The 288,358-nt window shown below is 40.8% G+C and overlaps 2 protein-coding genes and 1 non-coding gene across 3 annotated transcripts; 1 reads left to right on the plus strand and 2 right to left on the minus strand.

The window, feature by feature from the left end:
- Nucleotides 1-15,722: 15,722 nt before the first annotated feature.
- Nucleotides 15,723-19,170, minus strand: CER1 (cerberus 1, DAN family BMP antagonist). The gene is made up of 3 exons (XM_047700881.1): nt 19,152-19,170; nt 18,020-18,559; nt 15,723-16,298 (listed from the first exon to the last, which is right to left on the minus strand). The coding sequence occupies exons 2-3, from the start codon at nt 18,512-18,514 to the stop codon at nt 15,984-15,986; spliced, it is 810 nt and encodes a 269-aa protein (XP_047556837.1). The 5' UTR covers nt 18,515-18,559; nt 19,152-19,170; the 3' UTR covers nt 15,723-15,983.
- Nucleotides 19,171-35,386: 16,216 nt separating this feature from the next.
- Nucleotides 35,387-210,754, minus strand: FREM1 (FRAS1 related extracellular matrix 1). Its single transcript, XM_047700950.1, has 38 exons — nt 210,664-210,754; nt 210,028-210,141; nt 182,014-182,510; nt 177,086-177,180; nt 174,297-174,598; nt 172,520-172,716; nt 159,310-159,633; nt 155,639-155,747; nt 152,047-152,178; nt 139,531-139,875; nt 138,768-138,910; nt 133,131-133,324; nt 132,335-132,425; nt 130,843-131,010; nt 127,329-127,537; nt 124,504-124,597; nt 120,535-120,787; nt 115,467-115,661; nt 114,190-114,375; nt 107,769-107,965; nt 103,526-103,748; nt 98,285-98,429; nt 93,527-93,668; nt 90,650-90,845; nt 86,148-86,412; nt 77,623-78,037; nt 70,752-70,953; nt 69,466-69,610; nt 59,886-60,015; nt 56,813-56,885; nt 51,175-51,324; nt 49,415-49,653; nt 48,553-48,600; nt 48,118-48,267; nt 47,805-47,933; nt 47,250-47,365; nt 38,420-38,505; nt 35,387-36,185 (listed from the first exon to the last, which is right to left on the minus strand). The coding sequence occupies exons 3-38, from the start codon at nt 182,242-182,244 to the stop codon at nt 35,986-35,988; spliced, it is 6,519 nt and encodes a 2,172-aa protein (XP_047556906.1). The 5' UTR covers nt 182,245-182,510; nt 210,028-210,141; nt 210,664-210,754; the 3' UTR covers nt 35,387-35,985.
- On the plus strand, nt 95,921-96,022 carry LOC125084138 (U6 spliceosomal RNA). Its single transcript, XR_007122497.1, has one exon. It is a non-coding gene; the product is annotated as a U6 spliceosomal RNA (small nuclear RNA).
- Nucleotides 210,755-288,358: the final 77,604 nt, after the last annotated feature.

Below are 288,358 nucleotides of genomic sequence, written 5' to 3' on the forward strand. Positions count from 1 at the left end.
CACCTTAGCACCTTAAAGACCTACACCAGTAGATATCAAAGTGTAGTCCTCACACCAGTAGCATCAACATCACCTGTAAACTAGTGAGAGATCCACATTCTCCAGCTCCATCGCAGATATACTGTATTAGAAACTTCAGGGATGAAGCCCAGCAATCACCGTTTTCATAAGCCTTCTGGGTGATTCTAATGCGCACTCAAGTTTTAGAACTACTGACCTGGAATATTGTCTTTTACCCCCCGCCAAAGGAACTCAGTGATTGGGATTGATTTGACTATATGCAAGTTTTATTGGCTTTCAGATTAAGCAATCAGCTCCTTCATTTATGCATAACTAGGCTAGAAGGCAGTGACAGTTGCTTTTGAAAGAATTGCCTTTGGTTTTCACAATGCATTTTATGTAGTAGGATCTTTGTAACTTGGGTTTGTTTGAAAAGAAAGAAATAAAGGGGCGCCTGCGTCCAGCTCTTGAGTTTTGGTTCAGGTCATGATCTCGAGGCTGTGGGATCGAGCCCCATGTCGGGCTCGGTGCTCCGTGCTGGGTCTGCTTCAGATTCTCTCTCCTTCTCCTTCTCCTTCTCTCTCTCTCAAATAAATAAAATCTTTAAAAGGAAGGGAGGGAGGGAGGAAGGGTGGGTGCAGGGGTGCCTGGGTGGCTCAATCTGTTATGTATCAGACTCCTGATTTCTGCTTGGGTCATGATCTCAGGGTTGTGGGATGGAGCCCCATGTCTGGCTCAGAACGGAGTCTGCTTGAGATTCTCTCTCTCCTTCTGCCCCTCTCCCCACTCACAGACATTCTCTTTCTCTCTCTCAAATAAACAAAAGAAGGAAGGAAACATAACTAGTCACTTTGGGTGAAGGAGAAATGTGGAATTTTACTTCCAAAATTCGAGTACCCAAATTGCATATTATTTGGCTCTTTTTTAGTATACTATTGTGAGAAGGAATAATTTGCAGTAAATGATTTCAACAAGTACCAAAATGAGAATTAGTTGAGTGGCACATGAGTGCTGTGACAATTGGAACTATATGTATTTTTTGTGCATTTTGTCATGAGTAAGCCTGTCTCTGATCAGCCAAGCCCATTTCACAGAGAATTCTCTAAATAAGACATGGAAATAGAGAAGTGGCAGGGAAACCATTCTCAAAATCATGATCTCGTTACCATGGGCACTTAAGAAGTCTAATCAGGGGCCTATCTATCAGGGCCCTATCAGGGTCAAGTCATAAGGATGATTGTCTTATGTTGCAACCCATATACTTGACTCCTATGTCATAATGAGAGGGTGAGGGAGATATGGCATCATATAATCTTTTTGAGAAGCTTTTCTATTTACTGTAAGGATGGAGAGAAGATAGATATGCTATATTCTCCCTCCAGAATTCTAGTCTACTTCATCCTTCCTGTGACATGATTATTAATCAAACTAGTATTTATCTGGGAATTGAAAAAGTAGACAAGAACAAGCAACATGGCTACCACTGCCAACTTAGCTTCTCAACAAAGGCACAGTCAGGGCATTTATGTGGATAAACTCAGCCAACTACTGTGCTTCTGTGCCCTGACGGGGGAGGACTGGATTTGACTACAATTTCCAAAAGTCAGTGCAAGTGCAATCCAGAGTTTAATCAACACTGGCTAATAGCCCTTGGCAGCTTTGGGTGGATGGTGTTCTCCACCTGCCCAGCTGGGTACCATGCCCTAAGCACCCACATTTGATGCACATTCATGATTTCTTGGTTGCTTATCGTCATCTCCCCCATCTGTTTGAGTGGCAGAGTGCCCATTCCAGAACAGTCTAATATTCTAATAGTTGTTCTTAGCCTCTTTTGGGTTACACATCTCTTTGAGCATCTAATGAAAGTTAGGGACCCTCTTTCCCAACGAAGCATGTGTGTAAACACGCAATTATATAAACACATACATATATATTTAAAAATAAAATTCCAGAAGCTGCCCTACCTTCCCATGCCTCCCAAGGACCACAGTGAAGTCACAAACATCAGGCTAAGAATCTGCTTTAAGATATGGAGAGTGGGTGAAATAAACTTCTTTTTTTCAAATATCAAAGATAACTCCAAAAACCACTCTGTGCTTAGGAGATAGAACAAAAGCAATGCTAAGTGAAGTTACATTTGGGAGTGCTAAAGAAGCAGCCAGTTGTGTCAACAGAGTGGTTCAGGAGTGGCTTCCTGGAGAAATGTTCTTGCAAATAAGAACAGGACTTTGTAACAAAGGATCCCTCCAGCATAAGGGACAGGCTATGCAAAGGCATGGAAACATGGAAGTACAATGGTCCATCTGGTGCGGCTCAAAAGTAAAATTCATGGAGAGAAGAGAATCAGAAGGTAGAACAGAGTCAAATCACGTTGAGCCTCAAATTCAACACTATTTCCAATAAGCAGCCAATGTAAGCTTTTGGAGTACAGTAACCTGGAAAGACTTTATTAGCGAGTGCCATAGTATCATCAAAATGCAGAGCAGTAGGACATTTGAAAAAGTTCTCCATAAGGGCACCTGGGTGGCTCAGTTGTTTGAGTGCCTGCCTCCAGCTTGGGTGGTGGTTCTGAGGTCCTGGGATGGAGGCCTGTGTAGGGCTCCCTGCTCAACCAGAGGTCTGCTTCTCCCTCACCTTCTGCCCCTCCCCCTGCTTGTGTGCGTGCTCTCTCTCTCTCTCTCTCTCTTCCTCTCTCTCAAATGGATGGGTAAAATCTTAAAAAAAAAAAAAGAAAGAAAGAAAGAAAGAAAAAATTTTCCATATCCTAAATCAAAACCTATTAGTGAAGCCAAATGGTTTCAACATTTTAGGGTTGCTCGATGTTTGCTCTAGAAGTTCTATTAAGCTAAATCAAAATGAGTTTGAAATCCTTACAGTTCGTTAAGTGCTTGTGAGAAAACATATCCTGGTGAAATGTTCAGGTGAATTTTGAATCCAGGACACTGAGTTAAAATTTATTTGGAACTGAAAGCATGAAAATCAACTGAGAGCAAAAAGAGGATAAAAGCCCTGTCACTGACCAGGCTGGGAAGAGAGACACAGATCAAGGCAGCTGCCAGCTTAATAGCAAACACTGTTTTTGCCAAAGGTCATGTGGCAGATGTAAATTATTATAGTGAACCCCACTCTTTGGGTGGTCACTGACCAGTGACACCTCAGACCACTTGCTGTTTTCATTGATTGCTGGGGATACCCAAATGCTTGGTCAACTTCATCTCACGACAGCACCCAACTCTTAATTCCCTCTTTTTCTAATCCCACCTCAAAACAACAAATGATCCAAAACTGATCCCTGTTTCCCTTAGACCATCTTTGAAATCTTTTAGTGAAATCCCAATGTACATTGGGATCGCCCCTCCTACTGGTCTAGTGGTACTTCTCTGAAGAGCCCTTTCTCCTTGAGGGGCAAGAAATCTGTTTTTTTTGTTTGTTTGTTTTTTGTTTTTTTGGTCAGGCTGCAGGCTTGTCTCTGGTAGTCTTTAGCTGATTAAGTATTAGCAACCCATTCGATAATGAAAGCCACCCGTTGTCAGGACTCAAAAGTCAGGGCTCTTCAGAAAAGAGGTCTCCTTTTCTCTGTCAATGGCACGATAAAGTAGCCGCCATTCTCAGCAATGAGACTCAGCCGCTTCACACATGGACTCTTCCAGCACAGGAGGAAGCAATGCTCTGGGTAGATCACTCCGCTCCCTCATCTTCTGGAGAAATGTGGATTGAGGTAGAAAGCAGAAGGAAAACGGGCTTTAGTTTTTATTTTTATTTTTTGGAAAATGTGCTTCTAAAAACAATTTTTGTGAGTCGTGTTTTGCTTAAGTAAATGGGGTTCACAGAGATCCAAGACAGAAGTAAAATGGGTCTGGAAAGATCATAAGTTCTTCCCTGGTTCAGTGTAAAGGACATACTAAAAATAGGGTCATTTTGATGATGCTGAGACCTCACTGCATGAAGCAAAGAGACTGAAATTTTCACTGAGAGATTTTATTATAAAAACAATAGCCAAAGAGATGGTGGGGATGGGGGGGCAGGAAGTTTGGGTTTATCTCCAAGACATAAAAATAGAGATGAGGAAGGGATGTCTGGGTGGCTCAGCTGGTTAAACATCTGACTCTTGGTTTCGGCTCAGGTCCCGATCTCGGGGTGGTGAGATCGAGCCTGGTGTGGGGCTCCATGTTCAGCAGAGAGTCTGCTCGGGATTCTCTCTCTCCCCCCTCCCCCACCCCTCCCTTCACTTGCATTCCCTCTCTCTCTCTCAAATAAATAAATCTTAGAAAAAAAAAATAGGAAGAGGAAGACAAGTTAGAATGCAGAACTTAGGGCTTCCTGGTTGGTTCAGTCAGAAGAACATGTGACTCTTGATCCTGGGGTCATGAGTTTGAGCCCCACGTTGAGTATAGAGATGACTTAAATAAATAAACTTAAAAAAAAAATTCAGAGCTTAAACAAAGTGAGGATCAGGGACACCAGTAGAACCAAGAATCCAAATAGGAGAGTTATCTTTGGTAGGAGAAGAAAGAGTAAGTTAATTCTCAAAGTCAGGAACAAAAGAGCCAGAGGATGAGCAGGTGGGATATTTTGAAGGGGAAAAAAGGGAAAATTCAATGGCTTCCATCTTCATGTAGACACCAAAGCAAGACATGCTGAGCTCTCAGAAAGGAAAAGGAAAGAGGGGCATGTTCAGCTCTAGGAACAGAGATGAAGACTCTAAAAGAGACAGCCCACATGGCTCCTGTGGAGATAATATTGACACCAGTGGAAAAAAATAATCTGAGTCCTTCTAGAAAAACCTCGGTGCCAGAGGTAATAAAAAATAGTGCTTCCTGCTATACATTGTGGCTCTAAAACACTCTAGAGAATTAAACTCTGTGGATTTCCAAATATGCTAATTCACAGATCTGCTTTGGGTTCACGGTATCTACATGTAATAGATGAAAGAAATGAGGCCCCTAACGTTTCATCCTTTGACACCCTATGGTGCCACAGCAGGAAGTCTCAGGCTTAACTGACAACAATATATAAAGATGGCTGAGAAAATTCCATAGGCCGTTCAGGCTCAGAGTGCCACAATGAACAGCACAGGGGCAGCGAACACATAATGGAGGAATTCCGTAGAAGCAAGGATGAAAAATTGACCAATGACTTAGAATGCGCTAACCACATCTTGGGTTAATTAAATACCTGAGTTGCTTTGGATAATCATACCTGCCAAACTCAAAGACACACACACACACAATTTCTATTGATAACCTTCTTATTTGCTCTCTTAGTCAAAGAGTAACTTTCACTGTAACTGCATCACCAAAAAAAAAAAAAAAAAAAAAAAAAGAGAGAGAGAGAGAGAGAAGAGAAAAGTCATCCCCAAGCTCATACCTGCTCTAGCAAGCAAACTCCTTGTTCATTCCACCTTCTCCTATCCCACTTTTTCTATCTGGGAAGAACCTGGAGATACGCTCCTACAGATCCACGCAGGCAATAATCAAACGGGGTCAACCTGGGGTTTAGAATCTCGCACCCAAGAATCATCCCAGGCCTGGATCTGTGAAAGCCAGCAATCTGAGAGACTCTTTCCTAAAGCAATCTGATCACAGTTGTGCTGTCATTCCTTAACTGCCATGGGAATCACCAGCTGTCATTGGAAGTCTTTTACAAGCACTTGTAAATATTAAAAAATCATGTTAAAATTATACCGTGTGCAGCAGCAGCTGATGCTGTTTTATGGAGACAAAATTAGAGAGCATGGAAACAGAGCACACTACAACTCCCATGATCCCTATTTCTTAAAGCTCCCCCAAGCAGGACCCTGAGCCACAATTTTAACTCTTTAATCACAGCAGGGAATCACTCCACTGATCATTTCCCCTGAGGTGAATCTTATCCTTTAAAGTAGGTGTATCCTCATGAAAAAATGTTCATCATCATTAGTCATCAGGGAAATTCAAATCAAAACCTCATTGAGATACCACCTTACACTAGTTAGAATGGCCAAAATTATCAGGACAGGAAACAACAAATGTTGGGGAGGATATGGAGAAAGGGGAACCCTCTTACACTGTTGGTGGGAAGGCAAGCTGGTGCAGCCTTTTTGGAAAACAGTGTGGAGATTCCTTAAAAAATTAAAAATAGAGCTACCCTATGGCCCTGCAATTGCACTACTGGTTATTTACCCCAAAGATACAGATGTAGTGAAAAGAAGGGCCATATGTTCCCCAATGTTCATAGTAGCAATGGCCATAGTTGTCAAACTGTGGAAAGAGCCGAGAGGCCCTTCAACGGACAAGTGGATAAGGAAGATGTGGTCCATATACACAATGGAATATGATGTTTCCATCAGAAAGGATGGATACCCAACTTTTGTATCAACATGGATGGGACTGGAGGAGATTATGCTGAGTGAAATAAGTCAAGCAGAGAGAGTCAATTATCATACGGTTTCACTTACTTGTGGAGCATAAGGAGTAACACAGAGAACGTTAGGAGAAGGAAAGGAAAAGTGAATTGGGGGAAATCGGAGGGGGAAAGGAAGCATGAGAGACTATGGACTCTGAGAAACAAACTGAGGGTTTTGGAGGGGAGGGGGTTGAGGGGATGGGTGAGCCTGGTGGTGGCTATTAAGGAGGGCATAGATTGCATGGAGCACTGGGTGTGATGCATAAACAATGAATCTTGGAACACTGAAAAAAATTTAAAAAATAAAAATAAAGTAGGTGTGTCCTGAATGCCTTCAGTGCCCTTTGGTGCACTCATCACTCAACTTTCTACTGTAAAATGAGGGCAAGAGAATTATTTTTGAAGTTTCCCAGGTGAGGAAAGAATATTTCAGCTTTCTTATAGTTAAAACTAGGGTATGGGAGTGCATCCTAGCAGCTCCGTGACCTGTCCCGCTTCTCTGAGACTTTGTGCCAAGCAGAATAAACGTTCTGGCAAGATGTGCCCCTTGTCTGCCCTGATTTACAAAATCTCAGAACTAACTCAAGACTTATTTGGGTTGTCCCGTAAGTCCTGCTTGCTCCCCAAAGACCTCTCCTACTGACCCACCATAACGTCTGGGACTTCCACATCTATAATTTTGATGGAGATACTGAGATCCAGAGGCATCTATTAAAATACAAGGGACTAGATGAGATTTTGAAAATACTTTTAATTTTCTTAACAGTGATGATGATATTATCCTTACTAAGTAAGAATATCCTCATTCTACAGGTGCCTGGGTGGCTCAGTCGTTAAGCATCTGCCTTCAGCTCAGGTCACGATCCTAAAGTCCTGGAATGGAGCCCTGCGTCAGGCTCCCTGCTCGGCAGGAAGCCTGTTTCTCCCTCTCCCACTTCCCCTGTTTGTGTTCCCTCTCTCACTGTGTCTCTCTCTGTCAAATAAATAAATAAAATCTTAAAAAAAAAAAAAGAATATCCTCATTCTAGGAGTAAAGGTGAAAGGTCATGAGATCTGCAATTTGCTTTCAAATGGTTCAAGGGTCTAAAACCATGGAGTGAATACCCCCCCACACACACATCTACACAAACCGAAAGATAACAAATGTGGCAAAATGTCAACAATTGTTGAGTTAAAGTGGAGGTTATGGAGGTATTCTTGGTGCTATTTGTTTTTTTTAGTTATTAGTATTTTTGAAAACTTTTATAATGAAAAGCTAGAAAAATGCAGATTCCAAAGAATATCTTGAATTCAGTGACTCGTACTCCCTAGATATGGAACCAAGAAAGCATTGCTTGTGAGCTTTCCAAGGAAGTTTTTGGCGCATTGGTATTTGGGAGTTACTGAATTATAGTACTAAATGCCGATGAAGGAATAAGTGCAATAGGTATGTGATAAAAAAGAGGAATTTGGGGGAGAAAAATAAATTCAATTAAACACCTCTATCTCCTCTTAGCCAAAAATCCACTTTTGTTAATTGGGCTAGAGTCATGTTACTCATGAATTACACAGAAATGAAATTCGAAGAACGCAGAAGACGGTTTCTATGGAGAACAGCAGGAGGGCCCAGAAAGGCTGGGAGAACAGCGGAACGTTCTGGGTCTTGAGTTCTGAGCAAGTGTTCAGAATTCCATGACCAGAATTCTTCAGTGACTTCTGCCTCTTCGTGATCTGGCCTGGGGACAAAAATCATCTGTGGAACTTTAAAAATATTTCAACAATTGTCTGCCACCCCCAACCCACCCCCACCACCCACTGGAACAGATTCTTTCTTTCTTTTTTAAATATTATTTATTTATTTATTTATTTATTTATTTGAGAGAGAGCATGAGAGGGGAGAAGGAAAAACAGATTCCCCTCAGAGCTGGGAGCCAGATGCGGGACTCGATCCTGGGACTGACCTAAGCCAAAGGCAGTTGCTTAACCAACTGAGCCACCCAGGCACCCTGGAACACAATTTCTGTATTTTTCAAGCAATTAGGTAATTCTAATATGCAACCAAATCTAAGACACTGAAACCCAAACTCGTAAGCCAGGTAAATTTCAGTCCCAAGGGCAGGAATCTGTCATAACCATCTTGATACCCCAGTGAATCAGCACAGTGTCCTGCACTTAATAGGTTCTAAACAGTTGTTAATTGGCTGAATACATTGACAGGCTAGATAGATAAACGGACTGGAATTAGGAGCTCTGGGCCATTGTGGATAATTTGAATATCTGGAAGAGAAGGCAAGAGAGAAAGGAAAGCTCAAGAGTGAGATCCCAGGCAGAAAGGAGGAAAAGTAGACATCAAAGAAAATTCCACCTGTTTTGTAATTTCCCTCAGAGCTGTGCCAGGGCTCGTAATCTCTTCTGTAAGCGAGCAGGAGAATGGGGGCAGAAAGTCTCTTTTCGTGATATCTGCACATTTGGGAACCACTTCATGTATAGGTCTGCACTGTGTTCCCTGGTCCTGAAAAGCCCCAAAATATCATTTGCATATTTGCAAAATGTGAAATCTGTCTATCCACTTAAGTCTTCACCTATTTCTTGCCTGAGATTTGGGCAGGATGCAGGTTTCCTTTTAGTAATAGAATTGTGACTAGGAAAAAGCGCTTACTGGAAATTCTGGTTCTTTAAATATTGGACATAAAGAGGTGTGTTTCCTTTACCTGGTAGACGAGAGGAGCCTGTGATAAGTTCTTTGTAAAATATTAACCCGGGTCCCCACCCACAGGTGGATCACTGGTGATTGTTTCTTTTGGAGGAAAGGAAGAGGAACAAAACAGAGTAAGAGGGAGGCAGGCACTCCACGAAAATCTGAGCTGCCTCCCAGAGATGTGGGTGGATTAATTGGGGCCGGCTTTGGAGAACTCGTATTACAGGAAAGTCCATTCCATTGCTCAGGAAATTATTACTCACACATTTCACCACTACAAAGCTCCTGGATGTGCGCACTGGATGAAACAGGGTGAAGAGGACCCACCAGTGTGTACTTCAGATTCATCCTTTGTTCCGAAAGAGGAAACTTGACTTTCTGGAGTTCTAGTCAGAGGGGGTTGGTGCACATGATTTCCACGGTTTCTTCCAGCTCTTCTGGCCCCCGTGCTTTCTTTCTACTCCAATTCATCATACCCACTGTTGAGATTTTTGGCTCGTGGATATCTTTGGGAAGCTCATTAGGATTCTGGACCCTCTCCCCTGAAGGATGCCCATACCTGCAACATATGTGCACATTTCGGGGGGTTCATGAGCCCCTCTGGTGTGACTGTTATAAACCCATGCCATCCGAGTCTGCTCACAGACCTTCAAAAACTCCCTATTGCCTACCAAATACGTCCTTAAAACCTGTTGGCTGTCATTCAAAACTCCCCACACTATCTATACTACCTAGTCTTCCAAGAGCAGCTCCTGAAACTCATTCATTAAGCTAATGTGTACAGAGCATTCATTTTATGTATGTATAGGCTTATGTTTCTATATATAGGCCAGGATACAAATATTAAAATGTAAGTACATAATATGATATCTAAAACAGTATCACTAATGTATTTGAAATGTATTAAAATAATATACTATATAAAACAGAACCTTATATTAGAACCAGAGGGGTAATAAAGATCTAAAATATATGGAACTTGTTATTCGGGAGTTTACAATTTAGAAGTAAAGATAAGTAAATAAATAATGATGACATAAGTTAAAAAGTGGCAAAGGGCTGTGGCAGACACTGTTGTTTGCCTACTCAACCTTCATTTCTTTTTTATTCCTTGCTATCAGAGCAAAGGTTTTGTTCCATTGTTTTATTATCTTCAATGTAACTGATTTTATTCAGCTCTTTAAAAGGGATGCAAAAATAAATAAATAAAAGGGATGCAAAGTGGGAGCGAATCCCTCTTTTCTACTATAGACATTGGTGTGGGAATGGTGACCTATGATGTCTGGAAGTGTGGCAGCCATCTTGTGACTGAGGGGAGCTTTAGCTTGTGGAAGATACATTGAGAGTGACAGAGCAGAAAGATGGAAGGAATTCAAGTTCTTGAAAGAATGGTAGAGCTTCTGACTTGACCAACCAGGAAATTAGCTGCCTTCCATGCTTCTTGTTAGTGAAATACTAAGACCCCTTATAATTTAATTTATTCTGAGTCATGTTTTCTGGTACTTGAGTTGAAGGCATCCTCATTGATTAAGCATTTTAAGACAGGCATGGATAATGGGCTGTGGGAATCAGAGAAGGGATAGAGTAGTGGATAAATCAGGAGTTTAACCCTATATGTGTATGTATGTGTTATGTTTATGTATATGTATATGTAGATGTAGATATATATGTATATGTATATGTATGGATATGTGTATGTGTAATGTGCATATAGAAATACACATATTGATTTACTTTTTTTTTTATTAATTTTTATCTTGAGGCAAGTAGCCTTGTAGGAATGATCTGGGACTTTGCAGTGATTCCACTTCTGAAGCCCTTGAGCAGTTCTGCTTTGGGAGGATAATTTAACTTATTTTTTTAAAGATTTTATTTATCATTTATTTGACAGACAGAGATCACAAGTAGGCAGAGAGGCAGGCAGAGAGGGAGGTGGGGAAGCAGGCTCCCTGCAGAGCAGAGAGCCTCATGTGGGCTCGATCCCAGGACCCTGAGATCATGACCTGAGCCGAAGGCAAAGGCTTAACCCACTGAGCCACCCAGGTGCCCCGAGAATTATTTAACTTATATGAGCATTTTCACCTATAAAATAATACAGTACTCCTTACCTTGTAAAGTTTCCTGAGGCTTAAATGAAATGATGTATATGAAGTGGTTGGCACAGTGCCTGGTGCATGATACACCTTCAACATATGATATCTGTTATTATTGTTTCTTTTGTGCAGACAGAAATTCTGCATTGGTACCTACTATTGCTAGACACTTTCCCAGGCATTGGTGACAGTGGTGAAAGAAAACCAGTACGATCGATGCTCTCATGGAGCTTCGGATTTGAGTATTAATGACACAAATAATAGTATAATGAGAAACCGAAACAAGTGTGAGAAGTGAAGGCATAGAGCACCATGAAATCAGGCAAGGAGCTAAACTGACCTTGTGTAGGGCTTAAGGGGGGCTTCACTGAGGAAGTGGAAGCAGGGCACAGTAGGAAGATCATCATTCTAGCTTTACGGAAACAAATATATTTATTTGTTTGTTCCCAGACTGTAAACTATTCAAGGTCAGGAATTATATTCAAATAATCGTGCATTCCTTTATTTACATTCTTGGTACCAAGAACAGTGACCAGTCTCATCACCACCGTAAATATTTGTGGACTGAATGAATGAAGCTTTCTGACACCCACTCCCCTTGTCAAAAAAAAGGTATGAAATTTCTATTTCTAGGAGATGAGGAATAGAAAGCATGTGAACACATAGTAAGGCCTCAATAACTGGTAGCTCCTATTATTATTACTACCATTATTGCTTTATAATTTGCACAAATTACCTCTGTTACAATGTTGTAAGTTCCAGGGCAGAGGGAAATGTGTCTTATTTATTTTTGCTTATCTCTGGGTTCTCAGCCCAGTGTCTTGCGTACAATAGATCCTTTATAAAAATTAAGAAGGTGCATGACATTCTTAATTAGGAATCAAATTGACAGTTTAAAGAGACTACGTATATTGAAAAAATAAATTATCAAAGCTAAGCTAACCACTCTCTGGAGAATACTTAATGCCAAGGTTCTAGAATCCAGATAAAAGTATATATATATATATATATATTTTTTTTTTTTTTTTAAAAACCTTTAAAAACTGTTACAAGTGGTGCCTGGGTGGCTCAGCTGGTTAAGTATCTGCCTTTGGCTCAACTCATGATCCTGGAGTCCCTGGATGTAGCCCAGCTAAGCAGGGAGCCTGATTCACCATCTCTCTGCCTGCCTCTCTGCCTACTTGTGATCTCTCTCTCTGTCAAATAAATATTAAAATATATATAAAAGGGTATTGAAAGTATAAATTGGAATCCTGGGAGCATTCTTGAGAGGTCAGGGGTTTGGGGGATGGGACACCCTATGGTGGTTGGAGGGGACTTTATTTATATGTGAAATTTATTATTTTTTTTTAACAAAAAAAGACCAGGCGCACGAGATGACAAAATGTCAAATATTCTGGTGGTAAGAACTGGAGTGTTTGCTATAATGTCCTTTGTACTTTTTTCTATGTATTTTGAATTTCTCGAAACAAAACTTTTTTCAAAGAAAGAACATCTGAATGGAAAAGAGTGAACTCAGATTTTTTAGAATATAAAGCTCTCTGATGTGCTGCTTTTTACATTTGATCATCACAATAACTTTTTTAAAGATTTACTTATTTAGTTTAGAGAGTGAGAGAGAGCATGAGCAGGGGAAGGGGCAGGGGAAGAGGGAGAAGGAGAGAATCTCAAGCAGACTCCCCACTGAGCGTGGAGCCCGACATGAGGCTCGGTCTTGCGACCCTGAGATCATGACCTGAGCCAAAATCCGGAGTCAGATGCCTAACTGACTGAGCCACTCAGGTGTTCCCACAATAATTTTGAAGTAATTAATTATCACCCTCATCCTATCTGGGCAGAAAATGAGACCAAGACTGATAAGGGAATTGCCATGACCCCCTCTCAAGTTAGGGTAATGCTTGGCTAAGAACCTGACCAAGGGATGATTTCTCTTTCAAGAGGCAACATTGATGTCCTTTAAATAAGATTGCTGAGCAAGAGATCAAAGAAATTAGCTCTGAGGCCTAGAGGCAAGAGATCTCAAAGAGATAGATCTAAACTGATGGGCAATGAATGAGCAAATATTTTAATACAAATAGAAAATATGCTCTAAATGACCTTAGGCTGGTTGCTTAAACTTTTTAAGGCCTATTTTCCTTACCTGTAAAATAAGGTATTTACTGGGCACCTGGGTGGCTCAGTTGGTTAAGTGACTGCCTTCAGCTCAGGTCATGATCCTCGAGTCCCAGGATTGAATCCCACATCAGGCTCCCTGCTCAGCAGGGAATCTGCTTCTCCCTCTGACCCTCTCCCCTGTCATGCTCTCTCTCTCTCACTCTCTCTCTTTCTCAGGTAAATAAATAAAATCTTTAAAAATAAAAATAAAAATAAGGTATTTACCCACCTCATAAGACTTTTATGAGGATTGTACTCATATATGGAATTTAAGAAACAAAACAGAGGATCATAGGGGAAGGGTGGGGAAAATAAGATTAGATCATATCAGAGAGGGAGACAAACGATAAGACATTCTTAACTCCAGGAAACAAACTGAGGGCTGCTGGAGGGGAGCATGGTGGGGGATGGGGTAACTGGGTGATGGCCATTGAGGAGGGCTGGGGATTTAATGAGCACTGGGTGTTGTATGTAACTGATGCATCACTGAACTCTACATCTGAAACAAATAATACACTATTTGTTAATTAACTGAATTTAAGTAAAATTGTAAAAAAGATTTTTATGAAGATTATATATGTATTGATGTATTATATAAGTTTTCTAATCTATAACTTATGTAAGAGACTCAGAATAATATCTGGCCCTTAATAGAAGTTCAGTATTTGTATGTTTCCTCTCAGGTGTCCACGCTCCTGTGTATTATGTGGAACCATTGAGAACTGCCTTTTTTTTTCCTCACCAGTAAAAATGGATGAACTTGGGCAGTCTCATGAGGTTTGCACTATGAAGGTCAATTCTGATACCACTCTCCACTGTCTCATCTTGAATTCACATGAATGAAGAGCAGAGCAGAGTTTGAATAAGATGGATGATTGTTTGGGGCTTGGGTTGAGAGTCTATTTGCAAGGATAAATAAAAGGGATTTGCAAGCATGTAAGAAGGACAGTCCAATTGGCAGGGATAGGTTTACATAATCAGGGTTAGGCAATTGCAAACAAGACAGTTGCTCAATAGCTCTTGGCACCAAAATATATTGACCAGCTGGGATATCATTAATGCTTAACAGTTTCATCCTTATGGCCATATCTTGGCCAATTAGGTTGTCTTTGACCACCGAAGGGTATAATATATTCTGATGTAAATGCCACGTATTTATCTGTATATCACATATTCTATTATTTCAATGTAGAATATACACTAAATATAAGTGCATCTGCTTCTTTGGAACGCCAGGTTAGATGGTGTGATTAAAGAGAAATAGAATTAAAGTAGACCTTGATTCCTTTAAAAAAAATCAATATTCTGGGAAACACCTTTTTGTGTATACTGTGAGAAATAAGGTTCAAATAATCAAAATAATTTTAAGATGAAATTTTTAAAGGATGATTACAGAAAAAGAAATAGTGTGAGGGAAAGCCAGGTCTATGCAATGTATGAATACAAATAAATACAGAAGAAGAAAGGGAACCACTAGGACAGTGATTTTTCTGTTAACAGAGGACTGCTGGAAGCGTCAGAAGAAACACTTGGGGTACTATCATTAGCCTCAGAAGACATATGAGAAATACCCCAGGTACGCCGCCTCCAGATAGCACCTTTAAGTTATGGGACAGAAAAAGCACCATTAAGACAAAATTTAAGACAATTGAATGCCATGACATTTCCCAGAATGCTTCATACACTAAAATTTAATACATTAAAATATTCAGAATATTTTCAGACCTTGCAAGTATGACATTTACAGAATAAAAATCTGTAATATGAAGTTTTTAGAATGCAGCAAAAACAAAAACAAAAACAAAACAAAAAAACATCATCCCAACATAGAACTCTAACTTACTACCTACTCCAAAAGGGATAAAGAATTTCACCAGTAAATTGTTTCCATTTCCAAGCAGTTTATGTAATTTGACGTCCACTGGAATTCTTAGGTTACTTTCATTGGCATCTCTGGATTGACCTTTCAGCCTGGTAGTGCAGGTCATATATTTTTATTCCCCCATCATGGAGACACTTGCGTGGCCTCCAGTGATTGCTCCCTGTCCCTATGTGAACCACTGAAAGTAACATTACCGCTCCTTCTTCAAAGCCAAGGACCTGACATTAACAACCTTATATGGGGCGTATCCAAAGAACTATGAGGCAACCAAGCAAGTTACTCCTTACATCCATGGAAGGTAAATAATCATCTGATGGAAGCAAATAAAACACAGCCTGAAATGCAAAGAATCTGCCCTACAAAACTAGAAATGTATTTTTGGTGGTGCTTTGACTAAAGAAGCCCATTTTTAGGGCCCACTTTCTTTCTTTTCCAACTTCAGATGGAGGACTTTTACCAGAATGTGGAGACCCTAGGTCATGGAATATTGTAGCGGAAAGGACTTAAGCAATCATCTGATTCAAGTCCCTTACGTAGAGATGAAGCCCTTAAGATGGAGAAAGCTTCCACAACTCCTTAACGTCCTCCTGCCAGGGGGGGCAGAGCCAAAAGTAGAACCCAAACATAGACCCACAACTAGATGAACACCATTGCCTCTAAATTGTTCTATCTCACTACTTTTGAACCTTACCTTTCCCTTAAAATAGTGTGCACTCGCTAACACTTCCAAGCTGAATAATCCAGCACCTTTGCTACTACAGTTTTGCTTTTCAAAGATAATAGTGGGATTTTTTTAAGTAGAAAATCCTGGGATGAAGGGATCCTGGGCATGAAATTCTGCCCGGGAGCCTGCCTGGAGGAGGTGTCCATGCTCAGGTTCAGTCTTCATCTTGCACTGGCACTCCTCCACCAGCATCACCACCTTGACCACAGGGGCAAGGCTGGTGCAGTTCAGCTGCAAGTGCATCGTGGTGAACTTGGCAGGCGAGCAGTGGGAGCAGAACGTGTGGGGGTGTTGTGAAGCTCCAGGTAAATGAATGGACCCACATTTTCCAAAGCAAAGGTTGTTCTGTACAACAATTTTCTCACAGTCTTCATGGGTGATTGTCTACAAGGCAAAAACATCTCCATTCAGTCATTTTGAGTCATTTCATTAACACACGTGATGCAGAAGCAAAAAAGACTCTAAGTCTGAAGATAATTCAGACTAAAATGTCAAAAACTTTCTAGTTTGACATATATTACAATATCCGAGCCATGGTTAATCTCCTAGGGCATAAAGCCACCTCAACTAAAATTTCTTTTATTGGACAGATTACTAAATGAGCCTTTAGGAAATCCCCAAGTTAATGAGAAAATGCTTTACATCTTACATCCAAACTTGAAGAAATTTTGTCTAATTAAATGTTGCCAGTTGAAAAATTCTAATGACTAACTTCCTACACGAATAATGTGCCTTATCTTTCTATGCCCCACAGTGCATTACGCATAATAGATTCTCCATCCGTGTTTGTTCAACAGCTCATAGAGCAGATCAGAACATCAAGATGAATTCTATACTATTTTGCAGGGCCTATAGTACGTTCAAATCTAAGAAGTTGCATGGGACAAAGTGATACGTCTGCAAATCACCATACATTACATCACCTTTGCCCCGCCCATCCCCCTTCACCTAGCTTTATGTGCCCTTCAAGACATATGAGTCAAACACCTTAATTTTAGTTTAATTAGCAATAGAATTAAAAATAAGAGTTTCAAAGGAAATTCAATTGCATGATTTCTTGGGAGCAATTTTCTAATTGCACACGGCCAACAAAGCAGTCATTATTATTTGATAATGGACTTATTGCTACATATCCTTGCCGTTTCAGGCAGAATACTTAACTGCCTTACACAGTCAATTACCTTATAATACTGCCTGTTTAATTGGGTAGCATTATTGGACTGTAAAATTTTACTCTCCCCTGCATTGCTTTGGGTTCAGTATCTTCGTGTTTAAGGACCTGATGCAGTGTCTCAATTTAATTTAACATTTGGAGTGCAGGGCTTGCCAGGACTGACTGGAGGAAGCGGCTAGTAGAAAATGTCCCTTTGTCTTAATAGTGCAGAATTGATCACAATAACCATAAGTCAGCCAACATGACAGGAAGTAGGAGGTGTTTCTGAGGGGAGAAAATGTGACCTCACACTGATATTATTTCTTGAAAGCTTATGAGAAAGTAAGTTAAATTAAATCATTTTTGCCATCGTAACCATAGAAACAATGTCACGACTTCCATCTGACAGCCTATGAAATAGTTGGGTGGGAAATGCAGGGGATTAAGACTGAGATACTTGTGTACGTGAGTGTTTGGCTAGGAGTCAGTGTTTCCCACCTTATCTACAAGTAGGGTCGACCTGCTTGTCCACATCCCAATAGAGCATAGAGGTATAGCTAGAGAGAAGTTCTGGTTGGCACTCCCAAGTTCCCACTTCTCCTAACTGAGGGGACTGTCTTACTTATCTTTCCAGATAGAACACCTCCAGCATATAAGTAAGTTAAACCCCCTAAGACAAATGTCTGTGCCATCAATAGGAATAATTACTCATCTGAACAGTAGCGTCACCATTCTCACAGCATCTCCGGAATACCAAGAGACAATGGAGAGTTAGAAGGAAATTTGGAAAGTGTAATGATAGTTTGCCACATGTTATGACAAATACCCAAGGATCCAATCAGGAAGTTAGGTAAGAATCAGGCTCCCAGCAGCCTCCTCCCCAACTCTCCACCTCCAGATGTCCTCCCCTTTCTTGCCAACTCTGATCCCCTCCCTCATCCAGAGCCGATACCTGGCCGAAGGGCACTGTCCTACAGGTCTCCTGATGTACTTCATGGCTTTTGATGGGCAGGATGATCCCCTGAGAGGCTGGGCTCATTCTGAACATGAAGTGGTGCCAGAATTTCTTGGCCTCTTCCCGAAGAGGAGATTTCTCCATCCGTGTCCCATCTCTGGGCTGGGTGACGGTGTGGGTCCCAGGTGGGACCCGCTCAGGGACCAAGTCCTGGGGTGGATGCAGGTCTCTCTCGGGCTTCTTCCAGAACCTGCCAAACTTGGATAGCATCTTCCCTCTCTGCCTCTGGCCTTCTCCTACCCCTATGAGGTGGGGCACTGCAACAAAAAGGTCTGGCTTCTCCTCGGCATCCTCGTGGTTGTCAAGGGGGAGCTCTCTGCGATCCCTTTCTGGGAGCACAGGGGAGACAGAACTAGGACTTGGGCGGCCATTTCGCTGTGCAGCCCTCCCTAGAGGCAGGAGCACCAGCAGCTGAAGTAAGAGAAGACACATGCTGTCAGGGGCCCAAGCTTCTTGCGCTTTCACAGATGGTGAGGCCTAAAGGAGAGAAAGGCTCGCTCTCTGCGGGAATGCAAACAAGGAGATCCTATATATAGATACCTGCCTTGTGGGACGGAAAGGCAGGTGGTCAGTAGCCAGGCACAGTAAACACATTTATTGTTTGCTTGAATTATGTAGTGCTAATGGTGTCATGCCTTCACTTGAGTTTTGTGTATTTAAGAAGGCACCAGTGAAAGCCTGAGACTCAGGGGGTAATTAGCTGGCACTTTATCTATCGTCTGAGATTTACAGAGCCTTCTCTGAGAAAACAACACATTCTTTTCCCGGATTTCCCATCACTGTTATTAGAAGAAGGACCAGAGTCAACAAACATTTGTGGTGCATCTGCTTTGTATTAGGATCGGAAAGACAAGACATGTTTTTATGACGGAAGTATATCAGATAAAAATTAAAGGCATGCATTTAGCAAATGCCCAAGTCTTCAGGCTTTACACACACACACACACACACACACACACACACACACACACGAGTCAGCCAAATAAGTATATCAAAATTATAAGGAAGGAAAAGGAAGAAACAGGAGAATGTTAACTTTGTTGAGCGGAGGACTCTCCCTCTCACTTACAGGTAGTTGGGGTGGTTGATTTTTGTTTGCCGACAGGATGCAGGGAAGACATTCTCCCTTTTCACGCAAGGAAACTCCCAGCTCCCAAATTAACCCCCTCATTTGAAGAATCAAACACTTGATGCTAAATTTCACAACTAGCCAGCCATCAGATAAACCCTTTCAATTGTTGACAAATTTCTCAACAGGATCCTCCCTAATGGATTGCTCAGCAGCCTTCAGGGCAGATGGGGGGAAAAATGTCTCCTTCAAGCCACCCTATTGATTTTGTTCTCTTTCTCTAAACAAAGAGCCAGACTTGCAAACGTGGATTCTAAGAACCAGGTTTGATAGCTCAGGGCCTAAAACTGGCTGGTCAGTTCTTTACCTGACAGAATCCACATCATCTTCCTTATTCCACGGTAATTGATGACCAGGTTAATTAAAGAGGGAGACAAGCACCCATCTTCAGGAACCAAAGGAAAATTTGTTAGCTGACAAGACTCTCATTCAAAAAGGTTATAAATCACCCAAGGGCATGGGAAAGAAACAGATCCACAAAAGCGAAATCCCAGAATTGAATTGAGTTGTCCCCCCACAGCATTTGAATAGTATTTCCACTGGAATTAATCCCATACTGGCTTATATTTCTTCCCTTTTAATTTAATTATCATCTTCTTTGCTTTTAGTAGCACATAATCCTGGAACATTGTCCCCATTTTCATACTGATTAAGCCTTCTTTCCAAGAATTGACCCACTGGAATCTTTTTTCCAGACATTTGTGTTCCTTTTAATAGTCATGCCTGATTGCTGTGACATAAAGCCCGAAGTGAGTTCCTTTATTTACAATAATGAGCTATTTTTAAATGGACCGTCATTTTCCAGAATTCTCTCAGAAGAGACATCTTTTGCCTCTACTAAATACCCACAGGACCCGGGCTAGTATGAATTAAGATACACTTGATCTATATTAAATGAGCATTAGTATTTGCCATTTTTTTTAACGTAGTTTCTTAAGTTGCCTTCTATTTGAATTTCTTGATTCCCCTCAACTATCCAATGACAAAGCCTTTCCAGAGCTGGCCACTCTGCCCTGATTATAAATATAATCTGGACACCAGCTATGTTTCCCCACTTCTGGGATCGAGCCTGGAGGCAGGTTCCCTGCTCAGGGGAGAGCCTCGTTCTCCCTCTGCCTCTGTCCCTCCCCCCTGCTCATGCTCTCTTGCTCAAATAAATAAAATCTTAAAAAATAAATAAAAATTACTCGTGCAGAATTTACTTTTGCTGTCCTATCATTCCCATTGGGAAGATGTATCAATATCCTGAAGGAAAAAGCTAGCAAAGCCTTCTGTGATGAGAACTTAAGTCTGTCTTCAATCCCTGTCTTTTATGGTTAAGGGCAGATGACGTTCACCTTTCACCCCACGTCTTTTCAGTAAATCTGAAACTATGTATATGACACATTGTAGCTTACTCTTAAGAGCGTAAACAGTTTGTATCTTTTAATAAAACAACGCTGCCTTTGTGGGTTGTCTGTGACCTAGGCATCTAGTTACTTCCCCTTTTGGATGAAGCCAAATGGAGGAAGGTGAGGAGGGGACCTCCAGACTCAGCAGGTGGCAGTGTGGAGAGAGCACCACAGGACTATTGGTGGACTTAGTACCAAATGCCAGGGTGAGAGGCAGGCCTGCCCGGGCTTACATAAGCTAAGTCCACTTCCTGGGCTAACCTCAAACCTGCATGAGACCAGGGGGACTAAACTCCTCATTCATTCTTTCCGCATTGACAACTCAAGTTCAGCATCACCCGAACACCGTTTTCAACTTGACCTGGTTTTCCCAGACACTACACTGTCTTGAGGACCAGGTGGGGCTCCCAGCGTCCCTGAGAGGACATGAATGCTGTGTTTTTCTGTTCCCCTCTTGCAGAAGCTCAGAAGGGGTTTATAAAATGTCTCGTGCTCTTTAAAGAGAAACAAAGAGGTTAAGTTCTTTCCTGGAAACCCCAGACAACCACAGAAAGCGAGAGGCCGTGTTAGGTCAGAGGTGAGCATCAGAGGTGAATTGAGACCAGAAAAAGGAATTTGGGTGAATGGATTTGTGAAAGAAATCTGCTTAGGGTGCATGCCACTGTTCCCTAGCTACCTCTCTTTACAAAATATGGAAACACAGTAGGATTGTGGAGGGTTGGATTGTTGTAGAGGAGGCCCAAAGTAGGCAGAATCTTTCTATTTTTTTCCCAAAGAACAAGGACTAGAGCATATTAGGGCAAGTGGTTTCCCCCTTAAACCTATTACCTTGATTTAGTTTAGTAAATTATTCAAAACATGACACTCGAGGCGCCTGGGTGGCTCAGTCATTGAGTGTCTGCCTTCCTGGCTTGGGTCATGATCCCACGGTCCTGGGATCCAGGCCCGCACTGGGCTCCCTGCTCGGTAGGAAGACTGTTTCTTCCTCTCCCAATCTCCCTGCTTGTGTACCCTCTCTAGCTGTGTCTCTCTCTGTCAAATAAATAAATAAAAATCTTAAAAAAAAAAAAAATAATGGAACTCTCCCCTCTGCACTCCCCTCCCTGCTGCTTTCTATGGAACTGAAACATTAGGAAGAACTCATTCCCCGAAGCTGTTCTCTCACTGATGCATTCATTCATACCGCACATATGAGAGCCGACTGTGCGTGGTCCTGGGGATAAAATGGTGAGGCTGTCCTTGCCCGGGCCCCCTGGAGTTTGCCGTCTATAGTTTGCCCTCTGTTTCTTCAGAATTAGTTACATGAGGAAAAAACCTTGGCAGGTACCATTCCTGTACTAATCAAAGACCTTCAAGTAGGTCCAAATTCCAAAGGCATGGCGGACAGTCGCACTGTGTTTATGTTAATTTTATTCAATAAACAGGTGTTGGGGGTCTCTGGGTGGCTCAGTCGGTGAGGCATCCGACTCTTGATTTCAGCTCAGTTCATGAGCTCAGTGTCATGAGATCGATCCCCGAGTCAGGGCGCGTTCTAAGCTGATCATGGAGCCTGCTTGAGATTCTCTCTCTTTCCCTCTTCCTCTGCCCCTCCCCACCCCGCCCCTGCTCTCTTTCTTCCTTGCTCTGACAGGTAAATAGATAAAGGTGTTGAGTGCAAAGATGTGTAACCAATGCAATAATTTTCTCTTATTTTTGATTACAAGGTGAATACTTGCAGTAACAAAACAAATAGTACAAAAATTGTACAATTAATGGAAAAATTTCCTGTAACCTCCCAGGCTTCCTGTCCTGCCATGGACACTGTTATCAACTTCTTTATATTCGATCTTTTAAACTTATCACCTGTTATGGGCTGCATCATATCCCCCTAAGATTTACGTGTTGCAGATTCAACCTCCTCATCCTTCAGAATATGACCGTATTTGAAAAGAAGGCTTTTAAAGAGGTAATGAAGTTAACATGAAGCCATTAGCGTAGGCTCTAACCCAACAAGACAGGTGTCCTCATGAGGAAAAGAGATGAAGACAAAGACACAGAGGGGAGACCACGCGGAGACATCAGGAGGGATGGCAGTCTGCATGCCAAGGAGAGAAATTCCAGAAGGGCACAGGCTTACCAGCACCCAGATATCAAACTTCCAGTCTCCAGAACTGTGAGAAAATAAACTTCTGTTTTTTAAGTCCCCCAGTCTGGAACCCTTTGTTACGCCCCCCACCCCCAGAAAACTAATACATACACTCAAAGAGAACCAAATAGGGAGCCAATAAAAAGGATATATATCAAATGGTGCAGCACGTCACAAAAATCCCTCTTTTTCACTTTTAGGCACTGATCCCCAGGTTACTTTTTAGGGTCAGATTATTCCGTTGGCTGTTTCAGTGATCTACGGCTCTCTGTCCCAAACACTCCCGCGCCTTGGAGAAACGTTCCATTTCTTTTGCAACTGGGAATGTATCTATCACTGTGAAATGTGACTAATCAGCTACTTACCCAGATGGTAGTGAGGGCTCCTGAAAATCTAAAAGAAGGCCAAGACAGCTGATGCAACGTCACAGTGTGCCCCACCATCCCGCCACCCACCCGTCCCCACTGCACACAGCCTCAACTTACAGTCACTGATGCTAAGCCTCTGTCATGCGCCTCTTCTCCATCCTTAAAATTCACCTTGATCACTTCTCCCTCTGCACGGGGTTTGCTCTCAGAGAGAGTAATGTAAAGGCAAGTAACTTTGGACTGAAAGCCAGAAAACCTTTATCTGATTCCCAACTCTGCCTTCCAGCTTGGAATAGGATCGCAAGCACTCCAGGTCCTTAAACCTTGTCAGGGACAATACCACCTGCGCTGCCTTCCTCATTGGGCTCATTGCCTTTCTTTTACCCCAAATCCTGCTGTCACCCTGCATGACGTCTGCGTCTGCACGGATGGTTCTGCCCAAAAACAGGCCATCAGCGTGACATGCTGCCCCATTCAAGACCCTATTGAAGTCTGATGACCTCCGTTTCCCTGGGCTCTCCCTCCCCCTCCATTTCGACTCCGTTCTTATCAGGAAAGGCTCCACCTCTACACGGTGGGTTTCACAATCTCTCTCTCTCTCTCTTTCTCTCTCTCTCTCAATCACTTCCTGTTGTTTCAGTTCTGTAGAGTCCTTCCCTGTGCTCCTTGTTATCCTTATAATAGTCCTACCACGGCTGTAGCTACATGGTGATTTGTCTGAACATTGGTTGAACATCTGTCTCCACTTTAGATTTTAAAGCCCATGAAAGTAGGACTGTGTCTCCTGGAAACACCATCTCAGGCCTTAGAACAGTTCCCGCCGCATGGTAGGCGCTCAAAATACTGGTTGTAAAAATGAGTGGATGACGATCTCTAAGCTCTCTGGTCTTCACTTCCTTCCCTATCCAGGTTGGATTCAGGGCCCATCACTTCAAACGTTTGCAATACTCCCAATTCTCTTGCCCCTTTGCCCTTCTCTTGCACCCATCTAGTGGAGTTCCAGGTCTGGAATCACCTAGCTGTCACCGTCCCTGGGCCACACCTGGGTTGTGGAATGCTGGCAGGGTCAATGTCAAAGTGGCAGATAAGGGTTCCTTCTACAGTAACTACCCTCCTTCTTAACAGAACCCTCTGTACTGCCCAGCAATTTTCCTATTACTCTAGCCAACTCTGTCTTTATTTTCTCTACAGATTATTTTAAAAACTTCTCTGTCTCCAGCCTTTGACCATTCAACTCCTCTATGGTCTCCAGCAAATGATCTCATCCCTTCTTCCACGGACGAAGATGGAAGCCAGCAGATGGGAGAGTTCTCTCCCATCCAACGATCCCAGCAACCTGATTCATTTCTCCTTTCCACTCTGCCCTTGCATTCCACCATTTCCAATCTACCGTAGCGAATATTCTCCCCCATCAACCTTCTTCTTCTCCATGGCTGCCTCCACTAGCATTTATACAACCTTTCCTTATTTTGAATCTTTTAAAAATGTCTCTTTCTTTCTCACAAGTTTTCAGGTTCTACACTTTGGTGTTATCTTCTGCATTCCTGGGCAAGTTTTGAAAAGAATTGTTCAAACAACCTCCGTGTTCTCACATCCCCTGATACATCGACCCACGCAGAGTTTGGCTTCAGCACTTCCTTAAATCCTCCTTCCCAGGATCACCCATCCCTCCTCGTAGCTGTTGCAATTCTCTGCAATATTTAACTCATTTCTCATAAATCTGGTCCTAAAGAAAATGGAGAAAAGGAGGTCAGAGTGGGCAAAACAGCTATGAAAATCCTGAAGATTTAAGCTATAAGAGCAGAACAACCATCTGGCCAGCTCCCTGGGTAGCGGAGGATTTACAAGGGGTGTCTCACTCAGAACACTAGAGTTTCTTTGGGATTCTAGAAGCCAGGTCCCTTCTTTACTTGGCCATTTGGTGACTCCTCAGACTTGGCTTAATTTGGGCGCATGTGTGTCTTCCTAACTAGGAGAGGAGGCTCCCAGGAGGCAAGGTCTGCGTTTGCTGGAGATGGCATTATCAGCAGCTGAGAACAGGGATTTTGTTAAATGCAGTTTTCTCTTTCTTTTCTGTGCCTGGTCCCATGCTCGACACTCAGGAGGTTAACGAGTGCTCATTTTAACATGCCAAATCCAATAAAAATGTGGACGGAAACTTCTGACATGCGGCCTTGTTGGGCTCTACTTTCCAAGAGCTATCTCTTTGTCCTGGAGAACTTACCCTTAATTCTCTGCATTCAGACTCTATTTTAAAACCAAATTTCCATGGACTCTGGGAAGACTCAGAATAAACCTTTCTTTATAACCCAGCCTGGCCACAGCCTCAGAGTAGGTCTTTGAACTTTGTCTTACCAGCCACAGTTCCTAGGCAGGTTGCTCTTTGAGGATAAATTATACACCTAGAAAAGGTAGCCCCTGCCAGAGGACTCTATCTGTGTTAGGTGACTTACGCAGCTTGTAAATTGTTTTCCTCCAGTTGGAAGAAGAGGGTGGTGTATCACCAACAGAAATGAGTGTAGGGGGCATCTGTCTGAAAACCATTTCCCTACTGGCTACCTTGCCAGTTTCTGCTTATACAATGCAGGCAGCTTGGGGGAACCATATTGTCCCTATAAGCTCATAACACATGGACAAATGATTAAAAACACATGGAAAACAGTTCCACAGCTAAGCTAAAATTCAGATGGGAATGGAAAATCAACTTGCAAAGCTTTCAACTGACTCAGGGCCAAATGTGGGACAGAATGCGAGGAGAAGTTGCCAAAAGAGAGGGAAGTTGGGGGAAAAAAAGCAGCTCATGGATAGGAAACCTAAAACAATGACACCTTGTATTGACAACCCTTTCCTAACTCTCCAAGAGTAGGCACCAAAATCAACTCTGGAAATATTAAGACCTTCCTTTCGTGAAAGATTTAAGACAGATTTATATTTTCTACCTTCCATAAATAAAGGTTGGCTTGACTATCTTGGCAACACCTATGTAGAAACATAATGTTAAGTATCTGTAACATAAATATTAAAATATTACACATTTTTCCTTTTCCCTTGGAGGTGTGGGAATTAAGTAACAAGGTGACATGAGACAAACTGTGAAAAATCATGACAATAAAATGCAAAAGCAAAGCAGAACTTTCCAGGAAGGCTTGCCTTCTGTTGCCTACCTGACTGGAGGCCCAAGGTGGCCATAAAGCTGGGGAGGCCTTTGTCATATTTGCAAAAGTTCCATTCTTAGTTCAAATCTGAAACTCTTTGGAAGCTTGTTATTTGAGGCTGGTCCCTAAAATGACCCAAGAATTCTGGTGGGTAGGAAACCCTCAGGCAAGGAGATTTCCTGGGAGCCAGATTCTGCTGGTATTTACCATCCTTTCACTTCCTGCCTGAATCCCTCCTGACGGCCATACAAGCCGAACCACCTTTCTCTCCATTTAGCACCATTTAATTCTTCACGTGTTCATCTGGGGGCAGGATGGACCCTCAAGACACAGAACAAGAATATTCCTGAAATACTGAATGCAAAGGGAGATTATGAAAACATGGCTCCCCGGAGGAGCCATTCTTAGAAAAAGAACTATCCTTCCAGTCCTTAGCAACAAACAATTCTTTCTGTCGCGTGGAAAACCATCTGCTAGCGTGGCTCTCTTTATCATGAGTTTTGTGTATCACAGATCACGTCTGAAAGCATATTGGGGTTTTAAAAAGGGCTTCCTTGGTCATCTGGATTTCTCCAAAAGCTGGAACCACTTCCACGTTCAACACAAATGTCCTAACATGTGGGAGTGTTCTCACTTGTCATACGGAACTATAAAACCCCTACTCTCCCCTGCCCCCCCCAGATCCTTCTTCCCTGTTTACTGGTGAACACAAGCACTGTTTAAAATCGGGTGGCTCAGTTGGTCAAGCACCTGACTTCGGCTCTGGTCTTGATCTCAGGGATGTGGGATCAAGCCCTGAATCCAGCACCACATTCAGTGCGGAGTTTGCTTATTCCTCTACTCTGCCTCAGTCTCCCTCCCTCTCCCCAGCCCTCCTTGTGCTCTCTCTCAAATAAATAAAATCTTTAAAAAACTTGTCACTCTCTTCCAGGTACTTTGCCCCCGCCCCCCCTCCCCCACGTACACACACAACAGCTTTTAATAAGGTAGCTTTTAGGAGTACCTATTATGTTCCAGGCATGTTCTTTGTAGTTTTCACATTTAATCTTCACAGCAGTTTTTCCAGAAAGTTATTGTCATCCCCATGTTATACATGAGAAACCTAAGCTTAAAGAATTCAAGATAACAGAGCAAGTACATGGTGGAATCATGCTATAAACCCAGCTCATGTTTGTCTCCGCCGTCAGTTTCCTTTTTGCAATGTAGTTTTAAAAAGGTGCATCCAGCCATCAAGAAAAAAACCTCGAAATCTTGCCATTTGCAATGACATGGATGGAACTAGAGGGTATTATGCTAAGTGAAATAAGTAAATCAGAGGAAGACAATTATCATAGGATCTCTCTGATATAATGAATTTGAGAGGTGGAGCGGGGGTCATGGGGAGAGGGAGGGAAAAAAATGAAACAAGATGGGACCAGGGAGGGAGACAAACCATAAGAGACTCTTAATCTCAGGAAACAAACTGAGGGCTGCTGGAGGCTGGGGTGGGAGGTGAGGGAGGGATAGGGTGGCTGGGTGATGGACATTGGGGAGGGTATGTGCTATGGTGAGTGCTGTGAATTGTGTAAGACTGACGAATCAGAGACCAGTACCCCTGAAATAAATACATTATATGTTAATTTAAGAAATAAATAAAATAATGCATCCATTATTTTATATTCTGCTATTTTAAAATAACATTATGTGATTGAATTATCACTTTAATGGAGACAATATAATTTTCCATTAAGTGTTCTTCTGTCATTGGATATTGAAATCATACAATTTTATGCCAATATTTTACTGCCCTGAAATAAGGATATTGTTAGACTTAGAGCTCTCTTTTCTTTTGGAAATCTTCCATGTTGTAGAAATTGTTGTTTCTTTCTTCAAACAGCTTTATTGAAATACAATTGACATACAATAAACTTGTGTTTAATGTATAATTTGATAGATTTAGTCATATAGGAGCGACTGGGTGGCTCAATCAGCTAAGCGTCTGCCTTTGTTCGGCTCAGGTCATGATCTCAGGGTCCTGGGATTGAGCACCTCGGCAGGGTCTCTGCACAGCAGGGAGTCTGCTTCTCCCTTGCCCCCTACTTGTGCTCTGTCAAATAAATTTTTAAAAAATAGACACATATATGTATACCTGTGAAACTATTACCACAATCAAGATGGTGAATATATCCACCACCCCTAAAACTTCCTTGCATCCTTTTTCAATCCTTTTCCTCTGCCTTTTACTGTTCTTCTCTCCCATTCCCAGGTAGCACCAGACTTGCTTTCTGTTACTATACATAAAGTTTGCACTTTCTAGAATTTTCTATAAATAGAGTACCTATACACTGTGTGTTCTTTCTTGTCAGGCTCTTTGACTCAGCGTAATTCTGTTGAGAATCATCCATGTTGTTGTAGCAATCTCCCACTTGTTTATATTTCTGAATAGACTTCATTGCAAGGATGTACTGTAATTTGCAGATCCACTCACATGATAATGGACATTTGGCTGTTTATACTTTTGACTGTCACAAATAAAGCTGCTATGAACATTCATATGTAAGTCTTTGAATGGAAATAAGCATTCTTTTCTCTTGTGTGAGTAACTAGGAGGGGAATGGCTGGATCACATGGTAGATGTATGTTTAACTTTATAAAGAACCACCAAATTGTTTCCCAGAGTGGCTGGACTATCTGATATTTCACCGGCAGTGTGTAAGAGTCCCAATTCCTTCATATCCTCACCAACACTTGGTATGGTCAGTTAGTTTTTATAATTTGAGTCATTCTAATAGGTGTGTAATACTATCTCATTGTGCCTTTAATTTATAATTCCTTATGACTAATATGTTGACATGTTTTCATTTACTTACATGTCACCTGTATATCTTCTTTAGTGATATATTCATTCAAATCTTCTGTCCACTCAAAAAATTTCTTATTATTAATTGTTGAGGGTTTCTTTGATATAGTAGGGATACCAGAGAAATGTATAGTAAATATTTTCTCCCAGACTATGGACTATCATTTTCTTAATAGTGGCTTGATCAAGAGGCATTATCCTTTTGTATATATTGTTGGCTTTGAATTGGTAAAGTGTTGTTTAGAATTTTTTTAATCTATATTCATGAGGGATGTTGGTCTGTAGTATCCTTATATTTTTGTATAGTTTGGTTTCAGAGTAATACTGGTCTCATGGAATAAGTCAGAAAATATTCTTTTGAGATTTTCTGGGTGAGTTTTGTAGACTTGGTACTATTTCTTCTTTAAATATTTATAAAATTCAATAGTGAAGCTATCTGGAACTTAGCAATCTGTGTCTTCTCATTTTTTTCCTGATTGGTCCTGTTAAAGATTTACCAATTTTAGTGAGACTCATTGATTTCTGCTCTGATATTTTCTATATCCTTATTTCTGCTGTCTTCTTTTTCTAGTCTCTTAAAGTGGAAGCTGAAGTTAAAACCTTTCTTCTTTTAAATATAGACATTTCGTGCTATAAATTTCCCCGGCATAATGCTTCAATGGCACCTCACAGACTTTCATATGTTGCTTTCATTTTCTAAAAAGATTTTATTTATTTATTTACTTAAATAAATAAATTGTATGAGCAAGGAGAGAGGCAGAGGGAGTGAGAGAGAGAATTTCCAGCAGACTCCGCCCTGCGCGCAGGACTCCATCCCACAATCCAGAGATCACAACCTGAGCCGAAATCGAGAGTTGGACGCTTAACTGACTGAACCACCCAGGTGCCCCTGTTGTATTCATTTTTTAGGCAATTCACTATACTTTCTAATTTGTCCACTGATTTCTTCTTTAAGCTATCAATTGAATAAGTTTACAATTTGGTTTCCAAAACTTAGGGGTTTTCCAAAGATACTTCTGCTATTGATTTCTGATTTAACTCCATTATGGCCAGAGAACAAATTTTGTATAACTTAAATCCATTTAAATTTATTGAGATTCATTGTATGTCTCAGAAAATGGCTTGCCCCAGCAAATGCTTCCTGTGCACATGAAAAGAATGTCTATCCTCTTGTTGGGTGGAGTGTTCTAGCAATGGCAGGTTAATTTGGTTAACATTGTCCATGCTTCTAAATCCTTACTGATTTTCTGCCCATTTCTTCTATCAGTTATTGAGACAGTATTAGCATTTCTGAAAATAATCATAGATTTATTTCTATCAGTTTTTGCTTCATGTACTTCTAAACATTGTTATTAGGTGCCCAAATTTTAGAATTATTATGTCCTCTTGATGTATTGACCTGTTTAAATTATAAAATAAGCTCCTTTAACCTTGGTTGTATTCTTTGCTCTAAAACCTACTCTGATATTAATATAACCGCTTCAGCTTGCTTTTGACCTGTTTTAGGATAGCATATATTTTTCCATTTTTCTTCTGTAAAGTAAGTCGGGATTGATTGCCCTTGGGAAGCAAAAATACAGATGAGGATAGAAGCAAAAGGTGAACTCATACTTCATTGCTTGGAAAAAGTATTGCGGGTTACCATAAGACCCTTAATGGAAGTGTTGGTTGATTTTTTGTTCCTTTCTGTCTTAAGATAAACTAGACTTTATTACCTAGCAGAATATAAGACCTATAAAAACTGTTCAAAATGAACAGTTATATGCGTAAGTTACGAGGAGGGTATATTCATTTCCTGCATGATCCTGTTCTAAAGACTTGTAGAATTAATTTTAGAAAATCATGGCATTCTGGACATTATACATATCCAGACACACTCTGCCATCCGTAACAGCCCTCTCATGATTAATGGGGAGAAAGGAGGAAGATCAATAAAGCCGTCCTGTAAGTTAAACAGTACGTCCAATTGACTTTCTCTTCCTCTTAACCAACTCTATAAATAAACAAACAAAAACCTGGGTGAGACATGAGGCAAAGACTGGAAAAAGTATCTTGGATGAGTCAGATAAACACGCAGCAAATATATCAACCCATTTACAGCTTTCTAAAATAAATTTTTATGTGGCAATCTTTAATAGCATTTTTACTGAGATATGCTTCCTATGACCTCATATTCACCATTTAAAAGCGCACATTTCAGTTCATTTTTAGTGTATTTATTATGTTGTACAACCATCTCCACTATCTAATTCCAGACCATTTCCACACCCCAAGAAGAACACGGTACCCACTGGCAATTAGTTTCCATTTCCCCTTACCCCACCCCCCGGGGCAACCATAAATCTACTTTCTGTCTTCATAGATTTGCCTGTTTTGGACATTTCATATGAATGGACCGTGTAATACAGCAGTACATGGCCTTCCCTGTCCATCTTTTTTTACTTACGATAATGTTGTCAAGCGTTCGTCAGTTTTATCATACTCTTCAGTCAAAGATATTTTACTGGAATATAAGCAGAGTGGTAAGAGTGCTCAGAGTGGTAAGAATGAGAATACGTAGAATAATCTGGAGAGTCAGCCTGTGATTTGGAGGTCTCTGGTTCTAGTGCTAATCTCTTCCCCCTTTACCTTCTGAAGACTTCAACGTCCTCTTCTTTACAATAAGGATATCAGGTGAGATGATATCATTGTTCTTTTTTTTTTTTTTTTTAATTCCTGATGCTCCAGAGATCTGAGAGATGCAGAGACACCTACTGCTTGTTTTGTTGCAAAAATCAGAAAACTGGATTGGAAAATTTAAGTTCCTTGCCTGATCTGGAGACAGGAAATTTGGGAGAGTTGCTACCCATAACACCTTGACCTGATCGTAAACACAGGAAGTAATGCCAGTTTCCTAATCAGGAGAGAAATATAACAAAAGAAAGCGTGAGCTCTTTGTATGGGGTGTGTTTCCCTTCCACTCTGAAAAGGGATAATGTACTTAGCCCTTGTGACTTCCACTGTGACTTCCGCCCTGATAAAAAAGTTTGATGCTTAAGAAAAAGACTATTAGAAATTTGCATGTATAAACTATGCTTTTCTACTTTTACTTTCCTATCCCGTTCACAGTAATATCTCCAGTATTTAGAATAGGTGAGGGGCTGGCATTCAATATTCCAATAATATTCGTGGAATAAATGGTAGATGGATGGGTGGCTGGGTAGATGGATGGAAGCTGTGGAACTAAAGGTTGATTTAAACAACAAGGATAAAAAAGACATGTTGCGTTTCCCTTTCTGTCCCTTCTTACAATAGCTAGAATAAATATAAACTGTGAAAAACTCAAGCAACAGTAGTTCAGAAGTAGAAATAGGTTTATTTTATTAATTTTGATACAATGCTAGAGACAGTACATTTCATAGGCTGCTTTGTTGCAAAAATTAATCAGCACCAGCTCCTGGTTTGAATTATACAAACCATAGTATTAATGAAAATTATGTGCATGTTCTTTTTGGCTGTAGTAAAAATGAACAAAAACAGAAACGTAAAAAAAAATGTCACCTGGGGGCGCCTGGGTGGCTCAGTGGGTTAAAGTCTCAGCCTTCGACTCAGGTCATGATCCCAGGGTCCTGGGATCTAGCACCGCATCAGGCTCTCTGCTCAGCAGGAAGCCTGCTTCTCTTCCTCTCTCTCTCTCTGCCTGCCTCTCTGCCTACTTGTGATCTCTCTCTCTCTGTCAAATAAATAAATAAAATTTTTAAAGAAAAAAATGTCACCTGGTTCGTTTTTACCACTCCTTGGAAAGAGATGAAATATTATCATATGTTTTTAAGTTTACATTCAGCAAAATATATGCTATATACATATGTATGTTTTAGTTAAAAGCAAAAATAGCAGGATTCTGAAAAGCTGCATGCTACTTAGCTGGGTTGATGCCCTTGGATGGAGGGGGCTTTTCCTGAACTGGTATTCAAACCTGGGGAGAAGAGCCGGGTGACATTTAAGTCCCTCTTTTTTTTTTTTTTTTTTTTTTAAAGATTTTATTTATTTATTTGACAGAGAGATCACAAGTAGGCAGAGAGGCAGGCAGAGAGAGAGGAAGGGAAGCAGGCTCCCTGCTGTGCAGACAGCCCGATTCGGGGCTCGATCCCAGGACCCTGGGATCATGACCTGAGCCGAAGGCAGCGGCTTAACCCACTGAGCCACCCAGGCGCCCCTAAGTCCCTCTTTTTGATGCTCTCCTTCTTAGCTCCCACCAGTCCCATCTCTCCCTGCTCAACCCTTCTTTCCTCTCTCCCCTCTACTCTCATATAATCATCCATTCCTTATTCTTCCATTAATCCATTTCCTTCCTTCCTGCTCCCACCAGAACTTGACAAGTGACAGTGACAAGCTAGGTGGCAAGAACCATGACCATCATTTACTTTTTTTTAAAAGATTTTATTTCTAAGTAATCTCTATACCCACCGTGGTTCTTGAACTCACAATCCTTGAGATCAAGAGTCGCACACTCCACTGACTGAGCCAACCAGGTGCCCCCGTCTCTCTTTTTTTTTTTTTAGATAACAATCATTTACTTTTTAATTTTCCCCTGAGTCAAAGTTCAATCATGAGGAAGAAATAAAGGTCATGATAAATATTGCCCAACACCCCAACTTGCCAGAATTTTTGTTTGTATCCTCATTCAATTACTTGCATTTTACAAACTGATCGATGCTTTCATGATCAGGAACATTCAAAAATATTATCCTAGTATTCCTAGTTGCTACAAAAATCCTAAAACATTCTCTCTTTATACTAGCATTTGCAATTACACTTAAACATTATTGTCATTGCAGATAAGTATGATAAAATCTACCGTGCTGATCAGTTTCTCCATAACAGCCCTGGTTCTGGATTCCCAGTTTTAAATAGTTACTATAGCTTTGTTGTTCTAGAAGGGAGCGGCCTCTTAACTCTTTATTTCTTGAGCTTTTACTTTCCCTCTTAGGATATCATTCTTCAGGTAAACAACTCTTTGCTACATTATCTGGCATCTCGCCTTTCCAAATGGCAGAGGCCAGTGGATCAGAGAGGACTGGAGCTGGTATGGAGGGTGGGTTTTGCATCTTTTGGTTAAATACCAGAGAGTGTCTGTGTTGCACAAGAGACCTGTATGTTGTAATCAGTTCAGAGCCTATGTGGGATACCTAAAGTGAGGAGCCTCACGAGGCCACCATGCTTTTAAATTTAAGCGAGAGGTAGAAATGCCAAAACGTGATCCCCACTTCTCTTTGTAAATATTTCTAATACCAAAAATCTTGATAAATGAGCAGAAATAAAACAAGCTTGACATGTTTTATATCCAGAAACTGGACTGAATTTCTTCCATTTATTTTCGTTTTACCAAATGTGTTAGTCTAATAAAACTTGCTCCAAAGCTTTAGTCTACTTGGTAACCCCATCTTGACTCTGAAATTACTCTTAACTACTCATAGAGCAAGTTAGTTACATTTGGTACAACCGCATTTTTTGGTGATTAAGAAAAGAGGAAAATTTTGAGCACATGTTTCAGAAATAAGTTTCTAATTTCCTGTAATTAAAACTTGATTTCAGAAGGGAGTTCCTGCAAGGCTGCAACACACTTCACTGTACAAAAAGGTTTCATTCAGCTGATATTATAAATTCATAAGGGACTTTATGTTACTGAATTGGGTTAGCATGCCATTTCTAGAAATAGTAGAGATGTAAGGGTTCAAAGTTATATCAAAATCCATTCTGAGAATATGGGTTTTCAAGTGCTGTTTTCAGTACTATCTTTCTTTGTTCATCAGCATTGTTCACTGGGACACTTCTGAGGAAGCAGTGTTTTTCTTCCATGTGTTAAACATCACTCGCATAAACTCTATTCCAAATGTCCTTGAGAAATGTTAGTCCTTACCATATACCCAAATGAAAAGAGAAGTTCACATTACTTCAAATTTCTCATGAATCTGTGAGGCCGGGGGAAAGGTCATGATTAGCTCTGGGAAGGTACGAGGCCAACATTTTTATTGGAAAAAGAGCTCTGTCTCATGAGTAGGGATGGGTAGACCCTGATGTGAATTAGTCTCTGAATTCTTACCTGAACTAGAGCTTTGCAAATGAGCTTCCATCTACAAGATTCTCCCATCTAAAGCCTTCCTTTTCCACCGCAGAGAATTCTTTCTCTTTTTTTTTTTTTTAAAGATTTTAATTATTTGAGAGACAGTGAGAGAGAGCATGAGAGGGGAGAGGGTCAGAAGGGAGAAGCAGACTCCCTGCAGAGCTCAGAGCCCAATGAGGGACTCGATTCTGGGACTCTGGGATCATGACCTGAGCCAAAGGCAGCTGCCCACCCAACTGAGCTACCCAGGCGCCCAAGAATTCTCCTTTTTTTATCCACGAGCCTCTCATCTTAGGTTTCAAATTCCAAAGGGACAAAGCGACCCTTTGCTGTTCAACTCTGATTTAATGAGCTGGTAAAGTTAGCTTTCCTCAGACTGGAGTGGTACGAGCCTCTGGCAGGACAGATTTCAGAATGGGACAAAAAACTGAGGTCTTGGGACAAAAAACAATCCAAGGACCATGAGCTTGGTGAGGACTTAGATATGGAGTGGGGACAGGGTGGAAATATTCTGGAATAAGTACATCTTGTACCACATGATACTTTAGGTACTTATTTTGAAAGGTACTGAGATCCAAGAATTGTATCTCTTCCTGAAAGAAATGCTCATTGATCAATCCTCCTGGAACAATTCTTCAACGTTCCTTTTTTTACTAGATCACTCACATGCTATGATAAAAAAAAAATGTACTAAGTCAGTCATGACACCTTGTTTTGTACTGAACAATATGCACAGATTCTGTAAATAAATAGGTGAGCAATCCCGAGTAGGCACCTGTACGATCAGCCACATTTACATTTTCCTGGAGCACACGTAATTGTGAGGTTTGCCCTTCCTACAGTCTTGCATCTGCCATTTGCCTTGTCTTTGCGCCAAAACACAGTTCTTGCCGGGCTTCACACGTTGAGGGGGTCCTTTCCTCCAGTTGGTGAAGGTGACAGCTTCCCCGCCGATCCATTCCCAGTGGCCAGCACGCACTTGGTCATTCAAACCTAATGTGAAACAAAAAATGGGCCAATATTACATTTATGCTTGAATATCCTATCATCTATTGTTTTAAGTTCAGTGATCATATACAAACACAGGCCTACGTTCTAAAACACAGAATAGGGCCTGGGAATCCTAAGACACAGGTAAGAACGTATAGCTCTGAGTGATGCCTGGGTGGCTTAGTCGTTTGGGTGCCTGCCTTCGGCTCAGGTCATGATCCCAGAGTCCTGCTCAGTGGGGAGCTTGCTTCTCCCTCTCCCTCTGCTGTTCCTCCCCACTCATTTTCTCTCTCTCAAATAAATAAAATCTTTAAAAAAATTAAAATTTAAAAATTAAAAAAAAAAAAACAACATATGGCTTTGGAATCAGACAGATCCACATCCAAATCCTGGATCCCCCACTTACTAGTTGAGCATCTTTGGGCAGGTTACTTAACCACTCTAAATTTTAGCTTCCTCATCTAAGAAATGGCAATAAACATAGTACATCAGGGGCTGTTTTAAGTATTAAATAAGATAATGCATGTCAAGTTCCTGACATACATATATGTTTGGTAAACAGTAATTATTACTCACATCACTCTACAGACAGAACTCCTATCCCGGGGAAACAGGTATACTCTTGTCTACTGTTGTTCTTTCTCACTATGTAAATGTCTCGGTTTTCATATTTGAAAGTAGCTTAACTAGGTGTTATTTTTAGTCTGGAACGTAGTTTTTTTCCGTCTGCTGTAATTCCAACAAAAAGCAGCTTTTCTCCACTTGCCTCTCTACTCTCACTAGCTACTCTACAAATTGTACTTGTGTTGCAAAGCTGTTGTAATTTTTCTTAAAGAAACATTCCTCCTCCTCACCTTCCTTCGTTGCAGAAACAAAGAGAATACAATGAGAAAAGAGTCCCCTGTAAGAGCATGATCTGACACCTCCCAACCAAATTTAACCATGAAAACAGTCTTAGTTGTGTAGCGAATAACCTTCTCCCGTGATTCTCCCTCAGTAATTTTGGGGTAGAATAAAATGAACTACTGTCTCCTTCTGGATTTTTTCCTTGTGTTAGTGATCAGGAGGAGAAGTTATGCCTAATCATTCTGTGGGAATAGAGCCTTGAAATCAGTCATTATGGAAGCAGAGAAAACCGCTCTCCAGCTTTATCTTAATACTCTCAGAAAATTTCAGAATTTAGAGATGTACTAAGTATGACAGAGATTTTGAGAAGCCAAAACTGGGTTTACTATTGTTCCCTGAAATCCAATACCTTCTAGGACAGATGGTGAAAAGTCTGACTTGGATGTGCCCCCAGAATTCTACTCCTAAAAATAGAATCTGAGAGATTTGTATTGTTGTTAAAATTGAAGAAGATACTAAAACTTCAGAAAACAAGGGATAAAATTAAGATCCACCAATAACTGTCAATAGGGATAAACATTTCTAGTTCTTTGGCATCCGTTTTTATATATGTATAAGTCATGGGCATAGATGTGTATATATATCATATGCATATATGCATAAAATATTCTAAATTATTTTATGCTTCATATGGCTCTGGGCTCTTTTTTACTTAGCATCCTGTCACAAATATATCATATCTTTAATATATAACATGCTCCAACATATATGTCCTAGATGAAACAATAAACATAAAGCACTTTGTCATGTCTTTAATATTCAATGCCTTACAAAACATTAAATATTAAATAGTCCTTCATATGGCTATACCATAATTTATTTAACTATCCTCTATTTATAGCTATTTCCAATTTTATACTTTTAGATATAGCATTTGTTGAATTCTTTTACCTATAAATCAAACCACATTGCTCATTTCTTTGAGACAGATGTCTACCAATCACAGTAGTATGCAATTAAGATGAGGTTTTTAAATTTTTTAAAAAGATGTTATTTATTTATTAGAGAGAGAGAGAGAGAGAGAACGATCAAGGGAGGAGCAGAGGGAGAAGCAGACTCCCCACTGAGCAGGGAGCCCGATGTGGGACTAGATCCCAGGACCCTGGGGTCATGACCTGAGCCAAAGGCAGACCCTTAACCAACTGAGCCACCCAGGCGCCCCGAGATGAGTTTTGAAAGACAGACCCTCCACCCCTCCAATAAAGAAAAAAATAGATTGTCCAAACATCTAACACATGATTGTTACTATAAGCCACAATTATTTGGCCCATGGGAGGGCGATGCCCTCTTGAGGTTCTCGCCTCCCTCCTTAGTACAGCACAAACACTTACCTATCCAAAAGGGCTTTCTTCCACTGATGTCCCAGAGCCATTGCATGTGCTGTCTGGAGACAACAGTCACAAGGCTGCCCATGTGACTACAAGGAAACAAACAAAAAGGGTAGCATCAGTGACAAGTAGTCCAACTTTCCTGTTGATATGAAATTCATAACAGAAATCAAACCGGTTTAAAATAGAAAAAAAAATATATATATATAGAAAGGACTTTCCAGGATTTGAATACTCTATTTTTTTTACTTTAATGACTATCTGTAAGATGGGATTGGTGACATCAAAGAAAGTAAGATTTTTTTTAATACTATCTGAGATTTTTTTTTATTTTTTATTTTATTACTATCTGAGATTTAAAACACAAATTCAATAGGTTATAAACATCTGTTTTAGAAAAATCAACAACTCACTTATAAAAATTAATGTCAAAATATTACTCCTTTCACGGGGAGTCTATCTCTAAATGGGCACAATTTTGACAAATATCCAATTAACTTGATCAGTAAGGTAACCCAAACTATTCAAATAAAATTACTTGGGGTCTACATTTTGTGCTTGGTGTATTTACTCAAATATCTCCGTAGTTGTGACCCTTTGCTCATACTCAATGAAATGAGCATGGTCTCACTGTCAAAACTTCATAAATAGTGTAGAAGTTAAAGCAGGTGTTCCTGTAAACATCTATAAACATTCCCCCTCCCCAAATAGAATTGCTTTTATGTTTAAGGGGTATAGCATATTGACATGACTTACCTATATTGTGAAATGATTACCACAATATGTTTAGTTAGCATCCATCATTTCATTTAAATACACACACACACACACACACACACACACACACATATATATATTTTTTTTTTAAAGAAAAACAGTTGTTTTCCTTGTGATCACAACTCTTGGGATTTACTCTCTCAAGAACTTCCAAGCATTCCTTAGAGCAGTGTTAACTATATTCATCATGCTGGACGTTACTTCCCAGGACTTAATTATCTCATAACCGAAAGTTTGTACCTTTGACCACTTTCATCCAATTACCCAACCCCATATCTTCTCCTTTTTTTTTTTTTTTCTACTATAGAAAGTTTCAAACAAGAGACAAAGTCACCATGATTTTGCCTGGTTAATATCCACTGATATTTTATTCATTTTGCCGATGTCTTTCCAAACTTCCGGTTCATTTCTCTGTTTTTCCAGATCACATATGGTGAGCATAATTTATCCATTTCTTAATGATTTTTTTCCCACCTAAACCAGTACTTTATTGTTCTGTCCTGCAGTGGTGACTTGTAGGACTTCTGAGACATGTAAGTCTCTTTACCCTTTCTCTGAATGTCCTCAGGCTGCTGGATTTGGGTTTTGTGACTTGGCTCTTACCTCATTGTTTACTGTCATCTCCTGTCTGACAGTGACAGCAGATCTTCTGCTGAAGAGCACAACTTCTTCCCTTCCTCTCACATCCAATATGGTAATTCTAATGGGCTGAGGGTTTAGATCTCAAAATGCCAAAGGTGTGTAATATGCAGATCAAGGGAAGGTTCGAGGGGCTGCCCCAGTCAATATGGAGCATGAACAGAGCATAGGAGATCTGAGTTCTCGTCCTGTTCTGCCCCTAATGCCTTTACAGCTGTAACTGCAACCTTCATCATTAGGAGGTAACAGGGCTTATTCAAGGATATTTAACATCTCCTGCTTTAAGATTCTTGAAACTACTGCACAAACAGACTTTGTAAAATCCATTTGTGCTGGTCAAGCACAAGTTTGAGTTCTTTTTTGTCTCTGCAAGAAGCAAAAATCCCCAAAGAGCAAGATGGGAAGATAGCTGTGTTTAGGACAGGTAATACATTACACCATAGTTATTTATAAAAGAAACATTTAGGTACTGGTATGTTGATTACTTTACAAAAATGTTCCTTTTCCTTCATGCCCATATACATACAAAATAGTGTGAACATTTTCTGTATAGATGTGTATAGAGAGAGATATAAAAATAAAATATAGAAACACGTAAATAAAATTCTTTGGACAGCTCTGAAATTTGAAGGCATTCAAAGTGTAGTAATAAAAACAGAAACTTTCATTTTTCTAGTTAAAGAAATAAACATCTACTTCTTTGAGATGTTCTGATTAAGTATAGATGTATTTCAGGGTAACTCTTTAAGGCCAGGCCAGCAGGGGTTCCAGACACTGCTTGGAGAAAACAAAATGGTTTTATAGATAATGATTTATAATAATAGAATTACCAAATGTACAATGACTGCCTAAGGAAATGAGCAGATGAGATTACAATATGTAAATTCAAGAAATACCTAATCTAGGAGTCTAGCTCCTCTGGGTTGGAAAAATAATAAAACACCAGTGGAGAGGAAAGGAGATTGGAGATAAAGATTGAGTTGAGTTAGCAATCTGATTAGGGACAAGGAGGAAAGCAAAATTTGTTGTTCTCGAAACATGGGTGTTGCAAATGACCCTCTGTAAAGGATCGTCAGGGAAGAGAACTCCAGGAAACACAGCCCGGAATTGAATAATATCCCTGATACCAAATCAAAAACATACTAATATTAATATTAATTCTAATTAGAAAATCTAAAGCCATCTCTTAAAATTAATTCATGAGAAGGTAAATACCCAAGTTGTGGAATGTTAAAACTATAAATTTTGTATCATAGAAGGAATGGATAATTCCCAGAATACCTATTTTTCTTCCTTTGATATATGTTTTTTAATTAAGATTTTTATTTTAATTCCAGTATTGTCAACATACAGGGCTATCATAGATTCAGGTGTCTGATATAGTGAAGAATCCTGTTTTTAAGACAAAAAGGTGGAGAAGAAAACACAACGAACCTGAGAGGTAATGGGTCTGGGGAGGCAGGGAGGCCCATCGGGTAAATATAAACATTTAATGGTAGAGGAGGTCTCGGAGTTCAGAGAAAAATTATACTGAAGAGGTAACCCTGTTGTCTAAAATTATTTCTTTAAGAAAGACCGAACAAAAGGGGTATGGAGATCTTTTCTTTTTCCTTTCAGTTTGCTTTTAACTTACTGCTAGATACTTTTTGAAATGTCTATAACTAGTATTAACTGTTCTTGGGGTAATCATTCTCATCCTTTCAAAATACAATGTGTATTCATCTTTACCTCTCTTACACATCCTGGAATGCCATAGGAAATGGTATTTGAGAGATGTTTTAAGTTCTGGACCAATCTGGTAAACAGATAAAGTGTAATTTGAAAGAGTTTTTATTTCTGACAGATACATAGTCTCTTTCTAAAATATGATGGAAAAACTCGAATTGTCCCTTAAAACTTTTTTTTTGTTCTGAAATTTTTCTCAGTTTAATATCTCAAAAGAACTCACAGTTCTGGAGCTTAAAATAATTCCCTGGGACTAGAGTTTACCAAAATAACTTCAAAGTAATATGAACAAATTACTTCTGAACCTGCTTATAATACCATGTTTGATCTACTAGATTATGATCTTTAATACCCTTGAATTAATATGGGAGATGGAAATTTTCCATCACTACTGTAATAGATTTTAAAATAGTTATTCTAACACAAAATATCCTTCTATTTGTACTATTTCTAAATACCATTTGTGTGTTCACATATGCAATCAACAAACACAGCGTGGAACTCACATTGTTTAGGTTTAGGTCCAGAGACATCAACTCAATGAGAGCTAAACGCTGCCATTGAAATTTAGGGACTTTCACATTTTTTTTGAAGTTTCATTTATTTACTTTTAGAGAGGGAGAGAGAGAGAGAGAGCAGGGGGAAGGGCAGAAGGAGAAGGAGAATCTCAAGGAGACTCCCCACTGAGCAGGAGACTGACGCAGGGCCTCATCTCATGACCCTGAAATCACAACTTGAGCTGAAACCAAGAGTCTAACGCTCAACCCACTGAGCCACCCAGATGCCCCATTGACTTCCACCTTTCTTTTTTTTATGATTTTATTTATTTATTTGACAGAGAGAGACAGAGTGAGAGAGGGAACACAAACAGGGGGAGTGGGAGAGGGGGAAGCAGCCTTCCTGCCGAGTAGGGAGCCTAATGTGGGAATTATAGATCAGACCCTGAGATCATGACCGGAGCCCAAGGCAGAGGCTTAAGGACTGAGCCACCCAGGCACTTAAGAAGGTGACTTTCACCTTCTTAATAGAGCTTTGTGAGAAAGAGATGTGGGAAGGAATTGTCAGGGTTGTATGACACCTCACTGATGTAAAAATGCAGGGCTTAAAGACTTGCTGTACGGGCACCTGGGTGGCTCAGTAGGTTAAGTGTCTGCCTTTGGTCCCTCAGGTCATGAACTTGGGGTCCTAGGATCGAGCCCCACATGGGGCTCCCTGCTCAGTGGGGAGCCGGCTTCTCCCTTTCCCCCTGCTCATGCTCTCTCTTGTTTTCACTCTCTCTGTCTCAAATAAATTTAAAAAATCTTTAATAAAGACTTGCCATATGGGACAGTTGTATCTGGATGGAGACAGTGTCAATTTCTCTGAAGCTCTTTGATGAATGAAGAATGATTTAGTTACTGGGCTGTGGGGCCAATACAGGGGATAATACTTTGAGATGCAGCCTGGCCTAGACATTTCCAGTACAGTAAGTGCCCAAAGAAATATTTGTTGAATGAATGAATTTATAAACTGAGAATCTGATTGAATCTTAGGTTTGCTCTGAAAGATTACTTTGATTCCAACCCAAAAGAAACTTAGGGTCCACAATTTAATAAAAATTGCAGTGTATCTTTGCTATGAAAGATATAAAATACTCATACATAGTTTTGAAACCTACTTTAGATTAGTTCAACACAAAATTAAGATAGATGTGCTTCTCGATTCACCTGAGACGAGATAGCCCCGGTCCTTAAGGAACTATTTTGGAAAGTATAATAGAAATGAAGTCCGCAAGCAAGTGATTTTGCTTCCCCAAATCTCTTGTTTTATTTGTAGAATGTAGATAATTATACATGCTTCCCTTACAGAAGTGATGGGAGGGTCAAATAAGCTAATACAGGTGAAGGAATTCCGTAAACTGTACTGTGTAATATAAAAGGAAGGCGTTATTGGCAAGAAGGCGTGTAGAACTAGGTCAGCCTATAGTAAAAGGGTCAGGGTATAAACATGCTTAAACCCAAGTCACAGACGCGATCTTAGGTCAAATGCAGGAGGAACTAGCTAGACTTTTAAATTAATTCGAGCCTCAGGTTTATTACTGGGATGAGGGAATTGCATAATATTAGTAGATTTATGAGAAAATTAATAGATGCATAACTAGTCTTTGTACTCTTTGTACTCACCATTAAAACCCAGCTGCAATTAGGTGGATCAATAAAATAAAATATATATTGGGGGTTAATGTAGGTTGGTCACCAGGAAGATGCCAGTATTACTACAAATTGCCATGATTTCAAAAGAAATGAATTTTGACACCAAAAAGCAAGAAGATCATAGTATCAGAGTAAAGGACAGTCCTTCTAAGAAAAGATACTCGGTGACCTGAGGCCAACAGTGATGAAGGGATGGAAAGATATCGCTCAGTACACATGGACTTCACTCTTCTCATAACAGGAAGAACCAGTCAGAGCTTCATTATAGGCTGGCAGAGTTAGCTGCATTGTCCTCTGAGGACCCCTGGAAGAGGAACAATAAGGCTGCCTTCAAGCTTGAGATTTGGGGTTCTGTTGCTCTGCTCATCTGTATTTCATCAACGAATCCCACAGCAATTTGATCGGGGTAACCTTGGATAGAGTATAACTGCTCTCTTGCACTCCTCCTCATTTTGGTCAGTATACACAACAACACCCTCCTCCTCCTTGGAACATGTTGCAATCTTCTCCGTGCTGAATCAGAGAGCTTTTCATTCCACACAGAGCCCTTTCCTCAAGAAGGAAAAAAGATCTATACCACTCTTCCTACCTGAGCTATCAATGCATTCAGACACATTTTAAATAAAAGTAGGACACCCAGTTATTTGGGTGGAAGAATGTCTTCATTGTCCCTAAATACACAGCAATATGGTAAGTTATGTATTTAAACAATAATTATTTATAAAATAAAAAAATACTTTACCTTACTTTATACCACCCACTCAACAAAAACCTGAAAGTCACTGATTAAACTCTATAGCACTCTTGGGGCGCCTGGGTGGCTCAGTGGGTTAAGCCGCTGCCTTCGGCTCAGGTCATGATCCCAGGTCCTGGGTTCGAGCCCCACATCGGGCTTTCTGCTCAGCAGGGAGCCTGCTTCCTCCTCTCTCTCTGCCTGCCTCTCTGCTTACTTGTGATTTCTCTCTGTCAAATAAATAAATAAAATCTTTAAAAAAAAAAACTCTATAGCACTCTTACTTAAAACATAAAATACATCAGTGAAAAAAGGGGGGTTGATTTGACCAGTTTTTAAAAAGACTTAAAATATATTTTTAAAGACTTCTTTTTTTTTAATTTCTTTGAGAGAGAGAGCAAATAGTCACAAGCCAGGTGGAGAGGCAAAGGAGGAGGGAGAAGGAGGCTCCCCAAGGAGCATGGGGCTCGATCCCATGAACCTGGGATCATGACCTGAGCTGAAGGCTGATGCTTAACTGACTGAGCCACCAAAACGGCATAGACTCTTAAAATATTTAATTAGCTCTTTAAAAATCTGGTTATGGGGTGTATGGGTGGCATGGTTGGTTGAGTGTCTGACTCTTGGTTGTGGCTCAGCTGGTGATCTTGGGAATTGTGGGCTCAAGCCCAGAGTGGGATTCAGCACAGAGTCTGCTTAAGATTCTCTCTCCCTCTCCCTCTGCTCCTCCCCAGCCCACCCTCTCTCCCTCTAAAATCAATCAATCTTAAAAAAAAAAAAATCTAGTTATAATTTAGATACAGTAAAATGCATCCATTTTAAGTATTCAATTCAATGAATTTTTACAGTTGTATATTTCTATGTAACAACCACCCAGAGCAAGACATGGAACCTCTCCATCACTCTAGAATCTTACCTCATTCTACTTTTAGTCACCCTACAATCCCTACCAGGGATAACTGTTTTTGTTTTTGTTTTTATTTCTACCACCAACTAGTAAATTAGTTATTCCTATTCATGAAAACAAAATCATACAATATGCATTTTTTTTTTGTTGGGTTGCTTCCTCTCTATAGGTTTTTGAGATTTATTCACATTGTTGGATGTTTTAATAGTTCATTCCATTTTATATTCATAAAATGATTTATCAGAAGAAGAATATTTGTCTATTTCCTTGTTGATAGAGAAAATATAAAGAACCTTCATAAATCAACAACAAAAAGACAAACGACCTAAACTATTATTTTTTTAAGATTTTATTTATTTATGTAACAGAGTGAGTGAGAGAGAGAGAGCATGAGATGAGCAAGGGGAAGCAGAGGGAGAAGTAGACTCCTTGCTGAGCAGGGAGCCCGATGCAGGGTGCCATCCCAGGACCCTGGAGTCATGACCTGAGCTGAAGGGAGATGCTTAATCCACTGAGCCACTCAGGTACCCCATACCCAAACTATTATTATTCTTTTTTTTAAAAAGTTGTTATTAAATTCTTGTGAATGTCTTTTTCTAGTGTATTTTTTTAACTCTGATTTATTTAAGTAATTTCTACACCCATCGTGGGGCTTGAACTCATGGCCCCAAGATCGAGAGTCACATGCTCCTCCAACTGAGCTACCCCTTTAGCACAAATATTTCTCTCCTTCAGGTAAATACCTAGGATTAGGGATGTTAAGCCACAGGATAAATGTACATAACCTTCTTTAAAAAACTCCCAGATAGTACAAAGCGGTTGTACCATTTTATACTGCAGTACACCAGCATGTATGAGAACTCCTTAGGTATTGTCAATCTTTGTGATTTTATCCTGGGTGGGAAGAGGTATTTCACTGTGGTTTTCATTTGCACTTCCCTGCTGTCTAATGCAGATGCATCTTTTCATGCACTTATCAACCAATTATATATCTTTCCTTATGAAGTCTCCAAGTCATTTGCTATTTTTTTCATCAGGTTGTCTTTTTGTTACTGGTTGATAGGAATTGTGGTATTTTCTGGGTTTGAGACCGAGATCAGATGGACGATTGGAGATGAGCTTTGCCAAAGCGATTCACCCTTTCGATTTCTTAACAGTGTTTTTAGATAAGCAGAACTGCTGGAATTTGATGAAGTGCAAGGTCTGACTGCCCTTCACCAGGGACTTCTCTCTAGTCTCCATTTCCAGCCATGGGGAATATTAGTCTAATTGCACTGTTCTGGATAATATCCAGGTGGGCAAAAAAGGGGGGGGGGGCGGGGATAGGTATGTTTGCATTTTTAAAGTCCTTCTGGGCTAGATAAATTTTGTTGTCATGATCTGACCACAAGTCATCCTTCACTAAGTGTTCCATTACCCACTGACACTTTGTCCGACTTGTCTGGTTTCATAATCATCACTGTCTCTGGCATTGTCATAAGTCTGATACTATAAGACCTTTCATTGCTATGTATTTTCCAAATCAGTGGACAAGAATCTGTACTTAGTTTTTTTAAAAAAAGATAGAACTTGCAAGGCTGCCGACCCAGAAAAATTCCCTTTTCTCCAGAAGACCAAAAGAGACTAGAACATAGAATTTCCGCAATCACGGTTTTCACGTAGAGAAATAAGTCACTACACATTATCAAGGTCAATCTCGAATCCATTCTGAACTATAGAGCTCTCCTGGGTTTCCTAAAACAAAACCAAGTAGTTATTGGACACTCAACGCTCCAAAGAATGCAGCAACCCTGCAATTGCATGAGAAAATAGAAAGAGTATGAAAGAAAACATTACTTAATGTGAAAGAGGGTTTCTTACTGTTCCTTGCAAGCTCGGGCAGCTGAGTTCCAGGTGCCTTTCCGCTCTGTGACCAGGGAGTGGCAGTACCCCGAGTGACGGTACCACCCAGCTGGGCAGGATTTACCTTCCGCCACCTGAAAAACATCGTCCATGTTCACATCATGGTCTTTACCCTCTAGAGTCTGCTCTCTGCACAAAGAGTCCCACAGTCCCCTAACTTGACTAGAGTAGTTCTGTCACCAGAAAGGACGTCAGCCCTTATCCCGATTCTCCACCTTGAGGGATGCCATGGCGTTTTGCAGAAAACATTATTGAAGTCAGCACTGTTTCGATTTACACTTTTGACATTCTGATGATTAAAGAAAATGAGTAAACACCTGCTTTAATTGTATCAATTAATGAACGTGTTTTGTGATTTGTGAAACACCCCTTGAGCCGTATTTTCCTCTTCACCTTCAAAGCAGAATGAGGGCAGGAGGATGTAGCCTGAGCTCTCAGATCCTTTCCTGTCTACAAGCTTATCACAGAGCATAATGCAAGCAGACTGCCTTCGCGGCTCGTCCCGTGTCCCACCTCGGTATGGGGGCTCCAAGCTTTCCAGGCAATTCCATCGCACTCGTACAGCTCTTGGAGGTGTTCTTGAAAGTGCAAAAGTCCCCTTAATTCCAGCGTGCAGTTCTTTGGAAATGAGGGCAGCGGGTCCTATGGGAAGGCGAGGTAATGTAGATTGGACTTCACGTGAGCTGATCACACACTCACCCCTTTCAGGTCTTCGTTTGTTAGACAGCATTTGTGTTCAGTGAGTGATCCCCAAGCTTGAAGCCTGGTTCATGGCCCAGCAAACAGCCTGTTGTAGGGTGAATAGGAAGTAAGAAGATTTTCCTACCTGTCTGGGGAAGTGTGAGTCGGTTGTGGATTCCACCTTATCTGCCAATTTGCTTGTCTTTTGTGTCTGGCTCATAATGGAGACTTTGGCCTTCCTTTTGTGGGATGGGGAACCGTCTTCCTCCAGCGGCAGGGAAACCATTCCGTGATACTGGAGGAAACCAGAAAACAACAATAAAGAGAAAGCAAACACCCAGAGAACAAATAAAAATGTCTGTTGGAAAAATAAGCAGTTAAAAAATTGGGTTAATGTGGAAAGATAAAAGGTTTTGTTTTGTTTTGTTTTTCCTCACCACCCAAGCCTTGAAAACAAATGTCAAATCAGGCTCTTAAGAGAAACACATAAATACAGGAGAAATTTTTAAAAAATAGTTTCACTAAATATTTTGCATTCATAAATACAAGAAATTTAGCAATTCCCTCAGACTATGCTGACATTATAGATGATGTCGGTTCCATTTCTATAGACAGAAGATGGAAGGACCTGAAATCAAGAAAGTACAAAATAGGACCAAAATTGGCTGAGATAATAACCAGCAACAGGGTGAAACCCTTTCGGTTAGACCTTGTTAGTGTCGAAAAAAATGTTAGAACATGTGTTGCTTAAGACTTTCCATGCCAAAATCCTTAGAATTTTTTAAATCATTAGACTTAATCACAACTTACCAGTGTTGATTCATACACTCATAGTTTGTTATGGAGAAAAGACATCCTTATTTTCTTGGCATATCTATAGTACACAGAGGTCCAAGAAAACCTACACACATACACACACACACACACTCACACACACATCCACTCATGAGAATGTGCCTAATTAGAATCCTGTGTCAATAAGGTCAAAGCCATGGTTTCCACGCCCAAGTAGATCACTTAATCTCATTCTGTTCTAGGCTCACTGGTTATCCCCTGTTTTGACCACAAAGGCACCAAAGCAGAAATCAGATGGATGAGTCAGTACATTCATCACTTCAATTAGTATAAGTTAAGGAAGTGGGTAGCATTATGATATCTGTATCCAAAAGGCACTGCATGGGGGCACCTGGTTGGCTGAGTCGGTGGAGCCTCAGACTCTTGATCTCAGGGTCCTGAGTCTGAGCCCCATGATGGGTATAGAGATTACTCAAAAATAAAATCTTTAAAAAAGGGGGGGGGTATTGCGTGCTTGTGCAAGGAACCGTGGTTCCCATTCACTATGCGAATCAGCTTCATCAGTGTCTTAGAACACTTATTAATATATTTTTTATTCTTTTACAATGTCCTTCATACCTCCGATCCCAGAAGTTCCCCGTCCTTACCGTTATGCCATTCCCCCGGGTCCTAAGCTTCATACGAGAAAGATCTGGGGACTGAAAACCCTGTCGGATGTCTCCCCTAGTGACTGCCAGCCGCTTGGAGGTTGGAAGAGGTCGTCTTTCCAGACGAAAGGAACCAGAAGTGGTGGGTGAGGAAGACCCTGGGGACAGCAGGTGCCAAATGCTCTTCTCCCGTGTGCTGTGCTTACTGGGGCTGAAGGAATATGAAGGCTGGCACTGTCCTGGGGGCATGAATGATGGCAGGTCAGTTCATTGTACACCAGTAGGCAAGTGATCACATCAACACAGCCCCTGCAGCAGCTAGGGCCTTAAAGTGAGATGGATGGTTTCTCCCCAGATGTTGCCTCTTTGCCATTTGCCAGAAACTCCTTTGCTCTTCCTTCGCTGCCATGCAGGAGAGCTGTGCCCTTCTGCACCTCTGCCGGGTGGTTATAAAGTCATGAAATTGATTTCACAAACGACAAATGGAAACCACTGTCATAATTTTATAATCAGACCATGTACTGGGGAAACTGCCTCACATCCCTTCATGTTATAGCATTCCTCAGGCTTATTCACTGATCAATTGTCAGTTCGTAAACACTGCAAAGGCTCAGCCTTTCCCAGGTCTCCTAGAGGTAGGCACTGGGATTGTCTGAAGAAGCGAAATCAAGTAACAGTTACAAAAAAATTAGCATTCGACTGTTACAGAACAAAGAGCCAGAAAGTCTTAATGGAACTACTTCTATTGGAAACACTTCCAATTCATACGACAAAAATCTAAACCCACGACCCTCACCCTCATGTGGCTCTTGTGTACTTCATGTGTAAAGTAAGTATTTCACGTATTTTATGTACTTACTGCGACCAGAAAGTTCTACTGAAAAAGAAATCAATTTGAGCCGGCCAATTTTATGGCCACCTTTGGCCATAAAGGTGATGGGGAAAGATGTTGTGGAAATAGGAGCTTCATAAAGGCAAGGGGATAGTGTTTATTTTCATTATAGGAAAAAGAAGAGGGGAGAGTGGATTTCAGGCAGGGAAACATACCGCGGGGCATGACAGGTGTAAAAGCAGAGGTCTGAGTCCATGCGTGGTAACTGGACGCTTGTCAAATGCTAACCAGACACCTAAGTAGAAAGTATTTAGCAGAGGAAAAAAAAAAAAAAATCAGAGCACCAAGGCCTGTGCTCGGTTTTTATTTTGTTTAGTTCACAGGTTGTTCTTTTACTAATACTGTCCAGGACCTACTTGGCTCTGCAACCCAAGGTTATTCATGAATATTCCCCAGCTGCTCCTGAATCCCCCGGCCAGATGTATCTTTCACATCAATTTCTCTCCAATTCCTTCCTCTCTTAGAATTTTCCTGGTTACACTACAGTGGGGATTCAGATTTGAGGCATTAAGAGCTCTCTTTAACAGAGGAAGATAATTACAGCCCTACAAATTCTGGGGGAAAATAATTGTCGATAGATTCTCACCAACATTGTCTCCCCCTCGGTGAGAACAACAAACGGGTAGGGGAAAAAAAAAAACAACCATGCCACTGACTTGTTGCTTTTCTCAAACGCTAGTTCTTAGCAGGAGGAAAACCACATGAAGCAGAAAGCAGAATAAAGGGCCTACAGCATGACCGAGGTTGCTTTCTTGACAAGAAATTAAGCATTTTGATTTGAAGGCGTTATCAGGCTCATTGGCTGTTGAAAGCAAGCAGCTAGAGCGCCAGGACAGCTCCTGATTTCGAGATGAGGATCAAAGAATACCTCCTTTTGAGTCCAAAATTTTCACTGCAGCTTTTGTCTTTGTGCCAAGAACCGCATTCACGGGGGAGTTGAGAATCACTTCAAAGGCCTCATCGTCTTCCTCTAATCCGTCATAGGTAATTGCTATATTCCACATCTTCGTTGACATTCCTACAAGAAGTAAACATTTTAATTACTCTTTAATTGCTATTTCAATCACCTAGGTGTCAGAGAAATATATTAATTAACATGTCTACAGCTAGGCGGCAGGAGCCCGAGCGAGCCATTGTACTGTTAGCAACTCGCTCGAGTCCCGCTGTTCTCCCAAATAATATTAAAAGACCACATTTGTTCCTGGACAATGATGATTCCGTTTCAATGCAAACACTGTAACAAAAAAGTAAGCTGCATTATGCAAGGGATGAACAAAAAATAAAAGAAGGAAAGAAAGAAAGAAAAGAAAAGAAAAAGGTTAGGAGATGAGATCCAAGACTTATGCCGCCCCCCTGCCCTGCCTACCCCCCAACCGGTCCCCTTCTCTCCTTAAGAATAAACAAGTACCACAATCTTAAAATCTTAATAGTTCCAAAAATCTTAAGAGGTTGGTACCGACAGTTAAAACTGATTATCAGAGGGTACTTCATGCTATTCATGGAACCCTTGAAGTGATTGATTTCCAAAGACAGCTGCCTCCATCAGCGGCTCCACTTCCTGAGATCCTTCTAGCCCACGAATGCTTTTTCTAATGATGTCATACTCAGTATTTGATACCTTTCTCAAGAGAATTTATGGGCTGGGGCTTTTAGAAATAGACTGGGCCCATTTTTCCCCCCTCTTTCTGTCTGCCTTTGCTCATGGAGTTATAGTAAAGCTTGGTTTTGATGTTACAAAGATAGCCCCAGCCTTTCCGTCACCACAAAGATGGGACACAAAGCAACCCTAGAAACACAAAATATTAAAACTGGAAGAAACTTGTGAGGTTGTCTGATCCTGATCCGTTTCTGTGACGCGGATTACAGGATATCTCCCTTAGTTTATTTAGAAGGGAACGTGATGGAAGAAAAAAAAAAGTACAGGTTAGTGGAGAAGAAGGTTCAAGTTCAAGGGGGAAAAAAGTTAACAAATGTATGGTTTAGCTTTCTAGGACTGTTTTTGGAAAATTTACTCCCTGGCATTTACTCACTGGCTCTTAGAGGGCTTTTATTCCCAGAAGCCCATCTGTAGAAGCAGTCATACTTTTTTTTTTTTTTTCCTAGCCTTCTCTTCTGAAAATCTGGATTCCTTTCTCTCTGCACATTGTTTGCTGCAGATTTATGCCTCTCAATCGTGCCATCTATATAACAGTCTCCTTTTTGAAGATGTGTCACATACAGATTTCATGATCTAATCAACATTTCCTCAATCCCCTGCAGAATCCATTGGAAGGATGAAACTGTTCCCTTATCCTACTCCTGGCTGCACTTAGAGGGGAAAAAAATAAAGTGTAGCTGAAGTAATTTTATTAAAACAACAACAACAACAGGCTGACAACTGGTTTGTTAAGCTTTCAGTATCTACTGAATCCATAAATCAATTACTTTCCTAGTCTTCGCAAAAACAGAAGTTGAAACACCTAACATAAACTGCTATATGATTCCTACCTCCTGGGTGGATGGATCAAAATATACCCATCAAAATATACATTTTGTATCTATTTCATACTTACCTTTGCTTTAGGTACTATGGAGAATGCCATGCCCTGACATAAAGGAATTTAAAACCTCTTTGAAGAGACAAGATGTAAATACCAGAAAAGGCCACTATGCAAGGCTATGCATGATTAACTGCCAAAAGGTGCAGACTAGATGGTGAATATGGGGGCCTCAGAGTTCAGAGGCTTTGGAGGGAGGGAGTGGGGAGACAGTACATGCAAAGGCAGGAAGGTAGAGGAGCAAAGGCCTTGAACAGGGAAGGCTGAGCCGGTGCACAGGCTGGAACAGAGCTCACACCAGGGAACAGGAGATGGAAAAAAGCAAAGGCAGTTTGTGGCCAGGCTGCAGAGAGCCCTGGACACCAGGTGGCTGGATTCAGACCTTAAACCATAGGCAACAAGGAAGACTCTTGAAAATGACGGTCTTAGAAAAATCAATCTCAGTGTTACACAAGAAGACTTAGGGACCTGGGAAGATGGGCAAAGAGGCTAGAAGTGGGGAGACCACATAGGCAGCTGTTGTAATAAACCAGGCAGGAAGGCATAAGAGACCAGACTGTGAAGAAGTTTAATGTTCAGAGAACTGTTTTGACTCTCAAAGCCCCCAAAGTTAAGCATTATTCAAATAAAACTCCAATACAAAAAAAAAAAAAAAAAAATCCAAGTCCCAACCAATTGCCCTCTTATTATTAAGGGTCATTTTTTAAAAAATTACAGTAAACCTTCTCCTTCCCAACCCCCCCCCAAAAAAAGTTTTTCTAAGACCTTATGGAGTAGAACCATGTGGTTAGAGCAAATCTCTTCCAAATTTCATTTAAGTACTTTCTGATTGGTTTGCTTGCATTCCACTTTTGTTTCCATGCTTACCAGGTGACCATAGAAAACCCACTTTTCTAGGTTAATGAGATTGACAGTAAGAACTTTCTGGGTTTTTCTTTCTCCTTCCTCTCCCATTTTCAAGGTGCAAAGTAGTTGTTAAATCACTGAGATTATAAACAATTTCAGAAGCCTTGAACTGGCCTCCTGTTCCCATAAAACAAAAGGTGCTGAAGAAAAGGTGTCACCTTACGCAGACACAGCCCACTTTAGAGTAGGTCAATTCCTGGATATTTTCCTGCAAAGCAGACTTCACTACTGAAAGCTGTTTCCTCAGTGCTTTTAAGTAAATGCCATGTCAGAGATCTGTTCCTTTGGAAAACATTTTGACTCTTAGGAATGATTTAGTCTCAATTAAGAAAGCAGCAACCTTTCAAGAACACATATTGAAAAGGAAAACAATCATTTTCTTAAGAATATTGCATTTCGAATCAATCAGTCACAATAGCTGAATGCAAAGTAGGCAGGTTCAGTTTGGGGTTCGGTACAATGGCAGCAGGGCATAGCTCACTAGACTGAGAAGTCATGTGTTTCTCTCCGGCACCCTCCCCAAAGTTCTCAAACCTTATAATATCCCGCCATCTTTAATTTCTCACTCACACTTTAATTTCGCCCATTGCGGAGGCTACGTTTTTAAAGAAATAGATTGCTCTGGACAAAAGCAGTGGGGGTGGGGACACCAGACCCAGAAGAGGTAAGGCTTAACAACATGGGAGTAAATAAACATTGACAGAACCTGGGAACATAGGGAACTTTAAAATACCCGAAATTAAGACTTCAGTTTATGAAACCATTCTGGCTAGTTCATTCCAAAACAATGAGCAAGGAGGTATTGTTTCTTTTAAACTTACAGGATTTTTTTTCTTAAGATGTCTTAAGATGACCAGTGAGAGCCTCCAGAAGTCATCAGTATCTACTCAAAACAGCATGTAAACTCTTGCAGACAGATTGGTCTTTATCTTATCCAGTGGGACCTCCTAGAAGTGAATTTCAGAGCCTCCTCTGACTGTGATACTTTCTAGTTGCTATCAATCCAAATGGAGCACCTGGTGGGCTGCTTGAAATCTAACTGAAAGCCCAAATCGCTCCAGACCTTGGAACAGACAGGCCTCCAATAATAAAGAGCACATATGGCAAAGACTCTTGGCTCTCTCCAAAGTGGAAAGGTTTGAACTGCCTTAACATGAAGTACAAAGGGGGCTCACACAATGCAAAAGCACCAAGATCTTTCATCTTCAGGTTGACCAGGACACTCTTGTGTTGCCTGCAGCCGTCTGTGGGTAAACATTGAATACATCATGGGAACAGCTCTCCTACAAAGCAGGTCACTTGAGGAAGAAACGTAACACGAGTCAGAAATAGAAATATCACAGGAAGGAGGCCAGTCATAATATTTGGGTGGTTTCGCGTCAAATTTGAGGTTCATTGTTACAGGTTGAGTTGGGTACTCAAAATCTTTACATCGAAATCCTAATTCTCCATACTTCAGAACGTAACCTTATCAATAAGGTCACTACAGAAGTAACTGGTTAAGATGAAGTCATAATAGAGTGGGCCTCTAATCCATTATGATTGGTGTCCTTATAAAGGGGCAAATTTGGACACAAACCCACACACAAGAAAGCCATGTGGGGATAAGGGCAAGACTGCTGTAGATACAGCAGAAGCCAAGGAATGCCAGAGATTCCAGCAAATCACCAAAGCATGGAAGCCGGGCATAGAACAGATTCTCTCTCACCTCTCCTGGGAAGGAATCAGTGCTGCTGACCCCTGGATCTTGAGCTGTGGCCTCCAGAACTGTGAGAAAATACAGTTCTCTTTTTAAGCTACCAGGTTTGTGATATTTTGTGAGGGCAGCCTTTGCAAACTAAACTTGTCACAAAGCATCATGCTACTTGTGGTGAAGGGCAGAAAGGCATTTCTTTTCTATGTTTGCTATGAAGGTTGTCAATTTTGGAATGGTGATAATACTTGGGCCACTTTGTTTTGAATCATCATGTGTCAGTGACCGATAACGGCAAGAGTTGTGACTTGGTGGAATGTTCTCAGAGTGCAGAACACCTCCCCTATGGGAGAGCACAAAGCCACAGGCCCCAGCTGCTTTGTAAGTCCTTTTCTATTTGTCCACAGACAAGGGATCCAGGTCCATCCCAGACCAGAGGGAAAGAGAGAACCATGTGTGCCATGAAGGAGAGCTACTTGCACCTTCAACAGAAGCCAGGGAAGGAAGGTGTGGCTCCAGGAACAGTTCATCAGGCACAGTCTCCCAAAAGTATGTTGGTCCTTTACCCTGATGTCCCCTCCTCCTCCTCCTCCTTCTACTCAGAATATTTCTCCTCTGTGAAGTCTTCCAGGACTTCACAATGGCTCATCTTTTGGGTCCCACCGTACTCTTAGTGAGTTGTTTTCATGTCTCTATTTCCCACATGATAGAACACCTTTGAGAGTAGGCACCATACTTTTATATTCCCTTTTGCACCCGGCAAAATATTTTCCACAGATTTAAAACAAAATATGTGCTATCTAATTAATCTTCCCTGGAATCCCCTCATTTCAACCTATTCCAAGAGAAATCATTTAGAAATGGCCTCATGCAAATATGACTTCCCGAAAATTTCCATCAAAGTATGAGGCAATTAAATTCGCTCAGCTTTATGTTAGGACTCCAAGTAATTTTTTATTTTATTTTGGGGGGGTTAGAAGGGGGTAGGGGGGAAAGGGAGAGAGAGAATCTTAAGCCGGCTCCAAGCCCAGTGTGGAGCCCAACGTGGGGGTCCATCTCACAACCTTGAGACCATGACCTGAGCCAAAAATGAAAGTCAGACATTTAATCAACTGAGTTACTCAGGCGTCCCCAAATAGTTTTTTAGATGACACCCTTTTCTGGATGTTTTGGATGTTTGCTTTGATATTTTATATTTATTTGTTATGAGCTTTCTTCTCATTTTAAATAAATATTCACTTGTGATGAAGTGAAACATGAGGGACAAAGACAAGTCCAAACTGATCTTTCATAGAGTAGCTGAAGTAAGTCCCCATGATTGCCACACATTCTTCCACAAACAGGAAACAAACTGTAGACATGAATCATACCTGGGTCAAACTGAATCAGTTTAGACGGAGTCAGAGTGAAGTCTTTTCCAATTGCGGCTGACACTTGGTTGACCTTAAGAGGAACAAAATGTCCTTTTTAAATAAAAATAATTATTTTTAAGACAGAAACATCTAGTCTAGTGTCATAAAAGATTAAACTCTTGGTTTTTTTGTTTGTTTGTTTTTTTAAGGAGGCTCTACACCCAACAACCCAAAATGGGGCTTGAACTCATGACCCCAAGATCAAGAGTTGCATGCTCTACTGCCTGAGCCAGCTAGACACCCCAATCATGCTCCTTAGTCTGTTTTTAACATAAAGCATTTTTTTTCAATTATAATAAACCATTTTATTATAGCTACATGGATCTTCCTTAAACTTAACTTTTTCTTAGATGAATATCAATGGAAGTCAAAGTAAAGCTTTTTTTCTCTCCTTCTTTTCGCTTCTGTATAAATGATTCAGTCATCGGAGAAAGCAGCATAAATTTTAAGCACCACTTTTCTCTTTCTTATGAAGATCTATTTATTTCATCCCCTTCCTTCTACCCCAAACTGACTTTGAATGGTGCCTCAGAGGAAAGGTGGGAGAAGGAGAAGCAACAGCAGGGGCTCCCTACAAGTAGCTTTGGGGTGTCTTATGAGTTTCAGGGCACGGAATGCCTTAGACAAGTTGACCTGTAACAACTCTGGTCAATTTTCCCGTAAGGATGAAACCACCGCTCTTCACAGAAATAGATGTGCGCCCCATGGGGATGGCCTACCTAAAGAATGGCCACACAAAATCAATCCACATACACAGTGGAGGATTTCGAATCTCCATTAAATAAGTCATTAACAACAACAACAAAAGTGGTGCTCATCTGCAGAGACTGTTTGCTGATCTCCTGTTCCCCACTCCCAGGGCTGAAAACCAGAGGCGATTTAGGGCTCTCAAGTCCACCTTATCTTCCCTGGAGGGAGCCTAAATCTGCGTTAAGAAAAGTGTCCTTGGTTAGTGTGAAAAAGAAGTCATCAGATGAGAACCCGGTGTAAGCACAAGAGACAGCTGTTACTTTGCCCTTTCTTAGACATTTAAGATGGCCAAGAACGTGGGTTACTGTGTTTCTTCACCTTCATGCCAAGAAATGAAGCGCACCATGGAAAACTTCAAAGTTCCTATTTTTATGGCTTTAAACATTTCCTCCATTGCTCATCAAAGGCCCTAAAACCTGAGAATAGGTCTGCCGTGGAAACGTGCTGGAGAGGGAACTTCCTGCTAAGCTTCCATTTACGCTTCGCCCACAATGCCAAGGCTCCTCCTGCACAACCTTGCATTGTGAAAAGGCAGCCCATTGTACACCTGTAGCCACCATATGCCGGAAGTTACATTCCCTGCAGGGCTCTTGCACGTGCAATTACTTAGCATTTTACCACCACTGAGTTGACAGAATCCGATGTGGGAAAAGGAATGGTCTGAGGTAGGCTGGTGGGAGCAATCAGCCCCGTGAAGGTGCACGGTTCAAACCAGGGCTAACAATGCAGGGAAAAGTGCTTTCTCTTCCCCTGCTTCTGGTCAAGCAGCCAATATGCTCTGGTCTACAGTGGCAGCTGTGCTCTGGGAAGAGCTGTTTCTGAAGGCTCAGGGCCGTGTTTGACGAAGGCCTGAACACTCAGCAGGCAGGATCGCAGTGCGCATGCAGCCGAAGTAGACAAAAGGTTCCATGTCACACTACGTATGTTCTTATGTTCTACGTATGTACATATGTTCTAGAGTCAAGCTCTAGACTCGAGCATATGATGCTTTCTATAGATGACCAAAGCATCATTTAAAAACTGTTCAGGCAGATATCTTTTGGCACAAACGATCTGCTGGGAAATTATAGGGCATACCAAGTTGTCTGATGTTTCAAAAACAATAAAGCACCCACAGATCTGAGAAAAAGAGTCCATACCCACTGGAAAGATCAATACCAAATGCGGATATGATACAACTGGGGTGCACAAGGTTCTGAGGTTGATTTGAATGTATCGTTGTAATGTATTTAAAGGATACATTGTAATGTATCAATGTAACGCAATGATATAATGTGATGTAACCAATTGTAATGATACAATGTATCATTGCAATGGAGACTGAAATTCGATGGCCATTTTTTCCAGAAGCTGATATCACTGCCTCTTTCATGAGATTGAGGAGTGGAGTCTCCAAGGCTCATTCACCATTGTTAGTTGGTGGAAAGCTTTTCAAGCTGTCATTCTCTTGAAGTGTTACTGTGATAGTGACTCCTAAAAAGATCCTTCAGTTCTAGAAGCCATTAAGTTGTGCTCCATGATCCAAGCCAATGGCAAGGAATAAAAATCCAACTAATCTAAAAGTGATTACTGAATATTCTTTATATTTCGGAGGCCTGGATTTTTTTTTTTTTTTACAATTTTATCTATCTATTTGACAGGGAGAGATCACAAGTAGGCAGTGAGACGGGGGAAGCAGACTCCCCGCTGAGCAGAGAGCCCTATGTGGGGCTCCATCCCAGTATCCTGAGATCATGACCTGAGCTGAAGGCAGAGGCTTAACCCACTGAGCCACCCAGGTGCCCCTCGGAGGTCTAGATTGATATGTGCACTCTTAATTTTAACTTGGGTGACTCTTAAGATAAGTTTGTCCTTGATTTTCCTCATCCACTAACACCACAAGAAGTGATCCTGGTGGCATACTAAGAGAAAGCCATCTGGGGCTGAAATTTGCTCTGGAGACCTCATAGAAAGTCTTGCATACAAACTTTCTTTTCCAAAGCAGACTTTGGCCTGAGTTCACTAGGTTGGATATATCTTTCTGTAAAGTCAAACTTCCAGACTTAATGACCAGATTTAAAAATGAAAAATGGGTTTGAAATACCTTATCTAGGAGCTAATGAAGCTAGATAGAGGGTGGACGGACAAGAAAATGTTAGGTGTAGAATCTCTAAAATAATGGGGTAATCCTGCAATTTGAAATTTCCGTGGTTATTCTGGTTTTCTTCTTAAGAAAATAATTGAAAGGCACCAACCAACAGCCCAAGGTTTAGCCTGACATTTCACATTTTAGAGTTGTTACCTTCACACTCACGAAGGCGGAGTCCATGGAATATCCCCTTCTGGTAATTTCCAAAGACAACATGCCCACATTCTCACAGACCTCGTATTCAGTCTGTGACCATTCGATGTGAGACCACTTCAGTTCCAAACTGGGCATGAAAGGAAAAGAAAAGGGAAAATCAGTTTTTAAAAAATGCACAGTAAATGCCTGTAGAGATCCTCTGCTTCGTAGGAGACTGAATCACTGGTTCATATCTTGTGACAGATGTGGTTCATCTACCTGCACCAGTGCTAAAAATTTTTCATGCTTATTTGGTCCATTTTAGCTCAAAAAGAACTTTTACCAACAATTTCATCCAATGCTTACAATGCCTTGAGTTAGGAAGGGTAAGTATTAGAGTTTTGTTTTATGAAAGCAGAAACTAAGGTTAAAAGGCTGTCAGGGGGATTCAAACATGAATCTTCTGAAGGGGAAGGAACCAGGAGTGGTGAAGTTCAAGGAGACATTTATTTATGGAAAGGACATTGATAGGGAATCTTCTTTCTTATTTTTGGCCTTCACTGGTATACCAAGAAGTGTTCCAGACACAGACCTTCTCTGAACTTGGGTTCAGTTAAATAACTAGTTATCTTTCAGGATGAGTCTTGGAATTACAATTGCATGGGTTTTATAACCATTATCTCTTCCTCCTTCTGTGCATATGAAACAGGCCAACTGACACGTGGTTTGGAGACAGCAATGCAACTGAATAAACCTGAAATATAGGGGGTGGTCTTTTTCCCACAGTAGATTTAGTGAGCCCAATATTGGATGGAAACTCTCTACTTTACTCCTCATAATATAGAGGGAAGTTTTCCACCCCACCCCCCCGAAAAAGGAAGTCCCCCCCCAAAACTGGAGAAAATCAGAGACACAAGTATATGGGACACAAGCACTCTTCACAATGATCATTTAACACACTTCTGTCACTTTTGTTTCTCTCATTTTCCTTTTATTCTACATTTGCAAAACACTCAGTGGTTGCCTTATTGTATCCCCCATCTTCCAATTGGATGTAGGCTTTTCTTCTGGATTTCTTAATGCATATTTTTTATAATTTTTTTTCTCCCACAACTAGAAATTCTGCATGCCACCATGTAGAGTATGGGTTTCATGGGGTTCTCCAGGCTTTCCTGGGGACCACTCAAATTAAATAGTAGTCTATCCCGTAATATCCACTTCATGTCTTTGCACCAGTCACATGTTGCAGTCACATACTCTAAGTTCACCAGCAAGATAAACTCAATAACACTGTCTGTTTCTCCAAGGACCACAGACCAGGGTGGCAAGGCAGTGTGGGAGCCCAGAATTATGGCAGAGGTTCATGAATCTATATAAACATACATGTTTAATTCAATTGATACACTTGAAATTTATTATTACTAACATTCTGGGCTTTGTAAAATTTTGACATGAAAACAGAATCCTCTCATCAGAAATATTGGGATCCTCATTGGTCTTTGATGTGACTGAGTTTAAATCTGGCATGGAACAGTCAAGAAATAAAGAAACAAGTGACTATGCTTCAAAAATCACAAGATAACATGCAATGAGGCTATTATAATGCCAATAAAAATAATGTGTGGCAAAGAATTCTTAAAGGACTCCGTTAAGTGAGAATGGGGGAAAAATTCAACAAGATGGACTGGGGCAAAGGACAGAAAGATGAAACAGAAAGGACAGAGGAGCAGTGGGAGTGAGTGAAATAGATAAAAATGGATGGATTTCAACTAAGTCTCCATAAGGTTGAAATGAGTTTCAATGTCCAATCTTCTGAGAATCCATTCTCAGCTGTTAATGGAAACCACGACAAGCAAAAATTCATCAATGTCACTCTGAAGATCCAGGTGTCCTCAAGGCCTAAAAGCTAAATGCAATTTGATTGCTGATCTAGATCCATAAAGGGACCATGCAGGGTGGGGTTCAACCTCAAAGGATAAAGGGCTTTGGTGTTCGGAGAAATGTGTGCATTTCCCTGATGCACGATTAGAATGCTGCAAAGTGGCTACAGGATAAGGTTGTCATCACACCATGTTCTAGTTTCTTTTCTTAAAAATCCACACTATAAATAATAAAGATCTACTGCAAAGCCACAAAATTAAGCCATCCTGTATACTTTCTGGAAAAATATTGCAATCCCAAAGCACAGGCACACCCCTAGGATGGGTGCAACACATGTTTTGAGTGTGTTTGGTTTCTGCAGTACTGAATTTGAGATCTTTCTATTGCTGATGCTTGTTGCTTACATTCTACGCAAACACCTAAAAGAAAGAAGAAATTCCACTTGCAAGAAGTCACACGACTGTGTGCTGGGCGTCATGTAGACAACCAGATGCAGGAGCCCACGAGAGAAATCTGGAAAGCTGTGGATATGTACAGGTCATGCAGACAAGGCTCGGGTTGAATCTTCACATTTTAATCATCCCTCCCTTGTCCTGTTGCCATTGGGCAAAGCTCAGTCTCGGGTCAGAAATGAAGTTTATGGACCTACTTTATGTGACACACATATGGTGGTCATTTCAAGTCATTTAGGAATGGTTTCTCAACCTGGACACCTTCGACATCGGGACCAGATGGTTCTTTGTTGCTGAGCTGTCCTGTGCATTGTAAGATGGTTAGCCTCATCCCTGGCCTCTGCCCACTAGATGCAGTCACATCAGCTCCTCCAATCAAAACTGCTTCCAGAAACTTCCAAATGTCCCTGAGGGGTAGGTCATCCTCAGTTGAGAAACACTTCCCTCAGTGACCATGGGGTACTTATCACAACAGGAAATTTGATTTAATGAGGAAACTGAATTTGAATTCCCAATACCCACTACTGTGAACGGAAGACATAGGATGGATCAGTGGAGATTAAATTGGATTAGAAGTCATGAGGTTTCTGGTCCCCCTGCCACACAAAAAAATATCTCAAAGTGCAGCACAAGGAAACTGTCTTGCTTTGTTTCCCGTCTCCGTTTAATGTCCCGTCTTTTATTTAACTTTAGCACATACTTTAAATTTACATATTGCCTTGTTCTATTTTATATGTTCATATAAGCAGTGATATGATTATAAATATTTTAACAATGTACTCTCCAGAGGGAAGAGATGTGTGTGTGTGTGTGTGTGTGTGTGTATAGGTGTATGTGTTTAATACGGATTTAAGGATGTATAGGATATAATTTACAAGTAATAATATAAGATATACTACACTTCTACTGTAGATTTCACAGTCAGCTGATTCTCAGGATAACATTTTTGTTGACATTTCTCTAACTTTTGCTACAAATATAAGGAAAGTCATCTAAATACCCAATTTAAAATTGCAATCCAAGTGCCCCTGAGTGGCTCAGTCAGTTATGCATCTGCCTTCAGCTCAGGTCATGATCCCAGGGTCCTGGCATTGAGCCCCGCATCGGGCTCTCTGCTCAGCAAGTCCACCTCTCCCCCTACTCCCTCTCTCTCTGAGAGCTCGTGCTCTCTTCTCTGTCCAATAAATAAATAAGAGCTTTAAAATAAAAAGTAAAAAATAAAATTGCAATCCATCTTAAAGCCCAGCATCTGTGATACCCTTATCCTGACCAACTTTTTCATTTCCCAAGGTAGTATATGTAGAACATACTATTCGGTTTATTTAGATATGGAGTATACTCCCAAGAAAACAGGGTTCTTTGGTTCACTGATACACTCCCGAGTCCCCTGAGAGTGGTTAGAAAACAGTTGGTGCTCAATTGATAATTGTTTAATGAATGAAGCGATCTTGTTTACCCACTGTTTCCCAAGCGAAGCTGACCACTGAAACCTTTTGTCTCCCTGGCCCTGTTAACATCATATTTCACAAAATTGAAAATTGCGGCAATAGATGACCCTCACATGTTCTTTCCAGCCCTTACTCTGGATTCTTTAGTTATGACTGCACTTTATTAGACTATCGAGAAAGGATGGCGTTGACAAGAGAGCAGTGGACCATAAAGCATGATGGCTTAGCGCACACTATTATATTTTCTAAGGTATGTGCATGATTCTCAACACTTGGCAATGTCTAGGGACAGCCCTGATTGTCACAGCGGGGAGGACGGTGATAGTGGCATTTCGTGGGCAGAGACCAGGGAGGCTGTAAACATTGTGCAAAGCACAGGTCACCCTGCCTGCCCCCAGCTCACCCCCAGCCCATGACAAAGAGTCACCTGACCCAAATTGTCAATAGTGTTGCTGTAAAAACAAACAATCAGACAAACAACAAAACAACAACAAAACACACACATACAGATAGATAGATACTTTCTGCAATTTCATTTTGTGGCTACTTGAGTCATTTCTATGAAAAAACAATTAACTGAAAAACTTGGGAATAAAACCCCAGTTTGGGATTTGGGACACTAATCTAGGTTAGAAAGAGTGTGTGAAAAAGGCCCTTAGCTGCTCTGTGCCTCAGTTTCTTCACTTCCCAAAGTATAAATAATGATGAGCCTGTACTTCAAAGGGCTTAAATGAGCCTTAATGAATACTCATTAAGTATTTTGAGTTTCTCAGTGAAAGGTTTTATAGAAGCTAAAATGCTGATTAAATTATTCTTCCACCTAGATCTTCATGTATAATCAAGTAGCATATGACTTAAGAAACATTGAAAGGCTAAAAAATATTTTTCTGAGTATTCTAAAACTTATCAATTCAAAAAGGATGTTATTAATCTCCATAATCTCATGCTATGAACACCTGTGTTTTCCGTTTTTGTCTTTCTCTGGTGGTAATGGGAAAACAGTGTTTAGCCAAGAGGCAGCACACTGAGTACCCGAAACACTGAGTACCCAAGTGCTGTGGAGTCAAACACATCTTGCAACCACTTATTAGTGTGTGATTCTGGTCAGTTACCCAGTCTCTTGAGGTCTCAGTTTTCATTAGATTTAAAATGAGAATTATACTCAGATGAAAATTAAAATTCATTAATATGTATAGAGCACCTGTACACAGTGGGTGCTTAATAAGTGTCATTTCCCTTCCCTTCCTCTGCACTTTCTTCAATCTATCCGGAGGCAAATGCTCCAACTTCTGGCTTGCAGGTAATGTGAAAACTTCAGCTAGCCCAGAGTTTCAACCTCTTCCCCTGCAAGGTGTTTCATAAAAGTCGCTCAAACATCGCAGGGTGCGCCTGTTAGGAATTCCTTCACTGTTTGATCTCTTTTTGTCCCTTCTCTTTCAAAGCCAGGAACGGATAAGGGTAGCCAGAGGGAGGAGACGAATCAGTCCTTGGAATGGGGCAGCAGCTGGAAAAGCGACCCAGGGAGATGATGAACTTCAGCATGGGTCAACTTTTCTTTTTGAAGTTTACTTTTTCCCCCAGTGGCCACATGAAAGAGGTCAATACAGGAGACATGAGAAGAAACTGCCTTGGTTAGAAGTTGTCTGCATCTGTGGTCTGCAGAGGCATTTTTGAAAAGCGTGAGTCCTGCGTAGCTGGGCTTGGGAGCTCTGCGGATGGTCTTGAGATGGGAGCAGGGCTAGAGGACTGGTACGGCGGGGACTGAGTCATGCCAAGGCCTGAGCCACCAAGATGAGTGCTCACTTGGAGGTGGCGAGGTCAGGATTCATGCTCGGCTCTGCCTTTCTTTCATTTCATGACTTCTGGCCAATTACTTAAATGCTTTAAGCCTGAATTCCTTATCACCCTCAGAGGATTGCATTTTGCAGATTAAATTAGACAACATATGTGAAAGTACCTAGCACAGTGCCTGAAGTTTAGGCACTTGGCCAAATCAAGTCTTTATGCAAATGTACATGCATCTCAGTGTTCTAGAATAATTTCTATTTACGATAAAATGTCTCCCAAATGTATTCCATGAAAAACTTGTTCCATGAGCTAGTCTGGGGTGGAGTGGTGGGGGTTCTAATGTCAAATAGAGTTGAGATATGCTGCATACCATATCCCTGTTGCAGATGCCTACTCCGTACAAGCATCTCCGTGACTCTGGGAAGTGATGCGGTTAAAAAGCATGTAAGCTAGCTAGCTAGCAACAACTTGATTATTTTTTTAAAGATTTATTTATTTATTTGAGAGAGAGAGACAGAGAGCTCACGTGCACACAGAGGGAAATTGAAAGGGAGAAGCAGACTCCCCGCTGAGCAGGGAGCCTGATGCAGGGCTGGATCTTAGGACCCTGGGATCATGACCTGAGCTGAAGGGAGATGCTTAAGGACTGAGCCACCCAGGCTCCTGCAACAACTTGATTAAATCTAGATTTCCTAACACCTTGTCTAATGGAGTATCCATTGACCCTTCAAAACTGATATTCTGTAGAAATGCTGCCATAGCAAAGATTTACTAGCAATCAAGATTCTGAATGTGGGTCCCTCTTGGTTTTTAAAAGAGCTTCCTTCTGCCTCAGATTGTACTCAATGGTCCCTTTAGCTTTATTACAGGGAAGTTTTCACCTCTCCAAATAAATGGACTATTAATCTATTAATCCTTTCAAACCCAATCAACCAAGAGCATAAAATTATATAAGATTTAGCTTATTGATTAATAATTTAGTTTATTGATTAATAATAATATTGACTCTTTACTTTGTGAATCATCCCAGAATTTATTTCTAATTAGAGATAGGCCCCCAGACATCTCCGGGATACTTCTTCAAACAGTCAGTCTTAAACTCACGTGAATGAACAACAGCCATCACCGCGGCAAGTCACATTTGTCAAGGACTTAAACTGTGCAAGATGCTCTCATGTGTTTTATCTCCTTTGTTTCTCTAAGCAAATCATGGTACCACCCTCATCTGACCTAAGAGTTAACTAAGGTTTACGCAATCACCTAGGTCAATGGCAGACCCAAAGCGCGAGCCCTGTTCCTTGACTCTAAGTCCAGTGGCTTTCCCTTTGTTATCTATACCATAATTCTGTACCAGTGTGTCGGACATGGAGCGCACATTAATATTAATAGCTGAAATGTACTTTAAAAAAAACCCTAAAACATAAGTCCTTGAAGAGTATGTATTCCTCCTTTTCTGCTGCCTGGGTGGCCAATGACGAGAAAAAGCAGGGAGGTAAGTCTGCTGCTCCTTTCCTGGTAGGCCAGTCTAGCTGATTTGTTAAGAGTGGCTAAGAAGTTCTTCAGTGTGATAAGGAGAACTGTGGACTCGAGACCTGAATCCCAGCTCCTTCACTAATCAGCTGCGTGAGCCGAGAAGAGTCACCTCCTATCTCCGTGTTTCAGTTTTCTCATGTATAAACTCTAGATTATGATGGTACCTGATTGCTGGTTGGGTTGATTAAAGATCGACCCAACAGGATGATTAAAGAAGATCAGTGAAGCAGAGTAGAGGGTGCCTGGGTGGCTCCCTTGCTTAATTGTTTTCCTTCAGCTCAGGTCATGATCCCAGGACCCTGCACCAGGTTCCCTGCTCAGGCTCCCTGCACCAGGCTCCCTGCTCAGCGGGGAGCCTGCTTCTCCCTCTCTCTCTGCCCCTCCCCCTGCTTGTTCACTCGCTCCCTCTCTTGCTCACTCAAAAAAACAAGATCTTAAATAAAAGAAAAAGGAATAGAAAACAATTGTCCTGTAAATACCTGTAACATATATTATACACGTAACTAGGTCCTTGTGGGCTGTTTTGGAAAGACAACTATTCACAACATTGTTTCTTACTTGAATAATGGGCTTCTTGTTCCAAAAAAATCTATTTATAAATGAGGTTAGGGATAGCTATACTGTTCACAAATCATGAAGATAAGTGCTGAGTAATTTCTATCTCCCCCTACCACCCTAAAGAAAACAAGGTATGTCAGAATCAAATCAAAATGACTTCTGGGTTAACCCCTGGTAGACATTTTTTTTCATCCTCTTGTTTTGCTGGTTCCAATCCTTTCCAGCTGATTTAGAAATCTCTTTAGCGACCTACGTGAAAATTGGTATCACAGAAGAAGAAGTCTATTTAAAATCGCCTCAGTTAAGGTTATAAATTCTTTTGGGATTCTCCTATAAATCTGAGAATTATTTAACAACACAAATTGTCTTCAAAAGCAATGTCCTTTGTAACCATGAGGAATGAAAAGGGTTTGCAGTTGAAGCAGTATCAATCCAGCATCACTGCTGGAGAAAAAAAATCCTGTCAGCCATGCTATGTTCCCCATGTGAAGGAGCAGCGGTCAGCATTAGGTCACAGACAAGTCTGGTCAATAGTCTCATTCTTTAGTTGAATTATTAAAAAACAAATATCAATTTATTAATGATTTTGGAGCGGGATTTCTTTTTTTCATTTTCTTGAGAACTGGAAGACACCCATCTGAAGGTGCAGTTAGGTAATATATTTTCAATAAAGATTTTAATGCCAAGGAATCATTTCTCTTGCATAAGATCAGTTTAATGGGTGGTGGTCCTCCATTTTAGTTTTATAACCTCATGATTATATTTTAATGTCAAAGCCCAGGTCTTCCTTATTCATGCCTATTTCCCGAGCATCTAGTACTGCAAATGTAGCATATAACAGCCACTCAATAAAAATCTGTGAAGGTTACGAATCTGGGCCAGGTGCTACTCTTTATCAGGGCAAGTGGAGGTGGGACTCTGGGAATGAATTTTGCAGAGGATACATTTTTCTAACAATGACTATAGAGACCTCTGCTGGCAATTGTTGGAACTACAATTCAGTCAGAAAAAGTAAAAATGGGGAGACCAGAGGTGAATTTGTTGTCTTCCTTCATTCACATTCTGTCATAAAAGGCCCATAAAGAGGCTGTGCTTTCTCACAATGTGTAGATTGATGAGGTTACGGCAAACACTGAATTTAGGATAAATGAGCAACTTTTCTATGAGGGCCCTGGAAAGTGTGTCAAATTTCGAAAGAAAAACACAGCATAAGGAGAATCGGACTCTGATGAAACTTTCTGTGATTATCTGATAACTGGTAAATTATTCAAGCCCTGCATTCAAGAGAATTTAGAACAGGGGCCCAGTCCAAAATATTAGGATGGTCTGTTCATCTTGCTCATTGTGAGGATTTAATACCCTTGTACATTTCATACAATTTCTGTTACCTGGTATTTCCCTTTACGCTGCCTTCATCTTACCTGTGATCAGTTTAACTTACAGAAGCAGTCACAAGTCATCATTTGGGAGGGTTTTTTGGTTTCTTTGGAGGGAAGAGATGTATTGCGGGCCTCTCCTGATTACCCCATTCTTCCTGCTGTAGGTATTTTCAAAGACGGGTTACTAACACAGTCCTAGAGTGACCTCTGCCTGCATGATTTGTCCATGAGCCTGCAAGCTCAGTCGTGGGTGTGAGTGAACTATCAAGACAGAAACTGCTCTATGTGCCAAAGTGCATGTATTTACATGAGTAATATGAATGATCCAGCACTCTATACCTTAACTTTTTAATATTCCCAAAGCATATAAGGCTACTGGCTTTCCCATTATCTCCCAGTAGAAAGAAAATTCTTTCTCCAAAATAAATTCGACGAGCTTCTAAAATGGCCTACCAATTTATCCTGGGATTTTGTTTTAAAATGAATATTTCACATTCATAATCAGATATATTCTGGACATTACTATGTATAGGACCACTGAAGAAGCAAAATAATTTACACTTGAGGAGCGGCAGAGTTCCCCGTGGGGTCCATGATTTGAAATTCCATGATATCTGAATGCACTTCCAAAGACGGGCTTATGATGTAAAGAATGGTCTTACTGTTTAAGTCCTTTTGGATAAATTTCTCATGGATAAATTCACCTGTAAGAAAGAAATGAATGAATTTCATGGGAAATCAAGCAAGCTATTAAATAAAAGCTGATAAATTATATGGCAATTTTATTTTAAGCAGAGCTTTAAAAACAGCCCAAGTAGCTATTTTTAAAGAAATTAACATTATTGCAAGTATCTTAAAAGTCATATGCAATAAGCCTAAATTAGGCTTTAAAATTTACTTTGGCTCAGAAATATTGTGCCTTAAAGAAAATATAAAAATAGAGGGAGAGTAGGAAGATCCAGTAATAAAATCTCTAATTCTGTGCCATCCTTTTTAGTGACATATTTTGATCATTGTCTTCATAAAGCAGAAATAATATGCAATCCAGAGAAACTATGATACCCCTCCCAATTTTTTTTTTTGTTTAATGAACTGACATCATTTAGAATTCCTTCTAGAAAAAAAAAATTAGTCACAAATATGAAATTGGTCCTGACACTGTGTGTTCCTCTGACTATATTACCATCTGGCTGTTACAAAGAATTGTAAATAATAAACAGCTGCATGATGCCTGGGTGACTCAAGCAGTTAAGTGTCTGCCTTCAGCTCAGGTCATGATCCTGGGGTCCTGGGATCAAGTCCCACATCGGGCTCCTTGCTCAGTGGGGAGCCTGCTTCTCCCTCTGCCTGCTGCTCCCCCATGCTTGTGCTCTCTCTCTCTCTGACAAATACATAAAATCTTTAAAAAAAAAAAAAAAAAAAGGCTACCAGGGGTGCCTGGGTGGCTCAGTGAGTTAAGCCTCTGCCTTCAGCTCAGGTCAGGATCTCAGGGTCCTGGGATAGAGCCCCACATTGGGCTCTCTGCTCAGCAGGGAGCCTGCTTCCTACCTCTCTCTCTGTCTGCCTCTCTGCCTACTTGCGATTTCTCTGTTAAATAAATAAAATCTTTTAAAAAAATAATAAATAGCTGCGCATCAGTACTTGATTCTCCCACTTGAGATGAATTTAGGATTGCTCAGCCTCAAACCCTATGTAGCACCAATACTGATTTATAAACTGCCTCTATCGGTAAGCCCTGGGGAGTGTTTGCCAAATGGGCCTACACTTAATTAAATTACTCTCTAGCCTTGCCAGCTATGGGGTATTTTAAGATGAGCAATTACAAGGATTAAGGAAGGCAAGTACCTGTTGTTGTGTTCTCCAGATGTCCATGCTGGGGGCCTCGTAAAATCTTAAAGATGATCAGATCGTCATCGGTGTCAGGGTCTGATGCCTTCAACACATGGGAAGTGAGGTAAATCCCATAACATCCATTTTTCAGGAGCCCCACTTGAGAAGGGGAATGCAAGTGTGTGATGTAGGGGGCTGTTTTGTCCAGCTGGTCAACCTGGATAATCAATAATGACGTACAGTCTTATACAGAGGTTTCTCATCTCCAAGCAACATAGGGTCTAAATGGTTAACAGTGATAATCTAGCCCAAATTTCAGATTCCTTATCTTCCTCATTTATTCATTTCTGTTACAGGTTGGCTCATTCACAGTATCCTCAGTAAATACCATAATGCCTGGAACAGAAGCTAACTTTCCATTGTAAACTTTGACCCAGCTTGTTAATTGTCCGTTGTCTGACTCTCCTATTAGGACACAAGCTCTCTGCTGGCACACATCACATCTTCACCCCTACCCCTACCCCTTCCTTTATTCCCTGCACCTGGTACAGCACCTGAACCGTAAGAGCAGCTCAGGGAGTATTTGTTGAATGAATACATTAAAATGGACCCAAGAACTGTATTGAAAACTTAACGTTAGCTCCCGAGGAGGAGTCTTCCATTTTCCCGGTATTTGGTGATAAGAAATAAGCTATGAACATTTACATAAGGATATGCATCACGAATTAATTGAATATTTTGGGGACACATCTTTGCTCAAATGGCATAAATGTTGAATAAAAAACAGAAATACTGGGGCACCTGGGTGGTTCAATCGGTTAAGCATCCAACTCTTGATCTCAGAGTTGTGAGATCGAGGTCTGAGTGGGCTCCATGCTGAGCATGGAGCCTGCTTAAGATTCTTCCTCTTCCCTCTCTGTCCCTCCCTTCCCACTCATGCACTCTCTCTCTCTCTCTTTAAAAAAACAAACCAAACAAAAATGCCCAGAAATGCTTTGGTAAGAAAAATAATGAAAGGTGATTATTTACAGGCATTTGTGTATTTACTTCACTGAGGATGAGAACCACATAACTAAGTAAGTAGACTCAATTTGTGAAGATATTGAGTGGATGGGCAATCACTCACGAGCGCGAGAGGCACAAAGGCTCAGACCCCGCAAAGGGGTCTTGTAGGGTGTGGTAGGAATCTTGGTCCATCTTGCAAATGACTGTCGAAAGTTAGGGAAGGGGGCGCCTGGGTGGCTCAGTGGATTAAGCCGCTGCCTTCGGCTCAGGTCATGATCTCAGGGTCCTGGGATCGAGTCCCGCATCGGGCTCTCTGCTCGGCAGGGTGCCTGCTTCCCTCTCTCTCTCTCTCTGCCTGCCTCTCCGTCTACTTGTGATCTCTCTCTGTCAAATAAATAAATAAAATCTTAAAAAAAAAAAAAAGAAAGTTAGGGAAGGAGCAGGTTTGAATGATAAGCACAGTTGGCCACTCATACTAGACAACTGGTACGGGACCATGGTGCCTATTCCTCTTACTCCCATCCATTCAGGTCTTAACTTCATTTATCCCCAAATGATACTGTTGCAAATCTTGGTTCACCCTAGCTGAGTAAAGAGTAAGTACCATGATAAGACTCATATAGTCTGGTAGAGGATGATATAATAAACTATTATTCAGCTATTTTAAAAACCGAGGTAGGAAGCATTGAAAATAAATAATTTCCACAACTGAATGTGAACTGGTAAAAAAACAAAAACAAAAACAAAACAAAACAGTAAGCTGTGGCAGAGGAGATGACTACAGTACCGTTTTTGCTCATCTGTATGTTCATACAGACATAGACAAAATTCTGGGAGCACTGACACAAACCTGTTCGGTTGCATGGGGTGGGGGAAATATGAGGTTTCATTATGTATTTCTATAGAGAATTTTCTAACAATCAAATATTTTTTTCCCTCTCAGGTTGGCAAAGTTCTTTTTTCACTTACAAGAATGTTAGTAACTGTTTGGAAGACCAGGCATTTTTATCTTTTGCTGGTAGGGGTGCAAATTAGTGAAAATTTTCTGGAGAGAAATTTGGCATTATATATATATAAAACAAAAGTATATATACTCTGATCAAAACTTTCACTTTTTTGAGTATGTCCTGCAGAAATAATTAGATGTGTACACAAAATGTGTGTGGAGATTTTATATATATATATGCATATATATATGCATATATATATAAAATATACACACGCACACATACACATCTATACATATATATGTTCACTAAATATAATTTATAATAGCAATTAACAAAACAAATCCATAAAACTACAAGTCCAACAGGGGATTTACAAACCATCTCTACCTGGCACTGAGTCTTATTCAACTTTTAAAAATTAGGTTTTCAAAAAAAATCTAATGACATTAGGAAATTTTCATAACACAATGAAGGGTAGAAACAGGCAATATGCTTGATAGTACATATCATACCCTCCTACTTTTTTAATTTCACAGAATAAAAGAATGAAAGGAAGCCACCAAAAGTAGTTATCTTTGTTTTGTTTTTTGCTTTTTCAAATTTTGTTTATTTGAGAGACAGGGAGAGAGAGCGCTAGCAGGGGGAGGGGCAGAGAGAGAGAAGCAGACTCTGCTGAGCAGGGAGCCTGACTCGGGGCTCCATCCGAGGTCCCTGGGGATCGTGACCTGAGCCAAAAGCACATGTTTAACCAACTGAGCCACCCAGGTGCCCCAGAAGTACTTATCTTTGAGTGGTATGACTACGAAGGATTTTTTTCTTGTCCCTTTCTGTAGCTTATGAATTGTTTACAATAAACAATTATTTTACAAAGAAAGCAACAACAATTTTCGAAAGTTACAGTCATTCTCCTCTCCTAAAAAGTGTGCATGACAATCTCAGAGCTGTGCAGTTGGCTGGGAGGCGGGGAGTCACGTAGTTATCATGGCCTTTTGTGGGAGAAGTCGCTTTACTCATGATGGCCAGGAGGTCAGTAGGAGGGATGGCGAATGGCAGGTGAGAAAAATAAAAATACTCGGAGCCAGGAAAGAAACCCTCAATGTTATAACCAGCTGAGTGCAGGAGTGGGTTTATGTTGCATTTTCCTTAAAAATAAAAGTGTTACAAAAGGAATAAATGCGGAACCCATGGATGGTTCAGTTGGTTGAGCAACTGCCTTCGGCTCAGGTCATGATGCCGGAGTCCCAGGATCGAGTTCGGCAACCAGCTCCCTGCTCCGCTGGGAACCTGCTTCTCCCTCCGCCCCTGCCCCTCTCTTGCTCTCTCTCTCATTCTCTTTCAAATAAATAAATAAAATCTTTTTCTAAAGATTTTATTTATTTTTTAAATCTTTTTTTAAAGATTTTATTTATGACAGAGAGAGAGAGTGAGAGAGGCAACACAGCCCGAGAGCTGGAGAGGGAGAAGCAGGCTTCCCGCTGAGCAGGGAGCCTGACGAGGGGCTCAATTCCAGGACGCTGGGATCATGACCTGAGCCGAAGGCAGACGCTTAATCGACTGAGCCATCCCGGCGCCCCAAATAAAATCTTTAAAAAAAAAAAAAAGAGAGAGAGAAAGGAATAAATGCCTGTTGTGATTTGTTTTAAAAATATTTAAAAAATATATATTATTATATATATTTGAATTTCTTTATATTTAAATTTTTATATAAATATATAAATATATTTTATATTTAAGTTTTCTTATATATTTAATAGATTATATATTAAAATATTTAACATATGTAAAATATATTTTTAAAATATTAAAAAAAATAAAAACTCTGGTTACATGGTCTCCTGTTGTGTCTTCGGTCACACTTGCCCCTAATCCCGTTAAACTTCTTCAAAAACAGCTCTTCTGGCTTAGTAAGTCGGAAGCATTTCAAAATATTGGAGTCCAAGCCATTTTATTTTTTTTTAAGAAAAGAAGGCTACTTCTTTTTGAGAACTTTTTGAGAACTTGTGCTGGATTCACCGACAATGATCTCAGACCAGGTAAACCATAGAGGGCAGCGACACTGGTCCTTCCTCCCTTACCCCCAGCCCCATCCCCATTTAGAGGAGTACAGGACTCACTGAAGCATGACGGCGGTGTCCTGGTCACACAGCCATGATTTCCTACAACAAGGATGTCAGGTTGTGCATGTTTCAGTGAAATGCAGCTGTGTTTTAGACTTGTGAAGTCCGGCAGCTTTGCCTTTGGTTCCACTCAGGATGGGACCAAAAGAGTAGTACACCCACACTTGAGAGATTTATTTGGGCCAACTTGTGACTCAGTGGTGGACATTATATTGTCTCACCAAAGAAGCCCTTGAAAGCAAGATATTGAGGGGCATCTGTCACTTAATTCCTAAATTGCCTGACCTCTCTACTCTGAAAGACCAGAAAATTCAGGGGAATTATGGGAGAAAGTTTGAGGCTGTCCCTGTCTACAATAATTGTATTTTATGGGGTGTCTGGGTGGCTCAGTGAGTTAAGCCTCTGCCTTCGGCTCAGGTCATGGTCTCAGAGTCCTGGGATTGAGCCCCACATCGGGCTCTCTGCTCAGTGGGGAGCAGTGGCTCTCTGCTCATCCCCTTCTCTGCCTGCCTCTCTGCCTACTTGTGATCTCTCTCTCTCTCTCTCTGTCAAATAAATAAATAAAATCTTAAAAAAATAATTTAATTTTATGACAAAAAAATACCTTGTGCTTTGGATTAAAAAGAACTTTCACAACATATATCCAACATTCTCCAATCAGTAAATTCTGCAACTACCAAGAGATCATTCTCTTAGAATAGCTATGCTCTGTAAGATGAGTGTTGGTGTTGGAACAGGCCTGATTTAAGTTCTGATACTTCTTCTAAATTCTACTCCCTTTTCCTTCTCTACTCTGCAGGGTAGGAAGGAACTTTCCTGCCTGTACTTAGAATGTGTAACTCCTATAAATTTGCAGCATAGTAGACCAAGAAAAGTATTATTGGTTGGACAGTACAGTTACATTTCTCTACCTAGAGTGGGCAGTCAGGAATCAGGAAAAAATATATTAATAGGTTGAAGGCTGGGATGAGACAAATAACAATTGAGACATATAATTTTAAAAATTTTTACATCATACAAAGTACTTCTTTCGTACTGATGACATCAGTACCTTGTCTCTTCTCCCAGTGCATCATAATTTTATGACATTTTTCTGGACCTTCCTAGAGCCAAAGACTCATCCTGCATCTACTCTATGCTACTATGACTCCCCACCTTTCTACTCAGATCCCACTTTAGATAGAGACTGTGATAGTTCATTTTATGTGTCAACTTTGCTGGCTAGAATGCTCATTGTTTAGTCAAACAGCAGGCTAGGTGTTGCTGTGAAGGTATTTTTTAGTTGTGCTTAACATTTCAGTCAGTTGACTCTGAGTAATGTAGATTTCCCTCCATAGTGTGGGTGGGCCTCATCCAATCAGTTGAAGACTGATTAAGAGCAAAGACTGAGGTCCCCTAGATAGGAAGCAATTTTGTCTCCCAACTGCCTTTAAGATTGAGACTTGCAACATCAATTCCTGCTGGCATTTCCATCCTGCTGGCCTGCCTTGCAGATTTTGGACATGTCAGATTCTACAATCTACAATGGTGAGCCAATTCCTGAAAATAAATCTCTTTTTTTTTCCTTTCTCTTTCCCTATATACATCCCATTTGTGCTGTCCCCCTGAAAACCGCTGACCAATACAGAGACTAAAGAGCAGGGAAAATTATGATTATTTCACATAATCAGAAGGTACTGGGGCATGTAAATTTATCTCTTCTACGGTTGGCAGAAGTGTGTAGAACAGGATAAACTACATCCAAAGAAAGTGGAGTCAAGGGTGATGTGTTTTGATTAAAAAAGGAAAAATACCTTATGCCCTCCCTGAATCATCCTAATAGTCAATATAACTCTGGCAGAGCAGTGCCAGAGGAAGGGCACAGAACTGGGGATCAGAAAGACCATGGGTCTTTATATGGTTTTGATCACATTATTGAGCTTGTGAACTCCTGAACACCTATTAAATGCAGATAATAAAACTCCCTTCTTCCTGAGAAGGAAATGAGCTTTATGTGAAGTGGGTCTGATCCACAGTTAATGCTCTAACACTCATAGCTACTACAGTTGTTTTCCCATCATTATTTCATGTGTAATATTGATGCTGCCTTGTACTTTTCACATATTCAATTGAAAACCATTAAAAAGCCACCAGATATGCGAACCAATAGGTATCGTCGTAATAGAACACTTAGATATTACAACAGTAGTTACAAGATATTGAATATCTACTATATTTCAGGCAATATACTAGTGCCTGCCATATCTAACTTGATTTTATTCTCACCACAATGCTGTAAGGCATGGTTTTCAAAGGACGAAAGGTTGAATCAGAAGAGTTAAAGGACTCCCTTAAGGTCATACGGCTAATAAATAACAAACCTAGTCAACAAATTCCAGCCTAGTCAAGTCTGACTCCAAAGCCCATGTTTTCTGTTTCTTTCGGTCTTGTCATGGACTCGTGCAACTGTCTTGTCCATATGAATAAGCTTTGCATTAATATGTCCATATTAATATGCCTGGCATGCTGTAGACCCACCCCACAGAACATATTTGAATAAGAGAAGGAAGGTTGGGATGCCTGGGTGGCTCAGTTGGTTAAGCGTCTGCCTTTGGCTCAGGTCATGATCTCAAAGTCCTGGGATTGAGTCCCGCATCGGGCTCTCTGCTCAGCGGGGAATCTGCTTCTCTCTCTGCCTGACACTCCTGCTTGTGCTCTCTCTCTGACAAATAAATAATAAAATCTTAAAAAAAAAAAAAAAGGAAGAAGGAAGGAATGGAGGAAAGTTGTTTTCTCTACATCTGTGGCAATGACTAATGGGCTCATCATACTTGCCTGGATGGTGAATGAAACAGGTTTTTGGTCCACTCTTCCCTCCACCACAAAGCCTTGGTTCGTCCTATCTGTGGCCACAAAGGTAAAGCAGTCAGCCCGGGAATCCCCTCCCAGGTGCCTGTAGGTCACATCCCTGTTGTCCACATCCCACTGAGTGAAGTTATGTTGAAGCAGCACTGTCCCCCGCAGGCAAAGTTGGCCATGTTGTGGGAGCTGGGCCAACACGAAGGTGAGGTTCTCTGCTGGAGTGTCAGGGTCGGTCAGCTGGAGGAGGTCAGGGGAGAGCAGGCCCGTGGCCCCTTGAGCCAGTCTCAGCCCCCTGTTCCTGGTCACCACAGGTAAGGCTCTATCCACAGTCTCCAGTATGATCTCAAACACCTCGTGTTTGGTCTGCAGGCCATTGCTGATGATGAATCTGGCAAAGAGAGGCAAGGGCAGCCTTCAGCATGGAATCTTGTGGAATCTACTGGAATGAAATGATAATAATACACACCTTTTACTAAAAGACATGTTGTGCTGGGACTCAAATGAAAGCCCAAGGGCAGATTCTTCAGAAGGACATCATTCTATCCTTTAAACCAGTCACGAGGTAACACACAAATTACCTACAACATTCTATACCCAAAAGTGTTTTCTCAACAATGCGGCATACTCATGTGATAGAACAGCCTCATTCTGCCAGTGTACTTCTCAGGCTCGTCAACATTTAGTAGAATTCCTTGCCTCAAACAGGAATTTCACATACTAGTAGATCCCTTGCATGAGTTGGAAGAGTACATTCATTTTATATGTTTATAATTTTGCAATTGTATTTTCTTTGTAGGCATTTAATGAGGTAAGCTTTTAAGACATAATTGGGGGCCAATCCAGTGACTAATTTTAGCAATTTCATTTTATTCCTGTATTTTTGTGGTAAATTTATTATTTTTTTTTCAAGATTTTATTTATTTGTCAGAGAAAAAGAGAGAGAGCCCAAGCAGGGGGAGTGGGAGAGGGAGAAGCAGGCTTCCCGCTGATTTAAATTTAAATTTAAAACATCATATGATGCTCTAATCCCTCAAATTTTTCTTGTGCTTCTATATTTGCCCCTTACAATATATATGGGAGTTACACCAGACAAGGATTACTTACCTAATTTAAAGAAAAACAAATTATATCAGAAAGGTACAGATGTAGTGGGAGATCATAAAGCAGGTAGGAGACAAAGCTGGGAATGGAACTAGGATTCCGGATCCCACACCTCCTGCTCTTAAAGGGTTTTTAATACAGGCCAGTTTAACAAACCACAAAGACAGACTTGTGGTACCTGAGCACCACCACAGAATGCTAGAGAGAAAGCTCAAATGATATCAACTCAAGGTATACAAAATCAGTCACACGCCCCTGGATTTGTGATACCATAACGTGCTTTTTGAATTCATTGATCACTAAATCACAGTCCACCCACCACTGCCAAGGTCAACATGAAAACCAATCAAAATGATCTTTAGAACATGTCCATGTGTATATTTGACTTGAAGGGCAACTGAGAGTATGGAAACTCCAAGAAGTTAGCCAATCACTGCTCTCAGTGGAGTTGATGAATTCATCATAGACCAAAGAGATGTACTTCGAAATAATCCTGGAGTTCTATCTGTTAGTTTTTCTCCATGTACTGTGATTGCTAGAAATACTCATGGAGGAGATACTCTTATATTCCACAGATGTAAAAAAAAAAAAATGTTTTAGTAGAATATAACCTGGAATTACTTAAGAATTTTCTTTCGATTTTTTTTTAACCTAGAGAAGATATGAGGTTTATATTTATTTTGCTAATCTGACAAATTTGACTGACAAGTTCTTTATTCTTTGTAAAGTGTGTCTTGTCCTTCAGGGTTAAAGGGTTGATTGCTTTGCTTTTGAACAGGAGACAACCTGAAACCAGGTTGTAGGAGCACAAACAGTCGACCAGCCTGCCTGAGGCAGAGGGCTCAGAGAAAGGAGCAGCTGGACAGACAGGAAAGGAACAGGAGTTTGGCTGAGCACAGATTTTACTTTGAAGGTTAAGCTAAAATGTTTGAGCTTTCTAATTATCTAGTTGATAAGACTGCCTACAAGGAAAATACAATGTGATGCAAGGAAAAACCAATCTATTCCTTTCTGCTAAGTGAACTCACTAAGTGGAATTTTACAAATAAAGCAAATTTTTGACATTTCACACAACTTGACTTGTAAAGAATTTAACCTGTTTTTCTTTTTTCTCTCCACAGCATTGTTTTTACAGTCTGGATAAAGATTCTAGCTTTAGAATTGTACACTGAGCAAAATCAGTTTCCTTAAAACAAAACAATCAGCTGTTCTTTTGTAAAACTAAATGTTTTCTAAGTCTGTTCTAAGCAAATAGGACAATTTCATTGCTGTATCATGAGTGTTTACAAAATTAGTTATTTTTGAAAGAGCAAAAGGAAACACACCCAGAAAAATATCTGTGTGTTCTTCATCTTTGTACTTATTAGTCCTTTGGCAGTTTCAAATGTCAAGTGATATGCATTTTTAAGATGAAAATCATGATCTAAAAAAAAAAGAAGAAAAAAGAAAATAATGATTTCTTAGGGAGAGCTTTTCATGGAATTATGCTTTTATTCCATTGTTTTCCTGTTACTTTTCCAGGTCTCCTTCGCTGGAGCCTATCATCTAACCCAAAGTAAGAAAAAAAAAAAAAAAAAAAAAAGGAGACGAGGCATTCCCTCAGTGTCTCCAATTTCTCTTTTCTCCACTTCACCCCTCCAGAAACATGCTTCATGCCTCCCATTTCAAATAAAGTGGCTCTCTACTCCCTATCAGATCCCTATCTCACAATGTGCTATTGTGGAAAGTTTTAAATCAGCTGTTTATAGTTTGGCACAAACTTAAGCCAAAGGACATGCATTTTTTTTTAAAGATTTCATTTATTTATTTGACAGAGAGAGATCACAAGTAGGCAGAGAGAGAGAGAGGGAAGCAGGCTCCCTGCTGAGCAGAGAACCCGATGCAGGACTTGATCCCAGGACCCTGAGATCACAAAGGTAGCGGCTTAACCCACTGAGCCACCCAGGTGCCCCAAGGACATGCATTTTTAGCATTAGTATTAATCAGAGAAATTAAGGAATGTGTACCCCATTAAAAGCATGTCAAATATGGGTGAAGAAAAAAGGGGAAAGGAGGGGTGAGACAGGGATCAGGAGTAAGGAGTGTCAAGGGGGCTTGAGTGAGTCACCAGCGCGCATTCTGACTTTCCCCAATGGAGACTGAGTTCTGAAAACACCTCGAAGCTCAGCCTCAGGATGGCCGTAATTATCTACCAATGCATGACCTGCGTGAGGACACTGAAGCTGTCTTCGGATTCAGGCTGTCCTTCTCAGACTCCTCCCTGCCTGATGATGGGGAACTGACCACATCGGAAATAGGCAGGCTGCCATCAGACAGATGGGACTGAGGGCAAGGGAAGCCAGGGACCATATAGGAGTAAGAAATATGTTTACTGAGGCCAGTGTTCCCGCTGGGACACCGAGGCAGCTGTCTGTGCTGACCGAAAGCTAATAAGCCAGTGGTGAAAAGGATGAAATATCTAAACGTGACCAGATCAAACACCTCCTTCTACTTTCATGAGTAACAATGCAAACTAGTCATATTATCAGAGGGAGACAGGGGGAACGGTCATGGTTGCCTTCCCAGTCAAAACAAGCCTAGCAGAACAAGGCCACCAAGGTCAGTGCTGTTCGCGTCCGCCAAGGTTGACCAGATGATCCTCCAAATGCTCTCCCCCACCACCCCTGAAGAAACCTTCCAGATCTATTTTCAAGTTTTGAAACAACAGTGCCATTGCAACGATGACATCCATTCCAAGGTAAAGAAGCTGGTGGTATCAAGGGGGCAGCTTCTTCTGTGGATCCATTTTTGTTTCATTTCCCTCATTAAGCCTCTCTGAAAAGAGACACCACCAGGATTGACCACTGTCCTCATGAAATTTGGGGAATGGCTCTCAGATTCGTCTGGGGTGCCTGCCTGGTCTGATTTCACCATTACGGTGGTGCATTCAGGCTTTCTGCGTTTCCTGGCAAGAGAGTTGGCTGAAGAATCTGCCATCTGTCATGGCATTTAAAAGATAAAAATGGAATCATAAATAGAGCCAGTTCCTCAGGAAAAAAAAAAAAAAAGTCCAGCCAGCATGTCAAAATGGAGGACATTAGCATGTTCTTTGAGTCCCCGGCTGCCAGCCGCTGAAGTCAGCTTGCTAATCACTTGGTGTCATCTGTCCTCGAATATGCTGCCAAATCCTTCTTCCAGGCCAGCAGCACCAAACAATGCAGGAGAAATTTATGATTCACAAAATATTTTTGCAGAAGGTAAAATCTGACCATTAAGCTCCCCCGTTTAATTAATGCTGCCATATCTTACATTAAAAAGAGAAGGGGGAAAAAATTCTCTGCCACAGAATTTATCTCTCCTACCCAGCCAAATTCCTTGCCAGATTTAACAGCAAGCGACATAAATTTAGGTGATTAGATTGGTTGCATCTATTTAATTTTTAAAAGCACCACGATTGCACACTTTCATTAAGACTGACTCTCAGCTTTGGGTTAGCTCCACCTGACAAACAACACAGCAGCCCATGACTGGGGGAGTGAAATGACAAGATTAAAACATGGGTCTGGGGCAGATGTTAGGCTCCTCCATTATAAATATGTCAGACTGCTGGCCAAACATCAGAATGACACATTGAGGAGGTTTCTTCCCACAGGTGCATTTTCTCCATGAATTTTTGGTACAATAGAAAAAAGTCTCTTAAAAATGAGATCTTCTCCACAGTTCGGCTGATACTCAGTGACATCAATGTAGATGATTTTCTATGCCTCTTGGAATCTTGGTTTCCTCATGCATAAAATGGGACCAAATCATCTCTCTCAAGTAGTGACGTAGGGCTTAAGGAAAATGATCGACAAAAAAGTCTAGTACACTGCCTGACGCATCACAGGTATTCAAGCAATACTAGCTTTCCTCTGCGTAAATGAAGGGATTGGACTAAATCAGTGTCTTCTGACCCCTGTTTCCTAGGTTCAAGCAACATCTTCATAATTTTTGCCACATTCTTCTACCACCTATACTCTTATCACAAAATATTTTGCTTTAGATCAACTCACCCTTGTAGTTAAACAAACGTATTTAAGAGAAAATCTTTTAACTAGAAAAGCTGAAAATATTTACTACTAAAAACTTAATCCCATAAATACTGCAAAAATAAATACAAGAAAACGATGTTTTTAATTCTAGCTAGGTATTGTGGTCCAACGGCTTGGAACCCAAGGCCAGTATTGTCTGCTAAAAAGGAAAGCAGTTAATACTGAAGAGCTGTTGAAACCAAACGAGCCCCAGCCTGAGATTTCTTTCTTGAAATAATAAGGAGGATTGACAGGACTACAAGGGAGTCGTTTCTTACTCTGGATTCCCTGTCATTTATTGCATTCTCCCTGTACCAACCGAGGTCATTTTGCATCTTTGTGTAACTATTAGCCCAAATTACTCACTCTGAGAAATAGAGCCACAGGCTTCTTGCTAAAAGAAAATCCTACCTAGGAGCCCAGTGTACAAAACAAACTAAAGACAATAAAAACAAAACAAAACATAAAAACAACAATTAAACACTAAAAAAAACCCCGAAAGCTTTATCAGTAAACTGGGGTGAGGGTCCCAGAGCCTCACCAATTCAATTCCTCCATGTTCTGTCTCCGGGAAGCCCCAAGAGGGCTTTTGTAAATCCTCAAAGCTCCATAGAATGTGCTTGGGACAATGGACTGGACCAGACCAGTGATTGCTAGTCCTGACTGCCTCAGAATCTTCTGGAGAGCTTTGAAAAATACAGATTTCTGGCCCAAGACTGGATTTAGCAGAGTCATCTCTCTGGAGTGAGAGTCAAGAATGTATTTTTATCAATCTTCCCAGTAAATCTCTTCAAGATCTAAATATTTTAAAAATTCTTGGGGCACCTGGGTGGCTCAGTCAGTTAAGCATCCGACTGTTGGTTTCGGCTCACATCATGATCTCAGGGTCGTGGGGTCAAGCCCGGCATCGGGCTCTGCACTGGGCGTGGAGCCTTGTTAAGATTCTCTCTCTCCCTGTCCCTCTGCCCCTCCCCCTCTTAAAAAAAATAAATAAAATTAAAAATTCCTAGGATAAATGATTTCTAAAATGTCATCTTGTATGACTCTCTATGAATGTGGATTAGGAAATTTTTAGAGTATCTTCAATCCTCACATACAGAAATTTTGCATTTCATTCTCTACTTCTCAACACCACCTGATTAATATCTAAGCTTGATTTCCAAACATCATTGGCGGGGTCACTGTTTTCTCCAAATGGTTATGAACGTCTTCCACAGACTCTCCCATGGGCACTGACCAGGGAAAGTGGGAATGGACAGGAGTAAGCAGTTCCAGAAATGGGTGTAAAATTAAAAGCCCTAAATCTGATATACATTGATTAAGCCAAGAAGCACCCAACCTCCATAAGTAACAGGGGAAGAAAGAACAATCATCACTCTTCTTTGTAATTTCTTTCCTCCAAGATTAATCTTGGTACTGTAAACATTGGCAGAAAAAGGGGGCCAAGGAAAGAACATAATAAACAATGATAAGAACAATAGTATCAATAATAATAGTAGTAATAAGAGCAGCTAATACTTATTTCATTCTTCTTATGTGCCACATATTTTTCTAAGTACTTTACATGTATAAACCCATTTATACCTCCCATTACCCCCGCAAAACAAGTACTATGAGCATCATTTCCTTTCACAAAGAGGACACAAGAGCACAGGAGGAAGTGTGATTTGACCACAGAGTGGTAAGTAATGAAGGTGGTAACTGACCCCAAGACTGTGTCTACACAGTCTACGCACAGTGGTAGAGAGTGTAATGTCTACAACTCTACCACTTCTAGAGTGAAAGAACCAGCATGAAAAGGAATCCCCACATCTGACATTTTAGTTAATGCTTAGCAACACTCAAACATTAAATTGTTATTTGGATATTGATCAACCAAATGATTATCTACTTATTAAGGACATGTTGTCAAGAGAAAAAAAAAAGAAAATACAAGTTCAAACTTCCCCAAATTTTTTAACAGTTAATTATCTTAACCATCTTTCCAAATTACAATTCCAAGAAGGCATGCAAAATCATCTTTACTGACATTTAAACAATGTCTCTCATAGCAAACATACAGAATTTAGAGAGAGAAAATATATGATGGTGATAAGTGCTACATTTACATTAATTTATAGTGCTCTTTTGAAGATTGTATTTTTTTTAGATTTTATTTTTAAGGAAACTCTACAGCCATTGTGGAGCTCAAACTCACAACCCCGAGATCAAGAGTTGCATGTTCTACTGACTGAGTAAGCCAGGCTCCATATTGGAAGCTGTATTCTGACATGGTGAAAACTGTACTGGGGGTCAGAAGCTTTTCAAGTATGGCAAATTACCAATGGTCTCAGGGCCTCCATGTTAATTGGTAAAACTCAGGACTGCATAAGGTACAATGATTCCCCCAAAGGCTAGTCTAACCAAGATTTCTAGGTTCCTTTTTTATTTGTTGACACAGACAGAGAGAGAGAGAGAGAGTGAGTGAGTGCCAGGATGGGGTATGTGGGGAGAGGCAGGTGAGGGTGACAGCGAGGGGCAGAAGGAGAGAGAGAATCTTAAGCAGGCTCCATGCCCAGTGTGGAGCCCAATTCGAGGCTAGATCTCGGGAAGCTAAGATCATGACCCGAGCCAAAATCAGAGTTGGGTGGTCAACCCATTTATCCTCTCAGGCACCTCAAGATTTTTAGATTCTCATCCCAGCCCTGGAGATCTGGATTTCTATCAAGGACCTTGAGACCAGGCAGCTCTGGGGACTGCTAAGTGATTGCTCCTCTAGAGTTTGTCTTCCTTCTAGTCTTATGACTAGAAATAGATTTCAATATTTTAAATGAATGTGGACTTTCATTAATGTCATATCTTTGTCTTTTCACCAGATTGTTATTCATCCCAATGATTTATTTGTTACAGAATTCTTAAATAAGTTTACAGCCCCCAGTTATAGCATTGTTTCTATGGGGACACTTGATAACAATATGATTTATGATGTAGATCCTGGAACACATCATGTCAAAAAGCCATGTCTGCTTGTGCCAAATGTTTACCACTAAATACCTTTCTTCAGATAGAAAAAGATACCCCATAAAAGCAGAAAATTCACTTAGTTTCTCCTTAGCTGGGACTCAAAGGTGTTTAGTTCCTCTCCCTAGAACATCTGGCATTTAGATGTGCTTTTTTTTTTTAAACAACAGGCTCTAATTTCTTGATTTGTTATTGTCCAATTAATCGTACACCTCCACCTTTCATACATCTAGGCAGCAGAAGACCATTGCTATATCAGAGTTGGAAAAGAACTCATTTTCTGCCACCTTTGGTCTGTCTAGGCATTAATCCAGGGAAGGGGTTCTGAAAAGTTTCTTTGGGGCTCACCTGAAGGTGTCACGGGAGACAGCTGCCTTGCTCTTATGCACATAGCAGACTGTCTGTCCTGCTATGTCCATCTGGCTGAAGCTTGTGATGGGGACTCCAGGATAGCGGACATACTCGACCTGGCCAAACCGTGGAGGGGAGGTGATGACATAGAGCAGTTCCTCAGGTTTGTCTGTTCCATCCACAGCAAGGAGACTGGTGGTCGTCAAGAAACCCCGGTCACCTTTAGACACCACCAGCGGTTTCACAAGGATGACAATATCACCTGCACAGCAGAAGAGCTTGTGGTCAAGACCCAAATTAAAAAAAAAAAAAAAGTCCGAGGTAAAGGTAAAAAGCCAAAGGCCAAACTGTAGAAATCAAAACTACCATGGTTTAGAAAGGTTGATAGAATTATTGTTAATAAAAGAATCAGGCAAAAGACTGGAGCAGATAAGACACAGCAGTAGAAACACATATGGCCAACAGAGATACAAAAAAATGCTCAAGCTCATCGATCACCGTGGAAATACAAATCAAGATCACAAGAAGTTATAACCAGGTCGTGACTCTCTGATTTGCAAAAATTTAAAATTCTGATGACACCAAGTGTTGAAGAGGATACCGCTGGTAGGAATGTAAATGGGTACACGATTGGCAACATGCTATAAAGAGTAGGATATTCACATTGGTCGTGACCCAGCGACTTCACTCCAGCTGTGTGCTGGAGAAAAGTGCACACTGGCCCCCAGGAGATGGGACCAGAATGGTCACTGCAGCCCTGTCCTCATTGAAAATGCTAACCCAAATGCCTTTTCAAAAAGTAAATATGTAAGCAAGCTCTGATCTAATGGTACAACTGTATTATAAACAGTAGCGAAAGGAGTGAACTAGAGGCACATGGAACACAGAGGTAGCTTGTTACCATTTTTCCCTTGCAGGAGCAAGTCCCAGAAGACCATAAACCACAGTAAGAAGATAAACACCGAATTCAGGATGATGGTTCTCACCGCAGGATGGGAGAAGCCCATGGGCAGATGTGTATTACTGTCAGTATTCCAGTCCTTGAATTGTATGGTGGTTGCACAGGTGTGTATTACATATTTAAAAGAGAATAAATGAATGCATGTATGAAATGCATAAATGAGGAGACGTGGGCCACATGTGGACGAATGGTGCAGTTTTACAAACTAAGGATAATAATCCAATTTTGTTCACTTTATTCACTTGAAAAATCATAACTCAATATTGAGCTTCTAATTTATGTCAGGCACAGGGGTAAGGCTCTTTAAACTTCACACTAACTATGAGGTAGGCTATATATAATCTCCTAGGCTATAAATGAGGAAATTAAGATAAAGAAAAATGTTAACTAACTTGCTAATGATGATTCAATTAATCAAAGGTGGAGCTAGGGGTGGCTCAGTTGGTTAAGCGTCTGTCTTCGGCTCAGGTCATGGTCCTGGAGTTCCGGGATTGAGCCCCACATGGGGCTCCCTGCTCAGAGGGGCGTTTGCTTCACCCTCTCCTTCTGCCCCTTCCCCTACTTGTGCTTGCCCTCTCTCTCTCTCTCTCTCTCTGTCAAATAAATAAATAAATAAGCAAGCAAATAATCTTTAAAAAATAATAAAATACAGGATAGAGCTAGAATTTGTAATCTAACCATCTGACTTCAGAGCACAAACTTGAACACTAGAAATATGTGAGAAGTAAATGCCATTTCTAAATTTAAAAATACAAATTGTCAATAAAATTTAAAAAGATGTTAGGTCTGATGAGGAACAAAAAAATAAAATATCAAGGAAGTACGAGACCAGTGGTTCTCAATGAGTAGCAACTTTGGCCCCCAGGGGATATTTGGTAATGTCTGTAGACATTTTTGGTGGTCGTAACTGGGGGTTCCTACAGTCTTCTAATAGGTAGAGGCCAGAGATGCTTCCAAACGTCCTATAATGCATAAGAAAGTCCATTACAGGATGCCTGCGGGGCTCAATCGTTAAGCATCTGCCCTCAGTTCGGGTCATCATCCCAGGGTCCTGGGATGGAGCCCCACATCAGGCTCCCTGCTCGGTGGGAAGCCTGCTTCTCCCTCTCCCATCCCCTCTACCTGTGCTCCCTCTCTCACTGTGTTTCTCTGTGTCAAATAAAATCTTAAAAAAAAAAAAAGTCCATTACAACAAAGAATTATCTGTCCCAAAATGTCAGTAATCTTAAGACTGAGAAACTCTGTTTCAGATGATTAAGTTGGTCTTTTTGGCAGATTATTGGTGCTTTTAACTCAAAATGCTATCCAACTTAGGTGCAATGGAGAATCAGAGAGCATCTTAATTTTAAACCAAAACCTGAGCCCCAGATGGGGCTGGCCTCCTGGGAGTCAAGATGAATCAAGGGAGTAAAAAGAATGAACAAAGCCCGGGACATAAAAATCACCTACAGAATGTTTCATCAGGAGCAGAAGATGGATCTGAGGGGAGGAAGAGCATCTGGGCTTTCCCTCAATGCAGTTTTTCAGCACAGTGACAGCAGAGTATGGTTCAAGGTCAACTGTAGACGAAGTCCCTTTAAGCTTCTCTCAAAGATAACTCATATCATTTTTGCCACTGTGCAAATCACAAGCCACAGAACAACTGGAAGGCCCGATGTTATTTATAATCGCTCTCAAATGGAGGCAATCTAGATGCTCGGTGTTAGGGTTATGGTTTAGTCTAAATATTCAGAGATGAACAATGACAGTTCTCAAGTTATGCTACAACCTGAGAAAATTCACACTAAGTTAAAAAAAAGAAAATACAACACTCTATAGATGTAAAACACACCATGATGTAAAAAGGAGCAAAGAAAAGGAATCTGGAACTTCTGAAAATGCTAGTAGGTTAAAGTATCTGTTTGATGTAAGTTTCACGAATCCTTTCAGAGAAGAATCACAGGTCAGTTCCAGCAGAGACTGGCCAGGCGCTCACCAGCCTCATTTCCTGGGCGCACCACTAGAGTTTCCACTGCTCAGACTCCCCTAAAGTGGCATGGGACTATGACTCAGACACTGGAAGGTGCAGAAGACAGATGCCTCCAAGCCCGGGCCAGGGGTCCTCTCATTTTCCTCCATGTTTCACTTCCGGAGAGTCTCGAAGGCCTTCAGACAGGAAGGATCTTCTAGTTGGAAAAAATCCCCAGGTGGTTGTATAGAGCAGAACTCTCCCCCCACCACCCGTGAATGCACTGTGCTTAGCCAAGAGCAGTCTGTCCTAATACATTAGCCATCTCCACGACACAGGACTTGGCATTACATTTCGCCTGGACATACACTGATGATGAACATAGTAGCCTTTACTTTGTGGAAAGAAAGAAATGCATGCAGTCGTATTTAGCTTCTCTGAGAGTCACTTATTGGCCATCTTCAAGGAACATATTTTACAACTGGGAAACAAGCTAATAAAATATGTTATTTTAGAACCCCAAATAAAAATCTCAAAATCAATCAAGCTGACAGCAACTGAAAAGAGAAAGATTCAGGACTATTGGAACTCGATCATACAGGTGATGTAAGATCGCCGCCCTCTGAGCTTCCTGGCAGCAAGGCAAAAAGGGAAGCATTCTGTCAATCAAAAATGTATCGAAGATCCAAGTGTATGCTTGGTCCTAAGAATACAGAGACTCTGGGATGATGCGGATGAACAAGAAATGAATTGTGCCTTCCTCACATAAACTCTAAGCAACGCTTTGGGGTAGTGAGAGTTGTGTAACATTAGGGCTTACACTTCGCCTTGTTGAGTCTTCTTCCCAGTATTTTTTCACCCTCCTCCTTCTCCTGCTTAGATGCTGCTGAGTCCTATTACAGAAATGGGTCTGCTTCATTCAAGAGCAGCTTAGTATCTCCTTGTGTTCTTCCCTGTCCCTGAGAGAGTTGGTATTAGCACTTTCACAGTGAAAACGAGCAACAGTCTAACCTTTTCAATGACAAAGTTCCTTTTTTTTGAGCTCTAAATTTTAAAATATGTCTATATTCCTTTTTGTTATTATATTGGAAATGTTTTTCCCCTGAGATTTTGTTTTTCAAGTAACAACTCTCTTCCTGAAGAGAAAATTAGAGTTTTCGTATTGATTTGGTAAAATGTTACTTATAACAGAAAACCCTGACTCTTAAAGCAGCCTGGGCTGCCATGTTGTTGGCAAGGCTGGATTTCCAATAGGCTCTCGAAATTCTAAAAACGACAAATTGATGGGCTACTCTGAGCCTCAGAGCTCCCAGGCAGAGCAGGGGAGGAGTCAGGGAAGCAAATCATAAGAGATGGAATTTCAGGTACAAGGGATAGGAGAAAGAAAGTCAAAAAGAGAGAGAAGTAGAGAGAGGAGAGGGGGAAGGAAGGGAGGAAGGAAGGAAGGAAGGGAGGAAGGGAGGAAAGAAGGAAGGGAGGGAGGGAGGAAGGGAGGGAGGAGCATTTAGTTGAAAACCTTTGAGTGTTTATACCAGCTCACTTCTGGTTCTAAAACTTGGTCCCAATAAATGTTGAGAGAGATATTTTTACCTTTTCCCATATCCTTGATGGTGATGTGACAGTCCAGTGCTGGTGATCTGTTGTCACCATCCCAGAGGTAGAAGGTAAAGCTGTCTCGGTCCTGGGAATCCATCGACCCGGTGTGCGTGTATCTCAGCAAGTTCAGATCCACGTCCTCCTGAGTGCACTTCATGCCGGGGTAGACAGGGACCCAGTCCCTCCCTATCTGAAAGGTGCCAGAGTTAGTCAGCCACCCGTGTTTTTTTCTTTACAAGTTATGTTAATTGATATTTCCTGTACTCCCTGTAAGCCTGTAAGCCTCCAATAGAAATGATATTTCAGGGAAACTCCAGATGCAATTTATTTTTTTGCCATTTTACCTTATTTTTTTCCCTTTCAAAGAAATACATTAAAACAAATTAAGACCCAGGAGAAAATTACCTTCAACCAAAGGATTTTTGACAGTCTTGTGGCAATTCAACAGTGATGCTACTTCCAAGGTATTTATCATGAGCAATCATAGCTGATTAGATATTCCAATTAATGAGAGCAGGTGGGTAATCGAGCTCCTGAAATTGATTCTTTAAAAATTAAGTATGTTTCATTTGAGGGTTCCTTTTTTTTTTAGTTCCTATCATTATACAATTAATCAAACCTATTTTTTCAAACTGGTTTATCACTGGACTTATCTGAATTAGATAAAACAAAAATAGAATGGATGTATTTACTCCCAGTACATTTCCCAGCTTTATTGAAGCCCAGAGAAAATTAACAAGATCCTGATCATTCTGTTTATATCGAGTCAGCAAAAAAACATAACTGCAAGTATCATATATTATTTTTTATCAATATCTCCTAAAAAACAAGCTAACATCAGTTAAGCATATATTCTGTACCGAACTCAGTGCAGAAATTGTGGTATTCTCAATTAAAAGAGGTTCTTATGCTAGGGGGAACTGACAACTGAGAGTACTCAAAACATAATATTAATAAATCTGTATCTGATTTATAATAATTTTCTAGTTATTCTCTGAAGATACATAACTTTCCCCAAGAATAGCTCATTAAAGTCATTTGACATAATTCAAGAAAAATGTCATCTAACAAATTTATTGTACAATATAACCCTTACTTTTCCTTGTCTGGTTTAAGAGACTAAAATAGAAATTTAAATCCTTGGATTTTTTTTTTCTTTCCTTTAACACATTATTCCACAGACCCCCAGTTTCTGGCAAAAATGCCTCACTGCCCCCCCACCACTTCTCTTTACTGTGTTACCACTTCTCTTTACATCCTCTTTGATAAAGTTTCCTCTTCTTTAATATATCTGCTCATCTGATGTTTGTACAGAGGTACATTCTGCCCCAGGACTCACTGGATGAAAGTTAGTTATGTTGTAATATTTAAGGTCATTATGTGTTTCCATCCTAAACCTATTTCCAGATTTAGTTTTTAAAACAGACTTTTTCAGGTTTCAAACCGGACGGCCTGCATTCTATTTAACTTTCTTCGTTTGTCATCTATCTGAGAAAGTAAATACAGAAGAAGATAGCTTTTCCTGTCTCCCATCTCCATGCAATTCCCCATTTACACTCCCGAATGCCCGCTCTGGTTTGACAAAATCATTTGCAAGCCTCCAAAGAAGAAGAAAATAAGAGTCAGACTCAAGGTGGTGTAAACTACAGAAAATCAACAAGACACAAGAACCCTTGGGAAAGTCCAGGAGTCCTAGAGTCCCAGTCCCTGGTCTCGGAGAGACTTGGCAAAGCCCAAAGGAGCTGGGAAAGAATGATGTGGTGCCATACGGGGAAGCTGGACCCATCTGCATTTTCACATACCCCAAACCCTTCACTTCCCATGCTACCCAAATGCGTGAGCTCTCACTGCATTTCTGCTTCATTACTCTTTGAAATGAAATAAGGACACAGCTGTACCTCAATTTAAATCAGTGATTGCTCTTCACTCCGATTCTCTATGGTGCCTACGATCTAAGATAATCAAGCTGTTCCACGCAGAATGAATCCTCACTGCTCTTCTAGGACTGTGCTGACATTATATTAAAAGTTAAGCATTCAGTCAAATAATCGCATTGGGGATGGCTGGCAGTGGTTCTTGCTAGACTTCATCCATCATTCAAACAAACATTTTGATGGATTACTCACAGGACCTTTTCAAGCGACTGATCTATCATGTGAGTTGGGCTCCTCCTTGGGCATCGAGCACACAGTCTGAATCAGACTGGTGAGCACCCTTTGTTAAAAGACTATCTTTTCTCCATTGTATTGCCTTTGCTCCTTTGCCAAAGATCTGTGGACTATATTTTCGTGAGGGTCTACTTCTGGGTTCTCTATTCTATTTCATTGATCTATTCATCTGTTCCTTCATCAGATCCAGACTACCTCAATTAATGCAGCTTTATAGTGAGTCCTAAAGCCAGACAGTCCCATTCCTCTAACTCTGGTTTCCTTTTTGTTCACTATATTGTGCATTTTGCCTCTCCATACAAACTTCAGAATCAAGTTGTTAATATCCACAATAAGTGCTCTATAAACTCTATTAAAAAAAACTTTTTTTAAATCTGGGGGGAATGAAGATATCTCAAAGGATGCATGGTTCTCAGCAACTGGACAACTTGCTTTACCCCAGTCACCCCCGTCTCCCAAAATTTAGGTGTGATCCCAGGGGAGGCGAGATAATGAAGAACCTTGATAGTGTTTGAATTTACCCTGAGTTGAGTAAGAAAATTTAGCATGATGTAAGTTCACCCCAAACTAAGAAAATTAAATTTTCTACCTCTGGGCAAAATGTGGTTATTAGAGAATAACTTCAGTTATAGAAATCTGTGGACTAAGAAAATATATACCTGCTACATCAGTTTTGAAAAAGAACAGTAAAAAGACCACCAACCTTAAGTTGAAGCTGCCCGTTTTGGGGAAGCCTTTCGAACAAATAGTAAATCTTCTCCCTGGGTGAGTCTTCATCTATGGCTGAAAGCACGGCACTAGAAATAATACGCGTTTCACCCATTTTCATGGTAATTTCAGCCTTCCTGTAGAAAGGAAGATGTCTAGGTTGATAGGAAAATAGAAGGCATGGCTTCTGCAGGGCTCATTCACAAGGACTATCACAGTTCTCAATCTTCAACAGCTAGGGAATGCTGTTCCCTATCCAAGGCACCGAAAATGATGAGCCGGGCTCGTGAAACAGGCTCTCATTTCACTTTACACGTCAAAGCCCTAAAAGGCAACTAGGCAGCCACAGCGAACATGGTGTGAAGTAATTAAAGACTTCTGCTTGTTTCTATGCATTGCACTTCACCGTCTTCTGTTGTAATTTATTTTATAGAACGGTTTTATTTCCAATATTTCACTTGCTACAACAACAGCTCCATGACATAAGTGAGCAAGACAGTATCATTCAAATTTTACAGATAAAAACTTACTTAAAGAGACTGACTGGCTTAGTCACCCAGGTTCTGGTACCTTTTTGAAGCACTGTTATGAGCACTGTTATGAGATTGGTGACACTTAGGCCATCCATGGCCTCCTACATTACCCTCCCTTTCCCTGATAACATTCCGGGTAGACAGCGTTCCCTTCACAGCGATTGTTTTTTCCAAGTGCTTCACCTGCCAGGTTAGCCCCTGGCTTCCTGAAGACGGGGCTGGGATGAGCAGCTGCTGCTTTCGCTATAAATACTGCTACTGGCCTCTACTCCTCTCCCAGCCAATACGGCCATTTTCTCTAGTCTCGCCCAAGTGAGGAAGAGATTTCTTTCCACCTTTGTTTCTAGCTTTCAGTTTGGGTCACCACACAAGGCCAAAAGTTGCCCAACCTGACTGCTTGTTTTCCCATAAAAACCGATGAAGTTTCCTTTGGATGCAGATAAAGGACATTTCAGTAGCATCAACTGGTATTCTAGCAGCTTCCAGGCTCTCAGTTGACAAGCCAGAGCCCAGACACCTCACTTCTAACCTCTTGTACTTGGTGACTCTTTTGCCTCTCCAGAGCTGACATCTTCCCTGGCAGAAGGAGGTGATTTCTGCCCACCTCTTTCCTGGAAGATATGAATCCCATTCCTCTCAAAGGCTAATGAATCAGCTGACTGGTTGATTCTGGAGGTGAGTGGTGCCATTAATAGAAACAGATTAATCAAAACAGGAAGGAAGGCCATGTGATGAGGAAGATAACAAGCTCGTAGGAGAAAGTTACCAGAATTAGATATCAGAGGGGCCAAGGGAGAGGGCAGTATGTCATAGTCTGAGTTACCCCAAAAGGGACCATGAGACAAGGACTGTGGTGCAGGTGATTTATTTGGGAAGTGATTCCAGTAAGCAAGAGAGAGGAATGAGGAGTGAGAGCAGGAGGAGTAAGGCGACGAAAGGTGTTAATGGCTATGGACTCAGGGCTTCTGGGGATCCTTCAAAGAACCATATAGAATATGCTTCAAATTGTGCTTCTGGGGCACCTGGGTGGCTCAGTTGGTTAAGCATCTGCCTTCAGCTCCGGTCATGATCCCAGGGTTGAGCCCTGCATCAGGCTCCTGGGGAGTCTGCTTCTCCCTCTCCTCTCTGCCCATTCTCTATCTCCCTATTTCTCTCTCTCTCAAATAAATAAAATCTTTTTTAAAAAATTGTACTTCTGAAGGGTGGGAGTATGGGACATTTACTTCTGCACTAGCTCCCATAGATTGAGAGCTACTGTCAGAGTGTCTTTGCTGTGTCTGGACCAAATGGGCCAAATGAGCCAGTGCTGCTTCACAGAAAGCCCTGAGCGACATGGCAAATACAGTGATGAACCAAGGCACTGGTATGTGACCCTGACAGTGAGCCTGGTGTGTTCCACCACAAGAGCAACTACAATCACGGAGCAGGGGGCTGAGGGAGCATGGCCCAGAACTCTGGAAGCATCTACTACAGCATCTAGAAGGTATTCCAAAGAAATAGAGGCAAATGCTCTAATAAAGTCCAGCAAGAAAAGACAAGCCATTCAATTCAGTAGGAAGGCCAAGGGTAACTTTTAAGTGAGCAGGTTTAATAAAGTGGGAGAGGTTGGGCAGAAATGGACAAAGCACAAACTATTTTTCCAAATAGATTGGCACTGAAATAAATGAGGAACTGGGTCATCTTCGTGGTTTTAGGGTGAGAATAGCTCCTAATAATGATAATAACCAGCACCTAGGAGCACTTCCTGTGTACTAGCCAATCTTTCAAATACTTTTACATATTTTAATTCATTTAATCCTTGCAACCACCCTATGAAAAAGATACTGTTACTATCCCCACTTACAAAGAGGTTGACAGTGCTCACTTCAGCAGCACTTATGCTAAAAAGGAAACAATACAGAGAAGATTATCATGGCCCCTGTGCAAGGAGGACATGCAAATTCATGAACCATATTTTTCAGGAAATGACAGGTGTTGATAAGGATGAGGAGAAAGGGGAACCCTCCTACACTGTTGGTGGGAATGCAAGCTGCTGCGGCCACTCTGGAAAACAGGATGGAGATTCCTCAAAAAGTTGAAAATAGAGCTACCCTACGACCCAACAATTGTACCACTGGGTATTTTCCTTAAAGTTACAAATGTAGTGATCCAAAGGGACATGTGCACCCCAATATTTATAGGAGAAATTTCCACAAGAGCCAAATTACGCAAAGAGTCTAGATGTCCATCGATAAATGAGTGGATAAAGAAGATGTGGTAAATATATACAATGGAATATTATGCAGCCATCAAAAAGATATCTTGCCATTTGCGATGATGTGGATGGAACCCAAAGGTATTATGCTGAGCAAAATAAGTCAATCAGAGAAAGACAATTATCATACAATCTCACTGATATGAGGAAGTTGAGAAACAAGACAGAGGATCATAGAGGAAGGGAGGGAAAAATGAAACAAGATGAAACCAGAGAGAGGGACAAACCATAAGAGACTCTTACTTAATCTTAGGAAACAAACTGAGGGCTGCTGGAGTAGAGGGGTTTGGGAGGGATGGGGTGGCGGGGTGATGTACATCGGGGAGGGTATGTGCTACGGTGAGTGCTGTGAACTGTGTAAGACTGATGATTCATAGACCTGTACTCCTGAAGCAAATAATACATTATATGTTAATTAAAAAAAAAAAAAGAATGCAGCACGAAACAGGAAATCAGACTGAGTGACTGCCCTGTTATTTGACCTGTCAGGTCTCAATTTTGTGAGCAAGGATAATAATACCTACTTCCCATAGCTGTGGTGAGGATTTAAGGAAATGTCCATTAAAAGATCCAATACAGTGTCTGTCAAACACCGGTTTGCCCCTCCCTCCCATTCTCTTAGATACAGTGTCATTAGAAAGGGGGTTCCTGGACGCCTGGGTGGCTCAGTGGGTTAAACCTCTGCCTTTGGCTCAGGTCATGATCCCAGAGTCCTGGGATTGAGACCTGCATCGGGCTCTCTGCTCAGCAGGAAGCCTGCTTCCCTCTCTCTCTGCCTGCCTCTCTGCCTAGTTGTGATCTCTTTCTCTGTCAAATAAATAAACAAAATCTTTAAAATTAAAAAAAAAAGAAAGGGGTTTCCTAAATATCACAATATCCTTCCTATTTTCATTTTTATAAATCAGGGTCATCCCAGTCCAACAGTCTGGCTAGATCCCAGAAAACAGAAAGTTCTGCTGCGGACTTTTAGTAGAACTGATGTCTGAGACGCAACCCTCCAAAAAACGATCATCAGGAGAAGCAGACACTTCTCCGTGTCCAGCACCAGACAGATGGGCCTCCTCAGGTTTTGCCCTGGTACAGCTGTGTGTGGTGGCCAGTAATACGAGCCATGGCTGGAGCTGCAGAAATGTATCTGACAAAGACGCTTTACCCTATGATCACACTGATCAGTTACAGAGGGAGTTACCGAGATGGTTTGCAATTAGTCAGCTCAGAATTTTTTTTTTTTTAAAGATTTTATTTATTTGACAGACAGAGATCACAGGTAGACAGAGAGGCAGGCAGAGAGAGAGAGAGGGAAGCAGGCTCCCTGCTGAGCAGAGAGCCCGATGTGGGACTCGATCCCAGGACCCTGAGATCATGACCTGAGCCGAAGGCAGCGGCTTAACCCACTGAGCCACCCAGGCGCCCCAGCTCAGAATTTTTAAACGATCATTTAAGTGATCATTTTGATACCAGGTAGGAAAAGAGTATTGACCCTGATGGAACACAGAGGGTTGTGGATCATGAAATACCTAGATGATGAAAGCGATGGCATTTATATGTTAAACGTAGCCGCTCCTAGTTAAAAGTTTGATCGAATCCACGGGGAGGACTGTCTACTGTTAATATTATCACATATTAGTTAAGTCTATACATAATCTATTGCACTTTGGTATGTGTGTGTGTGTGTGTGTGTGTACAGGTGTTTAAATACCTAGGACACTCTTCATTCCATACAATAGGCTCAGTCATTCTTAATTATCTACCACTAACTAGAACTTTCAGAGGAAAATCAAATAACTAGGGAGATGTTACATTAACATTTGAACTAAAAGTTCTAGGAGTAGGTGGGACGAGTTGATAGACAGGAGCCGTCAAAGTCTTGTTTCTCCCTGGAAGACACACATGACATCTGCACCTAGTCTTCCAGACCACAAAATTTTCTAGAACATCTGAAAGAGACTCTTTTCAAGGAGCTTACTTGTTCAGCGTTGGTTTCTCATCATTAACTGGGGTGATCTCCACTGAAATGGTTTTTAATATCTTATGTTTCCCATCTGACAACTGGACTGTAAAGTCATCAGCAAGGCTCTCTGAGTCATCATGCACATATACCAACTTCATTCCTGGAAGAAGCAGGGAAAAAAAGAGAGAGAGAGAAAGTAAATCTTTCTTATGATTAAGCCATTTCAAAACACACATAATCTTTTTTAATTTCCAAGGTATTGATATCACCAAGAGTTCATTAGTCAGTGCAATTGGGTGAAATTAAACTGTTTTATGAAATAAGACTGCCCTCTTAATTTGGTAAAAATTCATATTTAAATACTTAAATATTTGATAAGGATCTTATTTAGACATCAGTGAGGATAGCATATATTATTTAATACACTGTATGAGAACATGGTTCATTACTTGGGGAAAATTATAGTTAGATATCTACCTCAAGACAAGAACTAAAATAAATTCTAGATGAAGCAAAACTTATATATAAAACTACTTTTCAAAAACCTACACAACATTCACATGAAAATGCAAGAGACTCAGAATAGCCAAAACAATCTTGAAAAGAACAAAGTTGGAGATTCACATTTTTCATTTTCAAAACTTACTATAAAACTATAGTAATCAAGACAGTGTGGAATTGGCATAGAACAGACATGTAAATTAACCTAATAGATAAGAGTCCAGAAATGAAATCTTACATTTACAAGCAACTGATTCTCATCAAGAGCACAGAAACCTTTCAATGAGCAAAGAGTGGTCTTTTCAATAAATAGTGCTAAGACAACTCAAAAGCCACAGACAATAAAAAGAAGTTCGATCCCTACCTCACACTACATACAAAAATTAACTCAGAATTGATAATAGACCTAAATGTGAGAGCTAAACTAGAAAAACTGTTAGAAGAAAACACGAGTAAATCTCTGTGACTTTGAGTAAGGCAATGGTTTCTAGGCAAGACACCAAAAGCACAAGTGACCAAAACAAAACAAAACAAAAGGTAGGTAATTTAGATCTCATGAAAATTAAAAATTTGGGACTGCAAATGATACTATTGAGGAAGTAAAACAACAGCCCACAGAACTGGAGAAAATATTTACAAATCAGATACCTGATAAAGGAGGGTCTAGTATCCCAAACACATTAAGAACTCTTACAACTCTCTCTGCTTGACTTATTTCACTCAGCATAATCTCTTCCAGTCCCGTCCATGTTGCTACAAAACTTGGGTATTCATCCTTTCTTTCTTTCTTTCTTTCTTTTTTTTTTTTTTACAGCTTTATAAACATATATTTTTATCCCCAGGGGTACAGGTCTGCGAATCGCCAGGTTTACACACTTCACAGCACTCACCATAGCACATACCCTCCCCAATATCCATAACCCCACCCCCTCTCCCAACCCCCTCCCCCCATCAACCCTCAGTTTGTTTAGTGAGATTAAGAGTCACTTATGGTTTGTCTCCCTCCCAATCCCATCTTGTTTCATTTACTCTATGGTTTCACTTATTTGTGGAGCATAACAAATAGCATGGAGGACAAGGGGAGATGGAGAGGAGAAGGGAGTTGAGGGAAATTGGAAGGGGAGGTGAACCATGAGAGACTATGGACTCTGAAAAACGATCTGAGAATTTTGAAGGGGTGGGGGGTGGGAGGTTGGGGGCACCAGGTGGTGGGTATTGTAGAGGGCACAGATTGCATGGAGCACTGGGTGTGGTACAAAAATAATGAATACTGTTATGCTGAAAAAATAAAAAAATTAAAAAAAAAATAAAATAAAATAAAATTAAAAAAAAAGAACTCTTACAACTCAATGATAAAATAACTCCCAATTATAAAATGGGCAAAAGATTTGAGTAGATATTTTTCCAAAGAAGATGGATGTCAGGACATAGACAAATAGTCAATGAACTCATGAAAAGATGCTCAACACTATTAGCTATTAGGGAAATGAAATAAAAATCACAATGAGATACTATCTTACACCTACTAGGATGGCTATCTTAAAAAGACAGACAGTAACAAACTTTGGTGAGGATGCAAAGAAACTGGAACTCTCATACATTACTGGTAGGAATGCAAACTGATGCTACTACTTTGGAAAACAGTTCAGCTGTTCCTCAAAATGTTAAACATAGGGTTATCATATGACCCAGCAATTCCACTCCTAGATACAGACCTGAGACAAATGAAGGTACATATCCATGCAAAAACATATATATGAATGTTCACAGTCAAAAGTGAAAGGACAGGATGCCTGGGTGTGGCTTAGTCAGTTAAACACCTGCCTTCAGCTCAGGTCATGATCCCAGAGTCCTGGGATCAAGTCCTGAATGGGGTTCCCTGCTCAGCAGGGAGGCTGCTTCTCCCTCTGCCTGCTGCTCCCCCTGCTTGTGCTCTTTCTCTGACAAATAAATAAATAAATAAATAAATCTTAAAAAAAAAAGTAGTGGAAGTGACCCAAATACCCATCAACTGATGAACAGATTAAATAAATGTGCTATGTCCATACAATAGAATATTTGGCGATAACAGGAATGGCATAGTAGTGACTCATGTTACAATATAGATGAATCTTGAAAACATTGCTAAATAAAAACATTATGTTAAATAGAAGTTACAAAAGCTCATAGATTCTATTTATATGATTCTGCAAGGTCAGAATAAACAAACCTGTGGAGACAAAAAAACAGGTTACTGGTTGCCAAGGGTTGAGGAAGAAAGGGATAAGAGTGTCTGCTAATGAGTATGTTATTTCTTTGGGGGGATAATGGAAGTGTTCTATGATCTAAAAAACCATTAATCGGGATGATGAATACACTAAAAACCGCTGAATGGTAGGTTTTAAAGGGTTGGATATTATGGCATGAGAATTATATCTCATTAAAGCTGTTTTAAATTATTTGGAAGAAAATACAAGTAAATATCTTATGTCTGAATGTAGAGCATCTTCCTAATACAGTAACAAAAGAAAACCACATAAAGAAAAATAATGATAAATTTCACCACTTACAATTTGTGATTTCTGTACTTAAGAACATTAATTAAAAGGCAAATAATAGGGGGAAAACTTACTTGTAACATATGTGACAAAAATATGAGACATCAGTAGTTAATGACCTTTTATAAGTTAGTATAAATGAATAGAAAAATGAGCAAAGGACATTATCAAGTAATTTACAAAAAGGTGAAACATATATAGTCAATAAATATGAAAGTATGGTAAATCTTACTCATACTCCAAGAATTTCAAATTAAGACTAAAACGAGGGACTGTTATTGACTACAAAATTCGCAAAAGTTTTAAAAAAATATCCATTCTTGATTAGGAAACTAAGCATGTTCATGCATATCAAGCAATGGCAATTTTTCCCCAAAAGTATTATGAATGCTCTCCTGTTTTGCCAAGTAATTTCATTATAAAAATTTATGGCAAAAAAAATTTAAGAGATGTGGACTAGGATTTATGTTACAAAAATATACATAAAGCATCTTTATGTGTAACCTGTAATATCAAGAAATGAAAAGCTCTCTGGATATTTAAAAATAGAAGATAGTTGTAAAAAAAATTACAGTGCAACACCCCCATACAATGAAAAGCTGGAGTTATCACAAACATGTTTTCAATTAACATTTAAAAAGTAAGAAGTTTCTTATAGTTGCTAAGAAAAAAAGCCAGATTACATAATGTAGCAGCAATTTTATAAATTCTGTATGTTTGGGGTTAGAGGATGTATGTGAGAATATACTGGAAATTTTTAAAAAATGTAGCCGTAAATGAATCAAAAATAAAATAAAGACAAAAATCTAATCTCTGAGAATGTTACTAAGTTATTGACCAAAGCATTAATTTATGTAAACCATTTATTTTTTCTTCAAAATCATCATATGGTGCAAACTTTACCCAATACACATGCTTATTTAGCCTAGTAATATAATAAGTAATAATATTTAACTGAATTACAAAACAGACTTTGAGAGTACAATTTGAATGATTATTCCTTTTCCTTTGTCCTAAATTTGAAAAGAAGAACACTGTAACAACCTGTTTGTATTATTTGATACACACGGTTATTGATTTGGCAATATCATCACTTAAGCCCCAGAGTTTCTTTCTTTGCAACTGACAAAAACCGAGTAACATATGAATTAACTTTTCAAATTCAAACATGACACGATGTGGCACATCCATTGCAAAATAAACTTGGGGGCAGAGAGCTTAAACTTGTTGTGGAATGGAGAAATGTAGAAAGTAGAAAAAGTGCTAAACTGGTGCTGAAAGGAGCCAGCCCAGGAAAGGGACGATCTGGAGTGCCTGGTGGGTGGGTGGGGAGGTCAGAGGTTACCTTGTTCTGAAGGCACTGTGTTGGCTAACCCAGCAAAGGGGATTCAGGTTGAGGAAACATGTGAAGGCAGGAAGGAGAGTGAGAGTATGCAGTGATTCTAGACCCGCCCTTTTCTCTGATATTTAAAAGTATGTTTATATTTGGAAAATAGGGTAAAATTGATTTTTTTAAAAAAGAGTAATTAAAAAATAATTCAGGCTGCTATTCCCATGTGTCATTTCCTTAAAGAACAAATTATCTCCACTGAGAATAATGTTATTATATGTGGTTCTATATTTGTTTTGAACATAGAAGTTTTGGCCAACAAATCTCTTCAAATTTAGGTCCGTGATCTCAGTAGTTTTAAAAGGAATTTTTTATTATGATATGAAAAAGTTGGAGCTAAAATACCCCAAATCACAAATATCATTTTCTTTAAAGATTTATTTATTTATTGGAGAGAGAGAAAGAGAGAGAGCACAAGCAAGGGGACAGGTAGAGGGAGAAGAGAGAGAGAGAATCTCAAGCAGACTTCCAGCTGAGTGCAGAGCTGATGCAGGGCTTGATCCCACAACCATGAGATCATGACCTGAGCCAAAATCAAGAGTCAGACAGTTAACTGACTGAGGCACCCAGGCACCCCACAAATGTCATTTTTAGTGATGCTCCCAAAGTGAAAGAAAACACTATTTCCTTTTCAACTGTGCACTATCTGTAACTGAGGCTTCATGCCCTACGTGAATCCAGAGCCCAGAGAAAACTCTTGAGAGATAAATGAATAAAGTAGTTGACTGCCATTTCTTCACTTCCTGCATCTGAGGTTTACTATTAGCTTTTCTGGGCTAAATTACTAAATCAACAACAATAAGTGAATTGAAGTGGAACATGATCTACCATTCTTGAGAAGTTCCAAGGAAAAGTTCTGAACGAGTTCATGCTTCCGGCTGGGGTTGACAGGCTGCATATTTTGCGGAAAGTCTTTGCCAAGCACCCTGTTGATGAGGAGGCCATGGCTTGGTTTACGAGTGACACTGAAAAGCAAGAGGTCCTTGGGAAGGTCGAGATCAGCAGCATCGATGACGGAGGTATCCAGTTCTTTCATCTGACCCTCACACACCTGAGCAAAAACAAGTCGGCATGTCAGCTGTGTCAAAATAACATTTGTCTTTCTTTTAGCAAGTTGCTTCAAAGAAATGATTTTAAGATATCCTATTACAAATTTTCTATGAAATGTGTGTGTAATGAGTCCTAAAAAGAAATGGCTGGTTTAACATGAGCTTAGAAAAGAATAAATCTATTAATCTCTCTCAGGTTTTCTCTGAAGATTTCAAAGCAGTATATTCATTTTCCTAAAGAACAAAAGATACACACACACACAAACACACACACACAAATCCCCCCCCCCCCCCCATAATTCAAAGCTCAGGGGAAAAGCAATCAAAAGAATGCTTGCTTTCTGGAAGTCACAGAGTTCAACTGTAAAACTAAGTGTGGACCTTTCACCTTCAGATCCTAATCTGTTATTTTAACCTCCTGAATCTTGCTGCTTTCACAATTCTTGTTTCTGCTTCAGAAATGGTGTGGATGTCTGCTATGTGCACTGGGGGTATTTTATGTTTCTCATTTTTCTATTTTCTCATTCTCTTTCTCTATTCTATTTCTCATTCTCATTCTCTGTTTTCTCATCACAGGAAAACCTTCTGTACTTCAGTTGCAATGAACAACAATCGAGAAGGAGGCTTGTGGATGCCCAACAGTGTTTATTTTAATTCAGGGTCCCTCACCTCTCCCCAACCCTCATGCCTCAAACTTTCCTGAACCACCTCCTCCCACCCCCAGATCCCACTCCGGGTTTCATAATCCTTTAAATACAAAGAGAATGGACTGTTTTTCATCTCAGGTAGCCTCCAGCCATTTAGAACTTGACATGGTACTTAGCTGTCTTGATCTTTTTCTCATAGCAAGAATGAAGAGAACAAAGAAATATCTGTTTCATCTTTTGAAACAAAGCAAGACCTAAATAATCAGACTGTATACATCGAACAGATGCTGACTGGTAATCTGCAAGGCACTGGGCCTCGTGCTGTGGGGAATGAAATATTCTAATGAGTCAAAGTCGGATGAGACCATGAAGGCCTGTCCATCGGTGATTATAATACAACAAGAAAATTATCTAGTGATACTAAATATGGATAAACAGGAAGTGCAAAAGGGTGGAGGAGACCAGGAGTGTCTTCATGGCAGAGTGGGCATGTTAGCCTTGAAGGATACATAAAGTTTAGGTTTGTGAAAATGCCCGTTCTCTCGAGCCTCTCTTACTGGGAGGCTTCCCGCGACTAGCGTCTACTGCGCTTGTGTGAAGAAGAATCGCTTGCCATGCTGATACCTGGGCCAAAATGATGTTGGTTTCCTTATAGCTGGCCTTCCCTATTAAAGACAAAGATGGCATCATAATTTAATGTGCAATGATATAACTATGAAAGCATCTTTGATGGTAGCTTGGCTTTTTCTCCAAAAATTTTCATAAAGCCACTGAAAATATGTCCTCATTACCCTTCTTCCTAAAGCTTAGGACTCCTGGACTCACTATATAGCTCATTCCTTTCTCATTTATCAGATGGTAAATTACTTCACAACATGACCGGGAAATTTCACTGAAAAATTGGGATTCTTTTTTGCACATTTCATTTACTGAGATCCTAAATAAAAGGTTTAGATCAATATGCACAAAATGCAGAAACTCACTAGTAGAGCCACTTGAAACGAATTAGGATATCTTAAAACCTCATATTTTTTGGCAAGTTGCAGCCCAACTTGATGGAAGCTTGACTGTCTACAAGATAAACAGACTTTCCCCAAGAAAGCATAATAAATAGGGCTATTTTTTAAAAAATCACTTGAAGCTTAAAGCCAGCTCTGGCAGTAACACATAGGGCTCCCTATCTGATACCCTCCAACAGCTTCTCTAAGGAGTGCCCAGGTAAAAAGCATGATTACTTTCAGAGAAGGAAAAGGGACAATTTCCCAGTGGCCTAATTATTTCAGAAACTCTAGCTCTGCATAGATACAAGACAACAGAGGTAGATATAGAAGGAATCATTTGTAGAGTTTCTTCTCTCTCTCGTAATTACTGAAGTGCTCTCCAGAGGAACCCACATGCCAAGAGAAAGGGAAGGTCAGGAGCTGGGTCTTAAGTCTCTTGGGGAGATGACTCTCAGATACCATTAAGAGTCAGTAGACAATTCAAATCAAATAAAGACTTTTGCATTTAGAATTTGATACTTTTCAGTGACGAATAAGGCTAGATAATGGCTTCAAAATAGATCTTTGCTTTGGTAAATGTCAGAAAAAAGATGGTAAACCTAACAATAATACAAATGAGACCTATTTACTAAGGGACTAGTATGTGCCTGACCATCTTGTTCATCATGATTACCCCTTAAGGATTTGATACACATTTTGCAGATAAGGAAACAGAAGTATAGAGAGAAATAGCTTATCTGGGGTCCTACAGCCAGTAAACAGCAATACCCAAACGCTTCTTATTCCAAAGCCTGTGTTCCTCTATTTAATCAAGATTTGCTGTACATATTTCTGAATTAAATAATTGTATGTAAAATATAGAATTGTTTTAAAAGACTACATGCTGATATGGAAAGGTTTCCAATATACAAAATTAGGTTTTTCTAAAAAGTGGAGAGTAGTAGGTATAATATGACCCCTGATTTATAAGTAAATACAGAAAAATTGCATATATATATAATATATATACACACACACACACACACATACATACATACAAACACATATTATTGGCATTTGGACAAATTATTTCTGAGGAATTACTAAAAAGTCAATGGGGAGTGGATATGGGTAGAGGCTGTAGAAGAGGGAGACTTTCATATTTCATATTTCACTGCATATGTTCCTCAATATTTTAACTTGTATAACTACATATTTTATTATTATGTTTTTAAAGACAACAGATGTTATCTGAGGAGTGATATTACGGCCATTTTAACTATCTATATGAATTTTTAAATAAAACTAAAAAACATCATGTAAAAATAGTTTTAAAACTACAGAAAAAGAATGATTCAAATTGTATTTTTTTCATTTCATCTATCTTTATAAATAGCTACATAAAGGAGCGCCTGGGTGCCTCAGTTGGTTACGCGTCTGACTCTTGGTTTTGCCTCAGGTCATGATCTTGGGGTAGTGAGATCGAGGCCCCCTGTCAGGCTCTGCACTCATCTCAAAGTCTACTTTGAGGATTCTCTCTCTGCCTCTCCCTCTGCCCCTCCTGCTCATGCACCCTCTCTCTCTCATTCTCTTTTTCTCTCAAAATGAATAAATCTTTAAAAATAGCCATATGGGACACCTGGGTGGCTCAGTCATTAAGCATCTGCCTTCAACTTGGGTCATGATTCCAGGGGTCCTGGGATCGAGTCCCCACATTGGGCTCCCTGCTCAGTAGGAAGCCTGCTTCTCCCTCTCCCAGTCCCCCTGCTAGTGTTCCCTCTCTCTCTGTGTCTCTGTCAAATAAATAAATAAAATCTTTTAAAAAATAAATAAAAATTAAAAAATAAAAATAGCTATATGAAAAGATGCCTTAATATATGTGAATTGAGAGTGCTTGTCATGATAGCATTGGTTTAGAGAGCATGCTATGGAATCAAACTGCCTGGGGGCAAATCTCCTATGTACCATTCCCTATATGCCAATTATTTCCAAGCTCTGTGATCTTGGGCCACAGAATTAACCTCTCTGTGCCTCATTTTTGCAGTTACTAAAAGGCAATCATAATAATACCATCACTGTAAAAGCCTTGTAAGCCTTTCCATGAGTACATGTAAAGGACTCGAAATACCACCTACAACCTAGTAAGTACAAAATCCTGTATCAATGCAACTATAAGTCCATTCATGCAGTTCTATATGCTTGCAATTACCATCATTACTACTAGAATAATATTCTTCAAGTAACTGTATTCTAGAATATAGGTGACTGTTCTCCCCATTCCTTTTCAACTTAATGTAGTAAGTGCACCTGGACCAATATAAATGAACTAGGTGAAAATAAAATCAGAAAATGATTTAAAAAAGAAGAAACTGAAAAATCCCGTTATGTTTCTTACAGTAATATTCTGCACTACAAAGTCAGGAGCTTCGTCATTCGTGGGGTTGATGATAATGTGAAATGGTATCTCCAAGGAGCGTCGCTTCCCATCTGTGACGTACACCGTGAACTGGTCTGCCGTTGGTTCCATCCTCAGATGCCTGGCCTGCACGTAGTTAATGTGCAAAGCCTTCATGTCTTTCCACCAGAATGAAGCTAGAACACACCAACATGGAGCAGGTCAATATGAAATATATATATATGTATATACATATATATACACACACACACACATATATGTATGTATATATGTATACATACACACATATATATATACATTTATATATATATAATATATATATTATATATATATAATATATATATATATATATATACACATTTTTTTCTTCCCCCCCAAGATACTGGTTTTTAACCCTTAACCCAATAGTTTATTTCTCAGAAAAGCAAATAAGAGATCGGTACAATTGATCTAAGAATCAGCTATCAGGGGCTGCTATAGTGTCTTCTGCATCAGCATAAATACAGATATCCATAAATCATAGGGAAGGATTAAAATTTGCATGGAGAACAGAAAGGTGGTAACCGCTAACCGGGATATGTAGGGACTTTGTGACTGTTCTTTATATTGTTGCAATGAATGTAAGCAAGACCTTCCCTCAATTAAAATCACTGCTCCCATATAAATAGTTCTTGTCCTGCTTGAATAAAAAAGAGACCATCTCTTTCATATGAAGGCGAAACAAGAGCCAGTCAGTCATCTGCCTACTTGACATACACATCAAGCGACAGGTTGGATTGAGTGGAATTAGCTGACCTGCTATTTTGACATCGCCTTAAATCAAAAAGAGAAAAATGCTCTACGTTGAGCATTAAGTCACAGACCAAACTGTGTACCTTTAATGCAATAAATCTTCCCCCCGCCAGCTTTATTGAGATATAACTGCCATGTAACATTGTAAGTTTAAGATTTAGTTAACACATTATCCACCTCACGTGATTACTGTTTTGTTGTTGTTATAGTGGGAACATTAAAATTCTACTCTCAAATCAACTTTAAAGTATACAATATAGTATTAATTATAGTCACCATGCTGTACCTTAGCTTCCTGGAAATTATTCATTTTATAACTGAAAGTTTGTACCCTTCAACCACCCTCTCTCCATTTTCCCCCACCCGTCAGCCCCTGGTAACCACTATCCTATGAGTTTCTACAAATTCAATGGTCTTAGGTTCCACATGTAAGTGAGATCATACAGTACTTGTCTTTCCCTAATGAATTTCACTTGGCATAATGCCCTCGAGGTCCATATATGTTCTGCAAATGGCAGGATTTCCTTCTTGTCATGGCTGTATAATATTCTATTACATATTTATATAACATTTCCTTATCCATTCATCTATCAGTGGACATTTAAGTTGTTTCCATGTGTTGGCTATTGTGAATAATGTTGCAATAAACATGGGAGTATAGATATTTCTTCAATAGCCTGTTTTCATTTCCTATACACCCAGAAGTGGAATTGCTACATCACATGGTAGTTCTATTTTTAATTTTTTGAGGAATCTCCATAGTGGCTGTGCCAATTCACATTCTCACCAACAGTTCACAAGCATTTTCGTCACATCCTCACCAGCATTTGTTATCTCTTGTCTTTTTGATAAGAGCTATTTCTAACAGGTGGGAGGTGATACCTCTTGTGGTTTAGATCGACATTTCTCTGATGATGAGTGATGTTGAGCACCTTTTCTTGTACCTGTTTGCCATTTGTTCATCTTCTTTGGAGAAATGTCTATCCAAATCTTCTGCCCATTTTTAAATCAGATTATTTAGATTCCTTTGCTATTGAACTGTAAGAATACCTTATATATTTAGGTATTAATCCCTTATCAGATATATGGGTTACAAATATTTTCTCCCATGCTGCAGACTGCCTTTCCATTTTGTTGTTTCTTTTGCTCTGCAGAAGTTTTTTCGTTTGATATAGTCCTACTTTGTTGATTTTTGCATTTGTTGCTTTTGGTGTGAAATCCAAAAAACCATTGCCAAGACCAATGTCAAGGGGTTTACCACCTCCATTTTCTTCTAGAAGTTTCATGATCTCGGGTTTTATATTCAAGTCTTTGAGTTCATTTTTTTTTAGCATGGTGTAAGGCAGTGGTCCATTTTCATTCTTTTGCATACTGCTGTCCAGTTTTCCCAACACCATTTATTGTCTTTTTCCATTTGTATATTGTTGGCTCTTCTGTCATGAATTAAATGACCATATATGAGTGCATTTACTTCTAAGCTCTCTGTACTGTTCTATGGACCTACATGCCTATTTTTAAGCCAGCACCATACTGTTTTGATTAGTATAGCTTTGTAATATAGTTTGAAATCAGATAACATGATGACTCCAGCTTTGTTCTTTCTCAGGATTGCTTTGGCAATTCAGGGCCTTTTGTGGCTCCATAGAAATTTTAGCACTGATTTTTCTATTCCTGTGAAAAATGTCGTTTGAATTTTGATAGTGATTGCCTTGAATCTATAAACGGCTTTGGGTAGTATGGACATTTTAACAACATTAACACTTTCAATTCATGGATATATCTTTCCATTTTTTCTGTCTTTCTCAAGTTCTTCCATCAAGACATCAATTCTATGTCTTACAGTTTTTGGTGTATAAATCTTTCACTTCCTTGGTTAAACTTACTCCTAAGTATTCTATTGTTTTTTATGTTATTGTAATTGAAATTGTTTTATTTCTTTTTCAGATAGTTCATCGTTGGTGTATAGAAATACAACTGATCTTTTTATGTTGATTTTGTATCCTAAAACTACTTAATTTGCTGACCTGTTCTACAGTTTTTTGGTGAAATCTTTAAAAATTTTTTACTTCTTTAAAAAATTTTTACATATAATATCATCTATAAACAGAGCCAATTTTACTTCTTCCATTTCTTTTGACGCCTTTTATTTCTTTTTCTTGCCTAATTACTCTGGCTGGGACTTTCAGTATTATGTTGAATAGGAATGGTAAGAGTGGGCATACTTGTTTTGGTTCTCATCTTGGAGAGTAAGTTTTTAACCATTCACTATTGAGTAGGATGCTAGCTGTAATTTTGTCCTTTATGCCTTTTATTATGTTGCAGTATATTCCTTCTATACCAAATTTGTTGACAGTTTTTATTATAAAACACTGTTGAATTTTACAAATGCTTTTTTAGTATCGATAGAGATGATCATAGAATTTTTGTCCTTTCTATCAATGTAGTGAAACGCATTTATTGATTTGCTCATGTTGACCACCCTTGTATCCCAGGTGTAATTTCCTCTTAATCATGTGTATGATTTTTTTTTAACGTGCTACTGAATTCAGTTTGTTAATATTTTGTAGGGAATTTTTGCATCTATAGTCTTCAGGGATATTGGTCTGGTTTCTTTTTATAGTATCCTTACCTGGCTTTGGTATCAGGGTAATTCTGGTGTTAAAAATGAGTTTGGGAGTTTTTCCTCCTATTTGATTTTTTTTGCAAGAGCTTAAATATGGTGTTAACTCTTCTTTAAAAATTCAATAGAACCAGTAAAGACATCTGGTCCTCGGCTTTTCTTGCTTAGAGGTTTTTGGTTACTGATTAAATCTCCTTACTCGTTATTGGTCTATTCAGGGTTTTTAGTTCACAACTCAGACTTGGTGGTTGGTAGGTTGTATGCTTCTAGGAATTTATCCATTTCTTTAAGATTGTCTAATTTGTTGATGCATAATTGTTCATAATAGTCTCTTATGATCCTCTGTATATCTGTGACATCAGTTGTAATATCTCTTCTTTCATTTCAAGCTTTATTTATTTAAGTTCTCTCTTTTACATGGTAAGGATAGGTGAAGGTTTGCCAATTTCATTTATCCTTTTGAAAATCATGTCCTAGTTTCATTAATCTTTTCTATTGTTCTTCTAATCTCTACTTCATTTATTTTTACCGTGATCTTTTCTCCTTTCTGCTAACTTTAGGTTTATTTTGTTCTTATTTTCCTAGTTCCTTGAGTTATAAAGTTAGGCTGTTTATTTGAGGTTTTTTGTTGTTTTTTGTTTTTTTTATTTTTTTATTTTATTTTTTTTTAAGATTTTATTTATTTGATAGACAGAGATCACAAGTAGACGGGGAGGCAGGCAGAGAGAGAGAGAGTGAGAGAGAGGGAAGCAGGCTCCCTGCTGAGCAGAGAGCCCGATGTGGGGCTCGATCCCAGGACCCTGAGATCATGACCTGAGCTGAAGGCAGCAGCTTAACCCACTGAGCCACACAGGTGCCCCTGTTTTTTGTTTTTTTAATGGCAGCAATTATTACTATAACTTTCCCTCTTAGCACTGCTTTTGCTGCATCTGAGATATTTTGGTATGTTGTGTTTCCATTTATGTTTTGAGATCTTCTTTCCTTTTTCCAGTTTTATTAAGACATAATTGACATACATCACTGTGTAAATTTAAGGTGTAGAGCATGAGGGTCTGATTTACATATATGGTGAAATGATTACAACAGGTTCAGCTAATATCCATCTTCTCTTATAGATGTGATTAAAAAAGAAAGGAAAAAAAGAAACAAAATTTTCCCTTGTGATAAGAACTCAGGATTTTGTTTTGTTTTGTTTTGTTTTGTTTTAATTTTTTTATTTTTTCAGCATAACAGTATTCATTATTTTTGCACCACACCCAGTGCTCCATGCAATCCGTGCCCTCTACAATACCCACCACCTGGTGCCCCCAACCTCCCACCCCCCACCCCTTCAAAATTCTCAGATCGTTTTTCAGGGGATTTTTTTTTTTTATTTCATCTTTGACTCACTGGTTGTTCAGGAGTATCTTCATTTACACATACTTGTGAATTTTCTACTTTTCCTCCATTATTGATTTTAATTTCATACCATTGTGGTTAGAAAAGATACTTGGTATGACTTTGTTCTTTTAAAATTTGCTAAGACTTATTTTGTGACAGATCATATGATCTATCCTGGAGAATGTTCCACATATGTTTGAGAAAAATGTGGATTCTGCATTTGTTGGATGGAATGTAATGTATATGTCTACTGGGTTCCTTTGGTTTAATATACAGTTTAAGTCCACTATTTCCTTGTTGATTTTCCAGCAGATGATCTACCCACTGTTGAAAGTGGAATACTGAAGTCCCCTACTATTATTGCATTGTTGTCATTACTTCCTTCAGATCTGTTAGCATATGCTTAATATTTTAAGGTGTTCCAATGTTGTATGCATGTAAGTTTACAACTGTCATATTCTCTTGAGGAATTGACTCCCTTGTCATTTTACAGTGATCCTCTTTGTCTCTTGTTACAGTTTTGACTTAAAGTCTATTTTATCTGTTATAAGGACATTTTTCTCTCTTTTGATTTCAATTTGTATGGAATATTTTTTTCCCATTCCTTCATTTTTGAGCCTATGTGTGTCCCTGAACCTGAAGTTAGTCTCTCGTAGGCACCAAATAGTTGTTTTTGTTTTGTTTTTCTTTATATCCAATCAGTCACTCTATTAATGCAACTAATCTTTTTTTTTTTTAAAGATTTTATTTATTTATTTGACAGAGAGAAATCACAAGTAGGCAGAGAGGCAGGCAGAGAGAGAGGAGGAAGCAGGCTCCCTGCTGAGCAGAAAGCCTGATGTGGGGCTCGAACCCAGGACCTGGGATCATGACCTGAGCCGAAGGCAGCGGCTTAACCCACTGAGCCACCCAGGCGCCCCATAATGCAACTAATCTTAAACCCAGCCTTTCTCATAGTTAACCTGAATATGCCCCAAAAAGTTCTTAAAAAATCATTTAGTTCATTTATTTCTAAGGTGTTATCTTTGGATAAATAAATAAAGTGTATTTGAATAATTTTTATTTTATTAAATAAAAAAAGTGTATTTGAATAATTTTTATTTTAGTTGTTTTTGCCTGAAATACAAGAGCTATTTAAATATCTGAGATACAATTTGGTTCCAAAATTAAAGTCATCACCTTCAACATTTCAGGCTCTCTTTCTGTTATACCCCTGATACATATCCTAATCTTTTCTGCCAATGTCTAGTAAAAGTGCTAAAAGTTTGAGAGGAGACCTATAAACTCCCACCAGACTTATTCTATCACAGTATTCTGTGTTGCTCTGAAGGTCTTTTAAAATGTTCTTTCTTCCCTACTTATTCTTATAGGTTTCATAAGTGAAATTCCATTTTATTTGAAGTAAACTCCCATATGTGGGGCACTTCAAGATAGAAAATTAAAATGAAAAACAGCACGATTCAAAAGTACCCACTATAATAACAATTCCTTGAGTGTACATAGTGCTCTGAACATTTCTGAAGTTCCTACGCAGTCATTAAGCATGATCTAGCCAGTTAGAAACGTAGACATAGGCGAGTTATCACCGGTCACTAAGCCATGACTTACCTATGCTTACACCCATGTTGCTTTTTTCAAAACCTGCAGAAGGAAGTGTGTTCTCAAGGTAGCCAAACTGGGGAGGAGAAACCAAAACAAATTCCAAGTCGTCTCCTGCAGTGTCAGGGTCAGTGGCGGACAAATGGTTAATGGTAAGGGCTGCAGAGAAACCCTCATCTACCACGAACATGGTACCTGCATGCAAATAACAACGCAATTACAATTTAGCATGAAATCCTCTAATCAGAATAGTGAAAACAAAAGGGAGTGATTGCAATTCCAATTCAGAGAAGCCTCCCATATGCAAATATACTTCCAAATATACTTCCATGGGAAATGTTCATTTCCTTTGGCATAATTTTTCCTTACAGTGAAAATATTCAGGGGTAATGGGTGGAATTTAATTTGACTTGTGGAATTATATTTTTTTTCTTGTACAAGCAAGCCAGACAATAATGGAAAGACAGCAGAAATACTAAACGCTCTAGGACAGCCCTTTAGTCATTCTCAAGGAACTCTGATTTCCCTTGTGCCTCTATAGAAGTGACAAATGAAAATAAGAATTGCCAAACCATTTTAATGATAAGCCACTAAATGTAGTTTATGTACTCTTCAAGATCAGTTGCTACCTCTGTTTGTCAGAGCGTTAATTGCCTGCGAGCTATTATGAATTGCTCATAACGAACATTTTTTCATGCCTTGGTGCTTAATTATTCTGCAGGGATAATGCTTCCTTTCCAGAACATTGCTTGGGAGATAGCTTGCAAATTACAATGACATCCATACATATGCTTGTATTTTTTTTTCTAAGAGACAGAACATATACATAATGCCTAAGAAGCGATGACTTTCTAAAAAGCAAATAAGGTTAAATGTATATAAATGGCCTCTCTGGTATTTTCATTCTGCTCTAATAGAAATTATTATGGCTAAAATAAATTACTCTCTCTCCAGCAGGCAAATGATATTTTCCCACGTGAAATAAAACCAGAATATTCGAGGATTCCAAATGTTGTCCTCATCCCAACACATGCTCACTCACATGCAAACACACTCGCATTCTCTCTCCACACAGAATTACGCACATATTTAAACAAATAAATTCTTTTGCCTTGTTATCTTTTATAAATATGGAGTTTTCTAGAAATTGTGCGGAGGCAATTCTCGCAGGCAATTCTGCGTGGTAGTTTTCCATTTTAACTATAAGTCAAGTGCACTACTTCACTAAACCACAGGCATGATACGAGATGAAATGATGGAACGTTGATAGAAAAAAACACTGTCACCTATTGCAATTGAAGGCGATTGGTTGTCCACTGGCTGCACCGTGATATTGAGGTCATACACCGGGAAGGACTCATGAGGACGAACAGATGGATGAGGCCCATTGTAGCAACAGCCATTCACAAAAGGGCCGGCTTCTCCATCCGAAACCACCAACGTAATGGTATCCAAACAAGGCACCAGGCCAATCTCACCACCTGCAAGACACAACTACAGCTAAAACCTGACTTTCTTTAAAAATATAGAATACTAAGATGAAATCCACCCACACCTCTTCTACAAGCAAGAGTGGCGAGGAAAGAGCCTCAGGTGGCTAACACAGAATACTCAGTTTTATGGCTGGGAAAGAAAATCGTCATGAAAATAACAAAGAAACATGCTTGCCTATCTCTTGCCTCTGGTGAAATCCTTGACAGCCATCTCTGGGCATATGGAGGGGCAAAAGGGGCTAAAAAGAGTCTGACCATTCACAAATGAACAAGGGACAGGCACCAAGCTCACCTAGTGATGGTTTCGTTCTTCCTAATTGTTTAGTGTTAGGAGACCAACCTCAGGGAGAGCAGAAGGCACCCTTGTCCTTCCAACTGCATTGTCTTCCCATTTACTACCTTAAATGGACAACCATCACCACACCACTGCAGTTAGGAGAAGAAGCTGGGAAGGAAGAGTAGAAAGACTAGGAAGATGAACCACATTTTTGTCATTTGTTTCAATATTTTCCTTGTTATATAACAGCCAAGATGTTAGCAAAATAGCAACAGGACATGGGGAAAAAGTGGTATTTATTTTTTTTTTCTCTTATTCTTTAGGGCTATGCGTAGGGATTTCATAGGGCCCCAAATGAAGCAGTGAGAGGAAGTCAGAAAAAAAACAAACGTCAGGATTAGAGAGAGTTTATCAGCAAAACGGCCGATCTGCTCTTGGGTCACTAATAGCACAGAGGTAGAAGCATTCACTACCCACAGGACACAAAAATTCTGCAGACGTGCTTCTGGTAATTCTCATGCATCACATTGAAAGTGCCACGAGGGAAGCAATTTTGTTTGAGTTTTGATGAGATAAGAGCACAAAAGATCAGGGATGTCATCTCTTTTCACAAGACACATTGGTCAAATCTACACAGTACTGTGCTTGGCATTATTCTACCTTACTTAATGACAAGGAAAATCAAGAGATGGTATCACCGAGCCACCACAGGATTGGAGAATGAGAAAACTGGGCTCATAAGAAAAAACAAAGTTGGCATGGAGAGAATTAGAATTAAATAATAAGCCTTTAATGTTAGAAGCAGTAACAAATAAGATGCCTCTCATTTATTCATATTTATAAAAAATAAATTGACATAAAACGAATTTATTTCTCATTCATGGTAAATATATATTATTTAATGCCTCCTATGTGGTAATTCGTCTTCTGGGTGTTCCAGCAGAGAATCAGGCAGACATTTGAAAGCACCAAAAGACAGTTCAAAAGAATGTCAAATGCCAAAAGACCTGTTACGTGTCAGGCACTGATGATATCTGATGGTCGAGAAAGAAATGCAATTTAGTTAGACTATCACAGGTGTGTGTATTAAAAGGAACCATATGAAACTGCCAACATTAAGTCATTTTTTTTTACCAGTTAAATGGAAAACTCATATATCTCGGCCTGAATATGTACAAGGGGCTGAGGGTGAAGAAAGATGAAAGTTTTGGCAGAAAGGGGCATGGGGACAGGGAAAGAGAAGTCTTCCCAGAAGGCTCTGCTGGCTTTATAGTGAGCTTTAAATGATGAGTAAGTTACCAGGCAGATGAAGCAGAGAATTGGGATGGAGGAAGGTGGACCTGCAGGGACAGAGAGCCGAGAAGACAAGTGGAAAAATCATTCCAGGAAGAGTAGGGAGCATTTTTAAAGAAAAAAAAAAAAAAAAAAAGCAAACAGTAACTTCCATAACTGTGATTTCTTTTTTAAAGATTTTATTTATTTGACAGAGATCACAAGTAGGCAGAGAGGCAGGCAGAAAGAGAGAGGAAGGGAAGCAGGCTCCCTGCTGAGCAGAGAGCCTGATGTGGGGCTCAATCCCAGGACCCTGGGATCATGACCTTAGCCAAAGGCAGAGGCTTTAACCCACTAAGCCACCCAGGCGCCCCCATAACTGTGGTTTTAATATAATGAAAGCATAGGATACATTTACAGAAAAGCTGGAAAGCCAGGCTGAGCATCTAGTCACAAAAAAGGCTACAACACGGGTGGAGAATTCTCTACCTTGAATGGAGCATGGTGTCAGAACATGATTTACACTTAACACTGTTAACCACCGCGTTATTTTACAAAGTTTTTTTTTAATGACTTTATGCTTAATGTTTGGAGAAGAGTACGTGGATAATGTAATTTTGCATCATAAAATATTATTTGACTATTAAAACTTACATTTATGATAACTTTGTAACATTGAATAACTGTTTAATCAACGTTTTAGCTGATAATCTCAATGTAAAAAGTAACCAACAAAACTGCACATACAACATGATCAGCAACCATGTAAAAATTATGATTAGAAGAAAGAAGACAGTGATGGCTGGGTGGCTCAGTCAGTTAAGCATCTGCCTTCTGCTCAGGTCATGATCCCAGAGTCCTGGGATCAAGCCCCATGCTGGGATCGAGCCCCATGTCGGGCTCCCTACTCAGCAGGGAGTCTGCTTGTTCCTCTCCCTTTTCTCTCCAACCCCACCCGGCATGTGTTCTCCCTCTCTCTCCCCCTTACCCTCTCTCTCTCTCTCTCTCAAATAAGTAAATAAATAAATAAATCTTTTTTTTAAAGAAGGAAGAAAAAGTACTGTAATATTGAAATGTTAACAGTGACCATTTTTGAGAGGTAAATAAGTGATTTTTTGAAATTTCATTATGTTTTTCTACACTTTGAAAGTTTTTTTTTTTTTAAAGTGGGCATGGTGGTATTATTTTTATCATCATGGAAAGCAACTAAAATAATGGTGAAAAAATCACCCCCCAGGTGTGCTTTATAATCCACATACAGAGGCAAGGGCAGAGCCATCGAAACTTCAGGCCCTGTAGATCTGTGGTTCTTCACACTCTCTCCTGCATAGCACTAAAGCACTACCAATTGAGTCATTGGGAGAATGTTGTAAGGAAACATATCATTCAAATAACAAACCACCTTTCAAATTGGCAGTATTTCTGCTAATTTAGTAACACAGCAACAATAAAATACCCATCTGTCTGAAATGATTTGCCTCACATCCTACTAGGTCTCATGGAAAAAAAAAAAATGAGTTCATACGTCCTTACATGGCCATCACACCAAAGGGATGATAAAGACATACACCTGTTGGTTAGCACTTGGAACAAGGCACTGGCAGAGAAGACAAATTCATCTCACCCCTAACGTTTCTATGTTGCTTTAGTCTGCCACAGGTGTTAAAATTATGTAAAAACCCACAGACCAACAGTGGTTGGGTTTTGGTCCCTTTTCTGCTAGTCTAAGATCTCCTGGGGAAATCAAAATGAAGCGATTTGCTGTGGACCCTCAAGAGACATCAAGCAGGTGGACTCTGCTCCCCAAGCCAGGAAAATAAGCAGTGAAACCCTTCCTAAGACTAAATACACTTAAGAAGATAAGGAGATACCATTTAAAATACCATTAAAAAAAAAAGATACCATTTAAAAAATAAAAAAAAAGATGTGTGGCTTAGTGATTAAAATGTGCCCTACTAAGTAATTAACCATTAAACAATGGGCATCCTAATAAATTATTTTCCAAAGTACCTATAAAAATACCATTTCACAATATCTCCCCCCATTTCCAAATTCCTCCTTTTCTATCTCTACCCGCCCCCCCATCCCGGGTTTCTCTCCCACTCACTGCTTGTATTCTCCACATGTTTTCAAATAAGAAAGTGATTGGAATTCTGATACTCTTACTCCCTTCACCCTCACCTGACCTTCTGTAGCCCACCCCACTTCCTGTGGAATCTACACATGAAAGCGGCATATGGATGAAGACACCTGAGATTGTAATCAAGCAGCAATAAAAGGGAGTGACGGGAAGTATATAGTATTATTACCGAGGAAGAGCACTCAAACTAGAGATCAGAAGAAGTGCAAGGGGCAGTGATTGATGAGGTACTGATTATGGGACACTGTTTCCTTTGCACATGAGTGGGTCTGTCTACCCACTTTAAAAGTCCTTCACAGCTGACTCTGGAGTATACTCCTTTGCAGCCCATTAATGCCCAGTACTCTCTCTTGCAGATAACAGATGTTGAATTAATATTTTCTTTTTTCGAACATTTTACATGGGGAGCAAATGCCTTCTGGGTAACAATATAACAGAATGCCAGAAATGAAAGAACGATGCTAATAAACAAGCCTTTACTGTATCATTATCTGTCGTCCCCTGGTGTCTATTGACATGGGCACTACACAAAACGTAAGATATCACCTTTGCTTTTCAGGAACTCAAAAGACAGACAAGTTACTTCTTAGGAGCTAGCTGGTGATCTAGAGTAGACTTCTTTTTAAAATTTTTATTAAGTCATCCGTATGCCCAACATGGGGCTCCAACTCCTGACCCCAAGATCAAGAGTTGCATGCTCTACCAACTGAGCCAGCCAGATACCCCTTAAAAATATAATTATAATTATCTTAGAGTGCTTAGTTCATGCATTTCTGCTATGACTTATGGATCCCAAACTGTGATGGTCAAATAAAGTCTTCTTCAAATTGACCAAAAAGGGAACGCAGACAACCCGGGGTGAATTAAAGTGGAAGCTTCCGGAACAAAGCAGCAAGAATACGTGTCCCTTCTCCACTCTGAAATTTATATTATGGAGATCAGAAATCCTTTTAAATATGGTGATTATACTTACAAATACTCAATATGGTGATTATACTTACAAATACGGTGATTATACTTACAAAAAGATTATACTTGCTTCTTTTTTAATGGAAGCAAGCATTAAGATTGTTAGATTATCAAACCCACAGCAAGAAGTGGGGTTATGAGTTACGACTCTGGGGTGGGGCTTGCGTCCGTTCACGGGCGCCAGTCGCCATGTGGTCACTCACCCGTGTGTTTGTATGTCACGGCCCCTGAGATGACATCTTCCTGAGAGAACTGATCCACTGTGACTCCAGCTTTCCTCACCACCCCATGCTGAGGCTCTCGAGCAATCACAAACATCAGCTTCAAGTCATCACTGTCCACATCAGTAGCAAAAATGTATTCTGAGGTGATGACCACCTCTTCACCCTCCGAGCAATGCATCATGGGGTTGAGGTCAGCCTTTAGGATTGGTGGCTCATCATTTACAGGGAATACCTAGGGGAAAAAATGCATGTGTTCGAGATAAAAGAGAACAATGACAAATTGCCCAGCTGGTAAACCATAGCTCAGCCGGAATGACAGGCATTTTCGATCTTCCAGACACAAGAAACAATAGTCATGGAATCTGGCCAAGCAGGCTATATCTTTTCCCCATATGAACCATCTTGTAAGAAATGGCCAACGTGAGACATATTTGAGGTAGGAATGGAAGGGTATGGTTATGGTTCGGGACTCAGAGCTCTCATTCGTTTCTACAGAGAGAAAATATAAATGTAATACAAAGCAGTCTTTGCTAAAGTCCCTAACCTCCTTCATTAAATTCACACATACTCCAGAGGAAATCTGGTCCTTGTGGTCTGATGCATTTACATTTACCACATCAGAGTTATTTATATTTCAAATTATTTGGTGATTACAAAGCTTTGGTCTACCCTCAACTTCTTGCCACCCAGGAAGTTTCTCCAAACTTACAATAAGCAGCAGCTTATTTCAAAGATTTTGAGTTAACTTGGAACTGCATCACCATTACATCAATCCCAGGCTTCACCTCAACAAAACATTTTTCTCTTATTGTCCTGAAAATAAAGCTCTAAAGTAGAAAGGAAAAGAAGAGTAATATGGGTCCGCTCTGGCTCTCTGAATCCAACAGGATGATCCAGACACTTGAAAAGGCAAGTCTGTTACTGTTTTTTTAATTTTTAAAAAAACATACATTTATTTATTCATTTATTTATTTATTCATTTATTTATTTATTTATTTATTTGAGAGAGAGAGAGAGAGAGAACACATGCAAGCAGGGAAATGGGACAGAGGGAGAGGGAATCACAAGCAGACTCCGCACTGAGCACGCAGTCCCACCCAGGGCTCGATCTCACGACCCTGAGATCATGACCTGAGATGAAATCAAGAGTGGGCGGCTGAACCAACTGAGCCACCCAGGCGCCTCAAAAAAGCAAGTCTTGGGCGCCTGGGTGGCTCAGTGGGTTAAGCCTCTGCCTTCGGCTCAGGTCATGATCTCAGGGTCCTGGGATCGAGTCTGGCATCGGGCTCTCTGCTCAGCAGGGAGCCTGCTTCTCCCTCTCTCTGCCTGCTTCTCTGCCTACTTGTGATCTCTGTAGAATAAATAAATAAAATCTTAAAAAAAAAAAAAAGGCAAGTCTTTTAAATCGGAATAAAGGACATCCTGTCTCTGAGTTCACAGTCTCAACTTGGCGTGTGTGCTACTCACTTAGTTATCAAGTCTGGCCTGCAGATACTCTCAACCCCACATTTCCTGCCCCCTTGCTTCAACCATGGGGATCATTTTAAAATGTGGCTTTTATAACTCTGGTTTCTCTTCAGATCATGTAAATTTTTCACCTTTTAAAATGTGGCTTTCAGGGTGCCCGGGTGGCTCAGTCGGTTGGGTGGCTGTCTTCGGCTCAGGTCATGATCCCAGGGTTTTGGGATCAAGCCCCACATCAGGTTCCCTGCTCTGCGGGAAAACTGCTGCTTCTCCCTTTCCCATTCCCCCTGCTTGTGTTCCCTCTCTCCCTATCTTTCCCCGTCAAAGAAATCAATAAAATCTTTAAAAGTAAAAATTAAATACATAAATAAATAAATAAAACATGGCTTTCTTCGAGTCCCGGCCTTATGGGGGCCTTCAGCTGCTTCCCAACACTACTCCAAGAATGTTTTAGGCCTCATTTCATGCAATAGAGTGCCTCTGCCACCCCACTGCCTTTTCACCAGAAGACCCTGAGCTCCCCCCATCTCCCGTCTTTGCACCATCTCTGCACACTCTCTCTGCCCCGTGGCTTGGTAGTCTCAGCCTCAGCTCTTGGCTCAGCGACTCTCTCCTTCAGATTACATGTGGATTCTTCATGGAAAACTTCTTTGACGACTCAGACTCACTTAGGGACTTCTACCATTTACTCCTTTTTAGCACTCCATTTATTCGCAGAACACAGCATTTTAACTAATCAATCATTTCAGCGATAATCTGTTTAATGTCTGCCATTATCCCCTGACCATCATCTCTAACAGAACAGAGACTTTCTTTGTCATGTTCATCATCGTATCCCAAGCATCTAGCACAGGAGCTGGCCTACAGAAGGCACTTTTTAAATATTTATGGAGTAAGTAAATGAAGAAAGGTAAATACGTATGTATGATCTGCACACCCTGCTATTTAAACAGGCTAACAACTCTACAACAAATATACATGAGATTATTTTCATATCTTCCTTTAAAGGGTAGTGGAATGGGGTAGTAGAAACTCAGATTTACTTATTTAATCAAAGGTAAAAAAAAATGCAATAATCTATTCTATTTTCTATTGGCTTATTAGGAAACAGTATCTTTGTTCATGTCCTCTGAGTGGATTCATTAAAGATGCTCTTTGTTACTGTTCTTGACTCTATCTGATGAAGGTCACCAATATATCCATGATGACCACCTTACAAAATACAAAAGAGCCTCAGGTTTCAAATAGTTAATGAAGCCCAAAGGCAACAATATTTAAAACATTCTTCCAGGGGAGAAAACAATCACACATAATTGTCCAAAAATAACCTGTACTTCTGATTGGCTTCCAAAGCCAATGCCCTTTTGCCTAAAAGGTAACAATAAATAGACTGTGCACACACAAATGAATGATTTGTGGCAAGTCATGAAAACTTCTTGAACCTAAGTTTTCTTGCCTGTAAAATGGAGATAATTCCTTCCCCTTCTACTGCCCTGTGCTGGAAATAATTCCTTCTACTTCTTAAAAATACTAGATGGATATGATCATTCTTAATTAATTATTAACCATAAAAATATCATTCAAACACATTATCACCACTAATTAAAATTTCACATCACAGAGATCTGACAAAATTCAAACAGAAATAGAATTTGGTAAATAACAGTAAGAGGGATGTGATAATTCTTTCTGCACACCTTCTTTTGTCACTAAGTATAAATACCTGTAAATCCTATGAGTTTTGTTTACAGACTTAAGTGTTCACACAACAGAGAAACTCAGGGGTTCCCGTCAACCTTGATGTGCAGATTTTTTCATCATTTGTCCAAAGGGGGAAAATCATCATTTCAACTAGATCTCAGAAAGGAGTATATAGAACAGGAATTCATAAAGGGGCACCACACACATAAAGACATGGCTTCTTCCGCACAAGAGGAAAAAGCCCAGTGATGGTTGCTGCTAAATAAATATTTTGGAGTGTTATAGCTCAGAAATATCAGAATCCATTTATACACAGAACCAACTGGTTTTTAAGTTAAGTATCTGGGTTTGAGGTCCAAGTGGCTTAATCTTTAAATGGATTAGAAGGAGAAGGCAGCATGCCCATTTCACCAATATAACTTCGCTGTCTATTGCCTGTCCTGAGACGTTCAGACATAAGCAGGTATGCTCTTGTTTGGAGTCTACAAGTTTCAAGTTCTATAAGGAATTCTAATGAGACTTCCAAAGCAGGGGCCTGGCTGGCTCAGCTGGTTGGGCATCTGACTCTTGATTTTGGTTCTGGTCATGATCTCAGGGTCGTGGGATCAAGGCCTGCATCAGGCTCTGGACTGAGAGTGGAATCTTTCTATGTCCCTCTGCCCGTCCCCCCCCAACTTACATGCTCTCTCTCCCTCTCTCTCTCTCATTCTTAAAAAAAGGGGGGGGGCTTCCAAACCAGATGCTTTATTTCTATATGAATAAGGAAGGAAACTTTCTACCCACCTCAACATGTAGTACAAATTCTGCTGAACTCGTGCCATCTGTGACCTCCAAGAATATGTCATCCTGAAGTCTCTCAGAGCCATCATGCTGATACCTGTGGGGATGATATTTGCCACTAGCCCCTCAAGGCCACTGTGACAGAAGGAGATGTCTGACACAAAAGCTCTTCCATGGCTTTGGCTACATGGCCAATAAACGAATAACAAAAAACATAACATAATCACGAAGTCACATACTGAACTACTCAAGTGTCCCTGAATATAAAAATTTGCTCCACCCTGGAAAAATGTGTTATATGGATTCATGGTATGTCTGCCAAACCAAAATTAGCCCTTCAAGTTGCCACCATGGCAATGGGAACCAGTTGGTGTAGTTTTGCTTACTTATATAAAATATGGCTGGGGCTGGGGAGTTACTGAGACAGACAGTAGGTAAAAGAGGGACACTGTGAATCTTGATGAGGCCCCTCCTCCCCCATTTTTAAGCCTGATCTTTCTGCCTGTACTTTCTATCTATTCAGTTCTTCTACAAAACTCTGATCTACGAATTATTTATTGCCTCTCTTCTATCATTTTCTCTTTTCTATTTATTAGCTCTCTTCCACTCAACCTATAAAGATTTTTGAATCCCTCCAGACTTCAAAATATTTTTCCTTGAGTTAGCTTTGGCCCTACTTTTCTTTTATTTCCAGTCAAGTTTTATAACAGAATTGTCTAATTCAAGACTTTCCATCTACTCTCCAACCACTGTAGTGATACATGGTAAGTTCTAAACAGTGGTTGAATTGAGCCGAATTTTTAGCTCATCAATGATTTGTTCAAAATAAGAAATAAGCCCTAGGAAATAAAATTAAAAGTTACATAAAAATAATATTGAGGAGTACCTGGGTGGCTCAGTTGGTTGAGCATCTAACTCTTGGTTTTGGCTCTGGTCATGATCTCAGGGTCTTGGGATGGAGCCCTGATTTGGGCTTACACTCAGCAGGGAGTCTGCTTGAGATTCTCTCTCTCTCTCCCTCTGCCCCTCCCCTCTTTCACATGCACATGCTCTCTCTCTCTCTCAAATAAATAAATCTAAAAAAATAGTATATCAATCATATAAAACACTTAGAGCTCCTTTTTTTTTAAGATTTTATTTATTTATTTGACAGACAGAGATCACAAGTAGGCAGAGAGGCAGGCAGAGAGAGAGAGGAGGAAGCAGGCTCCCCGCTGAGCAGAGAGCCCAATGTGGGGCTTGATCCCAGGACCCTGGGATCATGACCAGAGCTGAAGGCAGGGGCTTTAATCCATTGAGCCACCCAGGTGCCCCATATAAAACACTTAGATATGAAAAAATCCCAGGGTTAAAAGATATTTTACTCAGAACTAGTCTTACACATACACTGGGTAGGGACTCAGGTTTGGGATTCCTTTCCAATGGTGAAGAAAGTCCACTCCCACCCCAGTATCCCTCCCAAACACTGCCTCTTATGCTCCTTGATATTTTCATAAAAAATAGATATGTGATAATGTACTAGTCCTATCTTACCATACTAATACCCCTAAAAGAGCCAAGCGGATCTAGGAGTACACATCCAAAGGCATGGCTAAGGAATCAAACAGAATTTCCAAAACCAGACTCTTCCATATACTAACTGAGTGACCTTAACCTCCTAGTTTCTTCAACTATAATATAACCTATAACACATAATATGAGAATACAACCATCAACCTTGTCAGGCTTGATTACTGTAAAGATTAAATGGGGAAAAAAAAAAAACACAACTGCAAGTCCTTGAATTATATGTGCTGGCAGATAATAGTACTTTTCTAGCCATCACTCGCTCCCTAGTAAGAATTAGCTAAACAGAGCTCTTATTCTAACATATAGCTAAGAGCTGAGATCTCTAAAAAAGGGAAATTTTAATGAGGATAAGATGAGTAGTGAAAAGAGGTCAATATATTAGAGATCATGAATAAATAATGTAACCAAACTAAATTTCAGATGCAACTGATGTTCTTATGCACAAATTTGAGCTCCTAGTCAACTTCCAAGTGTGGAATTAAGCATTTGATGCCTAATACCTTCTGAGAGGTCAAAATTCCCATTTACAGTTTGAACCTATAAATGAAAAGTCAACTAGTATATCTGTTTACCTGATCGTTGCTTTTGAGTATCTTGCATTGTTTTACAGAGAAGGCATGTTACTAAATTCTGTAGGAAAGTTTCTTAGAGAACTACAGTAGCAAGAAAAGTGAAAGACCTCAAGGTGAGGGGAACGGCTGTAGGACCTTGACAAATAAATTGCTCTCTCTCTCTGTCAGAAACCCAAGTACTATTCCATGCTCTACCTCCCCAGCCTACCCTTCACATTTGCCTGCAAGTCCCCTCCCAGTACAATGAAATAGAAATTAACCCTAAGTATACTGATCAACAGAATTTATTCCCAGTTTCCACAGTAGTGAAACTGACTGTCCTTAAAGCCAAGTTCAACTATATAGATTAGCCATACAGATTATTTCAGTCTATATTCATCTAGTTTGGCTACTACTTCTTGTGATATGTACAGTTGAAGCAAATTTAACATTCATGGTAATTAATTTCTGTTGTTCAAATATCCAAAAAGTCATTTCCACTGGTACAAGCTAGACAGATGGAAAGAAAATGTCTGGAGGGAAATTGAAAGTTTATCATTTCTAATTTTCAACTGACCCTTGAAGTACTAATCGGCTTGCTGGTAACCCTGAAAAAATCGAACAAACTTCTTTCTTTTACTCTGCCTCACAACTCATCCAGATGAAGGCCAAAGCATATCAAAAAAGAGATCCAGGAATTGTTCTAACCTAACTTTTAAGGCATGGAGGTCTCCCCAAGAAAATGTGTCTCCTGTGTTTAGAGGAAATCCATCCAGCTCCACACTTCCACACTGAGGCGGTCTTTGCAGGGAGAGATAGACGTTGTCCAGTTTGGTATCCACATCAGAAACCAGAACATTCTCTGTGTTGATGATACACTGACCTCCCTCAGTCACTCTCAGGGAGTTGGTAGACACCTAAAAAGAAGGAAGAAAACATTCCAGGAGCTTTCCCTGAAGACTGAGCTCATTAAATAAATGGAAACGTCTAGTACCACCTTCACATGTCAATTAATTTTTCAAGGATGTGGTAAAAGGGACAAGTTCATAGCTGAACATCTTGGCTGAAAAAATTTTTACTAAACATTTCCAATTCTAAGCACTGAGGTATACAAAGAAGCAAGGTGGATTTGTAACCTTGAAAGTTTCTACATTTCATTTAGCTCAGACCCCGTTATAATGGAAGCAGCAACCAAACTGGTTACTATCAGTGGCACTAAATAGAGGAAATAGTAACGTCCATCACCATGTCCACACCCCCCATTGCTGGATATATATATATGTGTATATATATACACATATATACACACCTTCATCTAGACAACAAACAACACTTATATCAAATTCCCCTAGAGGACAGAATCCCTCTCTTCCTTTTACCCTAAAAATTCTTAAATATTTGAGAAATTGGTTGGAGCTTTTAAGTGTCAAATGTAATGAGTATTTTCAAGATAGAAGTAGACCTGGGAAACTGAAGATTGGAGATTGAAGATTCCATGAGAAATACATTTATTCAAACATCAGACAAATAATAAAACCATAAAGATAACTTCTGATGACAGAAAAATCCACTACTCAACCAACAATTCATTTGAAAGTAAAAAGCAAGTCAGAAGGGGTTGGGATATTTTATCATTACATTGCGACTTGGCAAGAAGTGTTCTATGGTCAACTAAGGCTTGAGAAGAGTCATGTACAGTATCTTCACCTTGGAGATTTATAAGGCGTGTAAGCATATCCAACATTCTGAGATCCTACAGTAGAAACATTGGTGAACTTTGTTCAGCCTATCATTCTCCTAAATTTGTATTACTACACAGAAGTAAAAGCAAGCAGATAGAGTTGGGGTACCAATCATGGGCTCTAAAGGTCTGAGGTGAGTGCCCCACCCATGCGAGGATACGGCATTCTTCAAGAAAGAAGCTGCTCTCTTCAGACCAGCTGCCGCTCTCAGAAGGCAGAATGTTCCTGAGGAAAAAGTTGGTAAAGGGAGTGGTTGGAGGGGATGGGGACGGGGGTTTGGGGGGCATGGAGATGGGCAGAGGAAAAAGAAGTGAGCAAGGACAAGTCACAGCCTTCACTCAGAGCCCTCCTCTAACCTCCTGCCCACAAGGGCACAGCTGCCCCAAGGCAGCCCCCTGGGTCATGGAAATTATGAGACCAACCACCCTGAGACAGTTGCCTTCTATTCTTTAATAAGCTACCTCTACTAGAAAGGAAAACACAATACAAAGGACTTCTCTCCCTACAATGACTCTCGCCCCCATCCTTCCCACATGGCTTACTCCTACACTTTTACTGTTTGTAGGAGAAAAAAAGAATACTTCTTTTATTAAAAGAGGAGCATTATTTTTGAGACAAGGTCCACATCTGCCAACCTCATTGATTCCAAATTTGCATCAATTAATACCCCGAGATGCTAATGTTTCAAGAGATATGCTCTGCTGTACTCTATGGTTTTCAAAATATGTATGTATTTTAGGGCAACTTTCAAAAAATAAAAGCATAAGGCTAATTTTCCCCAACTCATTCACCACTAACTTTTCAGTCTCTGCCCAAACCTAGTGCTTAGGTTTTGGGCCTTCCCAGTAGCATGACATTAAAATCACCTAGTGGTTATCACTCAACTCAGCTATCTGTGGGTATTTTATGCCAGGAAACCACTCTTGTGACTGGTTTCACTGAAGCTACTCATTTGATTTTATTTCTAATGGTCTCAGTTTTCTAAGGCATGATTTCTTTTGTCCCATGCACTATAGGAAAAAGAAAGCGCTATGCCACATTAGCCCTGAGTCCTCATAGCTACTCAGTCTACCTTCAAACGAGGGAGGTAACTATTCACTTGAATGTTTCTAGTTTTCTCCACAGATCATTCTTCTCTAGCAAGAAGTTTGGATTGCTTTGCTTAAAACACTACTTATCTCTGTGACTGTTTTAGAAAATGCTTTGACTTCTTAAGATGCTGGCCTAGTTCAGGGCGTGTATCTCATACGTGGAAAAGGATGGTATGAATAAGATCTAATCAAATTAACAGACATTCTAAACTATTTCTTCCACGGGGAATGTGATCTGGTCCCTGACAGGGAAGGAATCAAAGAATATAGTTCGGATTCTTTGGTCTTTTTCGTGAGCTTTTTGGCACATCTTCTGCCAAAAATGGCAAGTTCAGAGGCCTGAGGGGGCCAGCAATGTAAATGAGTGTGCTGAGTGTGGTGGGGCCTCTGGAGACTGGAGAGCAAGTCCAGGCAACTGCTGCTCAGGGTAAGTAAGTGAGTTTACTCTTCCTAGAGTTCCCAAATTTTCAAGAGAAGTCAGAAAGCCAGACTTGATATGAAATGTGTGAATGTTGACAACTCACTAATTAAAAGTCTTGTTTGGCTCTATCAGAATAGCTCTGTGGGTTGGGTAAGCCGCTTGGTCCCTCACAGTGAGATCTCTGCCCTCCAACTTTGGGCAGATGTAGAAATGTGGAGGAGGAAGCAGGAAAGGGAGCCTCAGGGCTCCTGACTGTCCTCCAAGCAGGTGCCTGGAAGGTGATCTCTTTCCTTAGGGGTGAGAGAAGTATGGGTTCTCATCCCTCTGGGTCCTTGTCTTTCCACTTATGAGGGTAAAATGAGCCCAGGAATAGCCACACGAGTTAAGTCTGACCCCCTGATGGAGTTTGGATCAAACTTTCACTATGAAGTCCAGCCTTACATATAAGATGTAGACAAGGTAGCATCACCTTTGCAGTTCAGTTTTAATAAGAGGCCCAGCTGCTTGACCGCTTATATCAACACTAGGGCTGGGATGAGGATAGAAGAACCCATCTTCACTCATTTGAAAAATTAAAAACCTTATTTAGATTAGCAAGCTTAGAGTTGGCCTGCAATGAGATCAAATAAGTCCTTCTGGTTGCTAAGAGACCCATAACTTAATCCCCTTCCCCTGATCAGCATGTGAGACTTAGCAGAAAGGAAAGGAAATGAAAGAGGTTATGATAAAGCTTTGAAAATAATGCCAAACTCAGCAACTGGAAAATCTCACCTTTCAGACAGAAAGTCCCATGAGAGGTGAAAGACTCCCCTCCCCAAGCTTTTTTTCCTACACCGTAGCTGAAAAATTAAAAAGTTCTGGAAAATAGCCTAAAGGAAAGTTAGCATTTTTAGTAAGTCTTCAAGTCTTCCCTTTCTTTCCTGAGATCTTCCAGCCTTGTCATCTTTAATATCAAACATCATACATACCTCAGGAACTTGATTGTCCACTGGAAGAACTGTGATGTTAAAGCAGATCCCGTGCAAAGTGCCACCATGTTGGTTACTGATGGAAAAGGCAAACTGGACATGTCCTGGATGGAGGCCTATATCTTGCATGGGCGGCATGTAGGCCACTTTCATGTGGTTCACAGCATGCTGCAAAGCAAATTGAGATGGACACATGGGTGCCCATCTGCAAGGATCAGAGATTTTCAGAGAACTAGGTCTCCGAGAACCATTATATTGACATCGAACACTGGAAATGCCAATATCACTTTGAAGAGTCCAGAACCTCTATTTTCTAAATCACCTTTTCTAAAACCAGGAGGGAAAAGAACAAAGAAAGTAAATATGCCAAGTGCTTGAAGTCAGCCAACTCTATAAAAGACAGGAGATGTGAATTTTGACCTAGCTCCACCACAAATTAGCTATGTGATATTGGTCAAGTTAACTAAACTTTCAAGGCCTCTGTTTCTTTATCACTATAAGTGAAATAATAAAGTAATAGTACTTTATAAATATATATACTTTATAAAAATATAAAGTAATAGCACATGGGGTTTACATACTCATTTGCAACATCTAACTACTCTGAGATCAGGCAGAAATAGCCCTACAGACAAGGGTAGCTGCTGCCTAAGTATTCATCATTATCACTGTGACTCTTGGGGGAGTTTTCAGGGTAGAGTCCACAGGAAGGGGGAGAAGGTTGATGAAGATTTGGGAAGGCAGTAGGTATTATAATTTGAATATGTGTCCCCCAAAAAAGATATGTTGAAGTTCTAACTTCTAGTACCTCAGAATATGACCTTATTTGGGGATTGGGTTGCAGCTATAATCAGTTAAGGTGTGGTCACAGGGAAGGGTAGAGCCCTTCTTGGACTGTAACTTGTGTCCTCATAAGAAGAGAGAGACACATAGAGAGAAGACAGACAGGATGACAGAGACAGAATGGAGTGATGATCCACAAGCCAAAGAGCATCAGAGAGTCCAAAGAAGAGCAAGGAAGGCTTCTCCTATAGGGTTTCAGAGAATCGCAACCCTACCAACACCTTGATTTCAGACTTACAACCTTCAGAACTTTGAGACAGTGAGTCTCTGTTATTTTAAGCCACCCAGTTGTGGTACCTACAGCAGCCATAAGAAACTAATATGGTAGGATCTTGAGTGACTTGAATGCGTTGGAATAAAACCATAGGCACCAAGTCTGTAAATCAGAGCCCTGCTACTGGTAAAACAATACAAAAGGCTGTGTTGAATTATAGCAAGATTTTGAAATCATATCCAGCTCAATGAAGCATTGTCAAATAGATAGCACATCCTAGTTAAAAGTGTGTAAGCAGAAAGAATGTAATCAAGCATTTGATGCTTTTGACAGACGTCAAAGGCCAACATTCTTGAGTCCAACACTAGGAGTGTCATCCTTTCTCTCAGAACACACCTCCATCATGTTTGTCAACATTTTAGCATAGCATCATACCTGAGTGAATGACCCCAGCCCCAGGGCTGCAGGATTTTTGGTCAGCTTTGGGACACTATCCACCATGAATAATTTCCCAGCATCCAGATGTCTAAAGAGAAATACAGGAGAACACACCAGTTAATTTTCCAGGCAAGAAACAACTAGTCAAAGAGCCTGCAACCAACTTTTTTGAAGCTACAAATGTTCATTATAAGAAGAAATCAAATGTTCCATCTTTATATTCTCTCCTGCTGTTGTGGGGGTTCTAGCCTTCACTCCAGAGTCATCAATGCCATTCTTATGACTGCAGAAATTATGTACAGAATTTTCTGCTTTCATCTCATGAAAGGGGATCATTCTTCTCATTCTAAAAAATGTCTCCTTGCTATCGTGTACATGACACAAACCTCAGGTATACTCATGTCGCTTTTCTGATTGAGGTCATATAATATGACCATTTTGTGGCCTGCAGTGTCTGAAAATAGTGTTATAAAGATTCAATACCTTTTATTAAAAAGTCAAAAATAACATTCTCTTTAGAAAAAAAGAAATGTTGTATGAAAAACAGATTAAAGACGCTTTGAAGCTTACCTAAGGTGAAGACACTACCAGTAGCAGGTCACTTACCAATTAATACAGCTTTTGAAGGAAGGTATGAGATAAGTTTGAGATTACAGTATATGTGGACTTGAGCACAAGTTCATGTCTGACCAACAGAACAACTGAACCACAGTACTGTATAGGGACACTTGCGACTCAGTCCTTGGACACAACCCTCAACAAATAGCCCAGGTGATGACTTCTCAAGAGATACCTGTGGCCGAAAGAGAAAAACGGAGGTGTCGTTATCGTGTAGAGAAGCTCACTGTCATATTCTGTATCTATAAAATGTAGATGTTTCTTAGTTATGTAGGCCACCTCCGTTTCCTTGACAACCAAATGCCGAGAAACTCCAGGAGCCTCTTTTGGAAGCTGATCATCCACTGGAGTGATATGGACGGTCACCACCTGGAAAGAAATGATCTGTGCCATTAATTTGAAATACCAAAGGACACCAAAGAAAATGTCCCCACAGTACCCCCGTCATGGTGAAGATGCTATTCAAAACTCCCATTTGTAATATCCTTCCACTGAAATGATTCAGGAGCTATTAAGAACTTGGGCCAAAAATGGAACATTCATGCCCATTTAATGTTTTATTTTAAGAATAGAATTATCACAAATATAGTTAATGCCATCATGAAGGCTACAGAACAGGCACATGATACACAAAATATGTTCCTGATTTTATTTCTGTTTCTCCCTTCCACCAACAACCTATGCTTTCTTTTGCTACCACCCTCCACTCAGTCACTGATCCTAGAAACCTTGTTATGACTTTGGTTCCTCCTTCTCCTGTGACATGTAACACATCTCCAGGTCCCGGAGTTTTTGCTTACCAAATTTCCTATGCCATGACCACACCCCGCCCCCACCCCAACTGTCATTCGCACTCTTACTGCTCTAGCTCCCACTCTTATCCTTTCTTCCCTACATTATTGCAATAGCTTCCTGTGAACCCTAACTTCAGTACCTAATCTCGACTATACCTATCTCTAGTGCTTTCTTTAAAAAAAAAAGTGCAGGCCAACTTGGTTATTCATCTCCCCAAAAAACTAAACAACCACTCGGGTGGGATTAAATTATTCAAGCTCCTCAGCATAGCACCCAAGACCTCCACAGTTTAGACACACTCTATATTTCAACTTTATCTTGTGCCACCTTTCAACATTAACCCAGGACTCCAGATGAGCACAAGATACCCAGTTGTAGTTCTCAAGCAGGCCTCTATGCTCAGATCATGCTGTTCCTTCAGTCTACAATGCTTTTCTCCTGCTTTCTCCAGCAACCTCAGGCTTTCTTACCCTTGAGGACTCTTCTCAAAACTTTGCCCAGTTTCTTGGAACTCCTGGATGGCTCAGTCAGTTAAGTGTTCAACTCTTGACTCTGGCTCAGGTCATGGTATCAGGGTCATGAGATTGAGCTCTGCATTAGACTGCCCTCTCAGTGGGGAGTCTGCTTGAGATTCTTTCCCTCTCTCTCTCCCTCTGCCCCTACTCCACCCCCCACAAATGCACTCTCTCTCTCTAAAAGAAATAAATCAATCTGTAAAAAAAACAAACTTTGTCCAATTTCTCAGTTGGAATTGTTTCTGAATTTTGCTTATCCCTCAACAAATATTTTACTGCCTTATAGTATTAGCAGTCCACATGTCAGTCTCTCCTAGACTGAAAGGTCCACAAGGGGAGAACCATAGCATACTGAAAACCCTGTGAAATTTGTTAGTGGACAGACAGTTAAAATGCAGAATATACCACTCATTAGCTATTAATCTTGAACAAGTCATTCAACTTCTTGGGGTATCAGTTTTATTGGTTAGTTAAGTTTAACAACGATAATCTCATAGAGTTGCTATGAGGATCAAATATCACCATGTAGATGAGTATCTGGCACATAGTAGGTGCTCAATAAATATTGTGTTCATTTTGGCTGCTCCGCAATTAGCATGGTATTTTGTAGGTAGATGATACTTCTTCGGTATTTGCTAACCCAGTCAATATGTCCTATCTGTGATTTTAAAAACTCTTAAAATCATACTCTCAGGGTTTGGGATCATGTAAGAGGGCAAGGCAGCTTTGCCAAACAACTTTTATAATCACATTTATTTTTTTTTCCCCAATAATCCATGACTGTTTGCGAGAAAGCAATTACGAACTCTCTCCCAAAATGGGACATCTTTTTGGCACCATGGATCTTTGCACAGCTTGATGCACGAGGTATTCTTACCCTGGTTCTAGTTATTTTAATATTGTTACCAAAGCACAGATCAGCAATGCCAGTTTTGTCTACAATAATGGTGTTCACAATATTTAATTTGAAAATGAAGAAAATGCCTTTTAAAATTGATGCACAAAGCAAAAACTAAGGCATAGTTAAGGTTTTCTGTGATAAAGCCTGGGACACCAGCTTGGTCACCTACAAGCTATACTCCCTGGGGCAGATAATTTTACCCCTCTGGGGCTGTTTTTCTCTCTAGTAGCACAGTGAGTATCTAGTAGTAGGTGCTCAATTAATTAATTCCCCTGTCTCCATCCTTCATTACTTTTACAAAAGCATACAACATATTTACTACTCTGTTATGAAGCATTTCAATAATTAAAAACTAAAGCCAGTTATCAAAATAAAAGAACACAATGACAGTCATTTCCCCAGTCTCCTGGAGTCTGTGTCACAATTTTTTTTCCAATTATAGTTTTTTGCTAATCTACAAAGTTCAGAAATTCTCTATGGGACCTCCCAGCCATAGTGTGCATCAGCAAGGCTCCACTTAATTGAAAAACTGGATTTAATATGGAAACAATAGTTATTGTGCCTTCAAAGAGACCATTTTCCATGCTAATTTATTCTCCAATGTGTTCTTTGTATAAAAAGAATGTACAAGCATGCTTTTTTATACCCCTGTAGTAATTCTTGGTGGGCACATTTTTCAACATGCTTTATGGTCACTTAAGTTGATGAATCTTTACATATTTATGTATGTTTAAACAATTATTGTATGTGTGTCTGTGGGTAGGAAAAATCCTATTTTAAAAAATTCCATAGAGAAATAAAGAATTCTCATTGTACTGAAATTTGGTTGTAAAAAAGACATTGAACAGCCATTCCCAGACAGTGAGAAACTAGTGCCCAATCACTGGGCTCTTGCTGCTGGCTCTCCCTACATCCCTCCAGTCTACTTATAGCCATAGGCACCTGCACACACACTTGAAGAGAATCTGAATATAAAGTGATAAATCAGTACACAAAATCACAAAGCCTAACCTTGACCCTCAGGATCAGGGTCCACATATGATACTCCGACAGCTAGTATCTGACTTTCTTAGCCAGAAGCCATCAAGCCTTGGTTCTTGATCCTTTCTCTGCCTCAGCTTTGATTTTTGCCTGATTCTTTATCTTGCATCTTCTTTTGAGATTATCCAGTGCTATTTCTCAGCCCCAGAAACAAATACCCATGTTAGCTTTGCCAACCCCACTTTCCATTCTGACTTCTGACAAATGTCCATGCCCTGGGTGCCCATTCTCATCCAGTCATGTCCAGTTGCCTCCTTCCACTTGACCTACAGGCCTTTGTGGCACCTGCTTCCTTTCTTCCTCCATCTCTTAGTCTTCTTCCTGTTTCTCTCATCTATCCTTATTTTTCATTCTCCATTTTACTTCTTTTTTTCTTCAGGTTTTTACTTTAATCACCTAGTGCTCATCACGATAAGGGCATGCCTTAATCCCCCTCACCTATTACACCCTTCCCCCCATCCCATTTTACTTCTAATATTACTTTCTCCTAGGTATAAGATCTCTTACAGCTTAAGACCTAAAAAGCCCTCTACCGAGAAGGATAAGAAAGGAAATACTTTTCAAAAACAAACTGAGCAGGTAAGGCTTAATTTGATGACAGTAATGACAACCAAGACAGAAGGAGAGAGGGGATTTCGTGCTGATGTGTAGATATACTGTTGATTGGTGTGTCAGTCAACCTCTCAGAGGATCATTCAGTAGAGAAGGACTAGAGGAGGGAAGCGGCATCCCTATGCTTCTATGCTTACGTAAGTTCTTTCCAGCTTTATGCACATTGTGTCTCACTTGAGGAGATCCTTGCTTTCCATCCACCATAGGGAATAAACTTACAACTGGATCTACAGAGTTTGGTCTGACCTATTTGCCAAGATTCAGAAATAATTCTGTTTCAGTGAAGTTTTCCTTACTCTAGGGAGATCTCACATCCCCATTTGATCTATAAATATGAGATAATTATAAATAATTCTATACCTATGATGCATAAAATATGTAATAGCAGAAGAGGAAAAAGAAGTCCTGAGCTTTCAATAAAAAAAAATACATAATCTGCTAAAAGTGATATGATATTCTAGTCAGAAGCAGGTCGGTTTGAATAGCTACAATAGAAGATTTAAAAATAAATCCTATTCATCGTCGCCATTTTGCATCATCAAGTCAACCAAGGTCTCAAGCAAAAACGCAACCTAGAAATGGCATAGAATACACTGACCAAAAAAGGGAGTTGTTATTTGGAAAGGAATTGATTTGTTATTCAATATGCAGATGAATTAAGAATTTTCTCATTCATTCTCTATTCCCTCTTAACAGGGATCACCTTGTTCCTTCAGTTTCTGGGCTCTCTGACATCATTCTTCCTGATCATCCCTTTTTGTTACCTTTGTCTAAGCAAACAGATGAATAGCTCAGTTCCCTATACAGTGGCTAATGTAAGTGACAGTGATATTATGAGAAGCATTATATAGCCAATAGGGACACATGCTTTAAGAAATCATTCTAGAGGGGCACCTTGGTGGCTCTGTCTGATAAGCGCCTGACTCTTGATTTCAGCTCAGGTCATGATCTCCGGGTCATGAGGCCAAGCTCTGCATCTGGGCTCCATGCTCAGCAGGGAGTCTATTTCCTCCTCCTTCTCCCTCTGTTCCTACCCCCTCTAAAATAAATAAGTCTTTTTTAAAAAAAAATCACTCTAGAGCTGTTTCTAGATTTGCTTAGATTTCTACACATGCTACCTTCCAAGATCATAGGTATAAAATACCTAGCAAAAAGAACTATGTATAGTAAGTGATCACTTATTTTCAGCTGTTTTTCCACCCCTACCACCAGCCAGCCTCTCTTTAGATGGAGTCTACCTTTTAATAGTTTATAGTTGTCCAGATCCTACACTAACTTCCTTTTCTATAATTTCTATATGAGAATACCTCCTTAAACTTATTTCTGTATCCTGTATACTTAAATGATATACTTGAGTGTTGGTGAAACACATAGTTCTTCAAAAGCAACAATAAATAATAACTCATTTATCTATTGAGTACTTACCATATGCCAGAAAGCTCAGTACTTTATACATAATTATCTCCCTTACCCTCACAATTGCCCTATAAGGAAGTTGTAGTATTTACCTATTTACAGGTGAGGAAACTGAGGCACAGGTCAGGTCAAGGACAGGAGAAAAACATGGGCAGTGTAACTTCAGAGACTATACTTCACCACTTACACATAAAATGCCAGTGTTTTCTTGAGTGTTATGAGGCCAGCATATTTGGTAGGTGTTCTGTAAGGGCCCCATGGTTAAGTAATCTTGAAAACACAGCATAACATAACATGGAGTTTTTACGAGTAATTTACAAATACAATATTTACAAATACAATAATTTACAAAACATATTAGGAAAGTAAAAGGTAGAGAAGACATGCAAAGAAATTGACTTAACCTTGCTGAATCCATTGCTTCTCAAACTTTGAATCTTAAAACCTGCTTTTATGTAGTTTCTAATGACACCTCCCAGAACGGATATCTGTGGACAAGACTTGAGGACAATATGAAGAGATAGCCTCTTACCTGCGGCACTGAGAGATTTGGAGGTTCGTGGCTGTCCCACAGGACAAATTCAAAAGAGTCTTCAAAGATCTCTCCACCAAAGTGACGATAGTAAATGATGCCATTAAATAGATCCCTCTGAAGGAAGCCAGGGACAGGATAGCCTATTGGGTCCACGAAACATCACATACTTTTGTAACAATCTTCTAGATGTTGGAGTATAAGTTTTGGACTTACCTTCAAAGTACTTTCTGCCTAGTATGGTGTATGCACCCAAGGAATTTTCATTAAATATTTTTATCAAAGCTTATAAATAATAAGCAGAAAAATTAAAGTTGCTACACCTATCTTAAAATATGTAGAAAAATTAGCATTACAAAAAATATTTTTTAGGAACACAGTCTTACTAACACTAACTGCTTGATCATTATTATTTTGTTACTCCTGAGTACTTTAAGAAATAGTTATGAAATTATTCTGATAAAGCATAAACAAATGTTATTCAGGAAATTACTTTATCAATGTTTAGAATAGGCCAAACTCTTCTCTTCAAACTTATTTGTTCTATCATCTTGCTTGGCAGACATAATTTTTCATAGTGTAATAGTCAGCTTGAGGACTGGAACTTTCCAGATGCACAAATTTGAATAGATCAATTTAACTTTTCTAGGTGTGAGGTTTCCCATCCATAAAATGAGAAAGATCATCATATCATACCTCATAAACTTGATGTCCACCCTTGTACAAATTCTGGCACCAACAATCTTCACTGTTCAGAACTTACCTATCAGCCCTGGCCCTGGTTTCTTCATGATTTCTCCAGCTTGAGGAGGTTTTGTGATATTAAAGAAGATGTAGTCATCGCTGGAGTCCATGTCTGATGCTCTGAGCATGGAACCCTGGATTGGTATGGTTTGCCCCTCCTCCAGTTCAATCACAACATTGCTTATGAGGAACGGGGGACTGTCATCTTTAGGCAAAATGTTGATGGGAAACTTATGGCGGATGCTATGTTGGCCATCAAATATCCTGAAGATCACAAAGTCTTTTGTGGAATCACTGTCGTCATGATGATAGCGAACGACTCCAGCCTGAAGGTCAGCCACAGTGAAGAGAAATCCTTTCCCGCCTGATGGAGACAGCAGAGATGGAGCTGACTGAATGAGGGATGCTGAGAGAACAGCTATAGTGAAAGCAGCCCTAGAGAAAAGGGCATTAAGGAAAGTGGACCAGCCAATTCACACCTCACTTAAACAGTCTTGCTTAGTCAGCTCTGGACCTCCAAAAACCTGGTTTTGAATACTGGCTGTAACACTAATGAGTTGTGTGGATTTGGGCAAGGTACTTAATTCATTTGAGACTCATCTGTGAAACAAGGGTAATACTACCTACCTCATATTCCCTAGTAAGGATGAGAGAACTTAAAAAAACAGTAAGCCTACAAAATATGTTGATTATTAAACTCATTGTTGTCGTCCTACATGGCAGCTAGGATGTCGTTAGAAATGTAACTTGCATAGGTAAGCCCCAGCAATCTGTTTCACTAAACTTCCAGGAGAGTCTAACCCATGCTGAAGTTTGAGAATCACTGGCTTATTGCTCAAAAGCTAGAGCTCTGGTATCTAATGGCCTCAGTTCAAAGCCCAGTTCAGCCATTTTCTAGGTAGATGACCTTAGACAAGTCAACTTCTCTAAATCTCAGGTTCCCCATTTGTAAAGTGGGAATAATGATACTACTTCATTTCATAAAGCTGATATAAGTAAATAGAATGCTTTGTATAGTATCTGGCACAAAGAAAATACTTAATAAATATTAGTACTATTTTCTACCTCTTCTGAGCCATATCATCATGGGCTACCACTCTACTCTTCATTTCTACGGTGCTAATAAACATTGCTTCACTCTGTATAAGTGATTACAATTCTTGATGACAAGTGCCCCAGTGATCTCCCCACACTGTATGGTTGTTTTAAAACTCTGACTGGAATAAGTGATTAAAAATTTGTGTAATAGACACTGCAGGTTACTTGTCCAGTAGCCTCTTTCTGCTTCTTCACCAGTAGCAGAATCCTACTTTTATTTGGAATGGCAATATGAGCATTAAAAAATACTCCGGTTCCCAGACGCCACTGCATCTGGGAGGTAATATGTGCTTGGTAGATTTAAGTGGAACCTGTTGCATCAGATTTCTGTGAAAAGCTATTAAAGAGAGAAAATTAATTGACATAACTGTTTCATTGTCCCTCTCTTTCTTCCTTCCTGGAATGCAGACCTAAAGTCTAGAGGTGTATGCACTAGCTTGTGACCACTGACAGAGCAGAAAGAGCTCCTGGCATCATGGATCTGGAATGCCTACCTCTGGGCAACTTATCACATGAGGAAAATAAATATTGAATTTTTAAATCACTGGAACTGGGTTTCCTTTACATGTAGCTGAACATCCACCCTAATTAATACACACAGGCTTAAACTAATCTCCTACTCTCCTGGGATTAGACAAGAGAATTTATCATTTCATTTTTGATTTCAGAAATCCTAATTACAAATGATAATAAATAAGAACCCCCTTTCTGCATTATAGTTGAGAATATACCAAAAGGATAACTGAATTAAATCCTCTGCGCTCATTATAAGGAATGGACTACACTATCATATGACATAAATATTATTTTTATTAGGGCTTACTGCCTTGTTAACTACTAGCCTTATAACATAATTAACATAACATAATGCTATTAACATAATAACATAATCATTACCAAGTATTAAAAAAACTAAGCTTCTCTGTTTTTCAATACATTTTTCTGAATCAGAGAAATGAGAGGGAAATATTTTCTCTTCCAGTGGGGGTAAGATCATAAGTTAAAGAATATATTTAAAAGGAGTACTCCCTGGCATCAGAGATTTAAATATGAGCCAAGTACAGGAGGCTATTCATAAATGGTCATCCAGGGGTACCTGGGTGGCTCAGTCCATTCTAACTCTTGATTTCGGCTCAGGTCATGATCTCAGGGTTGTGATATTGATCAAGCTCCACATCAGGCTATGTGCTGGACATGAAGTTAGCTTAAGATTCTCTCTCTCCCTCTCCCTCTGCTCCTCCTTCTTCAATAAAAAAATAAGTAAGTAAATAAATGGCCATCCATTGATGTGAGCACCCTAATGAAAAAGCTAATGGTTTCAAGATCTCCAGATTTTCTGGATATGACAATTTATTTAAAAATGAGGTCTAAGGGGCACCTGTGTGGCTTAGTCACTTAAACATCTGACTTCAGCTCAGGTCATGATCTCAGGGTCCTGGGATTGAGCCCAGAGTCAGGTTCCCTGCTCAGCAAGGAGTCTGTCCCTCTCCCCCAGCTCATGCTCTCTCTGTCTCTCTCTCTCTCTTAAATAAATAATTAAAATCTTTAAAAAAATAAAAAAAGAAAAATAGAAATGAGGTCTAAGACAGAAGGTTTCTTTGAACAAATTATAGCTGAAAACTTTCCTTATCTGGGACATCCAAATCCAGGAGGCACAGAGAACTCCCATCAAAATCAACAAAAGCAAGCCAATACCAAGACTTATTGCAGTAAAATTTGCAAAATACAGAGATAAGGAAAGAATTCTGGAAGCAGGAAGGGGAAAAAAATCCCTAACCTACAAAGGAAGACAAATCAGGTTCACATCAGATCTCTCCACAGAAACCTGGCAGGCCAGAAGAAAGTGGCATGATATGTTGAATAGGCTAAATGGGAAAAATATGCAACCAAGAATACTTTATCCAGCAAGGTTGTCATTGAGAATAGAAGGAGAGATAAAGAGTTACCCAGACAAACAAAAACTAAAGCAGTTCATGACGACTAAACTGCAAGAAATACTAAAGGAGACACTTTGAGTAGGAAAGAAAGACCAAAAGCAACAAAGACTAGAAAGGAATAGAGAAAATCTCCAGAAACACGAACTTTACAGGTAATACAATTAATTTGTAATACAATACAAATATGAATAAATTCATATCTCTGAATGTAAATAGAATAAATGCTCCAATCAAAAGACATAGGATATCGGAATGGACTAAAAGAAAAAGATCCACGTATACCGCCTACAAGAAACTAATTTTAGACCTAAAGACATCTACAGATTGAAAGTGAGGGCTTGGAGAACCACCTATTACACTAATGGATGTCAAAAGAAAGCCAGAGTAGCCACACTTAAAACAGACAAACTATAATTTAAACCAAAAACTGTAAAAAGAGATGAAGAAGGGCACTATATCATGAGTAAGGGCTCTATCCAAGAAGAAGATCTAATAATTGTAAATATTTGTGCCCACAACTTGGTAGCACCCAAATATAAAATCAATTAATAACAAACATAAAGAAACTCATTGATAATAGTACAATAATAGTAGGGGACTTTTAACACCCTACTTACAGCAATGGATAGATCATCTAAGCAGAAAATCAACAAGAAAATAATGACTTTGAATGACACATTCTTTTTAAGTACACAGAATACACATTCTTTTCAAGTGCACAAGGAACATTCTCCAGAAGAAACCACATACTGAGTCACAAATCAGCCCTCGACAATTACAAAAAGGCTGAGATCATACCATGTATATTTTCCGATGACAAGGCTATGAAATTTAAAGTCAACCACAAGAAAAAACTTGGAAAAACCACAAATACATGAAGGCTAAAGAACATACCACTAAAGAATGAATGGGTAACAAGGAAATTGAAGAAGAAATAAAGAAATATATGGAAGCAAATGAAAATGAAAAACGTGACAGTCCAAAACTTTTGGGATGCAGCAAAAGTGGTCAATCAATGTGATATACCACATTAATAAAAGAAAGGGTAAGAACCATATGATCCCCTCAATAGATGCAGAAAAAGCATTTGACAAAATACAGCATCCATTCTTGATTAAAATCTTCAACAAAGTAGGGATAGAGGCAACATACCTCAACATAATAAAAATCATATATGAAAAACTCAGAGCTAATATCATCCTCAATGAGGAAAAACTGTTACTTAAAACAGTACTAGAAGTCCTAGCCTCAGCAATCAGACAACAAAAGGAAATAAAATGCTTCCAAATCAGCAAGGAAGAAGTCAAACATTTGCAGATGACATGATACTCTATGTAGAAAACCTGAAAGATTCCACCAAAAAATTGCTAGTACTGATAAATTAATTCAACAGAGGAGCAAGATACAGAGTCAATATATAGAAATCTGTTGCATTTCTATATGACAATAATGAAGTACCAGAAAGAGAAAGCAAGGAATCAATCCCATTTACAATTGCAACAAAAACCATAAGATACCTAAGAATAAACCTAATGAAAGAGGTAAGAGATCTGTATTCTGAAAACTATAGAACACTGATGAAAGAAATTGAAGATAACACAAAGAAATGGAAAAGCATCCCATGCTCGTGGATTGGAAGAACAAATGTTGTTAAAATGTCTATGCTACCCAGAGCAATCAACATATTTAATGCAATCCCCATCAAAATACCACCAGCATTTTTCACAGAACTAGAACAAACAAACCTAAAATTTGTATGGAATCACAAAAGACCCCGAAAAGCCAAAGCGATCTTGAAAAGGAAAAGCAAATCTGGAAGCATCACAATTCCAGACTTCAAGCTCTATTACAAAGCTATGGCACTGGCACAAAAAGAAACACATAAGTCAATGTAACAGAATAGAGAAGCCAGAAATAGACTCTCAACCCTATGGTCAACTGATCTTCAGCAAAGCAAGAAAGAATGTCCAGTGGAAAAAAAGACAGTGTCTTCAACAAAGGATTGCTGGACAGCAACATGAGAAAGAATGAAACTGGATTACTTTCTTACACCATACACCAAAATGAATTCAAAATGGATGAAATACCTAAATGTGAGACAGTAAATAGTCAAATTCCTAGAAGAGAACAGAGGCGGCAAGCTCTTCAACTTCGGCCACAGCAACTTCTTAGTAGATATGTCACCACAGGCAAGGGAAACAAAAGGAAAAAATGAACTACTGAGACTTCATCCAGATAAAAAGCTTCTGCATAGAGAAGGAAATAATCAACAAAACTAAAAGGCAACCTACAGAATGGGAGAAATATTTGCAAATGATATATCAGATAAGGGATTAGTATCCAATATCTATAAAGACTTAGCAAAGTTGACACCCAAGAAGCAAATATTCCACATAAGAAAGAGGCAGAAGACATGAACAGACATTTTTTCCAAAGACATACAGATGGCCAACAGACATGAATAGATACTCAACATCACTCATCACCAGGGAAATGCAAATCAAAACCCCTGTGAGATATCACCTCACACCTGTCATAATGGCTAAATTAACAACACAGGGAACAAGAGATGTTGGCAAAGATACAGAGCAAGGGGTACTCTCTTACACTACTGGTGGGAATGCAAACTGGGGCAGCCCCATTGGAAAATAACATGGAGGTCCCTGAAAAAGTTAAAAATAGAACTACCCCATAACCTGGCAATTGCACTATTAGGTATTTACCCAGTGGAAACAAAAATACTGATTTGAAAGGATACATGCACCCCAATGTTTACATTGGCAGCATTATCAACAATAGCCAAATTGTGGAAAGAGCACAAATGTCCATCAATTGATGAATGGATAAAGAAGTTGTGGTATATAGGAGTCAAGATGGCAGAGAAGTAGCAGGCTGAGACTACTTCAGGTAGTGGGAGATCAGCTCGATAGCTTATCTAAAGATTGCAAACACCTACAAATCCAATGGGAGATCGAAGAGAAGAACAGCAATTCTAGAAAGAGAAAATCAACCACTTTCTGAAAGGTAGGACTGGCAGAGAAGTGAATCCAAAGTGACGGGAAGATAGACCGGGGCGGGAGGGGCCGGCTCCCGGCAAGCGGCGGAGCAACGGAGCACAAAATCAGGACCTTTAAAAGTATGTTCCGCTGAGGGACATCGCTCCAGAGGCTTAACTGGGGTGAAGCCCACGTGGGGTCAGCATGGCCTTGGGTCCCGCAGGGTCACAGAAGGATCGGGGGTGTCTGAGGGTCGCAGAGCTTACAGGTATTAGAACGGGGAAGCCGGCTACAGAGACAGAGCCGAGGAGTGAGCTCTAAGCTCGGGGTTACCTTGAACCAGTCGCAGGCTCGGTCAGCTCAGAGAGCGGCCGGAGGCCAGGGTGACAGTAGTAATTGGGCGCTGTTCTCTGAGGGCGCACTGAGGAGCGGTACCCCGAGCTCTCGGCTCCTCCGGGCTGGAGACTGGGAGGCCGCCATCTTCATTCCCATCCTCCGGAACTTTACGGAAAGTGCTCAGGGACAAAAGCTCCCAAAAGCAAACCCCAGCGGATTACTCAGCCCAGCCCCTGGTAAGGGCGGTGCAATTCTGCCCGGGGCAAAGACACTTGAGAATCACTACAACAGGCCCCTCCCCCAGAAGATCAACAAGAAATCCAGCCAGGACCAAGTTCACCTACCAAGGAGTGCAGTTTCAATACCAAGGAGAGCAACGGAATTCCAGAGGAGGAGAAAGCAAAGCACGGAACACATGGCTCTCTCCCCATGATTCTTTAGCCTTGCAGTTAATTTAATTTTTTTTTCTTTTTCAATTTTTTTTCTCTTCTTCTGCTAAATTTTTTTAACTTTTACCCTTTTCTTTTTTAACGTTTTTAACTAGTTTATCTAATATATATATATATATATACACATATATATATATTTTCCTTTTTATATTTTTTCTTTATTGGTTTTCTTTTTTTAATTGTTTCTTTTTTTTTTTTTTCTTTCTGAACCTTTTTATCCCCTTTCTCCCCCCTCATGATTTGGGATCTCTTCTGATTTGGCTAAAGCATATTTTCCTGGGGTTGTTGCCACCCTTTTAGTATTTTACTTGCTCCTTCATATACTCTTATCCAGACAAAATGACAAGGCGGAAAAATTCACCACAAAAAAAAAAAAAAAAAAAAACCAAGAGGCAGTATCAAAGGCTAGGGACCTAATCAATACAGACATTGGTAATATGTCAGATCTAGAGTTCAGAATGATGATTCTCAAGGTTCTAGCCGGGCTCGAAAAAGTCATGGAAGATATTAGAGAAACCCTCTCGGGAGATATAAAAGCCCTTTCTGGAGAAATAAAAGAATTAAAATCTAACCAAGTTGAAATCAAAAAAGCTATTAATGAGGTGCAATAAAAAATGGAGGCTCTCACTGCTAGGATAAATGAGGCAGAAGAAAGAATTAGCAATACAGAAGACCAAATGACAGAGAATAAAGAAGCTGAGCAAAAGAGGGACAAACAGCTACTGGACCATGAGGGGAGAATTCGAGAGATAAGTGACACCATAAGACGAAACAACATTAGAATAATTGGGATTCCAGAAGAAGAAGAAAGAGAGAGGGGAGCAGAAGGTATATTGGAGAGAATTATTGGAGAGAATTTCCCCAATATGGCAAAGGGAACAAGCATCAAAATCCAGGAGGGACAGAGAACCCCCCTCAAAATCAATAAGAATAGGTCCACACCCTGTCACCTAATAGTAAAATTTACAAGTCTTAGTGACCAAGAGAAAATCCTGAAAGCACCCTGGGAAAAGAAATCTGTAACATACAATGGTAAAAATATTAGATTGGCAACAGACTTATTCACAGAGACCTGGCAGGCCAGAAACAGCTGGCATGATATATTCGGAGCACTAAACGAGAAAAACATGGAGCCAAGAATACTATATCCAGCTAGGCTATCATTGAAAATAGAAGGAGAGATTAAAAGCTTCCAGGACAAACAAAAACTGAAAGAATTTGCAAACACCAAACCAGCTCTACAAGAAATATTGAAAAGGGTCCTCTAAGCAAAGAGAGACCCTAAAAGTAGTAGATCAGAAAGGAACAGAAACAATATACAATAACAGTCACCTTACAATAACAGTCACCTTACAGGCAATACAATGGCACTAAATTCATATCTCTCAATAGTTACCCTGAATGTTAATGGGCTAAATGCCCCAATCAAAAGACACAGGGTATCAGAATGGATAAAAAAACAAAACCCATCTATATGTTGTCTACAAGAAACTCATTTTAAACCTGAAGACACCTCGAAATTTAAAGTGAGGGGGTGGAAAAGAATTTACCATGCTGATGGACATCAGAAGAAAGCAGGAGTGGCAATCCTTATATCAGATCAATTAGATTTTAAGCCAAAGACTATAATAAGAGATGAGGAAGGACACTATATCATACTCAAAGGATCTGTCCAACAAGAAGATCTAACAATTTTAAATATCTATGCCCCTAACATGGGAGCAGCCAACTATATAAACCAATTAATAACAAAATCAAAGAAATACATCAACAATAATACAATAATAGTAGGGGATTTTAACACTCCCCTCACTGAAATGGACAGATCATCCAAGCAAAAGATCAACAAGGAAATAAAGGCCTTAAATGACACACTGGACCAGATGACCATCACAGATATATTCAGAACATTTCATCCCAAAGCAAGAGAATACACATTCTTCTCTAGTGCACATGGAACATTCTCCAGAATAGATCACATCCTCGGGCCTAAATCAGGTCTCAACCGGTATCAAAAGACTGGGATCATTCCCTGCATATTTTCAGACCACAATGCTCTGAAGCTAGAACTCAATCACAAGAGGACATTTGGAAAGAACCCAAATACATGGAGACTAAACAGCATCCTTCTAAAGAATGAATGGGTCAACCAAGAAATTAAAGAAGAATTGAAAAAATTCATGGAAACAAATGATAATGAAAACACAATGGTTCAAAATCTGTGGGACACAACAAAGGCAGTCCTGAGAGGGAAATATATAGCGGTACAAGCCTTTCTCAAGAAACAAGAAAGGTCTCAGGTACACAACCTAACCCTACACCTAAAGGAGCTGGAGAAAGAACAAGAAAGAAACCCTAAACCCAGCAGGAGAAGAGAAATCATAAAGATCAGAGCAGAAATCAATGAAATAGAAACCAAAAAAACAATAGAACAAATCAACGAAACTAGGAGCTGGTTCTTTGAAAGAATTAATAAGATTGATAAACCCCTGGCCAGACTTTTCTCTTTTCAAAAAGAAAAGAGAAACGACCCAAATAAATAAAATCATGAATGAAAGAGGAGAGATCACAACGAACACCAAAGAAATACAGACAATTATAAGAACGTACTATGAGCAACTCTACGCCAACAAATTTGACAATCTGGAAGAAATGGATGCATTCCTAGAGACATATAAACTACCACAGCTGAACCAGGAAGAAATAGAAAGCCTGAACAGACCCATAACCAGTAAGGAGATTGAAACAGTCATCAAAAATCTCCAAACAAACAAAAGCCCAGGGCCAGATGGCTTCCCGGGGGAATTCTACCAAACATTTAAAGAAGAACTAATTCCTATTCTCCTGAAACTGTTCCAAAGAATAGAAATGGAAGGAAAACTTCCAAACTCATTTTATGAGGCCAGCATCACCTTGATCCCCAAACCAGACAAGGATCACATAAAAAAAGAGAACTACAGACCAATATCCTTGATGAACACAGATGCAAAAATTCTCACCAAAATACTAGCCAATAGGATTCAACAGTACATTAAAAGGATTATTCACCACGACCAAGTGGGATTTATTCCAGGGCTGCAAGGTTGGTTCAACATCTGCAAATCAATCAATGTGATACAACACATTAATAAAAGAAAGAACAAGAACCATATGATACTCTCCATAGATGCTGAAAAAGCATTTGACAAAGTACAGCATCCCTTCCTGATCAAAACTCTTCAACGTGTAGGGATAGAGGGCACATACCTCAATATTATCAAAGCCATCTATGAAAAACCCACCGCAAATATCATTCTCAATGGAGAAAAACTGAAAGCTTTTCCGCTAAGGTCAGGAACACGGCAGGGATGTCTGTTATCATCACTGCTATTCAACATAGTACTAGAAGTCCTAGCCTCAGCAATCAGACAACAAAAGGAAATTAAAGGCATCCAAATCGGCAAAGAAGAAGTCAAACTATCACTCTTCACAGATGATATGATACTATATGTGGAAAACCCAAAAGACTCCACTCCAAAACTGCTAGAACTTGTACAGGAATTCAGTAAAGTGTCAGGATATAAAATCAATGCACAGAAATCAGTTGCATTTCTCTACACCAACAACAAGACAGAAGAAAGACAAATTAAGGAGTCAATCCCATTTACAATTGCACCCAAAACTATAAGATACCTAGGAATAAACCTAACCAAAGAGACTAAGAATCTATACACAGAAAACTATAAAGTACTCATGAAAGAAATTGAGGAAGACACAAAGAAATGGAAAAATGTTCCATGCTCCTGGATTGGAAGAATAAATATTATGAAAATGTCTATGCTACCTAAAGCAATCTACACATTTAATGCAATTCCTATCAAAGTACCATCCATTTTTTTCAAAGAAATGGAACAAATAATCCTAAAATTTATATGGAACCAGAAAAGACCTCGAATAGCCAAAGGAATATTGAAAAAGAAAGCCAAAGTTGGTGGCATCACAATTCTGGACTTCAAGCTCTATTACAAAGCTGTCATCATCAAGACAGCATGGTAAAGGCACAAAAACAGACACATAGATCAATGGAACAGAATAGAGAGCCCAGAAATAGACCCTCAAGATCAAAAGCTTTTGCACAGCAAAGAAAACAGTTAACAAAACCAAAAGACAACTGACAGAATGGGAGAAGATATTTGCAAATGACATATCAGATAAAGGGCTAGTGTCCAAAATCTATAAAGAACTTAGCAAACTCTACACCCAAAGAACAAATAATCCAATCAAGAAATGGGCAGAGGACATGAACAGACATTTCTGCAAAGAAGACATCCAGATGGCCAACAGACACATGAAAAAGTGCTCCACATCACTCGGCATCAGGGAAATACAAATCAAAACCACAGTGAGATATCACCTCACACCAGTCAGAATGGCTAAAATTAACAAGTCAGGAAATGACAGATGCTGGCAAGGATGCGGAGAAAGGGGAACCCTCCTACACTGTTGGTGGGAATGCAAGCTGGTGCGACCACTCTGGAAAACAGCATGGAGGTTCCTCAAAATGTTGAAAATAGAACTACCCTACGACCCAGCAATTGCACTGCTGGGAATTTACCCTAAAGATACAAACGTAGTGATCCGAAGGGGCACGTGCACCCAAATGTTTATAGCAGCAATGTCCACAAAAGCCAAACTATGGAAAGAACCTAGATGTCCATCAACAGACGAATGGATAAAGAAGATGTGGTATATATACACAATGCAATACTATGCAGCCATCAAAAGAAATGAAATCTTGCCATTTGCGAAGACGTGGATGGAACTAGAGGGTATCATGCTTAGCGAAATAAGTCAATCGGAGAAAGACAACTATCATATGATCTCCCTGATATGAGGGAGAGGAGATGCAACATGGGGGGTTAAGGGGGTAGGAGAAGAATAAATGAAACAAGATGGGATTGGGAGGGAGACAAACCATAAGTGACTCTCAATCTCACAAAACAAACTGAGGGTTGATGGGGGGAAGGGGGCTGGGGGGGTGGGGTTATGGACATTGGGGAGGGTATGTGCTATGGTGAGTGCTGTTAAGTGTGTAAACGTGGAGATTCACAGACCTGTACCCCTGGGGATAAAAATATATTATATGTTTATAAAAAATAAAATTTAATAAAAAAGAAGTTGTGGTATATATATATATATATATTATATATATATATATAATAAAGTAATACTCAGCCATCAAAAAAAGATGAGATCTTGCCATTTGCAATGACATGGATGGAGGGTATTATACTAAGCAAAATAAGTCATTCAGAGAAAGACAAGTAGGTGATTTCACTGATGTGTGGAATTTAAGAAACAAAACAGATGAACATAGGAGAAGAGGGGAAAAAAGGAGAGAGGGAAGCAAACAATAAGAGACTCTTAACTATAAAGAACAAATGGGATTAACAGAGGGGAGGTGGGTGGGGGATGGGCTACATGGCTGATGGGTATTAAGGAAGGCACTTGTTGTGATGAGCACTGGGTGTTATATGTAAGTGATGAATCATTAAATTCTACTTCTGAAACTAGTATTACATTATATGTTAATCAACTAGAATTCAAATAAAAACTTGGGGAAAAAAGAGAGAAAGAAATGTGGCCCAAGAGATGCTATGTACATCCTGTCAAATATGATCTGCCTTTGGAGAAAACACTGCTCAGATTCTCTTCTAGGTCAAAGAGACTGGTGTTTCACCTCTTAGTGTAAGCCGTCCATGCTGCAGGCCGCCCACGGTGACCAGCCGGACAGCATGGATGTCATCGTTGTCGACAATCTGAAACTGCTCCCAAGTGATGGCCCGAGACTGGCCCTCTAGAAGACTCAGACCTATAAGAGAAAACAGACAAGTGTCCTGGAAAGTTCTATGACGTGCCAACGTGTCTACTTTAAGACAAGATTAATAAATTTTCAGTCACGAAACTAGCTGAAAATTGTATCTTTCAAAGCTTTACAAGAAATTGGAATTTAGCTTTTATTTTTAGTAATATTTCTTTTTTTAAGATTTATTTATTTATTTGAGAGAGAGAGAGCGAGTGTGCAGAGGGGAGGGGCAGAGGAAGAGGAAGCAGGAATCTCAAGCAGACTCCATGCTCAGTGTGGAGTCCCATGTGGGGCTTGATCTCATGACCCTGAGATCATAACCTGAGCTGAAACCAGGAGTCAGATGCTTAACCAACTGTACCACCCAGGCACCCCATATTTTTAGTAATATTTCTACTTTTTTATAAGATTTTATTTATTTGACAGAGAGAGAGAGAGAGAGAGCACAAACAAGGGGAGTGGGAGAGGGAGAAACAGGCTCCCCACCCAGCAGCAAGCCTGACTCAGGGCTCGACCCCCGGCCCTGGGACCATGACCTGAGATGAAGGCAGACAGCTAACCAACTGAACCCCCCAGGTGTCTCATAATATTTCTTCTTTTAATACTATTAACCCCAAGCTCACAACTTGTTCCTTATATATCCATTGGAGACATGGTGGTCCCGAAAATAAATACTAAAGGAAAGAACAGACGTTATGTTCACAGTGGTCTCTAGTTCAAAAATGTCTACAAGGAATTTTTCAAAGATGAATCCAGATATTTTAAGCAGGCAAAAGAATCAGAAGAGCTTTTCCATATGTTATGAGTGCAAGAGTAGCCCATAGGACAGAGAATGTAAAGTGGGTAACCATGCAAATACAGAGCTACTACACTAGCGGAGCATTTAGCGGTATTAGACATGAAGAGTCTGACGCTCTGCAATGACGGCGGAATTTTATTCTGGACTCTAACAAAGGGACTTTTGTAACTAAAGGAAATGAAATAAAATCTTCTCCTTGCACCCAGCATGCTGGAGGAAATCTGGGGAGAGGGTAAGTGCTGCTCAGAGCAGCCAGAATACAGACACTGGATGGAACACTTCAGTGAAAAATAGGGAGCTGAGCATCACTGCCAATGCCATTATCCAGGAGATCCAGGAACTGACCTATTGCAAAGAATACAAAAAGGGAGCAAAGCAGGCACCTGGGTGGTTCAGTGGGTTAAGCCTCTGCCTTCTGCTCTGTTCATGATCTCAGGGTCCTGGGATCAAGTACCACATGGGGCTCTCTGCTGAGCAGGGAGCCCTCTTCCTCCTCTCTCTCTGCCTGCCTCTCTGCCTGCTTGTGATCTCTGTCTCAAAAAAATAAATAAAATCTTTTAAAAATATTAAAATTAAAAAAATAAAAGGGAGCAATGCTTTTTAAGGAAACAAATTGATAAAACTTAAAAGCAGTGTACTGGTGGACCTGATGACACTCCCTTTCAAACCTGGCCAGCTTCTCCCCATCCCCTCTTGCCAGCTGTGACCATGCATGTGCTTTCTCAAAGCAACAGCCCCATTGGGGGCCCCACAGTCCCCACAACTGTGAAGTCCTGGCTGCCACCACTGCCTCATCTTCTGATGTGGCTGGTTACCTCAGCTGTCCTCTTGGTCAAGGGCCAGGTTGTGGCATGACCCACTCTTGTGACCACAGCCAGGTCCTACCTACACCAGGGGACCCAGGGAGTTTCTGTTGCAGCAGCAAAGAGGGGCCAGGTAGCTCATCATGGACATGTGAGGAGCTGACATCTTGTGGGCAAACTGACCACAGTGAGACAGGAGATGGGAAGGAGTTAAGAGAGAGACTATTCACCATTTCCCCAGCCCAATTCTGACTCTTCGCACACACAGTGGCTCCGTCTCCTCCTGGAGACACCAGCATGAGGGAGTAGTCAACTTCACTTTCTCACCAACTTAGTCATGTCAACTTTTTATTTGTTCCTCACAACCTCCAATCCCCCTCATTCTTGTTTGGGTATAGGGTTAGTATATGACCTGCCTCAAGGGCTGTTGGCTGGGGAACCTGGGGAAGGCCATACAGTCTGAAGAGAGAGAGAGAGAGAGAGAAAGATGGGAGGGAGGAAGAAAGGAAAGAAAGAAGGGAGGGAAAACAAGCACATATAAAGAATCTCTGTGAGGGGTGCCTGAGGGGCCCAGTCAGTTAAGTGTCCAACTCTTGGTCTTTGCTCAGTTCTTGACCTCAGGGTCGTGAGTTCAAGACCCGTGCTAGGCGCCATGCTGGGTGTGGAGCCTATAAAAAAAAAAATCTCTGTGATTGGTAATAAGGGTTTTGAAGCCATGAGTGTATGGTACAGCATAATCCAAGGCATCATGGGACACAGCAGAAGAACAAGCAAGACTAGAAGTATAGACAGCAAAATATTAAGAGTGGTTCTGTCTTAATGGTGGAATAATAAATGATTTTGTTCATTCATTACCATTTCAATCATTTATTCATTACTAACCATTCATTATTAGTATCATTATTATTATCCATCCATTCATTCAATTTATTGCTTAATGTACTTGCCAAGTTTTCAGTGATGAACATATATTAAGTTCATCATAACTAAAAATTGATTTAAAAAAAAATTGTCATGTCCCAAGTAGTCAAAACCAGATCTTGAGCACTCTTAACAAGCTTGGGTTTCACAGATCACACAGACTATTAAGTCTTTATCTGAAGCAATAATTCATTTAATATAGGATTGTTACTAAACTTCAGGTTATCAATTCCTTCTTTTCTTTCATTATCCCTCTAACAGGTAGAGTAGGACAGAGAAACACAAGACTGCTCAACCAATGTTCTCATGACTGAAACTCACATACATGCAAACACGTGTGTGTGTGTGTGTGTGTGTACCCACATGCAAGGGCACGCACACACACACACACACACACACACACAGGGCAACAAGTTTAAGCCACCACGTGGGGATTTAAATCAGACAGAGATGTTTTCCCTTAACAGAACCTACAGCCACTACTTACAAGTATATTTTAAATGCTTCCCCACACAGGAATCCTGGATATAAATTTCTCACCCTGGGACGCCTGGGTGGCTCAGTTGGTTAAGCAGCTGCCTTCGGCTCAGGTCATGATTCCAGCGTCCTGGGATCGAGTCCCGCATCGGGCTCCTTGCTCAGCAGGAGCCTGCTTCTCCCTCTGCCTCTGCCTGCCATTCTGTCTGCCTGTGCTTGCTCTCTCTCCCTCTCTCTCTGACAAATAAATAAAATCTTAAAAAAAAAAAAATATTAAAAAAAAAAATTTCTCACCCTGCTAGTAGGAAAAACAAAACAAAAACAACTATCTGATTGCCTTCACTGGGCTGGGTTTCAGCTGCCTCTTGTGCGAAATGGGAAGAAAACAACCTTTCTTTCCTGACCCATATACTTTCCCATCTTCCCTTTGGGGCTCTGTGGCTTGACACCCTCCACGGAGCTTCACCTGTGTTCCAGGACACCCGCGGGGCGTTGGTATCTGCTGTTCTGATGGAGATGTGGACTGTAATCGGTGCACTCCTCTCGAAGAAGAAATCATAAACCTCCACCTCCAGCTGCAAACAAACAGTTGTCTATGGATCACACATTGACAGTTTAGAGCATAAATACCACTATTCCTGGGGCAGACACCACAGTGGGAAGCAAAAGGTTAGGTTTCTGCTGAAGCCATAACTCATTTTTAAAGATTGGTTTTATTTATTTAAAAAAAAAGAAAGATTGGTTTATTTATTTTAGAGGGAGAGAGAGAGAGAGAGCTCAAGCGAGCACAGGGGGAGGGGCAGAGGGAGAGAAGCACACTTCCTGCTGAGTGAGGAGCCTGACATGGGGCTCAGACTCAGGACCCTGAGATCATGACCTGCACCAAAATCAAGAGTCAGATGCTTAACCGACTGAACCATCCAGGCGCCCCGCCTGATGTCATTTTCAACAACCAGATCTCATGTTTTCAGGCTCTAGATTTTGTTCATTAGTTAGCAGTACTGTTAAATTTTCCTCTCCATAAAAGAAACTTTTAGCCTCAAATAGGTGAATACGGTGAAAAAGGGTCCCTGTAATTGCTCAAGAGACCAGCCTCGGGCCACTCGAGCCTCTCCCAAAGGTACAAGGACCAGAGCAGTGAATCTTAACTGCGGGAGGCTTTATTCCCCCAGGGGACACTTGGAAATGTCTAAAGACATTTTTGATCTCACAAATAGGTATGCATGGTAGGCGGTCCTACCGGCCACTAAATAGTAGACAGAGGCCAGGGATGCTCCTACAAGCTACCACACACAGGACAGCCCGCATAATAAAGAATCAGCCAGTGCAAAATGCCACTGGTGCTGCTTTTAAGAGACCCTAGAGGCATCTATCTTCCCAAACATATTTTTAAATATCCAGATTTTATTCGCTTCCATGAAATCCATAGCTAATAAATGGGGCTATATGAGAAGGTTTTTCATAAATATTTTATTTCTTGGGGTGCCTGGGTGGCTCAGTGGGTAAAGCCTCTGCCTTCAGCTCAGGTCATGATCTCAGGGTCCTGGGATTGAGCCCCACATTGGGCTCTCTGCTCAGTGGATAGCCTGCTTCCCCCTCTCTCTCTGCCTACTTGCTATCTCTCTCTGTCTCTCAAATAAAGAAATAAAATCTTTTTAAAAAATAAAATCTTTTTTAAAAAAGATTTTATTTCTTTATTTGAGAGACAGAGAGACAGAGAGAGTAAGAGGGAGAACCAGACCCCTTGCTGAGCAGAGAGTCCCAATACAGGGCTTCATCCCAGGACCTTGGGATCATGACCTGAGCCGAAGGTAGACTCTTTCCTAACCAACTGAGCCTCCCAGTACCCCATTAAGTTTTGTTTTGTTTTTTTTTTTAAGATTTTATCCCATTAAGTTTTGAACTTTCTTATGTATTATGCACATATTGTACCAGGTGCTGACAGGGAAGGATGGCATATAAGACAGAAATGCAAGGCACGTGCCTACTTTTGAAGAATGTCCATTTGACACCGAATCGCCATTTGGTCCACCAGAGAGGATAAATTCTCAAATGGCAGCATATCAGCAGATACTACCCCACCAAAGAAACAGGTTCAAGGGGGCCAAAGTAACAGACTAAAAATGGAACCACACCCAGGTGGGGATGTCTTTGGAGGTAGAATGTCAGTATCTGTTAGGTTGAGCCATCTGAAATTGTACTTACGTGCTCACTAAGAAACGCTGTTCTCAAACCAACAGGGTACCTGGTAAAATGAGTTTGAATTTGCATGGCCGAAAGAATGGACCGCCTTGACACTAGAGTCCAGGGAATGCTTGGCTAGCTTCAGGAGCATGGGTCATTCATTACGCTGGCCTCAGGAGTCCTACCTCAGGTGGCTGAAGGAGCCCAGGACTTCCAGCCCACAGAATCTGCAAAGTGCCTAATCACTGAGAAAACTGAGTCACCTTCTAACAGCAATGACAAAATCACACATTTGACCAGGTTCTGCTTTAGGATCACATTATACCATGCCAGAAAAGACACACAGAAAGCAACCAGAGGAGCTGTGCTTTATTTAGGAATTTGAGGTAAAACTGGACGTCTAATAAGTAATGACCCGGTAATACAAAAGGAATGGGAGGCGAAAGGAAAAAAGAAAAAAATGGCTGCCACTTACTATGATGAAGTGAAGAAAAGCAAAGCAAAGGGCAAAAACATGGCCCTTACAGTCAAGTCTTTTGTCTTCCCTGGAGTATAAATGCTGAAAATGCCTAAATTAGACGGAGGGCAATTTGGAACGGCAGGCACACTCATTTTCCTTAATAAACCTGAAGTCAGGTCTGTGTCAATATGCTCATGCAAACATTCCATCCTGTTTCAATCAACTTGCTGGTAGGTCTGCAAGTTTGTGGAGGGTTATTATGTGCAAGACTGTCACCAGCTGTTCTCAACTCCCATCCAAAACAAAATTAGAGGGAAGAGGCTAGAAGAACAGCAGAAGGTACTGAGATTAGACAGGAAGGGGACTTTTCTGACAGGAAAGTGTTTGATAGAGAACTTAGTCATCTAATGAGATTATGGAATCTCCTATCCTGAGTCAGCGTTATTCATTAAAATTAAGGATCCCGGGGCGTCTGGGTGGCTTAGTAGTTAAGAGTCTGCCTTTGGCTCAGGTCATGATCCCAGGGTCCTGGGATTGAGCCCCTACATCAGGCTCCCTCCTCAGCGGAAAGCCTGCTTCTCCCGCTCCCACTCCCCCCGCTTATGTTCCCTCTCTCACTGTCTCTCTCTCTGTCAAATAAATAAATAAAAACCTTTAAAAAAAATAAAAATAAAAGTAAGGATCCCAGTAAAACACTTCTACAAACAAGAAGGAATAACAGAATTTATTAATGAGGGGTGCCTGGGTGGCACAGTGGCTTGAGAGTCCGACTCTTGGTTTCAGCTCAAGTGATAATCTCAGGGTCACAGGATCAAGCCCCATGTGGGGCTCCACACTCAGCGTGAGGTCTACTTGAGATTGTCTCTCCCTCTCCCTGACCCTCCCACTTGTGCTTATTCTCTCTCTCTCTCTCAAATGAATAAATTTAAATCTCTAAAATAAAAAGAACTTGTTAATGAAAGGATTGTAGACAAAGTCATCTTTAACTCCCATGCTCTATGGCATGCAGAAAGGCTGTCAAGGACACCGGAGTTCTCAAACCAGTGACCTCTGGGCCAAATGTGGCCCTCAGAAATATTTTGCAGGTGCCACAATATGTTTTAGAATTTTTAATATGTATCCTGTATTTAAAAATTGAAACATTTTTACAAAATAAAAGAAAAATTTACAGATCTCCAACTCCTCTGAAGAACAAGAGCTAAGGCTACCCTGGCCTGATTTGTCTGTATTCACACAAGGCAGCAATCACTGGCGCAGGGGCAGCTGCCTCCCCTCAGTCTCCCTCTCCCACCCCCTCCCCATGCTTAGTCTCCTCATTTGCATCACATGCCCAGCTCCTCTAAGCATTTGAGTCTGCCTCCAGATTTACAGTGACTGATTCTCTTCTGGGGCACTGAGGGTACAAACTCACCTGAAGGTGACGAGAAGTGCCTGCATCTTCACCGACTGTGGATATCAGACAGGTTAGACGCTTTATCTCCCTTTCTTCTTACCTCATAATGTCTCCGCATAGAATGGCTGCTGTTCGGCGGCTGATAGGCTATCTGCAGGTCACTTAGATCCTTCCAGGTGAACGAGGAGACCTGTCTGGTGTGATCCCACAGATGCGTCACATAGCCGTCCAGCGGAGATTTGGTGATATTAAACACCAGCAAGGGCTTAGGGGTCTCGTCCTCTTCACAGTCCAGAACGGATGGAGTCAGGGAGGTCAGGATGAACTGATCCACTTCCAGAGTAAACATGGCCATGAATGCGGCCCTTGGAATCTGATTAGGAAAGCCAGCTCTGATATAGACGGGCAACCACGCACTCTCTGACTTTTGAAGGGGAAAAAAAATACAAAGGGGAAATAATATGAATGAAGCGATCGCATACATGGCTAATAGTTTGGAGACAGGATGTCCAGCAGTGGCCTGAAACCTGGCTGCACATTAGAATCAGTGGACAGTTGTTTTTTTTTTTTTTTAATTTTATTTATTTATTTGACAGAGAGAGAGAGAGAGAGAGAGAAAACACAAGCAGGGGGAGTAGGAGTTAGAGAAGCAGGTTCCCCATTGAGTAGAGAGCCTGATGTGGGGCTCCATCCCAGGACCCTGGGATCGTGGCCTGAGCTAAAAGCAGACACTTATCATCTGAGCCATCCAAGCGCCCAAATCATTGGAGAGTTTTAAGCACATACTGATGCCCAAGCTCCATCTCTTATGGGTTTAATTTAATTGTTCCCAAAAAGGGACCAGAAAACTGGTATTTTTAAAACTCTCTGGTGGACTCTAGTATGTAGCCAGGATTGAAAGGGTACATTCATTTTGGTGTCAGAAGGAACTGTCCTTTTGAGTCTATGTCTAGCACTTAGGATTTGTGTGATTTTAAACACACTGCTTAACTCCTAAGCCTTTCCCCCCTTTGTAAAATGCAAATAGTGGAACCCCAAGTATTAAGTGAGGATTAAATGAGATAGCCAAAGTAAAGCACTTAGCTGTGTCTGGCGTGCCCCACCTACCTCTTCTGGTCACCCTGCCCACTTCCTGCCATGTGGTTTTAAAGAGGGCAAAGGCAGGATGAAGGAAAATGTCTCTGTAACTCAGTACCCATACAACTGAAGGGTGGTGGCTCAGCTGTCTAGTCAAGACCCTGAGTCCCCAGGTGACAAGAAGGTAATTAAAACTGAAAGTTACCAATCAGGCTAGAATTGCTCCCTCAAATGAGAGAGATATGTACAAGCAGCCCCTATAATGGGGATTGCCAGAGAAACCAGGAAATTGCATCTTAGGATCAGGCTTTATGAGGAAGAGTCCTCAAAGCAGGAGATGCTGGTTATCATGGGATTTGGTGTTTTGCATTATTAAGAATGACCCTTAATGATAGGAGTCACATTCAGTATGCAGAACACTGGGTATTGGACTAGAAGTTGTAATCTGTATGAACCGAAATGTTAAGAACAGAATTCTTTTTAACTCAGTCTCAACTGAGGTTCCAATGAGAAAGATACCAGATTTCAAAGTGAATGTGACACCGATACTATAGGCACATTTACAAAGTAAATTGTCTGGAACTGGTCTAGAACCCTTTCAACCACTACAAGAATAGAAAAGGGTTGAGAGGGGTAAGAGAAAGATTTATTTCTAGAGAAGAGTGCTTTTCTGTGCTGAGTGACTCCCTCAGTCCCCAACCCCACCCAACCCCGTGAAGAGGAAAGGTAGACAATGCTGCATTTGTCTCGGGTGTCAGGACAGAAGTTTCCTGGAGGCCAGCCTTAAGTGTACCTTTTACATGTGAGATGGTGAGGACTAATGCTGGGTTCATACAGGAGGAAGCAAGGGGGCCAGACCCAGAATACTGGTGTCTCTTCTGGGATCTGTCTAGTCCTTGTTTGTGGCAGGGATAAACATATGGGGGCTACCACATATGAGCTGAAGGGGACAGAGTGTTGGTCTGGGGTCATACTGGACTTTGACCCTTTGGGTGCATCTGTGAGAAGCCAAAGAATGGCAGAAGCAGAAGCTGGGGGGTGGAAATCATCCTAGGAGCTGTGGGAGGAACTGCAAATAAATACTCAGGCTAGAAATGACTCCACTGGAGTTCTGCCTGAAGAAGATCTCAAGAATGGGAGATCCCCAGAGAAACCACAAAACTGCCCTGGAGACAAAGCATAAGCTAGAAACAATTGCCAGAGTTATGGAGCATGAAGTTTTATTTCATCAGTATCTGATCAAGTAAGACCTCTCTCACCAATGCTCCCCGCAAACCAAGCCCTCGAAGACCAGAAGTTCCAAGACCAGCCAGCAAACTCAAAAGAGAGGAATGCAACAGAGAAAGAGAAAAGAAGACAATCAACCCCTCTTTCCTCCCACTGCATGCTTAATGAAGACAAATTAAAGATATGCTGAGATATCTCAGGGTTTGGAGTATTTAGTCTTCCTGTGCCATTAAAAAAAAATTTTTAAAGGGGCGCCTGGGTGGCTCAGTCAGTTAAGCATCTGACTGTTGATCTCAGCTCAAGTCTTGATCTCAAGGCTGTGAGTTCAAGCCCTGCATTGGGCTCCATGCTGGACATGGAAACTACTTTAAAAACATGTATATTTAAAAAGTCATAATGTTGAAATTCAAGTATGGAAAAATCATAGTATAAAAGGACTAATGCTGAACAGTAAGACTATTTAAACCTAGGATTAAGCCTAAATAAATATGTTAATTTAAACATCCTAACAAAATAGATATAAATGTCAAAAAAGCTTACTTGAAATAAGAGATAAATGATTTAAGAAGTAACAGGTATAACAACTGAATCCTAAAACTGAAATTTTAGATTGTATAAACAAAGCCTAGAAGATGGGTAATCCCCAGGAGAAAGGATAAACAGGATCAATCCTTATCATATGTAGGAAAGACCTAACAAAACTCATTTCATTTTTTGTCTTAAATATTAAAAATATAAGTTAAACAATGTTTTTAAAGTTTGGAATTAAATTCCAGTAAAACATAAAATGAGATAAAGGACTTTCAAATAAGTGAAGAAACAGGCATAGAAAATATAATCTCTATTGCAAGACAATTTTTTTAATTAGCCAGAAAGCATAAAACAAAATGATAGAAAAAAATACATATCCATTACAAAACCATACCTTATATTCTCCTGTTTAAGACAAATATTCTGAAATTAAATATCTAATTACATATGCCTTCTAGGGGAGACATTTAAAATAAAATTACATACAAATATTAAAATGAAAAGGATGATCAAAAGTTATCATGTAAAGGAAAAAGCAGAAGTGACCATATTACTTTCAAAGAAAGATGAATCAAGGCAAAAAGCATTAAAAAAGGACAGTGTGCGTAGTCCAAGACAGTGGAGTGGGAGACCTTAGTTTTGTATGGTCCCAGGAATTCAGCTGGATAGCTATCAAATCATTCTGAACACCTGCAAACTCAACCGGAGACCTAAGAAAAGAATAGCCACAACTCCACCAATAGGAAAACAACCACTTTCTGCAAGGTAGGAGGTGCAGAGACAGTACTCTGAGGCAATCTATAGGAAGATAAACTGCAGGCAGAGGGAGCAGCAGAGCCCAAAATCAGAACTTTTAAAAGGTTGTTCCAGTGAGGGATGTCCCTGCCTGAGAGGTGCTCTGATGGCAAAGCAGGGCAGAATCCTAGGTGGAACAGGATCCCCAGGATCCCCAGGATCACAGGAAGACCAGAGATGCCTGAGTGTGGCAGAGGTCCCAGGTATCAGAGCAGGGAAAGCCAGCTGCAATTAGCAAGCCCAGGAGTGGGCTCTCAGCTCGGGGTTGCAATAAACCATAAACCATAAATAGTGGTCCAGCGACTACTGTCCAAGCAGGGGCCCAGCAAGCAGCAGAACCTGCGAGACACCCCCTTCCCACCAAGAGGAGTGGCTCAGGAGTGTGCCTCAGGAGTCTGCAGGGTCTGGAGACTCGAAACAGGGTTGTGAGCCTGAGACGAAATTCTGTCACAGGCCGGGTGAGCACAAGTGTGGCTGGAGATCAGAGAGACATGAATGACTGACTGCTTTTCCTTAAGGATACACTGAGGAGTGGGGCCTGAGCATTTGGCTCCAGGGCTGGAGATGGGGAGACCGCAATTTTCATTCTCATCCTCTAAAGCTGCACAGAAAACCTTCAGGGAACAAAAGCCACACAGAGCAACCTGGAGCCACTGATCTAGCCTTGGCCCTGGCAAGGGTGCTGCAATTCTGCCTAAGGCAAAGACACCTGAGAATCAGTGCAACAGACCCCCCGCACAAGATGATCAACAAGAACATCCAACTAAGACCAAGTTTACCCATTATAGAGGACTGCACATCTCCAGCACTAGGGGGAAACAGTATATAGAATTCATGGCTTTCCACCCCCCATTCTTTAGTCTTTCCATTTTAATTTTTTCTCTTTCCTTTTTCAACCAATTTCTTATTTTATTAACTCCTTTTTAAAAAATATTTTGAAATTTTCCTTTTTATACTTACATTCTATACTTTCACTGTATTTAATTTTATTTTATGTATACATAAGTTTTCCTTTCTTTACAATTGTGGGATACAGTTTCTTTTAACAAACAGACCAAAATACACCCCCAACCTGGTGTATGGAAAAAGCATAGGGGACACTAGAGAATCTCTTTCTGGAGGAATAAAAGAACTAAAATCAAATAAAGTTGAAATCAAAAGGCTATTAATGAGATGTAATAAAAAACAGAGGCTCTAACTGCTAGGATAAATGAGGCAGAAGAGAGAATTCATGATATAGAAGACCAAATAATGGAAAATAAAGAAGTTAAGAAAAAAAGAGATGAATAACCACTGAAAAAGAGAGATAAAGGGAAGAATTTGAGAGATAAATGATACCATAAAGCAAAACAATATTAGAATAATTGGGATCCAAGAAGAAGAGGAAGAGAGAGAAGCAGAAGGTATATTGGAGCAAATTATAGCAGAGAACTTCCCTAATCTGGGGAAGGAAACAGGCACTCCAGCCCAGAAGACAAAGAGACCCCCCCCTCAAAATCAATAAAAATAGGTCAACATCCTGCCATATAACAGTGAAATTTGCAAATCTCAGAGACAAAGAGAAAAACCTGAAAGCAGCTCAGGACAAGATGTCCATAAACTACAAGGGTAGAAACATTAGATTGGGAACAAACCTATCCACAGAGACCTGGCAGGCTGGAAAGGACAAGTATGATATATTCAGGATGCTAAATGAGAAAAATACGCAGCCAAGAATACCTTATCCAGCTATGATGTCATTCAAAATGGGAGAGATAAAAAGCTTCTAGGACAAACGGAAACTAAAAGAATTTGTGATCATGAAACCAGCCTTGCAAGAGATATTAAAAGAGATCCTTGGGGCGCCTGGGTGGCTCAGTGGGTTAAAGCCTCTGCCTTTGGCTCAGGTCATGATCCCAGGGTCCTGGGATTGAGCCCCGCATCGGGCTCTCTGCTCAGTGGGGAGCCTGCTTCCTCCTCTCTCTCTGCCTGCCTCTCTGCCTACTTGTGTTCTCTGTCTGTCAAATAAATAAATAAAATATTTAAAAAAAAAAAAAAGAAAAAAGAGAGAGATCCTTTAAGTGAAAAGAGAGCCCAAAAGTAACCTAGACCAGAAAGGAACAGAGACCATATACAGAAACAGTAACTTTACAGTTATTATATTGGCACTAAATTCATATCTTTCAATAGTTACTCTAAATGTAAATGGGCTAAATGCCCCAATCAAAAGACACAGGGCATTGGATTGGATAAAAAAGCAAGACCCATTAATATGTTGTCCACAAGAGATTCACTTTAGATGAATCTCCTCCAAATTGGAAGTGTGGGGGTGGAAAACCATTTACCACACTGATGGACTTCAGAAAAAAAGCTGGGGGAGGGGCAATCCTTATATCAGACAAATTAGATTTTAAACCAAAGACTGTAATAAGAGATGAGGAAGGACAGTCCATCATACATAAAGGGTCTATCCAACAGAAAGGGCTAAACAATTGTAAATATCTATGCCCCCAACTTGGAAGCACCCAAATACATAAATCAATAACAGCATAAAGAAATTCATTGGTAATAATACAATAATAGTAGGCGACTTTAACACCCCCACTCATGAATAGACAGATCATTTAAGTAGCAAATCAATAAGGAAATAAGAGCTTTGAATGACGCATTAGATCAGATGGACTTCACAGATATATTCAGAATATACCATCCTAAAGCAACTGAACACACATTCTTCTCAAGGGCACACGGAAGATTCTCCAGAAGAAATCACACACTGGGTCACAAAACAGATCTCAACTGGAACCAAAAGACTGGGATTATTCCCTGCATATTTTTGGACCATAATGCTTTGAAACTAGAATTCAATCACAAGAGGAAAATTGGGAAGAACTCAAATACATGGAGGTTAAAGAGCATCCCACTAAAAAAAGAATGAGCTAACCAGAAAATTAAAGAAGACTTTTAAAAATTCACGGAAACAAATGAAAATGAAAACACAGCTGTTCAAAACTTTTGGGATGCAGCAGAGGTGGTCATGAGAGGGAAGTATATAGCAATACAAACCTTTCTCAAGAAAGAAAAAAGTCTCAAATACACAACCTAACCTTACACTTAATGGAGCAAGAGAAAGAACAGCAAATAAAGCCTAAATCTAGCAAGAAAAGAGAATTAACAAAGATTAGAGCAGAAATCAATGAAATAGAAACCATAGAAAAAAACAGTAAAACAGATCAACAAAACTAGGAGGTGGTTCTTTGAAAGAATTAATAAGATTGATATTGGCCAGAGTTATCAAAAAGAAAAAAGAAAGGACCCAAATAAATGAAATTATGAATGAAAGAGCAGGGATCACAGCCAATAGCGAAGAAATACAAACAAGTATAAGAACATATTATGAGCAACTATATATCAACAAATTAGGCTATCTGGAGGAAATGGATGCATTCCTAGCAACACATAAACTACCAAACTAAACTAAAATAGAAAACAGGAAGTAATAGAAAACCTGAACAGACCCATAACCAGCAAGGAAATTGAAACAGTAATTAAAAATCTCCCAAAAAACAAGAGTCCAGGGCTAGATGGCTTTCCAGGGGAATTCTACCATTTAAGGAAGAACTAATACCTTTTCTTCTGAAGCTGTTTCAAAATAGAAATAGAAGAAAAATTTCCAAACTCATTCTATGAGGCCAGCATTGCCATGATCCCAAAACTAGTCAAAGACCCCACCAAAAAGAATTACAGACAATATCCCTGAGGAACATGGATGCAAAAATTTTCACCAAGATCTTAGCCAATAGGCTCCAACAGTACATTAAAAGGATTATTTACCATGACAAAGTAGGATTTATGCCTGGGCTGCAAGGCTGGTTCAACCTCAGCAAATCGATCAATATGATCCACTACATTAATAAAATAAAGGATAAGAACCATATGATCCTCTCAATAGATGCAGGAAAAGTATTTGACAAAGTCTAGCATCCTTTCTTGATTAAAACTCTCCACAGTGTATAGAGGGAATATCACTCAATAACATAAAAACCATTTACAAAAAACCCATAGCAAATATCATTCTCAATAGGGAAGAACTGAGAGCTCTTCCTTGAGGGCTGGAACAGGGCAGAGAAATCCACTATCACCACTGTTGTTCAACATAGTATTAGAAGTCCTAGCCTCAGCAATCTTACAACAAAAAGAAATAAAAGATATCCAAATCTGTAAAGAAGAAGTCAAACTCTCACTCTTTGCAAATGACATAATAAACTATGTGGAAAACCCAAAAGACTCCACCCCCAAGTTGCTAGAACTCATACAGGAATTCAGCAAAGCAGAAGGATACAAAATTAGTGCACAGAAATCAGTTGCATTTCTATACACTAACAATGAGACAGAAGAAAGAGAAATTAAGGAATTGATCCCATTTACAATTTGCACCAAAATCCATAAGATACATAGTAATGAACCTAAAGACAGACACAAAGGATCTGTACTCAGAAGACTATAGAACACTCATGAAAGAAATTGAGGAAGACACAATGAAATGAAAAAACATTCCATGCTCATGGACTGGAAGAACAAATATTGTGAAAATGTCTATGCTACCTAGAGCAATCTATACATTCCATGCAATCCCTATCAAAATACTGTCAATTTTTTTTTCACAGAGCTGGAACAATCCTAAAATTTGTATGGAACCAGAAAAGATCCCAAATAGCCAAAGGAATGATGAAAAAGAAAAACAAAGCTGGTGGCATCACAATTATGGACTTCAAGCTATATTACAAAGCTGTAATCATCAAGAAAGTATGGTACTGTCATAAAAACAGACACACAGACAGTGAAACAGATTAGAGAGCCCAGAAATAGACCCTCAACTCTATGGTCAACAATCTTCAACAAAGCAGGAAAGAAAGTCCAATGGAAAAAAAACAGTCTCTTCAACAAATGGTGTTGGGAAAATTGGACAGCCACATGCAGAAGACTGAAACCAGACCATTTTGTTACACCATACTCTAAAATAGACTCAAAATGGATGAAAGACCTAAATGTGAGACAGGAATCCATGAAAATCCTGAAGGAGAACACAGGCAGCAACCTCTTCAACCTTAGCCACAGCAACTTCTTCATAGACACGTCGCCAAAGGCAAGGGAAATGACAGCAAAAATGAACTATTGGAAATTCATCAAGATAAAAAGCTTTTACACAGCAAAGGAAATAGTCAGCAACCAAAAGACAACCAACAGAATGGGAGAAGATATTTGCAAATGTCTTACCAGATAAAGGGCTAGTATCCAAAATCTATCAAGAACTTATCAAACTCAACACCCAAAGAACAAATAATCCCAACAAGAAATGGGCAGAGGATATGAAAAGACATTTCTGCAAAGAAGACATCCAGATGGCCAACAAACACATGAAAAAGTGTTCAACATCACTCGGCCTCAGGGAAATGCAAATCAAACCCACAATGAGATACCACCTCACACCAGTCAGAATGGCTAACATTAACAAGTCAGGAAACAACATGTGTTGGCAAGGATGCAGAGAAAGGGGAACCCACCTATACTGTTGGTGGTGCAGAGTGGTGCAACCACTCTGGAAAACAATATGGAGATTCCTCAAAAAGTTGAAATTAAAGATACCCTATGACCCAGCAACTGTACTACTGGGTATTTACCCCAAAGATAGTGATCCAAAGGGGCATGTGCACCTGAATGTTTATAGCAGCAATGTCCACAATAGCCAAACTATGGAAAGATCCCAGATGTCCATTGACAGATCAGTGGATAATGAAGATGTGGTATATATATATATATATATATATAATGGAATACAACTCAGCCATCAAAAAAATGAAATCTTGCCATTTGCAATGACATGGATGGAATTAGAGATTAGAGGGTATTATGCTAGGTGAAGTAAGTCAATTGGAGAAAGACAATTATCAGGTGATCTCACTCATATGTGGAATTTAAGAAACAAAACAGAGAACTATATAGAAAGAGGGAAAATAAAACAAGATGAAATCGAGAGGGAGACACACCATAAGAGACCCTTTTTTTTTTTTTAAGATTTTATTTATTTGACAGAAAGACACAGAGAGAGGAACACAAACAGAGGGAGTGGGAGAAGTAGCAGGCTCCCACAGAGTAGGGAGCCCAATGTGGGGCTCGATCCCAGGATCCTGGGATCATGACCTCAGCTGAAGGTAGACATCTAATGACTGAGCCACCCAGGCATCCCCCATAAGAGACTCTTAATCATAGGGAACAAACTGAGGATTGCTGGAGGGGAGGGATGGGGTAACTGGGTGTTAGACATTAAGGAGGGCATGTGGTGTAATGAGCACTGGGTATTATATAAGACTGATGAATCACAGAGGTAGATAAGACCTCTACCTCTGAAACTAATAATACATTATATGTTAATTAATTGAATTTAAATTTTAAACCCCTCCCCGCAAAAAAAGGACAGTGTGGGTGGGCAGTTAAGATTGATAAAATATACAAGCAAGTATTCTTATAAGCATCATTATATTTAATATTATTCTGGCCAAACCAGTGGGGAACAGAGAAAAAAAAAAGGAGGAATAATTACTGAAAAAGAAAAGACAAAATTATCATCATTAGTGAAAGACATAATTATGGTCTTCAAAAGCCCAAAGAACTGAAAAATTCTTAGAATAATTGAATTCAAGAAAGAAGCCAGATAAAAGAAAATTATACCAAAAATAGCTTTCCTATTTATCATCAGTAACCAATGAGAAGATATAATGGAGGGAATTATTCACAGTAATTTCTCAAAACCAAACTGCCTAGGACTGGACTAATAAGTGTGCTCAACTTACATGAAGAAAACTGCAAATTTTACAGAAACACATCAAAGAACATTTGCCTAGATGAAGTGAGGTCCCTCATTTCTGGATGAGAGTGCTCAGTGTGGTAAATGTTCTAATATTCCAATTATTTCCAAAATAATTTATAGTTTTAATCCCATCCTGATAAAAATACATAGGCATTTACTTTAATGGAAATAAATGATTTAATTCTTTATTGAGAACTAAGATTAGGTGAGAATGGATAAGAAAACTTTGAAGACAAGTGATAAGGAAGAACTTGCCTGTAAAATATTAAAGTGTATTATTGACCTTTTATATTTAGAATAACTGATACTGGCCCAGAAATAGGGAGGTATATCTAAGAAACAAAAGAGCTAGCCCTTCTTTCTATTCAATAGAAGAAGCATCAAAAATCAATGAGAAAGAGGTTCATTATTCAACATCTAGTGTTGAAAATTTTGACTACTTGGAGAAAAAAACTGTTTCTGTGTTTCACAATATGATAAAATTCATTTCAGATGGATTAAAAAGGCAACTATAAACAAGAAAATCTTAAGAACTTAGAAGAAATTATGGATGAAATAGTCACTTAGTCACTTGATGAGGATGGACTGTACAAATATAAAAATAATAAAATAACAAGATTCAAAATCTTCAAATATAGTATAAATTCAGTCACATAAAACAAAACCAACATTGGTGTGCATGTCTCCTGACCATGAGTGTGCATACGTGTGTGTGTAAAAAGTGGGAGAAACATAGCTCATTTCATTTTCTTCTTATTTTACTTTCTGTGTGTTTTTCAAAAAAAATTCTCTGGGACCGCTTGCGTGGCTCAGTGGGTTAAAGCCTCTGCCTTCGGCTCAGGTCATGATCCCAGGGCTCTGGGATTGAGCCTCACATAGGGCTCCCTGCTCAGCGGGAAGCCTGCTTCCTCCTCTCTCTCTTCTGCCTGCCTCTCTGCCTGCTTGTGATCTCTATCAAATAAAAAAATAAAATCTTTTAAAAAAAATTCTCTGCAGTGAACATATTACTTTGATATTCATAAAAGAATGTGTTTTATGATGCCAAATTGACTATGGAGTAGGTTAATTAATAAAACAAGAAGGTCATTTTACGGGATAAAATCCCAATCAAACGGATCTAAAAATATAAACAATAAAGCCCTAACTCAATATAGAGAAGTAAAATTTAAAAATCAGTCAGGAAGAAAAATGAGTATATATTTTTTTAATGGAGATAAGTCAATCAAAGTGAAAGTTTTGGGGCGCCTGAGTGGCTCAGTCAATTAAGCGTCCAACTCTTGATTTCAGCTTGGGTCATGATCTCAGGGTCCTGAGATCAAACCCTGTGTCAGGCTAGGCACTGAGCATGGAACCTGCTTGAGATTCTCTCTCTCTTCCCTGTGTTCTCCCCGTCCCCACTCATGCTCGCTCTCTCTCTCTCTCTTAAAATAAACAAAATAAAATAAGATAAAAGTAAAAATATTTTTGTGTCAAAAAGACAAGAAGACATCTACTACTAGTTAGGAGACCTAGAATTTAGTTCTGACTTGGTCATAAAATGGCTGTGTATGTATGTACAAGGTATATGATTTCTCTGATCACCATTATACAACAAGATGTTTGGGCTACACCAGTTGTTTCCAAACCTAGCTGATGATTCATTTTTTTTCCTGGGTGGCTTTTTTAACTAGCAAAATACACCCCATGCTTACTATGTGCTAGGCTTTGTACCAACTGTCTTTTATCTTGTTTATTTCTCTCAATTACTCTAAGAAGTCAGTTCCATTATTTCCATTTTAAGATTTATTAAAATGAGACATAAAATCCAAGTCAAATAGCTAGTTAAACACATATTTGAACCCAGGCAAAGTGGGCGCAGGGTTCATGCTCTTAGCTATTAATGTTAGGCTCAGAAATCTTTTTAAAAATCTTTGAAAATTCACCAGGTGATTTGAGACCATCTCAAAGTTGTTTTTTTATCTCAATTTGATAATCCTCTGATTCTGTCTTGTCATTTTCTTATCATTTTGTATTTTATCCACTCCTTGGGAGTGACAATGTTCAATATCTGACTTTCTTGGGAGAAATCCTGTGAGAAGTCAAATTTTGAAAGATGGAGGTCTCTCATGACTCTAATCTTGGATCATCTTATGTCAGCACAGAATCCAAGCTGTTTCAGCTGGTACATAGTTGCCCCAAATAAAACAAATTATAGAGTACATGAATCAATTCAGTAGGATGTTAAATATTTCATATAAATTGATTTCATCTTCTACCTTCATTTCAATGTGAAAAGATCAATAGGAAGAAAGGGCAGGGGGATTTGAAAGAGACTGAAAGATGGAGGGGGCCTTGGGCCGTCTCCTTGATGGCCTGGTCTTCCATCTCACAGTCTAAAAGAGTAAAAAGGATATAAACCACTATACCCATAATACTGGGACTGACTTGCTCTTTGTCTCCCACAGCCTTGCCTAGTTGATTTGTGGACCCCCTCATTTCCTCTAACAGGCGAAAAGAGGTTCTAATCAAGAAGGGGGGAAATGAAGCCTGGAAGAGAGGGTGCTCCAAAAGACCAAATGTCAAGCTAAAGAAAACTGAAGGAAGAGGCGTAAGAAGGGTAGCATGTGACCAGACCAGTCCTTCCTCCATTGCCTTAGAGGGGCAAAGCTAGAAGAGAGGCAGGGAAGGGAAATTATACACTTATATTCTGCAGCTCTAATGAGTCACTGGGCAGTCCCACCCATGGTAGCACAGGAGCTGCCCCTGGCATGGCAGCCAGCATGAGCACCCCCACAAAAGTGGCTCTCTCACTGCAGATCAGCCGGGCACACAGACACATAACCCCCAACTCTACCTTGTACACGATTTTGCTCCTGCCATCTGTGAGGTCCAGCTGGATGGAAATGTAGTCGATGTTGGGAGAAGGGGGATCTGTGTGTTGATAGCGAAGCCCCATCAGCAGGAACTCCTCACAGCTCACCTTGGCACTTCCCATTTTCTTCAGTCCCAGGGCACAGCTTCCACCTGGACACCTCAGCTCTGTTCCCAGTTCTAGAATGTACAGCACTGAGTTAAGACAGCTACTTGAGCATGAACGTGAAATTTTTTAAAATCCTCTCTCCTGTGGATCCTGACTGCCTCAGGAATACCCACGCATGCCCTCTAATCATTCACAGAGGGGGATGGCATTGTTTGATAACCCTATAACAAAAGAAAAGAACGGTTGACCCATTTTCTCCGGAGATCCTTGCCCACGGAATGTTACACTGAGAGAAAAAATAATAAAATACATGTTCTGATGACGAACATCCCTGACAAATAGGCCACTGGGTCAAGACTGGCTTTCCACAGTCTAGTGCTGGTCTTCCTTCACAGCATGCATGTCCACGGCTCCATCATGCACTCTCTCCAAGGCTGTTCTACTTGCTGAAATTCGCTCCCCACTGTGTTCATCACACCCCCAAGTCCTGACACCTTTCCAGGTCCCCTTAGTCCTTTTACTAAACCCTCCTTTAAGTAATCTTTGACAGCCTGAACCAACCTGCTCTCTCCCACTAAAAACCACCATCATCTCTTCAAGAGTGTGTCTCTTTCTCTGCCCAACTTCTTTTTACAGTCGTGTAGGGTGATACCCATAGGCCACTTATTTTTCGAGTGACCTTTCCCTGATGTATAAAATTAGTATTCTAATTTTTAGCCAGATGGTCATGAACACTAAATGGAAGGGTTCATGTGCAAACATACCTTTAGCTGTAAATTGTTGCCCAAATTCAAGGTATCACTATGACTGTGATTACTCGTCTTCCCATAGTGCCTAGAACATTATTATGCACAGGGGAGGTACCCAAAATATACTGATTAGATGAGTAACAGAAGGAACCTCATCCATCAACTCCTCCTGATTTAAACCACAGCTACTGGCCACCTGCTCTACGTCAAACTTATTTGTAATCAAATAATACTTAATAAATGCACCAGCTACTCTTACTACTACTACCACTGTCACTGTGAATAACAGCTGACCATCACTGAGTGCCTGCTATGGGCCCGACACCATGTGAAGGCCACTTCATGCACGTGATCTCATTTACTCCATCCTGCCACAAACTTGGGGAGCAGCTACTATCTTTGCCCATTTTACAGAGACTTAACCAGGTTAAATATGTTACCTAAAATCAGTTAGGAAGTAAAGAGCAGAAGCTGTTTCAAACCCAGATCGATCTGATTCCAAAGTCCATACTCTTAACCACTAGCCTATATTTTTCAACCAGTTATTATATCAAAGATATAAGATATTTTTTGTCAAAGTAGAAGATGACTATTAACAGATGTTTTTGTCAGTTCTATTAACATTTGGGTACGTATTAAAACACACAGATGAGGGGAGCCTGGGTAGTTCAGTCGGTTAAGCATCTGACTCTTGGTTTTGGCTCAGGTAATGATCTCAGTGTGGTGAAATCAAGCCCCACATCAGGCTCTAAGCTCAGCAGGGAGTCTGCCTGAGATTCTCTCTCCCTCTTTCCCTCTCTCCCTCTACCATTGTCACTTTCTCCCTCTCCCTCCCTCTCTTGCTTATAAATAAATAAATCTTCAAAAAAAAAAAAAGTAACAAAAAAGAACACGGTACATACGAGACTCAGGGAAAAAACTGTGTGGCTGATCTCCACGAGGTTTTTCTGGCCAAGGCTCCAGCAGGACCATCTGACCATGGGCGGGCAGCCGGCTTCCCACAGGATCCAGCCTGACTGTACACTCCAGGCCAGCCGTCCTCTCGTAATCAAATCTGAGGAGGTTCTTATCAATAGCTGGGGAAAGGCCATAGAATTCAGACACCTCCAGGACATTGTTACTCCTACGGATGATGTTACAGTCTGGTTCGAGGAGATAGACCCGCAGGATAAAGGTTTCTGTGAAGGTATCTGTCTCAGTAAATCTGTGGAGAGAACAGAGCAAAGGCGATGTTTACCAGAGCTCAGGTACACTTCCGGTATCTAAAGACTGACTTTATAAAATGCGCATATGGGGTAGAGTTTGGATTTTGTTATATACTCTACTCCCAATCTCTGTTCTCTTCCTTTCTTCTCCTTATCTTGGAGTCAACTCCTTTATCTGCCATCTCCCTCCCCAGTAAGCTTTCTTTCCACACCTTCTCTCAAACCCATCATCCACGTTGATATGTAATGATGGCTGGGAGCTCAGAATCTCACTTCTAGCACATCTGTCATTTGAGTAGCAAGCTTGTGTAATTTATGGATTGGGTTTTAATTCAGGAGTGAAAGGATGAGGAGTTTCTGAAGCATCAACACCTTTCTGCGCTTCAGAAACCTATGAGAGACATTGTAAATTCCACTTTACAGAGGGGGAATCTGAGGCAGAGAGGCCAAGTAGCTCGCCAAAGGAGCTGAGGGGGAGGTGAGAGGGGAATAAGCATGTTCTCTGATTTTCTGCCTCCAACTCTAAATATTTTCTTTCGAATGTCCTCCAGCAGCTGCTTTGACTGAGCTCTGCTTGCCTTCTCCACTATCCTGTCCCTTGGAAACTCAAGGAAGAAGTGGGAGAAGCCAGAACTACCAGCTTTTCCAGCCTTCCAGGCAAGCTGTCCAAAGTTAGTTTTTTAACTCTACAGCCTTAGAAAGATCAAACAAGCCCTGTGTGCTGGTGATATAGAATCTTTGGGTACTATTTCATTTTTTGAGCACAGCATTGTGTTCAAACCTCTCTTTCAGCCCTTGTTCACATTACAGTTATCTGCCATATTTTGCGTCAGATTATGAACACCAAAAATCCATGAATCTAGGTCCTTGTGTTTCCTATGCCCAGCATTGGGCCTTGAGTTATAGTAGGTGATTATAAGTGTCTATAGAACGATTCAACATGCTAGCGTCTTCTACAAAACTCTTTGCAATAGTACTGTGGTACTTAAGGGAAATTCACACTAAGATATTTTAGCCAGATATTCATAACAGCCATAAAACCAAGTAAAAATCTATCTAAAACCTTACTCCAGGGGTGGCTCAGTCAGTTAAGCATCTGCCTTCGGCTCAGATAATGTTCCCAGGGTCCTGGCATTGAGCCCCGAGTCAGGCTCTCCCCTCATCAGGGAGCCTGCTTCTCCCTCGGCCTCTGCCTGCCTCTCCTCCTGTTGTGCTCTCTCCCTATCAAATAAATCAATAAAATCTTTAAAAAAAAAAGCCTACTCCACCTACTGCATTGTCAGTTACCTCTATGAAGTGAGCAATACCATAACCATGAACTTAATTTTTTTTTAAAGATTTATTTACTTATTTATTTGACAGAGAGAGATCACAAGTAGGCAGAGAGGCAGGCAGAGAGAGAAGGGGAAGCAGGCTCCCTGCTGAGCAGAAAGCCCAATGCAGGGCTTGATCCCAGGACCCTGAGATCATGACCTGAGCCGAAGGCAGAGGCTTTAACCCTCTGAGCCACCCAGGAGCCCCTGAACTTAATTTTTAAGCTAATTTTTACTGAGATGAAATTTACCTTTTTAAAGTATACAACTCAGTGGTTTTTAGTATATTCACAAGGTGGTGCAACCATCACAACCACCTAATTCCAGAACGTTTTTATCTCCACAGAAAGAAATCCATACCCGTTAGTGATCACTCCCCATTTGCCCTTCCTCCAGCCCCTGGCAACCACTAATCTGTTTTCTGCGTTTTATGGATTTGCCTTTTCTAGAAAAGGTATGTGACCTTTTGTGTCTGGTGTGTTTCATTTCACATGATGGTCTCAAGGTTCGCCCATGTTACAGCCTACATCAGTACTTCATCTGCTGAGTAATATTCCGTTGTATGGATACACCACATTTTGTTCATACATTCATCAGTTGGGTTATTTCAACTTTTTAGCTATTACGAATGATGCCAAAATGAGGATCCGTGTGCAAGTTTTGGGGGAAATAAAGTTTTTTATTCCTCTTACACATATATTTAAGAGTAGAATTCCTGGCTCACACAGTCACTCTGTACTTAACTTTATAGCTGATTATTTAAACATTTTTATCATTTAATATGCTTATGATTAGAAGACATACTTGACTTCTTATTAACTGAGCAGTTGATAATCAAAATAAAGAATATCATTCAATTTTGGAATATATTTTCTGAGTTCTTTTTAAGAATTTGTATTGCATAATTTTAATTTTCCATCATAAGCAGGAAGGTAGAGCACCAGAGTGACCTGTACAAGAACTCTACAGGGGAACAGGACAGAAGTTTTCCAAGAAAAGCTCCCAGGAAGATGATACAAATAAAGATGATTGAAAGTCGACAACTTCTTGCCTCACCTACTTAGGTCCCCAATTTCTATTGATTGTTTAGGATCTAGCAACTAGCCTCAAGATAACATCAATCTATAGAAAAATCCTGAAGAAGTACACAGAATGTTTATGTGTGCTGCTTACCTGTAAAGTCTAAGCTTCACTGTGTCTTCATCAAGAATCGGGCAACCATTATGAATATACTTTACTTCATTGGGAAGGAAATGGCAGTCAAAGACCTAGTTCACATGAAGAAATGGATAAATATTTGTGAAAAAAATTGGTACAAGATCAGACGTTTCTGGCAGTAGAGTACTGCCTGGGGAAACCATGGTCTGTTAGAGGGGTATGTCTGCGTGTGTATGTGTGTGCGTACGCGTGTCCATGTTGTAACCACCACCATCTCTGCCAGCCCCTGTGCCTGCTCCCAGCCTGCTTCTATAGGTGTGTTTTATTTTAAGAATATCTAAACCATGGGGTGCCTGGGTGGCTCAGTGGGTTAAGCCTCTGCCTTCGGCTCCGGTCATGATCTTAGGGTCCTGGGATTTATCCCTGCATCGGGCTCTCTGCTCAGCGGGGAACCTGCTTCCCGCTCTCTCTCTGCCTGCCTCTCCACCTACTTGTGATCTCTCTCTCTGTCAAATAAATAAATAAAATCTTAAAAAAAAAAAAAGAATATCCAAACCATGATAATCCAAACAGATCAAGCAGATATATTAAGGAGTAATTATCTCTTAAAATGATTCTGTTTACAGTCTCCAGTATATTTAAACTATGGTTCTATTTATCAAACTATAATATACCCACACCCTTCAGGGGTTCATAGCAATGGAGTTAGAGGCCTACCTGTGCATATGCATGAAAAGGTACACATTGCCCCACACACAAACACACTGTATTAATTATATATCTTTTTCTTTTCCTTTCTTTCTTTCTTTTCCAAATAGCATTTTTATATTCAAAAATGAAGCCACAGGCTATGGACACTGTTGTGGTTGATCAGAGCCAAACGTGGCCCCGAATTGCTTCTCATATAATTGCAAAAGACTGCTTTACTGGTTACTAACAGCAGAAATGGTTGATGAGGGGGCGTGGGTGGTTAAGCGCCTGCCTTCAGCTTGGGTTGTGATCCCCAGGTCCTAGGATCAAGTCCCACCTGGGGTTCCCTGCTCAGCAGGGAGCCTGATTCTCCCTCTACCTCTTTCTCTCCCTGGCTCCCCTCTGCTCATGCACTTTCCTCTCTCAAATAAATAAACAAGATCCTTTTTTTAAAAAAGTGGTTGATGAGACCAATAGCAAGGTAAAGGTAATTTCTTCCATCCAAATAAAATTATAATTAACCGAATCACCTCACTCAGAACTATTAAGGAAATTGTACCATTGTATTTTGGGAACTCTCTTTTTTGGCGGGTGGGAGGGGACTCTAATTCTTAAAAGAAGAATTTTCTCTCCCAACCACACCATGACTCTCATTCTGCCCAGCCTGACTTGGCAGAGTGTTAAGAAATACCCTTGAAGTAGTCGCATACCATAACTGTTGAGTTCATGGTGTTTAGCCTACATTTTGTCACAGTTTCAAACATTTACAGACAACATCATCCTCTCTAAGACTTTACTACTAATACAAATGATCTTCTTTTCCCACAGACATCATTGGTTCCTCTTTTTAATTGACAACAAAGAAGAAGATAAAGGAAAGACCTTCCCCATATCATTGACAAATAGTCCTGGTGATAAAGAGACAATCTGGTTTGTTAAAAGAAACATCTGTTTTATGTTTCGTAATATGTTTTCCTTTTATAAAAGGCGACAGCCATAATTGTCCATAAATTTACTAACTAAAACAAAGGAGAGCTAAATCCTTTTCTAATTACTGTCTAGCCTTGGTTTTTTCCACTTCAACTGCTTTTCAATTACAATTTATAATTAAATTGTCACACATTCCTAATTCATTACTCACTTTAATGACAGTATACTGGTTCAACCTAGAGATGTTTTCTTACGGCCATATTTCTGATTCAAAAAAGCAAGCTCAGCTCTAAACTGAGGTGATTTTCCACCCAGGAAATGTCTTGCTTTGAAACAGGTGTGAGAAGTGCTCTGTGTGAGGAAGTCTCGTCCTAAAACATGGGGAAAACATATTGCCACAGACCTTGTCTAATTGACTACATCAGGAGGGTTATCTAAACAGAAGGTACTGGTGTGCGCCAGTGGAAATCCCTTTCCAAATATCCAATAGGAAAATGAACCTGTTGGTCCTAAGACAAACTTCAGTAATGAAATGAAAACACTAATTGAACAGATGTTAAACAAAACATTTTCTGTGCAAATCAAATCAAACTGTTCATTACACAGCAGGGTGTTGTTAATACAGTCATCTCACTAGAAATGGGTTCACATAAGCCTTGCTTTCAACTTCCTGGTAAGTGCTATTAAAGAATAATGCTCAGGCTTTGTGTGTATGCGTGCGCATTCGGCTATGTTTAATTTCAAAAACACCATAAGAAATCAAGCCTTGGGAGGGTTGTATTAAAAATAGGCACATAATCCCCCCCAACCCCCCCCAAAAAAAAGAAAAGAAAAAAAAACAACAGACTTTATGTAGGAATCTGGTTTCTGTTGAAATTATCATACTGAAGTAGGAAGATCATCCAGGAGTTTGAGAAACAAAGTTTTCTGGATACATAGATTTCCTTCTGGTACAAATATCTGACAAAAAGGTAATGAAATGCCACAGCTCAATGGGTTCCTTTTCCACACAATAAATTTTAGAAGATACAAGTCACATATTTACTTTAGACCACACAAATCCATTTGAGATGCCATATTTACCTCCGGAAATGCACTCACTGAACATTTTCTCATTTTAAAGCCACAGCACTTGAGGGGACAAGTTGGGACTTTTTTGGAGCCCCATCCCTGGCCTGCCTGTTCAGACATCCCTAAATCAGACAGGTATGCTGTTTCTGCTCCATATTCTTTCTAGCAACTGGATTTTTGTCTTAAAATCAGAGAAATTTTGGAATGGAATGGAGATGACTAGGAGATCTCTTACAACTCTTGACCCCAAATAAGTGTTTTACCTGATTGTAGTCACTTAGATGCTCTTTCACTCTCTAGTATCTCAGAGACGGCCAGATGGCAAAGACCATTAAACATCACCAAAAATAAATAATGGAGACAATTCCACTACTTGTGGAGAAAGTACTACATATATGTTTATGAGCCATAGGCTATTTGGGACAGGGAGAGGATTCTCCTCAGAGGCTGACTTAAGGAACAGTATATTCTCCCCAAATTACTTTCTAAGGAGGGAGAATCCGGTGAAGAACAGGGCTTTTGCTTTGCACGCTTAGGGCCAGAGATAATAAACCAGGAAGAATTTTTTTTCTCTTCCCTCACAAAATATTCAACCTCACTTCTAAATAAATATTGAACACTTTTTAAAAATATATTGATTGGAAGGGGTACCAAATTATGAGTTCATTTGGTATGAGGCACCCATATACATCCGTGCAGCCACGGACCCCAGTGTTCTAGGACTAGGGTCCTCTATTGCTCTCTAAAACTCCAAGGATTTGCTTTTAACAAACTGAGTCCTTGTAGTTAGGACTCCATGTTTCGTAGTTGAGCTTATTCATGTCACCTACTCATTGCCCTTAGTCATGTGGGATCTAGGTATGAGCCACCCCAGATCTCTCTTCTTTCCCTGACTGTAAGTTCCAAACAACCAAACTTCCACTGGGCACCTGGGTGGCTTAGTCCCTTAAGCATCTGACTTAGGCTCAGGTCATGGGGTCCTGGAATGGACCCCAAGTCCAGCAGGTATTCTGCTTGCCCTTCCCCCTGCTCGTGCTCTCTCTCTCTCTCTCTCTTATAAACAAAATCTTAAAACACGCGCGCACACACACTTTTGCAGTGCAAATGGTGTTGGGCGAAAGTATAAAGATGCTGCAAGTCCCAAACACTTGGGACTACAACCCCTTAGGAGCTGGGACCATTACTGTATTCAGTTTGGAGGTGCCCATCAGAAGCTCTGACTGACAAAAGAAAATCTCGTGGGAAACTGGAGAGAGACATTTTGTTGCTGTCACATCAGGAATGCTCCCTAAGTAGAAAGCCACCACAGAGTTGTGATGTATTTCAGAATTGGCCTATCCTCTGAGAGCGGTAAATCAAAGAGCTTGTAATAACCACTTGAGTTAGTATCTATCTAAGTCTCCTTCCATTTGTCTCTACATCATCTAGTACCACTGTGGAGTAACTTCCTGGAATCAAAGTCTTTAGCCAAATGGAGAAGAAACTTAATGTTCACGGTTCACAAATAATGGTGCATGTTTCCAGAAGCAGCAGTAGCAGCCAGTGCAGAACATTCTCAAAATTTTCTGCATTGGGAGGAAGTTAAACCACAGTAGGGATGAGCTATAAAACCAGAACCAATTTCCTATTTTATATAGAGGTAAACTCCTACTTCAAGCAAGTACAATATATGATAATACAGACTTTTTCAACCCGATGACTTAGAAGGTAACTCTATTCTACTCTTATAAGATAATCCTACAAAAGGATTGTGCCTATAATACTCTTAAATGATAAGGTCTCCAAGATTTTGACTAAAGGAACACATTTTCTACAGACATTTTTGAAGAAACAATGAATATTTAAAATGAAGTATTTTCACCTCTCCTTTCCATGTCTCTCCTCCCACTCCCCGGAATGTTCTAGTGATGGAAACAGATAAAAATGTCTTCACGTTTTACTTGTGCTATTCTGCAATCACAAGTGTAGCCTAAAACATATTTTGAAATCCTGATATCTTACCCAAAGGCACCCTGACTAGCAATGGATGAGCTCATTTGGGACAAGAATAATCCCATAAAGACTGATCATATCATACCACACAGGGCCTACTCCAACCATTGAAAGGCTGTCCCATCCCTGTTTGGTTTCATTCTCTCCCTCTCTCTTTCTCTCCCTCTCTCTCTCTCTCTCTCTCTCACACACACACACACACACATACACACTCACATTCACACACATGACCGAATAGAAAAATCTCAGGAATGACCTACCTGTGGAGTGAGTTTCCCGACCCTTTGGGTCATTGGCTCGTTCATCACAACTTCCACTTTGCAAGCATCTTTCTCTTTGGGGATGGCAAACTTCAGGTCATCTCCCGACAGGAAGGCTGAGCTGCCCTTCATCACCCTGACCCCACGGTTAAGGCTGATGAAGGTGGGACTGGCCCAGCCTAGGAGCAGCAGCAGCAAAGCACTGGGCCCACCCCAGTTCAGAGAGCTCATGCTGTCAGGGGCCAACTCGGTTTGTCCACCGGTGAAATCCCTTCAACACAAGAGGGCTTCTGTTCTTCCTCTAGAGATGTTAGCTCATAGTCCAAGGGGCAGGGCAAGGGGTCCTGACGATGTGCCTCAAGATCTTAACATGTCCCTTTCATTTCAAACCCAGACAAGGAGGCTTTTCAGGCAATCCCAGGGCTTTTAATAAAACTCGCTGATCACTCCTGACAACGCCGGCAAGATGAATGTGCCTCCCAAGTGCTTTTCTAATCCTGCAAATGAGAGGAGAGGTTGGAGGAAAGTGAGAGAGAGAGAGAGAGAGAGAGAGACCAAAAGGTTTGTGTGACTATTCAAAAGATCCCTGCTGGCAAAGGAATCTTTCAACCAGCCTATAATTTCAGCTAAATTAAAAACAAATAAACTAACTTGACCTCCAGGCCCATGTAAAAAGGCAGTGAAGCCATTTCACTACCCTGCTTGTAACTCCCGCTTCCGGACTCAATGCTGCCCCCCACCCCCCGCCCCATGGGGATGTCTTGTGTGGTCCCACAGGAGCCAACCAGCCTCACTCCCCAAGTACAGTGTTTGGTTGCCTGGGAGGTGAGCTCCGCTTCTGTTTCCTCATCTGTTAAATGAGGACCATAGCCTAATCTGTAGAAGAGAGCTGACAGAATTATTTGCATGCTGTTGCAAACACTGATTAATTCTTAATCATCATGACCCAAATAAGAAACGAGCTTCATAATTTGTCCCATGAGCACAACTCTGACATTGCTGGGCAATGAAGACCCCTGAGAAACTCTTGAGTGGAAATTGGAGAACAGATATTTTTCTAAGTGAACATTTGGGGGGTTTGTTTTCACGTCAAAGGGACTAGGAATCAAGTCACATAGCTTGACTAGACACAGCTGACTCGGCATATGCATACATGTTCATATTGTGTATGACACTAATTGTAACATAATGCACTGAATCTGCACAAATGAGATCTTTGTTTCTACTTTCACCACTTAGAATTTCAAGATTATTTCTCTGTGTTCCATAACAGAAATGACTCTGCCAAGTAAAACATATTGCAATAAATCCTTAGGTTCAGGCTAAGGTTGGGTGGATCAATGATGGTTTACTATGCCCATAGGAAGTCTTAACGTTTTAACGATTTCAACAAATTTCTGTACATAACCAAAGGATACTCAAATAAATGTTTGACCAAAGGGTGTACACAAAAAATCACCCATGTTCAATACATCAAGGGAGGACTCATTCTCTTGTCATTGTTTGAAACCATTCACTTTTGAGGTAGTACATGACATCCGTCACCTGGTATCTAAGGGGGGTGTACATTTTACAGAACAGTCTTTTTTTTTTTTTTTTTTATGGTGTCAATCTCCAACTAAAATAGTTCCCACACTCCCACTGACGGTGTTGTCCACATTCCGGCTGAATGAGGTTGGCTTATTTGGGCAGAAATGTAAACTTTGCTATTGAACCTTCACAACAAAGTCAAACCTGGTTTCCATTCATGTTTGACATCTAAGACCACTCAAGGGGGAAAACAAAAAAAAAGGCAGCACATTCAGAAAGAAGAGCATGGCTAAGTGTTTCTCAAAATGGAGAGGTAAGGGAAAAAACTTTGCTTTCTGAGATTTTTAAAGAATTAAATCAACCTGTAAAGGCCATAAGGACAGTAGGCTCTCCTGCACCCCTCTTATCTCACTGTCACCTCCCTTCTCCTTTCCTGCTTTTTCCAAGATCCCCTGACTTTTTAACATGGGGAGCCTAGGGTCCTTGGACCTGGTTTTTGCCTACCCTTCCTCCCTAATGATCTCATTTCTTGGCTTTAAATACCACTTATATAAAAAAAATACCACTTATATGCTAACGAGTCCCAAATTTATATCTCTAACCTTCTCCCTTAACTCTGGATTCCATATGGCACTGTCTATGTGACATCTTCCTAGGGGTGTTTAATGGACATCTCATTCTTCATGCTGCCAAATTTGTGCTCTTGGTCCTCCCTCTCTCCCTCTCCCTGATCTCAGTTAATGGCATCCAACTTTTCAGTTGTTCTCTCCTTTGTCTCAATGTTTAGTCTACCGCTAAACAATGCAACAAAATCCTGTTTGTTTGTTGCAATGGACACAACTTAGGGTGACCTCCAAGAATTTCGGCCTATAGCATCCTGGAGTTCCCTCCCCTCGAGTGACAGCAGAATCTTTGAGGCTTCCAACCAACAGAATAAGGCACAGGTGATGGGATGTCATTCCCATGGTCACAGTATATAAGAAAAGAATCTGTCTTAGCAGACTGGGGCTCCAGGCTCTCCTACTGAACTTGAAGAAGCAAGCATCCCTGGGTTCCAGTCTGCCAACAGCCTGAATGAGCTCAGAAGAAGATTCAGCCTCAATCAAGCCTCCAGATAAGACTGGCATCCAGGGGGCGCCTGGGTGGCTCAGTGGGTTAAGCCGCTGCCTTCGGCTCAGGTCATGATCCCAGCGTCCTGGGATCGAGTCCCACATCGGGCTCCTTGCTCATCGGGGAGCCTGCTTCTCCCTCTACCTCTGCCTGCCATTCTATCTGCCTGTGCTTGCTCTCTCTCCCTCTCTCTCTCTGACAAATAAATAAATAAAATTAAAAAAAAAAAAAAAAAAAAAAGACTGGCATCCAGCCTCCAGAGAAGATGCCTTGATTGCCGCCTGAAGCAAGGAACCCAGGTAAGCTGTGACCAGACTCCCAACCAATGTCAGCTGTGAGATAAGAAATTTGTGTTAGGTCACTAAGTTTGTAGTAATTTGCTTACTCGGCAATATAAATTGAATGCACTCTTCTTCAAAACCTATCCAGACTCCAACCACTTCTCACTTCCATTGTTGTCATGAGAGCCAAGCCGCATCATCAACTCTTTGCTGGATGTCTACAAATAGCATCCAATTTGACTTCCCCGCTTTGCCTCTTGCCTCCCCGATAGCCAAGCTTCAGCATGGCAGCCACAGGTCCTATTAAATATTACTTAGGTCACTTCCATGCCCCAAACCCCCAATGGCCTTTCATCTTAGTGTAAAAGCCATAAGGCAACCATGTATGTAACGTGTTTCTCTCTTACTTCTCTCATCTCCTCTTCTGTTTGTCTTTCCTTCACTTCCCCTGCTCTAGGCCCACTAGCATCTCTGATTTTCCTCAAACGTGTCAAGATTAGCCTTCTCTTGCTCTCATCCAGAACCTTCCCACTTGCTGTTAGCCTCTGGCACATTCTTCTCTCAGATATCCTTCTTCTTATCTCACTGGCTCTCAGTTTTCCATCAAATGTCACACCTGCTCTGTACCACAACCAACCACTCCCTTAAAACTCCCTTAAAACATCTCTCCATCTCCAGCATTCTTTTCTGCTTTGTTTTCAACCTTAGTCCTTATAACCATCTAATAATACATTTGCTTGTTTACATTGTGTGTAACCATTTCCCTCACAGAGGTGAGAATTTTTATCTTTTTTATTCATGGATTTATCTTTATGATTCCCTCCATCTTGTTGCCCAGGACCACACCACGGGCTGGCAGAGCTGTGAGCTAGAAGGAGCCTAGAAGGGACATTTGCAAAGTGAAGTCACCATACCAGCCCATTCTTCCAGAATTTTACCTGGCAGAGAATGTAAACTTTTTTCTTGTTTAACCCACTGATACTTGGAGTTTATTTTGGTACTCATGACTGAACTGTAACTATAGGTTTAATCATCACCTTATTCTTCAAGTTTTTCTATTAATTTAATTTAGTCACTAATCAGCTAAATAGTGTACCTTCTTGCCTAATAGTATACGGGGCAATAGGCCATCCTCTAATCATATTATAATAAGTTCTTAATTAGCCTAGAAGTACACAGACCAAGATCCTAATGTTTTTCCACAAGGAAGATATAAGAAAGAAGGAGGAGAAAATATATTCCTGTGGTTCCCTGAGCTGCAATGATATGGAAAGAGTGGACCTGAATTCTGAAAATCCTCGATTTGGCTTGATTCTTATGAACACTGGTTTCCTCTTCTAAAAGAAGAGCCATCCATCCTCCCACTTCCAGTTTCCCTGTAAGACCAAATGAAATAACCCATGTGGAAATATTCTAATGATAAAGTGCCATACAAATGAAGCATTACTATTACAAAATACATCAAAGGAATAAGAGGAAAACTTGTCTTGAGACAAGTAGAATGGCAGGACTTGGCCCTTGGTGAAGGTGGCAGAATCGGGTTCCAGACAAGTCAAACCGAGTATATTCTGTTTACATTTTCATTTACTCTTTTCTTCCTCATGATCATAAGACAAGCTGTAACAATAAAAACTAAATTCCACTATTTCGGAAACAACCTGAAGCAACACAACTGAGAGAAAAGAAGGGCACAAGAGTAAGGACTTCCAAACTCAAAACCAAATATCCTTTAATCAGTGGGCTTGAGTGAAGTGTGCAAAATTAAGCTCCATGAAGATCAAAAAGGGTATGCTGTACTTACGTTCTATTTACATTCAAATTTTGCTCTGGTATTTTTCTCTTGGTGTTGAGGAACACCAAGAATGTGGGCATTCCATGGAAAATAGTGCTCTGATTTTTCACTTGAAGAAGGCAGCAGGGGAGGGGAGAGAGAGGATTTGGAGGAACAAATGGAGAAGAAAAGAGCAAACAAATGAACAGAACAATAGATAAGGAAATCTGGGCTCTACATCACACAAAGTTTCGTAGACGATGATGGGCCTTTTACCTCCACCCCCCAAATTAAATGGTAGTAATTGTCTTGACTCTGATACAAAATTATAACGTCCAGAGTGAACCAACATTTACCTGACAACACCCTGATAAAGCTCATCACGAGAAGCCCATTTTCTGGTCCCAACATAGGGCCTCATCAGATGCTTAGAATCCATCTGCCCACAGCTCTCTCAGAATGCCAATGGAGGCACCCACGGAGTGAGCAGAATCAGCAGAAGCATTCAGATGCAGAAGCAGAAACGCGGCTGAATTCTTCAAGGGACCTTGTCACCTGACTTTTAGCCACTCCAGACTTAATTTGACCCTGCAACAGAAACAAACCCTGTCTCTCTTTGTCCGTGTGGTGATTCAGCTGCTTCTAGCCATTTCAAAATCCTCAGATCGCAGCTCCAAAGCAGCTCTGTTCCTATCGACCATGTTCTCACCGTTGCCTTTTTCCTTCTTATGGGAATCAGGTATTCTAAGGAATATCTGTACATGCCAATAAAAATGAGTGAAAACATATTCTGAAAAGAGGTAAAGCACTCTGCTTTGAGTTCTTTCTCATAAATATTCAAAAAATGTTTCTGTAATCAACCTTTCTTTCTTGGTAAATTTCCTGAACAGAAGAAAGTAATTTAGTAACATTTCCTAGTGGTTGGGGGTTAAGGAATGTGAGCTAGTATTTACTTCATAATTATACATTTGATTTAACCTTAGGAGCATGTATTCTTTATGTTAATAAAAACATGAAACTCTTGTTACTTAGCTAGAATATTTTGCACACATCAAGAAAAGAATGGAACCTAGCTGTACTCCCCGGCACTTTCTGCAATGGAAATTTTCAGTGGTCAATGAAAATGATGTGTGCCCTGATAAGAATCATATTTACTACTATTCTTCTTTAAAATTTTGCAATGGTAGCTATGCAATGCAAAGATATACCCTTCCCCGTCTTGTGCCCAGCACAATAATCTATTATATCTTCTTGTTGGTTTGCTTTGCTGTGTGCAGGACTCTCATAGATAGCCTGATACTCTTCTCAGTGATCCAGGTTAATTGTTACCAGTCAAGGGAAGATGACGCAAACAATGGAACTGTTTGTTTTCCTGTTTTACAAGTACCCTCAAGTTCTTAGAAATGAAAATAAACTTGAAAGAACAGAACCTAATAAGCCCAAAGAGAATAAAAACAGTAATTCAGAAAGATACATGCACCCTTAGGTTTACTGCAGCATTATTTACAATAGCCAAGATATGGAAGCAACCTAAGGGGTCATTGATAGATGAATGGATGAGGACGTGGTATATATCTATGATGGAATATTACTCAGCTACAAAAAAGAATGAGATTTTGCCATTTATGACAACATGGATAGAGCTAGAGAATATCATGCTAAGTGAAATCAGTCAGTCAGAGAAAGACAAATACCATATGATATTGCTCATATGAGGAATTTAAGAAATAAAACAAATGAACAAAGAAAAAAAAAAGATAAACAAAAAAAACAGACTCTTAAATCCAGAGAACAAACTGGTGGTTACCAGAGGGGAGATCAGTGGAAGAATGAGTAAAGAGGGAAAGGGGATTAAGAGTATACTTACTGTGATGAGCACTGAGTAATATATAGAAATGCTGAATCATTATATTGTACCTCCAAAACTAATATGATGTATGTTAATTACACTTCAATTTAAATTTTAAATAAATAAATAACAAAACAGGGGGGATGAAAATTAATAAAGTGGGTTTAAGTTAAAAATAGCCAACTCAGGAAAGTTAAAAACAGCCAACTCAGGATCAACCCATTCCCATCCACCCCAACATAGAGAGATTTTTATATCCTTGCCTAGAATGATGAAGAAAGTCAGTGAGATTTTTCTAACTCTACTTCACATTAAAATCTTTAAAATACCAATCAGAATGACCTGAGAAGCCACCGTGGAATTTTTCTGATGGATTTTTAAAATCATCATTATTTTCACCCAAACGAATTTCCAAAATAACTCACATAAATCAAAGGTAAAAATTTAAAGCATAAACTTGTCGCTGAATAAAATTGTCCACAGGACAACTGAATTGAAACTAAATCATAGATGGCACGAACTGCTCCAAAGGAATGGGCATTCAAGGGGAACTGTATCCAGAGAACAGCTAGCTGTCCAAACTCAGGCAAAATGGTTCTCTTCTCTGTATTTTGGCTGAGGAAATTAAGACTTATGCAGAGTTTACCAAGGACTTCAGATGCACTGCCTCCTCTGACTTCAGCACCCCCTGGGGGAGACAGACAAGTCTAATTGCTCCTTGTTATAGGCAACAGGGAGTCAACATTCTAAGAGGTCACAGCCTGATGCAGCAGAGCCTGGGGGAAGCGGTCTTGAGTCTCAGTGTAGGGATTTTTCCTCCTGTATGCTACCGATCTCATTCTTTTCTCTCCAACAAAGAGTAGTTGAACCATATAGACCACAAAAGAAGAGCTGGGAAGACACAGTCATAAAAAAGTTTTTCTTTTTGAGAACCACATAACCTTTTATGGAGTTTTAATTGCTCAACGACCCCACGAGAGTGAAGAATCTTTGGCATTTGGCAGCCTTGCCCAATACAGGATTTCCAGAGAGATTTCTCTCAAATAGGGAGATAGAATCTTGCAGAAGAAAAAGCTTGTGACTTCGAAGACTGTTTTGTATTTATCAAAGAATTGTTCGTGTCTTCCTGTCCCCCTTTTTTGATTACCTACTATATACATGCCACGAGCTCTGTTCTTTATATGTTTTCGTTTCTTTCTCACAACAAGCCCTACAATGCATTTTCTACTATTGTTCTGATTTCACAGGTAAATAGTGCCTTAAAGAAGTGACAGAAGAATCATAAACAAGAACTAACATTTACTAAGTGCTTACTAAGGGCTAGGAGCCGTTCAAAGTACTTTATACATATTATCTTTGTTTAATTCCTGCAACGGTTTTAGGACGTAGAGAACGATTTTACAGGTTTGGAAAATGAGGTGCAAAAAGGTTAAGTAACTTGCCCAGGGTCATCAGCTTGACTCAAGTCTGTGTCCTAGTTTTGCCTGACTCCGGGACCCACACACTTAACCACAAGACATTACACTGCTTCACATCACAGCAAAATCTTTTTTTTTTTTCCTTAAGATTTTATTTATTTATTTATTTGACGGACAGAGACACAGGTGAGAGAAGGAACACAAGCAGGGGGAGTGGGAGAGGGAGAAGCAGGCTTCCCCCTGAGCAGGGAGCCCAATGTGGGGCTCGATCCTAGGACCCTGGGATCATGACCTGAGCTAAAGGCAGATGCTTAACTGAGCCCACCCAGGTGTCCCCACATCACAGCAAAATCTTATACTCCTTGCAATTACTTCACTACCTCCTCGGGGTTGTTTTCTTACAGCACGTGAACCCCTAACAATTTTAGGGGACAATTGCAGACAGCAGTTGATGACTGTTGCCTGAGTTAAAGTTTCACTGCAGGCAATGTTCTCTCAGAGAAGTAGCTGTTACTTTAAGAGCAGATGATCAAGGCAGATGCCCTGTCTCATTGCTTCTTACTATTCCAACTCCTCCCACAAGCAGCACAGTTTAAAGATCTCAAGGCAAACAGGTCTCCTCGAAATTCCAGTCTATTAAATCAATAAAATATGTCTTGATTCTGTTTACAGCATTGTGCTACCCCACTCTGCAAATTTTTTCTAAAATGCAATCTGAATCACAGAATATATGGTTTAGGAGAGACTTTAGAAATTAAGGAGTCCATATCCTTTATTATTTTTTCATCAATGTATTTGTCTTTTTTGAAAATAACCCCCTTTTATGTGTATTTAAAAATATATGCTCATTAACTAACATCCTTAGGTTTTTCAAATGTATGTGTATGTATATACAATTTTTAAACTTAATTAAAATCATACTATAAAAAGAGCATGGACCATCTTTCCCTATTAACGCAACATTCTAGTTTAAGTATTTTCCATATCATTAAACATTCCTTGTGATCTTACTTTTCAGTTATGCCCTCTATCCAAAACATGGATATACTATGATTTCCACCATCATGTCTTGTTACGCCGAAGTACTTACCATGCCAGTGGATTATGACGAAAACTCCTTAATTATACATTAGTTTATTTTTCTAGTTCTTTCCTTTTGATAGTTTTCTAGCAGTGGAATTATAAGATCAAAGGGTATTAAATTTATTTTGCGGCTCCTGATATTCATACTTTCTAGAAAGATGGTGCTAATTTGACACCATTCCCAGTCTTGCTCACATTCCATATCACCCCTTTAACCTTTACTCACTTCCAAAGTGAAATGTTGTATCCTGCCCCTATTTTAACTTGCATCCTTTGTTTACTTGAGATATAGCTTTTTATTTATGTTTAATGTCCATTAACCATGTGTACTTTCTCTTTAGAAAGATCTTCATTTTACAGAAGAAAGAAAGTCCCATGGCAATTAGTGACTTTACTAATGTTGAAAGAAATTTCCAGGCACAAGACGGAGCCACTCCTCCCCAGGATGCCACAATCATAAACCGAAACTTAGATAATTTTTGTGTCCCAGTCAATGCTCTGCTTGACCAGAAACACCGTCTATTCAATCAGCCAATCCCGAATGCCAAGCCAACTCTGCACCTTCTCACCCTCAACAAGATTGACCATGTGGCCCCAACCAGTCAGATATTCGCTAGCTGTTTCTTCCTTGCTTTTTATTCTTTTCTTTTTTAAAGATTTTATTTATTTATTTGACACAGAGACAGAGATCACAAGTAGGCAGAGAGGCAGGCAGAGAGAGAGGGGGAAGCAGGCTCCCCGCTGAGCAGAGAGCCCGATGTGGGGCTCCATCCCAGGACCCTGAGATCATGACCTGAGCGGAAGGCAGAGGCTTAACCCACTGAGCAACCCAGGCACCCCTTGTTTTTTATTCTTTATCCTATAAAAGTTTCTGGCCCTCTGCCCCATTTTACAGTTCCCTGAGACTGTCCACCTCATAAAGTGTTAAGTAAAGTTTGTTTGCATCACCCAAATTGTCTCCTTTAATCAGTGTCTCCGCACCAAGATTACACAGGTATCTGGAGACAAAGCCTGGTTTGGAAACTTCGTCCTCCTGAAGTCCAGACCATGGCAATGTCCACTATCCCTGCAGCTCATTCAAATCACAGATGCTTGGTCCAGAGACTATCATTTCAGTACTTTCTTCCCCCAATTCAGCAAGTCCTGACAGACTCCCAGAACTATGGAGAGAAAGCCTTCCCTCGGGCTATGCTGTCAAGACCCAAGTTGCAAACATGGATCTTTGACCACCACACAAACTCATTAGAAGGTTTCCATTCTCAGATTTTTCAATAGTTCAGTGTTTATCCCACTGATCAAGGTCACATTTTGCAAACTATGTTTCTTAAAATACACATTTTGGGGATGTTATAAGCTTTTCACACAAAAAAAAAGTCTTCTATATCCAAACATAGCTAAAGCACAGAATGCTAAGGGTTTTTTGTTTTTGTTTTTAAGATTTGCAATGCAATATGAGCATATCAGAGGCTCTAAGAAGCCCTGAGGAAAGAAAAACTTTCACCGGGAAGTTTGCAAACTTACAGAAAACACTCTCCGTCCCAATATAAAATCCAGGTTCTTTGATAAATCACTCAAGAAACATTAGGTTAGAGAGTTAAAAATGACTGAAATATAGAATGGCCACAAATTTCTGGCCACCCCTGATAAATCCATACTTAATGAATCTACATCAGAAATCCAAATTCCAGGCCACTCTTTGGAAACCAGACATCTGGCCTTTCTCTACAAAGACTTTCCACTAAAACTACCTTCAAAGGTAGAGAAAATGGATGGCAGGGTGGAAAAAGGTTTTGTCCCCTCGATTTACAGTTGTTTTTAATGACTTGTTAAGTTTCTTAAACCATCAAAGGCATTTCCTTGAAGATTAGGAAGTGACCATAATTTACATTCACTTTGCTTTTAGCCAGAGGGTTGTATCAAACAAATTTTCACAACAGCTTGTTTTAATTGAATAACTTAAACAGAATGAAAAACATTCTCATTCACAATGGTCAACTATACCTGGGACTGAACCATGTGTACACACCCAGACTTAAACTCAGGACCTTCCCAACCACAGTCACTCTATTGAAACTGGTTTTTCTCTTCTTGAGTGAATACTGTATCTTTTAAATTCACCAAACACCAAGTTGTCCAGAAGCGAGATTCTGTTTAAAGTCACATGAGGTCATGTTCAGAAGTTCATCATCTGGAAACAATTCCCTTTCCACATTAGATCCTGGTTCTCTGTTTCAATAGGACAAATTCATTAGTTCTCTTAAGATATAGGAGAGGAGATGCAACATGGGGGGTCAAGGGGGTAGGAGAAGAGTAAATGAAACAAGATGGGATTGGGAGGGAGACAAACCATAAGTGACTCTTAATCTCACAAAACAAACTGAGGGTTGATGGGGGGAGGGGGTTGGGAGAGGGGGTGGGGTTATGGATATCGGGGAGGGTATGTGCTATGGTGAGTGTTGTGAAGTGTGTAAACCTGGCGATTCGCAGACCTGTACCCCTGGGGATAAAAATATATGTTTATAAAGCTGTAAAAAAAAAAAAAAAAAAAAAAAAAAAAAAAAGATATAAGCAATTATAGAATACCCACTTTGTGACAAGGGCTCTAATAAATGCTAGACAAAAGAAAAAAAAGACAAAAAAAATTCTTGCTCATACAGTATTTATAGTGTAATGGAGAAGGACATACATATAAACTCTGAATTCAAAAAGAATTGCTAAGTGTTCTAATGGTGGAATGCATTGCATGCTAAGGAATGAATAGGAGGGCAGCATTTGACTCATACTGGGCATAGGGGAGAGGGCTTTCCTACAAGGGGAGAGAGTTAAATTAAGACAAATAGGATTTATTTAGAAAGGTGAAAGGGAGTTGGAATGGCTAAAATTAACCAGTTAGGATAACAGGTGTTGGCGAGAATACAAAGAAAAGGGAACCCTCCTACATTGTTGGTGGGAATGCAAGCTGGTGCAGCCACTCTGGAAAACAGTATGGAGGTTCCTCAAAAAGTTGAAAATAGAGCTACCCTATGACCCAGCAATCGCGCTACTGGGTATTTACCCAAAGATACAAATGTAGGGATCTGAATGGGCACGTGCACCCGAATGTTTACAGCACAATGTCCACAATAGCCAAACTATGGAAAGAACCTAGATGTCCATCAACAGATGAATGGATAAAGAAGATGTGGTATGTATATATACAATGGAATACTATGCAGCCATCAAAAACTTGCCACTTGCAATGATGTGGATGGAATTAGAGGGTATTAAGCTAGGTGAAGTAAGTCAATTGGAGAAAGAAAATTACCATATGATCTCACTGATATGAGGAATTTGAGAAACAATACAGAGGATCATAGGGGAAGGGAGGAAAAAATGAAACAAGATGAAACCAGAGAGGGAGACAAATCATAAGAGACTCTTAATAATAGGAAACAAACTGAAGGTTGCTGGATGTGGGGGAAGGTGGAAGGGATGGGGTGATTGGGTGATGGACATTAAGGGGGGCATGTGATGTAATGAGCCCTGGGTGTTATAGACAACTGATGAATCACCGAACTCTACCTCTGGAACTAATAATACACAATATGTAAATTAACTAAATTTAAATAAAAAAGAAATCTGTAACTATTCCTAGAAGAAAGCAGACCATACATTAACAATAATTATCTTCGCATGCTAGAATTTTGGATAGTTTTTATTTTCTTCTTTATAATTTTTTTTAATTTTCTACAATGAATTTATACTATTATAAAAATTGGGAAAATGTTATTTTTAAAAAACTTCAGATGTATTATTGGTTTATTTAGTCACTTCCTTATTGTTAGACATTTGGATTTTCCAGTATGGGGCAATGAATATCTTTGTTCATAAAGTATTTTCCAAATTCATACTTCTTTAAAAAAAAAAAAAAAGGATTTCCATATCAGCAGATCTTTTAACGGGACTATTTGTGATGGTTGGCCTCTTTTCTGCACCAGACATCTGTGAGTTTAGATTTTATCATTAGCTATGGCATGCAGTAAGATGGTCAAGGTTATTGCAGTATAGCTCAAGGAACAATGCTGGGTAGTTGTTTTGTTTTGTTTTAAGATTTATTTATTTAGAGAGAGAGAGGGAGCAGTGCAAGGGGGCAGGGGGAGAGGGAGAGAGAATCTCAAACAGACTCCCCACTGAGTGTGGAGCCTGACGCAGGGCTCAATCCCACAACCCTGAGATCACAACCTAAACAGAAATCAAGAGTCAGATCCTTAACCAACTACACCACCCAGGCACCACCCTGGGTAGTTTTCTGAATGTTGAGCATATCTTTCCACCACGAAGTACTCCATTTCGAACAGTACACATTAAGGGTAAATTGCTGATTTTGATGAACCCCTTAGAGCACTGTGCTCATATGCTATTGTAGCAATACTATTTTGTATTGTGAAGTACTCGATTATATATCTGTCCCACAGACTTCAATTTCTCAAAGGCGGGGGTTTTTACCTTAGTGAACTGTTATAAGTCAGCTGACTCTCCACTCATTTACACAGAAACTGTGCTTCTGATGTAACATCTACTCATTGATTCCCTGACTCTGCCATATTCTTTCTCTTCATCTTCAAACACGCCCCTTTAACCTTTCTTTTTCCTTTCTTCCTTCCATTATAAAGTATTATTTGTTTCAGGGGTACAGGCCTATGATTCATCAGTCTTACACAATTCATAGCACTCACCACAGCACCTCCCCTGTGTCCATCACCCAGCCACCCCATCCATTCCACCCCCTCCTTCCCTCTAGCAACCCTTAGTTTGTTTCCTATGTTTAAGAGTCTCTTGTGGTTTGTGTCCCTCTCTGACTTCATCTTGTTTTATTTTTTCCTTCTTTGCCCTATGCACCTCTATTTTGTTTCTTAAATTCCACATATGAGTGAGAGCATATGATAATTGTCTTTCTCTGCTTGACTTATTTCACTTAGCATAATACCCTCTAATTTTATTCATGTCATTGCAAATGGCAAGATTTCATTTTTATGGCTGCATAGTATTCAATTGTGTGTGTGTGTGTGTGTGTGTGTGTGTGTACCACATCTTTATCCATTTGTCTATTGATGGACATCTAGGCTCTTTCCATAGTTGCTATAAACACTGGGGTCCAGGTGCCCCTTCAGATCACTACATCTGTATCTTTGGGGTAAATACCCAGTAGAGCAATTGTTGGGTCATAGGATAGCTCTATTTTTAACTTTTTGAGGAAACTTCTTGAGAGTACTTTTCCAGAGTGGCTGCACCAGCCTGCATTCCCAGCAACGGTGTAAGAGGGATCCCCTTTCTCTGCAGCCTTGCCAACATCTGTCACTTCCTGACTTATTAATTCTAACCGTTCTAACTAGTGTGAGATGGTATCTTATTGCGGTTTTGATTTGCATTGGAAATGCTTTTGATGACTTAAGAAACCAAGTGATAATGATAAAAAATGTAATGTTGTTTGAGACTAAGTCACGGTACATCAAAAGTTACAGAATTCTAGGGTTAGAAGGAGCTTCTCCTCCAAATTTTACTTAAGCCAACATTCTTGAGTGTTATGCACTTACTTTGCATCTGGTCCTGTTTCACAACCACCTATGGAGCAGATTCTATTCTAAGGATTCTGGTTCTAAGTTAAGTAATTTGTCCAAGGCATATGCTAATAAACGACTGAGCTGACATTCCAACCCCAGCGGACAGGTTCCAAAGCCCACGTTCCTGAAGCCCATACTCTGCACACTCCAGTACACACACAGAAGTCAAGTAAGGAAGCAACCGCCCTAAGGGGCAAAGTGATTTGCCAAAGATTAAAGAACTGATTTGCCTGCTGTCTTATTCACTAATGCAGGCAGAGAATGGAAAGCACACCACAGTATCAAATCCTGGGATACAGTAAAGTCTAAAAAACTACAAGTCCTATACACAGAGATGCAGACACTGGTGTGAGAGTACTTTTCCTGAAAGCCAGCCTTCCAGCACCTGGGCAAAGCCCCCAATCAGGGCAAGATCTGCCAAGTGAACATCTCTTGCCTTCACCTCACTGCCCATACCTGCCCTTCAGGGAGATGGGGGTCAGGACAAGGAAACAAACACTGAATCCTTAAAAAAAGGACAATTCTTAACACCAACAATAATTAAACTTAACAGAACTCTAATGAGAGTCTTTCCTTTCTTCTCTGCTGAAGATCTTAGCACAATTCTAGGTTCAGCCATGACCTGTACATCACTTTATTTCACAAATAGTTGTTTTACGAATGTTTGTTTATTAGAAATAATTTTGTAAATATAGTACAGGAGAAGGAAGAGGAGGGATGGGGTGGGGAGGGCTTAATGCTCTGCTCTAGGATTAGAGCTGAAGTGAAAGGAAATGCCACAGTAATAAGAACAGAGGCCGGATTTAAATCAGATTTTTCCCAGTTCCACTATTTCCTTGAACAATGTCCTTATTTTTCCTTGGCCTCTGTTTCCTCACCTATACAAAAAGCGATACCTTTCAGGGCCATTAAAATAGTTAAACGTGATAATGTACGTAAATGTGTTGTTGCTTGGAGTCCCCAGCGCGCAGGCGCACGCACAGCCACGGAGCGAGCAAGGCTCCGGGTAACTCCGTCCCCTCTCTGGCCCAGGCCAATCAGAGTTTTTTCTATTATTTTAAAATTTACCACTGTAATGGATACTTGTCATTAAACATTCATCAAAACCCAGAGAATGTACATCACAAGTGAATCCTAATGAAACTACGGGCTTTAGATAATCATCACTGGCTTATCCCCTGTAGTACCTGATATTCATACAAGGTGTTACCAACCGGGGAAAGTGGGCAGATGGGGTGTATGTGAGAACACTGTTCAATTCTTCCATAAACCGAAATCTGCTCAGAAACTGAAGTTTATCAAGTAAAAAAAAAAAAAAAAAAACATTAGTTGAGCCATCCTTTGACATGTTCTGTAATTTAGGTTGAACTGACTCTCCAGTAACACCCAACAGAGCTAGAAAATTTTCTATAGAGCGGTGCAGGGCTACTGGCAACAAAAAAGAAGCCAGGCAAGCCACAGGGACTTCCTGGCGTTCAGAACCGAGCATGATTGTGTCACGGCTGTAGAGCTCTGCCCTTCCTCACGATCTGCAGACATCCAGCTACTCAGGCACCTGCAGGGCTTGCTGGCCACAGGACCCTCCCACACTGAGGCTCCCCCCCCCCCCCCCCCGCGGTGAACCCAGCGGCCACCATTAGGTCTTCTGCAGATGCATGAGTCCTCCACCCCTCTGTGCTCCGCTGAGCTTAATTGCATTAAGAAGAGTGGAAACATAATCTGCTTACTTTGGCAGGATTGGGGGTGGGCTGCCGTGAGTGGGAGAGTGTTCTCAGGCGATGAGATTAAAAATGGTTCAGTCCTAGCTCAAGAACAAAATCTCAGTAAACATCACGGGCTGCAAATTAAAAGTATCTGAATGTCTGATGAGATGACTTATTTGTTGAATACATGTATGCACAAGAATGTGGCAACGTATAAGAGTGGCCTCCTATGACAATTACAAACACAACCAAGTCAGAGAAGTGTTTTAAAAAAGAGAAGGGGCACCTGGGTGGCTCAGTCAATTAAGCTGCTGACTCTTGGTGTCTGCTCAGGGCATGATCTCAGGTTCTTGAGATCGGACCAGGCAATCACTTCCGCAGTCAGCCGGGAGTTCCTTTCTCTCCCTCTCTCTCTCCCTCTGTCCCTCCCCCTGTTGGCACACACTTACCCGTGTGCTCTCTCTCTCTCTCTCTCAAGAAAGAAATAAAATCTTTAAAAAGAGAAACAAATAGGGTGCACACAAGTGGTCTTGGCGTAAACATTTTCTAAAGTCTCCAAAACACAAATAGACTATTTTTTAAAAGTGGGTTTGCAAATCATTCCTCTAGAAGTGAGAATGTATTAGCCACAGGCATAGCGTCTGACTAGCAGAGGAAGGCGGTTCACCCTGTGATGTTACTGAGCACGACATAAACTCAACACGGCGGAAGGTATTTCTGGGGAAGCCAACTAACATACCTGTCCTTCGGAGTATAGGCCAAAGGAGGTGAGACTCCGTTATTGGGTTTTTCTCAGTTCGATACATCAAATTCCAGGGGCACTGTTCGTTTTATAACCATGCTGGGTGGGAGGCGCGGTGGGGCGGTGCTTGGGGTGCTGCTTTCACATACCCAATAGTAAACAGGGCCCGCAGAGTTCCTGCAATGTGATGGTTGACCCCAATGTCTCCTGAGGCCTGAGGGAAAGTAATGGTTACAAACGAGACTTCGCTCTCATGGCTTTAGCCCCACTTGACTGCTGGAAGTAATTAAACAGCCTTCATGAGGGCTGGAGACGGTTTTTGTCATTGACAACATTCTAGAAACACTCTAAGGTGAAAGTGTTGCCCTAATGTCACTCCTAAACCAGCAGGGTCCCGTGCTCGCTTCGGCAGCACATATACTAAACCAGCAGGGTCCCACCTCTGGCTTCATCTCAAGACAACTCATGCATCATCTCAAATTTTTTCAGATGTAATTTGCCTGGGTGGGGTCCAGCCATCTGAAATCAAAAGTTCTCTGGTGATTCTAATCAGCCACCAGGTTTGAGAATCAATGCTGTAAACAACAGCACTTTATTTTCTTCACCTCGGAGTAGAGGAGGTAAAGGGGGCTTTAGTGCCCGAAGACAGAAGGTAGGTTTTTTGGCATATCTGAAAACCATCAGAGTGGTCTAGGGCTGGGGTCCCACCCAGAAGACCAGCACCAGGAAGAGGCTAAAAGCAAGATCCAGTTTGGGGAGCAATGGGGAAAAGGAGAGGGAGACAGGATGGCCCCAGACAGAGAGGAAATGAGGGAAACTTTCCAGACAGCCTAGGTGGGAGGCCATTCCTAGGAAGCTAGTCACATGCGTGACAAGTACAGACATGAGGCAGCGGTTTCCCAAAGTAGCAAACTTGTTAGAAAGGAAACACTCTAAAATAAAAGAAATTAACATCAAGTTTAGCCAGCAAAATTTTGGGCAAGGACTACTTTCCATTGCATTCCAACTTTTCCCTCGCTGTGAATCTTTAAAGACACAGTTAAATACGTGTATTACAACAACAAATTTTATTACCCACAAGGCTAATATCTCTCCATGCTTTTTTTTCCCCTCATATTATGATAGTTCATATTATGATAGAAATAGTCATTTGGGTTTAGGCAGGAAGTCGGAGGTCTCCCTGAGATCATTACTTGCGGTCACTATTGATCAGAGTAAAAGGGGATTTGAGGCTCTCTCCTTAATCATCTGCTGCAAAATATAAACATTCAGACCTTCTGGTCTATAAATTAAAAATCCCTCACGTGACTCCGAAGTCTAATTCCTCCCATCCAAGTGCAAACTAGGCCCAACCCGGCTTAGCTTCCGAGATAAGATGAGATCGGGTGCGTTCAGAGTGGTATGGCCATAGACCAAAGTCTAATTCCTTTTTGTGTTCCTAGTGTACCAGTTTCTTCTCGTCAGTTCTTCAATGAAACAGGAGCCACCGTTTCATGCCTCTTCTAACATTTGCTACCAAGGTCATGAACCTCGATCCTGTCTGCTGGAGCCCATCTCACTACCTCCAGCCTTCTGCTTAGGATTCACAATTTGAGCTTTTTCTGCTCAATTTAAAAAAAAAGAAAATAAAAAATATCGATCCTTTGAAGGAAATAAAACTGTTTTTTTTTCTTTTTATATTAATAGAAAGCCGGGTAATAACTACACAACGTTTATGTCATGTTCTCTAGCTCACCCATCTCTTCATAGACAGACCTCAATTAAGCCTTTGAACTAAGGATAAGCACTCTGACTAAGCCATTCACTTTCTGAATACTTTAGAGGTTCAAAAGAACCTCAACCTACAAAATAAATGTTACTTAAACCTTCTCAGACTTCCTTTCATCATCTGCACAGTGAGGATCTATAACACTAATTTCACAAGGTTGTTGTAAAGATTGCATTTGTTGTTGTTCTTAATTAACAAATTCAAATGCTCTCAGTTCCTGGGCATCTGTGTGCTCCTTACCAAGTCATCACCTTGAAGTCTTCAGTCTTGGTCTTAAGAAGTCTGAAAAGTCTAGGTCTTAGATTTTGAAGTTCTGATGTCAGATCTCTCTGGCCATAGAGCTAATGATTCAGAGGTGATACCTACAAGCCCTGGGCTGTCCGTGATAGCAAGTCTGCTGTGCAACACCACAGATCATCCCTGACTATGTCTCTTTTAGCTCAAGTGGTTGTCATCATTTGCAATATATATATATATATATATATAGAGAGAGAGAGAGCGCTAGATTTTTTTTTTTTTTAAGAGAGCGGGAGAGGGGGGAGTGAAGGGGAGAGAGAGAGAAGCCTAAAGCAGGCCTCACACTCAGCGTGACACCCAATGCAGGGCTCAATCTCACAACCCTGAGATCACGACCTGAGCCAAAATTAAGAGCCGGACACTTAACTGACTGAGCCGTAGAGGCATCCCATCATTTGCCATTCTTAATGCAGACAAACACTTCAGTGGGGGAAGGGATGTACGAATACTTGAGCATTCCTACCATCGAATCTCATAGCCTGTGATTTCCACACACTACAAGGAGTTTCATGCCAGCGCAACTTACAAAGTTACAGACCAGGAAATGTTGGGCGCCCAAGTGGCTCCATTGGTTGAGCGACTGCCTTCGGCTCAGGTCATGATCCTGGAGTTCCGGGATCGAGTCCTGCATCGGGCTCCCTGCTCAGCAGGGGGTCTGCTTCTCCCTCTGATCTTCCCCCTCTCATGCTCCCTCTTTCTCTTTCTCTCTCTCTCAAATAAATAAATAAAATCTTAAAAAAAAAAAAAAAGGAAATGTCTCTGTATTGGGGGTAAATAAAGGCCACTGGTTTCCAATAAAGCAATCCAGCAACAACCAACATAGGAGGCTTCATAGCATCTGCAAGGCAAACGATAACACAGCACATTGTTCCCTCCTAACCTGAACAGTTAAACTGGCGTTGTGCGGGCTTCTTAGCCAAATAAGAAAAGCAAAATGGGTTTCACCTAGAATTTTTAAAAGTTCAAAGCTAGTCCTGCCCAAGGAAGTTTCCTCACCCGCTACCCTGAAGTCAAGCTCTAAATCCAGAGTGTATTACAAATGGATGTCTAAACATGAATTTATATGTCCACGGGTTTTATTTTATTTCCTTCTGCTGCAGTAATGTCCTCAGAATTTAGAAGATCAGTTAAGTAACAACAAGCAGAGGCTTGATATGGAGGCATGGTCTTTATGGGTGGAATTTTGTTCCACCCAAATACATAGATTGAAGTCTTAACCCCCAGTACCTCAGAATGTGACTATATTTAGAGACAGAGTCTTTACAGAGGTAATTAAATTAAAATAAGGTCATTAGGGTGGCCCTTGATCCAATATCATTCGTGTCCTTATAAAAAGAAAAAATTAGGACACAGGTGGGTAATTGAGGAAACACCATGTAAAGACACAGGGAGAAGAAATCAGTTCCACAAGCCAAGGAGAGAGGCCTCATGAGGAAACAGCCCTATTAAAACCTTGATCTTGGACTCCTAGACTCAAGAATTGTAAAAAAATAAATTTGTATTGTTTAAACCACCAAGTCTATAGTTCATCGTTATGGCAGCCATAGCAAATTCATACATATGATACACAAGGTATGAAGAGTGTGAAAGTCTTGGGTAGCTATTTAATAGAGTCCAATGGCCACTCAACTCCTGCTCCTTTTCTATACTGAAAAGCTACCTCCAGTGACCCCCTTTTTTTTTTTTTGTTAAGATTTTATTTATTTATTTGACAGGCAGAGATCACATGTAGGCAGAGAGGCAGGCAGAGAGAGAGGAGGAAGCAGGCTCCGCGATGAGCAGGGAGCCCAGCGTGGGGCTCGATCTCAGGACCCTGGGGTCATGACATGAGCCAAAGGCAGAGAGAGGCTTTAACCCACTGAGCCACCCAGGCGCCCCACCTCCAGTGACCTCTTAATCACCAATCAATACCTCCAGCAGTGGCTATTTTTAATTATTACAGGATTCTAAGGGCTTAAAGCACCAACCGTTCTCCAATACTGGAGCAAAGTTGTTTTAATAAAATGCTACGGTGCTTCACGCCGACCTACTGTGTGAAACCAGTGGATCTTAGTGGAGGCTGCAGTCAGGGAGGAGATCAAAGTTACCGAGCTGTGGTAGATGGGTAGGAGGAGCCTGATTTTTTTTTTTTTCTTAAAGATTTTATTTAAGAGAGAGAGAGAACATGAGCAGTTAAAGGGGCAGAGGAAAGAGGGAGAAGCAGACTTCCCGTGGAGCAGGGAGCCTGACGCGGGGCTGGATCCCAGGACCTCAGGACCATGACCTGAGTCGAAGGCAGACCCTGAACCGACTGAGCTACCCAGGTGTCCTAGAGTCTGATTTTCTTAAGACGAGGCAATTTTGAAAGGAAAGGAGAAGGAAGTAAGGGGAGTGACAGGAGAGAAAAGGAAGAGAAAATGCCCTTGCATCTGGAATTTGCAAAGAGCCGCGGGTACCGGGACCGCGGCAGGATGGGTTCACCACACAACTACGTTCTGCCCGTTACACAGCAATGACTCTGTGCTACAAAAGGTTATACTGCATTTTCAGAAATTAGGCAGAGATTTATCCCGTACTTGGTAGAAATTAGTTCTTCAAGTGCCTTCCCATCCTTGTGTGCTTTTTTTAAAAATTTTATTACTTTGATAAATGGATTTTAATGGGCAGGCCAGTGGCCCTCCCCAAATCCAAGCCCAAAAGAGAAAAGCGGCCACACCGGTGAGTCCTTAGGACAGTGGTAAATGAAATCAGCAAATACAGTCAAACTGTGCCTTCACACACTGATGTCTTTGAACTCTTTTCATTTAAACTTGAACATATCTGTGAGTCTTGGCTATAGAGACGTTGTGTCTAGTTTCCTCTCTAAAAACAAAATAAAAAGAGGTTAGGGGCACCTTTTCTCTTAAGAGAAACATCTTCAGGGGTGCCCATAGCTCCATGTTTGGCTTCCTCCAGTTAAATAACTTCCCAAATTCCTCTGCAAAGTTACAGAAGACAAGCTCGTCCAATTCACAAACAGCACAAATCCAAAAAAGTTAACTGTTATCAGTGAGGACACAATCAAGATCCATGCTCTCAACAATCAGAGGCTAAAATAATAGACTGAAGCCAGTAAGTTCACTTTCCATAGCACAAATGTAAAACCGCTTTCCCAAGAACTGATTGCATGTGAACGGGAAAGTGCAGACCTGCTTGGACAGTAATTTATGAAAGAAATAGTCTGTCTTCGAATGATTCGAAAAAAGAGAGACTTTACTCTCGGGGTTCAGGGTGCAGATAGATAGAGAGATAAATCTTTTTTAAAGATTTATTTATTTAAGAGAGAGAGAGAGCATGAGCAGGAGGGGCAGGGGAAGAGAGAGAGAATCTCCTGGAGAGACTGCGCTGAGCACAGAGCCCAACACAGTGTTCTGTCTCATGACCCTGAGATCACGACCCGAGCCGAAACCAGGAGTCAGAACTTCTACCGACTGTGCCACCCAGGTTCCCTGCACCCTACTTTCAGACAGAACTCTCCTTCCGAGTTGTCCGATAGTGGCAAGGGCTTAGATAAAGACAGAGGAAGGGATTCTTGTCCCAGAGAGGGAGTGTGGATTCAGTGCTTTCTGGGGTCCCCTTTAACTGTGAGACAGAATTTCCCTGCATGATTGTCCTCTACCTCTCTCTCCAGCCTCTTCTCACAGAACTCTCCTCCATCCCCTGGCAAGCTGGTCACACAGTTCTTCCCTTCTTAAACTCACTGCACTGTCCACTCCGAGTCTTAATATGCTTTATCCGTGCTGTTCTATCTGCCGTGAATGCCCTTCCCCAACTTCTACGAAACTCCCACTTGCCTGGCTAAATTCTGTCCATCCTTCAGGTCTCGGTCTCCCAGACCAGTTTTATCTGCTTGCATAGAATCCTGGAATACCCTCAGGCATGTGGTATTTCATTGTTTCTTTGCAGTCATTTGATTAAAAGTCGACATTTTGGGGTGCCTGGGTGGCTCAGTGGGTTAAAGCCTCTGCCTTACGCTCAGGTCATGATCTCAGGGTCCTGGGTTCAAGGCCTGCATCAGGCTCTATGCTCGGCCAGGAGCCTGCTTCCTCCTTTCTCTCTCTGCCTGCCTCTCTGCCCACTTGCGATCTCTACCTGTCAAATAAATAAATAAAATCTTAAAAAAAAAAAAAAGTCAACCTTTTTACCCTAGTCTGTAACCTTCTCGAAGACAACAACCATGATTGTTCTGCTCACTCAGGTCCCTCCTCTCCTGGTCATCTTCTCTGGCCCAGAGAAACTTAGTAAATATTAGCTGAGTGACTGGCTTATCGCAGTGTAAACACCGGACCTATAAGAAAACACTGGTGGAAGAGAAATACCGAGGCTGGGGGCAGGGGAGAGTGCGGGGTGAGCAGTGCGCGTCTGAATGGCTATGTCTTCTCGTTTTCTCTTCGGTAAACAGCTCGCAAGCTGCCCATGGTACAATCCCTGAGTTTCAAATTCTTAAACATTTGCCCCAGAAGTGGGACCCCTGGCCACAATGGAGCAAAATCCTCCCCGCCAAAAACCTAAAGTGATGTCTTTCCTGATGTATTTATATCTGAAACGGCTATAAAAGTCTTCCATTCTGGAGGGTCAGGAAGAAGTGAGAGCAGACTGATTTTCACACTGCCCTCGCTTTCTCTGTACTAATCGCTTGGCTGGTCCGGGAGCTCATGGATCGGGTCCAGCTGGGAGAAGGAATCGAGTGGGACCAAAGCCAGGGAAGTGGTGGGATAACATCTATTCTTCCTCGTCCATGAAATCTGGAAGAAAGCTTGATTTCCCATTTCTGTTTTCACCTGTGGACTGAGCAGCTTGCCACAGGCATGGTTCTTTCCAGCCTTCACACCTGTGTTAGTAGAAATACTCCTTGATCCTTGTCATTCATCACGGATCATGCTAGGTGCTTTCCAAAGGTGCTTTAGCCCCATGAACGTCTGGTAAGTGTCCGTACCCTCACTTGACGCAGAGGAAATTAACTGGGCCAGCATTACCGAACCAAAGAATATTGTAGCCAAGGACTGGAACCCAGCTGAAATTTATTCAAAGATCTTTTTTTTTTTCCTATTACACCAATTTAATATTTGAGCTCTCCTATTAATACCTCCTTTTGGTTTCAAAACAATTACTAATGCTTATTGGATGAAACTGAGTTATCCCACCATGTTATAACAAAGAGGAAGATTTACATAAAACAGAATTAGTGTTCTGCTATTGTGTGTTGCTGTGTTGGCCTTTCCCAGGAGGGGAATCCTTTTAACGGGAAAAACAAATCTGGGCTACGATAGGGATTGGACAGGAAACACCCAGCAACTTTGAAATATGTAGATGAATTCTCATCTGGGAATGTCAGACCTTTCTGAAATTCTCCTAACTTCACAGTAGTTTTGGCTGATAATTGACAAAATGAAGAATTTGTGTGCTAATAGGAAATGGAGACCCTGAGATGAAAATGGCATGGCATTGAGGGCGACTTCACAAGATATGAAGTCATTTTTTGTGGGAAGAATTTAGGGAGCATTTGTTAAGTCCTGAGCAGCTGATAATGCTTGCAGAAGGCAGAGGTAGGATCCTAGGGACTTGGAAAACTACCGGAAGGACGTAGAGCTCAGTGGGTCCTGGAGTGTTATCTGTCCTGGTCTCTAGGACTAGGATCATTTCAACGATAAAATTGAGAGTCAAGAGTGACATATAATCTAAGAAGCCTTTGCATAAGGCACAAAATAAGTATTTTTGACATCGTATCAGCAACCCTGTAAATAGGGAGGGATAAGAGTGAAACCAAAGACTATTTTGTTACCTCCTTTAACCCTACCAACAAGAGGCCAAGAACTTTTGGTCAAAAATATCCTAACTTTGCAGTATCCCTGTACACTGTCCTCCAGTGAGTAGTTCTTCCCACCAAACATAGTATCTGCAGGCAGCCAGAAGCGCCCAGATCACAGCTATATTTTCTTATCTTGATGGCCAAGTTTTAGAACCTTTTGAAATGCAGCAGTCGGCTGTCACAGCAGTAAGAGAAACTACAGTACAGACAAAATGCGGATTTCATTAGGGAGTTGGTTTTTTTCTTTCCCAGACCCTCAAAGGTCTCTGTTGGAGCCTCTCACCTAGTATCACAAAAGCTATTAAATCACTTGAATGAAAGGGTCAGGGGCCAGAGCTGGCCAGCCCGGTTCAGACCACCCAGCGCTCCACAGGGGGAGCAACACCAGATTCAGACAAGATAAGAGGCTGCTGTCCTAGGTAACCTGGCCCAGGGAAACAGCCTTTCCAGAGAGTTACAGGAGCCCATTGTGGGGCATGACTGTGTGCTCTGCAAAGGCAGAATTTGTCTAACTCACTCTACCGGCAGTCTTGGTTTCTGACGAGAGGAAGAAGAGTTAAAAGATATTTTTGAAAAATCGTAAGAAAAGCAGGAAGCCAAATCTTTGGGCATGTTTTCAAAGCAAATGCTAAAAAGCTCCTATTCCCCCTTGTCTGTGCTTAAAAGACTGAACCGTGTCCGCCAATGTCAGAATATCATAGCTGGAAAGATACTCAAATTCACTTAAGTCAACTCTTTTGTTTTATTGATGGAGGAGGTGAAGTTTAGGGAGATTAGCTGGCTCATCCAAGATTGGGTAGCAAGTTTATTTCAAGACTTGAAACACCATGAGGACAAGGGCTCTGTCCACACTATACATGCTGATCTTTCCACAATCCTTGGAAAGTAGCACCAGACCGGGCATGTAGCAGGCACCTGCAAACATTTGGAATGAGGTGAGGGGGAAAAAGGAAGGGAAACTGATGACCACATCCTATTTTCTTTTTCCTATAAATATACAACGGCATAAAACGTCATTGGGGATGGGGATGGAGGCTGAGTTCTTACCTTCATATATTGTCAAACGAGGACCTCAGCATACTAGAGGAATCCCTTCCTGTTTCTCCCAATCTCTGTGGGATGGCCTAATCTAAACTCAGTTTCTAGGAATTAGACTGCTCCTGAAGTGTCCCAAGAAATAATCCAGAAATAATTCAGTTCAGGCCCACTCAGCCTAGCCCATCCCCAGAAGCAGAGAATCCCTGGGAGGCTGATAAAGAATTGAGAACAGCCCTGGGTGGAAAGATTCTAAGACGAGCATTGCTTGGTCGTGTGCTAGGTCAGGTCAGACCACACATCCCATGACATGGAGGAGGGAACATGGCGTGTGAGCACCTTTGGTTCTGCCCAAGTCCCTTCCTCACTTGTGGGAATGGAAAGGTGTGGATGGAAAGAAGAGCAAGGAAACAGTGATGAGGTTGGTGGGAAAGCTGGTCGAAAGCCCTGCTCTATCAGCCAAGCATGCAGAGCCATGTTGCATATAACTTATGGGCAACATCACCTGAAATTCAAGTTGATCATTTAGATATGAGGTTTAATATTAACCAACCACAGGACAAGCATTTAATTTCCCAGGACAACATAGAGCTGTGTTTATCCAAATGGGACCGCACCTGCTTCAGAATCACCCGGATAAACTCTCAGGCCCTCCCCAGGCCTAAAGTGGGAGGGTGTAGCCTAAGCACCTGCCTTTCAGCAAGCTCCCAAGTGGTTCCGATGACCCCAAGTTCTGAGAATCCTCGAGAGAGAGAAAGAGCAAAGTTGTCAACATTTTCCTAGAATCATACTAACGGCACTTTTATCAAGTATAAGCAGGGGGTGGGGAGCAATTCTTCAAGCTTTAATGACGCCAGGGATGGTTATTGTCAGTTTTCCAGAGTAGAAACCTGGGGAACGTTTGGATCACTAGGTCTGGGCTGCAAAGCAGCCGTGAAGAGGTTAATCTCTCCAGCAAGATTCCCAGGCCATAAACTCCAACCAGCCTCCGGAAATGCTCTTTTTAAGCTTTGTAATTCACACCAGGCAACAAGACTGAGTACAAGAGTCCAAAAAAAAAAAAAAAAAAAAAGACAGAGAGGAAAATTAAATGCCTTGAAAATTACTTCTGTGATCCAGATGAAAACTAAAAGAAACTCTTCACTACAGCACCAAATCTGGGTAATAAGAAAGAACTTAAATATCAGTTTAAACTGAAGTTTAAACTTCAGAACAAAATGATTTCTTTGCCTCTCCAACACTCCCTCTCATCCCCATAAAAATAGAAACCATGCTTTTAAAAAATATATATCTCCAAATAGAACTAAACCAAAGTCAGGTATCCAAAACCCAATCTCGGGCAAACTTCCCTCTCTCTGTATACCGTGAGGATAGCACCCGTCGTGTTAGTTTTTTCATTTCCCTTTGCCATGTCATGTAGCTAAGAAACCTTCTGATCTGGGGTGGCGAGGGTGGGTTACAAAATTTAAAATGGTGATTTCACTGGTGAGTGCCATGGGGACGGGTCCAGAAACCTTATAAATTGTGGTCCATAATAAAGAGACTCCCGTGGTGGGCATATGGGTTTTTAACAGGGCAAACTGCCACCTTGCTGAGTTGACATGAGAACTAAACTTTGGCAAGCGGACTCTGCACACTTCCTGCGAGGAGACTGGAAGCGAACGCTACCGCGCAAACCACCTCTGGAGCTAGAAAGCTAACAGAACATTCGGAAGATGAGAGGAAGGACATAAAGCAGATACTTACAGATAGTGGTTTTCCTTTCCAAGCTAAAAAGCTAGAAACCCGGGGCCCAGGGCAGGCGGGAAGGCGGGGGCGAGTCACTGACCCAGTAATCTCTGGTTTAAAGGGCTGGGAGAGGAAGCGGGGAGGAACTAGATCCCAGGAAAGGAAAGAGAGCTGAAATTCCAGTCTTTCAGGTCAGCGGAGTGTTCGCTTTCTTTGTACTTGAAATCCCTTAACCCACCCAGCAGGGAAAGACAGACCCGAAGTTCACATACTCACTCCGCCGTCCTTGCTGGTCCTCTCCAAGGCGGCGGCGGCAGCGGCGGCGGCGGCGGCGGCAGCAGCTGCGGCTGCGGAAACGTCCAGACGGCCAAGCCTCAGGACTCCCCCTGCGGAGGGCATGATAAAGGGTGCGTGCAGAGCTGGCGGGAGCCCGACCTCCCTGGCGCGGAGCCAGGGCTCCCCAGTCCCTTCTGCTGGCTGGCCCCGCAGGGACCAAACTGAGCTTTTGTTAAAAAGGTCCCTTGCTGGTCTTCCTGGCTGCTCCCCAGCCTCCCCTTCCACTCTTAGTTCTGTACTAACTGCTCCGCCACGGCTGAGCCCAAGCTGCCTCTCCCGCCCGAGGCACACGGGCACACGCGCACACGCGCTCGCACACACGCGGACACACGGACGCACACGGCATATACACGGTCGCCCAAACACACCCCGCACCGGCGCCCGCAGGCCACCCACACACGGACCCACGCTCACGGGCGTGCACACATTCACGCAGCCCCCCCACGCGTGTGTGTGCACACTCACACATGCCACACACATAGTACACACCCGTGCACTAACACCCACCCACAGTCGTCCTCTCACAGACACACACCCGCCGTAAGCACACGCACAAGCTTTTTTTCACGGACCTTCAAACTCTTCAAACACTTTTTTTCCCCCCCTGAACCTCTTTTCTTCAAACACATTCCTCCCCGGAAAGGTTTTTATTCAAATTCAGGCAAGATGCTTCTGCTGGCACTCCCGAAAGAGGGAGGCAGGGGAACTGGCCCCTTTTAACTCTTGTCACAGCCTTTAAAGAAAAAGAGGAGCTTCTGTTTCTAAGTCCCTCCTTCGGGGTTCAGCCTCCAGAGCTTTCCACGTGTTGGACTTCTTTTTTAAAAGTCACAAACGTTCCAGTCATCTCATCTCATTGACATAGGCTGCGTGACCCCGTGGACTGAGACACATCACAGGTCAAGAAACAGCCCTGCAGAAATTCATTTCATTAAACTTGTCAGGGTTCAGCGGGCAGGTAGAAGTCTTGCTCCCTAACAACTGCATAATGAAATGTCTTCCTGTGTTTCATCTCCACCAGGAAAAAAAAAAAAAAAAAAGTAATAGCACGCCATCTGTCCCAACTTTTAAATTGACCATAAATAGAGAAGTCGAAGTATTATCTCACTTTGAGGGAAAGGTTTCTGTTGAGACATGTCTGGTTGTTCTAAACTTCAGCGAAAAGAACAAGGCGCTGTAGCTAAGAAACCCAGTTCCCCCTAGATTGTGGTTCCCTGTCACAAGGTGACAAGCCATATCCCCTTCCTTGGAAACAATGAGAAGAAAGAAGGAAAGTGAAAAGAAAGGGAAAAAAATTGTATGAGGGAGGGAGGAAGGGAGGAAAGGAGAGATGAAGGGAAGGAAGGAAGGATGAAGGAAGGAAGAAAAGAGAAGAACAATTATTTTATTTTACAATATGCTTTATGGATACTTTAGGAAGGAGGAGTATAGATACACTTACTCCAAGTCACCAGAACTTTAAAATCTTCAAGAATCTCTCAACTCAGGATGCCTGGGTGGCTCAGTCAGTTAAGCATCTGCCTTCAGCTCAAGTTATGATCCCAGTGTTCTGGAATCGAGTCCCACATTGGGCTCCATGTTCAGCAGGGACCTGCTTCTCCCTCTGCCTGCTGCTCCCCCTGCTTGTGTTCTCTTTCTGACAAATGAATAAATAAAATCTTTTAAAAAACAAAAACAAAAAGCTCCCCGTACTTGTGTTCTCTTTCTCTCTGACAAATGAGTAAATAAAATCTTAAAAAAAAAAAAGGAATGTCTTGTTTCACTGCATTTGCTCCGATAATAAATGGATGAAACTTCTTGAAGAAACACAAGGCTCTCCATAAGTAAACAAACATTGTTCACTAAACATTCATTAGGAAACAAAATATAATGACAATGTATGATTTGAGTACTAATCTCAAAAGGGCAAGAAATAAAGCCTTACTAATAACAGGAAACACAGTGTGATAGATGATTTTGCTCTCAGACTGAACTTAAAAATTTACCAGCTTGTGGATATCTTAACTGCAAAGAAATGATTGTAGATGCTATTAGTTGAGACCATTTGATAAAGGAATGACAATAGGCAGTTGCGTCAATATGGTTCTCCCAACATCTGGGCTGAATAAAGTTTATGGATTAGTGGAAAAACAGAAATAAATGTTTTACATCACTTCTATGGGGAAAAAAAATACCTTCAGCATTCTAAGCAAAAAATAACAAACAACTTAGATTGAAACATATTTCAGAATGTCTGCAGGAGATGTAATTTTCTTTAAGACAATTGTATACATATGATGCTTGGCCTAATGTTTTGCTGAACATATTCCAGAATAGACAGAGATAGAGTCAGGCTCGCCAAAACATCTTGAAATCTGAAGTACCTGCTTATACAAAGAAGTTCCCCTCTCTCTTAAATCTCCCACAAATGGATAGGGGCCGTTAAAATAACACAATTATCAACTTCAATAAAATACTCCTTGAAAAGCTGAAATGCAAAGCCAAATGTTTTAAAAGAACAAGCAAAGGAACAACAAAGAATCCCTCCCTGAAAAGCATGTGCTCTTATGCCAGAACAAAATGCATTTCAGAGAAATCATTCTATTTCTAACCTCAGGGTTGGAGTGATGTGAAAAGCATAAAATGTTTTGGAGATTAGCATTCTCTTTTGGACTGTAACATGTATAACTTTTGCTGACCTGTTAGAGAATGTAGCAGTCTGAGAAGCACAGCCACCATCCTCACCAACAACTCCCATGAATGGGTTAGGAGTGTGCCTATTAAACATTGCTGAGGGCACCAGCACATTGCCCTGTGAAAATTGTTTTCCCCTGAGTCTATAGAACCTGATGACTATAGGGAGCAATACTGCAACAAAGAGTAGAAGGGTTATACTCTAAATAGATCAACTTAAAACAAAAAAGTAAGTAAAATAAAAACAAAATAAAATACCCTATACAACAGAAAAGAACAGAAACACAGCCTAGCAAGAATGTTGGAGGCAGAGGCTTGCTGAGCTCAGGGTCTAGAATTGACAGGGGGGATAGGGAATGAAACAGCTCCCCAGCTCCCCCTCCACCCCCCTCACACTCCCCCTACCATCCCTCCTCCCCCGCCCCCACCGCCACAGCAAGGCAGGAAGAGTGGTGTGCTCTGCTCAAAATCAGAAGAGTGTAGACAGATACCACTCTTAAACATAAGTGCAAAATCCTAACTAAGATATTTACAAATCTAATCTATTTGGAAAGATACTTTGACAATATGGTTTATTTCAGGATGGCAAGGATGGTTCAAAATGAACACATCTAGCAGTTTTGTTTTTGTTTTTTTTAATTGAAGATTTTATTTATTTATTTGACAGAGAGATAGAGAAAGAGCACAAGTAGGCAGTGTGGCAGACAGAGCAAGGGGAGAAGCAGGCTCTCCGTTGAGCAGGGAGCCTGATGCGGAACTCAAACCCAAGACCCTGAGATCATGACCTGACCTGAGCTGAAGGCAACCCTTTAACCAGCTGAGCCACCCAGGTGCCCTGTAGGTTTTTTGTTTTGTTTTGTTTTGTTTTCAGTTTTGTATTTTAAAGGAGAAAATAAGCCAAACGATTGTCTTAATAAATGCAGAAGAGCACTGCTCAGTAAAATTCAACACTCATTCACTAAGAACAACAACAAAAACCATTATTAGGCATCTAGGAATAGAATGGAAGTCTTTTTACATGATCAGAGACATCAATCAGAAATCTTATGTTTAATGGGGAAATTTTAGCAACCACTAAAGAAGGAACAGGACAAAAATGCCTGCTACATTTCTCACAATTCAACATTGGATAGGAGATCCTAGCCAATACAATAAGTCAAGAATAAAAAATAAGGCATGAGGATTGGAAAGGAAGAAAATAACCCTATTATTTGTAAAAGATATGAGTCTCTCTATAAAATATCTTTAAAAAATCTTCTCAGCGGGAAGGAACAGACTTTCCCAAACACACACTAAGTAATACACCTGTTAACAAAGGGATCCTCCCAGCACTTTATGTTAGGAGCCAATGATCAGCTGGAGATCTGAAAGAAGATTTGGGACCTTTCATTTTATGATGGCTGATACTCAAATCATGTGCTTCACTGAGTCTGTTAATTTTTTTTTAAGATTTTATTTATTTATTTGAGAGAAAGGGAGAGAGAACAAGTGGGAAGAGGGGCAAAGGAAGAAGCATACTCCCTGTAGAGCACAGAGCCCAAAAAAGGACTCAATCTGGGGACCCTGGGATCATGACCTGAGCCAAAGACAGATGCTTAAACTACTGAGCCACCCAAGTGCCCTTCACTGAATCTATTAGAGTAAATGTTTCCCATCCTTCATCTCAAGTCTATTGCTTATGGAAATGGAAAGGTCAAACTAAAAGTTCTACTTATCACATTATCATGTCCACATTTGTCCACTAAATTCCAGCAGGAAATCTGAATAAACTGACTCATTCCATTCCACTGTGCCCTCACAATTGAAAATTAAATAGGCAATGCATTTTTCTATACTTAACTTGAACACAGCTTCAAATGCTAGTATTAAAGTAATCAGACATTAGGATTTCTGTACACACATTAAAAACATGAAAAAATCATCAGGAATCCTTTTTATGTCCATCTTTTATAGGACAAGGCAAAATGCACCAAAGGCAACATAAACAACTTAATTTTACGATGTTTTGCATTTCAACTGTCTGAGATTTGGGAGTGATTTTGTCTTTCAAAGCTTATCACCAGGACCAATTTTATCTTTCCAAGCATAACATAAGGAGTAAGGAGTTTTCACTTATTGACTCTGGAAAAATATCTTAACTCCAGCTCCCTCAAAAGATGATGAATTTTATATCATAAAGAATCAAAATAAAAATAGCTGTTACATTTTTAAAAAGAGATCATGGCAACTTAGGCCAAGTCAGAATTCTGTACTCTGAAAGTAACAACAAACCCACAGGCAAAAGATACTTTACACATCTTAGAAGTAAATGGCACAAATCTACTAACAAAACCCCAAACTTGTTTAGAAATATGGGGCTGAAGTCACACACTTGTACTTGTCTTGCAGGAATCGGAATGAGCTGATCTGTTAAATTCTCTGCAACAAGGGTACTGAACCTAGTATAAGGTAGGCTCTGCACAGACCATGGGAGGACCAAGTGCCTGCACTCAGAAATCTTACAATACCACCGGAGGAGATAAGAACATATAGAGAAATACCGTATATTGAGATGTGATTAAGGATAACTAATATCTATTGAACATATATCCTTTTATGAACATGTTCACCATACCTGTATTTATTAACTCATCTAATGCTGATAACTCTTCTTTTAAATTAAGACTTTATTTATTTGACAGAGAAATAGAGAGCACAAGTAAGCAGAGTGGCAGGCAGAGGGAGAGAGAGAAGCAGACTCCCCAGTGAGCTGGGATCCCGATGCAGGGCCCTATCCCAGGACTCTGGAATCATGACCTGAGCCAAAGGCAGCCACTTAACCTACTGAACCACTCAGGCACCCCAGTCCTGACAACTCTAATAACTTGAGTGGATCTCGGGGCTCAAACCATACCATCAGTTGTCTCTCTTTCCACTAACAAGCTCTGCTTTGTTTCACTTAGTCTAGTAACCTTATTTTCTCCTAGTAAGTACAAGCTTTTCCTTCTTCTTTTTAAAATTTTTATTTATTTGGGTTTTTTTTTAACTGAAGTAGAGTTGGCAGATAATATTATATTAGCTTCAGGTGTGTGAAACAGCAATTCAACGTGTGTAGATATATTATGAAATGCTCACCATGATCGGTGTTCTTGCATAGGCTTTTTCAAGGGATAGAAGACAGCCAGCAACCCAGACCTACATTCCTATGGCTTGCAATCCAAAAGGAAGAATGTAATCTTCCATATCAGTTTTAGCAGAAAAAGCTGAGGATGACTGAGGAAGAAGTAGGAGTTTTAGATGGTTGACATATCAGGACAATGTGGTATGGGGAAACGTTTTCCAAATGAGAACGGCAGAAGAGAGATGGGAGAGCAGCTGGACAGGAGAGTCAGGCTTCGGGACAGAAGTCTAGTTAGTCTCTGAAGCCGTAGGAGCCACTGAGATTGTGTTTTAACTGAAATATATTTGACATAAGATTTTGCGTACATTTAACGTGTATGACCTGTTGATTCGATACATTTATTTACTACAATATGATTGTCATTGTAGTGATAATTAGCACCTCTATCATGTTCCATAATTATCCTTTCTCTTTAGTGTTTAGAATAATAATAAGTTCTAGTGTCTTAGCAGGTTTGAGGATTATAATACAATATTGTCTATACTCCCTATATCGTGCATTAGACTTCTAGGGCTTAAAAAAGAAGAGAGCAATCAAGAAATGAAAAGACCTGGAGGAAATTTAAGCACATATTAATAAGCTACAGAAACCATTCTGAAAAGGATACATACTATACTAATACAACTGTAAGACATTCTGGAAAGGCAAAACTATGGAGAGAGTGAAATATCAGAAGTTGGGGGTAGTGAGAGATAAATAGATAGAGCACAGAGAATTTTTAGAGCAATAAAATTACTCTGTGTGATACTTTAGTGGTAGATACATTTCTTTATAAATTTGTTCAAATACCCAGAACATACAACCCCAATGACCTTTAAAATGGTCCGTGGATGGGGCGCCTGGGTGGCTCAGTCAGTTAAGCATCTGACTCTTGATTTCAGCTCAGGTCATGATCTCAGGGTGGTGGGACTGAGCCCCACATCAGGTTCCAAGCTCAGCACAGAGTCTGCTTGTCCCTCTTCCTCCCTGCTCCTCCCCCTACTCACTTTCTCTCTCTAATAAATAAATTAAATATTTTAAAAATAAAGTATGTTATAGACTCTGGGTCATATGATGTGTCAATATAGGTTCATCAGTTTTAATAAATGTACCACTCCGATGGGGAATATTGATAATGGGGAAGCTGCAGTTGTGTGGAGGTAGGGGGTATAAGGGAAAACTTAGCATCCTTCTACTCAGTTTTGCTGTGGACCTAAAACTGCTCTAAAAAATAAAGTTGAACATTTTTTTTTAATTCAAAAGCTAAAAACAAAACAAAAAAAAAAACAATGGTAACTCTGGTCATGGTCTCCAGAGAATCTTTCAAGGAGGAAAGATAGTCTTTAAGAATTTCACATGCCTAGGTGGCTCAGTGGGTTAAGCCTCTGCCTTCGACTCAGGTCATGATCTCAGGGTCCTGAGATTGAGCCCCATATCAGGCTCTCTGCTCAGCAGGGAGCCTGCTTCCCCCTCGCTTTGCCTGCTGCTCTGCCTACTTGTGATCTCTCTCTCTCTCTCTGTCTCTGTCAAATAAATAAATAAAATCTTTAAAAAAAGAAAAGAATTCCACATGGAGAAACTGAGACCCTTATGTACTGTTGGTGGGATCAGAAAATTGTGCAACCACTGTAGAAAACAACCTGAAGTTTCCTTAAAAAAAAAAAAAAAAAATTTAAACATAGAATTAACATATGATCCAAAAGTACTCATGAAAGAAATTGAGGAAGACACAAAGAAGTGGAAAAACGTTCCATGCTCATGGATTGGAAGAACAAATATTGTGAAAATGTCTGTGCTATCTAGAGCAATCTACACATTTAATGCAATTCCTATCAAAATACCATCAATTTTTTTAAAAGAGATGGAACAAATAATCCTAAAATTTATATGAAACCAGAAAAGACCCTGAATACCCAGAGGAATGTTGAAAAAGAAAGCCAAAGTTGGTGGCATCACAATTCACAATTCCAGACTTCAAGTTCTATTACAAAGCTGTAATCATCAAGACAGTATGGTACTGTCACAAAAACAGACACAAAGATCAATGGAACAGAATAGAGAGCCCAGAAATAGACCCTCAGCTCTATGGTCAACTAATCTTTGACAAAGCAGGAAAGAATATCCAATGGAAAAAAGACAGCCTCTTCAATAAATGGTGTTGGGAAAATTGGACAGCCACATGCAGAAAAATGAAATTGAACCATTTCCTTACACCACACACAGAAATAGACTCAAAATGGATGAAAGAACTTCATGTGAGAAAGGAATCCATCAAAATCCTTGAGGAGAACACAGGCAGTAACCTCTTCCACCTCAGTCACAGCAACTTCTTCCTAGAAACATAGCCAAAGGCAAGGGAAGCAGGGCAAAAATTGGGACTTTATCAAGATCAAAAGCTTTTGCACAGCAAAGGAAACAGTTAACAAAACCAAAAGACAACTGACAGAATGGGAGAAGATATTTGCAAACGACATATCAGATAAAGGGCTAGTGTCCAAAATCTATAAAGAACTGATCAAACTCAACACCCAAAGAACAAGTAATCCAATTAAGAAATTGGCAGAAGACATGAACCGACATTTCTGCAAAGAAGACATCCAAATGGCTGACACATGAAAAAGTGCTCACATCACTCGGCATCAGGAAAATACAAATCAAAACCACACCTCACACCAGTCAGAATGGCTAAAATGAACAAGTCAGGAAGCAACAGGTGTCAGAGAGGCTGCAGAGAAAGAGGAACCCTCCTACACTGTTGGTAGGAACGCAAGCTGGTGTGGCCACTCTAGAAAACAGCATGGAGGTTCCTCAGAAAGTTGAAAATAGAGCTACCCTATGACCCAGCAATCACACTAGTGGGTATTTACACTGAAGATGCAAATGTAGTGATCCGAAGGGGCACGTGCACCCAAATATTTATAGCAGCAATGTCCACAATAGCCAAACTATGGAAAGAACCTAGATGTCCAACAACAGATGAATGGATAAAGAAGATGTGGTGTATATATACAATGGAATACTATGCAGCCATCAAAAGAAATGAAATCTTGCATTTTGCAACGACGTGGATGGAACTAGAGGGTATTATGCTGAGTGACAGAAGTCAATCACAGGAAGACAAATATCATGTGATCTCCCTGATATGAGGAATTTGAGGGGGGGCATTGGGGGCTAGGAAAGGAAAAAATGAAACAAGATGGGATCAGGAGAGAGACAAACCATAAGAGACTCTTAATCTCACAAAACAAACTGAGGGTTGCTGGTGGGATGGGGTTTATGGAGAGGGTGATTGGATTATAGACATTGGGGAGGGGAGGGTAAGTGATATGGTGAGTGCTATGAATTGTATAAGCCTGATGATTCACAGATCTGTACCCCTGGGGCAAATAATACATTATATGTTAATGAAAATAATTAATTAAAAAAACATATGATCCAGGAATCCCACCTCAAGGTATATAACCAAAAGAATTGAAAGCAGGGTCTTAAAAATATACCTGCACACATATATTTCATATCACAGTTGCCAGAAGGTAGAAACAAACTGCTCATCAACAGATGAATGGATAAATAAAATGTGGTATATACATACAATGGAATATTATTATTCAGCCTTAAAAAGGAAGGGAATCCTGCCACATATGAAAATATAAATAGAAATTGAGGACATGATGCTAATTGAAATAAGCCAGACACAAAAAGACAAATACTATATGATTCTACTTGTATGAGGTTATCTAAAATAGTCAGATTCATAAAAGGAGAAAGTAGTATGGTGGTTGCCAGGAACTGGGGGAAGGGGGAAAAGAAGAGTTGCTATTTAACGGGTAAAGTAATTCACACACTTAAGATGAAAAAGTTCTGGAGATCTATTTCACAACAATGTGAATATACTTAACACTGCTGAACTGTATTACTCAACAATGGTCAAGTTGGTTTTTTAAAAAAAGAGTAATAAGGGGCGCCTGGGAGGCTCAGTGGTAAAACCTCTGCCTTCCGCTCAGGTCATGATCTCAGGGTCCTGGGATTGAGCCCCACATTGGGCTCTTTCCTTGGCAGGGAGGCTGCTTCCCCCTCTTTCTCTGCCTGCCTCTCTGCCTACTTGTGATCTCTCTCTCTGTCAAATAAATAAATAAAATCTTAAAAAAAAAAAAGAATAACAGTATTTGTGGGGTTTTTTTTTTAATCCACTGTTTTGTTTTGTTTTGTTTTTTAATTCTTACCCACAAGCCTAAAATCACTAAAGATTTAGCATAATTTGAAGAATGGTTAATCATGCAAGGAACATCCTTTGTTATTGTTTAGGGAAAAAACCCTCATGTCTTTACCGACAAGTACAATTACAGGTTCCCAACCTGCTTACAATCAACCCACCCAACTAAATCCGTTGAGATCGGGGAAGGATATATAATGAAAAGTTGTTTTTCCTAAAGTTTCCTTTGTTCAGAATTTAGGACTATCTCTTCTGAATCTTAGGACTAATAGCCCTTATTTAAAGTTCTTCTAAAATCAATTTTTTAAAAATTGGAAACATTTCCCCATGTCTAAGAACATTTTGGGGATCTTCCCTAAAATAAGACCAACACACTCCTCAAAATGTTTGACAGCCTGTACTATTTAAGAGCAATTATGATATTCAAGTGCACAGAATAAACTTGGCTTCAAATAAGAGATAAAAAATTAAAAGTTAGCCTTTCTGGAGTCTACTGATACTTTCTCTGGTTCCTTAGCTATGAGCACTTGCCCCTATCCATGTCCTTTCACCTTCTAAACTCGTGACAAAATTTGCCATACTACATGGGAATGAGGTAAGAAGACGCAATTTCAGAAAGCCATTCTAGCATCTGCGATGTAAATGACATACATCCAGCCCTGTTCACAAGAAGCTACAAGTTTTTAGTTATGGCCTCTCCTCAGTTGAATCCCCGTGCCGTACAATTCTGTGGTTTTTAGAGCATGCTTGATAGACAATGTTTTTGATATTGTCTATTTTAAGACCAATAATTCAAAGGAATTATATAAATTATTTAACTTCAATTATACAAAACTTACCACTGTATCTTGCCCTGGTAAGCATGTAAGAAATGGCATTGATGGGGGCACCTGGGTGGCTCAGTGGGTTAAGCATCTGCCTTCAGCTCAGGTCATAATCCCAGGATCCTGGGATCGAGCCCTGCATTGGGCTCCCTGCTCTGTGGGAAGCCTGCTTCTCCCTCTCCCACTCTCTCTGCTGTGTTCCCTCTCTCGCTGTGTCTTTCTCTGTCAAAAAATAAATAAATAAATAAATAAATAAATAAATAAATAAATAAAATCTTTAAAAAGAAAAAAAAGAAATGGTGTTGATGACAATGATAAACTTAGGTATGTGCTCCAAGACAGTATCACAGAAGGGTCTGCACCCTCTCTCCTGGCATTAATAAAAATGTAGTTAGGAAACCAACAGACTCTGGGAGCCATCTTGGAGTCCACTGCAGACATAATGGAGATGAGACGGATAAGCAGAAAGCAGAGATGTAGTTACGAGATAGGATCTGAGTGGGAGGATCACTTTGTGCTACCCTTTCTTACTTTTTCTCTCTAGCATGAGGTCAGTTCATGCATTCATCTAACACTAAGTACTCACCATATGCTGGGCACCATCTCAGTGTTGGAAGTTTAACGATGAATATAGGTTAAGAATTATGAAGAGTCTTGGATTTTATCCTCCTTGAAAGCTAACAAGTTAGCCTACTACAATTTCATGGACGCTGGTGGAAGACAGAAGACTCATGGGTCTGTGGCAAAGGATAGTCTATTACTTACAACAATAGCTATCACCCATGTATGAACATTTGCACCTGCAAGACAGTGTAAAGAGGGTCATATGATACTTGCATCTGCAGTGATGTACACTACAAAAGAGGAATCTCAAGTTTAGGGAACCTGAATATTTTGTTATGGGTGGCAAGCCTACTTGCCATTTGTTCTGGAAGAAGATAGTATCTTTAATTTACTGGACAATAAACAAATCTGCCCTCTGCTCTAGAGGGAGACACTATGTCTACCTTGAAAGGCCATTTGCTCCAACAATCTTGAAAGGGGCGTACAAAAATAAAGGCAGTCAGTACCTTTGTTCATGAGACATGCAGAAACACAAGACGCTCATGGAGGATTATCTCCCCAAAGTACAGTCCCTGCTCTCAAGAAGCTTTGAATCTAAAAGAGGGACAACTTAAAATTATAATAATAATAATAATTGAAGAAGGCAGGTAAAATGATAGTATGTACAGAAGCTTCTATGGGAGAATCTAGGACGTGCTCTGAACCAAGATGTGGCAGAAGAACATTCAGAGAAGCCTTCTGAGAGGACATAAATGCCGGGGCTGACTCTCAAATGAGGAAAAGCACAGGGCAGATAGAGAAAGAGGTAGAGATCATTTCAACAAGAACGCTCTGCAAGACCAAAGGCATGGAGATGAGAGCAGTGTGCTGCAAGGAGAAAAGTAAAAGAAGCTGGACATCAGGGCAGCTTAAGCATGAGGCCAAGGGTAATGGGAGCTGAAGTGAGATAGGCAGGCAAGGCCTAGAGTTAGGAGAACCTTTTATGCCTTGCCAAGGAGCGTGGGCTTTGGGCTGCAGGCATTGGAGATATGCTGGAGGGTTTAAACAAATCTTGGATTTGCATTTGCTAGATCACTCTAAATGGGATCACTCTAAATGGCTAGCAAATTTGCATTTGCTAGCCCACATCTCTGGTTATTGTTGTGATTTGGGTAGGCTACAGCAGGTCCTCAGTGGTCCCCTCCAATCCCTGGCGACACACTGCCAATACTGAGCGTGTGTGGTCGCCGTCAGCCACCCTCACCAATGTGTCCTGGATGATCCAACTTGGCTCCTTGCTCTTCTTGGCCCTGGTCAATTGCAATCACTCACACATTCAGCCCCAGTCTCCCGCAGGCACCCTGGGTGTTTTCTGCAGCCTCCTTATCAATGTCATTGTCTTCAGAGTAGTTTTATCTTGTTCCCTGCGGTGTAACAGTCAATGATAAAGGTATCCAGTTCATTATCTTCCTATTATCTGATTTCCTCCTCTGAAGAAAGCTGTCACTGAAAAATAACAGAATTTCCTGACATCTTCTGTTTCTCTTACCATGGTCCCTCCAGAGCATTTTAGGGTAAGTGTTATTGACAGAGGCCCTGGATGCCTGCGACGAGTACGAACACTAGCTTCTAATCATGGATGAAAAATAACTTTTTATCCTTTATTTTCATGCTCAAATTTTCAATCGTTTATTTCCTAGGAATGGGAATGTAAGTCTTTCTAGAATTGTTGAACTTTAATCTAGTAGGACATTTAGCTACCCATCACCAGCAATCGTTTGAACCTAAAACGTACTCTAGATACTTTATCATCTCCAAATGCTACAAATGATGCCTGAATCTGTCACAGTTATGATTGCCAGGGATCAAAAAGACCTGAATGGATCCCAGAAACTCCATCCCAGAAAAAAAACTCAAAACCTAAATTTATTCTTCAACACACTCTTTTCATGAAATATCTGACCAGCCATACTTCAGCAAAACCAATGCTCGTGGCCACGGCGAGTGGAGGAGGAATTTATGACCTCTCTGGTCCATGCTTTTCCATTGATGGGTTACCTTGCTCAATTTCTACAAAGGCACTTTAGAACCAAGGGGATATTTTGCTAAATGTTTTCATCTTCTTAAATAGTGACATCTGTAGAATTGATTCTTCACCATCTTTAATAGAAAGTATATTGTAGGGGCACCTGGATGGCTCAGTCAGTTGGGCATCTGCCTTTGGCTCAGGTCATGATCCCAGAGTCTTGGGATCGAGCCCCAGGTTGGGCTCCCTGCTTAGCAAGGAATTTGCTTCTCCCTCTGTTCCTTCCCCACTCATTTTCACTGCTTGCTCATTCTCTCAAATAAATAAAACCTTTAAAAAAAAAAAAAGAAAAGAAAAGTGTATTCTATCAAGTGTGTATAACCCTGGATTCTTAGAGTGACCGTTACTGAAGGTTTTAAATGCATAAACTGCAGCATCCAACATGCATCACTTTTAAAACATGAGAAAAAAAGATGTGAATGTTCTAACTTACTCCAGTGTGGCTGACTTCAGATAAGCGCACAATACTCTAACTGAATATTGCACATAATACCCATAATACAAGGTTTTGGAGGTTTCTTCCAGTTCCAAAGCTAATTCATAGACATTTGATCATTATAAACTTTGTAATTTTGACATTATTCTTCTGTCCATCTCACAGATAGAAAAATCAATGACTTTTAGCTGTGCTTCTGTACCAAGAGGCTGTCTCTGCGGCTTCTAATCACAGAATGTACTTACAGAGTTTCAAGGGATGACAGAGATGAACCGGTGGTGGGTCTTCATTTTACAGAAGAGAAACTCAAAACCCAGAGGTATGTCCAAGTTCCCAGAACTCATGTTGGAAATGAAGCGTGAATCCAGGTCCTTTGACTCCAAGCCAGAGTTCCATATTATGTAGCTTGTGCTTCTGCAATATATTCTGTGACTTTTAATTCCCGTATGGCTCATCGATCTCAGCATTTCCATGTGGAGTGGTTTCGAGTAGTCCTCAGCATGTCAGGGTCCCTGCTGCTCCAAACTGCTGAAGAATGGTCTGTACACTGCACAGCCCAGCTCTAACTACTCCTGCTGTGGACGCTCACATTCAAAGCTCTATCTTCAGCATAAAACATCACTGGTTCACAACTGAAGCACCTCCAAGAAGGCCAGAGATTTTGAATTCACCAGATTAGTGTTATATAATAGATCTAAAAAAGAACAACAGAGTGGCTTAGCCATGCATGGAATCAGGGACAGCAGGAAAGCTTTGGCACTTACAAGAAGTGTGACCTTGGAGAAGTGTCCTCATCTTTCAGAATCTGAATTACCCAGTGTATACAACAAGGATTAACCCTTTAGACACCTCCAGGAGTTGACATGAATTTTTGGAACAATATGCTCAGAGAGTCTTATCGTAACCTCTAGAGTGACAAGCCAATGCCATTAGATTAGCTAATGCGTGCAAAGCACTCACATGGTAAGTCCAGCCTAACAAATTCTCTATGGATGTTAACTACCAATTTATGTAGAAAACAGGACACTTTGGAAAAATCGAGTGTGGTAAATTTTCTTCTACAAGGCAGATACAAAAGTTTTTCAGAAAAAGTACTAGCTTTAGGTTATTTAAAAAACATATTCTGAGGGGGCACATGGCTCAGTTGGTTAAATGTCTGACTTTGATTTGGCTCAGGTCTTGATCTCAGGGTCATGAGATCGAGCCCTGAGTCTGGCTCTGTGCTCAGTGGGGAGTCTGCTTGAGATTCTCTCCTTCTTCCTCTGCTCCCCCCCAGCTTACCATCTTTCACTTGTGTCAAACTAAATTATTCCTCTTAAGCTGTCTGAAGAAGTTGGCAATCTAGTTACCAATTATACAAATAAGCCAATAGAGAAATAAATCAGAGGAGTCTATAAAAAATATTGACTATAAAAAGATATTTTTAATCCCTTCCTATAAAAGGGAAGTAGAGAAAACTCATTTCTTTGGAAAACAAATTAGCATGTTTAGTTAGAAGAATAATTGTTAGCTAATGCTATGGTGGCAATCATGTCACAACATAGAGCAACACATTGTACACATTAAACTTACACAATGTTATATCCCAATTATACCTCAACTTTTTTTTTTTTTTTAAGATTTTATTTATTTGTCAGAGAGAGAGGGAGAGAGAGCGAGCACAGGCAGACAGAACGGCAGGCAGAGGCAGAGGGAGAAGCAGGCTCTCTGCCGAGCAAGGAGCCCAATGTGGGACTCGATCCCAGGACGCTGGGATCATGACCTGAGCCGAAGGCAGCTGCTTAACCAACTGAGCCACCCAGGCGTCCCTATACCTCAACTTTTTAAACAGAATAATTGTTGAGCTCATGGGAGATTATCATTAACTCATCAGGTCTTTAAACAACAACCTAGAAACATTTTTACAATTCCTAAATGAGATTCAGGTATCATTCTGATGGGAGGTACCCTCATCACAACCCAGGATGTAATGTATGTCTTTAGTATCTTCTAAGCCAACAGTCCTCAAAGTGGCCAGGAATACCTGGGGGCCCCAAGCCCATTTCAGGGGCTCCAGGAGGTCAAATTATTTTTGTAATAATAGGAAAATGTTTTTCTCTTATTCATTCATATCCTCTCCTGAGTATAGAACATGGTTTTTCAGAGACTACATGACATGTGGTATTGCAAGAGAGTGAAGGGAGAAGCAGATGTGAAAATCCAGCTGTTTTCCATTTAGTCAGACATTAAAGAGATTTACAAAAATGTAAAACAACACCACTTTTTAAATTGTTTTTTTGTTTTCAAAATCATGGTTATTTTCCACCAACATATTTACATGTATATTACATATTAACATGTATAAATTTATTGTTGAAATAAAATAAATATTTTCATATTTCTCCATTTTAACTTCTAGTACTCTAAATATAGATAAATGTAACTCAAATACACAAAAGCTTTTTAGGATCTTCAATAATTTTTTGAGAGTGTAAAACAAACTCTGAAACCAAAAACCTTGAGAACTACTGATCTAAGCAAATATCTTGCAAACATTCTCAATCTCCTTATGTAACAAATCCCAGATCAACAGTCTGGTTTTAGCCATAATAATATTAGTCCAAGACTGAATCAAAGAAAATAGGATTTATGAAAGCCAAAAAGTGAATTAAAGAATATAACGCTAATACTTTCTCCTCAAAGAATACTGGGCATATATTTTTTATGTCCCCACAAATAGTGTCATAGTTCATGATTCCATATTTACATTCATGGATTTATTTAATCCTTAAATACCAAAGGCAGTATTCGTCAGATTTAACAGATGAAGAAACTGACGTAAAGAAGTTACATGATCAGTCCATGACCACAAGTCCGAATGGCTGGACTGGGGTTAAAACATAGATGTTGTAACTCCCTATCGAGAATGCTTTCCATGTAGCAGAATAAAAGCATTGTATCTAAGTAGCCTCCAAATAAACTTTGAATCTGAACATTTTATAACCCCACGATTCCTCTTTTTTTTTAAATATTTATTTATTTGAGAGTGAAATGGTGTGGGAGTCGGGGAGGAACAGAGCAGGGAGAGGGGAGGGAAAGAATCTGAAGCAGATCTGGGACTGGATCTCATGACCCTGAGATGATGACCTGAGCTGACACCAAGAGTCCAACGTCCAACTGACTGAGCCACCCAGGAGCCCCTAACCCCATGATTCTTTTTTTTTTTTTTTGATTTATTTGTTTATTTGAGAGTGAGACAGAATTGGAGGGGGGCAGAGGGAGAGGAAGAGAATCTCAATCAGACTCCCCACTAAGCGCAGAGCCCAACTTGGGGCTTGATCTCACAACCCATGAAATCAAGACCTAAGCCGAAATCACAAGTTGGATGCGTAACCGACCGAGTAACCCAGGCACCCCTAAACCCATGATTTTTATTATTTCTCTGACATTTTTTCCTTCAAAAAAGTCAAGATCATCTTTTCTCTAAAACCTACTTTCACCAAACCTGAGGGTAACTTGAGAGGCTAATTTTCTGGAAATACCTTTATCTTTCAAGGACAAAAATGTCAGATATCCATTTTGTCCTTGTATTTATTAAAAGTAAGCATGTTCTAATCCAGGTTAGAAGCAACTATATCTGCTGGGACAGAAATAAGAGGTAAGCTTATGGAACCCATGAAAGCACTAGAAGCTGCTTTAAAACAACAAACTGATCATAGTTAAATACCTTATAAGGAACAAGTGAGTTTTTAAACTAAAAAAAGAGGGGCGCCTGGGTGGCTTAGTCCATTAAGTATCTGCTTTCAGCTCAGATCGTGATCCCAGGGTCCTGGGATCAAGCCCCTCATTGGGCTCCTTGCTCAGCGGGGAGCCTGCTTCTCCCTCTACCACTCCCCTAGCTTGTGCTCTCTCCATATCTCTCTCTCTCTCTGGCAAATAAATTCCTTAAAAAGGAGAGAAAAACAGATTTTGTCATTGTTTCCTAAGATCAAACGCTGATTGGTTGTTTTGTGATTTACTGATAATTTCATGTTTTTCTTTAAAAGCTCTCCACAGTATGATGGGTTTTTCCCACAAGTTGATTACTTTCTTAAACTGATTAAGTGATGCCTGGCATCTCCATTTCTGCTATAGACTAATGGCATGCTAACTCTTAATTTAAGGAATAGATCAAAAATGGCATTTAAATGTAAAACTTTAATTCTCTTTGCCAAATTAAGTGATCTGGTTTTAAGCAGAGAAGGATCTTAGTTTTAATTTGGGGGTAGTTAAATGAGAAATTTAAGTCATGAAGACAAGTTCCGTTATTTCTATATTCACAGGAGTACCAATAAATTGCAATGATTGAAACAGGTAATTAAAAGCATCTTTAACGTAGATAAACAGCATGGTTGTTAGGAAGACAGCAAGTATTCACAAATATGAAAGAATTTTAATATTTATTCATGAATAATCAACCACTTTTAAAATACATCAATGCCTTGGACTAACAAGGAGCTTTTCTGACTTCTCCAAATAAGTATCAGACATTTGAAGTGTGAGTTTTCAACTTTTACATTTGAAAAAATTCAGATGATTATTAGTTATTTTGTTATTATCATTAAAACTATGTGGAATTAGGGAGAAGAGACAGGGTTTGAGAGCTGGAATAGTGAGGTAAGAATTTTTCTTTTGGGGGGGGGCCCTGGATGGTTCAGTCGGTTAAGCGTCTGCCTTCGGCTCAGGTCATGATCCCAGAGTCCTGGGATTGAGTCCCATATCAGGCTCTATGCTCAGTGGGGAGCCTGCTTCTCCCTCTCCCTCTGCCTGCTGCTTCCCCTGCTTGTGCTCGCTCACTCTCTCTCCAATAAAGAAACAAAATATTAAAAAAAAAGAAGAAGAATTTTTCTTTTGAAATGACCTTCTTAAATCTGACTAGGGAATCCTAAACCACTCCATCATGATTAAAACAGAAGATCACAAATTGGCCAAATGTTGATGCTTTGGAGCTGTTTTTATAAGCAAATGACGGAACAAAACAAGTGAATGGAAAGGGGAAAATCCCTCAATCTCTCAATGAAGTGTCCTTGGACGGCAAGGGAATGGCAAATCAACACCATGTTGGACTTCCTCCTAAGCAAGTCTGGACATGTCCGCAGCCATTCAGCTTTAGCACAACTAATCAGACATCCCCTTTCTCAAAAGGCCCTAACCATCACAGTGAACAGATTGAGCCATCTGATCGTCAAAGAATTCAAAGAGAAAGCAAGCTTTGAAAATGCGACATACAGTGCTTTTGCACACTCCCCAAGCTCCTGCCACGATAAAGCAGTCCTGGACAGCTGGAGAGTGAGGGAAAGCAATGTCACCAGAGGACCTGAGGAAATTCCCCATCCCTTTCCACAGACCCCTGCAAAGTAAAACCCTTCACAATGGTTATTTTCAGGCATCCCCGAGTTTCTCTTGGAATTAAAAAGTTATCATCCATGTAAATTAATGGCCCCCACTCCACAGATTGAAATGGAATTTAGAAAAAAGGCGCCCTCCAAAGAGGGCTGGAATTTCTTCTTTCTTCCATCTGAGCTCTATCTCTATGCATCAATGCATAATTTTAGTACATTGACTTACCACTCTACATTAGAAATTTGTAGCATATGCTTTCAAATTAGCCACTGGTATGCCTTAAGTATTCATTACAAGGATTATTTCTTTTAAGATTAGGCTTAATTTCAATGTGTAACATAAATCTTGACCCAGTAAATAACTTCAGACATTTATGGCAGATTCTGCCCCACAGGCTTAGGCATCTTGGGGGATGTTGTAGCATCTGCTATCTATCAGGAAGCAAGGGGATGCGTTTTATGATGACTCTTTCCTGGAGAGATAAATAGGGACAAAAAACTTAATTTTTCAATATCCATTCCTTTAGACCTTAGATTAACAGAACTTTTACAACTAACAATCCAGTTTTACAATGATGACCTAGTGCTGGGGGAGATGTATTTCCTTTACAGCCACTTCCAAGCAGAGGATTGCCCTATTTGGAGGTCTTTTGGTGATGGGATATAATGCCTTTTTTTTTTTTTCAATCTACCCCAATTTAAAGAAATGTAAAATGGCCATGGTTTTTCAAACATGTCTAAATCCTCAGTAACCTAAATTCCATTGTACAGCATTTTTATATACAAACAAAACTTGGTTTCGTAACCTTCAGAATCAAACTGGGCTCTCCTATCTAAAAAGGCTTAGCTTACCATCTAATCAGCAGGAAACTCTGTGTTCTGTGGTGGCCTTCTGGGCAAGTGGAGGAACATAATCAAGAAATTAGGATGTGGTCATTTAACTTGCAGACCCTTAGTTCGGCTCATTCTTATGCTACAGTCACAGTAGTCATAGATCCAAATCCCAGGACAGCTCTTAACCTCTCAGATAATTTACTTTCTGTGGGTTGTTCTTTGGCCATATTTTCCTCTTGATTTAGATAAAAGGACACTGTATCCGTATACAGTACCCATTATTCTATTTATAATCAGATTGTTCACAACATTGTTAATTGCATAATGAATTTTTAAAATATTTGTAAAGTGCCTAATAAGTTTCCAAGCACCTTTCCAAAATCACCTCACGTAAGCCTCCCAAGAATATCGAGGGGAGAGTACGTTTGTTCTCATTTTGCCAGTAGAAAAGAAAGGCTTAGAAAGGTCCAATAACTTAACTTGTCCAAGGTCAGGAGCTAAAAGATGAAAGAATCAAGACTTGAGCCCACATCTGTCTGATGCCGAAAACCAGTTGTCCTCATGGGAAACCTATCTTAGGCCTGGTCATCCAAAGAAACTAATTTTCCTGGGTGACACCACGATTCTCTTTGTATATATGGAAACCATACAACCCATGTTGGTTCCTTTATTACTTTGGCCAACTAAATCATCTCTTTTTAGAAAAATATGTCATTGTTTTTATTTATAACTCATCTTTGAAAAACATCAAACAATTAAAGTGCAAAGTTGAAAGCTTTAAAAATAACAAAATTCTCCCACCCAGTTTAGTTGCTGAAAATCAGCTCCTACTAAAGAGTTAAATAATTGATAATATGCAGTTTTGGTGAGGAGAGATGAGGCAGACACACTCATATCCTGCTAGTGCAAAAGAAAATGGGGAAAGTCTGGAAAGGTACTTGGCAACTAAGAGTTTTTTAGAAGTCTGTCCTTTTGACTTCGCAATATTACTTCGAGGACCCTATTCTATGCAAACAGGAAATGGGGCAAAAATTTATAATTTTTTAAAGATTTTAAATATTTGAGAGAGAGGTTGAGAGAGAGAGAGAGAGAGAGAGGGCACACAAGCCAAAGGAGAGACAGAGGAAGAGGCAGACGGAGAAGCAGACACTCCCCTGAGTGGGAGCCTGATGTGAGTGAGGCTTAATCCCAGGACCCTGGAATCACGACATGAGCCAAAGACAGATGCTTAACCAACTGAGCCACACAGGTGCACCTTTTTATTTTAATTTTTTAAACTATTTCGGTGTAACTTTTCACTTACGGAAAACTTGTAAGAGCACTGCAAAGAATTCTTCTCTACCATCACGTGGACTTACCAATTAACATTTTGCCACATTTACTTTATCTTTCTCTCTTTCTCTACTATTTTGTCTCTCTCTCAACACATGCACATACATTTCTCAGTAATTTGAGTAAAGTGCATACATCATGACCCTTTACTCCTAAGTACTTCACTGTGTGTTTCCTTAGAACAAGAGCGTTCTGTTATGTAACCACAATATAATGATCAAATCAGGAAATTTCATGCTTCTGTGCTAACATTTTATAGACTATATTGTCCCAATAATGTCCTACATAGCAACTTTATTTCAGATCCAGGATCCAATCCATCTGAATTCATTACATTCAGATGTTAGTCCTTTTAGTTTCCTTTAATCTGAAACAGTTCCTCAGCTTTTGTTTCTCATGACATTGACATTTTTAAGTGAATAAGCCATGCATTTTGCAGATTTCCCCTCAATTAGTGTTTGTTTTCATTTTTGGCAAAAACATTGTGTGGGTATAGTGTGTCCTTCTCAGCCCATCACATCAGGAGGAACATGATGTCAGTTTATCATGTTATTGGTGGGTTAAATGTGGCCCAAGCCATTAGGTAGTGTCAAGTTTCTCTACTATGAAGTTACCTTTCTTGTTTACTTATTTTTTGGATTCCTTAAAAGTGTGTACATATGCATCACTTCATTAAACTTTCATCAACTTTTGTACCATTTATAGATAGCTGTCTGAATCAGCTGTTACAATAAAGGTCATAAAATGGTGAACTACCTCTATCATTCCTGACTTTTGCCTTTAAGGAAGAGATTTTCTTTTCCTTATTTATCATTTATTTATTATTTCTATGGACACACAATTTCTATTTTATTCATAGGCCCTATGATGGTCAACTTTACGTATCATCTTGACTGGGCCATGGGATGCCCACATATTTGGTTAAACATTATTCTGGATATTTCTGTGAGGGTGTTTTGGATGAAGTTAATATTTAAATCAGCAGATTGAGTAAAGCAGATTACCCTCCATATAGGTGGGTCATATCCAATCAGTTAAAGGCCTGAATAGAACAAAAATGCTGACCCTCTCCCAGTAAGAATTATTCTTGCATGATAGTTTTTGAACTAGGATAGCAGCTTTTTTCTGAGTTTGGATTTGAACTGAAACATTGGTACATCTTGGGTTTCAAGCCTGCCAGCCTTTGGACTGGAACACAATCACTTAAGCCTTCAGACTCGGACTGGAACTACAACACTGGCTCTTTGGATATCCAGCTCCCTGACTCACCTTCCAAATCTTGGGACTTACTATCATAATCAAATCTTGGGACTCATCATAAGCACATGAATCAACCCTGTATAATAATTATATTCTTAAGTTCCTTACAATATATAATTTTTATATTATGTACAAATATATAAACATTTGATTTCTCAATTTGGGTTTGTCTTCATTTTTGGCAAGAACACTATATATGTGATGTTTTGTCCTGGATATCTGTCTCTCTCTCTCTCCTATTGTTTCTGTTTCTCTACAGAACACTGACTAATACAGTCCCCCCCCCCCCCCGCTTTTTTTTTTAGGATTTTATTTATTTAAAGAGAGAGAGTGCGAGAGGGAGTGAGTGTCTGAGTAGGGGAGGGGCAGAGGAAGAAAGAGAACCTCAAGCAGATTCTGAGGGGCTTGATTCCATGACCCCAAGATCATGACCTGAGCCAAAATCAAGAGTCAGCCACCCAACCAAATGAGCCACCCAGTTGTCCTTCCCATTATTTTTAAAGTACATTCTTCCTTTTAACTTAGATGGTCCAGGCTCATCTTGGTTTTTCTCTGCCTGGCCCTGGAATCAGCCATTGTCATAAATTCAAGCAGCACTATTTTTAATGTGGTATGATATTTAAAAACCAAAATTCTGGGTTTTTTGTTGTTGTTGTTTTGTGTGTATGTGTTTGTAATAAAATACTTTCTTATTGACTTTACCTCTTACACAAAAGATAGTGGACTATATATACTCCTCTGGCTTTTGCTTTTTTCACAGAAAATTACTCCATTTTGGTTTATGGAGCTTTTTTCCTTTTGTCTTACAATTATGTAATTCTCTTTGATATGACTATTCCATAGTTTCTTCAATAAACCCTTCCTACATTTAGAGATTTAGGTTATTTCCAGTATTTTGCAATTATGAAAATGTTTCAATAAGTAATCTTTACATATGTATTTTCATATTGTTGAGATACAGCTTCAGAGTGAATTCCTTGGAGTGGGATTACCGGATCAAAATGCAAACCTATAAGTAGTCTAGAAATTGCCAAGTTCTCCTCTAGAAGGGAGTGCCATTCTGCACTTTCCCTCGCCATGTGTGAGAATGTCCAGTGTTTCTCTTGTCTCACCAACAGAGTATCCAGCCTTAAAATTTTTGCCATTCAGTTGCATTTCTCTTACAAGGGAACTTGAATGTTTTTTATATGTTTCATGGACATTTTAAATCTCTTCCTGGGGAGTTATCTTTCACATCTTTTGCCCATTGTCGTCTCGAGTTTTTGTTATTATCCCTCTTTAACATATGAGGCAACAGACTCAGAGAAAAGGAGTATCCCCAAGGTTACAAATGTAGGAAGTGCAGGAGATGAATCTGGATACCGACCATATGAGTAGAAAATTGCATGAAAAATATTTGCCGTTGTGTTTGGATCTTTAGATTTAGCTCTTCAAATCTTCAGCCACTGTAAACATAGATTACCTTGATGATTGAGAGAAAATGCACTGAAGTTTAAAAAAAAAAAAAAGAAGGAAGAAAGAATGAGAAGAAAAACCAGCTGCTCCCTAAGTCACAACAACTTTCAACAGTCTGCCGGAGCGATCGGCAGCTCGAAGGTGGAGGCAGCCAAGCGTGTCAGCTGCCAGCTGTCAGAGGCTGTAGGAGTTTGCCATATTTGTGTTTATTTTAAATAAGAAAGTAACAACACAGGGAGACACAAGAAGAAAATATTGATAAGGTGACATTCGAGAAGCCTGAGACTGCATACGGAAACCCAGCAGCGAAGGGGGAGCGGAGGCATGTCCTCCACGGTCAGTGGCTCGTGATCTGTTGGAGAAACAAGAGGAAGGGAAGAGAGGACGCTCCCCAGGAAGACAGAAGTCTTGGAGAGGGTTTCAGGGTCTAAGGTGACGTTCTCAGCACGGAGAAGGATGTAGAAGAAATGCAACCAATCTGCTACCATAGGGAACTGAAGAACGGCCAAGTCTCAGGAGAGGAGAGGTAAATGGATTCTTCTGCAATGCAGTGGCTCTGAGCCCTGTGAGATTAACATCACCTGATGCCCATTTCATCGCCCCACCTGAAATTAAATCAGGATTTCAGGGACGGGATGCTGGAATCCCGTTGGGTAGCAGAGGTCTACTCACTGTACAAGAGGGACCTTGTTGGAAGTTTCCGAATATTCTTTCAAGGATAAAAGAAAGAGGTTAGGTTGATACTTTAACTCAACAAGTCAACCCATCAGTTGGGTATAAAGAGATTACATAACCATCATCTTCGTCTTCATCACCCCACCACCACCATCGTTCTGATTTGGTGATAACCCTATGAGACCCCAGATCCTATGCCAGGCACTGTGTGCTATTTACATATTCTAATCTTTACAGCAATTCTTCAGGGCAGGTATTACTGTTTACTTTACTTTTTTAAAAAGATTTTACTTATTTAAGACAGAGAAAGAAATAGAGTGCACAAGCAGGGAGGAGGGGGAGAGGGAGAAGGAGAAGCAGACTCCCCACTGCACAGGGAGCCCAATGCAGAACTCGATCCCAGGACCCTGAGATCATGACCTGAGCCAAAGGCTTAGCCAACCAAATCACGCAGGCATCTGGTATTATTATTATCTTTACTTTAGATTCATTAAACTAGGTTCAGAAAAATCAAAAGACTTACTCAAGTCAGGACTTTTTTTTTTTTAAGATTTTATTTATTTGTCACAGAGAGAGAGATCAAGAATAGGCAGAGAGGCAGGCAGAGAGAGGGAGGAAGCAGGCTCCCTACTGAGCAGAGAGCCTGATGTGGGCCTTGAACCCAGGACCCTGAGATCATGACCTGAGCGGAAGGCAGCGAGGCTTTAACCCACTGAGCCATCCAGGTGCCCCTCAAGTCAGGTCTTAACATACTTTCCCTCTCAGTCAGTACTGTGAATACACCACATTGTTCACACTTATCAACCTCACCAATTACCCCTACTTTATAACACAGCAATTCTACTCCTAGATACACTCCCAAGAGAACTGAGTGCCAGTGTCTAAGAAAAGATACGTATACAAATATTTACAGCAACTGTAGCAATTCTATTCATAATAGCCCTGAAGTAGAAACAACACAAGGGATAAAAAATTGTGAGATAGCCACACCATGCAATATTACTCAGTTATTAAAGAGGACAGACTCCCCAACTGATACCCACAACAGTGTGGATGAATTTCAAGGACATTCCACTGAACAAAATAAGACAGACACTGAAGAGCCCCTACTGTATGAGTCCATTTATATGAATTTGGAAGACAAAATGAGTCCGTCACACTAGAAATCAGAATAGCGGTTCTACATGAGGGAAAAGGGCAGGTATACCATCACACAGATGTATACATATGTAAAATCCAGCATCACGTATTTGAGATCTGGGCATGTTATTTTATTTATTTTGTTAAGATTTTGTATTTATTTATTTGAGAGAGACAGCGAGCAAGCATGAGCAGTGGGAGGGGCAGAGCGAGAAGCAGACTCCTTGCTCAGTTGGGAGCCCAATGCGGGGCTCAATTCTGGGGCTCTGGGATCATGATCTGAGCTAAAGATAGATGCTTAACTGACTGAGCCTCCCAGGTGCCCGAGATATGTAAAGTACATCTTATTACATGTAAGAGAGACTGCAATCAAGTATTATAATTAAATAAAATAAATAAAAGGAAGATCACTAAAGGCCACCGAGTGTGTGGCTGAGCCAACACAACAGATCCGAGGCTTGTCAGAGACAAAGCCTACGCTCTATAAATAGGGTCCTTCCCCCTCAAATGTGTATTAACTGCTCCCATTCAAGCACCACAATGACTCACCAGAATGGAAAACAGCCCCTTCGCCCAATGCTTGCTCTCTTTCCCTCTCTCTCTCTCTCTCTTTCTCTCCTGTAAATAAATCTTAAAAAAAAAAAAGAATTTCAAAAGAAGTTTTAGAAAACATAATTGAGAAGAAAAAATAGACAAAGATGGATGAGGAAAAGAAGAGAGAGAAGAAAAGTAGAGGGATGCCTGGGTGGCTCAGTCGATTAAGTGCCTGACTTCAGTTCAGGTCATGATCTCAGGGTCCTGGGATCGTGCCCACATCAAGTTCCTCAGTCATCAGGAAGTCTGCTTGTCCTTTTCCCCTCCCTTTTACCCCTCCCCCTGCTCATGCTCCTTCTCTCCCTCTCTCACTCTCTCTCTCTCAAATAAACAAATATTTTTTTTTAATTAAAAAAGAAAAGAAAATAGAGAGTTGATCCAACTCCTATTTGAGAAAGAAAGAACAAAGATAGAGGGATGGACTGACCCACAAATATATTCAGGTCCTAATTCCTAGAACCCCTGAATGTGGCCTGATATGGAAACAGTAACTTTGCGAGTGTCGTTAAGAATTCTGAAAATCAAGGGGCGCCTGGGTGGCTCAGTGGGTTAAAGCCTCTGCCTTTCGCTCAGGTAATGATCTCAGGGTCTTGGGTTCTAGGCCCGCATCGGGCTCTCAGCTCAGCAGAGACTGATCAGAGACTGATCAGAGACTCCTCCTCTCTCTCTGCCTGCTTCTCTGCCTACATGTAATCTCTGTCTGTCAAATAAATAAAATTTTTTAAAAATTCTGAAAATCAAGAGATTATCTGGATCGTCTGGGTAGGTCCTAAATTCACTCACAAATGCTCTTCTAAAAAGCAGGCAAAGGGAGATTAGATGAGAAGAGGAGCAGGCAGTGTAACCAGACGGACACTGGAATTACGGGACCGCAAGCCAAGGGGCGCCTCGTCTCCTGTGGTGGTGAGGATGCCCGGGAAGGTTCCTGTTTTGCTTACTTTTGTTTTTCCTTTGGGGGATTTTCGGTGGTTTGTCTATCTTGTTTGCATGTTTCTTTTTTCTTTTTCAAAATGTCATCAATAGAAGAATCCCTGAAAAAGTCAACCTGATTTCTGTGCGCTCACCCGCGTCCTGCTGACTTCCTGAGCTTTCTCTTGCCCTTGTCGTTATTCTTGCATACAATTTTGCACAAACTCTTTTCCACATCCCCAGCCCATTACGACTGCCACGACTGGCTAGAAAGCTTCTGGAGTAGTGCTGCAGCCTCCAAAACTGCTCAATAAACCAAGAGATCCGTCACTCGACCATAATTGTTAACAGTGACTCTTCACTTTTCAGATTACCACTGGCCAGCATTAGCTACGTGCCTTAATAATTTTTACCGGAAAACACACCATAATAAATCCAGACAATGGTCAAGAGTTTCCCCACAATACAAACAATTTTCTTCTTCTTGGATTTAAGCAAGAGACAATTGCCTGTTCCGGCAAATACAAAGAAATAGAAGCAGAAACAAACTGTTCGATCGCTAGAGCTGGTTATGCACACAAATAAATTGGGGGGAAAAAAATCCCTAATGGAACGTAGTATTCAAGTCACAAACTTTAACATTTCTTTCTGATGCAGACAACAATAAGAACTCTATTAAGCGTGTAGCCGAGGACTGTAATTCGATCTCTGTACAGCATAAACTCGAGTCACGTACGTGGTGCACAGGCAGTATCAAAGACCTTCTACCCACGATGACGGATGTGATCTTGGCTCACCGTCTTCTTCATGACGTACAAGGTTTCACTATCTCTAGGGGCTTATAGTCTCCTGATTGTCTTGTCACTCAGTGATAAAGGATACCATCTTAAAAAAAGAAGAAAGACTCAACCAGCCGCCACCGGCTAAACACCTGAATGACAGCCCTCTAGCCAGTCTTGCCCCTCCCATATAATTTCGTGTAGTAACTGGAGTTTGGGGAGCGACTCCGAACTGCTCATTTCTGATGGGATCTGGGTGGATACTTGTCATTACAAAACAGAGTCTGTGAAATAACAGAGTTAGGAAACATGGGAAGGAAAACGTCGACTTGCCAGATATCCCCACTTCACTCAGTATGTATTTATGTATGTGCATATGCACGTCCACCTTCTTCCAGAAAGAACTGAATGCATCCTTGACATTTCTCCATCTGTACAAAGCGATTCGTTCCTAGTTCTTTTCCACAACCTGCAAATATTTACTTCTATTCCCCAACCCAGGGAAATGTAACGATAATATCCAAATCTTCTGGAAATTTACTCTGTTTTGGAAGAAAATGTTTTTGTCTTTCTAATTAAAGAAATGCCTATAATGGAAAAGTCTGGAGAGGTGGGGAACGTTGGAGAGGTTAGCTGTGGGAGAAGAAAAACATTACAAAGAAATGGGGAAATTGAAAAGGGCTATTATTAAGATGGATACAAGACCCTTTCAAATTTAATGGGTAGGGATCAATTTCCAAGTAAATACACTGCAGCTTTTACGCATGATTACATTGCAACTATATTGTACTTAAAAAAAAAAAATTTTTTTTAAATAGTTCCTGGGAATTGGTAAAAAAAAAAAAAAAAATGCCTGAGAGATCTTCAGACCATCAAAGGCTGTGGCAGTGATGGTGTCCACATCTGTATCTCTAAGAAGTAAAGGGGAACCAGCTAATATCTGGGTTATTGGGTTATTGGGGGCGGGAATTACACTAAGTTATATGCATATATATGATATACTGAGGAAAGGAAGAAAGACCAAGGGAGGGGAGAGATCTGGTGGCCATGAGCTCATGGAGCATCCTGCTTGGCTGGATGGTGGGAGAGAGGTTGTGGGTTCGCCATCCTCTTTTTGTCCCTCATCTGGACTCAAGGGCCCTTAGTGGCTGTCCCCTAACACTCGGATGGGAGCCTGGCATCTTAGAGTGGAGCATGCACTCTCTGTGGCCCCATTGCCCGAGACAAGGGTGTTCTGCAGATGGTGGAGCACATTGGCTGATTTCTTCCGCCTGTTAGTGGGTCCTCGGGCTTTGGTTCGATCTTCTATAATGTGCGTGGGGTTGGGGTCTTCTGTCTTGTTACTGCCTTGAGTAGAATCCAATACTTGAAAAAGGCCATGATACCACTCAGGTAGGGGAGCTCTAGGTGCTGCTCACAGAAGATAATGACACTTGTTTTTTTGTTTCTCCTCTGCCTTCCCTATTCTCTAAATTGATCATTGAAATAGATATACATGAGGAATGGGAACTCCAACGAACAATGAAGACATCTAAGTTAAGAGAACAGCTTGGGCAAGACAAAAGGAGACCTGGGCTTCTTTCCAGAGCTCACAGACCATCTACCTGTAAGAGGGCTACCTGGTAGAGTGCTCCAGAGTAACCTCAAACACCACGCTTCAGTGTAGTTCATTAGGACAATTCAGAACTCGTGAGACAAACAGGTCCTCAGCATGGCTCAACAGCTGTCTTTCCATGTCAGGGCTCACGAGGCCCAGCGTCCCCATTTTGTTAGGAAGGATCTATGAGTCATGCTGAGTCCCTAAAAGCCTGATCAGATACTGCCCATCTTTCCTAAGAAAGCAGAAGCCTGTGGAATGGAGCACAGATGTTCCTAGAGATCTGAGATCCTGGATCCTTCTTCAGCAGAAGAATACTCTCTGAGGATGACATACAGAAAATCCTCCTCTGAGTTTCCCAGAAAGATCCATAGAAAATGCACACATCCACCTTAACAATGAATAACACAGACAGAATACAGACCACAATCAAATCAATGTAGACAGTCACGTAATTCATTCGATAATGAAGACCTTCAACTTGTTTAGAAAGAGGAAAGCGAAAAATGGGTCCCAGACTCTCATTCTTCTTGTCTCTTTGCATCAGTGTAGAGGCAGTAAGAACAAAGGGGAGCTGGAAAAGGAAAGGTTCTGCTATTCAATCGCCAGTTCCAAAAGGGTTAACTTTCATCTTTCCTCTCTCCATGAGGTCCCAGGTCCCCTAGGACGTCAGTTCCTAGAGCTGGTCCTCAGAAAGCAGAGGTCCTCAGGGAGAGGCACGTAACAAGGAAAGCCCAGCATGAGGCCCAGTTCCTGCCAGATGTTCCATCAAAGAGCAAATTTTAAAAGAGCAGTGACATCTGCAGCAGAGACGTCATCCCTGGAAAAGAGCAAAGGGACAAAAAGATCTATAGCACAAACCCTAAAGAGTGTCCATCTCTGTGCAGAGCCCAAGACCACAAGATACGAGGAAATACTGAAGCTCACAAAGAACAAGTCCATCACTGGCCAGATCCTCAAAAAGAAATGGGTTTGTGTGTGGAGGTCCTGTAAAGACAGGGAGTCCATCCACTTGGGGAGGAACTCAGGAACCTACAAAGCCAAATAGACAAATTCCAAGGCTCTGAAGCTATAAGCCTTGATGTGCAGGTCACAGAGAAAGTCAGAACACCCAAAACAACTGCACAATTCCAAATAAGCAACTGCATTTGAGGCAACCTCCTCTGTGCTCCCCAGAAGCTTATGCCCCCAGCTAGGCCTTGAAAGCCAAGGCCAAGGAGACCCCAGCCATTAGGCCATGTGCATCAGAGCCCCAGACCCTGGTGGGGGTGGGGGTGTTTCCTATGGTCAGCCAGAAAATTCTCCTCTACCCTCCACCTCCAGCAAAATTTCTCTCCAAGAAATGCAATTAGAGAAAATAAATTCTTTCTCATCCTCTGTAGAGGATGGTCTGTTTCCCCCAACCAGCAATGCTGACTCTCATTCTATGATTGTCTTTTTGTTTCTTCTGTCTGTGGTGTGTTTTGGGGGGAGGTTTAGGGAATTCCAGGAGCTCAGTCCAAGAGAAACCAAGAGTTCTGCTTCATCTCCTCTGGGGAGGCAGCTCTGGCTTCTCAAAGGCCACCAGGGCCTGGGAGGAAGTCTGACGATGGCAATGCATACCCCGTTCCTTCATGCGTACCTGTGAGGATATCTCATTTTCAAAACGAGTAATTATAATGCTACTATTATAAAACATATACACATGCACAGTTTTAAGCAATGGAAAAAATCGATAAGGACCAGGCCTCAGGACCTAGATCACTCAGTCGTTCCTCCACTCCCCCATTGTCTGGAACACCACACAGCTGTGGGGTGGGTTGAGTGTGGGTGGGTTGCACAGACATCAAAGGGCCAAGAATGACCCCCTTAGCCCCCAGAAAACCTCACATACCCTAAAAACGAAACTGGAAGCTTGGAGATGATGAGATCTTGAGTTCCAAAGAGTAAGAAGAAACCTCCAAAGGCCCCGAGCCTGTTGGTAGAAAGCTTCCACCTGCCCCAAGACCCTCTTCCATTCCTGGTTTAGGCTGGGGAAATGAGCACCGCTCCCCAGTTCCTCATTTAGCCTTAATGAAAAGGTAGAGCTGACTGTCACCTCACTGTCTTATCTCCATGTGACAGGCTGTGGAGCAAGAGGCAATGAAAAATGCCTGCCTCTGTGTTTCACACCAGGGACAGGAGGAGGCACAAGGGAAGGCAGAAAAGGCCTGGAGCAGAAGGGGCACATGCTGTTTACAGCTTGGCAAGGAAGTCTCCACAGACCTTCAAGTAGCACTCAGGCCACTCTCCTGACACTACAAGAGAACTGGGTTCAAAGATAGGGACAGAAACATGTCTTATGGCCTGAGTCACCTTGCCCTTCCTCCCATCTGCCAGAAGATGGCCCCTATCTGAAAGGATTACGGAAAAGAACATTTCCCACCACAGAACCTTTCTGCGAGTTTCAAAACCTAGCCATTTTCCAATGGACAGAGTTGGGTGAGCTTTTGTGGGAAAGGGGTTTGAGGGATATTGTTGAGACGGACCCTGTGATGGACATGGCAAGGTCTGGGAACAAGGTCATGAAGCCAACTCTGAACTCAACCATGAATTCTCCCTGCTGAGGTGGGTACCTTGGAAAAGGGAATCCTCTCCCCATGGAGACTCTACAAGATGCATTATCCAAAGTTAAAGTCCTGATCAACCTTCTAGGAAGATTCTAGAAAACTCTTTGGCTCACAAAAGGTAGTATCTATACCAATGGATAAAACCTTGATAATCAAAGTCCCTTGGTTCTTGTTGCTAAAACATTCATTCGATGGCAAAAGATGGCTGATATACCCTCAGAGAAATGTTCAGAGTATCTGAAATAAAGTTGGACATTTTAGATCAAGCTGAAAGAAGGACTAAGTCGTGGCCTTTGAAAAGAAGTAAAAAAGTAATTTTCCTCTACTCCAGTTTCTGGGGATTTCTGTTCAACAGAAACCTATGCAAGGTGCATTATAAAGGGCGAAAATACAAAAATAGGAATCCCAGAGAGATGTTCAACAGCAAGAATTATAGACACCAAAGGAAGGAAACACTAGAAAAAGGAAAAAAAAGAAGAAAAAAAGGATTTTTTTTCAAATTCACATACCAAACAATGACAAATCTGAAAAGTGGCGAAGAAGTTGATGCCAAATGTCACAGCGTGTGGGGAGGAGGTGGGGAACGGAGGGAGGGAAAAACCTGTGAAACCACCCAGAGTGAGACAGCATTCGGTGTCTGCCCAGCACCAATTGCTAAGTGTACAAGCCAACTGCTAACACACTAGCAGGAGCAGTTTCTGCAGAGGACTGACCACTCAATCAGAGAAAGAGAATGGTAAAAGCAAGGAAATGCAGTTACCGGGGCTCCTCCCATTCTCGCTCCCACTGTTTCTTTTAGATCAGGGAACGAAATAAGAAGGGATATTTTAATAAAGTTTGAGGGGTGCCTGGGTGGTTCAGTGGGTTAAAGCCTCTGCCTTAGGCTCAGGTCATGATCCCAGGGTCCTGGAATAGAGCTCCACATTGGGCTCTCGGCTCAGCTCCCTCCCCCACACCCCAGCCCTTCTCTCTCTGCCTGCTTCTCTGCCTACTTGTGATCTCTGTCTGTCAAATTAATAAATAAAATCTTAAAAAAAAAAAAAAGTTTGCCTGAGCTTCCTGCCCATTAGAGCTTTGTGACCTTCGCCAGAACGTTAAACATCCTCCAAAACATTTGGCCTTTGTCAGGGCTTCAGATGGATTATAAGGCAAACCATGTGTCCCATTTCACATTCAATCACAACTGACGGGGGCCTTTTAATGAGCGCTTAAATCGCAGTATCTTGGAAACCTCCAATTGGAAACAGTCATTCGGACCTCTTGTCTGGGGCCGGGAGAGGGTGCCCCCACCCTAGATCGTCTAGTTACATGCTCCTTTTCAATGCCTCCAGTGATGGGAGACATGGCATGCCCTCGAATTAGGACCCACTGCCAGGAGATTCTGTGCTACGAGCCTTCTGCTCTGAATATTCTAGTATTTCTCATTAGCAAGTATCTCTACCCAGCAAGAAAGGAGAAGGACGCTGTGAATAATGCAGCTGGAGATTTTAGAAAGAATGCGGAAATGGGGGGGAAGCCAAAATATGCTCGTGGATAAATGCACTTGTCTTCCCCCTTGTTCTCTAGATGCCTCGACGTTCACCCACTCCCACCCCAGGACTTCCCATCTCACTGTATTGTGCTGTTCTGTGAATTCCTCTTTCTCCCCACCCCAAAGGGAGCCCTAGATGAGTGTTTCAAATACATGTTACGCGTGTCCTGGTGTGCCCGGGGAAGAGAACCTCAATTCTTTTATTATGGCAAGGAAACAACTGTTTGGGTTCTGCTGGGCGTTTCTGGTTTCCAGAGATGGAAAGGATAACTCATGGCAATGTAGAAAGTCTTTTATCGGAGTTGGGCACCAGAATGGTCCATTAGTTACCTAAACATTAAACCAAAGGACACCCATTATTCTGGCCGGAAGGATGGAAGCAGCCCCAGGCTATGACTCTTTGGACAAACAGACCGTGATATTTTCCTCCAGTCACTGATACCCCAGCCTTGCCCCGTGCTTCAGTGGGGAAACAGAAACCAACAGACAAGACTTCCAACATGCTTTTGCCACCAAATCCCCAGGCTGCCTGTGGCTGCAGATCCCTTTTGTTAACTCCTTCTTGGTAAGAGAGCTCCCACGCTAGGCCAGGACCCCGTCCCCTTTGCCCCTTTCAGGAACTTCAGTCCTTCACGACGCTGCTCCTCATCTGGCAGAATCCTCCACTTTCCTTTCCACAGGACCATCCCCAGGAGCATTCTAGAAGCTTTCCTATCATCCAGCTGAAAATATGCAAAACAAATTCCCTTGACGTCACAGTCCCCTGTGGCCGTCAGCTGTGCTCCTTCTCAGCCAAGACTCAGAAATGGGGCCTTACACAGCTTTTCTGCCCTTCAGCCCCCTCCAGAACACCGTCACCAAAGCATCCATCCTGTCGGGTCCAGTAAACCTTTACGTTAAAAAGACCACACTCTCCTTCACAAAATACTCTCTTTCGCCTCCTCGAACTCCCTTGTGTTTCTCTCCTGCCTTTCTGGTTCTTGCTCAGTCTCCTTTGCTGGTCCCACCTGCTCTACCCAACCTCTACTTGTAGGAGTGGCTCTGGGCTCAGCCTATGCTACCTTCTCTTCGTCCACTGCACCAAGGGCAGAGGTGATCATACCCATCTCCCAACTTCAAAGATATCTGCTGGTGATTCCTAAATTCCCGTCTCTGGTTCTGACTCTCCATGCTCCAGAGTCATCTACAGCGGCCCACTAACATGCCCACTAGCACATCCATGACACGTCTCTAACTTGAGATCTACAAGACAGAACTCTTGATTTCCCATTTTTTTCCCCAATACCCAGGTAACCAAATCATTCCCCAGTCTTTTTTGCCTCTGTAAATGCTTCTCCATCTTCCCAGTTTCTCAAGCCTGAAACCAGAGTCATCCTGGACATCTTTCACAGATTCCCATAACTCAGCACCGTATCATATCGACTCAAGACCCAAAGCATATTTAAACTCTGTCAGATTCTTGGGGCACCTGGGTGGCTCGGGGGGTCAAGTGTCTGACTCTTGGTTTCAGCTCAGGTCATGATCTCATGGGTCGTGAGATCTAGCCCCACCACCGGCTCAGCACTCAGCAGGGAATCTGCTTCTGGATTCTCTCCCTCTGCCCCTCTCCCCGCTAGTTCTTTCTCTCTCTCTCTCTCTCTCAAATAAATAAATAAATCTTTCAGGGGGAAAAAAATGTCAAATTCTTTACATCTTATAGGCTGTAAATGGTCTTCTCCAACCTACTTCCCACACATCAGCCAAGCTGACCTTCTTTTAAAAACATCAGACTATGCTAGTCCCCTGCTTCCCATCGTTTTCTAGATAGAATATAAATCCCTTAACATGGTCTTCCTGCTGTGGTCCTGACTACATTTCTTCCCTCTCTTTCACTTCCTAGAAGAAACAAGTGGTTCTGGGAGCAGGACATTGTCTCTGGAAACTCTGCCTGGACTGTATGCCCAGGAGACTGTCTTCTGGTCCCTTCAGTGCTCTGTACACCACTGCGTACCTGATAAATCCCTTTTTCCTTAAACTAGCTCAGGAGGTTTTTGTTGTTAGCAACTGAACTCTATCAGATGGACTGACCAACGTTTAGTTATTTAGCTGAACCAAGTGCTGTGAATTGTGTAAGACTGAGGAATCATAGACCTGTAACCCTGAAACAAATAATACATTATATGTTAATAGAAAAACATTTTCAAATAAAGTTTGCAGTTTAGAATGTGAGTGTTTAATCATCCTGGCTAAACATGAACCCCCATTCTGGCCCTTCCATGCTACATGACCTGTTACTTAATCTCCCTAGCCTTGATGTTCTCATTTATAGATTAGGAATAAAAATGGCGTCTACACCCCAGAGGGCATCTGAGGATAAAATGGGAGAATACCAATAAAACACCTGGTATAGTTGTTGGCACATAATACAAGTTCATTAAATGTTAGCTTTTATAATTACTGTAATTATTATTATTATTTCCTTTCCCTGGGCCTTAAAATTTGCTCTTTCTTATGCCTGGAACATTCTGCCTGCTCTGCACCCAATTAACCACCCCTCCACCACTCATCTCCAATCTACAAATCGTTTCCTCAAAAAGTTACTTCCTGACCCATTTTAATTATGCCTACCCTCTTAGCTTTCTCCCATAATAACATTTTTCCCTCTTAGAGCACGCATCAAAATTTTCCATTATATATTGGTGGCAACAGTCACTGGCGGCCATTTGCCACCCAGGCATGCCCCATCCTCCATTTTATTAATGGAGAGGTTTAATGTCCCACCTATCAGGCCCAGATGCACAGGTCCAGCTTTCCTATGAGCTTGCTCCTTCTCTACCATCAGACTGTAACTCCTTGATCACAGAGACTAGAGCCGCCTCTTTCTAGAGTGTTTTGGAGAGAGGTTTTGATTATGTATCGAGGGATAAATGAGAGGCATAAGAAAAAGAAAAAAAAAAAGCTGTGGACAGGAAATCCAAAGGACTTTAAGAAACCGGGTTTTATCTCAGAATGAATTCTGCAAGGGAGATGATCCAAATCAGAGCCAAGGGCCTCTGGCCCCATGCTCGGGATGTCTTTAAACCAAATGCCAGAAAAACCAAACAGTCCTGCGTCCTGTTTCTGAGAGGAAATCGACTCTCTGACGAGCAGACTATTACGCTGAGCGCTGCAAACAACAGTCATGGTTTTTGCTGTTGTTCAGGCTGACCTGGTCAGGCCATCGTGGAGTGGGAGCGACTCTGTCACGGGGATCTCAGTGGTGAGAACAGATGGCAATAATCAGAGCGAGGGGGGTGAAAGCTGGGGTTGACGTGTTCAGCGTCCTCTTGATGCTATCTGCTTTAACCGCGAATACAGCGCGTCTCCCCAGTGACAAGGGTTCCCAGTTCCTTCCCCGGGGCTGTGACTTCAGCCTCCTGAATATTCAGCTTAATAAGGATCCCTGCTTTTAATCCTACGAGACTGACCGCATCATTTCCTGTTTGTAGCTCTGCTGAACACAATGGCTGGGCTTTCTCTCTGGGATTTCTTCCCCACCACAGCAAATCTCATGGCTCGACCAACCCTCTCATCAAGACATCGCCTTGCCAAGCCCTGTGCTAGATTTGGGACAAATCAACTCCTTAGTCTTCATCACAGCCTGTGAAGTAGGTACCATAATTATCCCCATTTCACAGATGAGAAATAGAGGCTCAGAGAAGCCAAGTAACTTTTCTGAGGTGACATAACTAGTTCGTCACAGAAAGAATACTCAAACTCTAGTCAGCTCTACCCAAGTTCTCTCATGTTCCTGGGCTACATGTCACTGAAGTCAGCTCTAAAGGGACCATATTCCTCTTGTCCTTTCATCCTTCAGGTATCAGCTAAGCAGTCCCCTCCCCCAGAACCCCCCGATTCCCAGCTTGCTTGAGGCTCCTCATATACTCGATACACAAGCCTTTGTGTAAAGCTCCCACTAGACTGGGAGCTCAGAGTGGGATGCCTGTCGTGTGCATGTTGAGTAAGGAGTATTTCATACCCATAGACACCATGGACATATTCATAGGATTTATGGATTCATGAATAGGATGACACTCCACAACGGTTCTCTTTGTAACATAAGAACAGGGTCTCCCTGCTTCTCTCCAGCATTTCCTTTGTCCTAGGAATCAGAAAAGCAGATGAAAGCTGGTGGTGTGCTTTCTGGAAATGCTGTAAATCCCCTAATAACGTTGATCCTTTGATTTTAAAGGAGCTCAAATTTCTTTGTGGTATGTGAAAGCCAGTAGGTCTTAAGCCCACCATCCGGCAACTAATTTCTAGCTTTCTTACAGTAGCAACAGAGTTTTGGAAAGAAAGGCTGGTGTCCTAACATACATTCGCAAAGTAAATGTTTAGGATATTAAGCGCCGTGTTATTGTCAGAGACAAAGCTCTCGCTGAAGGGCAGTACTAGGGAAGAGCATGATCCGGCCTCCTCGCAGCTAAGCAGGGACCAATATGCGGGACCCAGTGCAAAATGAAAGTGAGGGTCCCCCTGCTCAGGAATTATTAAGAATTTCCTGAGAGTGGGACACCTGCGTGGCTCAGTGTGTTAAGCATCTGCCTTCACCTCATGTCATGATCCCAGGGTTCTGGGATAAGGTCCCATGAGGAGCCCACTTCTCCCTCTGCCTGCCATTCCTCCCTGCTTGTGCACTTGTTCTGTCATCAAATATATAATTAAAAAATATATATATAAAAAGAAAGCTGCCTGGATGGCTCAGTTGGTTAAGTGACTGCCTTTGGCTCAGGTCATGACCTCAGAGTCCTGGGATTGAGTCATTCATCGGGCTCTCCACTCAGCAGGGAGTCTGCTTCTCCCTCTGACCTTCCCATCTCATTCTCTCTCTCTCATAAATTAATTAATTAATTAATTAAATTTTTGAAAAAATAAAAATAGAAATAAGGAATTTCCTGAGAGTGACAGCAGGGCATTAGATCATGTGTCAGCTCTTCTAAGCACAGGTCCCTGCTCAAAGGTGTGGGTGGTGTACCCACCCCTTCAGTCCCGCAACTGACACCTGCAGAACTCTTACGAAATTCTTTGATCATTTCATTTACTTCAATTCATTCTCATGGCAGCTGCCTGAGATAGACACTTCTACAGATGAGATATCTGAGCAGTGAACAAAGAAAGGCTTTGCTCTCAATGAATGGGGGAAAGGGGCTATTGGAATAACCAGCACAGGATGCAAGCCAGGAGATGGGGACAAGAAGCAGAGGTGGCTGAGCCCAGCTGACCCATCCCAAATGAAAATGCAGCTGGAACTTTCTTTCTTTGACCTTCAGTAAGGAAAGAAGCATTGAGGTAGAGTAAATGGCTTCAGAGAGTTTAACCCAAGGAAGGAATTATCAGCCCAGCAGAGAGGATGATAAATCCTGATAACACACTCCCTCTGTTTCTCAAGAAGCAAGACCACGGTGGAGTCCCAAATACTGTCCCCAGTCTCCAGACCAGCCTCCTGCATCAGCCTCTCACCATCCAGTAAATTCGACCCTAGTGGCTCTTTGTAGCCACCACGGCGGTGAGACCCCATGCTTGAGGACTAGAAGAGTATGTAGTGAAGGAAACAAAGGCCACTTCTCTCTGACCACCACTGGCTCCTGTCACAGCTGCCTAGTCACCCTCTCTTCCACACCAAGGGTAAACAGTGGGTCTGAGCAGGGCCTGGGAGAGCATTCATCCTTTCCAGGGAGCTGTACTTTTAATCAAGAGCTCTAGATTTAGCAGAAAAAGCCTTTAAGAACTTGAAAAAACAAGGACCATTTCAAAATGGGTCTCAGTCTCATTTAGGATAAGATTCATAGATGCTTAAGATTTAACTGAAGAGTGGTCATTAGTAAAACACACAGATTACCACGGTCTCTGGACCTAGGCTCTGGCCTGACCAGGAATCCCATACGAGTAAGCCTGAGCAAGATCAACCGTCAACAAAGTCGTTGTTCATTTCTCCTACAAAATCATTTCAGTGAAAGAATATTACGTGACGTTTTAATGACAAAGGGATATTGTGAACTTTTAGGTTAAAAACAATTAGGAATGAGAGAGTCACAACCCACAGATATTTGCAAATGACATATCAGATAAAGGGCTATTATCCAAAATCTATAAAGAACTTATCCAACTCAACACCCAAAGAAAAAATAATCCAATCAAGAAATGGGCAAGGACATGAACAGACATTTCTGCAAAGAAGACATCCAGATGGCCAACAGACACATGAAAAAGTACTCCACATCACTCGGCATCAGGGAAATACAAATCAAAACCACAATAAGATACCACCTCACACCAGTCAGAATAGCTAAATTTAACAAGTCAGGGAATGACAGACATTGGCAAGGATGCAGAGAAAGGGGAAGCCTCTTACACTGTTGGTGGGAATGCAAGCTAGTGCAACCACTCTGGAAAACAGCATGGAGGTTCCTGCATAGAGCTACCCTATGACCCAACAATCACACTACCGGGTACTTACCCTAAAGATACAAATGTAGTTATCTGAACGGGCACCTGCACCCCAATATTTATAGCAGCAATGTCCACAATAGCCAAACTATGGAAAGAACCTAGATGTCCATCAACAGATGAATGGATAAAGAAGATGTGGTGTGTATATATATACAATGGAATACTAGGCAGCCATCAAAAACCCTGAAATCTTGCCATTTGCAACGACATGGAATGAATTAGAGGGTATTATGCTAAGCGAAATAAATCAGAGAAAGACAATTATCATACGATCTCTCTGATATAAGGAATTTGAAAGTCAGGGTGGGGGGTCATGGGAGCTAGGGAAGGAAAAAATGAAACAAGATGGGACCAGAGAGGGAGAAAAACCATAAGAGACTCTTAATCCCAGGAAACAAACTGAGGTTGGGGGGTGGGGGGGAAGAATAGGGTAGCTGGGTTATGGATATTGGGGAGGGTATGTGCTGTGGTGAGTGCTGTGAATTGTGTAAGAATGATGGTTCACAGATCTGTACTTCTGAAGCAAATAATACATTATAAGTTAATTATTAAAAAAAAGAGAGAGAGAGAGTCCCACAAAGACTGAAATCCTGGCTATACAGTTTCTTTGCTCTATGACTCTGGGCAAGTGACTTCACCTCCCCAAGACTCGGTTTTCTCAAATAAAGTAATAAGTAAAATAGTATAACAATACCACCCAGGAGTGTCTTGAGGGTTCGGCAAGATAATCACGTATTACATTATGCAGCAGCATGGCAGCTGGTCTGTAATAAGCACCAACCAGTAGTCATCTATGACTAATGCTACTGTGACATGAGGCTTCCGCTTGGCGATGCATTTCTCACCATTACCATAAGCTTGTTTTCTAGAATCCAGGAAAGTGCCTGTCAGTAACAGACACTTAATAAATATTTGTTGAATAACGGATTCGTTGAACGTCAGGGTCTGCTTCCAACACTAGATTTCAAGTTTCATTGCATTTTCTCAAAAGACGTTCATCGGGCGTCTGCGGCAATCCAGCTTCTAGCCCGTGTAGTGGCTTATTTCAGATAAGGCAGGTGCTCAAAACACTTTTTTATTTAAAAGAAGAGCTCTCAATCCTGGCCCTACAACTCGGTTGCAACACAATGGCTAGTCCAGCAGACCTTTATAAGACCTGTTGAGCTCTTGTACATGCCCACGCTTTTCTGGAATCCTGTATTCCAGGAAAAACAAGCCTGCGAGGGCACCTGGGTGGCTCACTGGGTTAAAGCCTCTGCCCAGGGTCCTGGGATTGAGCCCCGCATCGGGTTCTCTGCTCGGCGGGGAGCCTACTTCCCTCTCTCTCTGCCTGCCTCTCTGCCTACTTGTCATTTCTCTCTGTCAAATAAATAAATAAATAAAATCTTAAAAAAAAATGTCTGTGAAGGAGCCTGCTAAATAGTTTTCTCAAGGAATATAGCTCCTGGATTAGGCACTACTGTGTCAAACGTGAATGGATGCTCCTTAAAGGCAGGGATGGTTGGTTTTTAGCTTTTATCTCTTTAAAAAAAAAATGAATGAATGAACACATACACGAACAAACACACACACACACACACACACACACACACACACACACACACACACCAAAGACTATAAGTAATTAGAATCCCTTTTAGTTTATAACCATAATGCCAAACCCTCTCTGGGCTCTAAAAACCTAAGAAAAGGGCTCTTACTCTACAGAACCAAGTAAATTTCAACAGTCACTGTTGTCAACTGCATGAAGAAAGGGAACTAGGTCTATTTCTCCATATCCCCAGAACTACCCCTTAAACGAAAGACCATGAGACTGCTCACCTCCATGTCTGGCATCCCCACAACACTGCCTCCAGTGACCTTCCACGAAATACCATTGCCTACTGTATCAGAACCTGAAACTTGGCTCAGAGGGCGCTCCCAGCCACCCAAATGCTTTCTGGAACAGAGGACATATAAAGAAATTAATTTTGCAATGAACACACTTCTAGAGAGGAGAGTCAATGGTTTGCCTGTGTATCCAGCGCACAGTACATACCTGATATTTACTGATTGGTCAAATGCATGATCTGTAAAAAGGGAGATTTTTCTGGTGTTCCGGGCAAGTGTCCAGTCCTTCGTGGTTGTTGAGTTATATCAAAGCCTGCAATCTTTTTGTTTTGTTCCCTTTAAAAAATACAAACAACAGACTTGTGCAGTAATCACTTACACATTCTGGCAATTTGAGTAAGAAGGCTTAGTATTAGAACGTCAAAGCAGATGCCTGGCTTAGGTAGGCTTACCTCTGCGCTGGACATAACGGACCTTCGAAGGAGTTGCTCTCTGTGAGGCCTTGGAAGCTTTGCCTTGTCAGGCTCTTGGAGCTCGTCAATGAAAAAATATCTCAGATAAGGTAAGTCCCCCCATTTAACTACAAGTGGGGGCAAGGCCACATAGCAGTCTTTCCAGACTCTTCGAATAAAGGTTTCTTTAAAATAAACACACTAGCTATTCTTTACATTGGATTCACAAAGTTTATTATTTTTAAGAATTCCAGAAAGCAACATGTCACTGGAAAAACACGATAGACCATAACATGTGGTCATGTTGCATTCTCTCGTCTGCTTTAGTGTGAGTAAAAAAATCATCAGAATGAATCCAGGCACCCAACATTGCCTTCTTTACGTTGCCTTTCGTTCATTCTCTAGGCCAAATAGGTGCAAAATAGAAAGGCAAACACTGAATAGATATTTTTCTCCTCAGTTTCAGCCAGAAGCTTGTGCCTCCCTTTGGAAAAGAAAGACAAAACTATAATTTTAAAATGCCTGATTAAAGAGACCAGGTTTCCACAGGTAGAGTGTACTCAGTGAGAACACAGCAAAGAAGAGAGTTCTAGAAGCTATGCCTTTCATGTCTAGTGCCATGTTTTAATTGCTCCCTGGACTGACTTAAATGGTTTCATGGGCTCTGAACAGCTAATGTTTGGGACATAGATATACACACACACCAAAAGTAAGAGGAAAGGCCTGTAGTGTGATGGAAGCAATGCAGATTTCAGAATCAAGACTCTACATTCAAATCCCTAACCCGACACTTCCTGCTTGTGGCCACATGCTCTTTGAATCTCCATTTTTGAGGTAAAACACAAAATGTAGATCCTAGTACCTAGAATGTAGGGCAGAACGTTTCAAAATGCCAGTTGCTATACATTAGCAGGTCATAATATTATGTTGAGGTACACTCAACATTTTCACAAAATGAAAGAGCATAGAAGAGAATATATCATAGTGTGAGTTTCATAAACTAAGTATTGTTTCATGACATTTTTCTTCCATTTTATCTCTGTATAATTATGTTATATATATACATTACATATATGTGTGTATGTAGACATAATTAAAATGTATTTCTTGCTAAGGATCACAGGCAAAGTTTAAAAACAATTCTTGTACATATTTTATATAGATTAGAAAGAGGGTATGTATATGAAAATGCATAGCATGGAGTAGATGTTCTGCTATTGGTGGTTTCCTTTCCAAGAAACCTCTGCCCCACCCCCAAATTCAGATACTGAAATCCCAGACCAACCATCACCCAGTGTTGTGGTACAAAGAGGTAGAGCCTGTGGGAGGTAATGAGGTCATGAAGGCAGAACCCTCAACGAATGGGATTCAGCTCATCACGGAAGAGGTGCCCCGGAGAGCTCTTTGGCTGTTCCTGCCATGTAAAGATAAAACAACCAGATTATGGAAGTCTGCAGACGGGAAAGGAGGTCTCACCACACCCGACCATGCTGGCACCCTAATCGCAGATTTCTAGCTTCCGAAACTGTGAAAAATAATTTCCACGCCCAGAATGCACCCAGTCTATGGTGCCTTGTTTTGGGAGTCTGAACCGAGACACCATTTTTATGTATATACTCGCTCTTTCTCATTTTCTTCTTTTTTAGCACAAGCTGCAACTTGCATTTTGCTAAAACTAGCTTCTACGAGATATGAAGTGTCTCATTAAATTTCTTGGAGTGACCGCTTGAAGATTATTAGGAGAGGAGCTCTTAAAATGAAGCTCCCTCTTTTGAGAAAATGGTCACCTGTCATGTACTATGTGTGATGAGTAAGAGAAAAATCAACTCTTGTGAGTTTGTCTTTACTAATTTTCTGGATGTTAGTTTTCCTTCTTTGCAAAGAAAAGCAACACTGATCATAGAACAGGAGTTGGCCAAACCCCTTCTAGGTCCCAGGCTCTGTAACTAGCTCTCTTTTACGACTCTGTGAGGTATGTATTATTCTCGCCTTTGTACTCACAAAGAAACTGAAGCCCAGAGGAGGTGAGTTACTTCCCAAAATCATTCAGCTAGTGTGGAATGTAGCCTGGATTGATATCCAGGTCTGACCCCAAAGACTCTGCTCTTCTCAAGTGACAAGTATTAGCCATGACCCCACATTTTTTTAAAGCGATGCACTATTCCCTTTCACTCCCAGAGAAAGATGGTTTTTACCCACTGGTGAGATGAAAGATAGCTTTTTCCACCTGTAGGGGTGTTCCTGATCAGAAAAAGTAAGCCACCACTAAGTGCATGAAGAGCTGTCAGGATTTCATTTATTCCCAAACACATGAAGACTACTTTCCTAGCCTCCTTACCTTCCCGTGGATGACCAGGAAATTCCCACCCTCGTTCCCCAACCAAAGTATTAAAATGAGATTTAAAGAATGGAGAAACCAAAGGCTTCATGTGTATGACCACACATGTGCATGTGTGTGTGTGTGCGCACGTGCAAATGCTCACACACACACGTCATGCCTCCCCCATGAGTCTCCTCAAACTACTAGCCCCCAGGAACATAAGGAAGGTCAGCCACCATTATCTGACATTTGGAGAGAGCTGGAATGGGCTGTCTTTTCTTGACAAAAGCCAGACCAGGCAAGGAACAGAATGGAAATAGCTGTAAAAACCAGTTTCAGGGAAATAGAGTGTTCTTATCAATGACATGTTAAGGGGATGAATAAAAACTGCTGAATTAGCTCCAGACACCAGGATGGAGCACGGTCACCAACAGATAAATTAGTATGGCTGCTCCCACACTGTGTCTGAATCTAAAGCGGAAAACAAGACTTCTACCAGTCCCTCAGGCCCATTCAGTATCCTCAACAGGAAGTGGAGTGAAGTTTATCTCCCTAATGTCTCACTTCCACTCTTCTTCTTGATCAGAGATACTTTTCACTTCAATGTTTCTTTTCCCCTCCTTCCACCAAAAACCACTCTCAAAAAAAGGATTTTGTTTGAGGCACCTGGGTGGCTCAGTGGGTTAAGCCTCTGCCTTCGGCTCAGGTCATGATCTCAGGGTCCTGGGATCGAGCCCCACATCGGGCTCTCTGCTCAGCAGGGAGCCTGCTTCTCCCCTCTCTCTGCCTGCCTCCTCTCTGCCTACTTGTGATTTCTCTGTCAAATAAATAAATAAAATCTTTAAAAAAAAAAAAACGGATTTTGTTCATTTGTTCCCACTAAGGTGAAAATTAAAGATGTGACCCAATATGCTTCCTATTCTAGAGGTTCCTGCCTCCTAATCAGGGACAAATATAACAAATATTTTTAATTGCCTCTGATTTTGTTCCTTAAAGGAGAAGCCAGTTTTTTCCTTCCTAATTCCTTTTTATCACAAAAGGTAGCTAAACCATGAGGCGGGGAAGGAGGAGGAAATGACAGAGGCAAAGTCCCAGCCAGTCAGAGAGGAGAGGCACAGAAAACGCTTGCCCTTCCTTGATGAAGGGCTAGAACAGAAGGGGAAACTGAGATAAAGCAAGACAATTAAGCTCCAGATACCTTTTTTTTCTCCACCAGCTACCTCGAAGATGAGGTGAGTTCAGAAACATCCAGAACATTGGAACTGGTGGCCCATCTCATGCAGCATCACATTGGGGAAGTCATGGTCCAGAGGTGAAATCTTAGCCTTCAGCTATGCATAATATTCAATTTAGGGTATGAGAAAAGGGGAGCTGGGCTGGGGTGTCAGTTGGAGCTTATAAACAGACCAGGCATAAGGAGACTATTTAAATTATTATACCTGGATAAATTTACTCCTGGGTTGACCACGAGAAAATATTAATATTCAACATGTTTTGACCGACAAAAGAGCAATTTTGTATGGTTCTACCTTAAAAACTGGAGCAGGGGTTCATAAGGAAGATCGGGTCAGTTAAATAACATTTCAGTTCTCTGCACATGAGTATAGTGAGAGTAAATGATTAACCTTGCTCCATAAAGGGCAGGCGTAGAAGAGATTGTTGGTCCTCTTCTCCCTATCCTCCTTCCTTTCTTCTCCCTGGTCTATGGCCTGGAAAGCTGACCTCTGTGGGCTTTATCAACAGGTTCCTGGCCCTCCAGCCTTCCGTTGGGAACACAGGGGAAGGGAGGAGAATGGAATGATGGTATCTATTCCCGTTTTCCTCTCTGCAAGGTCACGTTGCTAAGCCCCTCCACCATAGGTTACTGGTCCTCCCACATTCTCTCCAAGACTCTCTGCTTTGAATCCTCTCCCTCCCCTCATCCCTTCAGCCTGGTATCAGCTGTCTCTCCACTGTTCTTGGCCCCAGACCACTGCACCTGCTCCTTGTACTTCTCATATATGCTGCCCGGTTTTGTATAGTATCCTAATTTTAGTGGGTCATCTGCTTCTGCCAAAAGAGAACTGAAATATTTTTTAAGATTTTATTTATTTGAAAGAGAGAGAGAGATTGGGAATCTGAAGCAGACTCTGCACTAAGCACAGATCTCAACGAAAGGCTCAGTCCCGCAACCACAAGATCATGACCTGAGCCAAAACCAAGAGTCAGACCCTCCACAGACTGACCCACCCAAGTGCCCTTGGAACTAAACTATTTTGAGCAGTGCCTCTGTATCAAGCACTGAGCTAAGCATGTCACATATGTCATCTCATTCCATCTTCATAAGAGCCCAATGAAGCAGCTATTATTATTCCCATTTTACATATGAGAAAATTGAGACTCAAAGAGTGTAAGTAACTTGCCCAAGGATGCAGAACTAGTGAATGAATTTGACTGGTTCTAAAGCCCATGCTCTTGCTTCTGTTACAGAATAATTTGTAAGGCAGAAGTTGGAGATGCCACTGAATTGTGTTTTGTTGTTGTTGTTGTTTGGGTTTTTTTTTCTTTATTTAAATTCAATTAATTAACAAAATGTATTGCTGGTTTCAGAGGTAGAGGTCAATGATTCATCAGTCTTATATAATACCAAGTGCTCATCATATCACGTGACCTCCATAATGCCCATCATTCAGTTACCCCAATCTCCTCTCCCCCTCCCCTCCAGCAGCCCTCAGTTTGTTCCCTGTGATCAAGAGTCTCTTATGGTTTGTGGAGACGCCACTGATGTTTGAACTAAATCTTAAAGGACAGAATTTTGTTGGGCAGACAGTCATAGAAAGGGAAGAGCATTTGACCATGAAAGAGCACAAAGGCAGGAGAAAGTACCCGGGGCTGTAGCCATGAAAATACCTGTGATTTGGATTCTACTGTGTCCTTCTCAAATAATCAAATCTGAAAACAACCAGCAAATGCCAAGGGTCTGCTGCAATTGGGTATTAGTGGATTTTGGGGTGTGCCTGGCAATGTGGTGCAATGAGCGTGGGCTGGATCGGATCCGGAAGGTAAGGAGGGCCGACATGAACATTGGGTCAGCCAGGGTTGTGGTGGCAAGCAACAGAAACCAGCTTGGCTAAGATCAGCAGAAAAGGAATTTCTTGGAAGGATACGTGCTAGCTCCAAGAGTAAGGAAGAGCCGAAGAACGGCACACGATGCCAGTCCAACCAATGACAGTGGGGACTTACCAGTCTTGTTTAACCCCAAATCCCCAGGACCTCAAGTAATATACACTAAATAGTGACTGAATAGATGATCAATGACTAAATGCATCAGGCTTCAGGAGAGATAGGAACAAATGCCACTCGGGATCTGGAACAGAAGCTAAGGGACAGTCTCTTCAGGGTGGGACCCACACATGAAGGAGTTCCATGCTTTTAAGTCAGGGGTCTTTCTTCTCGAGATTGAATTTCCCATGACAGATGGGCCTTCTGGCCTTACTCACACCACATGCCTCCTTCCTGGCTAACTGGCTAGAGAACTGGTGCCTTCACTGATGGTCCCACAGGAATACAGGACAAGGGAGAGGTAGCTCTTCAAAGCAAATTCAGGGACCTGTTACCAAGAGAAGGGAGAATGGATGCTGCAATGGGAAAGACATTCTTCATACCCATCCCAGGTACCACCAGTTTATCTAGGGTTTTAATGCCCTAGCAGTATAGCGGGAAAGAGATTAATGTCTTTCAGCAGATGGTCCCTGATTTTGCTGAACATCCAGAGAGACTCCATAACTTCCTGACCACTTTCATTTATTAGAACAACTCCTTTTCGGTATTAAAGGCTTAGTTCTGGGGGCGCCTGGGTGGCTCAGTGGGTTGAGCCTCTGCCTCTGGCTCAGGTCTTGGTCTCAGGGTCCTGGGATGGAGCCCCACATCGGGCCTCTGCTCAATGGGGAGCCTGCTTCCCCATCTCCCTCTGCCTGCCTCTGTCTACTTGTGATCTCTCTCTCTGTCAAATAAATAAATACAATCTTAAAAAATAAATAAATAAAGGCTTAGTTCTAGGACACCTGGGTAGCTCAGTCAGTTAAGTGTCCAGCTTCGGTTCAGGTCATGTGATCCCAGGGTCCTGGGATCAAGTACCACATCGGGCTCCCTGCTCAGCGGGGAGCCTGCTTCTCCCTCTGCCTCTGCCTGTGGATCCCCCTGCTTGTCTATGTGACTCACTCTCTCTCCAACAAATGAATAAATAAAATCTTTTTTTTTAAGGCTTAGTTGTAGTCACCATACTCCTGTTACTAATCTCAAACTTATGCCAGTTTCGACTGGATGCAAAAAACTTTATACATGGCTCTCACTGTGACCATTGCCAAGGACATAGAGATGGCTAAGTCGTGAGTATTATCCTCATGATGACTCCAAAGCAGCATACTAGGAAGAGGGAAAAATGCAGTGTGGAAGCTTCGTCCAAGATGCAGAGGTCAGGTAGGGAAGGCAGAACGATTAGCTCCTGAGAAGAGGGGCAGGAATAAGAGGGGGCGATCTGGAAGTAGTAACATCTGAACCACACGCACAGAGGGTCAGCCGGGCATCCCCAGCAAGAAAGATCCTCCAGGCGGAACTGGTCAGGAGAGCAAGACCCCTCAGAGCCCCAGATTCAAAGATCTCTCAGGTCAGCAGAGGAAACCAGGAAGAGTGTCTCCAAAGCCATGTTGAGGGATGCACATGTAGTCCTCACAGGATTAATTCTTTTATCAACTCCCTCAAGAGCCCTGAGAAGTGAAGGTCAAGGGAGGCACTTGTACGGGGAAGTAGGTGAAGGAAACCGAAGTGTGTGGTTTTCAGGCAAGCTCAGTGGATTTGAGGAAAGACATGGGGCACGCGGAAGCCTTAGGCTCTCTCTCACACCAGCCACTCATTTTTAATTCTGCTTTCAGGAAGGGGCGGAACCACTATTAAAGTAAAATAAATCAATAAAAAGTGCTCTCTGGTGAATGCCAGAAAGACATTTGTCCAAGCTTCTTTTGAAATCTAACGGGCATGGGGCTCCTGTGACCTAAGCCGAGAAGGGAGGTGGTTACTTCTGTTTCCTTTTGAATCCGTTCATTTCCCTGGAGGCTGAGATGCTCAAGATGATGGGTGAAGAGTGTTCGCCTAATGTGTCACATGGGGAAGCGCTTAAGTAGCTCGACAATTCTTTTCAATCTGACCGGTGGATCACAGCCACGAGGATTTAGGAGACAGAAGTGAATTTCCAGATGATGCATTTCCCTGTGACAATTCTTATTAATCAATGTTTTATGGGAAATTCTCACATTCTGCTAGATATAACTGAGGGTTCTGTTAGCCCTTCAGACTAATACTGTCTTATTTAGTTCCATGTGACAATAGGATGATAAGAATGTCATTTTTCTGGCTTAGAAATCTTCATTTATTCCATTTTCTCTAGAGTGGAGGCACTCAGGTGCATTTGAGCCATTGATTGTCTATCTTTCCTGGTTCAAATTGGGTCTGGGGAAGCAAAGTTCTTGTCTCCTTTCACTCGGAACAGGGCCTGGCCCATAGCAGAAGCTCCAGAAAGACCCGGAATTCAGCAAAAGAAGAGCTATGGTAGGAATGGAAGAGGTTGGGTCCTGGAGTCAGAAACCTGATTCAAATCCTAGTTTCACTGTTAACTAGTTGTATAAGCTTGGGTGGACAAGACACCTACTGTCTGGAAGTCTCCATTCCTTCACCTTCACTGTGGGATAAAACACTTCCTTCACCAGATACATTATTGGGATGTGGAAGAATGAACATGAAAAAGGCTGGCATCATTGTAGGGTATCAATAAGTCCTAGTGGAACTGAGACTTCAAGCAGTGCTAACTAAAATCACCATTACCTAAATCTTGTTCTGGAGTGTCATAGCCTGGTAACAGTTTAACATGGCTAAACCTTTAGCTAGTGCTGATTACAAAAGACCTCAAACCCCGGTGTGCTTTGGAATCTCATTAAAGTGCAGATCCCTGAGCTCTATGCATGAAGATACTCATTCATAAAGGCCTGTGTGGAACCTGGGACTCTGCATTTTTTAAGATGTCTTTTAGAGAGAGAGAGAGCACAGTGGGAAGGACAGGAGGAAAGGGAGAGAGAACTTCAAGAAGATTCTGTGCTGAGCCCAGAGCCTGATGCAGGGCTCGATCTCACTATCCAGAGATCATGACCTGAGCCAAAACCAAGAGTCAGACACTTAACCCACTGCACAACCCAGGCACCCCTGGGACTCTGAATTTCTGACAAGCACTTTGGGTGGTTCTGATGCAGGTGGTCTGGGACCCAAACTTGGTCAAAAATGAAACTAAAGGCAGCAGAATTGAGCTGGCAAAAAAATTAGATTAAGAGGCTAATAGCCCATAGTCAACCTACATCCTAAAATACAGAGGAGAGGTCCAGGGAATGGGAGGGAGATGGAAAACAAACAGGAAGGTTATCACCAGCTCCCCCCACCCCAAACTCACGACAGTCATAGGATTCAGATAGAATGGGGGTATTGTTCAAAGAACGAGGACATCCGTACTGCTGGGGGTGACAGACCAAAGAATATTTCTAAGTGTTTGGATCTTGCAAAAGGCCAAAATGCCTTTTTCTCTCCCTCTCCCTGGGCTACCACTTGAAAGCCTTAAAGCCATGTTTATTTCAAAACAAATAGAATCCACATGTTTGTCCTGTTTAGACTTGTGTCAAAAATGCTTTTAATGTTTAATGTTTTTAATTTACAAGCAGGAAAAACCTTTTACCGTGAAAACTGCAAGGAGGAATCTACCTTTGGTATATATATACATATACATATATATGTATATGTATATATATATTTTTTAAGATTTTTATTTATTTATTTGACAGAGAGAGAGTACAAGTAGGCAGAGGGGCAGGCAGAGCGGCAGGCAGAGGGAGAGAGAGAAGCAGGCTCTCCGTAAGCAGGGAGCCCAATGTGGGACTCGATCCCAGGACCCTGGGATCATGACCTGAGCTGAAGGCAGCCGCTTAACTGACTGAGCCATCCAGGTGCCCCTGGTAAATATATTTTAACAACAGATATTCAGAACTGAAGATGGGGGGCTAAAAATGGGGGACAGGGAACAAGAAAGTTGCAACTCAAAAGCAGTCAAGGAGGATTTTTCTGTAGCTGCTTAATCTTTCATTCGCTCCAAAGCAAACAATCTCAACTGCTTTGAACTCATAATTTACTGCTTTTGTGCGTGTATCCTTTGACTATGGGCATATAAAAAGGGCACATTTTAATTAAGAGTAAGTTAGTTTTGATACCTCATCATGAGAGTTAGTTTACTGTAAGCTACTTTTTAAGAGAGAGGCTTCTTCATGCAAGAGACTTGCCTTTCATCACAAAGCACAAGGCTATTTATGTTTATTTCTTGAGGTTGAGCCAAACATGTTAGGGAAGTAAGACAGCTGTACTGTCCTGTAGGTCCGAATTTAGTCGATGCTTGTATATGGTTCTCTTCACTGTCAAAGCTAACATCCTAAGAACTTCAGAAACCAGAGATAACCAAAGTATGTGTGTCACTAGGGACAGAAGAAGTACTACTCATTGCCCAAAGTGGGACTCTACCCTCCCTGAGGGGAGAAGCTGAAGACAGAGCTTTGGTAATCTGCCAAATCCTAGAATAGAAAAAACAAAACAAAACAAAAAACAAAAACAAACAAAAAAACCACCCATATTCTGATAGATTTTCCAGGCTGCCTTGAGCTCTTGTCCAGCAATATCCTTGGGTGAGTTGTGAGTGTCCTTCAAGAGTCCTCTAGAATCCTTATAGGGTTATTCAAAGCAGTGAAACGTATAATATATGAAAAGCTCAAAGACGTGGCATACCAGGCTGGCTATGGAAAGGAGCTATTCATCCAGGTACAGGTAAAAAAACAATATATTGCCACGGAGAATTTAAAAACAATAATAAAACCCACTAACACTTGACTTGTTTTTTGTTATTACACTCCACAGACGAATCTAAAGGAACCCAGTCATTGAATACTTCTCCCGCTTGGGGCAGGTGACCCCCACTGTGTCCCCGGTACTCAACTGGCTTAGTGACCAGTGCCAAAGAGGTCCTCAGGAAATGCTAGGCCAAATCTGTGGGAAAATAGATCTAGCATAAGACAAAAGCCACTGGTCATGAATCTTGCTATGTCTCCAACTGAGCCCCCAGTTAAGGACAGTAAGAAATGACATTTATGGGATTTTACAAAAATGATTTCTATAACCCAAGTGTCAACTACATATACACACTGTCTCTATTTTCACCCTACACGTCACCTCCTCCATAATGAAGAGACCATCTACCCCACAGTCAGTCAGTGATATGGATTTTGTGATGACTCGGGTGAGATGGAGATGGTTTCTATCTCACACAAAGTATCTCTCTCCAAAACTCCCCATTAGATATCTCCATTTCCCCAAAATTCCTCCTGAGCTACATCCTCTCTGCCTCTCCACCCTTCACCATACAGACTTGAAGCCTCCTCAAGCTGTAGCGCATGACTGTGGATCTTTCATCTGGGCCTTCCTATATCTCTCCCCTGTTTTAACCGGACCAATTTTAGATCCATCCCAGATCCTTCTTGCTATCTTCAAGATGAGAAAGACCAACAAACATCGGATCCTTCAGTCACCACATTTTGAGCTGAGTTATTAGTACATAACAACAATGACAGCAACAAGCCTTCCTGTGTCCCCTGTTCACATGTGGAAATTTTTATATTTTGCCTTGGTGATCACTAATACCCAGAACAGGGAGGGACAGAAAGACATTCCGGTAGCTTTATAATAAATCACCCAGTTGAGTTTTCGTTCATAAAATTAATTAAAACACTCATAAAATAGCTCCGTGGCTAGTAAGAATCATACTGATATTTAGTTCTCTGCTTTTCACACTCATCTTCTCAAAAGATAACCCCGAGGAGAACCAGCAGCTTGAGCTTAATCTCACACATTGCTTTTATTTCTTTATTTCTTTTTTTTTAAGATTTTTTTAATTTTTATTTATTTGACAGAGAGATCACAAGCAGGCAGAGAGGCAGGCAGAGAGAGAGGAGGAAGCAGGCTCCCCGCTGAGCAGAGAGCCCGATGCGGGGCTCTATCCCAGGACTCTGAGATCATGACCTGAGCCAAAGGCAGCGGCTTAACCCACTGAGCCACCCAGGCGCCCCACATTGCTTTTATTTCTTAAAAAAAGTAAAAACTTCCCAAGAGCACACACACACTGATAAAACAGAAGCAACATAATAATAGGGTGGTAAAGCAGAGGAGATAGAGGCCATTTTTAGCCTAACTCTCATTTTACAGAGCTAGAGTTCATGGTTGCAAATAGTAGGAACCACCTAAGCAGAAGAGGGAAGAACTGGAAAGCTATTGGATAGCCCATAGAATCAATATGAAGGTTAAAAAAACAACTGAAAATTATCAGAAACCAAGGGAGTAGACAAATGAGAGACAGTCAAGATCATTTCATGGGAATGGTTTTGGACTCTGCCATTGGAGGAGCCAAAAATGGACGCTCATCATTATACCACTGGACTCCTACATCTACCACCACTTAAATAATCACTGGCTGTCTTGGCATCTTGGTACCACACCTTCAGGGGTCAAAGTCCTGAAGCTAATTAATATCTGAGGAAAGAGGCAAGATGATGCAACAGCAAAAAGACAAGTCTCTTCAAAAAATGGAGCTGGGAAAACTGGACAGCTACATGTAAAAGAACAAAACTGGACCAATCTCTTACATCATACACAAAAATAAACTCAAAATAGATTAAAGACCTAAAATCAGACACAGAGCCATAAAACTCTTAGGAGAAAACACAGGATATGGAGAAAAGGCACTGTTGGTAGGAACGTAAACTAGTGCAACCACTATGGAAACCGGTATGAAGGTTCCTCAAAAAATTAAAAATAGAAATAGCATATGATCCAGTAATTTAACTACTGGGTATTTGCTCTAAGAAAACAAAAACACTAATTTAAAAAGATATATAACTGCTATGTTTACTGCAGCAATGTTTACAATAGCCAATATATGGGAGCAACTCAAGTGTCCCTTCACAGATGAATGGATAAAGAAGATATGGTATGTGTGTGTGCATATATATATATATATATATATGCTTTGCCTTGGTGATCACTAATACCCAGAACAGGGATGGTGTGTGTGTGTGTGTGTGTGTGTGTGTGTGTGTATGGGGTTATTACTCAGCCATAAAAAAGAATGAGATCTTGCCCTTTGCGACAAACATGGGTGGACCTAGAGGGTATAATGCTAAGTGACATAAGTCAGAGAAGGACAAATACCATATGATTTCACTTATAAAAGGAAATCTAAAAAACAAACAAATAAAAAAGCAAAAACAGACCTATAAATATAGAGAAAAAAACTGATAGTTATTAGAGGTGAGGGGGGTGGGGGGATGGGAAAAATGAGTGAAGGGGAGTGGGAGATACAGGCTTCTGGTTGTGGAATGAGTGAGTCATGGGGGTAAAAGGTACAACAGAAGATATATGGCCAATGTTATTATAATATCATGTGGTAACAGATGGTAGCTAGAGCTGTGACGAGCATAAAATAACATATAGACATACAGAATCATTATGCTGTACTTCTGAAAACAATGCAATATTGTATGTCAACTGTACCTCACCAAAATCAAATAAATGAATACTGGGGAAAAAAAGAAAGAGTCAAAGTCCTAGGTTGGCATGCCCAGCTAGATCAACCGTGAGTCACATTCCTAGGGGCAAGGACTGCCTCACCCTAACACCTTACATATCCGTGAACATCAAGGGGGTTTCCACAGGTGTCCCAGCCTGCAGTGTCAGAGAATCTATGGGTCAGGGAGTAAGAGGCACATGGTCAAGGGCCTGGGTGAGGTGCAGTCAGATTGTACCTGCATGGGTCTGGTCAAAGTACCCCACATCTGGGGCGCCTGGGTGGCTCAGTGGGTTAAGCCACTGCCTTCGGCTCGGGTCATGATCTCAGGGTCCTGGGATCGAGTCCCACGTCGGGCTCTCTGCTCAGCAGGGAGCCTGCTTCCCTCTCTCTCTCTGCCTGCCTCTCTGTCTACTTGTGATCTCTGTCTGTCAAATAAATAAATAAAATCTTAAAAAAAAAAAAAGTACCCCACATCTGGCCATCTTTTCTAATAGTGGCCAAAATATCAACAAGAACTTGGGTTGGTTGTTTTTTCCCCCCCAACATAAGCCAATATTAACATCCATGACACTGGGTTTTTTGCAATATGGCAAGGTCACAGTATACCCTATTGTGAAGTGTTGGCCCTTTCAACTCTAAGCAACAGATCCTGCATCGGTTTTATAGTTATTAACAACAGAACAGTCAGAAAATGAACAGGAGCCAGAGGAAGAGAATGAAAACCGTCACTGGTAAATATCTTTGCACATAAACAAAAGTCATTCTACAGCATCATTTTTCTGATTCTGCTTAAACTCTTAAAGTTTAGCTAAATATGATTCACAGGCAAAATATAAGGTTTAATGTTGGCAGATTGATAGCCAGGACACTTAAAACTGTTGATTACAGTAACAGTCGAAGTGAGGCTTCAAAGAGCAGAAATAAAATTCATAGGAAAAAAAAAGAAACTTCACTGCTAAGTACCTAATTGAGCAGAATTTTAATGATCTTCTCTCAAGACTGTCTCAAAGGACACACATGCCCAATTATTCACATTAACTCCACCCTAATCCGAGAAATCCTATACCACAGAAACGTCACGAAGGAATTAAAGGGAAAAAAGAACAAATTGATGACAAACAGCTACAAATCAGTTACTGTACTCAATCAGATAATTAAATTTCAGCTGCTTGCACCAGCTAAGTCTCAAATAAACATTTGTTGACTAATAAGTAAATGGCTGAGAAAGTCAAAAGGAAAACCAGTTACAGTATTTCTCTATCAGACAATGTTAATACATGGACCACTATACCTATGGGCTCTGTTGTGACCTTCGAAATAAAGATCTATTTTTCTTAACTGTAAGATAGCAATATCAACGGTAATGAGCTGACTAAACACTGAAGCACAGACGAGGAATATTTGTAAGGAAAGGCTGTGGAAAATGGCGGTGTCTCTTGTCAAAGAGCATCCTTTAAGGCCCGTGTTCTTTTTAGACAAATCATGGCAAATTGGTCATGCACTCTGGAGCAATTTTGGGTAGAATGGATAGAAGGTGATGATATTCTACAGAGTACACACACTGTGGATATATGATCCCCAAATAACATAAACTCAAAAAACTTATGTTGGAAGTAGTCTTAGAACTTCATCATCCAAATGACCCAATTGAGGAATTGGCCTAATGTAGCCCCTAGAAAATGGTACTCATAGAAGTCTCTGGCAGAAAGAAAATGCACATAAGGTATAGCAAAGTCAAAAGATCTTGAGAACATACAAGTAAAGCTCTTTCCCAACTTTCTCCAAGGACACCAGCAGAAAACAGTTATAGGAATGAGATTCACAGTGAAATATTTTAAAGAAAACTGGACCACCACTCAGCCTTGACGAAAGACCATGACAGTGAACTTCAAGATTTTTTTTTTTCTTTCAGGGTATGATCCATTCCTAACCCACAAAAGGAAAAATTTTAAATGATAAGATTTCATTCTCTTTTTTATTCTATTTAAACATAAAGCAGAGAGAAATGTCCTAAAAGGGAAAAAAAATTAAATAGGCTCCTGAAGGAATGGAGCTAAACTCACTCTGTGGAGAATATTTGAAAAGCAGCCTGATTTAATTGTAGCCTAAACGCAAGAATGGCTGGACCACCTCCAAGACCCCATCAGTCTGGTATCAAACACATCAGCGCTCTCATCAAGTCTTTCATGTGCTTCAGAAGAATTCAGGAAGTTCACTGCTTTTAGAGGTCAAAATTAAGGAGTCCAAGAATTCTATCTAGAGCATTGCCAAGAACCTCAGAGTTTACGAATGGTTTTTAAAGATGGTTGAACAACTTCATGAGGGACAGAGGAAAAGAAAACATGCTGGTGACGACTCATGTTCTTTCTAAACAATTCTGTAAATAATTGTGTCCCCTTCCTTTAGGTCTGAGGTTTGATTTTAACCTAGCTACAAAACTGAAACTGTGAAGAAAAGGACCCTTCAATGAATGGACTCACACTCTTTCCCCAGCCTGACTCATCGCATCTTTAAGGTCTGTGGCCTGAAGAAAAGCCCTCAAACTCAGAGTTTCTTATACCGTTTCAGATGCTGAGAAATAAGTGTCATCCTCTTCCATGATGACCCAAGAGGCAAGGTACCTATTCTTCATTCTCTTGGTTTCCTTAAAGACTAGATTTTTAATCTACAACCCCTTTGGTGTCTAACTCCCATCTCTCCTTATTATCTTGACCTCACTAGAACTATCTTACACTACACCATATACAGATCCCCTGAAAGATCCCTTTTTCTTACTCTATCACTCATCAAGACCCTGTATCCCTGTGCATTTCTGGGAAGGATGAATTTCAATAAACAAAACATTGAATTAGTAGAGCATTAAGGTTCTACTTCAGCATCAATGTTGGCCCAACACATCCTATTTTCTGCCGGTTTTATCTTCATATAAACTATTCCAGGAGCTGTGACCAATAATGTTCACATCTTGGGTCAGGGAAAATTTCTACCTGCCAGCTATAATACCACTCTCCTTTCTTTACCCAGGGAATCATAATAAAAGTAAAAGTGACGTCATTGTAGAGAAATTTTTTAATTCATTCTCATTTATTTGGTTAGAAAGTAAATTGCTTGCAAGGCTGACCACTTTAACTACTAATGATGTTACTATGAAACTTGTTGGCAACCCAGCTCACAGTGAACACTGACCTGTAATTAAGAGTTATTGAAACCTTCAGAGAGTGGCCAGTAAAAATTTTCATAAAAACATCTCCTGACTGGATTGGTTTTGGTCTCTGCATTTTAAGGTCAATTTGGAGAAAGTACCCAAGAACCTGTAACTGAGTTTGTTTTTTTGTTTGTTTGTTTGTTTGTTTGTTTTAAGTCTTAGAAGCATTTCAAGCTTGGCTAAAAGAAGGATCTGATTCTATTAGCTTCTGAAAAAGACATGTCCACATGCAAAAACACATCGACACACAAGACATTGTCTTGTGTAACTATTACACTTGAACAAGAGAATTTATAGCATTTGCTCAGCTGTGGGATGCTTACTGGGGGTGCAGAGGAGGGGCAACCCCAGAGGCAGGCCCTCTTCTACAATGTGTTTGAAAAAAATTAATTCAGCAAATGATAGGTTTACTAGTTCCCTTACCTGTACAGTAGGAAGCTCCAAGTTTAATCACAACAACTGAACAAAGAGGCACAAGGTAAGTAGGCCAATTGGCTGTCTCTGTTTCTCCCTTTCTCTCAATATCTAATGCTCTTTGATCTCTCCAGTCTTAATATTCCCAGATCATACTCATTATTTATGGGTCAGAGAGAGGTAGGAAGGGGAATTAGTAGCATTCCTACGAGAAGAATCTTTTACACTAGGGGTTCCTAGGGTTTATGCTGCCATTTATTAGAAGCTCTCCACATGGGGGCGCTATGCTGGGTTTTGTCGGTTTAAATTCTTTTAATTCTTACAACAGTCTTCCCAATGTTTTCTAATGGAGGAGTCAGATGGTGAGAGGTTGTAAACGTCTTGTCCACGGACCCAAGTGAAATATTCCAAAGCCCATGCTCTGTCCACGGACTATGCTATAAAAGGTCCACTTTTGGATCCTTGGTCCACCTTCAAAGGTGGCCTAAGAACCATTTTTTAGAACTAAACCACTACTTCATGGAGGACATGGTACATTTGTTCTTTCCGCTAAGGCTCAAACAAAACAATAGCAGTATAAATTGCATTGAAAAAAAAAATGGGGGTAAAGTTGATCATGATCCAGTGAAACAGGGAGCTGGGAAATGGGTGGATGCCCCATCTTTAAGAGCACTTTCAAGGGCAACAGCCACCGTCCATCTGAAGTTGTTTAGAGAAAACACAGGAAATCTTTTTTCTTTCAAGGTCAACTGATTCAACGTGAAAAGGGGAATCAAGAGAATACTAATTGCTAAGATTGAATGTGCTGATAGTTCTGTGCCTGACTTTATTCAAGTGCTTTAAATTAGGTAATAAAACAAAGATCAGAAAAAGTGAGGGGTGTCTGGGTGGCTCAGCCAGTCGAGCCTCCAGTTCAGTGGCGGTTGAACCATTGTTGAACGGTTGAACCATTGTTCACAGCTCTCCAGTGTCTCTTAGGAGGTTTTCAGAGACTTGGCTCCAACTGATATGATGACAGTAGCCATTTGGACAAACTATCATTCCCACCACTTGCAAGGAGCTGGGGACAATCCCTTTTACACTGAACAAAATCAAAACGAAAGACAAACTGACCAAGTCTGAAGCAACCTGAATCCTATCCGAGGAAGCACGTGGTTTCCAATGCCAAAAAATAAAACTAAATTCAAGCCATCAAGAAACAGAATATTATTACAAAGCGTTCTCCACCAAAAAGTATACCCTGGGCTGGATTCTAGATTTCCTCCCTTTGCCGCATCTGTTCCTCAAGCTAGTCATAATCTATTAATCTTCCTTCTATTCAGGAAGTTCTGTTGGCCAGGCTCATCACCTCCTTGAAGAAATTCTCCAAGGCGTTAACTACATTGTAACAATACTCGAGGTGGCTCTCCTTGCCTCATTCATCTTCGTTTCTGGTTCATTACTGCGCTCCACACAAGCTCAAGGTACTGAGGAATAGTAGCCCTTTTTTTTTTTTTTAAAGATTTTATCTATTCACTTGACAGAGAGAGATCACAAGCAGGCAGAGAGGCAGGTAGAGAGAGAGGAGGAAGCAGGCTCCCCGCCGAGCAGAGAGCCCGATGCGGGGCTCGATCCCAGGACCCTGAGATCATGACCTGAGCCGAAGGCAGCGGCCTAACCCACTGAGCCACCCAGGCGCCCCTAGTAGCCCATTTTTTAAGTGAGGTTGAAAATTTTCCAAGTTCCCTACATCTCTGCAGGCAACTTTATGGATTTGTATAAAACAAAAAAGAATTGTGAAAGCAGAAAAGGGCTGCCTTGGAACAGTCCGAGAGTCACCAGATGTTACTGTTATGGAGGATATAAAACACTTTCTTCTAAACGTGCACGTGATTAGATCTTGGGTGGGGGGGGGCTGCTCTATCATTATAGTAATGGGGATTTTTTTTTTTTCCTTACGAAGTTGCATTTTTCCTACTCAAACTCTCTTTTGGCTAAATGAATTTCACATGTGTAATCAAAGCATTATGCATGTCATTGTACTTGGAGCTAATTGGAGCAATTTTTGTTAAAATTTACCCACATGGTAAAACACTCTTTGAAAACCATCTCATGAAAGAGACTTTCTAAAGTTATTATTTTAAACATAACCATGCATCCTTACTTTTGCTGCAGTGTTTTTTCTCTTAACCCAAACGGGTACCCTTAGACACAGCATGTTTTTACATCAGCATAGGAATTATATTTTGGTGCTTAAACAATGACTGGAAGGTTGTATATTACTACACAAGAAAATGTTAAAATGTCAAAACCCCTCCTGGAAGTAAATAATTTTAAAAATATTATTAATAGTGAAAAATTGAAAGCAATTCAATAATACTCATTCATTCATTCGATAAATATTTTTTGAGCACCTACCTTGTGCTAGCTCCCTTCTAGGCACAGGAAAACCACAGGACAGTACTTGGAACAGTCCCCATCTCATGAAGTTCCCATTGTAGAGAAACAGGAAATTGGCTACATAAATTACTATGTATTCAAAGAGTAGAATACAATATGGTCCTTTGAATGATGTGGTACAAGTATATTTATTAACTAAAATGACATTCATAGTATAGTACAGTGAAGTAGACAGATAATAAAGAGGATTACAGTATGATCATTTTTATTTAATATATATAGTAATAAGAATTATTTGTGAGAATATTTGGGCTTTAAGTTTTGGTTACAAAAAAAATTATTCAAATTTCACGGTAGGTAGCAGTATTCCAAATACTTCACATAAATTATTTTCTCTTATCCTCATTCCAACTTTGTGCCAAGGTTAATATCAACTTAACTCCATTTTTAAAATCAGAGGATGGGATTGGTGAGAGACTGATTAGCTTGCCTAAAATCATACAGCTTGCTAGGGAAGGAACTGAGATTTAAATACAGTTTAAATACAGATTAAATACAGTTTAAATACAGGAAGTTCAGCCTGGGTGGCTCAGTCGTTAAGCGTCTGCCTTTGGCTCAGGTCATGATCCCGAGGTCCTGGGATCGAACCCCGTACTGTTTTCCTCCCACTCCTCCTGCTTGTGTTCCCTCTCTCTCTGTGTCTCTTCCTGTCAAATAAATAAATAAAAATAAAATCTTTAAACCCAGTAAGTTCAGCTCTGGACATGCACACTTTGGTTAACATGCTATTTTGATTCATGTGTGCTAAGGTCACACTGTTTGAGTTCAAATCCAGGCTAAGCTACTTGTCAGTCATGTGATCTTGAGCAAGTTCTTTAACCTCCCTAAGCCTTCCCATCTTCCATCCTGAAATGCAGAAAACAGTAGTTGACCTATTACAAATTGTTAAAGCGTGGATTGAGAGAGAAAATCTACGTAATACGCACACAATAAGTACTCAATAAATCTTCTCCTTCTCCTCCTTCCTTCACCTTCTCCTTCTCCCTTCTTCTTCTTTCTCTGCCTTCTTCAAATTCTGGGAGAATAGATGCCCAAATATTAACAGTGGTAATCTCTACAAAGTATAATTACAGAAGACTTTCCTTTTCTTCTTCTTGTTTAAGAGCATTTCCTACTTCATAATATATATGTATTGTGTGGTTAACTATTGGATATAAAATAAAATCCACACTTCTCAAGTGCTGCATGCTACAAATATAATAATTTCTACAAAGATGGACATACTGCTAACAATGCTAAACTTTTATCAACAACATTTCATTTATCATGCACCATTTGGGTTGAGGAAAATATAAAAATGAATAAGACATACAAGAATCTCTGAGAGAGCTTATGGTATAATAGGAGGGAAAGGGGCCCCTGGGTGGCTCAGGGGGTTAAGCCTCTGCCTTCAGCTCAGGTCATGATCTCAGGGTCCTGGGATCAAGCCCCACATGGGGGTCTCTACTGAGTGGGAAGTCTGCTTCCCCCCCGCTCTGCCTGCCTCTCTGCCTACTTGTGATCTCTCTCTGTCAAATAAATAAATAAAACCTTTTTTTTTTTTTTAAATGGGGAAAAAAATAGGTGGGAAAAAGAAGTATAAAGGGAGAACCATCAAGGCAACAAGGGAATATTTTGAGAGAGACATGTACACAATATTCTAGAAGCCCAGTAGAGCCTGGGGACCTGCCCAGTCTCTAGCAAGAGAAGAATTCACACTGAAAGGGATGGTAGTCAGGAAACCTATCCTCCAACTTCTCATGGGAAAAAATAGATTACAACTATACTATGATAGAATGTCAAAAGTAACAAAAGTAGCTGCATAGACTATGGGCTGTAAGTCACACTTCTATTTAGAAGGGACTTCAGACTTGCAAGTACCATTTCTATGTGTCCCCAGCAATCAAATCACCTCTTATCACACCTCCGGTTGAGCCTTTAGTTTAAGTCCTAAGACTGTGCAGGAACTTTCTAAGAGGATAAGGTAGGCCAGGAGCAGAGAAGACTTTTCAGGACAAGCTAACTGAAGGAAGGGAAGACAACACAGAATTCTTAAAGAAAAGATTCAGAGAAGGGCATCTGGCCGGCTCAGTCAGTTAAGCGTCTGACTGTTGATTTTGGCTGAGGTGATCTTGGGTTTGTGAGATCGAACCCCCAAGTTGGGCTCCATGCTGGGGCGTAGAGCCTGCTTAAGATTATCTCTCTCACTCTCCCTCTGTCTCTCCCCTCCCCCACTCCCCCAACACACACACACTCATGCATTCTCTCTCTCCCTCTCTCTCAAAAAAAGAAAGAAAAGAAAAAAAGAACAGATTCAGGGATTAAAAAGAGGCCTGACCCACAAAGGGCGTCCAGGCATGAGAAGGACTGATGGGAAGCAAGACAGCAGGTCTTATTTGAATTCCCAGAAAACCATAGGTGAGAGCAAGGGGAGCTTAGCAAGAGAGAAGCATACTGTGTTGGATTTTGCACTAAGGGGGACACGAGCTACTAGATCATAGATTGTATGTTTCATTCTCACGCCCTGGCCCTCCCTGAGAGAACAGTATGGACCAGAAACTCTCCCTCTGATCAGAAAGAGCTGAAGTGCTTGAGCTAAACGTGAGCATAAGTGTCATGACCAGTGGAGAAAGTCAATTTTGGATGGTACTTGGATGCTGTTGTTCATGTTTTCAATTCTTGAAGAGAAGATGTTTGTTGGTTTTTTTTTTTTTTTTAAAGACAAACAAAACTCTCACACTCTCTTAACATGTCAAATATAAAATCTCCAAGGTTGTCAACTGAAAGAGATTCTCCACATAAGGACAAGAGTTGGAAATACACCAGTGACTTGATACAAATCACTATGATAAATGGGAATGCTCCCAAAAGTAAAACATGTAGAAGTCATGAATAGGTCATTTACACACACAAAAAAGTACAGATGTGTAATAAGCACCTCAGTACTAGAAGAAATATAAATTAAAACAACAGTGAAGTACCACTGTTTTCTGTCAAACTGAAAAATACTTTAAAAATTATAATACCCAATGGTAGTATTAAGTGAGACCTCACAGAATAATTTGATAATAGGCATCAAAATATGTATACATTTTGACCCAACATTTTCACTTCTAGGAATGTATTGTGAGGAAATTGATAAGGATATACACAAAAATTCATGATAAAGATATTCACTAAAGTTATTTTTAAAAGAAAATTTAGGGGGCACCTGGGTGGCTCAGTGGGTTAAAGCCTCTGCCTTCGGCTCGGGTCATGATCCCAGGGTCCTGAGATCGAGCCCCACACGGGCTCTCTGCTCAGTGGGAGCCTGCTTCCCCCCCCCCCCTTCTCTGCCTGCCTCTCTGCCTCCTTGTGATCTCTCTCTCTGTCAAATAAATAAATAAGAAATCTTTAAAAAAAAAAAGAAAATTTAGAAAAAATCTAAATGTCCATCAATCAGTGAGTTACTGAATTATTCTGAACTTTTTATTTTGAAATAATTTAAAACTTATCAAAAAGTGTGTAACACCTCAAAGAGAGGTTTATAATAATATCTTTGAAACAAATACAGACTAAACTTCCAGAATCTAGGAAGGCGTTGTGGTTGGAGCTTTCTAATTGGCCAAGGGGAACTTGTCTACCAATTCTGGTATTTTTTGTGTGTGCAAAGTGTGGACAAAGTACACTTCTGTACCTGCTCAGAAACCCAACTGTCATATTGACTTTGACCAGATTAATGTAGGGCTGTAAGCCTCATACTGCTGATGGCTTAGTTATAAAATAGTAACACTGACTCTCCATTTCCTGTGGATGGTGCTGCCTGTAGAGGAAAGTTGGAGAAATATAAATGATCAAACAATATTCAGATAAAAATTTTGAAAATACAAACTAATGAAACGGAAAATGTCCAGGAAAATTCTAGAATTGACTATTGAGAATTTGGAAATTTTTATTAAAGAAAATAGCATCATGGGGCCCCTGGGTGGCTCAGTCAGTGAAACATCTGACTCTTGATTTCAGCTCAGGTCATCATCTCAGGGTGGTGAGACCCAGACCCGCCCACCACCACCCCAACCCTTGGTGGGGCTTCATGCTCAGCAAAGCGTCTGCTTGAGATTCTCTCTCTCCCTCTCCCCGCCACCCCACGCTTGCTTTTTCTCTCTCTTTCAAAGAAATAGATAAAAAATAAAACCTTAAAATAGAAAAGAAAATCACTATTGTGCATAGGTTCACAAAAATGAGTCAGGCCAGATTAACCTCTTTGACTTTTGTCAAAGGGCCTCAAGATTCATAGAACAGGAAACTATCATAGACCCACTAACTCTAGATCTCATCAAAGTATTTTGTCTTTTTTGAGATCTGTAACCAGCGGCAATGGACTATTTAACCAGCAGCTAGTTGCCTTATTAAAGCATTTATCACAGTTTATTAAATGTAGTTGTGTCAATGTAGCCTACTCTCATCTTTCTATTCCTTACACAGAGCCCACATAGAAAAAGTAATCAATAAATGCTTGCTGCTGATGAGTAAAAATGATGCTACATTTTCATTTTAGTTGGCGATTCTAGTAAACTCTTCAATGGAAGGTTAGGGTTTTTTATATATAATTAAAAAAAATTTTTATAAGCATATAATGTATTATTAACCCCAGGGGTACAAGTCTGTGAATCGCCAGGTTTACACACTTCACAGCACTCACCATAGCACATACCTTCCCCAATGTCCATAACCCCACCACCCTCTCCCTACCCCCCCCCCCCCCGCCCTTGGCAACCCTCAGTGTGTTTTGTAACAGTAAGAGTCTCTTATTGTTTGTCTCCCTCCCAATCCCATCTTGTTTCATTTATTCTTTTCCTACCTCCCAAACCCCCCACATTGCATCTCTACTTCCTCATATCAGGGAGATCATATGACAGTCATCTTTCTCCGGTTGACTTATTTCGCTCAGCATCATACCCTCTAGTTCATTCCATGTCGTCGCAAATGGCAAGATTTCATTTCTTTTGATGGCTGCACAGTATTCCATTGTATATATATATCACCTCTTCTTTATCCATTCATCTGTTGATGGACATCTAGGTTCTTTCCATAGTTTGGATATTGTGGACATTGCTGCTATAAACATTTGGGTGCACGTGCCCCTTCGGATCACTACGTTTGCATCTTCAGGGTAAATACCCACTAGTGTGATTGCTGGGTCATAGGGTAGCTCTATTTTCAACTTTTTGAGGAACCTCCATGCTGTTTTCCAGAGAGGTTGCACCAGCTTGCATTCCCACCAACCATGTAGGAGGGTTCCCCTTTCTCCAAATCCTTGCCAGCATCTGTCATTTCCTGACTTGTTAATTTTAGCCATTCTGACTGGTGTGAGGTGGTATCTCATTGTGGTTTTGATTTGTATTTCCCTGATGCCGAATGATGTGGAGGACTTTTTCATGTGTCTGTTGGCCATCTGGATGTCTTCTTTGCAGAAATGTATGTTCATATCCTCTGCCCATTTCTTGATGGAAGGTTAGTTTTAAAGAAAAGTTCCTAAAAGATCAACGTGAACAAAGGGGTCTGAATTCCTTTAGCATTGGAGAGGGAAATAGAGTTTTCCTCTCAAGTTCCTAGGTAAGATAAAAACATATTTCACTGGGTCAGATGAGGGAAGGAATCTATTGGTGCTTATAAAACAAACACTTGGGGTTCCATTATAGTCAATCAGTCCACAATCACTATGCACTGCCCCTCTGTTCCCAGTCCCAAAACCTGAGTGGTGCTGACCCAGTTCACTTTCCCTAAGGTCCTTGGAAGTCAAGTTTTCAGGATAATAAAATTTACTATGATCTGAACTGTAACAAAACCATGAGAAGAAAGGCACATGCTATGATCTCAGCTTGGTTCTCATAAACCTCCTAAGAAAGATCCTGCCCTCATTTCGATAGCCAATTTGGCTAGCTTTGCCTCATTTTCTTATGCTTTCCTGGATTTAAACTAAGTATATGTTCACATTCTGAAATGCTACCATTGTAACAATTCCGATTGGGCACCAGAGAACAGAAGTCCTGATTTTCTAACCACCTTCCCGGTGATTAAAAATTTGCAGGAGCATTGAGCTTTAGAAAGAAAAGAAAAGAAGGAAGAAAAGAGAAGAAAAGAATAGAGAAATCCATTTCGGGTCTTTAAATGAAAGGAAACAGCTAATCTTCTTAAACGTTCAAGTTAGAACATAAATTACAGGTAACTCCCACCATAAATACAGCTGCACTATCTCGTCAGGGGACATTAAAGACAAACACTCTTCTGTCAGGATCTCAGGAAAAGCAGCAGAAGTCTGCCTTTGTGGGGAGCAAATTAAAACAGTCCTGTTGCCATCCCCCAAATGCTGGGTGTTTGAAGATGTGGGCAAACAAAACTCCTCCCTCCCATCCACTCTCTCTGGCTCTGAGATAAGTAGGAACATTTCCTTTAAACAGTTTCTACATGAAAGGCAAGGCTTTCCAGCTGGAATGGGAGCCTATGTGTCAATGACAAACACATGCACTGAATGTCAACAACACAACAGTTTGAAACATTACAGGAAGCGTCTTGCATGACTCTGTTCACCGGAGGCCCGACTGGCCGGGCTGTTGAGACATAATTATAAAGAGCCACAGGCACGGCTCCAGAGCCTGGCCCCAGACAAGCAGAGGCTGGGCTGAGCCCCTACAAAGAGGCAACAAAGTAACCCCTTCTTGAATAACTCAGATCATTGCAGCATCCGGGTTGGTGAGCGTTTCAAAGCCCCTCAGGTAAATTAAAATTAAAATGAAATTGTTTTGCATTGATTTTTTAATCGAACTATGATTTTGACTTCCCTATAGGCCAGAGAGAGAGAGAGAGAGAGAGGGAAGGAGAACAGAAGAAAGAGGAAGAGCCAATCATACCAAATCTTGGGTTAGAATCACAGAGTGTTCCATCTAAATGGAATATTAATGGTATAAATCAGTGGTTCTCAAGCCTAGTCACATCTCAGACTTATTTAAAGAGATTAAGGGGAGTGAGTACATAGGTAGACCAACTGACAGTCCCCCCCCCCATTCCCCACTCCAAGCATCTGGTGGACTTGAAGTAGGAGAGGGCTAGGGCATAGGGACAGTCAACGCTCAGGGAAGAGCGTACTCTAGTAAATTCAGGGTAGATAAACAGTGATTATGCAAAAAAGGGGTGCTCAGGGCTAGGATACCAGAGGTTTAGGATACCATAGAATCAGGGACAAGGAATCTCTAACCCAGTTTGGCAGGCTGGAAGGAAGTTGTGATACGATGCTTAGATTGGCCCAAAGGCAGGTTGTCCAAGAAAAGTGAAGCAGAAATAAAACTGTCCAGGGCATCTGGGTGGCTCAGTCAGTTCAGCGTCTGCTTTGGCTCAGGTCACGAACCTGGGATCCTGGGATCGAGTCTCACATCGGGCTCCCTGCTCAGCCAGCGGTCTGCTTCTCCCTCTGCTTCTGCCCCTCCCCCAGCTTGTGCACTCTTGTTCTCTCTCAAATAAATAATAAATAAAAACATTTAAGGGGCACCTGGGTGGCTCAGTGGGTTAAGCCGCTGCCTTCGGCTCAGGTCATGATCTCAGGGTCCTGGGATCGAGCCCCGCATTGGGCTCTCTGCTCAGCGGGAAGCCTGCTTCCTCCTCTCTCTCTGCCTGCCTCTCTGCCTGCTTGTGATCTCTGTCAAATAAATAAATAAAATCTTAAAAAAAAAAATTAAAAAAAAACAAAAAACCTGTCCACGTAGACAAGGCATGTATATAGCATGCCAAGGAATCTGGTGATTATCCAAAGACCTCTGGGAGCTACTGCAAGACTTTAAACGTGGGAAGTCACATGCATTTGTTGCATTTGCCACCCAAGGCTCCATATCCCTCTTTAGCTAATAGCAGCACCCATTCGTGGGGTTTGGGTAGGGCTGACTCCATACTCCAAGCCACAGGGGACGGATGGATCCCCAGGTCAACCCAAACCCAAAGAGGCCACAGTGATGGCAGCATGAGCGACTGATTCGTGGGTAGGCCTGTGATCTTCCCTGGGACCATTCTGCCGAAACCCTGGGGGAAGACGTTCTGTTTCTGCTGGGTTGTGCCACTGGGAGAATGGGCGTGCTGGCCAGCCAGTGACTGACGTAGCCAGCAGTGACTGTGTCTGAAACTCCAGGTCAAGCTGGGCCCTGAATCAAGCTCATCTCTTTGGATTTCCCACTGATGTGAGCAGTAAGTTTCCTGATTTGCTTTTTATCATTTGAGTGAAGTTTCACACACCTGCAAACAAAACAGCCTAAGAGAGGAGCCTTCTTGTAAGTTAGAAAAACCAAGCCGGCTGCGAGGCAGAGAATGGGACAGTCTCAAAGCCCACGTCAGTCATGCTGGTGAGAAATAAGGAAAGCCAGACGGAGGCAGTGGGGATGGGGAGGAGAGACAGAGAGGAGGCAGGGGTGATGAGAGAGAGAGAGAGAGAGAGAGAGGGAGGGAGAGGGAGGGAGAAAAGGGCCTCATCGTTGTGGGGTTCGGGAGATGATTCATGGTGAAAGAGAAAAGAACCTATAGATTTATGCAAATTTTCATGTAACTACTAAAAGGTATTTTCCCCTACTGTACCTAAAATGGGGAAAATACCACTCCAGGAGGGAGTTGTGAGAATCCGATGAGCGGAGACACATAAAAGCATGCCTCCAGAGCCACCGGTAAGCAGGGTCTATGTAAAAGATAACTTGAGCTGTAACCACTCTATTTTGGTGCCTTCCGCTCTGCAAGCGGTTATCCAGTCACTTTCTATTCCAGCATTGCCTGATGCATTTTGAGGTAGCCTGCAAAAAGAGCTACTAAAATAGGAATTGATCTGATGAATATTTCAGGAAGGAATTTCTTTCCAAATCTGCCAGCATGATCATCTTGTTATATACGGTCATGTGATATTAGTAATGACTTCATAATTTAGAGGGAAAGCATCCTACTGATGAGCATTTGTTTTTAAGATAATTTCATTAACTTAAGCTACAGTAAAGTAATACCCAGGGATAAAAGAATCAAGTTTGGTAAAAATAAATAATGGGCTTCTAGAGAGTCTTATAGCTCTCATCTCAAAAAGATGAAAAGGAAAACCACTCATGCCTGCTCCTAGATGAATTTGCTAAGAGAAAATTAATGGACAGCAGTATTGGAAATTCATAAAAATAAAAAGACAGTTTGATTTCAGTGGAACACAAACTAATTATGCATGTTTGATATAATTAGAAAGCCTAATACAATGACTCTGGGAGACCACAGGAGATCCAAGAGTGCACACCAAGGGGATGATACCAGTATGGGGACCCTTAAGACCCAAACCTCCAATTTTAAAGAATAAGTTCCTACAGGCTCACTGCATTGTTCAAAGTAAGTGAAGAAGTCACCCGGAGGCTGACAGGAATCACAAATACAGCTCATGGTCCATACTGGCAGGAAATGTTTCTTTAAGATAAACACAGACATATCCATCTTGGGGCTTGACCATGGGCGTAGAGGTGCTTTACGTAGAAAAATCCCCCAAAAGTTATTTTTCTCATCTATTTTGCCCCACGCATCCTCTGTTATTTCAGTAAGATACCGTCAGCCACCTTCTGGGTGTGAACAGCAATCTCTCAGAATCTGAAGCTTTTCTTCACAACGTACGGACACATAACAAAAAACGAACGAACACGGGAAAACTCTGGCAGCTGGATCCATCAGGTTTGTGTCCTGCAGACATGGACAGATGTTTCCACCTGGGGAGGCTGGGTAGGATTTCCTCACTGGCTTCATTATCTCTTTTCCTTCATCGCGTGGCTTTTAAATGTGTAGTAGCCCTTCTACTGATTGTAGGTTCCCCACGCAATCAGCAGGGATCAGAATCGGGGTTCAGAGAAACACAGACACAGACAACTGTAAGACAGCCTAGTCCAGCGTTTCTGCCAGGGTGGGAATTCCTGCGCCCACCCCCGGCCACATTCCTGTCCAGCGACTTCTCTGCCTCCGCTCCGCGCTTCTGCAGATGGGAAACAGCCCACCTGGGCTCCACTCTTCGCTTACTTTCACATTTTCCCTTTGGTACAACAACCTCTATCGCTTTAGATGCGACTTTCTGTTGAGTATTCATTCTCTCCAATAGACTACCAGGCAAGGAGGTGCTCTTCAAATCTCCCCTGGCACACGCGCCAGCTTGCTCCCCTGACGGGTGTCGCTGCTGATACACTCAGTCAGATATACTCAGGTTGCCGAGCAGATCCCTCAAAATGCCCACTTCGCGAGGATCAAGTGAACCGGAGTTCTCTGCAGCTTTCTCTACAAATTCCCCACCCCAACGAAGGGCAAAAAACTGCCCATTTCTACCACTCCCACTTCCTCTAGACTGAAATTTTTTTTCAACATTTTATTTATTTATTTGAGAGAAAGAGACATGAGCTGGAGGTGGGGGGGGGACGGCAGAGGGAGAAGGAGAAGAAGGCTCTCCACCGACAACAATGCAGGACTCGATCCCAGGACCCCGGGATGATAACCTGAACTGAAGGCAGATGCTTAACCCACTGAGCCACCCAGGCACCCCTAGGCTGAAATTTCTGGTCCACTTACTCAGTCCTTTTCTCTCAGAGCCCAAGTCGGTAAAGGTTCCTCTTTGCCACAGATTCTACCCAGAATCACTGATGCTGAATAATTTCCATCTTAATTCACATGGTAAATTCATAGAGGCATCTGTTCTTAGGTGGAGTCAGGGATGATTTGATAATCACCTAATGCTTTGGTTCTTAAACTTCTGTGGAGCCCTTCGAGAAGCAGAAGAAAGTTACAGCCCCTCTTGCCAGAAAAAAATGCATAGACTGTGCATGTAAAATTTCAGAGTCCAAAGATACCCACTGGAGGAAATCTCACGGGGACGAATGCTGATCCAGGCCAAGCTTTACACTTGAGAGAGAAGAAAAATAAGGAACATAAAAGACAAATTACATGTCCTAAGATCTTAATGTTTAGTAGCAGCAAAACTTGCATTATGCCTTGGGTCTCCTGATTCCTGGTCTGGGTCCCTTTTTACCTCCTCGTAGTGGTGTTGCTTATGTTGGAGGCTAAACTGTTACTAAAACTTTGGTTAGAAAAGGGATGCCTGGGTGGCTCAGTTGGTTAAGCGTCTGCCTTTGGCTCAGGTCATGATCCCAGAGTCCTGGGTTGGAGTCCCTCATAGTCCCTGTGCCTCCTGTTCCCCCTGCTTATGCTCTCGCTCTCTCTCTCTCTCTGACATGGTAAACAGATAAAATCTTTGAAAAAAAAAAAAATTGGGCAGAAAGTGGAGACTGTGATTCAGTCGCAACAAAGGCTTGGCCAACCTTGCGAGCCACTTAGGACCCAGAGTGGCCACTCAGAGTTGTCCTGACTTGAGGCAGGAGCAGAGGGGAAGATGGGTAGCCTAAGCACTCATCTTCCCACATCCACCCATCAAGAGACATGGACTGCCCAGAGGACATTTGACCTTGGGCCGGGGAGACCTTTTCAGGGCCTCCATGGAGAGTTACCAGCCTTCAATACTTCCAGCAGGACAGCAGAATGAGCACATCTGTCCTAGAAGGTGGGGGAGAGGGGGCAGGATTCTGGACAGGGCACCATCACATCCTCCACAGTGGGCTTGGGGACACTTGCCACTAGCCTATTATTCCTTTTCAAATAACCCTCAAAACGTTAAGGTAACACTTTCCTCTCTCCCTTTCCGTCTTCTCGGAGAACTACAATCAGCCCATGGAGCATCAAGAGCAGAAAAAAAGCAGCCACAATATCCTAAATATATCTGAACTGTGCTGGGGACGCCTTTAAATTGTAATGACAATTGACCTTGACAAAATCAGGGAAGTCCATTTCCAAAAATAGTCTCTGGGGGATCCCAAAAGTAATGGGATGAAATTCGTCGAGCAACGCACTGTTTCGCTTTATAGCCTTTCCATTTGTCATACAGATTATAATGAATACTTATTTCTTGATTTACATTTTAGCCTCCACACAATTTGCAGCTCCTGCCATGTTTTCATGCACCATCTGGAAGAACTAATGAGCCCAGGAGCACCAGAAATTATAACTTGCTTTGACTAAACCTAGAAGATTTTTGCTGGCAATAAAATGATTTTGCCTTTTTTTTTTCTTTCTGGATTTGCAAGGAGATTAAAACATGAGTTTCACTGAGTGTAGGGCAGAAATATGCAAAGCTAATTTTAATAGAATGAACCTGAAGGCATCTGGCATTCCTAATCAATTCAGAGTAATTTAGTCATAATGGCAAGAGCCTCACGATAGAAAGTCTCTTCTGACATTGGAATTCTTAAAAATGATTACCTAGCCACACGCAAATGTTGCCGTGGGTCTCAGTGGGCATGAGAGGGATCACCCAGGAATGTTGAACAGCAAAGAGTCTGAAAACTTGGTCTCTGGCCTCCTTTGGGCTTGGGCCCAGCTCTGGAACCTACTATTGACAGGACTCTGGACAGGTTAGTTAACCTCTTTAGATATAAGGCACCCTGTATACAAAACAGGGATGACAAGAGGAACTACATAATGGGGTTATTGTGAGAATTAAATGAAATAATGCAAGTGAATTTAGTTGATATTAGGATATCAACACCAAAGAAGTGCTTAATTGTTGTTAGTGGATGCCATTTTGTCTTTGGAGAGTTTGCCCCTGCCCCCGCCAAGTTTTATGTATATATAATATGGATGAATTAAATAATCCATAATTCAGTCCAAGTGCTCGTTTTTGTCCATGACCGAGCATGAAGGTCTCTGGTTAGTCCTGGTCTTGCCATCTAAGTCCAGTGGACTCCAAGAAATGTAAGTAATACACAGATGGGGCCAACTGCTTAGCAAACATTTCACATTCTATTCTTCTTAAAAACCAAATTTATAAGTGACTGTCCTAATCATTTCTCTTGCCATAATAAACCTCTTCCACCAGTGGCAAAGTGAAGGGAGGAGGCAAGTACTAGGCCCATCCACAAAATTTAAAAAAATGGAGTTATAGTACTTGGAAGGCTCTTATAAAATTAATACACTCAACTTAGCATGTCGGCACTAATGTGATTTTTAAGTTTTTGTAAAATAGCATTTGTTATTTATGATTATTGTAAAAATCACATATTGTAAAAAAATACATTAAACTTTGAAGGAAAAGAACAGAAATCACCAAATCTGACAATTTGTGGAGGTTAAACACATAGTATATTGCTGGGTTTCTTCCTAGTTTTTTCCCATGCACAAATAGAGTTGTTCTTGTTTTTGTTTTCAGAACTGTGACAATACTGCCTATTTAGTATTTGATCCTACTCTTTTCCATTTATATTATATTTCCATTTATATTATAAACACCAGTATCTTTACACATTTCTTGAAAATGTGACTTTAACGTATATGGTAACCCCTTACATACATCTCACCTATGAAGCATTAGTTGTTTTTAATTTTTTACTCTAAAAAAATAAAGCTGTAATAAACATCTTTACGTATTAATTTTTGTCCAAATCTCTGATTTTTTTAACAGATGGATAACTGGAAATGGAATCACTGCAAAGAATGGACGATTGTCCATCGACTGCTTTCTAAAAAAATGATACCAGCTTACATTCCCATCAGAAATGCATTAGTCCCCACTTTACCAAACCTCTGCCCACACCAAATTTCAGAACTTTTCCAATTGAAAGAGTATCTCCTACAAATAATTGATATCTCGGCAATAAGAATATTTTAGTTACCTAGGGGCGCCTGGGTGGCTCAGTGAGTTAAAGCCTCTGCCTTCGGCTCAGGTCATGATCCCAGGGTCCTGGGATCGAGCCCCACATCGGGTTCTCTGCTCAGCAGGAAGCCTGATTCCTCCTCTCTGCCTGCCTCTCTGCCTGCTTGTGATCTCTGTCTGTCAAATAAATAAATAAAATCTTAAAAAAAAAAAAAGAATACTTTAGTTACCTACATTAAAGTTCTCATTACCTCCACTAAAATGTGAAAGTGAATTCATGACGATTAGATCAACATTAATTGTATTTTCTACTTTGATTGGTCTTGGGGTTGAATTCTCTGTTGCCACCATCCCTAGTCTAGGAGTCTCTGGAGGGCAGCAAAGGGTTTTACACACTCCCATCCCCCCCACCCCACCTTACCCCCCACCCCTGAGCACAAACTCTGTATGCAGTTCATGCTCAACAGTTATCTGTGGAATGCAGCTGATGGTGTTATCCAGACTTTTTGGTGATATCCACCCATCTTGTGAAAGAGGCAGATACAGATGACAAAACCCAGAAATGCCTACCTCCCCATCACCATAGTATTATCTGGATCAGGGAAAAAAGTTAAACAAACCACAGGAAAAAAGCTCTGCAGTGATAACGTGGTACATTTCATACTAGAACCATAACTTTCCGACTTTTTTTTTTTTTTTACCATGACCCACGATAGGAAAAACATTTACATCATGACTCAGAGCACACAAACCTATATAGAAATACATAATTAAATACTGCGCACTGCTCTTAACCGTTTGTGATGCACTCTGGTGCTTTCTAGAACATTCTTCACAACACACCACGTTATCTCACCACATGAGGTTTGGAAAACAGTTCAGTAAAGCAGAACTGGCCCACCAGCATCATGGCAGCCTCAGAAGCTGTCAGCTTCCATACCTTTCAGGGGTGGAGTGACCTTCCTTGACTCTCCACGATTCCCTCCCACATAGGCCCCGTCTGTGGAGGATCCCTCCGCCCCCTGTGGTCTCACTGCTGTGCCCCGATTTCCTGAGACCACGGATCCAGGCAAGAGCTGGTAACCTGTCTCCTAGTGTCACGGTCTGGCATGTGATTCTCAGTCATCCAGTGAGAACCAATCCTTAACTGTTAAAGGCAAAACTTCTGCAGTGAGAATGGATGGCAGCTATAGTCAACTGAAATGATGGAAATCCTCAGGAAAGAGGCAGAGATTTTTACAACAAGCATGTAGATTCAACTAATGTATTCATTCTAAAAATCAGAGCAACTCAGAAGTAGGAGACATCTAGCATTATCACCCACCCAAGGTCAGCGTCCATCCCCAGTTGCTGAAGGCCACGATCCCACGCCTAGGATTCCAGGAGCCGCCTCCTTCTTTCTTAGATGCTCCAGCATCCATTTTCTGACTCTGAGATTCAGAGCCCATCATTTCCTCCCACTGTCTGGGCTGTGGATTTGGCAGGGGGAGTTGGAGCCACCAGTTTGGACCACAGGAGAGAAGGTTACAGAACAAAAAACTAGACACCATACCGTCGTCTCCTCAGTCCTGCAGCAGGTGCTGTGTTACGTGAGATAGACAAGCTTCTGTTCCAGTGAAGCCGCCTTGCTGCGTCCTTGGCTACAAGAGCTGGATGTATATGGTAATTCGTTCATTATCTGGGTCACATCATGCATAAACACCAGAGTTCAATATTTGAACCCAAATCTGTATGAATCTAAAGGCCAGTCTCTTACTGACCATACAGTCTTGCCCACAGAAACCGAAAGGAGAAAGTGTATCAGGAGGTCAAGCTGGCAGCAAGAGAGGGCAAAAAAGCAAACCGAGTTTCACCCATTGGTGCCTCAAATAAGCCTGTGCCACATCCCCCTGAAAGCTCAGGCCCCCTGATCTTGAACAAGTCAAGAGCTCCAAGGACGGACAGGCATTCTGCAAACCCCAGATATGCAAGCGCAATGCCGACCGTTGCAGATAAGAGCCAGATTCAGGTTTGCTGTGGGAAGCAACACGGCAAATGACCCCACAGAAGTAACATGTTGTCGGGGACATGTCCCAGCTGGAGCCCCGAGAGGCAGTACCAAGGGACAGTGGCTGTGGTCACCTGCCACCCCCACTCACCAAAGGCACTGCTGCCACCCAGATCCCAGGGACACCCAGGAGCCCGATACCGGAGAGTAGTCAGTCCGAAATCTACACTTCAAAAGACCCGAGTCTGGCTTGTTTCAAGGACCTAAGCAAGCGGCCCTCCTCCTCAGGAGGGAAGCCTCACTGTCCATCACAAAGATGAGTTGGAGGGGCGCTTGGGTGGCTCAGGCGGCTGAGTGTCTGTCTTCTGCTCAGGTCATGATCCCAGGGTCCTAGGACCCATGTTGGGCTCCCTGCTCAGTGGGTAGCCTTCTTCTCCTCCTCTCTCTGCTGCTTCCCCTGCTTATGTTCTCTCTCTCTGTGTCAAATAAAAAATAAAATCTTAAAAAAAAACAAATAAACAAAGGTGATTTAGAGGCTTTTGTTGGATTTAGCTGAAACAAACAAACACTGACCTGTTTTTAGACCAGAAAGATGTTCACATCCAGCAAGCAGGCACCCTCCTGTGTTTCTATATTGATGCCCTGCCTGCATGCACCCCCAACCCCTTCCCTGCCCCCCGTAACACTGAAACCCTGTCAGGGAGCTCTTTCGTATAGCGTGGGATCATGAAGAAATGACAGAAATTTCTTTTGTGTCTGTGGACCTAAAGGAAAATCACAAAAATCCATTCCGAACCAAATGTTGGGAACGGAGGACCC

Source organism: Lutra lutra, chromosome 13 (assembly GCF_902655055.1).
Source record: "Lutra lutra chromosome 13, mLutLut1.2, whole genome shotgun sequence".
NCBI lineage: Eukaryota > Metazoa > Chordata > Mammalia > Carnivora > Mustelidae > Lutra > Lutra lutra.

What these genes read in the sequence shown, in the direction of transcription:
- CER1 (XM_047700881.1), bottom strand. Translation starts at nt 18,514, where the DNA reads ATGTGTCTTCTCTTACTTCAGCTGCTGGTGCTCCTGCCTCTAGGGAGG. An exon ending in GGACAGTGCCCTTCGGCCAG is followed by an intron (nt 16,299 to 18,019) that starts GTATCGGCTCTG and finishes TTTGCCTTGTAG; the next exon opens with ACAATCACCCATGAAGACTG.
- FREM1 (XM_047700950.1), bottom strand. Translation starts at nt 182,244, where the DNA reads ATGAGCTCTCTGAACTGGGGTGGGCCCAGTGCTTTGCTGCTGCTGCTC. An exon ending in ATCGCCTTCAATTGCAATAG is followed by an intron (nt 114,376 to 115,466) that starts GTGACAGTGTTT and finishes ATTTGCATGCAG; the next exon opens with GTACCATGTTCGTGGTAGAT. An exon ending in TCTGGAGAACACAACAACAG is followed by an intron (nt 69,611 to 70,751) that starts GTACTTGCCTTC and finishes TCTTTCTTACAG; the next exon opens with GTGAATTTATCCATGAGAAA.